Below are 288,358 nucleotides of genomic sequence, written 5' to 3' on the forward strand. Positions count from 1 at the left end.
ACTAAAAGTTACTTTTTTGGGAGGTAAAAAGTGACTTTTTCGTGTGGTTAATGTTTTGCAATGACAGTTTTCTAAGAAAAATATAAAAATAAATGGAAAAAAGCAGGAACTTACATTCATTACTCTTCTGAAAGCTTCAGTACTTGCTGCCGCATGTGAAAAAGTCAGCTTTATTCTCACTTCAGCTTTTATTCTTTCTAAAGTACAGTGGATGGTTTGTGGATGCTTAAGCTCTCAAGGTGGAGTTTAAAACCCTTCTGTGTTTATTCTTCTATCATAATAGTCTTCTAGTTTTCGCTCGTAATGGTTAACGCTCCGCTCAACGATGTGTTTGTGTGGTTCATCATGTTCGTCTTGTGTTACGCTTCTTGTATGATGTTCTTAAGAGTAGGTGATGAATTTAAATATTTCATGGCTTTGAGAACTCTCAGTGCTAAGTTAAATATAATGTCTGGGATGAAGAAATTCAGAAAGAGGCCAGAACTGGTTCCACTTACTCAGAAGCTTCTTACATCTGCTAAGTCTGCTTACCGTAACTACAAAGCATACTTAGAAAACTTAGGAAAGGAGGAAGCTCAAAAAGAAGAAGAAAAGATGAAACAAAACTACAAATAGAGAGAGGTGATGGAGAAATTAACAAAGGAAAAAGGGGACATGATGAGATTTATGTCACTTTTTGGTTACTTTTTCTTGTGCTTTTGGTCACTTTTCAACTATTTACAAGATACCAGACCACTATGAGCCCTGAGCTTAGCATTTTATTCATACGACAAATGTTCGTAACTCTCCAAACAAATCACTGGTTTTGCAGCCATATGATGGGCCGTTGGTTTGGTAATTTGAATTTTCTTGAAGGGGTACTTGTATCTAATCTATATTACATCTATTATTAAAATGATTTTCAAAGCCGAGCGCAGTCTCCTTGTCCAAAAATTTCTGAAGATGTGTCTATTGTTAACATTGGCACATTGGCCGAATGCCCAATTCCAGTGTATCTTACTTGTTCCGTAGACACGGATGAAGCTAATTACATTTAATTTTGACTTGCCGTTTCCTAATATTAGTTTAACCCAAAGCGTCGGGACAGATGATGTCTTTAGTTTAATCAAATGAAGGTTCCATTGTTGCAATAGCCAGAAACTATTTCGAGCGCTATATATATATAAAATCAAATTTGCACCCATAAATGGAGGTTAGTTTACCACAAAGGAAATGACTATTCCCAAGGAAGCACTTTGCAAATTATTACGAAAATTAATCTGAGATAAAAATTACCTTGTATCTTTCAAAATCACATGCTTTGTATTCGAAATGGAATCCATATGAGAAAGTTCATTATTTATCCACGAAGGAGCTTTAAAAAATTTTTGCCACAGCAGACTGCGAAAATCGCATGTTCGAAAAAGATCACTATCAACCATCTTGGCTATTTAACCCGGTAAAACTCAAAAAATTCCTTCGAAAGTAACATTGCACCATTTGATTGACACTGCAGTAATAACTTGGATTTTTCCACGATATGGTGTTTTACTTCATACTTATATTGTTGTTGTTCAGTTTTATGATCCATGGTTATGCCTTATAGGCTAAAGCACTGTATGAGAAATTAAGTGTAGTAATAAAATGATAAAACACCTCTACCCCAAGACAGCACTTGAACCCACAATTAGCACATCATGCGCTGGGTAATGTTGATTTTCTGGGTTGCAAATTATACTTATTAGCAGTAAAACTGTTACACTAGTCTAGCAGTCCAGACCATTCTACTATGCCAATTCGCTTTTATGAATTGATTTAAGTGGTATTTAACTATGCAGAGTTATGCTTCAGAAAATTTCTAACGTTACTGTCTCTCTGAATGTGTGTGTGTTACGATAAGAAGTCTTTATTTCATCACTTAGGACATAAAACCAATGAAAGTGCTTCAAGTCGAGAAAGTATTATCTCCCATTTTCGTTCCTATGAAGAACTAACACAGAAAATCGAGAGATCGCTGTTGTAACAGCATTTGAAGTGAAATCCACGAATCGCTCATAACATTTTAACAGAACCATGAATATGAAAATGTACACTATAGAAACTTATACATTAAAGTCCAAACATTCTCTTTAAAACCACGACCTTCAAGGTTTAAGTGGGCATATACTACTCTAGTTCTTTAATGGAATAAAAACTCATCCAACCATAGAAAATACTTCTTATGTTATTTATTAGGACATTAAATAAAGCCCCTTTAATCTTCCTACTTTTTCCTTTCAAAGGAATTTGGGTAGTATATTTTAATACTAATTCCATACATAATACTGTGTTACTTCCATTTGTAAGTATACATGTAACTAACCAAATGCAAAACTCTACTCTTAATTATATATTGTCATCATTAAAATTGAAAAGATTTAATTAATTCTCAAGCTGAAACTATAATATCACAATATCTGTTTAACGCTACATTGTTTAATTTTGCTCGAACTTTTTTTTCTTTCTTCATTTCTGTAAATTACTAAAACATCACAATTTACGAATTTGCTAGAACTTTCATTTCAAAACTTAGTAGTAATTCTCATAAATTTTCAAATTATCACTGGGATTATCCGCAAGTATTCAAATACCGTATTGGCCTGAATATAGACGACCTTGTATACAGTATAGCAGCCCAAACGTTTTGAGATGATTTTAATGGGAAAAGTAAAAATACCATAAAATGTTACACACGCTGTAAGAATATTAAATAATGGAAAACTTATCAATTTGATTTTTTTTTTTTTTTTTTTTTTTTTTTTTTTTTTTTTTAATAAACAAATCCTGGCTTTCTTGCACTTTTTCGGATGCTTATTACTCTGTACTCTGGTCTCTGGTGGTATACTCAGGGGTAAAAGTGGATCTTGAAAGATAGGGGGACGCATGGCGTCATACCGTCCCCCGTGCCTATCTTTGCCCATTGTATTTTTTAGAAAGTGGGGGAACGTTACAGATATTTTCTCGAAGTGCGAGGATGGCGTTCCCCCGCACTTTTACCCCTGGATATACTTACTAAATCGTTTTCACAACTCCGTAGAAGCGTAGTGAGTATAGATTAATAAATTTTAAGTGTCACGTCAATCAATTCGTACTATAACAGACGCATCACCAGTACTTACTTTCTATATACTTCTAACCTTGACGAGTAACGAACAGAACAGCATAAGCGCGAGAGACTTATACATATAGCAGTCCTTTTTAAGCTTAAGGGGCTACTTTCATAGTTCACACTGAAATTCCGATCCTGGTTTCTCTTGTTTTCCTTAAGTAAGGGTAAATTTTCCCTCATCCGCATCACACTGTAAATATTTATTAAGTCAAACTTGCTGTATTTGGAAATTATATATTAACACAATATCTCGACACTTGATCAATCGAGGAAGTATGGTGGCTCAGTGGTAAAGCGCTTATCTCTGGTGCGTGGGGTTCTGATACAGGTACCCGGACAAATAAGTTTTTGATGAACAACATGGGTGTCCGTGGGTTTTCTCAGGGTACTACCGTTTCCTTCCACATGCTTATTCCACAAATTCTTCCACAATCATTCACTTGCCTTGATTATCGTCTCTCTTACCCTAAAGGATATAATCGTGGGACGTTAAACTGAAATTTTTCATTTTACTTACTTGAACAAATTATACATATATATAAAATTTGGACCGTCTCTGGTTATGTACGACCAACAAACATAACTTATTTTCCTCAATAGAATCTAAATTTTAGATTTAATCTGTTCTTTCACAACTAAATTTCATGGTCTTCAACCTCTCGGTTTCTAAGTTATAACACGAGTATAGTTTTGGCGATTTTTTTTCAACATAAAAATATTTTGCTATGTTCAGGTCGATACGGTAGTTACTCAAAAAGCTAATGCTCACTTAGTTGATAATCGGAGAAAAAGAAAGAAAGAAAGAAAAAGCAAATGACAACAGATTCAGAAACTACCACTTTGACTTCCGCGCGTTTACCATGACGAGAACCATGCTTTCTTCTAAGTAAACACATATTAGCTGCAGATTTGAAACAACGCTTAACAAGAAATAACAATTGTGAAAATTCCCTGTGAACTTTGTACTTGTTAAGATATACCCAACACAATTCATTATTTGTGTTCAACACCATCAGCAATTCATACGCAAAATTATAATCATTATTTCCAGCACTTTTTACAAGTAAACGTCAAAGCATGATACAATATTATTATTATTTAAAATGCAAATTCACAACTCCCCTTCTACTTGATTTAAAATAAGAGATATTTATTTACATTATATTTATTAATACACATACACCACAGAAACCAAATAATGATACTTAACTCTGCAGACGGAACATCTCGTCTTCAGACTAGGAACAAGTTGCACCAAAAAAAAAAATAAATAAATAAATAAATAAAATAAAATAAAAAAAATAAAAAAATAAAAGAAAAAAGAAAGAAACAATACCTGATCCAAGCTACAAGCCAATAGATATTTTTTGAACATACCTCGTGTATGTATTCCGAAAATTTAAATGAACAACTCAAGAAAATTTAATGATCTTAGTGTCTGAAATATGTTTACATATACGCTTTTCGTTAGAAACAAAAATGGCGATAACATGGTAAAGAGTAAATTTCACATCACTTTCGCGGACTGTACAGCGTTCAAATTTTGACTGTCAGGCAAAATATCAATCACTGTATTGCCGTTTTAATCTTATTCAACATTTCTATCGTTTGCTTAACATTTGAAATTCGTCTTTTGTATAATGCGTTTTTGAAACCTATACTATATCAAAATGCTGTGTAGCCGGGTAATATTTACCGTGCAACTGTTCTCCTGATTGGACTACGGTGAAGACACACACAATACCTCAATAAAACACTTATCTTTCAAAGGAAAAGTTAACCTATCTCGCAGGCAAAAAATATTATTTATTATTAAAAAACTTATGATAAAGATACCAAAGAGACAAAAGGAACATTATTTTTAATTGTATTTACAGGTTCTATTGAATCAAAATAATATTTAAAAAAAAAAAAAAAAAAAAAAAGATAGATAGATTTCGGCACCATAACAATGCCTTTCTCAGATTGTCCTTCCTCCTCAGAAAAAGGGAATCAGTCTGAGATAGGGTTTGTTACGCATCGAAAGAAGTACTTCAGTTTTGAATCTTTTTTTATAGCCATGATTCAGCTAAATTTATACAAAAGGTAAAAACTTACGTCTACTTGTGTCATTTTGGGTATAAAGTTCTTGAAATCAGTGCAATTAGACTAAAAATGGTTCAAACCCAGAATTTTATAACAAGCTGAAAATTGGTGGAAACGTTCAGAATGTTGTCCTAAACTACCCACAGATAAGTCCTTTAAAAATCCCGTTTGGATAAACCGAGATATGACGCCATTGACATGGCTGCCAACAGAATTTATCCCTTCAATTTTAAAACATCGTATCTTCTCGACATGTCAAGATAGTACTTCATTTGATAGAGACCACATTAGACATTCAGATTTACAACGATCATTTTGTTATAAATTATCACGATCTTCAAATATGACACCTTAGGATTAGGATTTAGATTTCTGGGCTTTCGGCGTCTAAGGCAATTTAGTCCGTCACGTTTTGAGGGATGACGTCCCTCGGCGAGTACACTATCCGGGGAAAGGAAGGAAGCGGCCTGGGACCTATAAGTTAGGTAACACCCTGGCATCTGCCTGGTGTGAATGCTGAGGAAAACCTCATTCAGGTTTTCGTTATTAACAGCTTAAATCGTTATTAACAATTAGTGTCGTCATTCTAGCATCTAAAAATAATATCTTTTCTCAAATCCTCAAACTGTTTAGGTGGAGATATCAGCGCAGCACTCAACTAATCTCTATAGACTTTTCAATTAATCATCTTCAACCAGAGCACGTTAACACATACTTCAAGTTTGTTAAGTAACGTGTCAACGTCAAATAAACCCACATCTAAAACATCTTGCACATCATTTCTTGTGGTAGAATGTCGGCTACGAATGAAATTGTGAGTGCCAAAGAAGTAGCTTGAACTACTTGACGATGTGAGGTTATTGAGTTGGATATCGTTGTGAAAACTATTCACACTCTCTAGTCAAGACAACAATACGGAGGATTTAAACTATAAGTAATGACATTAGAGAGACAGACGAAGATTTGGTAAATCTACGCTTGTCTCAGCATAATTTATTGCAGTACAACGAGTTACATTCTAAGTGTATTTCTGAAACACGTTTCTGACATTAATTTGATTTCACTTCACAATTACTGTTTGCAGTCTTCATGTGGTAATTTTCATGGCTAAAGGTTAACATGTTTCACTCAATACTTTGTAATCAAATAAACAAGATGATCATAAGCATCTTGTTTCAACAAACACAACATGGATCATGCAGTGCAGTCAATTTAATTGAACTATTAAATAGAGAAATATTTCCAGAAATGACAAATTAAGTTTCCGAAAGATGATGTCATATATATGATTCTTAAGAAGATTCCCTAAAAGCTATATATCTAACTGTGTAACTGTAATAGAAATACGCCAGAAAATATTCCGAATATTGTAGCTGTTAGTATTCCGAATTTTACTACCATTTACAGCGTCATAAGTGACTGTGACGCGGTCATTTTTTAAGAAAGTCGATCATGGCTAGCTCTACTTAAAATTGACTAACTTCGTTAACTTTTGAGATACAAGAATGGTTTTGGGCTCGTTGGAAATCTCTTGAAATGGCAAACAACAATTATCAGGACATTTCCCCGTATATCAATTCGTTTCAAAGTTGTACACAGTTAACTGCAACACAAACTGAGAATACACATTCGTTTCATTTTAAGGCGTCATATTTAAAGATAGTGATAGGTTATGACAAGTGATTGTTACAAATAAGAATGCTTAATATATTCTCTGTCAAATTAAGTAAGAATGAAGTTTCTATCTTGAAATGTCGAGAAGATACGGCGTTTTAAAATTGAAGGGATAAATAAATTCTGTTGGCGGCCATCTTGATGATGTCATATTTCGATTTCCCCAAGCGGGATTCTTTTCAAGAACTTTTGAGTATGTTGTATAGAACAACATTCTCAACATTGCCACCTATTTTCAGCTTGTTGTTATTATAAAATTTCGGGTTAAAAGCTAAATGCATTGGATTATAAATGTGCATCACATTTTTAAAATGATTTAGAAAACAAACAAAACAATGGATTACAAAAAAAAAAAAAAAAAAAAAAAAAAAAAAAAAAAAAAAAAAAAACGTACGTGTTACATCCGTGAAAGACAACACCCACAAACCAGAAATAATAGAAGCAATACTCTTCTGCTAGTTTATGAAAATATAGATAACACAGTTTTGTTTTTAGAAAACCCTTAACTGTAAAAATTCACATTTACTTCTCGGGAAGACAACAATATATGTTGCAATACTGCATATATTTTTTTTATCACAATATATCACAACAAATACAAATAAAAATGTTGATCACAAAAGAATAGTCTGCTCAGAAATAGTTAAATCCTGATGCTTACACACAACAAAATCGGCCATTTTACGTAAAAAACAATCAAACACTAAATTTATTGTCCCTTATACATTACGTCCATTGCAGGTGACAAAAAAATACAGTACGATACCTACGTAAGTGGAAAAAACTATGTTGCTTGAACACAGACTTGGATACAAAGTTTGCAATGTTATTGAACATGAAAACATCAACTTCAAAACTGCATAAACATATTCACAACTTATATCTTTTATTTAAAAAAAATAAAAATAAAATAAAATTACTTTCTACAAATAGTGGATTTCCTACGAAAATATCATTTACAAAGTATTCTATTCTTTGTGCCTTGTCTAAATGCTGAAACTGTACAGTCATGGTCTAAAGTATCCAGCTGCTTTTATACTTAATACCTACGAATTATCAGATGTTATAGACCTGATATATATATATATATATATATATATATATATATATATATATATATATATAAACGTATAATGCTCTGTCAATACGACAAATGAAACAACTTGTACTTAGCCAAGTTTTATTCTGTTTTTCTTTTCTTGTATGAAGTATTTAATATTTTAATTACTACATATATATATATATATATTCCTTACAATAAGCCTAAAAATTTACACGATTTATTTTATTAACCGTTTTCAATTTTATCTGAATGCTTTGTTTGCCGTGGGCATATAATAGTATTCAGACGATTCTAATACTTGTTTAACTGAAACCTACTTTAGAGAACAGTCACAGTTTTTGTGCACCAACACATATCGAAATAAAAAGTCACGAACGTATGTAATAAATAGTGTAAAAAGACATATATGTACAAGTATAAGGCTATTTCTCACAATAAAATTATTTCGTTTACGAAGATTGGCTATCGAAAATAATAATAATAATAATAACACCGAAACCAAGATACCTTTAACCATGACTGTACACCAACTTTAATACAAGATGAAAACAACAAATGCATAGTCTGTTCATTATGAGCATTATCTTGTTCTACTACTTTCAAGCAACTTACGACATTATCACGAAAGTACCTCATGGAATTAACATTTGTTGCATAAACTCTACAAATTTCTCCTCTTAATACTACAAACATACTCGATATGTGAAATATATTCAAAATTACTATCTTAAATGCTAGTACAAAAATGTTCCTACTTCCATTTAAAAATGTGTCTTTTTGTACTTTATAAATAAAAAGATTTCTACAAGATTTATGGCAACTACTTACGTCCATCTACACAAATACGAAAAATAGCTACGATTTTTAACAATGTTTTAAGTATAATAAATACATTGTTTTTTAAAAAAAGTTTGACCTACAATGTAAGCATAAACTTGTAAAATGCAACAACATTTAATTTATCTTATAGCTTTTTCATTTTTACTTATTTTGCTCAATTTCAGTTCACCACATTAATACTGTTTTTATGCGATGTAGGGATCATTTAAAAGGCTAATTTCTTTGTTAGTAAATAGTTATAATGCGTACAAACACTTCAGGGCAGGAAGTTCCAAATCAAAGGCCTGAGAAACAAAGATGACGCAAATATTAAATGAAGATGTCTATAAGATAGGTAGCCGGGAAAAGAAACAGACCAAATTATTTCCATTCCGCATGCTTTAGTACCGATTAGCTACGGTCAGGTAAGTGGGCTAGAACCTACTTTCGGTCTGAATACTCATATCTTGATGGAGCCCTTCCTCACTATTTCTGCTAAAGTGCGTTATTTTCTCTGATGAATGTGTTATTTATCGGAGTTCGCGGGACAAGAACGTCTTCATGTGGGCAAAGCAAACCCATACTTTTATCAAGAAATTACCGGTAAGAACAACCCTTCGCACGTCATGCTTTGGGCGGGAATAATTGAATAACACATCTTTAGTCCGTACATTTTTGAGGGTTTCGTGACCCAGGTTACTTATCTGGAGATATTGAACGACTGGTTTCTTCCATAGCTGCAGAATCTAGGCATCAACAACACGATTGTTTACCAACACGATGGAGCTCCCGCCCTTCTCACTTGCTATTCGTGAAGGCCTGAACGCATTTATCCCTGGCTGGTAGATACGACATGGGCCCCCAAATTCAACAGCCTCTTATCCTTGGCCGCCTCGAAGTCCGGATCTATATATATATATATATATATATATATATATATATATATATCAAAACAGTAACGATAACTATTTTTCGTTATTTGATAATCAGTGGCAGTTGTTGTTTCATAGGTAATGATTCTTTATGATGAAAAATACAAAATAACTTAACATTACCTACGAAAACAAAAAGTTAATGTCGTAGGTTTTCAAATTACACCGTTAATGTGCAAATAACTGAAAAGGGCTGTTCTAGATTGAGACAACATTAACCCTTAACTGGTTTAGTGGGGTTTGACAGACCCCAGGACATTTTTCCTACACGTACTTCTATACCTAGGCAACAGATGACGCTGCTGGTTTTGGTATTCTCCAGTAGTCTGCAGATGACTCTGTGCATGCCATTACTCTGAATTCGTTCCAAACACTGTGTCAGTTGGGAGCAGTCCTGGGGTGTGAGACCCCACCAGAGTGTTAACGTTAGTGTTTTTTCCATTAAGGTGAACATTTTCTAGGAAACTTTCTCCCATTTTTTGCACTAAACTTTCGTAACATTTGTAGAAGTTAAGGTGCCATGGCTAGGAGGAAGCCTGTGACAGACGAAGAAATACAGCGTCCACTGGATGACTCAACTGTCAGCGGTAGCAGTGAAAATGAGTTTTCTTCCTCGGAAATCTCAAATGGTGTAGTGGAGCCTGGTGACATATCATCCTCAGATGAAACTAATGTCAGCGAGGAAGAAGATTGTGTGCCCAATTGTGATACAAACTATTTCTATTGAAAGAATAAATGTTTCAAGTGAAGCAAGAATCCCCCTGCACTTGGACGTATGCGTGCGCATAACATTGTTATCAGATTGCCAGGTGTTCGTGGACCTGCAAAGGATGACCGTGACAATGACGTTTTACGTACTTGGCAATTATACTTCGCTGACATCATGCTACAAATTATAGTAAATCACTCAAATGACAAAATCCGTCAAATGAGAAGCAGGTATAAACAACCTCTGCCATCATTTGTGGGTGATGTTGATATGGTTTAAATCAAAGCAGTGGTAGGACTGTTATACCTGGCAGGTGTATTGAAATCAGGAAACGAAAATATTTCTAGCCTTTTTGCTTCAGACGGTACGGGTAGAGATATCTTCCGGGCCAGTATGAGTGTCAAAGAGATTCTTGTTCATTCTTGGAGCCTTGCGGTTTGACTGTGCCCAGACACGAGCAGAGCGAAGGGAAACAGATAAACTTGCTCCTATTCGTGAAATTTGGGATGCATTCACCCATAATTGTATTCAGTATTTTGTTGTTGGAAGCTCTGTGACTGTTGACGAAATGCTGGTACCATTTCGGGGACGATGCCCTTTTAAAATATACATACCTAAAGACTTAATAAATATGGAATAAAAGTTCTGTGCTTAATAAATATGGAATAAAAGTTCTGTGCCTTGCAAATTCAAGGAACTTCTATATGAGTAATGCTTTCATTTATATTAGTTCAGAAAGTGAAGTTCGCGGAAACGTGTCAGTGCCAACGCAAACAGTGCTGCGACTAATTGAACCCATCAAACGGACAAATCGAAATGTGACCGCTGACAATTGGTTCACCTCCATTGAACTTGCTGAGAAATTGAAAGCAGAGAAGCTCACCATCCTGGGAACAGTGAGAGCCAACAAACGTGAAATACCAGAAGAATTCAAAGCTAAACGGTCTAGGCAAGTTGGATCTACTCTCTTTGGACATACTACAGATCTCACGCTTTGTTCATATGTTCCGAAGAAGAACAAAGCAGTTATTTAGCATGCATCACGACCAAAATATAACCTACTCTGGAAAACCTGAAATGATAACCAACTGCAATGAGACAAAGGGTGGGGTGGATACCCTTGACCAACTGTGTGGTACGTACACTACTTCGAGACGCACAAGGAGATGGCTTATGGCTATTTTCTTCGCAATGTTGGACATTGCTGGGGTAAACAATGCTATTGTGTCATACTCCAAGCCTAATTCAACAGCACAGAATATACCAAGAAAGAAATTTTTGACTTCATTAGGCATGGCACTTATCAAAGAGCATATGGATAGACGTGAAACCAGACATCTTTCAAGGGAGCTGCAGCAGGTTGTTGCAAAAAATAGAGGTGGAGACGAAGGAGTGGAGTCCAGAGCCACGTTCAGAAATGGGCGTTATCAGTTGTGCCCTCGAGAAAAAGACAGAAAGACAAAATTTTCTTGTGTGAAGTGTCATAAGTTGCTTTGTTTGGAACACAGTTTACGTATTTGCCCTGACTGTGCATATTTTACATGCATAATTAAATTATGTAATCACGCATAATTTATGTACGTACACATAGTTCATGTGTTACACATTCACATGTAAGTAATATGTATCTTATTTGACAAGTAAATGCAATTATTTGTGATAACATCTTATTTTCATTCATTGGGGTTTCTGAGGCTCCACTAGAGTTTTAATGCATTTTTTTTTTTTTTTTCACCGGACCAGTTAAGGGTCAAGAGGGATACATCACTCAGAATCGATTGTAGATGGACAAGAAATATAGACAGGGAGTTAGTAATCAAATACAAACAGAATCGAAAAACTGGCAGCAAATGACAGTTTTTTGTGATAAGATGATTCCAGTGAAGATAAGGGAAGAGTACACGTCAGACTAGCAACGAAAAATGATACAGTAGCCCTAAATGCAATAAAATTGAGGGCAACGGAAGTGAGAATTATCAAATGGATGTGTGAATAACAGAAATAAACGTGATAATGTCCTCGAAGTAAAAGATACACAACAGTCAATGCACACGGTTTGGCTATCTTATAAGATGGAACAAAAACTACACGGGAAGTATGGCTATTTTATAAGAAGGAACAAAAACTACACGAAAACTTTGACGTATAATATAACAACTGTGGTCCTTACTGATTCTTTAAAAAGAAAATCTTCCAGATCGGATAAACAAAGAAAACAATACGTCATGCAGATAAATATACTTTTTTTTTTAATCGAAGTGGATATACATTCTATACCCTACATGATTTGAACAGGCAACTCATATACTATTTCATAAATGTTAGGTATTTAATTTAAAATATATATTAAGAAGTTAACAATATGAGACCAAAGTCCTTGATACCAGAAAGATCTAATTTAGTGATAAAACGACACAAGGAACACATTATCATAAATTACTTCTAAGTTCTGTATTCTTCAAGTCGCTTAGCATTTAATTCAAACTAAAGATTTTGTCAACGGAGGCAAGCATTAGGTATTTTATGGCAAGTATAAATGGATCAATACAGGTAGGTACTTGTCTGTAGGAAAAATATAACTTATATTTCAATTCCTCCATATAAACAGCCGTAAAAATGATGGATTTAAACCTAAGGCAATATTAATGACTTATGGAACCTAAGGTAAATTATTTATAGACCTAAGTTTAAAATTTCTAGGTCATGAGGAAAGTTAGTTTCTACAAAAAATCTTACAAACTTAAAATGTAAATAAATAAATAATAAAGAGACTCGTTAGATTCGCCTCCTACAGCTACTGTTTCTCATCTTCCTTTGCAACTTTACTTCAGAAATTTCTAGACTGAAACATGTAACGCTGCACTCGTCCTGACTAGAAATGAACGTGTGTCACGATCGAAGTAAACAGTTTATCTGATTTAACTAAAAAAGAAAAAAAAGAAACAAATAAGAAGTAAATAAAGCATTTGGATACTAGAAAAAAAAACGCTACTTGTAATAAAATTAAAATAAATATTTACAATGAGAGATATCAATAAAGCAATTAAACCCACTATTGACGATGGCAAATAATAAAGTATACAAACTGAAATCTTTCATTTTAACGTCCCACGATTATGCCCTTTAGCTAAGGGATATGGATGATTAAGACAAGTGAATGATGTTGGAACAATTGGTGGAATGAGAATGTGGGAGGAAATGGGAGTACCCTGAGAAAACCCACGAACGCGATATTGTCCACCACAAATTTTCTTGGCCGGAGACTGAACTATGAACCCCACGCACCAGAGGTAAACGTTCTACCGTTGACCCACTGTGCCCCCCTTCCTCCCCAACTGCACGCAAATAAATAAAATAAAATAAATAAAATGAAACAGAAAATAAACTAATCACAAGAAAAAGTATGTTTAACCCTTTTGGGATTTCAGACTTTCAGTCAAGCAACAACTGCATCATCACTATTTATCTTCTTAGAATTTTGGTTCGTACCTCATTCTCTTCAGAATAAACCAACCTTCCAAACGATACCATTTGCATGTACGTATCAATACCTGATAAAGGGAATTCGAGGAAAATGGGGATTTTTTTTTCTGAAAATAATTCAAAAAATCAGGCTCCTTTGGACCGGCCCTGTGTTAACGTACGGATATATATGTTTTCTTGGATTCCATAAAGCCTTTTTAGACAGTACTTGCGAGAGAACATAGCATTTTACGTTGTATTCTTGAAGGCCAAACAGAAAAAGTCGCCTTGACGAGCTCCTCCTCGAAACACGTGACCTGTTTCGCAATGCATACACAACTGAACAATTAACAAATATTCAGCAGTAATAGATGTTAATAAGTGTTTTGAAACAATATATATTCCGAAAGGGTTAAAATGAAATGAGTAGAAACTCTACACGTAACTTTAACAAGCAAGTTTATGCCAAGCAAGACAGTTGGCTGGATTAAAATTCTCAGCCCCTTTCAGCACCTACAGTTTAAGGTGGAATTCTAACTACAGTGTGCATTCAAATTCCAATGCTCTCCGACTCGAAATCGGCGCACGCGCTACCCATTAGGCTAGCGAGAAGAACATGCTAAGCAAGAGCTTCTAATGCCTTTATTACTAGTATTGTTATTATTAGAAAATTAAGAGTATTCAAAGCGTTCACAAAGAATTCACTTGATACTCAAAAATTAGAAATACGTATATTTATAAACCTCCAACGATTTTAGATCAAGACTCTTTTTATTATTATTATTATTATTATTATTATTATTATTATTATTATTATTATTATTATTATTATTATTAATAATAATAATAATAATAATAATAATAATAATAATAATAATAATAATAATAATAATAATAATAATAATATTTTTAAGGATAAGATCTCCTTCACAGATACAGCGACACACCAGACAGAAAATTCTCATGTTTGTTATCAGAAGTTTCACGTGGACTGTTTTGTTCTTATAATATTTACTGTTAAATACAATAGGCGCTGTTTAATTCGGCACGAGTCGAGAAAACGGCCGTGATGGATTAGTGATTTTGCCGGATTATCTAACTTCAATATAGTTTTAACGGGAATACCAAAGATAAATAGTTCTAGATAAAAATGAAAACGATTCAAGCAAGTATTCTATGTGTTTACGCACATTCTGGATCTGTGCAGATGATGTAAGTATCCTACAAAATATTATGCCATAGTAGTAATACGAGTTTTAAAGTATTATTCTTATTTATAATTCAATAGAGTGCAAAATTGAATTTAAACATTGAATTTTTACTTAATTGAATATTTTTGTAATAAAATTAAATTAAAAAAAAAAAAAAACGGGACAAACGAAAAATTAGCCTCATCCGCTCCGGGAACTACCAGATTCAACAATTTTCACCATCATCAGAACAAATATTTTTAATGTAAATTTATTCTCTCTTGATTTTTGTGCAATAAATATGATAAGCTGTCATATCAAGATGTCCAGTAATGTCAGGTGTTAAGAAACGCACTCGCCTCACAATACTAAGCAAGAACAAAAGTATATTCCTGGAGAGAACTCGTATCATTTGACGCAAGCATAATGACGTATGTCTCTAGTACGGAAGGGGTTAATACAGTACACTCATATTTAAAACAAATTGTAATAATCTGCTCTATGGCAAAAGAAAATACATATAAGCATTACTATTGAAAAATGTCTCTCGTATCACGTTGCTTTCGTGATTCGGATCTCTTCTTCAAAAAATCGTTACGGACTATACACAGATTTATTAATTGTGCAGAGTTGTAAGTTTTGTTGGAATCCACCCGGAAAAAAAAAATAGTGAAAGATCACATAATGTGTTGAACTACAGAAAGGCTGATTAAAGAGCATCTACTGTACAGTACGGAAGAAAACTAGATTCGAATGAAGCACCGTGTTAACCTGAATGTAATACGACCTCAAATATCTGAGATGATTTTAAAGGAAAAATATTACACATAAATTGAAAATATTATGCAAGAAATGTTCAACAATTATTGTCCCTGATATAGCAATAATTGAACAAACATATTGTGCCTGTAATATGTTGTATTCTAAAATTTTATAAGTATGTGTATCAAAGCGCACGGGAATGTCACTGATATTGGCTGTATTTTCTGTTTTGCAGGTAGCAAGTGTACCTGGATTGTGAAAATGGAGAAACCTGAAGTATGTCGTGATCAAATACTTCCACAAAAAAGACCAAATACTGACGGAGATGCACGCTGATATGGTTAGTGTGTTGGGTGATAGTGCCACCTCCAACCAAGTGAAAAGAAAAAAAAAAAACTGGTCGTGGGAAGGTTTGAAAATGATGCGGCTCTTACACATGCTGCGTAACAATGGCTTGCTCACTAACCGCCATCTTTTTCTACAAGGTGTAATAGCTCTGGAACATAGTAGACGACGTGCATATTCCTGTAATGGGTGACTATATGGAAAAATAAACTTTCTTCTATGTCAGGGACAATAATTATTGAACACTCCTCGTATAATGGAACACTTATCGACTTTTAAGCTCTTTTTAAGGTTTAAGTCGTAGTTTTTATTTCATTTTCTTCTGATGGTTATTACTCCCAACCTTAAATATGAAAATTATTGGACACTCAGATCGATTTAAAAAACTCATGGAAACGTAGTGAGTATATATTAGTAGCAAATTTTAGGTGTTAATCACGTAGAACTATAATCTGACGCATTACCATTATCTATTTTCCTGTATTCGTCAGACCTTGACGAGTCATGCAACAGCATGAAAAGACTGCGGGAGAGTGATACCAATGGTACATGGTATAAAATATGTTTTATTATTATTATTATTATTATTATTATTATTATTATTATTATTATTATTTTTTTTTTTTTTTTTTTTTTTTTTTTTTTTTTTTTTTTAATGTAATGGAACAGGCTACGATTATAGTATGATCAGGCCTGTGGTTCTTTTACCAAACTATTTTTATACTAAAAGTATTATATTCAGGTCAATACAGTGTATAGAAAGATATCTATATGATATGATCCGCCCTTTTTTATTGGTGATACACACACTCCTTACAGTTATTACATGTTCCTAACAGTTATGCATATTCTTTAACATGCACTTAGTTTGTGGTCAGAGTAGAACAAAGAGAACTTGAAGAGGTCGATGATTTCAAGTATCTGGGAAGTATTTTGACGAAAGACGCGTACTGGACCAAAGAGATCAGGTCGAGAATTGCCATAGCCAAAGGAGCATTCAAAAACAAAATGTCGCTCTTAACTAGCAGCCTTAATATTGGACTAAGAAAGAATTTGGTCAAGTCCTATATAGGTATATGAAGCATTGGACTGTATGGTTCAGAGAGTTGGACATTACGAAAGTTAGAAAAGAAATATTTAGAGTGTTTCGAAATGTGGTGTGGGACGAAGATGGAGAAGATAAAATGGATAGGAAGAGTAACAAACGAAGATGTTTTAAAACGGATAGGGGAGAAAAGGACGCTTCTAGCCACCATCCTTCATAGAAAGGACATTTGGATTGGACACATCTTGCAAAGAAATTGTCTTCTTCATACCGCCATAGAAGGAAAGATGGAAGGAAAGCAAGTAGCAAGAAGAAAAATACAAGTGACCGATGATTTGAAAAATAGAAGAAAATCTTGGGAGTTAAAAGAGGAAGCTGAAAATCGAGAAATATGGAAGAAGCATTTCCAAGCCTAAACTGAAAGTTAAGAAGAAAGAAAAAGAAACCTAATTAGTTTCAGAACTTGCCAAAGGGCACAATACTTGATGATGATGATGATGATAATAATAATAATAATAATAATAATAATAATAATAATAATAATAATAATAATAATAATAATAATAATAATAATAATAATAATAATAATAATAATAATTTATCGCTAATTTATTAGCCTTTTAAATTCCCCTCTAATCCCCTCAAACTTCCACGAATCAATTACTCCTACAGCCTGTCATATAGATTCAGAACATTCAATACAAAATCCTACAAAGCTTCAAATATGTATACGTAATAAAAAGAAGTAAAAATGAATGAACTATACAAAAAAAAATCTAAACTACAATAACATTTATATTCATATTAGAAATGGACAAAACAACAAACTATCCAAACATCTAGACTACAATAATATTTACATTATCAACGGACAAAAACACCAACAACAAGAGTTTAATTTATTAATTATTACGAACATAAACATTCACGTAGTAACTCGTAATAAAATCTACCAGTAAAACTTTAAAAACAAAATAACACTATCAAAATATACAACTTTCTTTATGGTACTTATATTCTTACAATACTGCTATACGTGTTTTACATAGAAAATTTAATTAGACACCATTATATCTCTACGATAAAGCAGATTTTTGTACAAATTTATCAACTATACGATGACTAGAAACTACAGTTTCTCACTAATAAAGTGCATTATTTATTTATTTATTTTAAGTCATTCATACGTACAATTTTCTGACTGTTTATAACAGATCGTTACGAAACTGTGATTCAACAGCTCTCGTAACTAATCCATTTTATCATTAGAATTCAAATCTCAGATTAAAGTACGACTCCAACAAACTTCAAACTGAACTCCGACTTTAAATATATGACTTTTCTATATAATCTGTACTAATTCCATTTACATATTTACAATTATTCTGCAACATGTAATGAAAATAGTATTTATACGCAGTGGGGCACACATTTATTGACATGGATTTAATTAAACTTTTCAGTGATTTGTGTAATTAATTGACGTGCCTCGAATGTAGTACTCTTTGTTAGCAGGAGCTGCGATGGTTCAGTGGTAGGGCATTCACCTCTGGTACATGGGGTCCTTGGTTCAATCCCAGCTCACGCCAAGTGAACTTTGTGGTGGACAAACACCGTGATTTTTCACGGTATTCTCCTGTTTCCTCCCACTTTCTTCATTCCAACATTTCATTCATTTCTCATCATCACCGTCTTCTTTAGCCTAGCCGGCATAACTGTGGGACGTAAAACTTAAAAATTTAATTTCTTCTTTGCTAGCAGCGATACACATTACTATCAACTCTTGGGACTATTTAGTACATTTTTGCGTAGAATCTGTAAACACAGTTTGTTAGGTTTAACTTAGGGTATGACCTCGAGATGTGCTGTGGATGAATCAAATCAGTAGCGCTTCTTGTTCTAAAGATTTGATAGGAATAGGTGTTGAGCCCCCTCCCCTCAAAAAAAAAAAAAAAAAAATCTACTAAAGGGCCGAAACTATAAAACTCCGGATTAAGTATTATATGTCTTTCAATATCACAATTCGTAGTTATGATTACGAAATGAAAGAATAGTTCTCTCGACTGTCTTGTCGAATCTAAATTCTTCTAACAAAAAACAACAGGAATAATCCTCCCTTTTGCGTCACTTACCATTCTAGCAGACGAAAATTTCTTATCTGCCTCGTACAGATAGGAACACACACTCAAGCTAGAGTTTACAATAAATACGAAATTATCTACAGAACTGTGAAACTCTGAACTGTTTCTGACTATTGGTAAGTACACTACAATTACTGAAAGATTTAAATGATTTAAATGATGTGCTCCATCCTGTAAAAAATACTATTATCTTTACATGATGTTAATAACTTTTCGTGTTTAAGTAGGATCTTAAAATACCATATCGATATTAATATAGGGAGTGTTGGTAAATAGCAGACCAAACTTTGTTTCAAAATTCCTTTACAGCAAATGGAAACTAAATAACTTCTAGTAGATATGGGTCGAAAAACAATTCGCTTCGGCTTAGAAATGTTCAAACCCGCGAACACAGCTCAATAATTTGAAAGCAAGCCAGAGACAGTTTTAGCGAGCGCGTGCTCCCCTCTCCTCCCCCCCCCCCCTCCAAAAAAAAATAAAAGTTGAAGAGTGTGAACACAAGCGAGTCTAAGCCTAATGAAGTAAAATGCACGAGATCAAGAGAAAGCGCAAGCCCATTGAGGACTGCGAGACCGAGATCGAGTGAGATAGAATCTGAGCTAGAGTGAGTGTCACTGAGGTTATTAAGCGCGATTCCCTTTGATGATGGCGAACATAGGCCTCTATTGCGCAATGGTTATCTCTGTCTCGGCGCTTCAGGCTTGGATTATAATGCTGTGCACTTTATATACTTTTATTTATCCTGAACAGAGAAAAACTTGGCCCAATAGTTACAAGAAATAAAAGCGTGAGAAAGAAAAAGTTTTAAAAGAGGACAATCTTGATCATACGTAGAAATGTAGTTCTCTCTCAAGTATAAGAAGAAAATATAACAAATAAACAATATGTGAATAGGAAATGTGAGCACGTAAAACACAATCGTTGATGCTCAATGAAGAGGAACGAGTATTCTTTGAATATAGCAGGTGATAGTTCATAATTAGAGATAGGAAAAATATGAAATTTCATATTTTCAACCATGCGTCATAGGACAATGGGAGCTCGACTCTTAAGGCTTTTTAACATTTTTTCATATTCTGTACACGTCGTATGTTTAAACTAGATCTCCAATTTCATTGAACCCAGTGGCTTTGCATCACCTTCAAGGTTACGGCTACCTCTCCTCCCTCATGTAAAACGGGAGAATCCTTTCTTATCAGACCAACAGCGACGAACAGAAGTCCATTTCCCAGCTACATCTACTGGTGGAGAAAACCCTCTCTAACGAGTGGGAACCTACAGACACTTCCAGTGTTGGCGTCAAACAGTTCTAAGCCACGCTCACATTCTCCTTTTGATAAAGGAGGCGCCCAACATTACAAAGTACCGAATTCCACAGTACGACCACAACCCAGCCGAGTTCAATCCAAGATCTAGGAACACCCTGGAAAAAACGGAAGGGGTACAATTCCAGCTTTACCTACCCCAGATTAGGGCTGAGACACCATCTGAGCTACCGGATCAATGACTCCTGCAATCCGCCCATTTAGAAGTGAAACAAACCATCTCCTCCAAGACGTTTTTCACATTTGGTTTACCTTACTTTATGAGAAAGAAAGACAATGCCTAAATTAGATTTACTTCAAACTCCAATATATTTAACTTTAGAAATCTTTATGTTATTATCCCCCCAGGGGCGACGGAGCTGTACAACGCTACGGTAAAATTGGCGCAACTGAGATGGAGACAGTTGAAAGTTTTCTTGTTTTCTTCTTATTGTATGGTACTGTATCTTTTTAAGCTATAGTATATAATAACAACGTCAGCTGTTAATCGTAAGTTTTTATTATTACAATAATGTGTATGCCTGATATGTTTTTTAAAAAAGGTAAATGAATACCTGACATGAAAAGGTGATAAATATGACAGTTTTTATAAAGTATATCACTAAGATTCCAATTTCTTTCGTAATTTGGATATTTGATTTTTATATTTTATTTATTTTTTCTTTCTTCTTCTTCATGCTTTGTTCCTCTTTGTTCATAATAATCAATCAAGAAGGAACGTATGAGTAATCTTCGAAAATACAAATACAGCTCTTGAAATCTATTTTTCTTATTCTTTTAACCTTGAAAATGTTTATCGCTACATTAGCCGTTGACATTATCAAGAAAAGTTTTTCTCTCTTCGAGGAACCGTCGTGTTATATTTATCGTTAAATATATATATATATATATATATATATATATATATATATATATATATATATATATATATATATCTTTCATTTGCATTTTCGCGTATAAGAATATACTTTTCACGTTGGTTAGCCTTTAAAAGTTTCGTTCAGTGTAAGATTTATTGATTTTTAGGTAAGATTAATTCATCTGGTCCAGATAGACGTAGTCTTTAATTACGTATTCCTCTAGATCTGGCAATTCATCTCGAAAGAACCTGGCAATCATATACATAAAACCTGCTCAAGTCTTGTTCAGAGACTTCGTATATTCTTGTATCTAAAATCTGGGACCGTTTACCAGCTAGTGCCTAAACGAAGTGTTTTTCGATTCACATGTATTAGTTTTAATTTTATTTGGTACACAAAACTACCCCCAGCTACTTACTATAGTACATTCAAAATCTTGTATCCCTGTATTTATTTCGATCAAAATACGGACCAAACACTTACGTATTTCCGATTCCCACGACTAATACAGAAATACCAAACCGTCAATCCTCCACGTAACTAGTTAAAACCATTCAATACTCTCGCCCTATATTTATTACGTATCCAATTTACTTTTGCAATCACTTTGGAAGAACCTATTTACACTTTATCAATGTCTTCCTACCTTTTTTGCTTTTTCTGCATTTGAAGTTGCTATCTAAATAAACCGTTTCCATTCACGACGGCTATATATGTATGTATTAATTCATTCAGAGCTTGAGAGAGTCTGTCTGAATACATCAAATATACTTACGACATAGTTGTATATATTTTGTCATACAGTTACCTGAACATTTTGCACCATATTACTCCATTCTACTTTCGACGGAACTAAATAAAAAGCCGGACAAATCTTGGAACCACAAGGACACTGACACCCTGAAAAGAAAACATATTATAAATAATTACACAGCCAAACATACACATACACACAAAATAGAAGTTCTGTGAAGTGGACCCCAGAAGTATGAATTCGATATATTTTGTACAGAATCCAAATTTCGAAAGCCTAGGGCGATTGACCGTATCAATTTTTTGTTATAGGCAAAAAACTTGAGCCATTTTGGATAGGGAGGATACACGTAACACAGCCATTATTTAAAAAAAAAAAAAAAAAAAAAAAAAAAAAAAAAAAAAGTGCAGTGGGCCCCAGGGTATGGATTCAATATATTTTGTTACACTGAAGCCGACTTTCGAAACACCAGGACGATTGACCGTGCCTTTTTTTTTTTTTTTTTTTTGGAGGGGGGGGGGCGAAAAATTTGAGCGATTTCGGGTAGGGAGTCCTGATTTCCATCCTATTTAATACCTTTGGGATGAACTCAAATGGCGATTAAGGGTCAGCTTAACACACCCTACCTCTATGACTCAATTTAGCGTTGCACCTAAAATGAAGGTGCATTCTGTTTGGTTCATCCGAAACGTAGCAGAAAGTTTTTCTGAAAGTATCATAGATATCATCAAGGCCAAAGATGTATATAACAGATATTAAAGTGTTATTGACTCATGTTTTATTGTCACTGAATTACATTGGTAAATACTGTATTTAAAATATTTTTATCCATCTCTATCGCCTTCCAAAACGCCAAAACAGATATAATCACGGCCCAAAGTTCATTGGGTACCATATATAGAATGTATTCAATGCATTACAAGTAATCTTTCACTACATTTATACAATTATACTAACATGCAATGATAAATGCATCGAAATGATTTTTTTTAACAAAATTCGTTTTATTTCTGATTTATTTTTGGCAAACAGAATTCCTTTCAAGTTAGTTTTTATAATCATAAAATCTGCAGTATTGCTGGCTATTTATCTACATATTATCTACAATATCTAACTAAATATGCTGCTACACTTAATGATAACAGCTCTAGCTTGTTGGACTGAAGCATCTTTGTTTAACGTTTGTAGCGTGTCTTTCTTCACTCCAGCCAGGGTTGGCAAAAATCATGGTTTTTGTTAAAAAAAAGTTTTTTTTGTTTAAATACCTTTTTTTTTGGTTTAAACCAGGTTTTTTTTTTTTTTTTTTTTTTTTTTTTTTTTTTTTTTTTTTAATAATTTGCTCTATGTATTTATATCACATATGGAAAAAAAAATAAGCTTGTTTCGCCTTGGTGTTATTATGCAACAACCGGGTTATGCTGGAAGGGGTCACATAAGCTTAAAGCAGAATCCAAACCGCTTCTCGGCTTACATCCAAGAGAAATTGTCCTCCATTTGAACTCGAAACCGGGACTAATTGGTCACAAATGCGATATGTCTGCCGACTCACTCAAGAAGGACTCCTGATAAATATACGTTGTACTGATCTTTACATATTTATTAATATAATTGCCAAGAGACATTTCAGAAGAGCAAAAAAATAAACAGTTTCACAAGTGAAACCTTATACAAAATTACATATGGACAATTTCAAAATACTGCAGAGAACAGAAAAACTAATTTAGTCCAAGTTAGTTCACAATGACTTTTATTAGTCCAAGTTAAAGAAATACGACGACTTAATTTGCATATCAGTAAGAAAAGTGAATAAAGATACGAATTATTTGAGTCCACTTTGGCTCTGACCCATTCATATAAACAGAAACCAAAGATACTTCTGATTTCAATAAATAACTCTCGTGGGGTTTGTATGACCCCCTCCCCCCCCAAAAAAAAAGTACGGCACTTCGATGTATTTTATTAATAGTAAACATTATTAAAACGAAACAATATTTAGAATTTTTCTTTGATTGCAACTGCATAATAATAATAACAAACTACAAAAGAAACATTCATAAACTTATTTAAAAAAGCTGCTTTTGTAGTATAATTTCTTTGAGTAATGTATGGGGAATTTAGGTCTGAATATAATACGAATAATATACGGGAGTGAAACGTGGTAACACACAATTCGTGTTCATCAAGATTTTAAGAACACTTACCCTTTTACGAACATTTTTCATTTTTTGGTTTAAACTTTTTTTTTTTTAAACAGCTGGTTTAAACCAAGGTTGAAACCATGGTTTAAACCACCTTGGTTTAAATCAGCCAACCCTGCTTCACTCAGTTTAATATGTCATTCGAGCGTGTACTAAAACAAGGATCAAACCCGTAGACCCCACAAGAAAGGCGTGAAAATTACCTATATAGCCACAAATAAGCAAAAGCAATAGCTTAGCAAGCGATGAAGCAGAAGTTATCCAAGCGGCACGTTTCGAGGAAGCCGAAATGAATAATGTTTAGCAGTCTTATATATATTTACCAAGCAACCACACATGAGTCATGAGCAGTTAGCGTTCTTGCTTTGGGAGAACCCACGACTTCAAATTCCGCGCTTGGCCACTTTTACTGAGGATTTTTCAAAGCTTTTTCTCATCAAGTGAATGGTGGTGAGACGTAGAACATAAGCCAATTTTCTTCCTATTCCTAATGTTAATATTTCCAGTATAATTTGATCTTATTAGAACTACCTGGAACTTCATAAATAAACCCATTAATTTAATTATTCTATAATTGAAAGCTTAGAATCCAATTACTTTTTTCTTTAATTTTTTAACGTTTGAAATTGACTAACTTGTATTGTGCATGTCTATTCAACTCCCATCATAATAGCGAAATATTTGACAGAAGTAGTACAAATATAGAATTTCCTTTTAAAAAATATCATGTTAAACAAGTTCACCTGGGGTAGTAATTTTAGTTTTACACTCCGATTAGAAAATCTTTAATATTTTTAGCAACAACTTCCTTTACAAAAATTTCCCTCTAGTCTACAATATAAATTACTTACCCATAATCCAACTGAAAGAACCAAGTTTTGAATTGCATTTGGGGCAGTAGAGTTTTCCTTGCAGACTGTGACTGACCGAGGGCATCCAGGTCATAGGTTCCACAAAATAAGTTTCTGAACACAGCTCTAGGGTATCTCTAGTCTGACTCCATTTCATATCCATCCAAGACGGATTCTCTTTGGGAGAATGCGGCATTATATTAGATGCTGATGCCACTATACGCCTGCAATGATGAGAAATAATGCGAAATTCTTTTTACGGAATGCCATTTGGTAAAATATACACATAAAATAATAAATTATATATTTTACGTTTATGAAGACACTTTCACATACAAAACACAAATTGACCTTAACTAGATAACTGAACTTGCGGCGACTCGAATCCCGATCACTCGGCCGCGGTGGCTCTGTGGTAGAGCGTTCACCTCTGGTGCACGGAGTCCCTGGTGTAATCCCATCTCGCGCCAAGTGAACTTTGTGGTGGACAAACACCGTCTGTGGGGGTTCTCCCGTTCCCTCCCAGTTTCTTCATTCCATCATTTCATTCACTTCTCATCATCACTGTCTCCTTTAGCCTAGCCGGTATAACCTGGGACGCAAAACTTAAAACATTTTCGAATCCCGATCTCCCGCTCGCCGAGTGGATACTCTATCAACTAAGCAACGTTACCAACGACAATACAAGTTAGCACTATTTTCTAACAATTAATTTAATTTTTGAGTCAACGTTACTTAATTCTATAAGAATAATTTGTAACTATTCATCCCTCCTGTAAATAATTAAGATATTATCAACTGGTTTCATAATAATCCATTACTATGTTTATCAAAAACGTTGACAGAGGATTGCTCATAGTTGATAATTTCGGATCTCAGGCTTAAAGTGTTAATGTGATACTGGATTATCCATGAACAGGGTCAGATTACTGGACCAGTTTTTACCAAAAAAATAAAATAAAATAATTTTTTTAAAAATTTTTAAAAAAAGTATATGATGTATGATACTGTTTTCCTGTATGATGTTCACTTTCCTTAAGACTATGGTTGCGTGAATGTGTCACTGACTGGTGACCGCGAACCCACCGGGCCCAGATGGGCAAGCTGTCAACACTCACTGACCCATCCACCAAACCAATCATCCCCGGAAAATCGAACTCAAATTTGACCCAAAAATGTGAAGATTTCCAAGCCTCCTTCATTCCCACTCACAGTCCGGTGTCCAGATCTGCAGCTTACCATCCGCATCCCATCGCGAGATAGGTTGCGTTCCACAAAACTACCGATACAAGACATCGACCCAAGAGTGAAACTGACAATGAGTGCTTCGGAGATCTTAATGTTGGTATTTACTAACCCAGACAAAGAAAAAAAATCTCGAACTGGATTCTGAATAGCGCAACGGAATTGAATTTTGTATACTAAATACCTAAAATGAATTTAGTTGGTTTTAACGAAGTGAATTTCTGTCAGGTCTGCTATTTCAACCCCGGTCACACTAAGTAAAATTAATTTTGTAGATTTTAACGATAAACCTTTGATTGTTATTCACTGTTTACGTACTACTTTCAAAATTTTTTATACTACATACTAACAATACACAACTGAGTTTAATTTACTACTTAATACTAAATAATGAGCTTTGTACTTGAAAAGAAAAGATTTTGTTTCGGCTCGTACCTTTTATTTGTACTAATTTTCTGTGTGAAAAGAAGATAAATAAACACAAGAAAATAATAATAAAAAAAAATATATGTTGCAATGTTTGGTAATTGGGAAAGAAATTTTTAATCCATCTGAATGAGAAAGATGAAATACAAAATTGAATAATATAACATTCTATCTTCTTCCCATCTCGTGAGTAATACTTTACACGCACTCAATTTCTATTGAACGTTAGGCAACTCTGCATATTATGTGACATCTACAAATTTTTCACAATGAAGACAAATTTAATCACACAATAAATACCCTATACTACATATATGCATATACATCACATTTCGCTTCTGTGTGCTATATATATATATATATATATATATATATATATATATATATATATTAATTCTTGTACTATTCTCGGTCGTATTAATGTTGTGCTCTCCAAGTGGGGCCAGCATAGAGGATTTATACACATTAGGTGACCTCTTTATACAAGCTTAGGCCTATCCACATTTTTACTTTCCACAACAACTCATAACGACATGGAGAAAATACACAAACAAGGAAAATATTCAATAAACTGTACTTAACCTAAAATCCCTAAACCTAACTTAACCTAACACATATTAAAAATCACTTCCATGAACATATATTTTATTTAGTATATAGCCTGCATAGCCTTTGTTAAGGACGTATTGAAACGAATCCCATTAAATTTACAATTTTCTAATTAAATCGCCAAAAAGTACCAAATATGCTCTCTGAAATCTGAACTTTTGTTTTCTCACGATGGGAATTCAGAATACAAAACAATATTTCACCATTAACAAACATCTCCCATTACCAATACCCGTATATGGCATCCTTTTCATTAATGTGATCCGAAAATTCATATAAACATTAGTCTCATCAGATCCAACCTAAAGTAAATCTGAGCCTAGAAAACCAGTAAATAGATCTGCATTGTAATAGCGAGCAGTACGTGAAATTTTGAGGTTTATACATCTAACATATATAGTTTGGAGAAATGTATGTACCCGGATGATATACACATTTCATGGTCGGTTATGATAATCGTCAAAACACTGAAACTTAAGGAAAGGAACCCCCCCATTGAGCGAGCAGTGCTAGTCACATCATGAATCTATATACGAAATTACTTAAGAGAAAACGACGCGGAAATTTAAAACATCATGTTAAGCATCACAACCCTAATAGAGACACACATCTTCAATTCAGAACGATAAAATTTTGGCAGGTTAAGTTCTTCCGAAATAGAAATTTGGATGCACAAATTAGTCACTTACTTGGTCAATTCTATGGCATACAACTATACCTCACGTTTTATTGATTGCCCAGTTGCAGACTTTACCAAATTTTCTTTATCCACTTGCCTACTGGCAAGTTCCCTGGATGTCTCAAAACAATCAAAACTGGGACCTGTACGTCTCCATGCTTTCTTCACGAAAAAGGCAACGTGCTAATCTGACACAAGCAGTTTGCTCTCTCGAACCACTGCACTGTGAGCAAGTCAAACTATTTCATATTGCGCCGCAGTCCTCAGGAGTTCATACTCCTAAAATGGTCCACTGACAGCTAATTAAACTGAAATAAATTGCAATTACTTTCTGTAGAGAAGATGCACTGCACGTCTGCTCATGGCGGATCCACTAACGAAAAAAAAAAAAAAAAAAAAAAAAAACTGGGAGAAGATTCCCAATTGGATTCTTTACAATGACGTAATGATAGGATGATCTAAGATCAAAGGGACCGAAACTCTTCACGACAGCAGAGATTGGACATGCTCCAATCACAGACAATTTAGATTAAACAAAGAGATGCATCATGAAGCTATTATGGCTGACTTTACAAATGTGAAATTTTAAAGAAGATTTATGAAATAAAAATTTTGATTTCTTTTGATGATCCCCTAAGCCAAAAATATCCATGAAAATACACTGGAAAGGATTCAAAACGACCGGATATGACATTACTTTCTAAAATAACACTATATTTTGGCTAAATATATAAATATTATACAATATAGATATATATATATAACCATATATTTTCGTCTAAATACACTTAAAATCATTATTTCAATAGAGTTTACGCAAAATTTGCGATCTACATGAAAATTGGGCAAATAAATAATTATATTTCCAAAAGTTCAATAAATATAAAATTCCTACATATATACTGGTTGCTCAAAACTTCCGGGCCATGTTACATTATACCATGTATAAAGTAACACAGTGATAGATTCATCCTTTAAAAGGATTTAGTCTAAAATATATATTGTTCCTTCTATAAAGGAAACCAAGAAAGTTCTGTTGCTTTTTCATCACCTTCGAATATCGATATTCACCTAAAACGTACCTGGAAGATCAAAAATAGTCCCCATCAGCATCGACGACCTTCTGCCAACGTTCTGGAAGGCCATGGATTCCATCGCGGTATAACTGGATGGGCCGTGAAGCGAAGAAGGTATCACGTGCATTCTGCACCTCTACTACGGATTTCAACTGGCATCCTCTAAGGTGATTATTCAAGGAATAGAACAGATGATAATCGGAAGATGCAATGTCCGGGTAGTATGGCGGATGCAATAGTGTTTCCCATCCAAGGCGTACAATGGTGTCCCGGATCATCCTAGCCACGTGAGGCCTAGCGTTGTCCTCTAACAGGAGTACCCCTTTGCGATTCAGAAGTGTTGGCTCTAGAGTTCTAAGTTTTTCTTGAACACGGCTCAACTGCTGACAGTACAGAGTTGCATTGATACTAAGACATCCAACGTGTGATCCGAAACATACGTACACTCGTCGGAGATCAAAACCAGTTTTCTCGGAACAAAGAGCAGCAACATAAACACTCAGTCACAAGAGAACCCCCGTTGAACTTGATAAATAACAAATTCTGTCCTTACCTACATCTCCGGCAGCGATAAACAATGGGCTCAGGTTTAACTGTAATTTGTGCTGGATCAGACTTCAGAACGTCCATGCTACATTGAGGTAGTATTTTGGCTGTAAAATAAATAAATATTATTAGCATTTTCAAATTCAAATTTTCATCATAAAGGGTAATTTTAATATACGAAACGAGAACTATTTTCGAACTAAAATCAAAGCTTCGTAACCGGGTCTACCTTTATTTGAAAATGGATACTGATGTTACTGAACATGAAAATACTCTGCTGTTAAAATTATGTAGACGCATGAGAGGATGACTCAAATTAACAAACAAACAAAAAATAGATATATATATCTTCTCGAGGGAAAACTAAATTATTCTCCAAACGTATCGGAACAACAAGTTAGTTCCGTTTTCAGTGGTAAGATAACAAGAATAAAAATGGATGAGAGAAATATGGTATAAGAAAAGGAATACATACCACCAAATAAACATATCGTGAGAGATGGGAAATAAAACCAACGCACAGAGCACAGTGGACAAAAGAATGAGTGAATGGGAGAAGCGTGGTTTCTATGCTACATCACTACTGCCAGATCGAAAATATAAATCAAATGTAGGTAACCAGATTTTATCAGTGTTGCCAAAATCCAGATATAAATCCGGTTTATATTTATGAATAAAGAATAGGGGGACCATAAAGCTTTCAGCTGAAAACGGGACAAATTCCGGCATTTTAAAAATCACGAGAAATGAGAAACAGGTTAGTGCGTAAATTAGTTCCTGTTATCTTAGCAATACCTAATACATAATAAAACTACTGGATTTGTTATTAATTTCTTTCAGCTGCATAAAACAGGACAAATACTATTTTTTTCTAACTACTGACGAAACAGTCGGGACACGCCCCTACAACGGGACTGTCCCGGTCAAAACGGGACGTATGGTCGCCCTATTAAAGAATGAATCTTTAATCTCCCGGGATTGTCACTTCATCTAAAACAACATACACAAAATATAGAACAAATTAATGTGATAGGTCCAGGAAGAACAAAAGGCAACGGGAGATTAAAGAATCATTCTTTATTCATAAATATAAACCGGCTTTAAATCTGGATTCTGGCAACATTGATAAAATCTGGTTACCTACCTTTGATTTATATTTTGGATCTGAAAATAGTGACGTAGCACAGATACTGCATTTCTTCCAAATTACTTATTCTTTCGTCTACTGTGCTCTGCTCGTTGGTTTTAGTACACATCTCTCACGATATATTTATTTGGTGTTATGTACTCCTTTTTTCATAATATATTTCTCTCATCTATTTTTACCCTTGTTACTTTACCATTGAAGACGGAACTAGCTTGTTGTTCCGATACGTCTGGGTAATATTTACTTTTCTCACGAGAGGATATATTGGAAACTTTTTTTTTTTTTTTTTTTTGTTAATAATACTTTGCTGTTCATTAAGACAAAGGCTGTATTAAATGTACATACAGTTGTAATTACTTACGTATATAAAATCCACAATCATTTATTCAATATCAAGTACAATGTAATTTATTAACTAAGCAACATAAATACAGTACATAAACTACAGACAGTTGTTACCGTTTATCTTTAGGATAGTGGAATATTTAACAAGCTTTACAATCCAACCCACATGAAGCATACTACTATTAACAACCAGACATTATATTTAGAACTGAGCATTAATATTTGTATCGAAAGATACTTGGTGACCAAACAAATAATAATAAAAATAAATAAATAAAATAAATAAATGTAAGCAATTAGATAAGCATGATTTGAACCTATAGCGTACAGCGAGCCGAAGGCTTGTGGGAAATAAGCAGTATAAAATAATAAGTCACTGTTACTTCAACATACCTTTCTTCACCTTATCAGCTGCTATTTGAAGGCGGAACATTCGATATTGAGTGTTACTTCTGTCAATCTGCCAACCCATTGATTCATATACACGAAGCTGAGCCTGAAATCCTGGATTAGGACCAACAAAGCGCCTCTGAGACTTTACGCTGAAAAGCAGATTATACATAAATATATATATATTAGAACAAATAAAAGACTTTCAATAAATGTTATTACCATTTCCTATACTGAACAGAAAAAAAAAATGTTGACTATTTATTGGTAGTAAAAATTATGCAGTAATTCTAAAGTTTAGAACCATTTAAGAAATTTCTATAGACTTTCTTTTTTTTTTTTTTTTTTTTTTACTTTCTTTCCTTTGGTTCTATTTTCATTTAACAATCAAAAATGGCTAACGGAGATGTGCAACATCCAATTTTTCATTCTATGTGATCGTGTATAGATATATTCGTTCCTATAAACTCTGTAGAAATAATTTGGATGATCATACACTTTTTTTTTTATCAACTTGCTCAGAATAATTCAAAGAGATATATCAAATAATTATTTTACAATATAATACGTACAATGACAGTACAATTAAGGAAAACAAAAATAAAATACATTCTTTTTATTTACTAAAATATTATCACGTTTTAGAAATTATCAGTACTTAATTTACCTAATCTAATGCACTTAGTGACTTTTGGTTTATCAAAATAAAACAATAAATGTAAAGATCCTGTACTTCTAGATATAGAAATGATCGAATAGTCTAAAAAATTGGGGAATCTCTGTGTTAAATAAAACAGGGCCTTACAGTATGAAATTTTAACCCTCATCAATAAGCGATGTGGAGAACTTTCAAGCCAAGATATTCGTGAAATAGCAGAAGCATTCTGAATATCGTAAAGTCAGTGGCGTAGCAGCTGCCATTGCAACCTCCGCAGTGCGGAGGGGGGCACCGAGGTATAAGGGGCCCCTAAGTCTTGCAATGAATAAAGATTAAAAGAAGTAGAATTTCAACCTTACTTCTATAGGCTTTACAACTAGGACTCCTTCTCTATACTTTGCGGGGGGGGGGGCGCAAAAGTGTGCTACGCCACTGCGTAAAGTTGATTCCAACGTACGTATTATCGTTACCAGGAGACAGATGTTTAGTATTAAAAATAGCAGGTATTTTATTAGACACCCATTCGTTAGGCAGTGAAGGAAGTTTAGCTAAATTAGCGCTTAGAAGAGCTAGTGGCGGAAGAATCAAATATATTTCCACATGCATATTGCATATGGAACGTTTGAAATACAATGACAACTATATTAATGTGCGGTTGTACTATGTTTATTGAGCAGTTAACGAAAGCTGGTCTCTGCTGTAAACAAAATGAAGAAGAAGGTTGTTCGCCAATCCCTGCTGTGTTCTTTCACGCTGTTTCTAGACAACCAAGATCACTGATCGCGCTGTTGCCGGTAGTTGAACGTCAGATCTTCAAAGTCTACTAATTTCAAAATTATATGTTACAAATCATCCTCTCATAGTGTCATGATTATAGAATTATGACTTATTAAACGTTGAAAACTCATTGCCAGAGCTGCTGTCAATAGTTGCACAGCCTTTGACATCAACAACACCTAAAACGCTCATATGTTCTGTCCAATTGTCAGGTGCTAGCATTCTTTAGCTGCACATTAATTAGAAGCAGAGCTAACAATAGATACGATTACATTATTACACGCTCTTCTAACTGTGGCTTTCGGACACTGCTGTAATAAAATGTGCATTCTGTTGGCAGAAGCACATCATTTGGGTTACCAAATCTCCAGGTACCAACCGGGTTCGAAACATGTTCTATAGGTCTATGAGCTTCAATGTTAAATTATATATAATTAATTACCTATGACATTAATGACTATATTGTATAACTTAATTGTTGTTAGTTATTTACAAGTATTATATTTTTATAGTAACAAAAGGTTGGATTTAAATTATTTTCATTGTCGCGCCTGTGTTATCGCCCAGCAACAAAACTCTTTTCATTTAATGATTTGACAGGAAGAAAATTAGTCACTTATATTTTGTTTTGATGGAAATGAACTGTACAATGAGTTTTCTGTTTTGAAATCTGAAGCAACATGTGACAAGGATAATAATAATAATTGTTGTAAATTATGGAGTGCATTTCAAGAAAGCAGATACACCAAACCTGTTCAAAATAATGCAGTTTATTCTCTTTATGACAGTCAGTAGTACACATATCGAACGAGTGTTTAGTGAATTGAAAGCTTTGTGGTAAATGACAAAACTAGGATGTCAACAGAACTTGCGACGTGCAAAACTTATGTTTAGAACTTAAAATTAACCTGTCCAAATCTTCTAAAACTGTTTTGGAAAACATAACTCTTATTCACGTAGCGAGGAGCTTCAGGAAAATAATAAAGTAGGTGTCTATAATCACTAATTCATTGATATTGTTACAGTACAGGGGAATAACAATAGTGGTTATAAGTGTTAGAAGTAACGATGTTAATAACATGCAGAAATCTTTAATTTACAATTTGTGTCTCCATCACAGAAATGCTGCTCTTTCGAGGTTCAATCTCGCAACCCTAAGTATCATATCAGGAAAAAAATATTTTGAGGCTAAATCTGAATTATTTATGTGAACAAATACGATATAGTAACATTATAATAGTAACCAATAACCAAAGAACGATCAATCCACGAACTTTTTTGAGTGAACTAACATCATCTTCATTATACTTATCCTGCTATCATTGGCAGGTAACTTGCAGCACATTAGGAAGCTTCGTTTTGACTTGAGAAATAATCGATTTCATATGATGCATGAAATCATCATCTCTCCTTCCTATTTTACTTTCTACCATACCATCTACCTCATACATAGTAAGGCAATTTCTTCTTAAATGACATTCAATTTCTAAGCAGGTCCTTTTCCTCTTTGTAATCGTCTCCAATATTCTTCTCTCTCCAACTTTCCTCACTGTTTTTCGTTCCACCTAGCTAATTTTCCCTATTCTTCCTTATACAGTTTCAAATCTTTTCTTTTTATCGCTCTTCTTTACTGTTCATATCTCTGCTCTGTTGCGGTAAATTCAATATTCATATGAAATATCTGATAAGTCCTTTTGTACATTTTTATTCACTGGGTCCACAATTTTTTTTTTTCTCTTTTTCCTAAAAGTGATCTCCTCATTCTTATTCTTCCCTTTAGTGTCCGTTTACATATTTAAGATCTTCATTACTAATAACAGTTAGGTACCAAAAACCAGGCATACCTTTCCCCCTTTCAATTTCTGTCATTGGCACAATTCTCCTTGTTCATTTCTATTCCTTTTGTTTCTTTAGAGTTTATTTTATACCACATTCTTTAAAGGATGTCCCACAAAGAACGCAGCTTTTGAAATGACCGCCATTTCTGTTCGAGTAAGTTGGCAGCACTGAACGTTACATGATTTTCATCTGTTGTCTTTGTGCTTAGTAGTCACGCAGCGCCGATATAGCGCATGATCGTCATCTGTTTTCTGTGCAGGTAGGGATGGAGCGCTTAATGACGAAACAGCATGTTGTCATAGTGAAAACTTATTACAAATGTGGTGTTGTGCAGAGATTGTCTGCAAACTTCGTGGAACTTGTGTGCTATTCGGCGCTCCGTGACTACTAACCACAAAGACAACACATGAAAATCATGTAACATTCAGTGCTGCCAACTTACTGGAAAGGAAATGAGCATTTCAAAAGTTGCATTCTTTAGGGACACCCTTTATAACTCTCTCAAATTGCCTTACATGTTTTATATACTGGCATATATATATATAGTGACGGATCCTGGATAAGATCAAGGGAGGGGCTACACCATATCCAGTTATATCAGATTTTATTCAGTGTATACCTGAGCGTCAAGGGGGGCCTATAGCCCCCTTTGGATCTGCGCCTCTCTCTCTCTCTCTCTCTCTCTCTCTCTCTCTATATATATATATATATATATATATATATATATATATATATATATATAATACAACAGCCATATCATCTCCAAAATTAATGGCTCGATTTTCTACAGATTATCCAACTGAATGCTCTGTGACATCACAGACTGCTGCTCACTCTCAGTAGCAAACGGAGAGAACAAGCAGCGGACAGCAAACCTGACAATGTGCAACCAAACAAGAACATAGATGGCGTAGTCGATGGTTTTGCAGATATACTACTCATGGATCCAAGAGTGGCAACACTTTTTTTATTATACTTCCCCAACCTCGTATCCTCTCCTTCCCTTTGCCCTGCCTGTTATTTCTGTACTTTCTCCGATCCTACGTCATACAGTTGTAACGGGACGTTACAGATTGTCTTTTATTTCGTGTTTATTCATGTTTGAATCACGTTATTATGATCTTTCACAATTCGGTTTGACCGACTTATATTTTATCTGCACCTTGTTTCAAGGTATTGGCCAAGAATTACTTAAAATTCTGAGCCACTTTCGTTCTCTTTTAATAAATAGAAGAAAGTTGTTGATATGATTTTACTCCGTGATTCTTAAAAATATGGAAGTTAAATAATTTTATGAGTTACTCGCCAATAATTTATTCTAATTCTATCGAAAATAATATTTATTTGTCATAGTTTGTCACGATATTCTGACATAATTAATAATTTTGAAACAACGTGTGTTTAATGTTTAATATTGTAGCTATGAATTACTTTAATATGAGTTACTAATTTTAACTGATTCTGCTCCAAGCAACTAACTTTCGTCGTATTTCTGTGAACTCCAATCAAAAATATGTATCTCCGATATGTCTGTTTAGTAACTTATTAGATGAGTGCATTTAATGTTTATGAATGTAGTTCTGCTTGTGAAGTATATATACTATAAAATATGGTTAAAGAAATTAATGAATAAATACAAAGGATATGAAATACTATGAATTTTATACTATGTTATTATATGCAGCAGAACATGTAGTTTGACAAACTGCCGACAAATGATATGGAATTAATAAACGACATAACGGCAGATTGAATAATAGTTTTAATCAACATGTATAAACATAAGTTTACAGTTCACGTCATGTCATCTAGATTGGAGTCTACTTACACCTTTTCTCGCTTCGTACTTTACTGAGGTCCATTCCCTTATCTGCAGTCTTCTTACAATGTTAAATCGCCGTGCGTAACTCGAGATGCGTCACAGCGATGGTTTAGAAGTAACACATACAAGTTAGAAGCCTTATGACAACATTTACATTGCGTCCCAAGGTGTAGTGCACAGTGGCTATTTGGAAATGATTGATTTAGATTGTTTGTCACTATTTCATCAACATACAAGGTAACTATAAAGTTCTTGCTGTTTTTGGTGTCTTATTAATCATGCACTCACAGAGAGGAAAGTAAATGACGCACGTGCCTGCCACACGATCGGGAGTTTGTTTAACCATCAATCTTCAGTAATACAGGCACGTTGCGCACCTACAGCAGTCATAGCTTGTCGTGTCGAAGAGAAATAGAGGTATCGAAGCAGCTTGTTCGCGGTGTTTGCCGTTTGACTTTAAATTGGGCCTGTCAGCTACCGCATCAACTCGCCGCATATGCCAGGCTTTGGTTCAGAAATTCCGTGCGGTAGATGTAAACATTTCGGATGAACCCCGCAGTAGACAGCCACATGTGTTGGATGACGAGGCTCTGAAAGCAACCATTGAAGAGAACAGTGGTCTAAACGTGTGATGAACTTACGGAAAGGTTCCATATTTCTGCTGAAACAGCCAGACAATACCTGCATCGGATAGGGAAGTCATACAAGTTAAGCAAGAAGTAGGTACCCCACCCATTGTCGGCAGCCAACAAGGAACAACGAATGGCAGTCTGTTTGTCCTTATCTCTCGACACATGAATACACCCATCTTTGATCTTGCTCACTGATAACGAGTATAGCACACCCAAGCGTACCAGACATTGGTTGTCCCGTACATGACCCTGTTTCTCACATCTCAAGACCACCTCTACATCCACAAAAGGTTATATACTCTCTGTTTGGTGGAACTGTCGGCAAGTAGTGCATTACGAGCTCCTTCCACCTGGTCAGACCATCACTGTTGACCTCTAATCTCAGGAGTTGCAAAGGGTGCACCGTGCATTGCGGCAGAAGGAGCCGACATTAGTAAATCGAAAGGGTGCCAAGCCACGTGTGGCAAATTAGACCGGGAGACTCTTCAGCAACCTGGCTGGTAGACACTGTGCTATGCTCCATATTCCCAGGACCTTGCCCAAACAACCAACCACCTCTGTATGAGATCCTTCGCAAATGAGGGAAACCTGCAGAATGGACTTACTCACGGACTTCTTTGGATCCACGACCGCCGAGTTTTACCACCAGGGTATTGTGCAGCTGCAGGAACATTGGCAAAAGATGTTGGATGCTGAAGAAGAATACTTCGACAGGGTGTCTACGAAAATTCCAAAATGAAATTTCGTGACTTTTTCGTGACCATTTCTTTACAAACCATAAAATATCGTAACATTCTCAAGACGGAATTTGGGTGCAAATTAGGCCGAATTTTCATTCATGCGATAGAAGCGTGCTTTGCTAGCAATTTGGTAGCATCTACAGCCGACCATAGATATTTTTAGTGGTGAATTTTGATGTTTTATAGAACTAAAGTTTAATCGTGATCCAAAAGCTAAATTTCGTGACTTTTTCTTGACTTTCATGACTGTTTTCTGATTTCGTGACATTCGTGACTTTCATGACCGATAGACTCCCTGTTCGAAACCTAAGAGTACGTACCGTCCATTGTATTGTTCTTTGTTTACCACTGTTCTAGAACGGGAAAAAGTTTATTGGTTACCTTGTAGATATTCAATTGTGTCGCTGAAAAACAACAACTCCGTTGAAATCCCCTACGAATTAAGAACTTCTCTGTAATTTGTTTCCTCATTCTAACTCCTAAGCTTACCCTTTACTAGTATAAGTACTTCGATAAACTGTCTATTAAATAAACTCAAAAGGCACTCACCTTCCTCTTCTCTAAGCTGTTATCAGTGTAGAGAAGGCAGGTGAATACCTTTCGAGTTTATCCATATTACCCTTTCTTTATATATATATTTTTATTAATGTTCTATGAGTTTTATGAGCAATCAAATTGCCATGGCTATTTAAGTAAAATATTCTCAGTGGTAATCCATGTTCAAAGGAAAGAAACCTGACCTTCTTGAGTTTCAGTAAATCTATTAATTTACATACCGTTCTATAGCTTCTTCGAAACCAATCTGATATTTCTTCATAAGGTACGCCACAACAACAGTCGCACTCCGAGATACTCCGAAATAGCTGCAAAATGTGATAATAATACGTATTTAGAAATAGAGAACATATAGTACTAGAAGAGTTACAGAGAAGGAAGACGCTTTTAATATCTGTCTTACAGTTTTGATCCAAGCTAATAATGTGCACAAAAAAAGAGAGAAAATACGTTATTTATTTAATTTACAAGCTGGGAAAATCCCTTTTTTTCAGTAAAAGATTTCTTCTTAATGGAAAATATCTCAGTCATACACAATTATTTGACCTTCTAGCTTAGAGAACTTGCTGGATCAATCTTTTCTTTCCCATCCACGAATAGAAATTACCTCTAAATTAATTTTCCAAAAGTCAAGCCTCATTGCATCGTTTTCTTGCATCCAAAAACGTCTAGCTACTAAGCCAGCGGGGTCAGCGCACCTCAAACAACGGTAGGCTCCTTTTGAAATTCCTCCCTATAGAACCTTACCCAAAATGAGAAATCTTTTCAAATTTCCTTATTGCAATCGTATTTCATGTGTTCAATTTTTCCTTGCCTTGATAATTTCGACTTCCAAATTTTCTGAAATCTTCTTCGGAGTTAATGGTTTAGAAGAACACTTCAGGGCATTTGAAAGTCGAAATTATCCGGGTGAGGAAAAGTTAACCGTCAGAAGATAAAAAAGTAAGTATGTATATATATATATATATATATATATATATATATATTTAAAAAATGGAAGGCATTAGATAATTAATTCAAACTCAATAAACGAAAAGAAATTACAAAGCTAAAGTTCTCATTTTGTATAATACGTTCTTGTGTATAACAAAATGAATAAAATTTCTTCCATTTTCTTTTTATTTATATATCAACCTGCGACAGATTTCAGCATAATAAGCCTCTAGTGTCTTTATTAAGCATATACCTCCTAGAAGTCAAATTTCAAGTTGACTACTTAGATTTCAGTTATTAGGTTCTTCTTGCACATATAGAATCAAAACTTTTAGTTCACACTGTAAGAAATTAAATTAAATGAAAACTTTGAGTTTTACGTCCCATGGTTATGCCGGCTATGCTAAAGGAGACGGTGATGACGAAATAATGAATGAAATGGTGGAATGAAGAAAATGGGAGGAAACGGGAGAACCCCGAGAAAACCCACGCACACGGTGTTAGTTCACCACAAAGTTCACTTGGCGTGAGCTGGGATCGAACCAGGGACCCCATGCACCAGAGGTGAGCGCTCTACTATTGAGCCACCGCGGCCCTCATTCTGTAAGAAATGTGCAAGCAATAAACTAATACTGAATTAATTACAGGTACAAGCTGAACATTCAAAATAAAAAGATATTATTCTAGTTACAAACTGTTTGAGTACATTGCTCAGTAATTGAAAGTCAAAAAGATTTGTTTATGTAACTTGTAAAATGTAAGAAAACTCATCAGAGCAACAATTCTCATAACGTACGTTTTGTGTTTATTTAGGCAATTACTGATGAATGATTAACAGTTACAAATTGTAACTTCTGTTCCAAATTCCTTAAGTTCGCCAAAAATAAAACGTAGCTTGGAACCCAATACTTTTATTTTGCAAAACTAGAAAACTGTAAGCGGGAAGTGCTAACTGAAAGCCCGAAATTAAAGAATTTTAGGGAGTTTGAGAATTAAGTGCAAGGCATAGGTTTGAGACCGCTTCCGCCCTACGCAACCTGATCTCTAGAAATTTTCTAGTTAATTGTGTTTAGACATCCAAATTCAGAATTTTTATACAGAATTTTTTAAAAGATACTTTGCATTTTACAAAATTATTCACTTTTCTTTTTCTTTCTTTGACCGACACAGTGTACACGAGAGTGGGGTTCTACAGCTTGGTGTGGAGATCCTAGATCTGGCCTTGAGTAAAGGAAAGCTATACGTAAGCCCTATTTACCCCGTGGGTGAGCGCTCTCTGGTGGGATGTATAGAGATGAACTCGGTATCTCGGTTCAATTCCGGGTCTGATTTGAGTTCCTCTTTCAGGACTGTTGTACTGAGACCCTGCACCTGAAGCACTGCAGAGCCCGAATGTGGTCAGTGCTTGAACTCAGTATAGCACGAAAGGTCACAGGAGGCGGGAAAAAAAAATCATTATTCCAATTATTGTCAGCTCTTGGTGAACAAGTAGTACTGACACATGAAGTTACAATGTCAACCTACATGAGTAGTTTGTGGTAGTAAAAGATATATTCTGGGTTATATGAGACTAAAAGGTGAGAGTTCTACCACTGAGCCACTGCAGCCCCCCAAATAATTTTCTAACAAGAAAACAGTCTAGTAGGTAAACTGAAGAAGATAAGAGGTTAAAGGATTTCGAAGAAATTTTAAGACATTATTCTTAATTTCAAATCATCATAACTTTTTTTTAAGTACACAACACTTTACAACTAAGACATGTACAATAATTTTCTACGGGGAAAATTTAATCTTCCTGTAATAATTGAACTAATTTCTAACCATTTATGTAAATGGAGAATTAAATATACTTCAACCTCAAACCTTTCCACTGAAACTCTTTCAATGCAGTCATCCCTATCCTACTCCCTATACTCCCCCCCCCCCCCCAAAAAAAAAAAAAAGTTCAAAACACTGACTAATCTAACCTACATCACGAACCTCTTATTAAGAAAAGGGAACTGAAACTGACTTAATTTTTGTCACCATGCATTTGTAACCGTTAGTGAGTAGCTTATGTACTTAAGTGCACAAGAAAAGGGTATATATCCATCGATTTTATCACAGAATTTGAGGAGCGGGAAGAACTTCAAAATAAAATTTGAAGATTTTTTCCAATAATTGATTATCATGATGGGAGGTCTCTATATCATGTGTTTTTTTATAGCAGCGAAACTTTCAACATTGGCACTGCATAAGAAGAACTACTCCGACATCGTACGCAAGGATTACGAATAAAAGGATGTTTTAGGTAAAAAGAACTGTTCTCTCTTTTTTTAATTGGTTAACATGCATTTCATCGCTTCTGTGAGTAATTAAGGACCATTATCTCCAATAGATATAAAGCGACATTAGCACAAAACACCTGAGACTATAGTTTATATATAATGTAACTGAATAAAAATGTCGTTGAAGAATCAAATATAAAACAGCAATACAGTAAGAACGTTTGATTCATATTCATGTCATTCTATTTGAATTAAGTTCTTCAAGATTTTTTTCAATCCAACCAAGTACCTGCTGGACTAGTACTTGTGTGGAGATATCGTGTCCAGCACGATGAATGATAGAATTTAAATGATAATAAAAACAACAATAACAAATTTTGGACATGTGATATATTGGGCTGAAATTTTGTGAAAACGACAAACATTATTTGAAATCATGGACAATGAATTGTCATTATCATCTCAATGTTAAAATTACATTTTAAACTTCCATTTCTTTCAGCACAACTTACAGTTTATTTACACGTTCAGACATAAAAGAATTTCTATTTTGTGTTGAATCCTTCCTCTTATGTATTTCTTAATAGATAAAGTTACAGATTGTCGATTCATTCAACTAGGAATTGAATGACCACGCCTGGGAATAAAACTATAGAGAGAACACGTAGTCAGGGAAAATTGACGAACGGCGACGATGTAGAGAGGAACTCTGCTCCACGATTCTTGATTTTGGAACTTAAACTTTACCCATGTTTATAAGGGTAACGCATATAGCTGCGTAATGATTTTGTTATTAGGAAGCGTCCGTACTCCGAGTTATTCCTCGCTATAAGTTTCTTATAACTTTATTGCTTCCGTGCCGGGCTTCTGTTAGAGCTGTCTGGTCATCTATAGCCCAGGCTCTATGTTTCTGCAGACAGATGACAGTACACAAAGACAATCATCGATGAAGAATTGTCAAATGTTCCAGGCAAATGCTGTGTAGACTTTTACCTAAGTTCATCCTTTCCCTTTCAGCCTCTTACACTACAATCTGTTTCCAATTGGAAAGTATTCAACAATTTCATTTGTTAAGCAATCCAGATCATGTACCCATTACCTCTGCTCTACGGATTTTAGTCTACAAAATCCTGGAATGGGCTTGTCTCAGTTCGAAATCCCCAATTCTTGATTTTACTTTTGTTATGTCGAGCTTACAAGAACTGACAAGACCTACTTGCAATAAAAGGCTGGGGTAATTCTGCTCGTATCTCTGTTCCCAGAACGTAATCACATGCAGACATAATTACTTAAAACTAGTAGTGTCTAAGATTTAACTTACAAACAGCACTGTCTAGATCTTAAGTCCAATTCAGCCTACAAATACAGTATCTTCCTTTTAATTTACTAATCCAACCTGGTACCTAATATTACAAACTTACCAATGCACCAACACCACACCGTTTTCTTGTCCTGTTTTGATGAATTCATATGTATCCTCAAAATGGCTTAATAGATCTTCTCTTGGTGTATCGGTAACTGAAAGATAAATAAATAAAATTACTTAAATTTCAACTTTATGAAGTCAATGGATCTAGAAATGGACATTTTAGAATGTACATTTTGAAACGAAATAAATAAGACTCACCTTCAATTCTTTGTCTACATAAAGACTAGATAGTAAACAACGTTCCAAATAAGTTTCAGATCTAAGAACCTTATACTTGATTTTTTGGAAATTTTTAAACTTCGCGAATTTTCAAAAATCGTGTATTTTCACCATCAAATATCTCTGGAAGGACGCAAGTGAAAAATCCCAAATTTGCGCAAAATTGATTATACAGTTGTGCACTAACACGTGGGTAAAATTGCATCACTGAGACTTGAGTAGCTTCTGAGTTATAAGTTGTTGCAGTGGTGTGAGATTCACGATTTTAAAAGCTGAACAGATGTGCAGGTTTTGTGTTGATATAGTATCTCAGGCATACAATTTATCTGTGTTTCATCAGAAGAAATGCAATCAAACAGCAAAAAATTTGAGATTTGCTACATTAATACCAGATTTGTATCAGGGATACATCTGATTTGTGTTTTCGTCAGGGGTACAGATCATATACTAGATTTGTACCCCTGACGAAAACACAAATCAGATGTTATGAATACTCGCAATCAGATTAATTTACTGATTGCATACTTCAGTACTTCCAGAACACAGCATGTTGTCATTTGCACCTAATGATACCGTAGCCTGTATTTATGACAGAAATGGTGGATTGGGGAATTGAAGACATCAGTCAGAAAAATAACTATTTTTTTTTTTTTTTTTTTTTTTTTTTTTATCTCTTTTTCCATCCCCATGGCACAAGAACCTCTATAAACTATGTACGAATGACAAAGTGTGGGTGCCAATCATTAAGGTTCGCCGAAAATTCACACCCACAGAGTTCACAACTCCTACAGGTCGCACTTTCAATATCAGTGCCAATCTCTGTACAGAAATTAGTCAACTATTTACCTCACTGGTATCTTAACAGCAGCGCTATAGGCAGAAAGGAAATAACAGACGACTTTCATTTTTTGTACAAGATATGATTCATAAATTATGCAAAATTATGCACATTTTCTCCATTTAACATTACTTTTGTGTTATCTTGACTTTTGTAACAAAGTTTATATTCACTCCAATGGCGCTTCATGCTATTTGAAGAAAACCCTTATAACACAGAAACTGCTCGAATCTCAGTTATGCAATTTTACCCACTTGTTACTGCACAACTATCGTCTGTTTTGTGTAAATTTGGGATTTTTCACTTCTGTCCTCCGAGATATTTGATGGTGGAATTTTCGAAAATTCGCAATATTTAAAAATTTCCAAAAAATCAAGTATATAGTTCTCAAATCTGAAACTTGTTTAGGACGTTGTCTATTATCTAGTCTCTATGTAGACAAAGAATTGAAAGTGAGTTTCATTATTTCGTTTCAAAATATACATTCCAAAATTGCAATTTCTAGGTTTCCAACCTCAATGTTCAGAGCTTTTTTCCTCGACGTTCTGAAGGGCGTCTCAATGTGTACAGAACATAGAATATTGTCCATTCCATTATCTTTCATATAGTTTTGGTTTGAACTCATTATCTTTAAAACCTAAAAGATTACAGCGTTTAACGGAATGTACTAAAAAGTTTAAAATGTGCTCAGGCGCCTCTACAAAATGGCCGCTACGACAAAATTTGCGCGGATAGAAACTAAATGAATACCCGTTTTCAACTCTCTAAATGTGGGACAAACTTACGTAAAAAATTAATTTAAAAAAAAAAAAAAAAAAAAACAATCTTATCAGCAGCCATTATTGGTCGATTTCATTTGGATTGCCTCTAAGGCTTGAAATAAATACAGTATACTCTCGGCTATCTGGTCTTTCTTTTTATTTATTTTTATTTAGCGAACTACTCGGCTTTCAATTCGCGGAAGAAGGCTAAAAAGGAAGAAGCAGTCATCTACCAAGGGCTTTTTTCCAAAAAATAAAAACTAAGTTTTGACACTTTTATCTTAGGCCTAACTTTTCACATTTGTGTAATCAGTTGTTAATAAACAGTGATTTTTTTTATATTAGGCTTCCGTTTTGCATCAATGTTTTGTTTATTTTAAAATTGTATGTATTCAAATTGTACAGTGTACATCATTTATGTTTTCTACATTACAACATTTATCTAAAAATGCGTGCAATATTTCTATTCTTGGCTTCCTGTCTTTGTAACAAATTCTTAAAACGCAAGGTACGGTACATAACAAACATTTACAAAGTGCTATTCTGTATTAAAAGGTCAGAAAAAATGAATAAGAGAAATAGAATGAAAAGTGTATTTTTAATGGTATGGGTGGAGTAGGAAGTGATTAATTACAAAACTCTGGACTATTAGTTTTTTTTTTTTTTTTTTTTTTTTGTGTGTGTGTGTGTGTGTGTGTGTGTGTGTGTGTGTGTTATTTGGCCTACCCTTCCGCCACATTAGGCTACTGTAATAATATTCTCCTGGACCTCTATGTCTATATGTTTCATCACGTTACCTACCTTGTACGAACTTTGTATTTATTCCAGGACACATTGTAATCTTCCTAGGTAACGGACAAGAATCGACTGTCAGGATATGATTTATGTTGTGACTTTCCAAAGCAACTAAATCTGTAGCTGCCGTCAAGTTTCCTGAAATAAAATGCCACTCACTATATTACTGAAGCAGAAGAGAGACACAGCAAAACATACTTTAAGTTATTTTACATGCACTAAATAAAAGAATAACAACCGTGGTAGGTTAGCCGGTACGGCGTCTATTTACCAACACGGCGGCCCGCGTTCAATCCCGACAGGGACAAAATGGGTACTTGTAGAAACTTGGAAATAAGCGTGGCCACGCCACGGCGCTAACTACAATGCCAGTATGTGCCAAAGTTAGAACAGTGTAGTCCTACCTCAACATAGTTGCTGATTCTCCAGCTTTCCGATTCTTTTAATTAATTCAATCACTCATTCGTTAGTTAGTAAGTACCTTTGTTTGTTTAAGTTTAGAGCCTCTTTTCAGCACCAGACCAGAAGGCAGGTAATAAGAAAAAACAAAAGGCCCTGGCTCACAAGGTTCGTATTCCTATCCTATCAACCAACTGAGCTACCAGCGACACAAATAATTTATTTTGTGTTTTTGGTGTTTTTATTCTACACACGCCAACTATTTAGCCTCTGCTGACAATTTGTAGGAGTAATTCAATAATGGTTCGTATTTCAGGTCGAGAAAGGTTGGTGTGCTGTATATAAAATAATTTATATTATATGCACTAAATATAGGTAATCACAGATCATCGATAGAATAACACAGAGGGCCGCGTTAGCTCAGTATGTAGATCCTTGAATCGGTCTCAGCCCCCATCAAGTGGCTTTATTGTGGATAAACACTATGCGCATGTGTCTTCTGGGGGTTCTGATATTTCTTTGCACTTTCGTCATTTCACCATTATAATACATCTTATCGTCACCATCTCCCTTAGCCAGGATGCATATCCTGGGATGTTAAACTGCAACAGATTTGGCTTCTTGATAATTTAAGTGAAAGTGCTTTGTATGGGAAAAATATTAAATGACGTGTGCAATAAAATATCTGATTACGGAAGTTACTATAATTATGAAATCCTTGTGTTGTGATACCCCTAATCATAATTCTCAATCTATTTTTTCACTCTAGCTTCCCAAATTGCAGTTTTCCACATATTCTTTTGGTCATTTCCCTTCCATTACATATTTTGAGCACTTTTCTCCATTGTAGAGAAAAAATATTAATGTTACTTGAATCACTGCTACATTTTCTTTTATAAATTCAACGGATCAAAATATGTAGTTCTACAAGCAGCGTAATTTCTTAAAGAACACACACGGAAATGGCCATTATCATTAAAACGTTACGTCGAATTGCTGTTTACCATTTGGGTGTTTACATGAGGGCAAATTTAAATTTTAATTCTCAACAAGCATTCTATTACGTCATTAAGTAATTGTCTTTATACTTACTAGTTTTTTTTTTTTTTTTTTTTTTCATGTCTTTCCACGCATTTAGAAAAAAAAATGATAACTCTTTATTCTTATCATACTATCTTCTCCTAGCTTCTTAACTGTCTTACATTGACTTTTTAATTACCCACTGCCTCACTGCTGGGTCAATGCCGAAAAGTCTGCAGCCTCATCGAAAATGACTCCCAGCCATTGGTCCCAAAAGGCACGTGCATTAACACGCATGGTCCTGGGTTGAATTCCTGATGGGTGTACTTCCCTCACATATAAAACCAAGTAGTGGTTCCAATATCATTTCAGATAATTAGTTCTGTTTCATATAGTCTTGAAGCTGAAAAGGAATGTAAAACTCCTCCAACAAGATAGCTAACTATAGGTTACACAGGAAAATTTGGTATATTATTACTTTATGAAGACCCATTTCAGTGATCATTACTTACCCAACCATAAACCAGCTTCAATACAATCTAAATTTGTCGGCCCTGCGTCAAAATCATCTCGCTCGATGGGAGCCTGTGCTTTCTTCTTCTTCTTCTTTTTGGAAGTTCCTGATTTAGAAGCTTCCGGATCTTTCTTTGAACTCCCTGAATTCCCAGCTTCATTTAGAACTTGTTCAGGTTCAGACATCTACAAATGTAATACAAAAATATTTACAAATGTAATACTCGAAAGTTCTTCTTACTAACAAGTACAACTTTTAAATGTTGAAGTGCTCCTTGGGTACCTGGAAATCAGGGTTGGCAAAAACCATGTTTTTTTATTGAAAAAAAAACAAAAAACAAAACAACAGGTCTTTTGGTTTAAACTTTTTTTGTTTCGTTTTGTTTTGTTTAAACTTTTTTTTTTTTTTTTTTTTTTTTGTTTTGTTTAAATAATTTGCTCTATGTATTTATATTGGATATGGACAAAAATAAGTTTGTTTCGTCTTGGTGTTAATGTACAACAACAGGGTTATGGTGGAAGGGTCACATAAGCTTAAAGTGGAATCCAAACCGCTTCTCGGCTTACATCCGAGAGAAATTGTCCTCCATTTGGACTCAAAACCGGGACTAATTAGCCACAAATGGGATGAGTCTGCCGACTCACTCACGAGAAACTCCTGATAAAAATACGCTGTACTGATCTTTACATACTTGTTAATATTGTCAAGAGTCATTTCAGAACGACAAGAAAATAAAGTTAAACAAGTGAAAACACTATACAGAATTATACATAAATCGGGAAACTTCCGCCTTAGCCATTGGGAAAATCCTGTTATTACTTTAAACGCAAAGCAATAACGGAAAAAACCCGTTTTTGCTTTGCATGTAAAATTTTAAGGTCAACGTATCATAATCGGTACGCTAAAACTGCGGTGTTAAATTACAAATTTAGTATGTAGATATAATTCAAAGAAAATTAAAACGAAGCTACGTAGGCAGTCGATAAATTTTGCAAATTTTTATCAATATATTTAAGCAACCTTGGCTCCTTTATGAAACAACATGCATTCACGCAAGCAGAAATATACAATTTGGTTTAGTTTCGTATTTTTAGGCTTAACATCCTTACGTAATACCGAGCTTATCAAGGTGAAGACTTTCGCTTAAAGTGACATCCGATCCGCTACTTCGTTTATACTTGAAAGAAAGGCTGTGGTTTGACCGAGAATCGAACATGGTACGCCCTGATTAAAATGTGAAAAGGAGATAAAACTAATGCAGATGATTTGATATGTGGAAACGTCACCATGAAGATCACACTATTTAAAGCATTTTTCGTTATTTGGTTTAAACTAGGTTTTACCAGCCAACCCTGCTGGAAATACAACATAACTATACAATTGTACAGAAAAACCTGTTTTCTAGGCTGGCGGGAATTCGAAACCTAACTCTCCATTTGTCAGATTGTCCAATTTTTCTCTAAAAACGTATTTATCTCATAATCCAATTTGTCCTATAGGATAAAGCAGATTATTATTGTAATGAAGCCATGAACTAAGAATTTTTAAAAAATCATCATTTTTATTCATAAAAAATCATAATGGCAATTTGGTAGGTGAAAATGGAATGAAGTTTTTTGTAATATCTTAACTGTTGGATACGTGCATAACATTAGTTTTAAAAATCACAAGGACGGTCGAAGCAGAAACAAAATAGTCAAGAATCACCTGTAGTCAAATAACAATTCTTGTCAGTAGTAATTAACAATTCGAATAAAATCACGAAAAAGACGAAAGCAAACCTCAAGGTAAATTAAAGTTCAAAAATAATCATTTTTACATCATTAGATAACAACAAAATTTTTCAGAAAATGTAATTAGGACCTTCCTAAGATTTTGTAAATTTCTATATTGGCTTTTGGCAAACTAAAAAGGAAAAATAATTGAGGCAAACAATTACAATAGTCCATATAAAATGACCAAGTTTGCAACTAAAAAATCATTCTGCATTCTGGGTCCTGCATCCAGCATCGCAATGGAAAGGTCTATAAGAAATTACAAATACCGCAAGAGAGGCCACTGTTTGGTCAAAACCAAGCGAAATATGCAATAAGGTAAAGTATGACTACAGAGAACTTTAACTGTCTATTTTGCATGTAACATGATATTAGAAGGTCTCTGAAAGTAACAGGCAAAATTTTAATACTTAAATATTTAGCTCATTTCTGTTGTAATTGGCTTAGTATTGAGTGAATTTATAAGGTGTTTATTATGCAGTTACGATAACATACTATATCTGGCGTTGAACTCAATACTTTTGAATGTTCACAGATGAATAATTAAATTATCACAAAAAAAGCCACTTTACTATCATTGTAAGCTAATTGGGTCATCAATAAAATATTGTCATTTGGGACAATAAGAGATTGCAACCCTTTTTTTAATTTCACTCTTTAATTGAGGTACAAATTCGCTATTTCTTTTGTAATTGATATAACGCAATTTACGATATAACAATTTATTTTGATCTTTATTTCTTTAATATTTTAATTTTTTGGCTTACGATACATTATAAATAAATTACTAATTATAGTGAAATTACAAACTAAACTAACTTTTCAAAGATGAAATCTCACATATTCTTGTTAAAATGGCCAATCGCTACCTTGATGTAACTAACTGAATATATGAGAAACGGCTGATAAATTCAAGGCCTAAGGTATTAGCTAAACAAAAAGTTGAAATTCAAAAATGTATTTCTCTATATAATCTCCCTTGAGGGAAATGCATTTCTCACATCACAGTTTTTTTTTTTTTTTTTTAATGGTTCTTATGGATTGCCCATCACTTTTTTTTTTCTTTCTTAAAAAAAAATACTATTGAATGGGTATATTGCTACGGCTCGTCACAGAAAATTTCATGCAAATTGCGATGGGGGCTGATGAGTTCCTGCAATTACAATGTTAGACGTTGTTTACCTGCAGCTTCTTTAATTTACTGATTATTTTCTCTTTTTCTTCTACCGTTGCGAGAATAACTTTTATATATCTGTAAAGTACATTTATAGAGGAAACAAACAAAAAAAAGTTCATGTTTCTACGTTAAATTTGAAGAAAGTTACACCCTCTTTTCAATGTGCCCTTAGCTCCCGCGACTATTATTTCTCATGTTACAGACTTCAATTTCAAAGGCCCGTAAGTCTAGAACCCATGAACCGATTTTCAAACGGTTTGCAGTTTTGGATTCAGCGTCAAAAAGTACATAAGCACATGAATGTTCATTCCATTCTACGACAGGTGGGTATCAAATGAAACAAATCCTGGCTGAACTGACGTGGAATGATCCTTTAATCATTTTGCACCAAATTAACTCCATGGAGGGTAATTGAGTGGAAATCGGACCAACAACCATAAAAATGTTGTAACATCAAAAGTAAAAACGTCAAAAGCTTACCACAGTAGGTGCAGAAGAACCTGCGGCATACATCAATACTTCAAAAACTAGAAAAATACCCATAATCAATGAGAAAAAAAAAAAAAAAAAGTTGACAAAAACTTACGTCTCAATTCCCCTTCTACCATACTGTGTCGCTGATATTAATATGAGGTAAACTTTATAATACACGCTCCAGCTGCACATTCATAAGAAGGACCGTTTTTAATGAGTATAGTAGAATAAGCAAGGGTAGTGATAAATAGGGTAGAGTAGGGTCGGGTGAGTTCAGGGTTAGGGAAGTTTAACCTTATTTTGTTAAAACGAATCGAGTGTAATTTCTCGTGTCTGTGTAAGGATATCAACTGGAGCTGGCATTGTGAAGTTTGCCCTTAATATTGTATGTTCCATGAACAGCACAGTCCTTCATTCCACAGTATTTTCAATTTCACCATAAATTACGGCTTTGCTATAGTCATCCTGCGCCAGCGTACCTTGGGCCATGACGTTCTAGCCGAAAAAAAATAAGTCAGGAGCATTTAGGATCCTCGTTTCATCAGTTACATAAGATGTGAGGTTATTACAAATTTCGCAATTTAATGATCATCCATTCTGTCGTCGGCAACTCACTAGGTTACCGATCATAAATTACAAAACTGGCTGTTAACATCAGACATAGTTGTTATTGTGGACATATATTGGAGTAAAAAATGTGCCATAACAGTCCGCTATATATATATTACCAAAAACCGAACTGTACCCACTGCAAAAATTAAATTAGCAATGCCAAGAAAGGGTTAAGTGCCAGAAAGTAGGTCCGGAAACATGAAAATATGTAAAACGTACAGGAAAGAAATGGTGAATTGGTTACTTTTCCTGAAATTCATGCTAACTAAACAAGCGTAAAGTGGTATTTTGAAATGTGAAGAGCTATGTGCTGTTGAAACTATTTTGAAATGAAATTAAATCTTTAGTTTTTTTACGGCCCACAGTTATGCCGGTTAGGCTAAAGGAGACGATGAGAAATGAATGAAACGGTGGGAGAACCTCGAGAAAATCCACGAGCACGATGTTCGTCCACCACAAAGTCCACACGGCGCGAGCTGGGATCGAACCACAGACTCCAAGACCGGAAATGAATGCTCTACCACTGAGCAACCGCGGACCCTGGAACTATTTTGAGTGGAGGCCCGTATTGAAAGATGGCAATTCCATATGACATTTCGATTTTTGAGTTTTATAACGTATGTTGGTGAAGAAGAAGAGTTATTACGTTTTGTGGAGCAGCATGGTTTATTCAAATTGAGCAGACAGTGTGGCAAATACAGAAAGGCACTGAAAATAAATGGTGGAACAGTTACATATTCAAATGTGAACATTGTGTTGACGATGGGTAATGTTATTGGCAAAAAAGTCGGCAGTGAAAGATACTTTTTTCGAGGACAACAAATCTAACGTAACATAGTGATATCCTCGCTTACGCGCATATCCAACGTCGTTAACGCGCCTTCTCCCTACGGCTTGGACCCCCCTGCCGTGCTCATGCTCTGACTCAGTTAGATAGCATTCGTGCTTGTTCTCGGAAACCTAGCACAAGCTGGTTTGTTTTTTTCATTGTAGCTTTAATGGCATATTTCCAGAAGCAATACTTACACACAAGTAAGGTAGTGACGGTGAATCTCCTAATATATGAAAAATTTTAAGGCATTAGTGCTGTATCGCCGGACCAATTTGAAAATCGAAAACAAGTGCGAAAATGCACTGCATTCGGTTATAATTGGTTGGATTACATTAAGTTACGTTAGATTATATTATATTAGGCGTGCAGTATTACTATACGAATCCATATGTATAAGTAGGAGTAGGAATAATAAAAGTAGTAGTAATAGTAGTAGGAACGGGTTAGAAGCCCCGCTGAGGTTGCTTAGGTTCTGTTCTCCCATGAAATGGGCAAATTAAAGACGTGCCCAAAGTTTCCTATACATTTTACGGGTTAAGTTTAGAGTTACCCCTCCGCTTTTTATAAAAATCAGGAAAATTTACAGGAGAAATGAGGTAAGAAATGATAATTTGAAGTTTTTATTTGATGTTTAGGAATGTAAATTCGGCAGGAGAGTTATGTTTAATACGAGAAAAGATATATGGAAGGTAGTACTATTTGCCGGATGCGGAAGCATTCGCGGAAGGGTTCAGCAGCATGGTAGTTGTAAAATATGGCGAACACGGGTAACAGATGCGCAAAAATAATAAAGAAAACCTTTTAAATTTTTGTGAAGCCCGCGGAGTACTGAGGTTAAAAGAAATGTAACAATTTTTAATACTTAAGCACTGTTTTTTGTATGTTGCAAAGTCCAAGGACAAGTCTGGACTGGAGGGGCAACCCTAAACTTAAGCCCATTTTACTATCGGCCTATGTTTCGCAGAAGAGGTCCAGTTTTTCTCTAAAAAATGTTACAATTTTGGTAATTTTTGTCCACATTCGGTTAGTTTAGGGTAGCTTAGGTTAGTTTAGTTTATATTATATTAGTGTAGGGGTCTCCCATAATTTTCCAAAACATAGAATTTCGTTTATTTCTACTATAATATTAGGTTAGTTCATGTTAGACTTGGTTACGTTATGTTACGCCTAAGTATTTGCATCATTCATTTCTCCTGTAAAATTTGTGCTTTTACGTGCTTCTGGTCTTCTTGTACTAAATATACTCTTTAAAATCTATGGATCCGTATAATAAAACAAGTGTACCTCTCCGCGAAATAGTCCATCCGCCTCCATATACAAAGCCGCTTCCACCATCAAAAACAACCAACAAATACAACACTTTCTTAACTTTTACTATTCCCTTTACCTGACTTTCACTCATTCTTCCTCACAAACTTAAATTCTCCAATTGACAAGGTAAATTTCCTAAAATTGGTCCGGCGATTCAGCACTTATCCCAATTTTAACGTTTTTAAGCCTGTAAATATTGGACATAATCTGTGGCACATAAGCCGCACAAAAACATTACCTGACAGGTGCTAATGCCGGTTACTAAACTCATTCAACAAGACAACTAAAAAATACATCTTTGATACAAACAGTGTGTTATTACTGTATTTCTTATAGAAATGATGTTATTGTCTTAAGCTATGATAAATGTTTATCCATAGATCAGCAGAATTATGACTTACTTAATTCGTCTTAACCGCCATATAAAGCACTAAACCTAGCTATTTATAGTTTGACCTCTTGTATCAGTCTATCAGAACACTATTTTGCCCCTAATCTCTGCTAATAATAAAATTACAATTGCATAGAATAACTTGGAGTATCTCTTTTATAAATCGATGAGTTATGTTCGTTTCTTACGATGTCAAAATTCCAATATTAACCATCCATCAACACTTCGGTTCCTTCCATTCCTCAACCTTAACGAATGACTGCCACTGCGCATAATTGATCTTCGCTCCTCGTTTGTTTGTTTTGTTCCATAACAGGATAGGAAATTGTAAGCCAGTTAAATAGCTGCAACTTTGTACTCAACAGTATAAGTAATCGCAATAATCGGAAATTTTGGTGAGATGTATTTAGATGCAGTACTAAGTTTTGTCAAAATCTGTAAGTACAGTAATAAGATAGAAATAACACATGGTGTAAGTGTAACTGCCATATAAACTTCCATAACAGAAGCACTGCATAAATTATACATACCTCAACACCCAATCTGGAACGTCCTCTTGGTTCCCTTGTGCCTATATAATTAGTGTACACTCCTAGAGAGCGATAGACCAAGGTTCGATTCCCGGTGGGAGTTCATGGGGATTCGGTCCTGTATTGCATAGCCTCAGTGTTGAACGGAGCACTAAACTCCAAATCAACCTGATTTTTGAGATTTGATTCAAAAAGTTTAGGGAGATATGGTACGACTTGTCCATAAAGATAGGGACAGAATCAGTGGCGAGGCTTGAGGGTAGACAGGGTAAACAGCGTCTACCCTTTAGAATTTTATATGTATTAAGCCTAAATTACTAACTTAAAATCTTGTAATTCAAAGATTCTGAACTTAATTTTTTTTAATGCTTCCATATGAAAGACAGAAAGCAAAGTGTCTCGCAAAACTTCGAACATTATTCCTCTGCTGCATCCATTTAACTTCCATCAACCAATAGAAGCGTATGAGAAACAGCCACGTGAGAAGTTAAAAGTCCAAAGACTCGCGCTGGGTAGTAGTACGTGCGAAAAGACATTTGCTGTTCTGTCTACGTTTGCAGGGCTGCCTATCTTATTCATTTTAAGTTGGATTTGTAAGTAATAGAAACAGACCGCTATTTCCTCTCATTTATTTTTATTTTAAACCACCTTCGAGCTCCCTCTATAAAATGTTAAATTGTAATAACGTACCCTTGAAGAACATTAGTATATACAGGGATGTTTCAAAACAACACTGACAACGTTTGTGAGGTGATTCCTAACACCAAGATAAGACGAAAAGTATAGGCCAACCTGAGTGTACAAATGCTTCCTTTCGGAGTTACAGGCTGCTGTAAACATGAAAAAATTAACTTTAAAGGTCCATACCGCAATCGGGTCAAGACTTCACTTAGGAACTAGTATGTGCAATATCCAAATATCCATGTTTTAGAATCCTGCGGTACTTCCGCAACAATTGTTATAGAGGTAGTTCGTGAGTACTTCAAATTATATGCCCGTAGCAAACTGCTAAAGAGGGTATGGGGTATAGGGAAGTAATGCCGCCATTTCTAGCAAATGTGGTACCGGTACCATTCAGAAATCTATACTTCGAAAAAAATACTGTACACCAAATTTCACTAATTATAAAATTTTATACTTAAAGGAACAGAATAAACACATATTGCAAATAATATTGAAAACTCAAACATTAATACTATATTTATGAAGTATTAGAGATCATTTAACGTAGAATAGTGATTAGTGTATATCAGCATCCTTTATACAGTACGAAATATCAGAACTAAAAATAGAAGTAAAAAACAAATACCCTACAAATAATATATATATATATATATATATATATATATATATATATATATATATATATATATATATATATATATATATGTGTGTGTGTGTGTGTGTGTGTGTGTGTACGTGTCTGTCTGTCTGTCTACCCAATTTTTTACACCATGCTTCGCCACTGAACAGAATCACATAGTTTAGTATGATAATAGAACTGACCGATATTATTGTGAAAACAAAAACATTGAAGTGACAGTAGGCCGGACACATTACAAGAAGAAATAGTGATTGGTAGACAGGAGTAACAATAGAACATCGATGCCAGGAGCATGAGAGATACATCAATCTGTTTTATCCGGAGAAATCAGCCCTGGCGAAACACAGTAAAATGGAAGGACACAATTTTATTTTCAGACACTAAAATTATTTCCAAGAACTCAAACCACTGGGGTAGGATACTTAAAGAGTCTCTTGCCATACTACAAGAACCCAACAATATCAACAGGGATACAGGATTTCAACTCAAACAGACTTGGACACCATTCATAAAGAAAGCATATATGAATACGACCAATCAACGTCAAGCTATAGACCATCCAATCAGAGACACGGATTCTTAACCCCCCCCCACTTGCCTCTCCTATATATAGTACACACGAACTGATCTCAGTATAATCACCCTGAAGACAAGAACGATGTCAGTTCTTGAAACGTCGGCTCTATCGTTGGACTTCACCTGGCTGATATCCCGAGAACATCTCTATAAAAATTATCCTTGTCTCGACGGAAAGAGACATTAAACGAATGAAATGTTCTCATACAATGTGCTGTGAAGAAATCAAGGAACACTACGCAGTAACGTATGAAAAATTGCACAAAATAGATTGTTCTGGGGAAGAGTTGGAGGGACCATTTTGAAAGTCCGATTAACCAGAAATTAAAATTTACAGACTAGTGACCAACAACTCCGAAACATAATGTATTCTTGATTTCATTCAATTCCTTGAACTTCATCAACACAATTATTCCGGTTAGATCAATCCAGTGGCGTTTCGTGACATAAGTTTTCGAAAGTTCATAGCTATTAGAAAATATAATTATTTCGTTATGGATCTATCAAATTAATAACTATTACCCTTCATGAAATATTTGTAAATTTTCATAGTTTTGGAAAAAAATAAAAAGGTGAAATACTCTAGGAAAGATTGCTTTTGCTCTTAACAAATTAGCCCTTTTGATTCTAGCTTTATTTATTGACTTATATTTTTATCCTTACTGGAAAATTACCATTGTTAACGCTCAATATTTCTTATTCTGTCATTGAACATACAAACTCATAGCACAGAGAGGAAATATTGTAATGACCTATACGTACTACCAACACCATGTACTAGTTATAAACAACTCCAGACGACAGCCACGAAGAACATCGTCAACTATCGTCAAGTACCGAAGGTCAATGAGATCAGTAACAGGACAAAAAGAGCCACAGCACCTCAGAAGGCATCAATCTTCGTCGATTCATCGTCACCTGCACTCCCTAGGACATACAGTCTTTGAGAATTCTCTTTCACTTGGGCATCTGATCTTCACATTATCCTTATCACTTCCTAGGACGCTAGGTCTCTGAGAGATCCTCCGCTTGGACGCCTAGTCTCGAAAAAAAAAAACTCACTACTCTCTAAGATGACTGGTCTTTGCGTTTTATTCTCCTCTCTAGGAAGTTTGGTATCTAAGAGGTACCTACATCCACTCCTTGGCAAGAAGAACCTTGGATTCTGTCACCCTAGGACGTTTGGTCTCTGGTTCCTGTAATTTTATCAATAAACCAGTGAATATCTAAGAAGAACTTCGTATTTGAGACTATAATTATTATTACTGCACATAGGAGGAATTTTTATAAAAGATAATTCTGAAAGCCCAAAATTCCCTTGTACCATTTTAAGCCCTACCTTAAAAGGAGAACTTTACAGTATGCAAATACAACAGTTCAATGATTAATTTCTGTAGTCAACACGCACAAGAGGTGCCAAAGAGTACTTTTAGCTTCGTACTTAATCGTGTATCTCAAACAAAACTGATTGGAAAGACCTAATCTGAATCATTATCGCCGCTTCGATACTGAATAACACGTCGATGTTCATGCTTTCAGAAGTATTTACAATTCTGAACTCTTGATATTACTTTACAATTACTTAAACATGTTTAGGAAACCTCGAATTCGACATCCTGTACTATGAATTTGTCAAATTCGAACTTCGAGACATATCTTATCAGTAAACTTCCCAATATGCTTAAGGCATTGACACTGAGGTTTGGTATGTCAGATATGCGAAGCCTGGAATAATTTTAATAAACCATTTCGCTCCGATAGTTGATCCGTTCGGAACTTTCCAAGATTCGAATGAAGGCTAGTGGTGAAACTCCAAAGGAACGAATTCAGTGCAGTGTAGTGTTTTAGTGCTCTATTCATCACGGAAAGAAATGCAACGAAGGCTACAAGCGCTACAGGTTACTGTGAGTACAGATTAAATTCACTATAATTTATTACACACCATTTCTGTTCTTCGATACTTTATTCAGTAACTTCTTATGGCTTTGTGTTCTACTAAGAGAGATGTTTGAATATTTTCTGCTCTAATTGAAAGTTCTATAAAAAATTAAATGAAATGAAATCTTTGAGTTTTACGTTCCAGGGTCATGCCGGCTAGGCTAAAGAAGATGGTGACGATGAGGAATGAATGAAATGATGGAATGAAGAAAGTGGAGAAAAAAGGAAGAACCCCTAGAGAACTTACGCACATGGTGTTTGTCCACCACAAGGTTCACTTGCCGCGATCCGGGAGCGAACCAGGGACCCTATGTACCAAAAGTGAACGCTCTGCCATTGAGCCACCGCGGCCCCTGGCAGTTCTCATATGAATTTTTGTCTAATATTCGCGGCCATCTTTCACACACCTCTTGGCTTTACCAGGTAATTTTACTCAATTAATTACCCTGAATTTGTATACTATCTTTTTTATCAGCAATGCCAATTAATTCCTGATATTTCACTTTGAAAAGATGCAGTATTACGTCTCCTCAGGTATTAGGTATTCAGATGAGGATTGAGACTTCGTTAGAACATTAACCACTCGTACTAATTATGCTACGGGAAACTTAAAGAGGGGTAAGTGCCCCACGGTATTGAATAGTAAAAATATTATCAAATTCTAACTATATGTACACACGATATTACTTTTCTACGATGTTCTCTGTTATGTTTGTCACTATGTGTATGTTGATTAGTTGATTAATTAATCTGAATGTAACGTTCCTTTCCAGCACGAAGTTTATACAGTATAAGAGTGGAGTTTGCTTTACAGTGCAATCCGAAACAGTACTCGAGTTTTAATCCAGAGGAAGCACTTACACCTGAAAGCAGTAACATACATGGTACTATTTACGTTATTCCTAGTAGATAATTGTTTCGTTTATTTACACAGAAGTCATGATGCTATCTATAATTCAAAACAAATGAAATATTCTACTTGATCTATCAAATACTTCTACTTGATTTTATGTTATGAATCAACGGATAATGATAGGATAGCAAACATACTTAACATTTTGTTTTGAGCTATTCTATAACATTTTAAATTCTTAATTCGTATAACATTATTTCCTGATGAATTTACAAGAAAAAGTTTATAAAAGAGATATTCAGAGAAATATTCCCACTCTCTCGGTGAAGCTAGCGGACAAATAAATAAAAAGTACGTAGCCTTCTGCATTTTTTGAGAACACGAACACCATATTAACAATCTAATCACCCAAACACTATAATTATTTCTTATGTTATTTGGAACCTCCTTTTAACATTTGTATAAAGTGCTTTTATGCTTCATACTAGCCTTTGTTTACAGTCACGTATGACTGAGTTTGCGGCGCATCATTCAAAGTTACATCTTTTGCAATATATAAACGTATTTTTGGCACAGCTCACATTTTGTTTTACATCATAATAATTTGCGTAAAACAGGTTAAATCCACGAAATAATTACGGTTTAAATTATTGTAAATGTTTTTTATAGCTAGGAGACTGGATATGCAAACTTGCTGAACGTGGGGGATTTACTTTGTTGAAATTCTATATACATCGTGGATCAAGATTATGGATGTCCCTATAAATATCACAATGTCACTAAGAATTTCTGTCGCACATGATATTTTCTACATGGCTTGAATTATTTGGTGGTCCGCCATAAAATACATCTCTCTTAGGTGTAATTTAGGACGCTGAAAATTTTCTTAAAATTCGGAATGTCCTGGCTAATTCCGAACAGGTGGAAACTGTAATTGTACGCTATGTTTCGAAAGAGAATTTTTATTCTTTTCTTCCACATTACGATCAATAGTAAAATTATATCTTCATTTGATCACGCAATTTTTTTACTACACTGACTGATGAGAAAAGGCAATAAGACAGGAACCGCGGTGGCTCAGTGGTAGAGTGTTCACCTCTGGTGCATGGGGTCCCTGGTTCGATCACAGTCAAGTGAACTTTGTGGTAGACAAACACCGTGTGCGTGGATTTCCTCGAGTTCCCCCGTTTCTTCCTACTTTCTTCATTCCACCATTTCATTCATTTCTCATCATTACCGTCTCCTATAGCTCACACGGCATAACCATGGAACGTAAAACTCAAATATTCCATTTTCAACAGGACAGTGCAACCTCCCATACCATTCATGTGGACAACATTTCATGTGTAACCCTCTAGAGCATGTTGGAGAATATGATCAGAAAATTACCATGTGTGAAGCAGTAAATAATTGTCGTTTTCATCAATTGTAATACTTCCATGGGTTGCGTGACTTCTTGATCACCTTGTATAACAATTAACTTATATTTGAGACATAAGTTAAAATTGTGAATGTTAACTTTATAGGGGACACCAGGAGCCTATTTTTCAAAGCGAGTTTTGAATTATTTTTTTTACAAGCAATAAAATAGAATGTAATAGAAATTCTGGAATAACAGTAAATGTCATTTCTAAATTTACAGTTTCCAATATAAATATGAATTACTAAAGAACTAACCCTTATTCCCCATCCCTGACACGTCAATTCCTAGACAGACGCACCTGTGCATGGATCACTATCTTCGCTCTGCCTGGAACAATGCAAACAAGCTTATGATAGTGATTATTTGCCTCATAAAGAAGGTTCGTGAGTTTTAAGTTGATTTGTAAAGTAAGGGTTACTTGTGGCTTTTAGCTACAGCCAGTGGTTGAATGTCGTGTCACCCACTGTAAAAAAAAATAAGGCTTCATAAGGCCTCATAAATCCCTTATCATGAAATTCTTTACTCAAATTTTAATTTTTAGTATTAAAAAAAAAAAAACCTAGTAATTTTAAAGGCAGTTTCTTTGGTGGTTTAGTATTAATATTCGTATGGTTAAGAATTAGAATAAAATATAACATGTTTAAAATTCAAAAATATTTATTGCTAACGCAAATGTCAAATTACCTACAGTACGTATATATACCAACAACATTATATACATAAATATTCACACATTTTTATGTCCTTAATTGTGGTAATATAATATCCACTAAAACACAGTCAATGGTAAGCATTTATTGACTCAGATTTTCTTTTTAAAACAATAAAATGCAATATATTTTTAAATAATTGAACAACTTTCAACAGTACGTATATGAAAAATTATCTTAACCGGTAGTCTTCCACAATTACTATTTACAACTGAAGGCACATGATGGACCAGATATTATAATAAATATCACAAGTATGAATATGATTAAACATATTTCTACCTCCAAGGAACTAAATTGAGCAGTTATGTTAAGTTACATTACCTTGAGAAAGATTTTAACAGGAAAATGAGTCAGTTCTTATCAGGATTCTCTTAGTAGCTCAGACAGTAGAGCCAACAGTGAGAAATGTTAGACTAGCCAACGTTGACCCTATGTTGTAATTAGCTGTTTTGCCGAGCATTTGCCAATAAATTGCCAACATAATCCCTACGAAAGAAATATATTGAGGTTGAAATTGCGAGGTCGCAACTTTTGAATAAATGACAGCAGATTGTTGGTTGTCATTGGCCAAAAGTAAAATTTCCAACCATGCCGACAACTGGCCTACGTATAGTCTTATCAGGTGTGTGTTGCTAGGAGAGGTTCATCCAGTTGTTTATTCAATAACAATACAACAAAGAACTTTTTCTACAAAATGTTACATTAGCCACGTTGACTCACTGTACACACACAGGATCTCTACATTAAATTATTTAGATCTTCAGAGCAAAATTCTTATACGAATTCAAGATCAGGACCTTCCACTCCCCGCAAAGAAACTTCTGCTGGATTTTCATTGTGATGGCACTGCAAGTGCTTCCTCCACCTTTCGTTTCGAGGTGAGAAAAGCCAGGAAGATATAACGTGTTCGTGAGTAATTCCTCTCGTAGTACGTATCCTTTCGGTGATGATCGCCAAAGTTAAACGGGAACATCAGTGAGAATAAATCAAATACGAAAACTGCAGATAACGTTATATTATAAAAAGAGCGAACATTGCAACGATGGCTTTACACGTTGAAGGACGGCTCTCCAGGAACGCATCACGTGCGGGACGTCCATAAACAATATGCAACGAAGCTATCACGCCGATAATACCCTAACATGTGAGGGACTATGGCAAGCTAGAGACCTGCACGGGCCGAATTTTTCGGCCCGAGCCCAATCCAGCCCGAATGTGCCTAGGCCCGGCCCAGCCCGGGCCCGAAAAGTTTTGGAGATTTTCGGCCCGAGTCCGGCCCGGCCCGATAGGTGTTTTAAAATTCTTGGCCCAAGCTCGGCCCAGGCCCGATAAATTTTAAAAGTTTCATTTTGTAACATTTTTCACGGGCACACTTCTTCAACGTTTGCCTTTATTCTAATTATCGTTTAATGAAAGTCAATAATAATTATTGCAATTAATCGGCCCAAGCCCGGCCCGACCTAAAGAGAAATCAGTGTCGGCCCGCCCAAGCCCGGCCCGGCCTAAAGAAATAACAGAGTCGGCCCGCCCAAGCCCGGCCCGCGGACCGGGCCGGGTTTCGGGCTTCGAGCCGAGCCCGGCCCGTGCAGGTCTCTATGGCAAGCATTCAATACTATGAGAAACATTCAATTACAGCGCAGAAACAATTCGCCAACATCTCCTCCAGCGTGAGGAACTGTATAAAGTGGGACGGTGTGTCCTGTATCAGTTGACTGCGGCTCAGAAGGCAATAGGAGCGCTAACATGCGATGAGAAGAAATTTCTTTACGACACACCGTGGTATCGTCATCATTCGTTGCCATCACATGAATTCACTCTCAAACAATGAAAACCTCCACTGTATCATCAGAAGAATAAGTTATATTCTTGATTAACTGCTCGGGATACCGTTCATCACGAACTGCTGAAACTGCCAGACGACTAATGCAATTATGGACGGTACATGAGACTAAGGAAGAGGAAATCAAGGAGGCAATGAACTGTGAACTAAAGAGGTGTTATTGTGCTCCAGGACAACGTGAGGCTAGATGCTGATAAAATCATCCGTGAAAACATTGCTTTGGTTGGGAAAACCTAATGCGTTGTATTATCATTTGCTTCATTTGCTATACAACCGTGTACAGAAAAGACTGTTCCGAATTCTGCACGAAGTGACTCACTCATTAGACGACTTTTTTGGTTCATATTCTGCTGACCCATAGTTTTCCTGAGCACTGGAGTGTGTATTGTTGCTACTAATCAGAACTATTTCTGATTTTCGAGAAACGCCTTATTCTACATATATTGTTGTGCTTCATTGTAGGGTCAACATTCTACAGGGTGGCCCAAAAGTAAGTATACAGTCCTACTGATCAGCTCACTGTATTTCATATAATTTCTTATTGTTATCAAAACAGGTAGACCTAGTTTCTTTGTTATTTCTCCTTAATGTCTATTTACTTATATCTTAAGCTCGAAACAGCATAAGCAAATAAACCCATAAACTAGAATGTTATACTTCATCAGTGCAGGGGTGTATACCTACTTCTGGGCCACCCTGTATAACTTTTTTTTTTTTTACATGAGATTATCCAGACACTTATTTAGGCACTTTACGCCCCTGGGCCAATAAACCTTTGCGCCCCCTTCTTATTTGTTCATATTCAGTTATTTATAAGCAAAAACAATGCAGAAATAGTGATAAAACTGGTTAAACAATATGGCAGCGTCTGTTTACATTAATTCACCAGCAACGGGACGGAGCATACAGAACGAAATGTACAGACTACGCTGACAACCAATAAGTAAAAACCTCAACTGCTTCAGCTTCAGTAGCGCCGTAATGAGAAAATCCTGCCGGAGTATGGTACCAAGATTTTCAGTATAATACTCCTTCTAATTGAGCCCTGTGCCCCGTGCGTTAATACATTCCTGAGGGTACTTAATATTTTAAAATGTGAATGAAATAATTAGTAACAACAGATTAATAATAACACTATTTTATAAATACGTCATGTATATGCGCAATTGCAGCTAGTGTAACATTTCGCAGACTTTTTTTCTGTTTTGTCATGGAAGAGCCATGTCTCGACTCGAATTTTGTCAGGAAAATCCTGTCTCGACTCGTCTCGTGCGCATCCCTATCCACGTTAAGCTGGGTTATTTTCTAACGCAATTTTCTTCAAGACATTAGTTAGACTACTCTTAATAGTTAAGTGATATGCTTTATATTTAATTTAACCAGTACCATTGCAATAGCTACTTGAGCAGAAACACGTATATTTTAATACCCACACAAGGATGTTATAAAATAGAGGATAAGCCCTTACAACAAAAATTTGATGCCATACGTCACAGTTTCGCCACCCCTACTCTGCCCACTCCGCCCAATAAGATAGCAATGTTTTGAGCCAACAATCATGGTGAAAACGAAAATAGCCAATCAGACGATGGCGGAAACGAGAGTAGCCAATCAGACTTGCCGATGCTCGGTTGTTTTTTGACTTCATTGATTTAATAGGATGAAGATACATATGGGCAGATCCTCTATTTTATAACATTCTTGTACCCATATTTATGTAAACCAATTCATTATGAAAATCTCTATATTCAAACCTTTTTTATTTTTTCATTAGCTCCTGGTATTTTAGTTAAATATGTCCCTTCGTATTATTATATTTTCATATCTTTAGCCTTTTTAGTTTTACTCAGTGGCGTCTCTTAAGAGAAGCCATAGCGGTAATATATAGATAGATATATATTGCTACAACCTAACGAAAGAAACGTTACCTAATATTTTAATTCTTGTAATTGTCATTTTTACCAGTGTGACTTCCATTAAGTGCCGCCACTGAAATTATAAAAGTATTTCAATAATAAATATGTATTATACGAAATATCAGTCTGTCAACCACACAACACTACATTCACAGAAACAAATGTAATTTTAGTTTCTGATACTGCACATAAGATGTTATTAATATATTATATCTTGGTGCAAATTATTATTATGCTGTATTCTGGTTAAAAGAAAACGAATTTTCTTCTAAATTGTACATTCATGGTTTTATTATATTGCATATCACTAAACGCCGTTCCTAGACAGAATATAAAATGTTAATGGTAGTTTTCATACGCAATATTCGGACAATTCTTTAGCTCAGGTAATTCATATCGTTATGAAACGTGAAAATTTCGTCTCAAACGTTGCAAAAATGTTACATGCTTAGTATTTGGAAACTATGATACTATAGTGCTTTCTTAAAATACCTGAATAAGTTGACGAACTCTTGATGTAAATACCTATGTGACTGGTTGGACAACTTGTCTCCCAGACATTGCACTATGACAAGGGTATCTGTAAAATAACCATCATGGGCACCTGATCTAAACCTCATGGTATTTGTTATATGGAGAATTTTCAAATCTCATATATATTCTGTGTTTCTATATTGTGAAGTAGTTAGTACATGCGACCTCAAATTTGATTCTCAGTGGAATTACAGATTTTGTTCGATGTCGATCCAGTATCAGACTCTAGTATTATAAATCAGATACAATGACGCCCGCGCTTCATAAACTCCATGACATTAAACAATTTTAGATATGTTCGTGGATTTGTATCATATTCAGGAAAAGAAACCACTGCAATAATTGCTCATGATCGTTGTATGTTGATAAGAAGTAAAAAAAAAAAAAAAAAAAAAAAAACACGATGGAACGTCTGAGGAAGTTTAAATGAGAATGGTGGTGAACATGTGGTAATATTGTTTATCAGCTCTCTCATTTGTTGAACACTACTAGTATCAAGTCAAAATTACAAGTTGTATGTATTTTATAATTTAGGTAATTAAAATGTATTCCTCATCCATATTAAACTATATATAGGGTGCGGCACGTAAAACCGGCCAGTCGCAATATCATGGTATATTGCGTTTTTAGCAACAATTAAATTATTCTCAGCTTCCTACCAAGAGATGGCGTGTCGAGTCGGGGTCGAGACATGCAACCTGCAGATGCACGTGTAAAGCAGCTGCAGCCACAGCCAGTGAAACGTATTGAAACCAGTTGAGAAGTAGGCTTCGTTGTGTGAAGTCGGGTAAGTGTGTGATGATGCCGGCCGTATTCGATAACCGAGTATGTTGACATTGTTGAAGCGTTCATTCGTACTGGATCTTTTGTGAAAACAAAGAATTTGTTTCATGAGAAATTTCCAGACCTGTTTGTGCCAGCAAAAAGGATTGAAAAATGAAAAATCTCCTCATACGTGCTCAGAAGTGTGTTGAAGTGGGCGGAGGACACTTTCAGCACTTACTGTCAAGGTGAGTAATCATTCAAAACATTACATTTCATGTGTTGAATTTGTTTAATCATTGATTAGGTTCATCTTCTAATGTGTTATGAAGGGACGGTTTTACGTGCCGCATTCTGTATATAAATAGTATACATCTCCATGAACTTCATCTTCTATAGACGCAGCGTTTACTTCTGAGAAACGCCAAAAATAAGACATTATAACATAATGATAATTGTCACTGAAGGCTCTTATAAATTATACAGTATTTATTGTTGAAGTTGTCATTGTAGACTCTTAAATTATAATTATTGTTGAAAATTTGGACTTACTGTTGAATATCTTTTCAGCCTCTTCGTTTTTCAACCATTGATTTTTATGGGGAATGCTTTTCTAGAACTGGAATTTTAATGATTTGATTTGACAGACTTTTTCTTTAGTCTGGTTAAATTTCCCCGTTTTTTGTAAATAAATGTACATTACGTATAAATCAATTATTATATTGATTGTTACATTTGATTATTAAATATTAGAATTAAAGATGACGAAATTTAATTTTCACGAAGCAGGGGACAATCATAAATAAATTTGAACAATAAATCAGTAAAATCAAACAATTTCAATTGCAATTCATTTCAAACGAAATAGAAAAATAATTCCCCATATAAATCAATGCGCTAAAATAACATAAATGGCGCTAGTATTTATCACTGTTAAATCCAAGGATGTTATAAAATAGAGGATCTGTCTATACAACAATATCGTGAAGCCATACGTCACTGTTTCGCCAGCCCTACTCCGCCCGCTCCGCCCAATATGATGGTAATGTTTTGAGCCAACATTCATGGCGGAAATGAGAGTAGCCATTCAACGACACTAGATGTGCCGATGCTTGGTTGTTTTTACGCTTCATTCAGTTAACAGAGTGAAGATACATACGGACAGATCCTCTATTCTACAACATCCTTGGTTAAATCATTTCTGTACTGAAGTAATTCAAATATCATAGAACATACTTGTTATATACGAGTAAGTAAATGTCTAGATCTTTGGTTCAGAAATGAATATTTTAATGAATTGTTTAAATTAATATTTTTCTCAAATAAAGAATTAACATCGAATTAATATTTCTTTATAGTTGATTCTTAAACTCTTTCTTTCTTTATATATATATATATATATATATATATATATATATATATATACAGTGGCTTAGGGAAGGGGGGCCCAGAGGGGCCGGGCTCCCCCAAAGAGGTCCGACAATGTACTTTGGTACTTTGACGTTTGTATTTTTTTTATATATATTTTTATGTTTATATATTTCTTTGTTTGTAATGTTTCTATATGTACCTATAATAGCACTTGCCCCCCCCAAACACACATCCTGGCTACGCTACTGTATATATATATATATATATATATATATATATATATATACCTGTGCCAACATTTTTATAACAATTTCTTTTTGTAAACAGTAAAACTGAATATAACATCGTCATTTATACCTATTTAGCTTATGAGTTCTTCTGTTTCTCTTATAATATGATAATAATTTTGTCTAAGAGGAAAACAATATATACAACGTTGCAAAATTGCACTTTAAGTACAATCTACGAATATCAGTCTACCATAATTTAAAAAAAAAAAAGAGTTCATAAGATTTTACATAATAATGTACAACATGAATGCATTATTGTACCTTTACAATAAATTGCATCATACTTTTGGTTTATTAACTGTTTTGCACTTCAGAGGCTTTTGATCACCATTCAAAAACTATCCATACGTATTTTGAGCGTTTGAAACTGTTATTCTAAAAGGCACTTGGGATCGAAGTTCTTGTAAACCGTTTTGAATTTAAAAAAAAAAAAAATGATAATCACAACAATTGTCGACAGAGCACCTCATTGACCAAACTGCTTATTAAATGCAAGACGTTCCTCGTATATTAACTGAAATAATATTGCGAGCCCATTATTCGAAGATGTTTGTGTGATTGCACATTTTCGCCTCTCGCTACGCGACACAACGCTTTTTTCCAGTCATCTTGCCTCGGCCTCCAAGCAGAACTGATATTCGGTCAATGATGGCGAAGTGATGGACGGTATTCCTATTTCACTACGACGGCTCCAGTCCTCAAATTTGTGCTGATGGGTGTAGGCTGTATTCATGAGCTCGAAACCGTAAATTGGCTATACTGTTGCTAACATACGAAGAAGTTACAGCTGATCCCTGTGGCGTGCCCAAGGAAGTTGTGTTGTAAGGAGACGTCATACCTGCGAACAAAACAGTAAAGCGAGAAAAAGTCAGATTATTTTCTATTTCAGAAATAAAATTTGACACAAAATTTTATACGGATATTTGACACAATTGTTTGTATATTTTTCATTAACATTTTCGGGTCTAAGTCAAATCGCCCAACGGTTAAAACACCGAACTTTCAAAATGGTCAAATACACACAAAATGTCAACAGGAAGGTCAAAACGACCCAAGTGCCAAATATAGCTTGAATAAAATTAAAAATACATTTGGATTTTTTTTAAATAAACCTTCATAAAAGCCAGAAGAATTTATAATAGGTCGCTGTTCAAATTTATGCCGTGTAAGCCTAATGAAGCAGTTGAGGTGTATAGTCATACTAGCGAGAACCTTAATTCTGAAAGAGATAGAATGACTCAGTAAAGATAAGCAGAAATTAATAAAATAATGCTAAATAAAGATCTATAAAAATGAGAAGTGTAAAATTTATTTAAATTTCCAATCCGATTCTCATTACCATGACCATACAAATCCATCTGTCAAGTAGTGCAGATCCTTGTCTCAATAAGAGCCGACAACCTTTCGAATAAAATATCGAAAGAATATGAGAAAAAATCCATATTACTTACATCTAGCTTAAAATCACACATTAAAAAATTTTAGGTTAAACATCAAATTTTTAACCAACCTACAATGGATATTATTATCGCTACAGGTGAAGATCCTATTGAGAGAATTGATAAATATGTAAACCGCTGAGATTCTTTTTATTGAAAGGTTTATTTCCCAAGGGGATAACAAAACAACAAACAAAAATATAATAACAACAAAATAAAATAAATCTTGGATAAATAAGATAATCGTGATAATCATCCAATAAATAAATAATTATGTTAGTTAATAAGTTCGTTGATTGTGGAAATTCAAATATAAAGAAAATAATCATTATAGTTGAATAAATAAATTAACATTTGAAATATAGCAGGTTCATACATTCATCAAATAAAATATTTTTTATTCTTTTTAGTAAGTAAACAAAAAATGGGCCCGAAATATCTATCCTCACCGGTGAGTAACTCTACTAATAATTGGCACTAAAGAGTCAATATACGAGCTAGTTACATTACGTTCTGGAAAAATTGTTCAATAGATTTTTTTTTTTTACTGTTTTAGTTAATACTTCAAATCACAGTCTTTGAGGTTCAAAACATTTAGTATTATTGTCGACAGTTAGGCACAAGATCTCGTTCATCGCTATTTTAACAGTTACCCGAAGAGGAAAAAACTTTATAACATTGAAAGGAAAGAATATATAATTTAGTAGTTATTCTTGTTCACCAACTTAATCCACACACCAACTTTGATAAATTAATTCAGTCACCAATTAAAATTAATGATACTGGTCGAACAGAAATACACAGGAAGCCAAAAAATTCTATATTAATTTCTAAATACTAGAAGCCGAAAGTTTATTAAATATCCAGAATGCAACTAAATTCCATAATATCGTCCAATAAAGGAAACTGAAAGTAGAATATATTTAGTCTCAATTTCCAAATACCGTAGATCGAAAATCCAATTAAATATGACTGTATATTGTATAAACTGTTACTAATACTTCGTTCAATAGTCTAACCAAATGTAACGAAAAAGTTAATGCTTCTGCTAACTTTCAAAAATTATTCCAAATTAAGATTGGTGAGAATTTTCCAAAATTATAGATGTTTCCGAGAGAAAGAAGAGAAATAATCAATTTGGTAAATGTTGACGTCCAATTATCAGGCAAGTCCAATATTTTCTGAACACATTGAGAAAAAGAAATACTTCTTTTTATTTTTTTTTTATTTTTTAATAACTAATGATAAAATCCTTTGGGAAAAATACTGCTTTAAGTTAAATATACAATTTTGAACGGGCTAATACAACAAACAACGAAATTTAAAAATTAGAGTAGGAAAAGAAGAAAAAACTGAAGAGAAAAACAAACATAATGGAGCGGATAGAATTATCTCGTTACATTTCTCCCCCTAGGTTATAAAAGTTTAGGATCCAAAATTAATTTTCCATCAATTCCCTGAAAAAAGTTTTGAGTTAACCTCCTATATAAAATCTAAAGTAAAAATTTGCTAATACTAATCCATCATTAATTACAAATGGTAAGTATTAAGTATTATCTGTAAATAAATCTGCACTAATAGATCTGAATTATTGATTCATAAAGGAAACGAAGATGTTCTATAATCTTAAAACTTTTCCTAAATTACTATTTAAAGAATTTTTGTCTGTTACAATATGTAATCTCACATATTTTTAACGATATAAAACAGATCAACATCACAATACATCAAATAAAAAATTCAAAAATTTACAACGATTTATGTAGAATGGAAAAAGGATAATCTTTAATAACTTCACGTTTCTTCCTCGAACAATTAAATAATTTTTTGAATTTTGAAAATTCTGAATACCGGCATTTACGCCAGTGAGAGTATGTAGAATCGCACTATTTTTCATTAGTTTGTGTATTACGTATGGACTCCCGTAGCACTTTAGCCATTTACCCACTTCCTTCTTCAGCGCTGAAGACAGGAAATGAGTTTTCGCCATGACCAATAGACTCGGTTCTAATTTATCCTGACGGTTTCTTTATCTTTTTTTCTGAATTATTACATCGAATTTTCATTTTTTGTGTGTGGCTGTGCTTTTATTTTGCTGGAAGGAATTGTTATATATTTGTGTACTGTATATGTAGCAAAACACACTATTATCAGACTGTATATATTGTTTGTTTGCCTTTTCCTAACGGTGACACACACACTCTTTACGCACATACTACTGTAAATATTGTAAAAAGCAAAATATTGGAATACACCTTATACACCTACGTGTCAAAAGATGAAAAGGTGCCTCCTCACCTGCCGACATCATTGCACATGTAGCTGCGGTTGTAGGACTGGGAATCATCGCGTATTGAGGAGGGCTTGGCTTCCATGGTGACGAATACGGAGAATAATCCGCTGGACCTACAAAATTATAAAAGTAATAACTATAAATGAATATATACATACAGGGTGTATCAAAAGCACGGAACTATAGACAAATTCCGTTATGAGTAAAGACACGAATAAACGGAAAGAGAAGAAAGATGTTTGGAAATAGATGGTTTTTCCAACCTAAAATGGCGGAGTTTTTCCGATCGTACCAGTCATTGGTAAGGTGCACTATGTTAAATAAAAATAAAAAACCTGTCCAATTCAGCATGCTGTTCTACCGGAACGAAAGAGCACGTAAATATGACAGCAGGGACATGCATATTTGTTGTGGGAGAGAATCTATAACATTTCTCCGCTTCCCAAGAATGTTGTATTTTTTCATATGGGAAGGACCCAAAGGAACAGCCTACTGAGCTGGTAACATTGCTTCCTCATTTACGATAGGGCGCTGTAGCAGTGTGGAGCAGGCTTGCCAACCATACGATAATTTATCGTGGTATACGATATTTTAAGTCTTAATGCTATGTACGATAATGTTCAATAATAGGTAAATATACGATAATTTTAGAGCGCACACTGTTTTGCAATTTTTAAATGTGCAAATAAATTGTAGATATGCATTGAATAATTTTAAAACTTACACACGCGCTGAGGTTTTTAACAATCATATCCGTTATAATAAATCAATAAGATTTGATAATTGGCAAGTGGAAACCCTCAATTACGTTCACGTGGGGGTGGAAATAATGTTGTTGTTGTCCAAGGTAATGGTAATAAGTTTTCTTTAATGGTGAGGGTAGTGATGCCAATTTGGTGTTCGAAACTGAAGATTACTAGATAACTTTGTTATATATACAGTGGAACCTGGATAATTCGAACTTCTGTAATTCGAAAACTTCTTTATTTCGAATTTTTCTCTTGGTCCCTAGAAGAGGCCAACCATTTACAAAAACTTTTCTAATTCGAATTTTTGTATAATTCGAATTTTTCTACTGGTCCCTTGAGGTTCGAATTATCCAGTTTCCACTGTATTATTGTTGTTAACAGCAGTGTTATGTTTGTTTCTACAATTATCACACACATAAGAAATATACGATAATTTTTGTAATATACGATAATTTTAAAGACAAAAATCGATAATTTTGTTGTGTGTGGCTGGCAACTTTGGTGTGGATTCCAAATGAATAGTGAAATCTGAAAAATTCCACCAATTTAGATCGAAAACCACCTAATATCGACAACATTCTTCTCCCTCCATTTTCTCTCATAACAGAGTTAACCTACATGGGCTCGGACTTTTGATACACTCGGTTTACATTCATATGCCGTATTAAATGCATACGGTATTCTAAATTAACACATGATTTAACAAGAATCAGGACTACTATATGCTTATTTATGATTATAAAGTTAGTTAGTTTGGAAGACAACGATAATAAAACGAAGACAAAGAAATTAATTTATTAAAAAATAAAGAAATTAAGCAATAATAAAGCTTTTTTTTTAAATGAAAAACTTCGTATTTTAAAGACTTCACTTAAACATTGAGATTTTCTTTTACCATTTCAAATGTGTTCAGTAATATTAGCTAAAGGAAGGATAGAAAACTATTATGATGAAATCTCTAGGTTCAAACATTTGAGTGAAAACTAAAAATTACTCAACTGTCTTGTGATCTCTACAAATGTTTTTTTTTTTTTACATTCTTTTAAAAAGACAAAATAATGGCATCAAACAGCACTATATATATATATATATATATATATATATATATATATATATATATATATATATATATATATATATATATATATATATATTCAAATTACATTTGCTTGTGAATAGGGATCATCATTATCGTTTTATAATGTTATATAGTTACAGGGTGGTCCAAAGTCCCGTTATTCCTTGATAAATGCTAATGTAGGTTTTCCCTTTACCCCTTGATAAATGCTAATATGAGGTTATCGATTATTTCTGATTGTGTGAACGATGGCTTATACTTCTCGTTACAGCATTCAAGAACATGTTGTTGCAAATTGTTGTGTGCATGAGAGAAACCATAAAGTGGATGCTATGGGGGTTGATAAAGGGTACCGTTGCACAAAACCATTACGATACAACTACCGAGCTGATAGAAGCTATGAAACAAGCTTTCACTCAAGTTACATCAATGCTCGGCAAAATTGTCGCACAGAAACTGGCTGCGTATTGTCCTTTGTCATAAGAATGACGGTCGACAGACTGATCCCTTGGACACGTAATGTTTCCTATCTCAATAAAACTTCCCGAAAGCATTGCTGTTCATGTCATTTAGTTCTTTCCGTACGTTCATGTTGTTGTTCATGCAGTTATTTACGTACGTTTAATGCTTTATGTTACTTATTTTCAAGGATAACAGGACTTTGTGACCACCCTGTAGATAGTAGTGTAGTACACATAAATAAGCTAAACATTGATATTGATGAACTTTGCTAGGACAGTAAAGAACTTTCAATTTCGTTTGTTAGATGTCAGACGCTGGGAGCTTATCTGCTGCCATCTAACGGTGCAATGTGTAACTTCTAGCACACACCTTTGCTTCAATAGTTGAAAATGGGAATGAACAGCCACTGTTGAAGTCACAATTAACCGTGAAAATATTAACGGATTGACTCCATTGACGAACCTAGCCGAGATAATCACTCTAGCTATCTATTGCAAAAAAAAAAAAAAAAATCAAAAATTTTATTTCATTCACAAGTTATTGTGTGGAGTAACGGACGTACTAACATTACAATCTTAGAGGGCCTGGTAGCGTGATCTTGGTAAGTAATTATTCAATGTAGCCTTATGTACAGGGTTATTATAAATGATTGAAGGGATTTCATAAATCCACTGTAGCTCTAGTAATTGAGATATTGTAACAAAACTCAACAGTAACGAAGAAAAACTCAAAAAGTTTTGTTTGTTGCAGGTGTACTTCAGATTTCTTCCACGAGAGCGCAGCAATGAGCAGTGAGGCAAGATGGCGACAGGCGCCGAGAAAGCATTTCATGTCATGGCCTCCACGATCTCCTGACCTTGCCCCATACGATTTTTTTTTTGTGTGTGTGTGTGGGGGGTCATGTGAAAGATTTAGTGTTCACACCTCCTCTACCAGTAAACCTCCCAGAACTGCGAGGCCGCATCAACAATACTTTTGAACTCATTGGTAGGGACGTGCTGCCCCGAGTGTATGAGAACTTGATTCTTGGCTTGATGTCTGTCGAATCACTAAGAGGGTACATATCGAACATTTGTAATTGTTAAAAAGAAACTTTTTGAGTTTTTCTGTGTGTGTAAAAAAATTGCAATATATAAAGTAATACAGTTGTTATAGAGCTGTGAAATCGGTCCAATCATCTATAATAACCCTGTATATTGGGTTAAGCCGAGGAGACCCGGGTTCGATTCCCGGCGGGAGCTCATGTGGTTCGGATTCCACGTTAATCAGTAGGTCCACGTCTCATATAGCCTCGCTGCTGAAAGGGACGTTAAACTCAAAATCAAGTCAAGTTAAGCCGAAAAAATCGAAGATTCTTTTTTTAAAGTCATAATACCGCGGAAAAGTTATAAATTAGAGAGAAGAAAAACGAGTTAAAGAAGAAATAAAACTTAGTTATATCTTCCGGTCGCGCATGTATTCTAAAATTTGCTGAAATTTGGAAAAATTCAATTTTCTACAATACTTTTTTTTTATCTTTAATAATGGTCTAAACTAATTTGCTTTTAAACAATTAAACTTGTATTCAATAAAGAAAACAAAAAAACACACAAGTTGTTAGTATTTTTCCCCTTTGAGTTGTGATCTACCTTCATTTACATGGGCTTCTCTGATGAGGCGGGGGGACGAGGGGGACGCGTCCCCCAATATTTTGAAGTACAAAATATTCAATATTTTATTTTTATTTAATTTATTTGCTAACAACAGAATAACATAAATGATAGTCTAATTATTATATTTATTTGGAATGTAACATTCAGGCTGTGAAAAGATTATATCAGAGTTCTTGATATACCTTAGGGGGTCCTTGAAGGTATGCAGAAAGGTAACAAATGGAATCGAAGATAATAAACAGGTTGGGTTAGGTACTACCATTTGAATCACTTTCTTTTATGTTCCCCCCCCCCAAAAAAAAATTTACATGGGGCGACCGGAAGGTGTTGATGGATTTCAATAATATTTAAACATTATTTTATGTGGTTCTAAGACATAAAAATTTGAGCTATTACATTCGGGAAGAGGCTAATTGAAAAATGTTACAAATTATTGTTAAAAAAAAGGTGAATTTTTCCAAGTTTCAGTAAACTTTTGAGCTCATGTGTGACCGGAAGATATAAACCCATTTTATTTATTGTTTTACTCTTTTCCAGTCTCTCCAATTCCCAACTTTCCCGTGGTATCGACTTGACAAAACAATTTTCAATTTTTTTCTCGGGCAGCCTAATGTTTGAAATCGAACCTGGGGCCTCATATTTTTTGCTTTCTATGACATGAAAGTGTAGTTTTGAAATTAATCCCAAAACAAGAATGCAATAGGTGCTCGAGTCTCCTCCCTCTCACCGATGTTCTAGAACTGATTTCACTTGTAAGTCCAAAGTATGTTTCTGTGGTAGTGAATGGGGTTGTTAGAAACCCACTTACATAAGGTCTCATATATATGAGGGCTATTTATTTATGAACCTCCAATAAGCCATCACAAGAGAACTAAGTGAAATGAGAAATCTGTTTATTGGACGTCGCTCACCTCCCAAACTGATACACGGACTTGCCATTCACCATTGAGAACTAGCGAAAACATATCGCGTGCAGTCGAAGCGCCCGGAAAATGTAAACTACAGTAATGTTATTCGAGAGCTGATCTTGAAATTTCAGGTAACTCATCAGACAGTTCAGAAATCGTAATTTATAGTTTTCCCAAAACACACGATTCACGTGTTCAGCAATCGTCTGCCATCATAGATTTTCAGCCTTGGCCGTCCTCTTATTCTTTTTAAACTATCTGCAGCACTTGTAGTAAATTTGAGCTGTAATCCTTACTAATTTGACAATTAGTAGCGGCTATATTATAGCCTTTCGCCTGCATAAATTGAATCACGTCTCGTACTTAACTCGAGACATTTTTACGCTCGCTAATCCACAATGACTGAATAGCAGAGTTTATTGGTTTGTGGAGTAAACGACATCCAATCAACAGCTTTGTCTTATCCCCGTTTGGTCATCGCACGTGGTTCTTTTCAGGTGGTTGAACGGAGGATAAACAAAAAAGAAACCCTAGTTACCGTAAAAAAAATGCAAATAATAAATAACTATATCAAAATTATTCAATAGATAATATTCGTTGGTTTGAGATTGGCTATGGGATTCGTAACATGTTTATCATTTAAAAACCGAAAATGAGCCTTTCACATCAAAACAGATCATTGGCGGGTATGAAAAAGTCTATGTTAATCATAGGCCATGACTGTGTGTTAATCATGTTACATTGTTGCATTGTATACATTGCTATACGTAAGGTACAGTAGGAAGATCTTACCCGTAGTTAGTGCAGTAGGCCGTGGGGCCAAAGGCTGTTCTGTAACATGATCCGTTGGTCGACTATAAACGCTATTCCTCTGAGCGAGAATGCTTCTTTCATTTCGTCGGAATTTGGCTCGTCTATTCTGGAACCATACCTACAACAAACAAAGCAATTTTGTAAGAAAAGGAGAAAGTAATTTAGTATTAAAAAGTATGGCTAATTTAGTAATATAGAAATCTACCCGGGGAAAAAGTTAATTCTAAAAAAAATTAAGTTAATTCTTTGATAACTACGTTTAAATTCTCAAAATTAATGTTTTTAAAGTTATAAGCATATGCAGAAAATCCTCTAATGCATAAATATAGCCAAGGCTACAAGCAGTGGTGTTGAGTGGGGCACGTATATAAGGCGTCATGTATTATATGCCCATTGAAAGAAGGCATGTAATACAATAAAAGAAGAGACTTTACACAAGGAAGTATAATTTTTTGATTGCATATACTTGTATAGATAGTTATCAAAATAATGGAAATAATTATAGTTTGAATAACTATTTGTTATCGGAATCATTGTATGAATAAGTATTCGTTATCTGAATCATTGTTTGAATAACTATATGTTATCTGAATCTTTGTTTGAGTAACTGTTACCTGAATCATTGTTTGAATAACTGTTACCTGAATTTGAGCTATTACATTCGGGAAGAGGCTAATTGAAAGTTGTTACAAATTATTGTTAAAAAATGTGAATTTCTCCGAAATTCGGTAAACTGTCGAGCTCATGTGTGACCGGAAGATATAAACTCATTTTCTGAATAATTGTTTCAATAACTATTTGTTATCGTAATCATTATTAGAATAATTTTGTTATCTGAGTCATTGTTCGAATAACTATTTATCTGAATACTTGATGCAAATAACTATTTGCTATCTGAATCATTGTTTGAACAACTATTTATATCTGAATCATCATTTGAATAACAATGTTATCTAAATCATTGTTTGAATAACTATTTATTTGAATCATTGAATAAATATCTGTTATCGAAATCATTGTTCGAATAACTGTTATCTGAATACTTGTTGCGAATAATTATTTGTTATCTGAATCATTGTTTCAATAATTGTTTGTTATCTGAATCATTGTTTAAATAAATATTTATTATCTGAGTTATTGTTTTAATAACTGTTTGTTACCAGAATAATTTTTCGAATAACTATTTGTTATCTGAATAATTGTTTAAATAACTATTTGTTATATGAATCATTGTTTGAATAACTATGTTGCCTGAATCATTGTTTGAATAACTAGTTGTTATCTGAATAATTGTTTGAATAACTATTTATTACCTGAATCATTGTTTAAATAAATATTTATGTGAATCATTGTTTTAATAACTGTTTGTTACCTGAATCATTTTTCGAATAACTATTTATCTGAATAATTGTTCGAATAACTTTTTGTTATATGAATCATTGTTTGCATAATTATGATATCCGAATCATTGTTTGAATAACTATTTGTTACATGAATCATTGTATGAACAACTATTTGTTGTCTGAATAATTATTTTAATAACTGTTTTTTTCTGAATCATTGTTTGAATAACTATTTGTTTTCTGAATCATTGTTTAAATAACTATTTGTTGACTGAATATTTGTTTGAATAACTATTTGTTATCTGAATCACAGTTTGAATAACTATTTGTTGACTGAATATTTGTTTGAATAACTATTTGTTATCTTAATCATTGTTTGAATAATTATGTTGCCTGAATCATTGAATAACTATTTATTATCTGAATAATTGTTTGAATAACTATTTGTTATTTGAATCATTGTATGAATTACTATTTGTTATCGAAATCGTTGTTCGAATAACTATGTTATCTGAATCATTATTCCAATAACTTTTTATGTGAATACTTCTTGCGAATAACTATTTCTTATCTGAATCATTGTTTGAATAAGTATTTGTTATTTGAATCATTTTTGAACAACTATTTGATCTCTGAAACATGGTTGAGAATAAATATTTGTTATCTGAATTATTGTTCGGATAACTATTTCTTATCTGAATCATTGTTGGAATAACAATTTGTTATCTGAATTATTGTTGTGAATAACAATTTGTTATCTGAATTATTGTTGTGAATAACAATTTGTTATCTGAATCATTGTTGCGAACAACTATTTGTTATCCTAATCATTGTCGTAATAAATGTTTGTATCTAAATGTTTGTTGCGATAGCTATTTGTTATCTGAATCATTGTTCGAATATATGTTTGTTATCAGAATAATTGTTGGAGTAACACATCCATTGAATTATTCGAATTTGTAGTTATCTGCATCGAACTGGGTAACGAGTAGCAAAGCTATTAGTTTATATGTTTTTCTGAGCGTCGCGACGGTCTTTCTGAGACTCCTGATGAGGAGTCATACCATTTAACTTTACTTTAAACTATATGTCTACACAGTGGCATCACGTAGAATTTCTTCAAGTAAGGAAAGGAAGTTCAGGTTTTCAGTTTCATATCGTTTCAGAGTTTTTGTTTACATATGTCAATATGATAAATGTTTATTTTTTTATATAATATATTGTTCAAAGAGAGGGGACAAAAACTTGAAACCTCCTTCGCGTACGCACTGAGTCTACATTCCATATCATTTCAGTGCCGAAAAGCAACCATTGAATTCATAAGCAAATCTAATCAAGTTACATAATTAAAACCATAGAATTAAAAACAAAAGTGCAAAGGAATACCAAACTCAACGCAAATCAAGTGAAATTAAGATACTGTAAACTTTAAATTTTGAAAATTAAATCTCGAATTACTTTATTATTACTATTTCATTTTATTGTTATTAAAATGAAAATAAAGTCGTATAATCATTTGAGTTTTATGCTCTGATGTTTATAATATTGGTAAGACACTTACTAAATAGCAATAACATAATATCTAGAAGAAAGTTTACAAAGCAAATAATTAAATAGTTAATTCGAAATCTTCAGTAATGCAAATTGTGACTAACTTACAACATCGGGTGATCAGGTCAAAAGTCGAGCCAAAAAGCAAAAAAAGGAAAGATAGTTTTTATAAAAGCACATTCCATAAATCCAGAAAAAAATATCATATAATTAATTAGAACTGATCTACCACAGAACATTATCTAAATTATATTTTAATAAATTAAATTATCCACTATTTATGTAAACAGAAGCACTTCAAATCAATACTATTTATAAAATATTGTTTCTTTCTTTTGCTATTTATTATTTACTTGGCTAATGTAAGTGATTACCGAACCGAAATTAATGCTTAACAGGAAAAAACTATCGAATGACCTTTGCTGGCGACAGTGCAACAGGAAAATAAACAAAAAAAACTAAAGCGTTTATAATAATTAGCTAAAAGGATGCCGACTAAGTATCTTATCTTTCATTAACTGAAATACATTTACATACTCGTACGCAAACAAAAAAGAAAAGCACATTAGTTTACACACGTACACACACTCACACTAGTGTTCTTTTCGTGGCTATATTAATTATCATATTCGTTATCGACGCGAGAGATACCGAGTTCGATTGCCAGCGGAAGTTCATATTGTTTGGATGTCACGCAGGATCACCTCTACTATTAGTCTATGCGCAACACATGAGTTGTCCATTTCCAAACGGCATCTTGTCCAAGAAAATTCGATTTTGTGATATTGACACCACTGGATTAATGGTATTCATAGCTGCCATATGATATATGTGTTACAGTTCCAAAAAAAATCAGATAAGCTGTGCAAAGTTACGTTCAAATGTGGGAAATGTTGTTATATAGTTACAAACTGGTTCTTGTCTACATCCAACAAACCAAAATGGCGGAGGAAAAAATCTTTATATTTACAGACACAAACGGTTTCTTGTTATTTAGACATCTGTAGTGTGTAAACAAAAACAATTTCATAGCTACTCTAGACCATAAGTCACAGCTAGAGAAGTTAAGGTGGATCACCACCAGGAAGTCAATACATATTTGAGCTCATTACCGTAATTACTGCACAATGAAACGTTATGTCTTATAAATATTGTACTATAAGATAGAATTATGTTTCAGCTACAACACAAGACACTGATTCATTTGCTTGTGTTTCCTGATATCGAAATAGATAACAAATAAAAGAAAATATTTGATTCGTTTTACAATGGGCACACAAGATGGCACTTGCTGTTAGATCTTACTAGAAGTGCTCAGTTTTATGAAATGTTTATTTGTATGTGTAAAGTATTTTAAAGTAACAATCTTAGCACGAAATAGATATATTGTTTGACCGTTTTTCGTGTTATATTTCATATTTTATTTAAATATTAATTTACATTTAAGGAAATAGATTTTGAGAAGAAACTTGCGCAGAACGCCATAATGCGTTGTTGCCAAATTTGTACGTTTACTGTGGTAATCACAATAAGAAAATTTCTGGATTCCAGCGTTGCAGTTTGAGAAGCGGAACTTAGCTGTGAATTGCGGTAAGGGTCGAAAACTAATTTCTCCAGTAAGCATCCAAGCAGAATTCCATGATTACGTCCTTTATTATCTAGTATCAGTAAACACTCGACACAATCTGGCAACGCCGCATTATTCAAGCAGCGTTTAGCATAGGGCCAAGGAACCCTAGTGATCCACCTTAAAAACGTATTGTTTCCTCATAACACAGTAGGTTCCAAGGACAGTATCTTACATCGTAACCGGGTAAGAACAGGTGATATCAGACGATTGCTTCAACTACATTTTGAAACGGATTGGCAGGCTATTCCTTCCTTGAAATGCTATATGGATATGAAATGTGATGATACCTTTAGAGAGGACGAAGAAGCAGAAAATGATTGTGCCGTAGTACGAAGAATGGAGGAATTTTGATCTACTGTATACAACGAGATGATAGTTCACACACATAATCATCTTCAGAAACCATGTAAACACGTTTTGATCACGCGGTCTTTTTTCAACTTTAATTTCGTGAAGTTTTAAGAGGAATTGTCATTTGCTTTTAATAATATTATCACCTGCTTTGAAGAATGTTTCAAACTAGTCATTGTTTATTCATAAGTCATTCTATTTCAGACATTACAACAATAATTTCTTTTATAGCTATTACTTTTATCCTGTGCTCATTATAATAAACAAATAATTACATTACATCATTATATCCGTTATGTCTCCGAAACTCGTTATCTCCATGACAAATGCCTTCGTACAGTTCCAAAACGTATTTTGTCCTTCAAACCGTTCAAAAACGATTCTTGTCCAAATTACTTTTTAGTATTTCCTTCAAACTATTGCATAGAATTTGTTCAAATTTTTAGCAAACATTTATTTGTCGATGATCAATAGACGCTCCACAACTTTTTTTTTTCAATTTCTGGAAATTTTTGTTTGATGGACAAGATGCCGTTTGGAACTGGACGACTCACAAGTACTTGCATGGGGCGGCAAATTTCGAGGGGCGGTAAAATCTATCATAATTATATTATTTAAAATAAATATTTCTTGTTGGAAACAGATTTCATGATGATGGTAGTTAATTTTACTAATGTAACCTGACCTTCCGTTTGAATACTACAAACATAAATCGTGTTTAGGTCGCATTAGTTTAAAAGTGTCATGGACAGTGCTAAAGCAAATGGTCAAACAAATCCCAGCATGAATTGCTTGATTGTTGTCAAATACAAGAACTCAATTCTCGAACAGAAGCGAGTACCTGTTCCATTTAGTTAGTTGTCACAGGTTTGATAAGAAAACTGGTCTTGTCCTTGTCACAAACACGTTCTTTATCATTGAAGGTGGAAACAAGTTTTTTCTTTAATTTTTAGCAGGTGTAGAAGAAAAATCCAGAAATAAAGATAAAAGAGCTAGTTGCACTGGAATTGCAAACTAATATATTGAGATTGAAGCTCGATATTGAATTCTATAAAAAGGATTACCATCCTTCCTCTGTGGGTGTGTTTGCTTTATCTTTCACTAACATAATAGATTATTATTTAAAGAAAAAAAAAACAGACACAACGAGATTGTATTCGTAGTGTTAGGCCTTTCCGAATGCGAGTGATCTTTCCCTACTCTTCGTTGTTCACGATGGTGTAGCATATTTAATGTTATTTTATTCTTTAAAACTAGTGTAGCTATCCTACGTTAGGTCAAGTTTTGATAAAGTTAAATATGGTTTAACCAACCAACAAACAAACAAATTAGTAAGTTTAACTACTTCGGATCGGATCGAGTCTTGAATCAAATAAACTCAAGTGGGAGATTTATAGTTTAATAAGTTTAACAACGTCGGATTAACCTTGAATCAGAAAGTCAAATGAGGTTTATCCAATAGATCCATAAACTAATCAGTTGAAACATGTATATACAATCTAATCTTGAGGCTGAGAAAGTCAAATGGGATTTACCCAAATATACTTCCTCATAAATTAATAAGCTTAAACCCATCTGATCTAGCCTTGAATCAGTCAATGGTGCGTTATTCTAAATGAAACTCACAGGTGAGACTGCAGTGAACTAAATGTTAAAAACTTATAGTCGCTTTAACAAATTGCAGCAAAAAAAAAAGTTTCTATCAGATCGTTTGTAACAAAAAATAAAAAGGAAAGAAAGAAAGAAAAGAAGAAAAAACAAATGGGAAAGATTTGTCCAATAAAGAAACCATTTCTTAGTTTCACACGAATTAGCATTTGATAAAAGTTGAGTTTACTAGGTTGCAAAATATTTCTGACCAAAAAGAAAAAAGGCGTTCTCCACAATTATGTTCTTTCTAGTAATACAAAAACGATTCGTAGCTGTATATTGAAATTGGAGTAAAACATAATTTGATGGCTACATTATAATTTTACTCTTCTTGATCTTCGCCTTTTCTCATGTTATATGGTTGACGTCACAATTTATAGCTACTGTCCTACTGTCATCCTTCTGTACCAATACTTTTCTTTTCATTTTGTAAGTTATCATTGTTAATTGACAAAAATTAAATAGGAAAATTAAAATTATAAATTTTATTCGTTATCATACTAAACACTGTGCCGTCAACAAGAAACTTGAGGATGCTTACCGAACAAAGCTAATCCAAAACGAAGAATATAATTAATGATGAAATAAAGTATACAGTTTAAAAAGTCTGTCAGAATTTATTTCCTTCTTTTTCATCCGTGACAATACAGTAGTAGTATTTTTGTTTTTTTTTTAATTTTGCAAACTTGCGTGACATTGTTAATTAATAATAATGGAATACATTTAAAAAACAACCTTGCCCTGCCGGTTCTCAATTTATCATAATAACTAAACAAATTTTAAGATGCTCAGAAGACTCAACGGGAACAAAGAATGAATTTATAAAGGAAATTTTAGAGATCGATGTTTGATTCCATTTTTATTTATTTTAAAGTGCTTAATAAAAAGTAAAGTAAAGTAAAGTACTTTTTATTTACTTTAGTTGTACTTAATAGAACGAAAGAATCTATATGTTCATTAAGAAATTTTTCCAAATTGATTTTTGGATCCATTTTTGTTTGCGAGATTTTTAGTTTTACTCAACGAAAACAGCACATATTCAAAAATTGAGTTTTCCATCCATTTTTATTTAGTTGTAAGATTTTTTAATATAGTTTTACTAAACGAAAACAATGTAATATAGTTTATAAAGAAATTTTAAAAACTTATTTTTGTGTCTATTTTGATTTAGTTTACAAGATTGTTAGTTTTACTCAACGAAAAAAAAATACTGTAATTTATGGGAAAAAATCAAAATTGATATTTAATAATTCATTTTTATTTAGTTTATATATTTTATCTGAAAACTTTTACTCAACGAAAACAGAGTGTAGTTTATGATGACATTTTTCAAAACTCACTTTTAATTCATTTTTATTTAGTTTTACTCAACAAAAACAAAGATTATAAATTATGAAAAATTAAACAAAAGTTAATTTTTGCATCCATTTTTACTTACTTTATAAGAATTTAACTTTGAAATGTTTAGTTTGTAAGTTTTCAGTTTTAGAATTTTAGATCATAACTATTTGTTTTTAATACAAGTTTACTCACTTTAAATGTGCTTGCTTATATAAATTCAAATGAATTCAATAAAATCACACAAGAAACTCAGCCAGTAGTAATTGAGTCACATCGTGACAGATTATGGCTAGTAATTATGTAAGGTTTTGGGAAGTATTTGGATATAATAGAAAATAAAAACCATGAGCACACATTGAAAATAGTACTCTCAAAATCCTGTCATTGATATGATAGATTTCATTGTACCATTGATAGATTTTTGCATCAACGAGAACTTGTTGGCTATTTTCTCACCATAATGTTCATTACGGACATATTTGTCCCAAATCTCTAAGATATTTTGCCCACCGGGCATTCTTTGGAAAATTCTTGAAACCTTTTCATGAACCTATATTTATGTATATATTTAGCTGCGAGGTTGTTGAATCAAAGTCTGTAACGCATTGAATGATTCTTAAACATAAATAGCATCCGGAGACCAGCCCGGACCAAATACACCATTAGCGCTTTGTATTGGAATTGGACAAGATGTATAATGGAATTCTAACAGAGATGAAAGAATTTTCTGATCAGCACCGTAAAAATCAGTTTAACGAAAATAGTTTGGTGTGGTTCACTAAACAAATTAAACGCTGTGAATGTTACAGAAGGACCCAGCCATCGCCATTACTTGAGGTGTATGGATGAACGGAAGAACAGTATAGTGTGCGTGAGTTGTGACGGTGTATGAAGTCAATTCAATTAACACGTATACGTTGCGGGTGCCAAGTGCTTGGAAAAAGGGCAATTGACACTTGGGGATGTCTCAGATGCTACCACGCATGCATGCCAGGTATTGCATTCAGTGCTTTGCTCGATTTTGTCTCTCAAATTGTCGTCTTTGTGTGGTTTAATGGGCAGGGATGGTTCAGTCTTCACGCCTCACCGACTGCTGATATTAAAGCTCCTTCTTGTGGGCCGCCTTGGAGTGGTGCCTCTGAAAAAGGCCCGACTCTTTTACTGTTCTTGAAGCTTCTTCTTTTTTTTTAAATAGATCTTTTGGCTTCCTCTTCCTCCCCCTTCCATCCCGAAATTCTCAAAACACACACTCACACATACGCATCTGCTCCAGATTAATCCTGCCACAGTGCGATAGAGATGAAGAGCCAAGTGGTTTCTTCTTGCGGAACGAGATGTTTTTCTCTCATCAGCTGTTGCATATACGGTTATTCTAGCATGTCAAAAAAGAAAAAAAAAAATGTACGTGGAATTGTTTTATCCTGTTGTTCGTAGATCCTTTTTGTTTGCTTACACACATATATAGAATAAGCACGTTCACACAAAAAGTGTCCTATTTAATGGAATTTTAATTAGGCGGACACTTCTATACAGTCAGACCGTAGATGCCAATATTTTCCCCCTGTTTTCCAGCTATTAAAAAACTACACTTTTATGAAAGTACCTCTATTTTTTGTCAAAATTCAGTCTGTTAAGTCTGAGAGCTGACTTCTGTGTACCCGTTAGCGTTCATAGATCAAAATATCCAAGACTTAATTTATCAAGAGCTGATCCAACGGAGTTAAGTTTATTAACTAAAATAGTCAGATTTACTTATTTAGTACTCTCTTAAATTAGTATCTATTATTGAAAAAATCTACAATTTACTTTATCGAGACTTTGTCCAATGTACTTTAACATACTCTGTTAGTTTTAATCATCATAGGTATTCTGGCATTATTGGCAGATCACTTGCTCGAACTGAGAAGCTTTCATGCTCCACGTTCTTCCGCTAAGCTCTTCCTCTTCACGTATGATTTTTCTGTTTTTATATTGTCCATTAATTGTACCCTCCCTCTCTTTCCTGCCACTATACCCTCTAGCACGTCCCTCATGCAGTTCCTTCTTACCCAATGTCCCAACCAGTATCTCTTCCTCATCTTAATAATATCTAAAAGTGTTCTTTTCTCCCCCACCATTTCTAATACCCTCTCATTCGTTTTCCGCTCGACTTAGCTAATTCTTTCCATTCTTCTCCACACCCACATTTCGAAAGCTTTCAGCCGTTTTTCATCAATTTTGCGTAATGTCCATGTCTCCGACCCATACAGCACAATACTCCACAAGAAGTATTTTATAAGTCTTTTTTTTTCAACTCTTTATTCAAGGTCCCACAAAATAGTACTTTGTTCCTCCTAAAGGCTTCTTTTACCATTCCTATCCTTGCTTTTATTTTACGTTCACATTTCATATTATTATTATTAATACTAACCAGGTATCGAAAACTAGTCACCTGTTCTCTTTTCTCCCCTCCTACTTCTATATTTGACACCAACCCCTTCGTTCCAATCACCATGGCAAAATAATAAAAATTTTATTTTTATTACAACTTGATCCAGTTTGGTTAAACCTATTATTTTCTATTAATGGAAATAATAATACTATTTTCTTTATCAAGACTTAATCTGACGTAGTTTAACGTATTAATTTCTATTAATGAAAATAATACTTTTTTAAAAAAAAAAACAGGATTCGATTCGACGAAGATTTGATTAAACATATTGCTCTCTATTAATAAAAAAAAATAACACGATTTCTTCATGAAGAGATTATCTGACGTAGTTTTTATCATTACAAATTAACTACTGTTTGTCGGATTGGGGTTTAACATCTATTTCAGTAGCAAGGCTATGTGAGACGTAGACCTACAGCCTAACGTAAAATTCGAACCCACATGAGCTCAAACCCAATTATCGAACCCAATTATCTATTACTATCAATTAACTAAATTAGCCAGATTTTTCTTGTTAATATGTACTAGTTTCTATTAATAAGCATCTGTACTCTCTTTATAAGGCTTGATTTGATACAATTTACTTTATTAATGTCTATTAATGAAAATCATATGCTTTCGACGTAGTTAAACCTTTATTTTCTATTCATGAAAATATAAGACTTTATCAAGGTTTGATCCGACACAATTAAAGCTGTTGATTTGTATTAATGAAAATAACGCAATTCCTTTATTAAGAATTGATCACATGTAGATAAACCTCTTAATTTCTATTAACAAAACTACCTATTATAGATTTTCTTATTCAATGTTCGTTTAACACTAATTTCCCGTAATGAAAATACCTATAAATTTCTTTATTTAGATGTGATTCGATGTAGTTTAACCTATTAGTTTTTACGAATGGAAATAACTCAACTTTACCCGACATAGAAAAACTTTGTTTATTTTTATTAATGAAAATTTAAAAAAAAGTTTTTCTTTATCAAAACTTGATCCGACGTAGTTAAAAAACTATTAGTTGTTATTAATAAAACATAATGTGACTTTCTTTATCAGGACGATCCAGCATGGTTTAACCTATCAGCATCTATTTTTGAAAATATTAGGACTATCTTTATCAAGACTTTATCCGATATAATTAAACCGGTTCATTTCACCGCTAAAACTGTAACTTTATTTTCATTAAACTTGTTGCAATACACGACACAATTGTGCCTATTGTAGTTCAGTTTTCATTGTTGAAATACTGTAATTTGTGTTTTTAAAGATTTCTTTCGACTTAGATCAATCGATTGGTTTTTATGATTTTTTTTTAATAATCTACGAGATATTATAAAAATGAAAGTGACTATATTTGTGACTTAATAACTCTTGAACCACCGGACCGATTTCAATCAAATTTTCAACATAGATGAGGTTCGGACCTAGGATGGCTTTTATCATTTCACTTTGACGATGCAACTTAGTGGAAGGGAGAAGGATATATATATATATATATATATATATATATATATATATATATATATATATATATATATATATATATATATATATATATATATATATATAAATGATCGAAAATGACTGATATTAGTGTCGAATCCGGAGCTTTCGGGATCACTGAGATGAACAGTGACACTTCATATGAGGTTTAAATCCTAATTCAGTCCCGCAACTTCGGGAGGGGGGAGTTACATAAAAATGATTGAAAATGACCGATATTAGTGTCAAATTCATAGTTTTCAGGGTCACCGAGACGAACAGTAACATTTCCGATACCGTTTAAATCCAAATTCAGCCCCCATTAGTACTTCTAAAGGGAGATGTTGACATGTAAAAATAATTGAAAATGACCGATAGTAGTGTCGAATTCATAGCTTTTCGGGTCCCTAAGTTGATTGGTGACAGTTTTGGAGCCCTTTATGCCCAAAATGAAACGTATTCTCCCCGTGTGAAGAACGGACATTTTACTAGTAAAATATAAAGGATAACATTTCTTGAAAAATTCCTAAAAATGAAGCAAGGTTGTCCTTTAATTAAAAAAAAAGTTCTTAGAGCTTTTTCTTCGTGAAACCAAATAGTACAATTTCAAAAGACCTGGGGCCAGTTCTATTTTTAATATATATTAATGATTTATGTAACCTAGAGATAGATAGGTATTTACAATCTTTTGCTGATGATACTTTCTTACTGTTGCTGGCAATACATGGGATGAAACATTCTTAAAAGCCGAAATAGAGTTGAGAAAAACTTGGTTATGACTCATTAATAACCTGCTATTATTAAATACTAATAAAATTATATATTTGGTATTTTCATCTACATCTGTTGGACAACCAACGAATAAATGACTAAAGTTACATAAGTGAAAGCAATACAGGATGTCAATGTGAAAAGATCTTATTCGAGACGAACACATAAAATATTTAGGAATAAACATCAATAAACATTTAAAGTTGAGTTGCCATGTTCAATGCCTTGGGTTAAGTTCCAAAGTTGGGCGTCCGTTTCCAGCAAAATTTTTAAAATTTACAGGAAAGGCATGGATAATTTGATCGTTTGTGTGCTTGATAATATATAAGAGTCTCGAAAAATCTGTTTATTTGTTATTAATAAGCGGTTGTAAACATGGGACTATACGGCGAGCGGAGGGAACTACTTGGCGCAAGGTAACAAAACAGTTGCATTGTGGGAAAGAGATGAGCATTTATGTTATCAACATGGCGAATGTACAAGGGCAATGAAGTAACAGTTTTAACATTTGTGAAGCAATACGTTGATAACGAACAAAAGCTTTTAAAAGTTTGTGAAGAGCACGGATTAATGAACCTGGTAACAAATTGCAGAAAGTGTGCAAAGGAGATAACAGCGAAAAAACGTGGCGAAAGCGGACGCCCAACTTCGGAATATATGCCATATTGCGTATGGTGTACCATGCTCTTGTACAAAGCATATTAAATTACGGGGGTGCTGCTTACTCCATACACTTAAAACCAACAATTGTACAGCAAAATTATGTTTTGAGAATATGTCTTAAGATACGATTAGGTGAAAGATTAATTTCGAAACTCCACATAAAAAAGAATTTTCTGTTTTATTTATTAATAAATTGTAAAAAAAAAAATCTGTTTCAATTTACCTGAAAAATAATATAAATGAATGACAAGTAAGTGACCATGCAAATGTAACTAAAAGTGTAACATAAACACATTTATTCACAATTAAGAATCCATTACACAATATCAGACTTATTACATAGCAACAAAACTTCTACAATAAATTACCGATCTTGATAACAAACGAGAGTAGTATGGAAAATTTAGAAACGTTTTAATTTCACATTTAGTAGAAAATATCACTTATGAAGCATTACAGAAGTAACGTCCAACCAGGGGCGTCATTTAGGGGGGGCAGGGAGGGGCAATTTCCCCCCTGAGTTTGAGATTTCTATAGATTTTATCAATAAAATAGTAGTAAATCAGTGAAATACGCGAAATTTTACTTACATCAAGAGGTTTTGCCCCCCTCCCCCCAAGCAAAATCTGAAATGACGCTCCTGCGTCCAACTTAATCAGGTGACTTCAAGAAACTGACTCACACACAAGCATTTGCTTATGTGAGCACTTATTTCATACACAAAGACAATAATATTCGAGTTAATGTTCGTGTTCGATTCCCGGTGGGGGACACTCGGTCGAAAAAGTGTAACAGCTTATTTAGGCCAGCCATCCTGAGTGAGAGTTTTTTCCTGTGTTTTCCTCATCATACCAAGCAAATGTCGGAATGGTACATAACATAATGGTCTCAGTCCGCTTCCTTCCTTCTACAATCCTTTCTCCCTTCCCTTTCATCGGGTCGTAGTGTGCTCGTCGAGGGACGTCATCTCTCATAAACGGGCTAAATGGCCTTAGATGCCGAAAGCCCACATTCCTAATCCTAATCGACTTAATGTTGCGAGTTACGCTGTCCGGAACCGGAAAATGGGAAATCCGAATCCCTATCATCCTTGAAATACCGGATATATTAAACAGTATAGGAAATTGGAAGTAAGATATCCTTTAAACAAGAATGAAGAACAATGTAATATAGGAAATTTGGATTTAACCAATTCCTATTGACTAATTTTATTTTTTTTCTTGATTTTTCTTTCTTTTGATATTATGTAAAAATTTTCGAATTATTATACTGTTATTTTCTAATTTTGTTATACTCTCCCTTCCGTAAATCTGGAATGTCCAATGTATTTTTTATAATTTCTACTATTTTTATTGTAATTTTTCTTTTTTTCAATAAAAAAAGGAACAATAGAAAATGTTTACATCTCTTCACTTGTCCTGTATATTTTTCACAAGGGAACTCATCTCACAAATTATCAAAGTATATTTTTATTATTTATTTATTTATTTACTTGGTAGCCGTACAGGCTAGTTACCCTGCAAGAGAGTTATACCCTGTGTAAAGTGCGTGGTGCGAAGAAATATTGGGTCGAGAAAAGGTATGTATGGGCTAAGAGTGTTCATTCAATTTGATTACCTAATCATTTTACGTTAGATCAAAACAGCAGATTTAAGGAACTTCATTCCTTAACATTACCAAGTTTAACAAGGAAGTTTAACAGATTTCTAATCAGATAGAATAAATACACATGACAATATTTAACGGATAAGAATGGTCATTTGGAGTGGGAAAAAGAACACGCGACCAGCGAATAAATAGTGCAGTTATACCTCGTATTATATAATTAACGTAGTTAGACAATGGAAATGGACGAAAAAAACGTAAATATTACTCTAATATCTATTTGTCAAGTAATAAACACAATGTAAATTATTTTCTCAGTAATACAGTGCTCGACACCGGGCTCTAAGGGTTCCTGGTTTGATTCCAAACCAATCTAATATTTTTTCATTGTTTTTATTTACTGAGTGTGTGTAGTAACATGCACTAGAATCTGTAAATTGAAATAACATTGAAATAGAAATGGAATACAAAAGTCATATTGAAGTAAAATGTACAAAAACGAACAAAAGTAATCATAGAATATTAATCTATTTTAGCTTTTGTATTTGACTCTTAGCTAGTACGTTATAGGTTGTTTCTGAAGAGAAGTAGTAAAGATATGTTCTTTGTGACGACTAGATACAAAATGTCTGCGTGGGTGAGTGACTAAGTATCTCTAGATGTTACAAAGAATCGGGGGATTCTATGAACCTAGAATATCTAACTGAACGACCCCGTTACCGATATTTTCTTTCAGCAAGAAGTAAATTTGTAACATGGGATACCAGTCAGGTGAAATAAACTGATGTGAAGACATACAGAGTAGACTAGGGTAACCAACCGTTACGTAAAAACGGGATTGTCCCGTATTTTCACTACTATTCCCGGTGTCCCGAAAAATTCTCCCGGGACGCCAAAATGTCCCGTATTCACGTACATTCGGTACAAAAAAACCTTTCGAATCGCTAAAATTTCATAATTTATATTATTTTTTCTAAGCTATGTGATTATATTGGAATATGTCTAATTACTGAGCAACGTCATTACGACGTTTGCGATATTGGATGTAGTAGATGCGCTGTTTTCCCTCCTAGGCCTCTCCACTTCGCAGACAACAGTGCAAGGGGCTGAAAGTCTTATGAAGAACAATGTAACCTGTTTTTACTCTCTGTTTGGGCGCATTGAGGCGCTGTCATCAGTACAGTACAGTGTTTCCGTGATTTGACTAACATCCCTGTAAGATGTAACACTACGAGAGGAGAACAAAGGTAATCAGTTATAAGTGAAATAATGTTTAAAAGTAAGAAAATGCAAATAAAAGGAGTTGGAATCCGATGCTGAGAGTAATTATAAACCCTGTCGGTGACAGATTTGAGCGCTCATATATTTTTAGTAATATTTTCAAATATTTCAATTTTTGTTAGCTGCTGATAGTTACTTATTATCTAATTAATTCCACGACCTTTTCAGTAGGTTTTAAAACGAAAAAGTGTAAATTTGCCCTTTTTGTGAGAGATACAAAGAGAGACATAGAGAGAGAGAGAACGCTAAAGACATAGAGACATAGAGAGAGACATAGAGAGAGAGGCTAAAAAATATATTTAGGGGAGCAATCTATCCAGAAATAAAAGGTGTCCCGTTTTTTCTAATTGACGATTTGGTCACCCTAGAGTAGACCAATGATAATGACAAAGTGCAATATTGCGGTCGGTAAATATCCATCACACGAAACGAGTTGCAACGGGACCTTTTGAAATATCGTATATGTGAGTTGCTCTCGTGCCCCTTTATACAGGCTATCAAGGGGAATCAACTTGCGAATTGTAAATTGGAATCTCTTCATTTTTCGTGAAATGTGGATTTCTTTGTTATAACGAATAATCATTTATTCCGGGTAAAGTTTTGAGAAAAAACTTCAAGATACAACGTTACAGGCTACTAAAGTTGTGTGCAAACTAAAAGAAGTTTTGGAGAATCACAAGTGCCGAAAATGGATCCAACGACAATGTGAAATGTGGGTTTCGTCTTTCATTGAGATAACTATTCTTTGTTAGGCATCCATGCAGAAAAGAAACTATAAGAGGTTGCGGCAAGAAGCTTTTTGGGATCGATTCATAATTCAAAGAGTAGGTTCCATTTCATCCGTATCCCTTTATTGAAATTTACAAGAAATTAACTATTTCCGATTTTAACGCCTCAAATCTAAACGATAACAGAGCTTTTTTTTTTTTTTTTTTTGTAGTTTATTCAGCGTTTCAATGAAAGATACCGTCTTCACCCATCTCTCCACTAGAAGAGGGAGTAATCAAATTTAATTTCTAGGCCTACTTCCGGTTTCACTACTAATTTCCATAGAGCTAAAACGGTAATCGATAGTGAGAAACTGTTTACTGAAATCAATTAAGTGCCCAAAGAAAATATCCACCCCATTCTTTGTTCCTTTAGTGTAGCCGGAAGTTGTAGACATCCACGACTACTTCCGGTTTGAATACTAATCTTCATATAGCAGAAACGGTATGAGATACTAAGAAATGGCTTTTTGATACGGCTTCAACCTCCCAGCAGTTAGTACCGTCTCTGACCTTGTACGTACGACCAGTTTCAGTATTGAGTATTCACAATTTGGAAGTCTACTACAAGTTTGTCAATGTGAAATGAAACGCAACTTATTCAAATAATTATTTGTATATTTTCTAACAACTTACTAGAATAATTATTTCGTTCAGATGTTCGAAGAATACACAGTACCGAGCCGCAGTGGCACAGTGGTAGAGCGTTCACTTCTGGTGCATGGAGTCCTTGGTTCGATCCTAGATCGTGCCAAGTGAACTTTATAGTAGGAAAACACCATGTACGTGGGTTTCCTCATGGTTTTCACGTTTCCTCACACTTTTTTTTTTCATTCGACCATTTCATTCATTTCTCATCATCATCGTCTCCGTTAGCTGAGCCGGCATAAGTGTGGGACGTAAAATTTAAAGATTTCATTTTCAATACGCAGTACTATTCTACGTTTACATTCCTGCATTTTCTGTTTTCCCATTTTTTACATTTGAAAAATCCTTTTAGGTCTCTTACACTCATAACTAGAGACCTTTCATCTTCTACATCCTACCCAGTAGGCACGGTGGCTCAGTGGTAGAGCAATTAACTCTGATGACTCAGGTCCCTGGTTCGATCCCCACCCAAGTAAGTTTGTAGTGTACAACATCGTGTCCGTGGGTTTTCTCGGGGTACTCCCATTTCCTCCCACATTTCATTCCACCAATTCTTTTACCATCATTCACTTGCGTTAATTGTCCGTCTCCCTTAGTCTGAAGGGCATCATTGTGGGATATTAAACTGAAATAATTCATTCTATTTTTACATTTTGGATTATAATTGATGATTATCCATTAAGTAATTTTTGAAATTTTCTTTCTGTCTACCGGACGGACGGTCATTCGGACAGACAGAATAAGTATATAAAGCAGCGTTTCCCAACCGGTGTGCCGTGAATGGGTCGCTGTTGTGCCGCGAGGAATCGAAACAAAATTATTAATTTTATGGCAATCAACTTGTAAAACGTAGGGAAGAATGTATATTTGTATTTCACATCACTATGAAACTCTACTATGAATATACAATAGTAAGACTATTCATGGCTTTGAATTGATTGTTTTAACAAAAGAGACACTGTGGGTTTTAAGCTTTGGTCAGTGTCTCTTTTGTTAAAATGAATATACAAGTTTAAGTTTCATACCGGGTTACTATTCTGTACATTTCTAATGTTGAAAAAAGTATTTGTTATCATTGTTATGACCATTATTGCTTCTTTATTGTTGCAGACTATTTCGTAACTTGAAAATTTAAAATATCATTCAATCCTTTCGACAAATTACCTACATTTGTGTTTTAAAAGTACAAGAGGTTTGTTTGTGCGTTCGTTATTTAGTGATCTTTCTTCTTAGTAGTAGGTTGGATCCAGTTTTTAAAAAGAAAGCGTACTTTTAAAAACCTGAGTCCAATATTTCATTGCAATTTTCTATTTTTAAATTAGAATGGAAAATAAGCATACGATTTACCACGGGGGAAAAACCAGTGATAGAGCTTTCTTTTCTGTGAGAAGAAGATCAATAATCACAGAAAAAAATACCACTGTGTTTCATATTTACAAATAATAATATCTATAATTGTGCCGGGAGAATCCAAGTAACACCCGTAGTGTGCCGCAAGTTGAAAAAGGTTGGGAAACGCTGATATAAAGGAATTGTGGTAAACCAAATTCCTTAATAACAAAGAAAGAAAATTGGATTGACACCAAGGATCTTTGATTGAGACTGTATCTGAAACCTACCTGTACCCTGGCTTCACTTAGGTTTACCCTCCTGGCTAATTCCTCTCGTACAAAGGCGTCTGGGTAATGTGTTCGCTCAAACACTCTCTCCAACGCGTTTAATTGTGACGTCGTGAAAGTGGTTCTGTTTCGTCGAGGCTTCTTTCGTTTCCGATTTTCCCCATCTAAACAATCTTCATCTGCAACAGAAACAGTAACAAGCAGGTTATGGTGAAAGAAATAATAATCTCACAATTTAATTTATCAGCATAAAACGAAATAAAATGAAAAATATTAACAGTAGCAGTGTCACGTGTGTATTCCACGTGAAGGAGTGGATTTTAGTTTAGCGTCCCTTTCAGCAACGAGGCTATATGAGACGTGGACCTACTGATTAATGTGGAATCCGAACCACATGAGCTCCCGCCGGGAATCGAACCCGGGTCTCCACGTGAAGGAGTTTGGTTTTGTGTGGCATGATGTTTTCTCAATTAATATTTAATAAATTTCTACCACTTCCGGTTTTAGTAGAGAGATTACAATGGATGGAAAATATTTTCTGGGGATTGCGGAAAACAGCTTCTCGCTATCTGTTACCATTTTACTCTATAACGACCAACGTTAAGACACGGAAGTAGTTGTTTACTATACTTCCGGTTTTAGTAGAAAAATTGGGATGGAGATGAAATATATTCTTAGGACCTCTAATTGATTATAGAAAATTGCTTTTCGCTATCTATTACGGTTTTTATTCTATATTGATCAACGTTAGAACCGGAAATCGTTCATTTCAACCTGTTTCGGTTTCAATGTTGCCTCCATAAATAAATTTGATTACTAGCTTTTCACTCTCTACAACGTGACTAAATTTGGTGGGAATTTATCAAGTAGTTCTTCAGATCTTTTGTTTCCCGGCCGGCCGGACACACGAACAGGGTAAATGTATATACAAAGGAGTTTTGGTCCGGTAGGACATTCGAACAGAGTAAATATACAAAGGAGTTTTGGTCCAGCCGGACGCACGAACAGGGTAAATGTATATTCAAAGGAGTTTAGTAAACTAAACACCTTATATCATAACAATCGTCAAACTTTAACTTGTTGGTAGTTACTACTTAATATCTTAGTCTAATTATGTGAATGTAGTTAAGAGAAACTAATACTTGTTACAAAGACCAACTTTCTACCTAGACAAGTACCTTTATGTAAAGTAACTCTATGGCCTATGGAACCCGAAGGTTCAATGCCGCGCTCACAGAAGCTCTCCATTGACTTCTATCCTTACTTCCAAGTTAGCCAACAGGATCCAGTTTCTATTTCTGCGAGATCCATCTTAATATTGTTCTCCCATCTGTGCCTAGGTCTTCCTAATGCTCGTTTTCAGATTGGACTTCCAGTTAAGACTTTGAAAGCATTCCTACTTTCTTCCATTCTGGCTACATGACCTGCCCAGACGAGTCTCCTAGATTTGATGGCCCTAACAATGTTTGGTAAACGGTATAAATTGTGTAAGTTCCTCCTTATGAAGATTCCGCCATTCCCCATTCCAGTTCCTCTTGGTCCAAATATTCGTCTCAGGATCTTGCTGTCAAATACTGTCAGTCTACGTTCTACTTTCAGAGTAAGCGGCCATGTTTCGCAACTATACAACACAACAGGCATGATTATCGTTTTATATATATTTTAAGTTCCAAATTCCTCGACAGAATTCGCGACGACAAAAAATTTTGGACTAAAAAATAATACGAATTCCGACATTTAGTTTCTTCGTGAATATGGTTTTCGTCTGTTAATATTAATCCTATATATTTGAAAGCATCTACTTTATCCAAAGTGTTATTTCATACTTTAACGCGTGCATAATTTGTAGTAGTATGATCCCGACGGATTTGCATGTATTTTGTTTTCTCTGCATTTACTTCTAAAAGGTCTTCTTTCTATTGTTTTCCTATCATCCTCTATTAAATTTACATTATCAACTTAGGCCATAACCTGGTGAATACCATTCAGCTCTAGGCCGTGGTTGCCATCTTTGCTTTTCCTTATAGACAAAAAATTGCTATTTTTAATACTCAGCGCCACATTTCTGGGGTTTTATATGTTTTCATCCAAGATAAAGTTTCTGCTCCAACTTTATAACCCTACTTCTCAGAGAAATTCGGACCATACCATCATTTATGAAATACGGCGAAAAAATAAGAATTTGTTTTTCTTCCCTTCTATTTCTCTTTTCTTATTTTTCTTGTATTCTTTTCTGTGCGGATACTAAGCACTCCCACAAAATTCTGCGGGGGGAGGGGGGCGGAACTCGAATATCGTAGCACCCCAAGAGTAGGCTGTCCTGCTTAGGGTGAATTTATTATCTTCGTATGGTTCTCAAAAAGACTTAGCTACGGGTTTTTATTTATATTTTATAAATAACTAGTGTCAACTACCCGCTTGGCTGCGTTAAAATAAGAAAAAAATAGTAACTTTCCGTTAGTCAGTCACTTTTTTACTATTACTGTAGTGTTCTCCGATATCGGTCATTTTTGATCATTTTTATATATCTTCCTCCTTCTTCTCCCCCAAGTTGTGGGGCTGAATTTGGAATTTAAACGGCATCGAAAGTGTTACGGTTCTTCTCAGTAACTCCGAAAACTTATGGATATCGACATTAATATCGGTCATTTTCGATCATTTTTATGTATCTCTCCCTACCCCTCCCTTACGTTGAACCGTCAAAATGAAATGATTAAAAAAAAAAAAAAAAAAAAAAAACATCCCAAGTCCGAATTTCATCTATGTTGAAATTTGAGATCGGTTGGGTGATCCAAGAGTTAATAAATCACAAACATTACTTTCATTTTTATTTATATAGAAGATACCAGGGGCGAATCCAGGGGGGCGATCGGGTCGATCGCCCCCCCCCCTAGAAGAGGAATGTTTTCTTATTTCATATATAAATAAAACCCATCCCAGAGTTTGGAGCTCTTAAAAGTAGCTCTAAGTAGCAGTACTACAACCCTCCCCCGCCCAGAAGTCCGTCCTGGATCCGCCCCTGGAATATAGATAGTTCACTAGTAACTGTAGAATGACATTATCTATTTCGTTTCTGAAGGAATCAACAAATGCCCTTGCAGAAAAGATACGGAATCAGAATGGTTGCGAAAAAAATCTCTTAAAGGTTATCTCTTGTGAAAATGAAGCAGGGAAGAGTCCGTTTCTGTGTAGACAGATCGTTTCTTAGGAATTTGAGCGTTCTTGGCGTTCCTGAGAGTCTTAACAAGCTTAAGTTTGTCACCAACAGAGTTAGTTTCTTTTCAAATGGTTTATCCCTGGTCACAGTGTGTGAAGTGAAGTCAAGAAACGATCTTTTTTTTTTTCTTTTTCAGTCGAAATAAGGAAAGAGTAAAAAAATCAAGAGTGAAACTATATAACATGATGTTCTCGCATCACCTCTAAGGTTATTTATTTCTAAAAACTGTATATGAACTTTACGGTTTATTTTTACGTGTTTTGAATTACTGCCATGTATTGTAGAAGCTCGAGATTTTCTTTTGTAATTTGAGATTTCCATTGCCTTATCTTTTACTACTTTCACTGTTCCATATCTTTTTCTAAATGGGGATGATTCATTTCCTCATTACAGATTGATTTCAATCCAAGCAGTATACTATAGGAATTTGGAAAAGCTTCATAGAACATATATCAACACACATTCTACCAAAATCCAATATTCTTTTTAACAAGAATTATCAAAGGACATATTTATTTTTAATTGTAAGCGCAGGTGAACATAAAATTCAGTTCGTTATTATGGACGGATTCGAAACCGAGGCATTGGCGTTGATTGGGAAGCATGATAGAAAATGTAGCATCAAAATCAAATTATTTTGGTGAAAATTATCAGAGGAAAATATTTTCTAATTATATTGCTTAACTAAAGAAACTTCGAAATTTCGAGGATCACCCTCTTTTAACGGGTTGACCGCCAAGGTGATTTGAGGGTACTGGTCCCAGAAGGCCATAAATTTCTTCTTACCTTTGGTTCGATTATGGATAATTATAACATATTTTTGTCGCGATATTTTTTCTCCCGAAAATGTACCAATGGAGCCGAGCACCATATGTAATGCTCATGGTCTCTCACAGTAATTTGTAACAATGAGCATTATATATAATGCTCAAGAACCTGGATAGGTTAGTAATTTGTGATATCAAACATGAGCATCATATATGGTGCTCATGGTCCCACAGAGAAATAAGGTGAGCACCACATATGATGCTCATGGCAGTCAACCTCTTTTAACCAGTAAACCAGGTTCTTGGCATTCTGGGCAGTCAGGTCCTGGGCAGTCCTGATGCTCGGTTCCCATTGGTAGATTTTCGGGAGAAAAAATATCGCAACAAAAATGTGATATAACTAACCATAATCGAGCCAAAGGTTAGAAGAAATGTATAGCCTCCCGGGACCAATACCCTCAAATCATCTCGGCAGTCAACCTGTAACCGGCTTATCCTTAATTGACTTCAACCTTGATAAATGAAGATAATTGGGAGACCCTGATGGAAAATTTACACTTTGGTTTTACCAAAAACATGTAATTTTTACGTAGTTTATACCGGGAAATTGTTTCTTATGTATAGTGTATGCATGTTTACACCATGGGGCGGACCTTACCCCTTTTTTCTTTCTAGTTCATGATAGATTGCAATCCCAAACATTAAAATTGTTTCAGAACGTTGGAGGAAGGCACATGCCAAGTTTCGTTAAAATCGGATAAGTTTTAAGAGAGTGATCGTGGACAGGATGACAGATAGACACATAAATGCCGATTGAGTTGCTCGCTTATCTAAAAGAACTAAATTTAATCTAAGTTTAGTTATCTACCTAAATATCTTGTTAAAATATCTAAATTTTAGAACTCATGTTTTAAGAATCGCATAGCGAAATAAAACTTTCAAGTTGATCTATACTAGCGCGCTATGTTGTAAAAAAAAAAAAAAAATGGTTGAGAAATACCCTAATCTCTAATTCATAATGACTATGAACGTCTAAACGTGTAAGAATTCTAAATAATTCATTACAATTACATTCATAACGAATGACATTCCCGGTGGGAGAGCACAAAAAAATTGAAGTCATTACGGTGGTTCGGATTCCATCTTAAACTGTAGTTCCACGTCTCGTATAGCCTCAACACCGACAGGAAAGGGTCACGCAGTGGCTCCGCTGAGATCCGAACGAGACAATTGTGTTTGCATTTGATATGTTATAACTAGACGAATCCCAAAGTTATACGTGCCACCGAGCGGAATATCGTGAGTTGCAACATATTTTGTAATATAAAAGCTACAAAGCTGGCAGAATAGTTTGAACCGAGTCATTTGTTCGGAAACGGTTGGGTAAGTGGAAAACTCGGACAATTCGTATCCCATCATATTCATGGACACATTTTTTCGAATAAAAAAGTTTGCCCCAGGGTCCTCGTAGGGTCCCAGACAGGGTCCAACTCATTTTTTTTAAATGGCAAGGGGGGTTAAGTGGCACATCGTTTGAAAGCTGTTGTAAAATGAAAAAAAAAATGCAGCAAGTCTCGACTCTCTATGACAACCTGTACAAAATGGCGGAGGGTTAAAATGTAAGAAATATGTCGTTGAAAGCATGTGCTGATCACGTCATGAAGTGAAAACGTGTGTCCTTTCACCAACTATAGCATTTCATATGCTGTAGCACGACGAAGGGACTTTTTTTCTTTTTTTAGTTTTATAGTGTTTGTGTGACTTGTCCGTCGGAAATTCTGAGAACCATTTCGTCACGAGACTTCTGAAACCAGATATAGGGCCATCCTTGTTAAGAGTGTCGATCAGAACAGTGATATCTAACCAACCGGATAGCTGAAAAAAGCTACCCATAAAAGTTCTTCCCTGAGAAGAGAATCTTTGAGAAAATAAAGAGTAACAGTATGGTTGATAAACGTCCAGAAAAACTAAGCATCATTCAGTGCCGGAGGAAGAGATGATACAGATTGTCGCCTTGAAAAAGGGGAAGAAAAAAAAGTTTGCGTCTATTCACCTGCGGGTGGAAATAAAATGCCACACATGGTCTTTCCAAAGCATAGGATGAAGGCTTGTAAGCAGCATATAAAGCTACTGTTTGTTTATATGTTATCAAAGAAGACCGCACTTCTTAAAAGCTGCTTTTACATGTGTCTCTCCCTGTGTGTGGACGTTAGTTTTTTTTGCTGGAATAATTTCTTGAAAATTGCTTGTCAGTTAGCTTTTATGCGACGACAAGAAGAAGGCACTTTTGCACAAATAATTCATTTATTTTAACGCTTCTGGAAACGATTAGCCAATTATTTAATTTACTTTCGATCTTGTGGAAATGAGTTAACCATGTGGTATATATCACTCTTCCAATCTGACGCTATTTTTCTTTAGCACGTATGTAATAGGAGATAAATGTTGTTAAACGAAGTGCATCGAGCAAAATTTTCACTCGCAAATAAGAATTATTTTATTTTTTCTTTTATTTGTGTAATGAAAAACAATACAGTTTGAAGAAATGTAGGAATTTATCACAGTCAGACCCGTATTTACGCGAGGAGCCAAAGCGGACCTGGTCCAGAGTGGCATATTAAAAAACCGAAATTGAAATATCGTATACAAAAAAAGAAAGAAAAAGAAATAAAAGAAAAGAAATAACAAAGCTATCCACAAGAGAGGAATTTAAGGGAGATCTATCCTGGGGAAAAAAGAAGAATGCTGGTATCACATCGCACGTTACAACACTACTGGCGCTAGAAGAACCCAAAGGAGCTGAGGCTATTGTTTATAAACTGCTAGCTTAGTCCGTGCATTTGATTCTGTACGCTCCGCCCCGTTGCTGGTGGCTCAATGTAAGCAGATGTGGTCGTACTTTTTAGCTCTACACTGAGTATGTTCAAATTTCAAGGGCCAAATTTTCTTGGGTCCAGGGGCGGAAAATACCTGAATACAGACCTAATTGCAGTGTTATCGTATACGTAGTAGTTACTATGATGGCTCAATGGCAAAGATATCTAGCTCATGTGAACATGAGGCTATACATGGATGGGAACCAGAGCTCGAATCCGGGAGAATGCAACCCTCAATGAGGCTGAGCACGAGCACGAGAGTATTAGCTCAATGAGAAATGAAATGAAATCTTTAAGTTTTACGTCCCATGGTTATGCCGGTTAGGCTAAAGGAGACGGTGATGATGACAGATGAGTGAAATGGTGGAATGAAGAAAGTGGGAGGAAACAGGAGAACCCCGAGAAAACCCACGAGCACGGTGTTTGTCCACCACAAAGTCCACACGACGCGAGCTGGGATCGAATCAGGGACCCCAAGCACCGGAGGTGAACGCTCTACCACTGAGCCACCGCACCCCCCATTAGCTCAATGAGGTTAGCAAACCTGATCTCGACCGAATGTGAGCCTGAGACAACGTGAGTCTCCTTGAGGATAATGATCCTGAGCCCGAGTGGACCCAAATTCCAAAATGATAATTTTTCTTAACTGTAGATAATATTGGCCATGGGACAAGTACAGTACATTTTTAAATTCCAGAAGAGAAATTTTACGAGTCTCTTGTGCAGCACTAGTTCACCCAAGCCTTACTAGGTAAGTGGACATTCGAACCAAAGAGTAACCTCCTAAGAAGTTCGAGCAGTCTAACGAATAGCAAATATGGTAATCCGACAGTGTAATGTCCGGAGAACGTGAGGGTGTTATTGTTTCTCAACTAAGTCATATAATGGTATCACACGGATGGCTTTAGCAACATGTAGCTTTGCGTTATCCTGAAGCAGAATAGCACCTCTAAAATTCACAAAATTGGCTCCACTGTTTTCAGTTGCTCATACTCAGTAGAAGCAGACAAAGTATTCTACAGGTACCGTTAGGTACTATATTTAATATAGAAAGTACTATGCTGTGTTGTCAAACGGATTGGTAGGTCATTAGGGGTTGATGACATGGATTTGGAAAGTTGTTATATTTCTGTTTTTAGTTGTGCTGACATGTAAAAGGTCGTGTCCTCTTTTTAGAGACTTTATACTGGGTATTTTTAAAAATAATAATAATAATGGAAATTTGAATTAAATCTGTTGATACGTCATTTTGAGAGAATAAAAGATTACACGGACAATATGTGAGAGAGAGAATAAAAGATTACACGAACAATATGTGAGAGAGAATAAAAGATTACACGAACAATATGTGAGAGAGAATAAAAAGATATTCTCCTAATATATTTAACGGTTCGATTTCTATGAAATCTCATAAAGTGGTAGGAAATTGTTTTATTTGTTAAAAATAAGAAGCTCAGAACACTTATAATGTGTGATACGCACTGGGATTGAACCCAGAACCCTTAGCAACAGTGGTGAACACTGTATTGTACTGTGAATAAACCTGGTACCCTTAGCACAAGAGATGAACGTTGCATTGTACGGGGAATGAATATGGGACCCTTAGCACAAGAGATGAACGTTGCATTGTACGGGGAATGAATATGAGACCATTAGCACAAGAGGTGAACGCTGTATTGTACTGGAATTGAACCCCTGGTTCTTAGCAACAGAGGTGAACAATACATTGTATTGAGAATGAGCCTGGAACCCCCAAGCACCAGAGATGAACGTTGCATTGTACGGGGACCCTTAACACCTGTGGTGAACGCTGTATTGTACGGGAATTGAATATGGGACTTTTAGCACCAGAGATGAATGCTGTATTGTACGGGGACTGAACCCGGGACCCCCAAGCACCGGCGATGTATATTGTATTGTACTGAGAATTATTGCAATTCTCACATGTAAATTGGCGAGAAAAAAAAAATATGGGAAATACGAAGTGTGTATGTATGTATGATTTATTCATCGTTTTTATTCCTTATAGTTAACTCCGTGTTTACAGCCAAGTTTGAAATACGGAGCGAGTGAATTGTTCTTCCGTCTCTTACAGAAGACTAGCTTAGAATGCCATTACTTCCGGGTCGTTGCCTCACACGCTTTCACCTTGCTCCCGATAGAACTATGACTTGTGACACGCATGTATAGAGTGTCAATGCACTTTCTAATTTTTATTTCCGCTTGTACTGGAATAACCTTAGACACTTTCTCCCTTGACCATGAGAAAACTGTCTGGCAACATACTGAAATATTTTTCCATTAACGATGGTTGTTACAGCGATAGTTATCGGCAGTGATGAAGAAGACAGATAGAAATTTTATGTTTCTTCCCCCTTTAAAAGATGTTTTGGGACAAACACGTAAATGTATTTTTGTGGCAATATCTGATTTTGGCAGAATATCTAATATCTGATGAACATGTAAGCATTTTTCCTTAATTAGATGAAAACCGTACATAGACTGTCCTGAATGTTGATCGATCGATACCCTGTCTGAATGAGATTTCTCCAGCGGTTGACGAACTTGAAAATAAGAAATTTTTAGATTTCTCGCTGTGGCAATGAATAAACAATGTTAGCGGACCTTATTTATTTATTTATAATTAATGAAATCGGGTTGAAAACCCGCTGAAAAACATGATGCTTGGGGGAGGGACATAATGAAATCCTTATATATATATAGTATTGAAATAAAGTTTGTTATTATTGTTTTTACACAGTTCCATAGTGTGTGTGTGTTGAACTTTTTCGTCAGTGATTTTAACAGAGCGAAGTCTGATTTTTTAAGGTGAGAACTTTTTAAATGTCATGTATTATTCACTTCATTATAATTAAGTAAATAATACACGATTTGCTTCTGAGAAACATTATCGGGGGGGGGGAATAAACCTACGACCATTTTTTGTAATTATGCAAGAGGATAAGCTTTGCGATATACTGAAAACGCTTGAAATGTAATTGCGATTTTCGATTACTAAAGTTATTATTATTATTATTATTATTATTATTATTATTATTATTATTATTATTATTATTATTATTGCATTCTTTCATGCTTGGTACACAAGCTAATAGCAGCTACGCTGCGATTATTTATTCTCTCGTTTGTTACACAAGCTCGTTTTTTAAATATTTTATTGGATCATTTGCTTTTTGTTCAATCACTTCATTAGAAGTTCCGTGTTATTTATTGGGTCGTTTGCGAAGCAAACTCAGAACACTTGTAGTGTGAACCTACAAATAATTTCGAAAATTGCGAACATATTAAAAATGTGAACCTACAAATAAAAGACGGACCATTTACTTGTAGAGTTTTATTTGCTTAATTATAATATGTTTGATTCATTTGTTACGATTTTTAACTGTTATACCGATCACTTTAAATCAGTTATACCTAATATATATATATATATATGTATGTTGTACAGATGGGACTTGAACTGTTTAAGTAAGCTCATTTGCCAATAGATGGCATACTACTACACTTTGGTAATATAGCTGATAATCTTTTTAGGAACGCAAATGTTTGAACTAAGACTAGTATTTGCAGAAAGAAAGAAATGTTTTAGTCTTGGGGGGAGCGCTTTTCCCCATAACATTATTGTGTTTTAATAGTAAATATTACTGAATGTTAGTTATTTGCGTGGATGGTAGTTACATAACGCATAGAATAGCTTTAATGTCAAGAAAGAAAATTTTACGGAACCCCCTAAATACATTGGTTATTGAACACTGTCTTTTGACTTGAAAACCTGTTGTGTATCCGCGAAGCAAAATGAAATGATGTACTCCTATTTGTACCATGTCCCTCAATGAAGGGGGCTTTGCCTGCAAGATAGATTGCCTAAATTTTAACAGTATTATCTTATAGCAAAAAGAGAATTATGTATGACTATTTGTAGTATATTTTACAAGTAACGGGGGCCCTTCCCCCCATTAGTTATGGGTTCCTCTAGATTTTAGGAGTATTGTATTACAAGGAAGCGAATTGAAATTATGTATGGGTATTCCTATTTCTACCATGTCCCTCAACGAGGGGCTTTTGCCTGCAAGATAGATTGCCTAGATTTACCAGTATTATCTTATAGCAAAAGAGAATTACGTACGAGTATTGTAACACATAGCTATAACTGTCGGAGGCCCTACCCCTTAGTTAGGGGTTCTTCTAGATTTAAACAGTATTGTATTGTATTACAAGGAAATTATGTATGCCTAGTGTAGTATAACCGTATAATTGGCGGGCGACATTCCCCCCATTAGTTATAGGTGCCCCATAGATTTAAACAGTATTGTATTACAAGGAAATTATGTATGCCTATTGTAGTATAACCGTATAATTGGCGGGCGACATTCCCCCCATTAGTTATAGGTACCCCATAGATTTAAACAGTATTGTATTACAAGGAAATTATGTATGCCTATTGTAGTATAACCGTATAATTGGCGGGCGACATTCCCCACCATTAGTTATAGGTGCCCCATAGATTTAAACAGTATTGTATTACAAGGAAATTATGTAGTCCTATTTGTAATATAACTGGCGGGTCCCAGTCACAGGATTATTTAGAAATTTTTGAGTCCCCACGGTTATGCCGGTTTTTATATTGTTTCGCTTTACAAAGAAAGCTCTTAAAGTATATAGGAAGTGGGAGGAAACCCACGCACACTGTGTTTGTCCACCACAATTTATAAAAAAAATAAATCCAAACAATGTTTGTCATGAAAATGTTGAAATATTTGGTGCGAACCCGGGACCCCAAACACCAGAGGTGAACGCTTTACCACCGAGCCACCGCGGCCCCCAGGCTTACTTAGATTTTTAACAGTATTATATTATAGCAAAAGGAAAATCACGTAGCTATAACTGGCGGGACCCATTAGTTATAGGCGACCCTAGATTTTAACAGTATTATAGCAAAAAGAGAATTATGTGTTTTACCATATACATTGTCATGTGTTAAAGTTCCCCATTAGTTAATTCCTACAATTGCGGTTTTTTTTTTCTGAATAGGTAATAACATAATGATGATAATTATGTTCAACTGAAGGGTTCCCCTTAGGGATTTGTAATATAATGAACGTATGGTGGTTTACTGATAGAACAAGAATCAACTATGCCCTCACAAATTATGTTTTATTAACAGAACACAACTGCGAGAAGGGTACTTATTTAATGCTATTAGTAGTATTTAATGGCTAAAAAGAAATATATATCATACTTTACCTTTAAAATATAAATATATATTCAGGACTAATAACAAATACGTCAACACGGCACACGGCTTAAACTAAACTAAAATTAATTTAAAAGTTTTCCGACAGATGTCACTGTTAGTGGTGGGAGGGGGAAAACACTTGATAGAACATGATATAACATGTGTTTGATGTGTACGATTATCATTTTTTCTTACGTCGGCGTGCGTTAAAGATCACAGAGAAAGCTTTCCTGATTATTTAACCTATTTTAATAGTATTAAATAAAGTATACAGGATTACCAGTATATTTATTGAGACCTGTTTTATTACAGATATTGAAGCTGTGCTAAGCGTTGTGGTGCTAGCAATTAATTAAAAAAAGTACCGACTATCCCAGCTGAGATTTCTTCTTTTTCTTTTTGTGGATTGTGAACGGAGAACTAAGCCTTGAAACGTATGTATTTCTTATGGTCATTATTATGATTTTTTTTTTAAAAAAGAAAGAAATTATATAGTTTTTAATTGTACTTGATTGTATTTAACCAATATTAATGAACAAAGAGAGACTCTCTCTCTCTCTCTCTCTGTGTGTGTGTGTGTGTGTGTGTGTGTGTGTGTGTGTGTGTGTGTGTGTCTGTGTGTGTGTGTGTGTGTGTGTGTGTGTGTGTGTGTGTGGATATTTTTTTTAATAGAATAGTTTATAATTCAATATAGGTGAATATATTTACTGATTTTTCATAAAGTAACTTGATTGATTTCTATTTACATATTACTAATTAACTAAAGGTGATCATTTTTTTCTTTTATATGATATTATTATGTGAGCGTTGCTTAAAAGATGTATTTATTTATTTTTTTTTTATTAAAGTGGTGTTGATTACTCAAAATAGTTTTTTCTTTGTTTTATTTTTTTAGATGGATTTCTTTTGCCCAACCGAAGAATTTAACATGATTGATGAGATCTACCTGCAAGAGGTTTTGCGCGGTCTCAACGAGTACCCTAGGGTTTTTAGTACGTGGAAAGCCATCATGGAATTAAGCAGACTTGGCCATAGGGGAACCGTGAGATGCGAAGCCATATTGCGGACCCTTCGTGTCTTTGAAGGTAATGATATACTACTTCTCCAGCACTGTGTAAGCAGTGCTGACGTACTAGATTTGTTTGTGTACGGTTTTTTCCGTACTAAAGAATCATATGAATTGGCTCTAGATAAAGTTATGTATTTATTAGCTTGTGGGGAAGGTCAGGTAGATAGGATAAATGATACAGAGTTATCTGAGTTTTTTGATTTTGGCTCGCGATTTGTTTTGGAACCATGCTTAATCCCATCTGAAAATAATAATAATAATGCCATAGTCATGACCCCTCAAGAAACTCATAACTTGAGTCCTAATAATTTATATTTGTTATCAAATGAAGATTTAGCTTTCCTAAATGATAAAGCAGATGGGATTGGCAATTTAAATTCCGTTGAATTACCAATTGAAGAAGAAATGAGGAGATTGGTTGAAAATGCGGACAATGCTGTGGTTATACCCACGCAACAGGTCCAGGGAGAAAATCCTGTATACAACCCAGCTCAATATTGTGTACAGGATAATCATGATTATGGGAACCAATTGATTTTTTCTCCTCAGCCTGGCCCGTCATCTGCTAGTGTCCCACCAATGGTTGGACATGGCAACATAAATAAGAATAGTGCAAGTAGTACTACTGGTAGTCATAATAGTGGTAGTACAAGTGGTAGTAGTAGTGATAATAATAATGGCGGGGATAATCAAAGAAATAGTAATTTCGAAGTTGTAAGACAAAGCAGACAAAGGTTTCGTAAGTTTCATCTTACGGGCCATGAAATTGTCGTCAGACCTGTGGGTGATGAAAGGAATATTAATAACCCAGAGGCCTATATCGAGAGTTTAATCGATTTTGCATTGGAACATGTGATCTCCAATGCACGCCCCATGGACTACATTGGTTTATACGTTGAAAGTAGTAATAGTACTAATAACAAACCAGTGTATGTCCCGTTTAGAAGAAAGGACAATTTCACTGCTAGAACAGTCCTCACTTCAATCGAACGAGTACTAAATTCGAATGAAGTGTTCCTTTTAGGGGAAGAAGTATTGTTTCGATTCCATATAGCAGAGAATTTGCACGGACAAGGAAGACCTAATGCAATGAGTGCTGTCCGAAAATACTGCAAATACCAAGATTACTTGGAAAAGCGATTAATTCGCATTGAAAATAAAAATATGTACTGCCTCCCCATGGCCATAATATATGGAATAACAAAACATACCGCAAATAGTAAAGTTTTGTATAATTTAAAAACAAGAGATTATAATAAGTGGCTTTTTAAAGCAGAAGTTCTCTGCGAAATGGCAGGAGTTAACGTTCAAAGTAAGCAAGGTTGTGACATCTCTGATTTGGACCTCTTTCAAGCATATTTGAAAGGGGAATATCAAATCGTTGTTTATGAGGAGGTTGAAAAGAATAATCGGGAATATATAGTACTTTACCCGGGAGAACACGCAGAAAATAAGATTTTTATTCTATATCAAAGAGGTAACACTATTGGTCATTTCGAACCCATTCGTAATATTACAAGTTTTCTTAGCAAACGGAAGTATTGTTATTATTGTTTGGAAGGTTATGATGAAAGATATCATGCACACAAGTGTAAAACTCGTTGTACTTTTTGCGAACATACTCACGAACGGGACGATACTGCAAACAGAATTAAATGTAATGCATGCAATAGAGAGTTTGCTGAGGGTATTTGTTTTGACAGCCATCTGACATGTAATAAAGCGGCTAAATCCGTATGTGATAATGTAAAGCTCTGCATCGATTGTGGTATCATCTTTGATAAGAGGGGGCGAAAATCTGAACACATGTGTGGTGAACATTTTTGTTCAACATGCCGCGCGTATGTTGATACAAATCATACATGTTTTGTTCAGAGACAGCAACCTGTTCATACGAAAAGGTTTATGTACATTACCTATGATGTAGAGACGATGTTAAAGGCGCCGAATGAGCGCGGTGAAAGGGAACATGAAGTTGTATTGGTGTGTTGTCATCATGTATGTCACGTCTGTATACGAAAAGGTATCGATGAGCCTTGTAAAACGTGCGGTGACAATATTGGAAATCGTTCGTTTTCTTTTAAGACAATGACGGATTTTATTAACCACGTGTTAGTAGAACGTCCTGTCTTTCAGAAAATCCTGGTGATCGCACATAATGCATCGAGATACGATGGTCTCTTCTGTCTTAGAACTCTAATAGATGACCAGCATATTGTACCTAGTGTTCTTATTCAGGGTCAAAAGATTTTTAATATTAACATAGGTAACCGTATCTTTTTTCGCGACTTTTTCCTCTATATTGGTGCTAAATTATCCAAATTACCGAAAACGTTAGGCCTTAGTCAAAATTTAAAGAAGGGAGATTTCCCATATTTGTTTAATACTGAAGAAAATCAAAATTATGTCGGTCCCTACCCTCCGCTTAAGTACTATGACCCTGAGGGACGAAGCACAGAAGAAAGAAAACAATTGGAAGCCTGGCACCAAGAACGTGCGGAAAGTGGCGAGGAGTTTAACCTGCAGAAGGATATGTTGGCTTATTGTAAAAATGATGTTAGAATTCTAACAGAAGCGGTCATCAAGTTTAGCGATATTATTGAAGAGAAAACGGAGGGTTTGCAATGTTTCATAACATCATCAACCATTGCAAGTCTTGCAATGCGTACATATCGTACCTTGCACTTACCGGAAAATACTATTCCTATCATTCCCGCGTTGGGATTTCATCATAAGACCAAGTATAGTACAAAAGCTATGCAATGGCTTATGTATATGGAAGACCAATTAGGGATAGAAATCCAGCATGCTAGGAGAGGTGGGGAAAAGTATATTGGTAGGTACAAGGTCGATGGATGGCACGAAGGACTCAACGCTGCCTTCGAGTATTACGGATGTTTTTTCCATGCCTGCCGCCATTGTTTTCCCTTTAACCGTGACGCGGTTTTGCACGATGCACAAGATTCGTACAATACGATGGAAAAACGATATGAGCAAACCATGCGTCGCCGTAAGTACCTGAAAAGTATAGGTGTAAACCTATATGAAATATGGGAATGTTCTTGGGATAATAAGATAAAGACGGACAAGGAAGTGCAAAAGTTTGTTAAAGAACGTTGTACTAATCTGCCTGATTTTCTTATTCCTAAGAACTGTTACAACGGTGGTCGCACGGAGGTCTTTCGTTCTTACGTCAATTGTACGAGTAATGAGCGTATATCTTATGCCGATGTAACATCATTGTATCCTTGGGTAATGGCACGTAAACCTATGCCGGTTAAATCACCTAAGATTCACACGGGACCGGACTTTCCAGATGTGGAAAGTATTCACGGTGTAGTCAAATGCACAATTGTCCCTGCAAAGGACCTCTATTTTCCGATCTTACCATACGTTGCGGGAGGTCGATTACTTTTCGGCCTTTGCCGCACATGTATGGAAGAAGAAAACACTAATGAATGTACTCATAGTGATGCTGAGTGTGCTCTCACAGGAACATTTTGCACTCCAGAGTTACACCTTGCTCTTAAAAAAGGTTACAAAATAATCGATATACATGAGATATGGGAATTTGAACTCTTAGATCCTGAAGAGGGGAATTCAGGTGGACTGTTCGGGAGCTATGTGAATTCCTTCCTTCAGATGAAGCAGGAAGCCTCTGGTTTTCCTGCTTACTGTACCACTGAAGAAGACAAACATAAATATATCGAAGAATATTATGCACATGAAGGCATACGATTAAATTATGATAATATTAGGACGAACCCTGGATTGAGGCAATGTGCGAAACTATACCTCAATTCATTGTATGGAAAGTGGGGGCAACGCACAGATATGACACAGAGTATAATTGTTAGTGATGAGGTCACATTTCTTAGGTATTTAACTACGGCAAGGTATGAAATTCAAAGTGTGGTACCAATTGATGATGACCATCTCATTGTCACATACAGAGACATTGAAAACGAAAACGTTCCGTTAGCGTTTTCTAATGTGATACTAGCCGCATTTATTACTTCGTGGGCTAGACTTAGACTTTACGAACTACTGACGACTGTAGGACCTGACAGAGCAATTTACTGTGACACTGACAGTATCATGTATCTACAGAAAAAAGATGAGGAACCCTTGTTACCGCTCGGAAACTATTTGGGTGATCTTACAAATGAAATTCCTGAAGGTTGGGAGTTTACAACCTTTATAGGTCTTGGCTGTAAAAACTACGCCATGCGGCTAACAAATGCCCAAGGGGATGTTCGCGATATATTCAAAATTAGGGGGATAACACTAAACGATAGAACCTCTCAAAAAATTAACTTTGAGAGTTTCTATAAATTAGTGTCTGGACAATTAGAGTCCACAGTAATAGAGAACCCAAACAGTATCGTTCGTAGACCGGGGTTCCGTATCTTTAGCTGTAGAGAAACAAAGACACACCGTGAGGTCAACAAAAAACGAAAACGTATTGACGAACCTGACGTAACTGACGATGAACCAATACAAAAACGTGCAAGTGTACCTTACGGTTATAGACCCACGAATGAATGAATGTGAGTTGTATGAATGTCTCTTTTTTTTTTTTTAAACCTGCTCGTATGCACAGCATAACCGTTCTTAAAAATATTTAATTTATTCGTAATTTATTTTAATTTATTCATAATTTATTTTTTTTTCATTTCAAGCTTTAATTTTATATACCAGTGATTTTTTTTTCATTTCAAGTTTTAATTTTATATCCCAGTGATTTTTTATCCGTTTCATTAGTATGTATACTCCGAACAATCAACGATTGTGAAAATATTAAAATTTACATGTTTGAAAATATGTAAATGTATGAGTGTGAGTGTGTATATAAAGCAAAGTCTCTATTGTATGCATTCATTTGATTACAAGATGTTAAAGTTTCAACATCCCTCTACTATTTTAATTGCTGGTCCTTCAAGGGCTGGTAAAACTTGTTTTGTAAATCGTTTACTTAATGAATGTGATCAAATGTTTAGTATAAAATTTAATGATATTGTTTGGTGTTATGGCGCAGTAATACCAAAATTAGATGCAAATGCAAAAATACGTTTTGTAGAGGGAATACCTGACATGAATAATTTTGAAATTAAAGAAAATTCATTATTAATACTTGATGATTTAATGTCGGAAACTAATGGCGATGTTGCTAATTTATTTACAAAGTATGCACATCATAAAAAGTTAACTGTAATATTTATTATTCAAAATTTATTTCCAAAAGGAAAACATGCACGTGATATTAGTTTAAATGCACATTATATTATAGTATTTAAAAATCCACGTGATAAATTACAAATACAATATTTAGCAAGGCAAATTATGCCTCGGTATAGTAAAGAAGTCGTGAGTGTGTTCGAAGAAGTAACACGGGAGCCTCACACTTATTTATTATTTGACTTGACACAAAAAACAAACGATGCATTGCGAATACGTACAAATATTTTTCCGAATGAAATCATGCATGTGTACGCTAACGTAAAAGACATGCATACAGAAATTTTTGTTTAGTCGACATCAAGATGTTGAAGGTGAAACAACACTACAGCACGCTCCGTGCTCTGTGCAAATGCAAAAATGCAAAACGAAAACAAATTTTACAAAATGCTTCAGGGGATTTAATAAGAACAATATCTCAAGTAGCTAAAAACACAATAAAAGGAAACATTCCTTTAAATTCTCGTCAGAAGCAACGTTTACGTAGACATAAAAAGATCTTACGTGCTCTATCTCAGCAGCGTACTGCATTAAATAAAAAGAAGAAGTTGTTACTACAAAAAGGTGGTGCGCTTTTACCGTTAATCTTGGGACCACTTCTTGCAGCAGTAGGAAGTAGTATTTTCAGTCGTTAAATATGTCAGAATTACGTAAAATGATTTTAGTTCCTGAAAATGCTGTACATGAAATTCAATCAAATCTTAAATCCATAGATTCACATCAGTCACGTTTAGATGAAGAAATGAATAATATCTTAAAACGTCGTGATCTTAGTGTACAACAAAAGTGGAAATTATATCAACAAGCTTTGCATCGTTATTTACAGTATACATCTTCTTCTTCACATAAGCCTATTACTTTACCTATCATTCAAGAAGAAGAAGAAGAAAAATTATCATCAAGTTCCAAACAAGATAGCAATACTTCTATTTTACCATTTGTATCAGACATTTTACAATCAGTACCGAAAACACTTCGTAGGAAAACAGATCTATTATTAAAACAGTTGACAAGTTCTGATAAAATTCAGTGGGATAAGTCTGGCATTGTACGTATTCAAGGAAAAACAATACCAGGTTCAAATATTATAGATTTAGTAAATGATGTTGTTCGTACAAGAAAATATTCAAGAAATCCTTTAGGTATTCATGAATTTAAAAATTTATTAGAAGATCTTAATGTTCCTAAAGAATTTATTGGTACACCTATTAGCACACCAGCATCAAAAGTAAATAGTAGTAGTAGTAGTAGTAGTAGACAACGTATTCGTAAAGTAAGAAAATCTACTAGTCCTGCAGTAGTTGCTAATTTATTTAAACAGTGGAAAGAATATAGTATGTAAAAATGACAAAATTATCAAAAATATATTATGATTATTCAAATCCTGATTCTTTATCAAGTATACAAACATTACAACGCAAAACAAAGTTATCTAAAAAGAAAATTAAAAATTGGTTAGCTTCTCAAGATGCTTATACATTACATGCACCAGCTCGTAAAGTTTTTGAACGTAAAAAGTATTATGTTAGTGCACCAAATGAAACATTACAAATGGATTTAGCAGATATGCAAAATATTGCAAAGTATAATAATAATTATAAATATATATTATGTTGTATTGATATTTTTTCACGTTATGCATATTGTGTTCCGTTAAAAACAAAGAAAGGCCCTGAAATGGTAAAAGCAATAACAAAAATTTTTAAAAATTTCAAGTTACCCGTGTTTAACGTACAAACAGATTTAGGCGGTGAATTTTATAATCGTCATGTAAAACAATTGTTTAAAGAATATAAAATTAATCATTATAGTGTTCATTCCGAAATTAAATGCGCGTTAGCAGAACGTTTTATACGGACATTAAAAGAAAGATTGTATCGTTATTTTACTGCAAAGAATACTTATCGTTATATTAATGTATTAGATCAAATTGTAAAAAATTATAATCATTCATACCATTCAAGTATTAAAATGGCACCTGCACAAGTAAATGATTCCAATGTAAATCAAGTGTGGGAGACATTATACGGAAATAAAAATAATAAAAAGAATATAACATGTAAATTTAATGAGGGTGATTATGTACGTGTTAGTAAGTATAAACATGTATTAGAAAAAGGATATTTACCTAAATGGTCACAAGAAATATTTATTGTTGACAAATGTATTAAGTCAGATCCTGTCACTTACAAATTAAAAGATTGGAACGGTGAAGAAATTAAAGGAATATTTTATGCACAAGAATTACAAAAAGTAATTATAAATTCAAAGAAAACATATCTCATTGAAAAAGTATTAAAACGTAAAAAAGGGTGGATGTATGTAAAATGGTTAGGATATCCATCAAGTATGAATTCGTGGATTAGATCAGATTCTATTCAGTCTGCAAAATGAATTCGAACTTTACACACGACTTTTACGTTACTCTTCCTTCAAATGCAAGTAGCAATCTTTTTGATAATAATACCACATCATCATTTCGAGTTAAATTGGCACAACCTATTGATTTAAGTGATGGGGAATGGGGTGTTGCATTAACACAAATTAATATTCCGTGGAGTTTTTACAATGTTGGTGAAAATGAAGAAATTATAATTACTAATGTTATCGATGATAAAGTTGAACGCTACCATGTTCCAATAACACCGGGATATTATTCATCAATTGAATCAATTCTACAATTAATTCCTGAAAATGTTCGTATGTTACACTATTTACAAAATAAAAATCAAGTTGTTATTAAACATTCTTTAAAATTAGAAGATCAATGTATGATTGGTGTTACACCAGGATTACAACATATTTTTGGATTTATTAATGAAAATACGATTGATGTTAAAAATGTTATATACACAAAAGTTAAAAATGTTGAATTAATATTAGCACGTGGAAAATTTCCATGTGATTTAGATTATAATATTCCCAATACAATTAATGTTTGCATTGATATTGTAAAACAACAACAAAATATAGGTTCATTAGTTCGAAAACTTAGTGCATATAATGTACAACACGGTCATGTAAAATCTTTTGTATTTCACACACCACATTATGTTAAAGTTGAAAAGAAATATTTTGATACAATAGAAGTAAACTTAAAAGATGAACACGGGTTAAAATTACCATTTCGTTTTGGAACTTCAAACCTAACACTTCACTTTAAACGAAAATGATTTCTGAAAGTATTGATGATAGTTTTTACATTACATTAGTTTCAAATGCTAGTGCTGATGTATATCCTACAAATAGTCCAACACATTTTATTAATCAATTAAAAAATAATATTCGTTTATCAGAATCCGATTGGTATGTAGGATTAAGTGAAGTACATATTCCATTAACATGTTATAATGTTACCGCGGGTGAAAACGTTGTATGGTACAAATTTAAAAATGCAGAACCTATGAAAAGTAAAATTCTTGTTGGATATTATCCATCCATTCATCATTTACTAGAAGAATTAAACGCAATATCGAATTTTATAAAATTTAGTTTTTCAAATGTTGTACATGTTGAATGTGATGAACATGTAGAATCAGTTACATTGTCGCCTACATTAGCTTTACAATTAGGTTTTTCTGAAAAATCAGATCTTGTAAAAGAATCTCACGGATTTAAACAACCATACATAGATATCGGATATCCACATCAAATTTTTATTTATACAGATATTATACAATATCAATTTTTAGGTGATACAAAAGCACCATTATTACGTATAGCAACAATCTCTGATATTAAATATGGAAAAGTTCAAACAATTACATTTGAAGATATTCATTATATGCCACTTGCAAAATTTTGTTTTAACACTATTGAAATACTATTAAAAGATCATGCAGGGCGAAATTTGCCATTTCGTTCTGGGACACTGACCGTAACACTACATTTTAAACGCTCTCCGGCATCTTCTAAATAATAATAATAATAATAATAATAAAATGAGAGCAAGACGTGTTACTTATCATCGTGGGCGCGGAATACCATATTTTTCAGGACCTGTATATCAAAGGGGACATGGTATAGGTAGTTTCTTTAAAGGATTATTCCGTTTTGCTTTACCATTTCTTAAACAAGGTGCAAAAACTGTAGGACGTCAAGCATTACAAACCGGTATGCAAGTTGCGGGTGATGTATTAGAAAATCGACCATTTAAAGAATCGGTTCGTGCACGTGTAAAAGAAGCTGGTAATAGTTTAAAGACAAAAGCAATTAATAAAGTTGGACAGTTGCTAACTGGTAACGGCAAGAGACGGTCACGCAAGAGGAAAGCTCCTGCAATTGTAAAGTTTGGACCACCAACAAAACGTAAACATATACAGGACATCTTTTCATAATGGCGTTCCTAAATTCAAATAGTTTTGAATGTTGTACCAATGAATTTGATTTCTTTTCTATACCAATGACACAAACAGCTATTGAAGCAACTACAAATGCTGAATATCGTCCTATTTCCACATTAACCTCAGAAGGACCTATTGAATTTGTTATTCCGGGAGAAACAGGTGAATTTATTCATCCTGCATATCTATATCTTTATGTACGTTGTAAAATTACTAAAGCTGATGGTACAACTTTAGCTAACGATGATGTTGTCGCACCCGTAAATAATTTCTTACATTCTTTATTTAGTCAAATTGATATTTCGTTAAATGATAAATTAATTAGTTCTTCATCAGGATCTTATCCTTATCGTGCATACATTGAAACATTATTAAATTATTCTCATGATGCTTCTCAAACACATTTAGCATGTGCCATGTGGCATAAAGATACTGCAAAAAATTTTAATAAATTAGATAATACAAATGCTGGTTTTCAAAAACGTGCTAATAAGGTGAAAAATAGTAAATCTTTTGAAATGTATGGTCGTCTTCATACGGATATTGTAAGTTTAGATCGTATGCTTCCTAACAAAGTAAGTTTGCGTGTAAAACTACATCGTAGTAAAGATAATTTTTGCTTAATGTCTGCTGAAAATACAAGTTATAAAGTTGCACTTGAGGAAATTATTCTTCATGTACGACGTATTGATGTAGCTGCAGATTTAGCTATGCAATTAAATACACGAATGGGTTCGGAAACAGCCAAGTTACCTCTGACGAGAGTGGAAACAAGATCTTATACTATACCTGCACAAGTAAAGTCTTACAGCCTTGATAATCTTTTCCTGGGTAATGTTCCTAAAGGCCTGATTATTGGTTTCATCTCCAACACAGCCTTCAATGGGAAATCACATCTTAATCCCTTTGAATTTCGAAACTTTAACGTTAACAAACTGCAATTACAAGTCGGTTCAAAATCATTTCCTCCCAACCCCCTCACACCTGATTTTAATAATAATTTATACCTTCTAAGTTACTATACTTTGATTTCAGGTACTGGTATATATTATCAAAATTATTCACATACTGTTACTCTTGATGAGTATCCAAACGGATATGCTCTGTATGCATTTATTCTATCACCAACAGGAACTTTAGACGATAACACGTGGGATGTAGTACGCGATTCCCCTGTAAATTTAAAAGTATCATTTTCAGAAACTTTAACTGAACCTGTTACATGCATTGTGTACGCACAATTCGATTCTTTAGCACAAATAGACAAAGACAGAAATATTTATACTGATAACACCTTCTAATTTATTTAGTTGAGTACAATGCGGGTTGTTGTTCACTTCTCGGCGTATCATGATAACGAAGCTGAGTTTATTATAAAAGAGCTAGCCATTGTAAATCCTGACGTTCCCTTTTTTCAAAATTGGGTTTTTAAACCACCATTTCCTTTAAATAACTTATCTGAGCCAATCATAAGCACAAACAAATATCTAGGTGAGAATGTGTATGGCATTACCTGGCACGAAGGGGATGTAGAATATTCACATCTTAAGGAAATTCTTCAAACATATTGTTCAAATACTACAACCATATACACATACGGAATAAATAGAAAGTGTTTTCTTCAAGAAATTCTTCAAAGAGAAGTTACAAATTTGGAAGAAATAAACTGTCCAAAGTATACTGCATTAAGTTTTCACGTTCATCGGTGTGCACATAATAAGCATCGTTTCGGACAATATAGATGTACTGTTCATGAAGCATTACTGTATAGTGAATATGTGAAAGTGTATGATTATGTGTTACATGTGAATAACAGTGATAATTACATACCTACTACAATTAAAAATAATCTTTATCATGTATAGTGATGAATTATTAAAAGTGTTACTAACTGATAAAGTAACTGGTGCAAGTGTTACTGGAATTTACCCTATTGACAAACTTCCTGTAACGGTAAAACCTCCTGCGGCACTTGTGATTAATCTTGATACATCTGATTCTGCTGGTTCCCACTGGGTTGCAGTGTACATCAATAAGAAAAAACATGGATACTACTTTGATAGTCTTGCTATGGACATTCCCAAGGAAATAAAAAACTTTTTGTCGAAAAATACTAAAATGTACTTTACAAATATTCAACAATATCAACATGATAATTCTGTGTTATGTGGTTATTTTGTCTTATATTTTCTGCATCATATTATTCGCACTCAATCATTTGAAAAGTGTTTAAAATTGTTTAACAAGAAAATTTTGAAAAAGAATGATGCTATTGTTTATAAACATGTAAACAAATTTTTAAAAAGAAAACACAAATAATTTTTTTTAAATTTTTTTTATTTATTTTTTTTTTAAATTTACATTTTTAATTTACAATAAATTTTTTAAACTTACACCCATGCATTTTATTTACAATTCCTCATTACAATCTTGATAATGCATTAGTTAATGCTGTTGATCTTTCATATTTCCACCAATAATTCAACTGTTGTGCATTACGATATGCACATCCTGATTTCTTTACAATACTTGTGTGAAAAGAACAATATTCATTAAATGTATTTCCACATAATTCATTTAATGAAGGACAATGTTTTGTTTCTAAATCAATGACATTATCTAATGCAAATATTCTTTTAATCCAAAGAGATTTCTCTAAACCTTTACAATAAAAGGTTGAATTCTTTGCGCATAATTGATATACAAGGTTTCGTATGCATGATACAGTATATCCAGTTTTGCTATCCCATTTCAATCCATGCAAATTTAATGTTAACCAGTCAATTTGTTTTTGACATCCTAGTGATAATAAATTATATTCAACTGGTGATTTTACCAAGCAATGGAAATTTACTGTATCATCGCATGCAGTTAAACAAAACTCACGAATAATAAATTCGTTATCAGACATTTTAAAACCTTGAATATCAATAATATACTGATTTACACATGGTGAAATTTCATTTGTATGAAAAATAAAAAACGGAATTATCTGTCCAACAAATTCTGTATTTTGTAAAAGATCACAAGTTTTTTGCATAAAGCATCGAAATGAGATTTCACTATGTTCTTGTTCAAACACTTCAAAGAGTTCACTAAGAGTTTTGTCAAGAGATAAATACTTCACTGCAAATGATCCAGTATTATGAAAATGTCTACATTCATGAGGAAGATGTAACTTGCATTCCACGCATTCCATTGGATTATTGTTGTGTAAGTATACTTTTATAGTTTTTATTACACAGTTCACATTAATGTTTTCACCATTACATAACACACATGAAACACTAGCACTATTCGAATACATTTTTTCAATCTGAAATATTCGCTTTCCGTTTGTCTTTTCTTATGAAGATCTCTAGTAATTCCGGTAAATAGTCTGTATCACTTAATAATTCCACATAGGCGTCATAAAATTTTTCTCTTGTTAATAGTCCGATAATATGTGTGTTTGCGTACAAATAAAACACATCATCTTCAACACTAGGACTTGCTATAATACTCCAAGCACGGATTTCCAATAATTCTGGACGCGTCGTCATACAATCATGATCAAAATCATGATTAGATCCTGTCGTACACCCATCACATAATAGTGTTTCATTAAAATTCCATTTTTCAATGGCCTTCTTTATACATTCGCGATCCACTTTTTCACTATTACAACAACAATCTAAAGCCCAAAATCGTGATGTTCTTGATAATACAATTGGAGATGATGGCGGTGTTGGTGAAACTGTTAGCGCTGGTGAATCTATTGCATCAAAATCAAATTCTTCATCTGACGATGATTCGTATATTTCTGTTTCAGCATCAGATATTGCTTCAATATTGCTATTGCAAAGATCCTTCTTCTCATACGACTGCATGATGTATCTTTATATATTTTGTCTCTTATAACCTGTATTTAAAGTATTTTCATAACCGCAAGGTAATCACGTGTTCGGCATTCCCAACATTAAAGTTATTTTTATTAGTTTGTCCCCAATTTGTGATGTTTATCTCCCACGTCCGCAATCTTCCTTTTGTTCACCTACCGCGGCGCCAAAGTTATTTCTATCAGTCTGGTGGTATTCTGTAATGTTTTACCAAACGTGTCAACGGTCTTCCTTTGTATTTAAATTCAAGTTTTAGCATGTACACATCATTACTCCTACCCAACCGGGTTTCCAAAAAGCGCGGGAAAAGTTCAGTTCATGTCTTAAGTTCATCAGCAGCAAACGTACGGAAACCACGCTCTGTATATGTACCATCATAGTGTATCATACCGTACACGAAGTTTTACCACGTTCACAACATAGTTGCTTTTAGGAGTATGCTCTGGCATACGAACCAATAAAAAAAAGCGAAATAATGAAAAAGATACGATCCAACAAATTAAAAAAGTCACGCATGAATAAATATTTCCCTCCCATCATACAGTATTCAACTCCAATGATAAGGGTCCCGGGTTCGATCCCAGTGCGTATCACACATTATAAGTGTTCTGAGCTTCTTATTTTTAACAAATAAAACAATTTCCTACCACTTTATGAGATTTCATAGAAATCGAACCGTTAAAATGTATATTTCTCGAGTAAATTTATTACAAGAGGTTAAATTAAATATATTAGGAGAATGTCTTTTTATTCTCTCTCTCTCACATATTGTTCGTGTAATCTTTTATTCTCTCTCTCACATATTGTCCGTGTAATCTTTTATTCTCTCAAAATGACGTATCAACAGATTTAATTCAAATTTCCATTATTATTATTATTTTTAAAAATACCCAGTATAAAGTCTCTAAAAAGAGGACACGACCTTTTACATGTCAGCACAACTAAAAACAGAAATATAACAACTTTCCAAATCCATGTCATCAACCCCTAATGACCTACCAATCCGTTTGACAACACAGCATAGTACTTTCTATATTAAATATAGTACCTAACGGTACCTGTAGAATACTTTGTCTGCTTCTACTATACTCGTGTTTCAATTGCTATAATTCGACAGTTACTTTGATCATCTGCACGCTCTCCTGAAACACAATAATACCTTTGTGGTTTACAAGCTCTGGTTCCATGGTTTTTCATTTTTCATGCAATCGTGTGCATCAATTGCTGCAAATACATTGCTGCGTTGATCGTCTGTTAGTTTACGGCAGTTCTATTCCGAACACAACATTCAGTGATCAACCACTGATGATGAATCCTTGGAGTATCATAAAGAGCCTACTTCTCATCACATGTCAGAACTCTGTCCAGTAACACATGCTTTGCCTGACGGAACAACAAACAAATACTAATTTGTTCCTGTCACTTTCTGAGGCATAGTCAAGTTATGTGAGACCTATCGTTCCACTTCATACCAGCTCCGAAAATTGTGAAAATATTAGCGAATGGTTTCTGCAATTCAATGCTTCTCCAAATGCCCCAAACGTTTAGCTATTATCGGTCTCAGTAGCACCATTGATTACCTCGTTTATTTCTGTTTCCGTTTCATTAGTGTTTGAAACACACAAAACAATACAGCCCCTATAAAACGCCGCCTGTGGTTTCCATGTTTGATCTGCTTTTACTAACGTCCCCGTTTAACAGTAGCGACTACAACCAGCAAGCTACAAAATAAAACATTCACTAATACCACATGAAAGCGTACATTGTTACCAGGAAGAAGTCCGATCGAACCTTTCTGAGTACCTAATACTTTTGTTTATCACAACTTCGTCATCTTTTATTCGATGGTAGAAAATTAACACTTTCAATTTTAAAAAGAAAATAACTATTGTAGGCTATTGTTAATGACTGTGTGTCTAAAAGAGAAAATTGTATCTGAATTTAGTTTACAGGTGAATTTAAAGGAGTGGTATTAACCACTAGATGGCAGCAAGTTTCTTTATCTTTCCAATGTATTTTATAGGAAGCGGCAATACTCACAATGATATAATCAATTCAAGAAATAGATATCGAAACTTTGCTTAAAGAAAGACATTCAAACAAAAATCGTCATTCAAAGGATATTTTGTTAATCAAATTAAAGGGAAAGATTAAACTTTGCACAAAGGCAAAAATTGAATCAAAAATAAGAGGATAATCTAGTAATCAATTTCAAGAAATAGATGTCGAAACTTTGCTCAAAGAAAGATATTCAAACCATAATAAAAGGATAATCTGTTAATCAAATTCAAGAGAGAAATTAAAATTTCGCACACACACACAAAAAAAATGAATCAGTAACAGACGGTAATCTGTTAATTAAATTCAAGAGATGAATGTTGAAATGTTCCACAAAGACAGAAATTGAAATAATAATCAGAGGATAATGTGTAATCAAATTCAAGAGAGAGAAAAACTGAATCAATAACAAAGGATAATCTGATAATCGAATTCAAGAAATGGATATTTAAACTTTGCTCAAAGACAAAAATTGAATCAATAATCAGAGGGTAATCTGTTAATTAAATTCAAGAAATGAATGTTGAAACTTTGTCCAAAGACAGAAATTGAAATAATAATCATAGGATAATGTACAATCAAATTCAAGAGATATATATATATTAAAACCTTGTACAAAGACAAAAAATGAATCAACAACAAAGATAATCAAATTCAAGAAATGGATGTTTAAACTTTGTTCAAAGACAGAAATTGAATCAATCACAGAGACTAATCTGATAATCAAATTCAAGAGATGGATGTTGAAATTTTGCACAAACACAAAAATTGAAATAATAATCAGAGGATAATGTGAAATCAAATTCAAGATAGATATATTAAAACTTTGTACAAAGACAAAAATTGAATCAATAACAAAGGATAATCTGATAATCAAATTCAAGAGATGGATGTTTAAACTTTGTTCAAAGACTAAAATTGAAATAATTTGTTAACCAATTTCAAGAAATAGGTGTTTAAACTTTGTTCAAAGACAGAAATTGAAACAATAATCCGTGCAGGTTCTTGATATTTTGTGCTTTTCACTTTTTGAGCGAGTTTCATTATTGAAAGGTGGTTTCTAAAGAGTAAAATTAGAGCTCCCAATAACAAATAAAACATAATTAAGAATTCGCGAATTTTTGACTGGTTACCTATTCAGCTTGTCTTTGTACAAAGTTTGAACATTCAATCTCTTGAGCTAGATAATTATTGAGAACATAGTAGCTTCTTACAAAATACATTGGAAAGATTGGGGAAATGTGCTGCCATCTAGTGAGTATGATGGAAGCATTTACGCTCTTCAATATTGACCAACGTATCTGAAGCTTTCCATGGCAATTAGATCTTCCACTAGAACTACATTTGAAGTACTATAGCAAGATTATTAATTATTTGAAGTTATGCAGATTTCGAAAACTCACTCTGCTCAATAAGTCATTGTTAATTAGTCCCCTAGAGACTGAACAGATGACCACTCTAGTTTCAATAAATCATAAAATTTAATAAATCTACATTTACTGAGAGGTTTTATGTTGCATTGAGTTTTTTTTTTTTTTAATTTTATTTTAGGGAATATGATTAGCCTTTGTTTCATGAAACACATTCATCATACATTGGTTAATGAGCATTGACACATAGTAGTAAGTACGATAGTGTTCTTTGGCACAAAGAACCTTTATCGATTTGTTAATTGTTAATTTTAAAATGAATGAAACTCTGCTTGCAGATAATGCTGCTAATATCTGCTTTTAGAAGCAATTATTTGCTTTGCTGATTAAGGTTTCTTGAACCTAGAGTCTGAAGGAATGAAGAAAATTTACATTGCAGTTGTAAGTACAGCAAACTTGGTTAAAAGAAGAAGAAGAAAAAGAAGAATGCGAGGATGAGCCTGTGAGTCGATGACGTATCTGGTCACGTGGCTCGCTGTGATAGATGAGCTTCCAAGGTGCTGTGAGGGACGCGTCTAATGGGCCGGCTAACACGTGTTGGAAGCAACATGGCTGTTTACATAGGAACGAAGCCTACTCGGAATTGTTCGATAAAGATCTCTTTAGAGCGGGGAGGCTGCCACGCCAATTAACAACGCATGCATCACACAAGACGTTGAAGGTGACAAATCGTCCGTCGTTTCGGAATTAAAAAAAGTCAGAAAGGGGGCTTTCTTTCTTGTATGTATGAGTTCTTCTTCCAGTCTTTTAGCGACACCATTCATGCAGACACTTGAAACAGGAAGGGAAAGGGTGGAAATATTTTCTTATAAGTTGACTCTTTAGACCACCAACAATATTTAGAGAACGTGCCTTTGATTGTCACTTATCCTGGAGCTGTGTTTATTTTTGTAACTTAACACTTAAATGTATCATGCTCGGTGTACCACAAGTAATGCTCATTATTCAAACAGCCTGAAATGTCATTCATCTTTTTTTATTACCGTATTATTTTTATTTTATGCACTTATAATTAGTAGACAATTATCTGTACTTTCTGCGGGAGGACCGGTTTCAATTCTCGGTAGAAGTACAGGGTAATTATAAACGTTTCATCAGGTTTGAAAGGGGTGTGTTCAAAAATTCTAGAACACATATGGTATACAGTAACAAAAATCGAATGTTACATGATAATTTAAGAAAACTACGAATTTTGAGACTTATTGCTACAAATGTTCGATATGGCTTCATTTCGACATACTACATGCATCTATGCGGTAGTTTAGTTCAACTCACACGCACTCTAACATACGAGTATTATCAGTACCATAAACGCTTGGATGTCCTGAGTTTTTATCTTCCCAGAGGCAGCCAGTGTCCTTAAATTGTCGAAACCATCTGCGAATGCTTTGGTGTCTCGGCAGTGCAATTACAAAATGTCTACGGAATACACAGTGCTAAAAGGGTACAAAAGAATTGAAATGAAAATGAAATGAAATCTTTGAGTTTAACGTCCCACAATTATGCTGTTTAGGGTAAGGGAGACGATGATTAAATCAAGTGAATGATGATGGCAGAATTGGTGGAATAACAAAGTGGGAGGAAATGGGAGCACCTCGAGAAAACCCACGGGCGCGATGTTGTTTACTTCAAACTTACTTGGTCGGGGATTAAACCAAGGACCCCACGCCCCAGAGGTAAGAGCTCTACCACTGAGCCACCGTGCCCATCAGAATCCGAATGGAAGCACTCGTCGTTTGCCTCAGGAAATTGGTGTTAGTCTCTCATACATCATGTGTGTTTTGTCCTTACATAAATGGCACCCCTACAAGCTACAAGTGCTATTAGAGAATTACCCCGATCAGAATTTGGAATTCGCGGAATGGGCAACAGAGGAAATACGCCAATATTCCCGTTTTGCCCACGACGTCTTATTCACGGATGAGGCCAACTTTTATGTTTCTGCAGAGATGAACAAACATAATGTTCGTTACTAGTCGAACAACAATCCCATTGGTGGGAAGAGTCTGCTGGCATTCCTGGAAAAGTGATGGAGTGGTGTGTTGTGGGGGACCCGTTTTATGGGTCCCTTGTTTATCAATGCTATCTTAAAAACGATCAGGTATTATTAAATGTTGGAAGAAAATATCTCACCACCTCTGTTATCTGAAGATTGAACATTCCGTCTTCTACCAACACGATTGTGCCACTGCGTGTTATGGGAATTGGGTTCGTGAATATTTGGATGTGCAGTTTCCCAACTTGTAGATCGGTAGATATGGTACTGTAAAGTGACCACCATGTTCTCCTGACCTTACTCCCTAGATTTTTACCTTTGGAAACACCTCAAGTCCATAGTGTGTTCAGTGAAAATCCTGGATGTTGGCCACTTAGAGGAATCATAAGAAACGTATGCAAGGTTACATGAAAGCACTTTGAGCAAGATTTTGGATGAATGGGGAAAAGGAATGACTCCGACAATTCAACGAAATGGACAACACATCGAACAGATCTTTTAATTAGGAAAAGATTGTGGTATGTGACTACCATTGTGAAAACCAAAGAAAACAGTCATAACTCAGTTATGGTAAGTGATGAAGCAAAAACAAACATAGAATTAAATTCCTGAGAAAATTTCGGATGAGAACAATGTATCACAACCTATGGCTTCCTTTTAAGGAAATGAAAGTGAATTCAAAATGGCGGATTTTAATATGTCGGCAATCGACATCACATGTCCTAGTTTTCCTCCCACCTATGCAACTAACCTACAGTCTTACTTCTGCAATTCTTTTAAAATCTTGCCTTTTATATTGGTGTTTCCACATTTTTGGACCATCCTGTTAGCTATAAACAAAAAAATATAGTTCAAGAGTTGATAATAATTTTGGTCTATACATCATCAACCATGTTGTATACTGTCGCCTTTTGTTAGTGTCATAATGAAAAGATTGGTTAATGTATACTTCAGTATTAACTTCATCTTAACAAGTAGTGTGGTGTTATTTTTTGTATACAAAAAATGAAATAAAATCTTTAAGTTTTACGTCCCACAGTTATACCGGCTAGGTTAAAGGAGAGGGTGATGATGAGAAATGAATAAAATGGTGGACTGAAGAAAGTGGGAGGAAACGGGAGAACCCCGAGAAAATCCACGCAAACAGTGTTTGTCCAACACAAAACTCAATTGGCGCGAGCTGGGATCGAACCAAGGACACCATGCACCACAGGTGAACGTTCTACCACTAAACCACCACGGCCCTCTTTTGTGTATGAAAAAGAAACCTTTTCCTCTATTTTCTCGAAGCTATACATGAGGCTTTACACTTGTCCGTACTCAAAATAAGATCTCCACCGATTGACATATTCTCACATTTGCACCTTTTTTTTTTTCGTTAAGCGCTACCAATATTGCATAATTTATTTCTTTAGTTACTTTCTTTCATGTATTCTTTATCGTAAACATCTTAAAGTCAATTTTAAACACTATAACATAAAATCAATTTTAAGCATTATAACATAAGATCAATTTTAAGCACTATCAATTTTAAGCATTATAACATAAGATCAGTTTTAAGCACTATAACATATAATCAATTTTAAGCACTGTAACATAAAATCAAAATTTTAAGCACTATAAAATAAAATCAATTTTAAGCATTATAACATAAGATCAATTTTAAGCACTATAACATAAAATCAATTTTAAGCATTATAACATAAAATCAATTTTAAGTACTATAACATAAAATCAATTTTAAGCACTATAACATAAAATCAATTTTAAGCACTATAACATAAAATCAATTTTAAGCACTATAACAAAATCAATTTTAAGCACTATAACATAAAATTCTCACAAGTGCTTCTTTTCCCGATCTCTGCAGTCTTACAATTAGAATGTGAGATTGTGTGAGGGTGAGAGTATGCGAGATATCTGATGGTAAGAATCGGGCTAAAGGTTTACGAATTGCGTGAGAATAGTTTAGTGCTTGTGTTTGATTTCAATGGGGACGTTTACCCCGCAGCTATTGACCTAGCTATCAACATTTCTGGCATATAAAATAATCGATAAAAGGTAGTAAAGATTAAATAAATAAGAATATGTATTAAAATCTTAATGCCAGGTTAAGTAAGTTGACCTTGGTATCGGGAAAGAAAAGTATTGCAGTTCTACGAGGTGCAGTCAAAAAATTCCCGGAATTTCGTTGTAGGTATAATTTATTACCACACTATAGATATACGTACATTCACTTAATTGCCTTCAAAATTGGCTCTTTGAGAACACACACACACTTGTTCCACGCTCTTGCCATTACTGGAAACAAGTTTGAAAGTCATGTTTTAATATGTTCCGAGGTTCAGCCATCAGGTTGGTTTGGATGTGTCTTCTACGGTGGAAAAACGGTTACCGTTGAGGCTCTTTTTTGATCGTGGGGAAAGAGACAGAAATCTGCTGGTGCTAAATCCGGTGAAGAGGGAGACTGGTAGAGGAGAGGAATTTTCATTTCTGCGAGCCGTTTTATCACCGTAGAAGACATCCAAACCAACTCGACGGCTGAACTTCGGAACATACCAAAACAGGATTTTCAGCGTTATTTCAGCAATGACAGGATCGGTGCAATAACTGTGCGTGTTCTCAAGCAGCCTATTTTGAAGGTGATTTAGTGAAAATGAAAATAAAATCTTTGAGTTTTACGTCCCACGCTTATACCGGTTAGGCTAGAGGAGACGGTGATGATGAGAGATGAATGAAATGGTGGAATGAAGCAAGTGGAAGGAAACGGAAAAAAAACGAGAAAACCTACGCACACGGTGTTTGTCCACCACAAAGTTCACTTGGAGGGAGCAGGGTTTCAACCCAGGACCCCAAGCACCAGAGCTGAACGCTCTACCACTGAGCCAACGCAGTAAACTTATAACCAGGGACGTACGCAGAGGATGGGTCCTGGGGGTCCGGACCCCCTTCCCGAAATTTCGACTTTTGTGTAAATTTAGCCTAAATTTAGGGGTAATTTTAGAAATTTTAATATAAAATACCCTCATATTGATCCCTCCCGAAATAAATTCCTGCGTTCACTACTGCTTATAACTGCTCCTCATATATCAATAATATAAATATCAATGTAAAAAAATCAAAAGATGTTAAAGATGGTTTGCTATGCAGGTTGTTACGAATGTAGTTTTGTGGGAATGAGGGAGGATAGACTAGCGAATGAAAGGTGTGTACGGTATATAACGTAAACGCATATGCATGTAAAAATAACTGAATGGTAATATAGTCTTTAGAAATGAGGAAATTACTTTGTCCTCACTGCTGTTTCACTGATCCATAGAGGTCTGCGCGGATATAAAATGTCTCATCCGCACCCGAACTTTTCTATCCTCATCCTAGTCTGCTATATCTGTCCGCGTTGGCATCCACAGATAATGATATAACAGATATTATTTGAACAAAAATAGTGTCTAATATAGCAATGTATAAATACTTCCTTTGTAATCTTGGAATCCTACGATGTGATATCAATAAAATTTAAGTTATTTAATTAGGATATCAATCAAAATTAACTACGTATTAAGTACAATCACTTAGACTACATCAATTTGCTGCACTAAATAAGACGGTGTAAAATTCATGCAGACAGAGATTACAAAATTAATGGGAAAAATACGTATCAGGGTCTTTCCAAATGTTTTCATAGTTCCACTGAAATATCACGCCTTTGAAATAAGCCTTCATTACATATAGCGCCATCTAGGGAAGAAATAATGTATCAGTTTCAATTGTCTAGCTCCGCAGTTCGTTAGAGGTAGTCATTTATATCCCAATTATTGTGCGTTGAGCTCGTTATTGCATGATAGTACTCTACTCCACACAGCTGTTGCTGTCAAGGCTGAAGTGCCTAATCTGAACTATAGAGTGGATGCTAAATCCACAGTCTTTCACTGTAGTCTTAGCAACAACATATATATAGACTGGAGGATTATCATGCAAATGCAAATGAAATTAAATCTTTCAGTCTAACGTCCCACGATTATGCCCTTTATACTAAGAGAGATGGATAATTAAGTGAAGATGCATGATGATGGAAGAATTAGTGGAATGAGATTGAGGAGGAAATGGGAGTACCACGAAAAAACTCACGGACACGATGTTGTCCACCACAAACTTACTTGGACGGGGATCGAACTAGGGGACCTCATACACCAGAGGCAAGTACTGAATTATTGAGCCACCGTGATCCCTTGATTATCATGCAGTATGCGAGCTCAAGGCACAGAAACTCATTCAAATAATTCTCTCAACAAACTGACTCAGCTAGACAGTTCCAAATGATACATTATTTCTTCCATAGATGGCACTATATGCCATGAACGGCTTATTACCAAGTAGTGTGATATTTCAGTGTCAGGGCGCAAAGGTTTGGATATATCCTCGTACTTAAGATCCTTTCGAATGCAGATTTCTAACAAGAAAATTATCAAGTTGATAATAAATCAAATAATTGTTTCAGTAAATCGCTATAAGCTATAAGAGATGAACATTTCTTCAAAATCCAAAGGTGAAGTGGAAATAACAGGTTCTTGAGAGAGAAAACAAGAATCCCAAGTAAACTGGCATAAAATCACACACATTAGCATTTCATATTCATTATAGAGTTTGAAAAGATAACTAGTAAGAGCAGTGTACACCATGAGAAGGGGTTTTATTTGTCACAGTATACACAACACGAAAATTGAATTAGTCGTCCGTTTCCTTTAGCCTAAAGGACATAAACTGAAAGATTTCACTTCGTTGTCATTTGCATGACAATCCTCCAGTCTAATAGTTGTTGTTGGTAAGGCTGCAGTGAAAGACTGCGTGTTCAGCACCCACCTTACAGTCTAGATTAGGCGCTCCAACCTTGGCAACAACGGCCGTGTGGAGTGGAGCACTATCATGCAGTACACGAGCTCAACAGCTGATTCAAATTACTATCTCCAACGAACTGGCGCAGCTAGACAATCAAACTGAATGCATTATTTATTCCAAATCATGAATTCATGGCCAGTGTTGCATTCGTAGGTCCACAATTCATCTATTTTGAAGAAAATGACCATATAGTTGAGGGCTTCAAAATTCTACATACCCCAATGCAGAATGGTACTGATTTCTTGTGCAATGTTGTCTTTTAAGTCGTGTTGAATCCACACATCGTTTTTTTCTTTTTATTCCTAGTCGTAATTCAGCTGGTAAACAATTCTGAATCATCTGTAAATATCGACTGGAAGTTACAGTAAATGAATTATCATCTTCTTCAAAAAAAAAAAAAAAAAAAAAAAGTACAAGGGTAGGATAGCTACACTGGCCACGAACACATCGTTACTGAAACCTCAGGGGCTGCTGAATACTTTAAGCTGCATACCTTCCTCACAACTACATTGATTTCTACACCGTGACGTATCAAAAACCGTCACAACCCACTGGGACACTCTATATATACGACTGGTATCATGGGTCCACCATCTGTGGTCTGTTGGGTATATCTAGAACTTACTCGAAAACCTAACAAGTTGTTTACTTTGAAATCTAGTAGCCTATATATCATACGTTTCAAAATTTGTCAGCAGAATATAGTATGTAATCACTAGATAGCAATATCTGTTTCGTTAAAACATATTCTCTCTCTCTTTCTTTATTTCTTCTTTTTCCTTTTCTTTTTAAGGCAGTGGTAAATAATAGTGCTTTACCAAGTTGTTTGTTGATGTAAGTATGAAATTTGAACTTCAAAAATCTGGATATCCTAGTCGTGTTAAGTCGAAAACTACGTTTCAAAAAGAGGTCTGGTTGTTGAAAACATAACTTCTTCCTAATTTCTAAGCGTTATGTGATACACACATATATATACCGAGTATAGACAGACGCATATACATACACACACTGGGACAGAGAGAAGAAACTGACAAATATTTTTGACATTATTTTTGAACGCCGGCCAAAGACATGAGTCTGTCAGATTTAGGCTGTCATCTGTACAAGTTTTCTTTATTTTTTTAAAATATAATTTCAGAATAGTTGTGATGGAATCATTTACCGTCTCTTTCCAATAGGAACTAAAATATAACCTACAAAGATAAACAAAATGTGTGTGTGTATTCATGTGATAAAAATTTATTTTCTCATAATCATGTGTTTAATTATTTATATATACTAGCAGACTGCCCGTTCTTCGCACGGGGAAAATACGTTTCATGTTGAACATAAAGAGCACCAAAACTGTTACTAATGAACTTAGGGACCCCAAAAACTATGAATTCGACACTAATATCGGTCAGTTTTAATTATGTTTAGATGTCACCATTCCTCCTTAGAAGTACTAATGGGGGCTGAATTTGGATTGAAAAGGCATCTGAAGTGTCACTGCTCGTCTCAGCTATACCGAAAACTATGGATTCGACACTAATATCGGTCAATTTCGATCATTTTTAAGTATCTCCTCTCTCCCCCATGTTGTAGGGCAGAATTTCGATTTAAACGGCATCGGAAGTATCACTGTTCATCTCAGTGACCCTAAAAACTGTGGATTCGACACTAATATCGCTCTTTTTTTTTTACATATATATTTTCGCCCTACCTAAGTTACGCCGTCAAAGTGAAATGACAAGAACTATCTCAGACCCGAACCTCATCTATGTTGAAAATTTGATGAGATTGGTCAGGTGGTTCAAGAAATGAAATGAAATGATATCTTTGAGTTTAACGTCCCACGGTTATGCCGGTTAGGCTAAAGGAGACGATGATGATGAGTAATGAATGAAATGGTGGAATGAAGAAAGTGGGAGGAAACGGGAGAACTCCAAGGAAACCCAGGCACACGGTGTTTGCTCATCACAAAGTTCACTTGGCGGGGGCTGGGATCGACCCCAAGCACCAGAGATGAACACTCTACCACTGAGCCACCGCGGCCCCTAGGTGGTTCAAGAGTTATTGAGTCACAAACATAATCACTTTTATTTTGGGATGTTACCGGCATGTATGGATTTAAGCCCGTCACATATGATGGATGCAGTGAGCACCACTACACATCCGAGAATGGAAAGAAGGAAGAAAAGAATGGTAAATGAAGGAAGGACCTGTTTATATTAGATATCATTCCTACATTTGCCTGGTGTGAATGAGGAAAATATTGTTGAGGATCTGGTCTCTTGGTTCGATCCCCGGAGGATTCACTACAGAAGAAAACATTATTATTATTTTTTATTTATGTAGTCTAAAGGCTCGAAGAGCGTTTTGTATTACTTTTCTTTTCTGTGTTATTAAACCCAGCATGAAAGGCAAGTGTCCTAAAAGTTCCTTACCTCTTCCTCTTCCGCTTATGCAGCCGATTGACAAACAGATGAGTCGCTGAATCTTGTTTTCCGTGTCTAGCTTCCGCAATCAGCATTGAGGAAAACGTTCTCCTGAGGTTTGTGTTTTCCGTATTTACACCTAGAGTCAGAGATTCCTGCCTTCCGCTTTGTCTTCAAGTTTTTGCCGGGTTCGATCCTGATGAGTCTGGGCTTGGAGGACATCGCCTCTGATGAGGTCGGCCTGGACAACGAACTTCGGAGTGACGTCGAAATGATGAGGTTGACGTGGGTGGCGTCAAGAGAGACTCCTTGACTATATACGGAAAACCGTTTGACAGGAAGGAGGGACCCGGAAAAACAGAACTGGAATAAAGCCATTGGAGAGAGGAGTCTCGTGGCAGAAGTGATTGGATTGTTGTCAAAGGAGCTTCTCCGAATTCTCTCGCGATAGCTAAATATGGAATCATGGATTGTTTACATCAGATTAAGGTAAAGTACCTTTTTTGCCAAGCAGTATTCGAACACCAGGCTGTATAAGCTCGCCCCTAGAAATTCATCACCTTTGCTCTACCTTCCCAATAAGTTTGCCATGCTATTTTCTAAAAAGAGTTTGAGTTTCATTTCAAAACTTATCAATAGAAGCATATCAGTATAAAACTTGGCCTTATGCCATGTTACCAGTGTATAATAAAATAAATAATGTTTTCTTCTGTAGTGAATCCTCCGGGGATCGAACCAAGAGACCAGATCCTCAACAATATAAGAAAAATCACACTTAGGATGACTGATCTGGAAAAAAAAATGTTATACTCTTTCCACCGACTGTCTCCACCAGGAATCGGGCCCGAGAACACCAATATCTTTTTTTAAGAAGGTGTTAAAACTCGAAAACATGCCATTGCATGCACCACTGCGTGAGTAAAACGTAAAAAGTAAGTCTGGTTCCTTGGTTACCAGTCACCTGTAATAATAATAATAATAATAATAATAATAATAATAATAATAATAATAATAATAATAATAATAATAATAATAATAATAATAATAATAATAATAATAACCAAATAGCGATATGAAAACAAATGCTCACAAATGGCCATTTATTTATTGATGATGTTTCACTATTCTACATTATTATGAACGGATAATGATTGTTTCCTTTACTAGAGCCTGTCTATTCCACCTGTGCTCTCGGAAACTATGCGAACTATACTTCGGTCCAACCCCCGCCACCCTCTGACGGAGGAAACTCTCCCTTTGTTTAGGGAAAAGAAGTGGATGACCTCAGCTGTGTTGCCAATTTGTCATTCAGTCGCTTGATCTTGACGAATGAAGATCATAGGCTACTTAGAATGGCTAATAAGACAGAGCACTGGGAAGTCCGTGAAATAATTCATTGTGGCAATGCTTCCGCATCTTACAATTGAAAGATGTCGGTCGCAGCCAAGGATGTTATAAAATAGAGGATCTGCCCATACAAGAAAATCGTGAACCCATACGTCACAGCTTCGCCACACCTACTCTGCCCACTCTGTGCCACTAAGATCGCAATGTTTCGAGCCAACGATAATCCTGGCGGAAACGAGGTAGCCAACCAGACGTGCCGGCTCAGACGATGCTCGATTGTTTCTCGGCTTCATTGAGTTCATATGATGAAGATACGTATGGGCAGATCCTCTATTTTATAACATCCTTGGTCGCAGCAACTTATTCCTCCTCTTTCGATGGAGGTACGGGAAATTGCATAGCGACAGTAGCGCCAACAGGGGCGCAGTTGAGATAGAAAGGCTCTAAAAATGTCTGATACTATGATAATCGATAGATTACATCAAACTGAGCAAACTAAGACGCTTGATGGTAAATCGTGATTTGACAAAAAAAAAAAAAAAACTAAAGTTTATGACGTTAAAAAGTACACAATTCGTTGCCAATAATAATTGTTTTTTTTTTCTGCTGACACAGATTCCTCACAAATGAAACGTGAACATGATATAAAAGCAAGGATAGGATACATTATTTCTATACGTAGTGTTAAGGACAACAACAACAACAACAAAAATGGTATACTAAATATTTCCAATAGGTGCAAAGTTGCTTAAAAATTAATTTAAACGATAGAGACACAATACGAAACTAATGGGAACTGCATATTGAAATACCCGGAAAAGATAAATGCAATAAAACCTGCATATTGAAATACAGTAGAGCGTCGATTATCCGAACGTCGGTCAACCGAACGACCGCTTAACCGAACTGTGTACTCGCTCGCACCTGTTACTCTCCCACCCTACCGTCCATCATCCCCCTCACTCCCAAACCAAGTTTCCCACAGTAGTCGCTGCACTGAGACACCGCTGGCGGAACTTGCTTCTAATGGGGCCTTCATAAGGCGCTGCTGACCGGCCAAGCCGCCAGTCGCTGTGTTTCAACAATCAGCACACTTCTTTTTATGAATAAATTTACTGTACAGTACTTCTTTTTGGCAAATAAACATGTACAGTTCGATTATCCGAACAAACCAGTTTTCCGAACACCCATGTCCCCCAATTACTTCGGATAATCGACGCTCTACTGTACAATTAAAATTGAAAGCTAATGAGCCTACCTGAGCATGGTATGATTTCACTAGTGCGGTTATGTCCGGTTCAATCTTCGTGACGCACATTATCAAGTCATTTAACTCTTTGCGGCACGGAGAAATATTTTCTTCATACCCCCCAAGTTGCACGCGAAAAATAATTCTTTAATAAATATAAACCACATGTATTCTTAAATATATTAGACCCTATAAATTACAGCGATAATATATTTTATCATAGTTTATAATTATTGGCGCCAAAATGGGGTGATGCATTTGCTGCATCACTGTGCAACAACACTAATGCCTTTCCATAAATATGATGTACTTTATCTAAAACTAAATTATGTATTATGTATTATGAAATTATGTATTATGTAATATTATGTATTATGAAATAAATAGAACGTATATGACGTCACGCCGTCTCCCCTGGGCTATCTTGGTTCATTATAATTACTCTTTAGCAGTGGAAGGACGCCAAAGTTAATTTTACGAAGTGCGAGGGCGGCATTTCTCCGCGATCCCCCCCCTTCCCCCCATTTTACTGCTGTACATGTATGAAATACATGTAAAAATACTTTCTCTGAAAACTTAAGACTTTTGTTAGAAACGAAATTTTCTGAGGTAGGACTACACCCTCGGAGCTTCTCCAGGATTACATCATTTATGTTATTGTATTCTATTGTTTTCTTAATACCATCAATGAATATATTACATGTAACTTGCGACGTATGAGAAACACATGTTCAAATAACCAATATCGTTTATATCGGCTTGTTGCACAGTGATGCAACTTTTGCATCCCAAGAAATAACATAAAAAATCACGAATTTGCGTGACTCGGGTGACCTCTACATCACCTGCACTACATCCCAAGAATCTAAAATACAAGAACTCATAGACAAAATACATAAATTAGCATGATTACCAATAATATTACCAATTTAATTATCACCGCATTCACTACGTGCAAACAGAACCATAACACAACCACAAAACGCGAGAATATGACAATTGACTCCAAATAACATGACGGGCCACCTAGTAAGAAACATAGTAACTACATCGAATAAGTGATTCAAAATCTGCAGCACTGTGCAAGTATCAGCTGAGCGTTCACTAAAGTGATGCAATAAGTGCATCACTATGCAACATCGTTTAATAAATCGGTGATGCAAAAAATGCATCACTATGCCGCAAAGAGTTAAAATACTCCATAACTTTTTTTTAACAACTGTCCAAGTTTTTAAATTAAAGTTAGAATTCACTTTATTTTTTTTATCATATGACCCAAAATTAAAGGAGTTTTGAAGTTTTAAAATTTTTAAACGGTCTTCAGTACAAAACAGTATGACGCATCGAATTCGATATTTGTAATATGAATGAACTGACCAAATTTGGTTTTAGTCCATTCGCTTTTAAGGAAGTTACTGTATCCACTATACCGTATACAAAAAATGGATTCTAGTATTATAGAATTAGGTGAATATCGTGAGATCTCCACAATAGCTATATTATAAAGGTAACCAAGAAAGTTCTGCCCCTTTTTCATCCACCATATTCCAACATCAAAATGTCACCTAAGACGTACCTGGAAGATCAAAAATTGTCCCCATCAGCATCGATGACCTTCTGCCAACGTTCTGGAAGGCCATGGATTCTATCGCGGTACAATTTGGTGGGCCGTGAAGCGAAGAAGTTATCAAGTGCATTTTGTACCTCTACTAGGGATTTGAACTGGCGTCCTCTAAGGTGATTGTCCAAGGAATGGAGCATGAGATAATCGGACGGTGCAATGTCCGGGGAGTATCGCGGATGCAATAGTGTTTCCCATCCAAGGCTTAGAATGGTGTCCCGGGCCGCCCTAGCCACGTGAGGCTCAGCGTTATCCTGTAACAGGAGGACCCCTTTACGATTCAGAGTTTTGAGTTTTTCTTGAACACGGCTCAACTGCTGACAGCACACAGTTGCATTGATGCTCTGATCAGCTGGTAGCATTTCCTGATGCACGATGCCGAGAGCAGTCCACCAATCACATAGGAGGATCTTCTGGTGTAGTGCTGGTTTCGGTTGTTTTGGAACCGGTTCATGGGATACTAGCCAATGATGACGGCGCCGTGGAGCTTCGTACAGAACCCACTTCTCATCACATATCAACACCGTGTCCAGAAATGGCTCCTTCCTCTGACGAGACATCAAAGAAACACAGGTGTTTGCTCGCGTTGCCTTCTGGCCCGGAGCAAAATCATGTGGGACACATCGACCCAAGTTGTAGTGCTTCCCAAGTTGATGGAGGTGCTGCCGAATGGTTTCTCCACTCACACTGAATTGTAGTTCCAGTTCCTCAAATATCTGGCCAGTATTCGCCTCAATTGCTGCCTGAAGGTCATTTTGTACGTGTTGGTCTTCCGGTACGTGATACGTCTTCGAGTATTTCGTCACCGTCCTTAAACTTGTTAAAACCACCGTTGCACTGTCCGCGTAGGCACACCTTCATCAAAGGCCTGGTATATCTTCCGCCCAGCTTCAGTGGCGTTTGACCCCAGTCTGAATCGTACAGCATACACGCCCTTATGACGTTCTGTGGAGATCCCATGTTCACTTTGTCCTTACGCAAGTTCACTGTGTAACTGAACTGCCACAAGCAGGTAGTATGTTGGATATACCCACACCAACAACTGTCCATTCGCATTCAACTCATGGTGTGAGGGCCAATTGAACACATACCTCCACACAAAACGACACAACTTTCTTCGTTACCTTTATATAAATCCCACACAAGCTTATTACAAACCAGAAATTATAAGGCGGTTGCTGACAAGAAGATGTGATAAAATAGGGTCGTGATTGGAATTAGGTTGAGAACCACTGCTCTAGTGTTAAGATAAAATCAAATCAACTGTTTCAATATTCACATTACTGTTTTGTAACTTAAGTGATAAATACATAGAATGACTTTCTGTACTAATGTTGCCCACAACAAGATAAGACGAGAAAAAAATGTTTATTGTCTCGTCTCGTAAATTTTGTAGAAATAACGTCTCGTCTCGATTCTCGAATAAGTTTTTCTCATATTGTCTCGATTCTCGAAAAGTGATGATGTAAATTTAATAGGGGATGACAGAAGAACAATAGAAAGAAATACAGAGGTCTTATTAAAAGTTTGCAGGAACATGGGTTTAGAAGTAAGTACAGAGAAAACTAAATACGTGGTAATTCGTCGGAATCGTAATACGGCAAATTATGGACGCGTTAAAGTATCAAATAATACGTTTGATAAAGTGGATACTTTCAAATATCTAAGATCAATATTAACAGACGAAAACTATTTATATATTCACGAATAAATTAAATGTTGACTAAAAGCAGGGATTTCGTGTTATCATTCAGTCTAAAATCTCTTGCCATCGCGAATTCTGTCAAGGAATTTGAAGCTTAAAATATATAAAACGATAATCATGCCTGTTGTTCTGTACGGTTGCGAAACATAGTCGCTTACTGTGAGGGAAGAACATAACATAGACTGAAAGTATTTGAGAACAAGATCTTGAAACAAATATTCAGACCCTGTAGGAACAAGAATGGGGAATGGCGGAAGCATAATAACAAGGAACTACATAATTTGTACGGTTAATTAGATATTGAAGTCAGTGGAGAGCTTTTGTGAATGCGACATTGAACCTCCGAGTTCCATAGGTCATACAGTTAGTTAGTTGAAAACAGATATTTAGATTTAAGATTAGCACTATTTAAAAAAATGAGTGATTATATGGCTTCATCATGCAAAGGTTTATATTTGCAAAGAATTAATCGGAAACAAATCAACAAATCAGAACCTCTTCTCAAGAAGTGCATAATACGTTTGGCAGATCCTTTCCTGCAAAAGACTGACTGCTATACGAGAGAACACGTGTGGTTATTATGTACAGAAGTTAGTTCGTTCCAGAGAAGTGGCGCTAAAATGCTTCAGTGAAAGTCCAAAGCATTCTCGTCTTCCTTGTGACAGGAATTCGAGTCCTTTCCATGTCTTGTGGTTGTCAAGGAAGCGTCGTGTTTGGGAGAACGGAAAAAGGGACTTTTTTTCATCTTCTACAATCGTCCCTCCGACTCAAAGTTTGTTGCTGTCTGTCACATTTGAAACTGATACTCTCTTACTCGAAGGGGGAGTGAGAGAGAAAAAAGCTGCATCCACACATGAATAGATCCCAAAAGACCTCCCGCTGCTCCTTCTAAGTAACTAAATTAGGATTCTAAGTTGGAGATTATATACTAGAAGGAGAAAGTGTGTACTACAACAGAAGTAAGCAAAAACAAACCTTCGTAGAATTTTTTTTTTTTTTTTTTTCAATCAGAATCCTGTAAATTCATGTTCGAATTGTAGAGAGGATTGAAAACTTCACTCTTCTGAATTAGTTGCTTTAATTTTTTTAGTTGATTGATTGATTGGATTGAAGCATACTGCCCATTTCGGCAATATTCTTTTTAATTTATATTAATGATTTACCATCAAGGGTCAAATATGCAAAATGCATTATGTATGCAGATGATATAAAATTATATGGACAAACTAAAAGTAACGATGATATTATTGCTATGCAAAATGATGTAGATTCACTTTATTGATGGTCAGTTGAAAATTATTTACAGTTTAACATTAAAAAGTGCTTATATATGATATTTTCAACAACAAAACGCACATATAATACATATTACGCAATAAACAGACAACAGCTAAATAGAGTGAATATGTGTAAAGATTTGGGTGTGGTAATGGATGATTGTTTGACCTTAAAGGCTCATATAAATGAAATAAAGAAAGCTAGGTTTTATAATTAATGAACAGCTTTGATTTAAATGACATAAACAGCTTCAAATTACTTGTATATAACACATTAGTTAAAAGTAAGATGGAGTACGGTTCATCTATATACAGTAGTTTACATAATACAAGTTGAATGTAAATAAATTAGAATTGATTCAAAAGATTTTTTTTACAATATTTCTTTACTTCAAGAAGTATCATACGTCTGCACTAAAATTAAGGATTTCATACTCTATTTGATTGTTTGAATGTTAATATATTAGTCTTGAAGCTAGGAGTGTAATACACTAGAAGATTTTGTTATACAAAATTGTAAACTATAAGATCTATTTAAGATTTTTTTGGAAAATATCTCATGTAATGCTGTTGAAATTAGAAACAGGAATAGTAAATTATTTAAATATGATATTCCAAGAACTGAAAAATTCAAGAGCTCTTCTTTAGTATGTAGATCTATGTGCAAATTATATAATGTTCTATCAGCAAAAAATCCAGTTTTTGATTTATCAATTCCCTTGATAACGTCTATGAAAATTATAAAATCAATTATAATTTAAAATTTAAATTGCTAATGGTATGAATAGTATTAAAATATAATTGTCTAATTTGAATTCTAGTATTGTATTACACATTCCTCATTGTTAATATAATGCTATTAACAAGAATATGAGTTCTCTGACATGAATATTAGACCACTAGATTATTGGATGGCAGATTTTTTTTGTATGTATGTAGAGACTTATTTATATTCTTTCTTTTTATTGTTTGATTTTGTCTTTACGTTTTTAGTTTCATTTTTTTTTTACATGGATGTAAATAATATTTGTCTTATTTAGCATGTACATTTTTTTATTATATTCCTTAACATTATTTGTAAGCCTTCTTTAATTGGAGTTATTTACTCTGTTGAAGGCATAAATAAATAAATTAATTAAAGAAATGAACTTAGATCTAGAGCTTAACATGGGATCCAAACTGAATAAACTCTCCCCCGGAATCGAACACGAGTCTTCAGCTACGAAAGGCGCGTACGCTAAGCGTATAAGCACGAGAGAGCTTCTTGGTATTTTTTAAAAATGTTTTGTAAGTACGTATAACTCCAGTAATCTGGTCTGTCATTTAGCTTTAAATGGCTGAAATCCACAATAACGTAGAAAAATATTTTTTTGAAAAGTTTAACGTTCCACGTTATGATCTTCAGGGTAAATGAGACGAATGAAAATGAAAGTGAATTATATATATATATATATATATATATATATATATATATATATATATATATATATATATATATATATATATATATATATATAGCTCTTCCACCGGGAATCGAATTTGGTGGTACTACACGCATACATACCAAAGGCACAGGCGCTAGCAATTAGATCAACGGGCAACGGGGAGAGCCACAACATTCTTTTAGAAGTTTATCAATACACCATATCTTATTAAGGACTAGATACATTAGCTAGTGATCCTGCACATTCTAGAAGCGAGAGAGAGCTTTTCCTACTGTTACCGTAAGACGCGGTTACTTTGCTCCAGATTTAAGGAATTCTAAAGAAAATAGCATGTAACTTACAAGCGTAATGATTTAGAACACTGTAATTTAAGCATGTAATAGATAGATATATAAGTAAAATATACGTGCAAGTTCCAGGGGCGGATGCAGGACGGATTTCTGGGGGGAGGCAGTGGTTTCTAATACAGCTATTTTTAAGAGCTCCAAACTCTGGGATGGGTTTTATTTATATATAAAATAAGAAAGTTTCCTCTTCCGGGGGAGAGATTGCCCCGATCACTCCCTCCCTGGATCCGCCCCTGGCAAGTTCATTAGTAAACATTCAGTATGACCATAGTTACTGAAATATAAATTTTGGTACAAAGTTAACCCATATGTGCGTATACTTTGCACAACATACAAAAAAGTATGTTCAACATACGAATATAACGTTTCTGTGAAATGTTTTCTCTTCAGTATTTATACACTCCATTTCCTATACAAAAATTAATGCAGTCTACAAATATTGATATTAAAATGATGGTACCGGTATCAGTACTTAGTATGAATTATTGATATTTCTGAAAAAAATTATCGGCTCAAGAATCACATTCTCATAGTTTGGTATATGTTCCACAAAAATATCAACTCAGGAACAGAAAAAATCTCCGTGAACTGATTTGCCTTGGTTGCTCTTTAGTAAAAGAACATTAACCCAAACGTAATCAGTGGAATATTTACGGGGTTTGGGGCTTTCAAGCTGAAGTCCACCCCAATTTCATGATTTTTTTTAATGTAATGTTAATCATTCCTATGCGTATAAGCTTCAATCTTGCCCCCTCAAAGTCTAGCGATTTCTAAAAAGAAAAGAAAAAAAAAAAAAACAGGAGGTACCAGCAGTAGTAATTCCCTATCTAAGGGGTTACTTTGCACCGATGCAAAATAACCCCAATTAGAGGCTGAAACCGCCTTCTCCCAGTTTTATCTTTTTTATGACTTTAAAACGTTTCAAACTTCAATTTCAACTATTGTCTCAAAGTCCCACTATACTAGGGTGACCAACCGTCCCGTAAAAACGGGATTGTCCCTTTTTTCCACTCCTATTCCCGGTGTCCCGAAAAAATCTCCCGGGACGCCACAGTGTCCCGTATTTACATTGGGTACAAAGACCCTTTCCAATCACTAAAATTTCTAATTTATATTATTTTCTAAGCTATGTGATTATTAGACTTCGGATCGATATGCACTAAAAAACGGCAAAATATGCATGCAAATATGCGCTAAAAATGACGAAAATATGCACTGAAAATATGCAAATATGCACTAAAATTTGTAAATATGCACCATTCAAAAGCTAAAGTTAAATGAGGAAAAAGAGAAAAAATGTGTATTACATGACCTATACTTGGTGTATAACTATGATGCATTCATGCTACAATACACAACTATGTAGTTTTCAGTGTTTTCTGGCAAAACCCTGCATTTATCAGTCAAAACATTACTGTACATGGAAAATGTTCCTTCCTTGTCACGGGTTATTAAAAGACAGTATTTCAAAGAAGCAATGTTACTTGCCGGTAAATATAAAACTCGTTGTTCCCATGAACACTTTATTTACTTTAGACAAGAATTTTATGCCAGGATTTTTCGCATCTATTGACTGTGCGTTTCGAAAAAATGCTTGTCCGATTGGTTTTGGTGGTGTCTGTTTCGTTGTTGAATCAAACTGCTCAAATGCACTACAAAGTCCTAATGATCGCTCTTCTAATCTCGTTATGATCTTTGAAATCAAACTGAAATGAAATGATAAACGCAAGGTCACTTTTAATGTTTTTAGCTCCGCAAGCGTCCACAGCTTCTTAAATAAATTTGGTTTCTTCGCGTTCAAACAGCTCACAGTCTGTATGTAAAATTAAAATATACATCTACTTATATAACACACACACACACACACACACACACACACACACACATATATATATATATATATATATATATATATATATATATATATATATATATATATATATATACATATATATATATATATTAATTTGCAAATAAAAAAATAATGCGCCAAGTATCTGTCAATAAAGAATAAATATACTCAGAGAAGTAAATACAACATTTCTGGCATAAGCATATAATAAAACCTACCTAGCGAAATTGAACAGGACTCTCAAAAATTTCCATTAAAGGTTTTAAAGTTAACGAAGATAGATGTGTATTTTAAAAAATTAAGTAATGTACATACATATAATGGATATAGCGAGATAAAATAAAATGGTGTACATAGGCCTACCGTATTCAATTACAGTATTTATTTGTGCTACGAATTAATACACATAAAACTTACAATAAACAAAACAAAACAAAACAAAACAACAACAACAACAACAAAAAGCCTACCTACAGTTTCAAAGGCCAAGACAAAAAGTAGATGCTATGCTCTTTTCAGCAATTTTCACTCTACTGTTGGCTCCCTTTTAAACTATTGTGTATATTATGCTCCTTGTTCCATGTCTCTAAACCAACTGGAGAACGAGTTATTGGTATTTGAAAATTACTATGTGAATTGCACTTCGTTCAAAAAGTCGCACGGTATCTAGGGCCTTATATGGCTGTGGACTAAAGGTTAAATATGTAGGGTAACAAGCAAGTCCGGAACTAGAGGGGGACTAGGGGGCCTGGCCCCCCTAAATTTTTCGTGGCCTCTCCAGACATCAATACAAAAAGCACAATTTAGATATTTGTAAGAGAATTTTTGATTACTTGACCCCCCTAACATATTCATGCCCCCCCCCCCAAACCTCTGTGGCTGGTTTCGGGTGTTGTAACAAGTAAAAGAAGACCTTTACAGAAAACGTAGTTCATATATCTAACCTTTTACAAAATGTCGAAAAATTTTTTAAATGCTTGAAAATTCCGGCTACATTCTGGAATTTAAACTTTCCATTAAAAATATATTTTAACATCTGTTCTTCTCAACACAGGTTCCGTCTAATCAAGAGAATTTAACCATGTTCTTTTACCTTTAAATTCGTGGGACTGTGAAATATTTCCGTTTAAAATAAATTTCCGTTTAATAAGGGTCCTGTTGAAGGCAGTTTTTGCTGTAGTAAAAACATGTATTCAAAAACCTTATGTTCTTGTTTAAAAGAAAATAAATCCACTTGAAATTACGTTTTGTATCCAATTATGTGTAAATCCCAAAATATTTTCTTCTAGCGTAACATTGGCCGTTTCAAACAGTAATAATTTGCAATGTATAATATTGATACTTTAAAATTGAATAAAGTGATTTGAGCGAGACATGGAGCATGAATAGGAAGAAGGTAAAGTTACCGAAAACATAACAGAAGACTTAGTAGAAGAATTACGTTTCGAGAAACCGAGGTGCGTATCAAAGCAACACAAACTTATATTTAAATATTCTCATAAACTTATTAAAGAAAAACTTGGGAACTTATCTCCTTATTTCAGAAAGTAACTGCTGTGACAAGTTTTAGATTTTGTAAATCAAATATTTTAATTAATTTAGAGCTCATTTCCAAAGGGTTGTTCATTTCTTCCTGAAATACATTCTTCATTCTTCAACGGTTTCTTTAGGATGAACTCTGTCGAGTACTAAAAAAAAAAAAAAAAAGCAACATCTGAGTTGTTTCACAGTTGTATAAACTCCTTATTAGGCTTGAAACTGCTTTGAAAATATAAGGAGGCCAAACAATTGAGCGCTGCTGACGTTTGAGCCTTTGCTGTCGAAAATAATAGAAATGTCCTCTTCTGAAATCAAGCTTGCCTATTTTGAAAATATTACTTGTTTAGCATACACTTTGCATCATATATTTTCTTCTTGAATTGTTAACGTCTCTCAACTTTAATCCACTGTTTCAGAAGATTTTTCGGGCCCATTTAGTTGTAGTGCGACATCTCTGTCCAATTTTTGTCCACCCAAGAAAACGATTTGTACCATTCAAATTAACAAAGGAGAACCATTTAGGGATGCGCACGATACAAGATTTGTGGCTGTCTCGTCTCGAAAATGTGCTGTAAAAGTGGTATCGACTCGAAAAATGTATATTTCTCTATTGGAAGAGTCGTGTCTCGACTCGAATTTTGTCAGGTAAATCCTGTCTCAACTCGTCTCGTGCGCATCCCTTGCCGTTTCAAAATTTCGGCCACTTCGAGTCGGCCACATCGAGTGCCTGTAGGGCGACATCTTCAAATGCGAATTTTAGCTAGCTCAGAATTTTATCCAATTTTTGTCCATTTTTGTCCACCCAAGAACAAATTTTGTACCATTCAAATTAACAAATGAGGGACTTTCAAAATTTGGTCACTTCGATCACCTGTAGTGCATCTTCAAATTTGAATTTTAACTATCTCAGAATTTTATCCAATTCTTGTCCATTTCTGTCCACCCCAGAAAAAATGTACAATTCAAATAAACGAGAGAGGGTCATTTCAAATTTGGCCACTTCGATCACCTGTAGTGCGACATCTTTAAATACGAATTTTAACAACCTTAAAACTTTGTTCAACTTTTGTGCATTCATGTACCACCAACAAAACAATGTGTATCATGAAAATAAACGGAGGGTCATTTCAAAAATTGACCACTTCGATTACCTGCAGTGCGACATCTTCAAATTCGAATTTTAATTAGCTCAGAATTTATCCAATTTCCGTACATTTTGTACCATAAAAAAATTGTACCATTCAAATTAACAAAGGAGGATCAGTTCAAAATTTTGACCACTTCGATCACCAGGAGTGTGATATCTTTAAATTCGAATTCTAACTACCTTAGAATTTTCCCTATTTTTGTACGTTTTTGTACCACCAAGATACTTGAAATTCGAATTTGAAAATGTCTCATTACAGGTGATCTAAGTGTTAAATTCTTAAATGACTTTCCTTGGTTTATTTCAGTAGTCCAGAATTTATTCCTCGTGGTACAAAAATGTTCAAAAATTCAATACAATTTTGAACTAATTAAAATTCGAATTTGAAGCTGTTGCGCTACAGGTGATCGAAATGGCCGAGTTTATTGAAATGGCTCTCCCTCGTTTATTTGAATGGTACAATTTTTTGTGGACAAAATGTAATCGATGTGGACAAATTTTGAAATGGCCCTCTCTCGTTTATTTAAATGGTACAAATTTCTCTGTTGGGTGGACAAAAATGGACAAAATTCTGAGCTAGTTAAAATTCGAATTTGAAGATGTCGCACTACAACTAAATGGACCCAGATTTTTCTTTTGGTATTCCTATACAGCCACACGACCACACACTTTCAAATCCACACACACATAACAGTAGCAACTTTAACTGCCGAGATGAGTAACGTAGAAATTTTGTTGTAGGTGATTTGACATCGTTATTTATATCTTCTTCCAAAAAGCTGACATTCATGCATCATTGCTAGTAGGATGAATTTTTCTTCTTTCACATGACCTTGGAAGATATTCTATACCTACAATAATGAGCCATTTAAAGATTTTGAGTGTATTTATATTAGAAACTTGAAATTCCACTTATAAAGAAAGTTGTCAAACGTTAAAAATTATCAATTTGTTCGTTCCTTTAAATATGCATTTATATGCAATAACGACATAAACATGCACTAACCTCCGAAATATGCAAATATATGCACTATAAAAAACTGCTATTTTGCCCCAAAACAGCTGAAACGAATTTCTGTTTAAAGAGCATACCAATATCACATCAGGAATAAAACATGCAAATATGCAAAAATCCGAAGTCTAGTGATTATATTGGAACATATCTAATTACTGACCAACATCACTACGACGTTTGCGATGGTGGATGTGGTGGCTGCACTGTTTCTCCTCCCAGGTCGGCCAGGTCTTCTCACTCCAAGACTTCCACTTCGCAGATAACAGTGCAAAGGACTGAAAGCCTTATGAAGAACAAATGTAACCTGTTTGTGCTCTCGAGCTCTCGTGATTAAACTGTTAGCGTACGCACTTTTGGCGTGGGAGACCCGGATTCGATTCCCGGCGGGAGCTCATGTTTGGATTCCACGTTAGTCAGTCGGTCCCGTCTCATATAGCCTCGCTGCTGAAAGGGACGTTAAACTCAATATCAACTCAACTTAATTGATTTTCTCTCTATTTTGGGCTGTGGAAAATTGAGGCGCTGTCATCAGTACAATACAGTGTTTTCGTGATTTGACTAGACAATAATTCTTTAATTGAAGCATAAATACAGTTTATCTATAACCAGCTTAGTATCTTCCACCACGGAATTAAGAAAATTGAAAGGAAGTGCAAAAACATATGTCATGGATGTCAATAATGGAAAGCATGCTTCAAGCTATGTCTCAAAGAAAAGAGGAACAGTTTTTATCATTTAATCTAAAATCCTTTCTCAAAAGGAATGAAAATACGCAACAAGACAAAATCAACTTTAAAAATGAAGTTAACGAGTTTTATGAAACTTCCATTGAATATCTAAGGAAATGGAGTGTATTGTTCCCTACTTTTTCAATATTCAAATGGATGCTGTTGAGCATGCTCAGTTGGGGGCAGGTTGAAAATAGTGTTGCTTACTTCAAAGAGAAAAGTATTGAAATAAATGATTCTTTCCTTTTCGATCACATGGCTTCGTTGAAGGATTTTATTAATAATAAGAGATAAAGGAGTGGAGAAAGGAAAATTAAAAAAAAAAAAATCTCTCCAGTGTCACAAGAAGTAGGTTTGTTCTTTTTAAAACCCATACTAGGTCTGAGCAGCACTCTGAATCTTTAAAAATAGACCAATATATGTTTGCGATCCCTGCTTATAATGGTAATACTGAAATAATATTTTCGCTCATGAACATTCAAGGGACAGACGAAAGAAACAGGATGGTAGTGGACACCCTTTCTGCAATTCTTCAAGTGCTATACAATTTCAAAATGGATTGTTGTGACTTTTATAACTTTGTAAACTTGTTAGAAAAAAAAAAAAAAAAAAAAAAAGAGAGAAAAGTTTTAAAGACAGCTAGGTATTCTCATGAACCTAGCTCATGAAATGAATTCGTTTTGCATTACATTATTGTCATGAATATACCTCATGTTTTTTATTTTATTTTAATAATTGGAAAAATGTTTCATATTTAATAATGTTTTCAAATATGTCATTATTTTATATTTTCATTTCTTGTTAGCTGCTGATATTTTCTATTACTTGTTATTTAACTGATTCTACAACTTTTTCAATAGGTTTTAAAAAGTGTAAAGTTGCCCCATTTTTATGAGAGATACAAAAAGAGAGAGAACGGAGAGGCTAAAAAATATATTTAGGGGGCAACCTATCCAAAAATAAAAGGTGTCCCGTTTTTTCTAGTTGACGATTTGGTCACCCTACACTATACACAGTAGTATTCTACGAAATTGGCTTAATTTTGACAGAAATTCTTGTAGGTGATATCTTTCAAATTTTGGCGGCATTTACAGTGACTGCTTTCCATACCTTTACAACAACAAACCTTCGGGATAATTACAACTGATGTTAACCGCCAATATTATTTAGCCAAAATACAGTTAGATGTTTTATCTTACGGTGGCAGTTGGAACTTTCTCTTTACAGTTCATGGTTTTACCGACAGAGGACTGTGCATTTCTTTTCATATTTTGAGCAAAGTTACCCCTGAGGTGCAAAATAACCCCGGAAATAGAAATTTTAATCCCTTAAAATCGAAGGTGGACAAGGTGGCCCAGTGGTAGAGTGCTTACCTTTGTTGCTAAAGGTCTATTTCTCGATTTCGTAAGGCCATGTAAGTTAATGGTGGGCTACATCGTGTCTGTTTTTTTTTTCGGAATTCTCTCACATTTTCATTTTACCATTTCTTTCATAATCATCCGATTTGCATTAGTCATCCGTCTCCTTAACCTACAGAGCATACCCGTGGGACGTAAAACTGAAAGCTTCCATTTCTTTAAAAACACAAAATCATTCCCGAAATTCGAAGGATAATATTACTGCTTTTAATATGATAGGGTGGAGGAAAATTTTAATTCCTCACTATTCCTTCATTTTAACTTCAAACAGTAAGAGAATCAACAAATATATTATATACAGCATATTACACCAAAATAACATATTTATCAAAGTTGTCACGAAATTTTGTTTTAGAAGTTCAGAGGGAGATGTAATCTACCCTTCATTTTTGAATGATTTCCACTTCTTGGAGTGCGGATGATCTGAAAACATTAAAGAAAGAAAAAACTACATATTACATCGGATCATTCTTGTGCAAGTTATCGAGAAAATAAGTTTCTTCATTATATTACGTTTAAAACAAATGAAACTAACTGTAAGAAGTATGGAAGAACCTTACCCATTTTATCCGCTTATCCATCACCGATTTCAAGCACAATAAGTTATAGATGATTGAGAAACATTTTGCTTTTTTTTTTCTTTTGTTTCAAAATCGAATATTTTTTACGTGTGGTTTATTATACTGGAAAATTGTTTTGCACGTATTTGTGTGGAAATTTTCAATATGAGGTGCATTTTACCCGTTTATTTTGCAGTGGGTTTCAATCTTTAATAACAAGCTTATTTTGAAAGATTGAAGCAAGATACTACCAAGTTTCATTAAAATTGATTAAGTTTCACCAGACTTATCCAGTGGTGGGTCTACCCCGGAGGCCTAGACCCCCACTATTTTGAGTGAAAAATAATTTAAGCTTTTCTATATACAGTAGGATTTTTGAAAGTTTATAGTAAACTTATGATATACTTACCATACTCTGGCTGCCCCTCCCCCAGTTTTTACCTTCTAGATCCGCCACTGGACTTACCGTGGAATAGACAGCAGACAGACAGATAAACGACGATCTAGTCGAATGGTAGAAACTGTATTACTCTAATCCATACTTTTTCGCGGTACCCGTCGGTATGCAGTACGGGCACCTTTTTCTGAAGTTTTTTTTAAAAATACAATTTCTCTAGCTGGTTTTTAGTTTTGTATCTATGAAATGAGTTTTTAAGAATATTATGTATTTAGAACATAGTATGATAAATGAATTGCAGCATCTTATTTCTTCCAGGTGCTTAGATTTTGATGCTTGCCATTCAGCCACTCAGAACACGTAGAATCAAGCATTCATAATGAGAACCGGAACCTTGTTTTCCAGAAAAAGACACTAATAATAATAATAATAATAATAATAATAATAATAATAATAATAATAATAATAATAATAATAATAATAATAATAATAATAATAATAATAATAATCTTGTGTAATTTTGTCATATTTTTCACATAATATTCGCTGATTTTAACAGGTATTTCCTACGTCGGTCTATCTTTCAGTCATATTATAGTGTGGCCCAAAAGTAGGTATACAGTACCGTACTGATCAACTCATTATATATTATATCATTTCTTAATGTTATTACGGTACTTACACGGAGGGTCCCACAACTTGTCACTAAAATCTGATTGCCACATAGCACATCTGATAGAGCATTATGAGAAATGAAAATTAGCAAAATGTAAGGTGCTAAGGACCAGAAGGATAGGAACTAGGGGGCTTCAAAATTTGAATATCCAAAGAATTATATCATGGAATTATGTACGTTTAATGTATATATCTTGAAAACTGTTAAAGCAATCAACACAAAAGTTGCACAATATAATGTGAACAAAATGCCGTATCGAAAAACCATAAACAGTGTTGCCATAGGTGAAGCAGTGTTGCCAACTCAGCATCATTTTTTATTATTATAAATAGCACCATATACAAGTGTGCACAGATTTAAAATGCATTATCATCACTAAACATTACATCACGTCTGAATTGTGATATCGATGGACACCTAAATAATAATAATAATAATAATAATAATAATAATAATAATAATAATAATAATAATAATAATAATAATAATAATAATAATAATAATAATAATAATTTATATTTTCAGTTTATTTATTTATTTATTTATTGTCAACACAACAGGCTATAGCCCAATTGCAGTGTTGAAGATTACATAATCACATATTCGAATTCTTGATAACAGCATTTCTAAATTTCTTAGGAGACATGTTACATATATCCAATTCATTGTTATTTACACACATTCTATTGTACATAGCTGTTGTTTTCCAGATTGGTGATTTCCTCAAAATAATAATAATAATAATAATAATAATAATAATAATAATAATAATAATAATAATAATAATAATAATAATAATAATAATAATAATAATAATAATAATAATAATAATATTTAGAGAAGAAATGTAAAAACTGTTTTAGGAAACTTGAAAAATAAAATAAAACAAGTGTAGCATAAACAGAATAAGAAAGAATTTAATATATACTAATATTTCCACTTATTCTTTCTACTTTTTTTTCAGAAGAAAAAGAAAGAAAAAGACTTTTCGAACATATGAATGAAAATGGAATTTTCTCTAAGGGGGTTTCATTTCCTTAAAACCGTGTGGGTTTCAGAAAGTTACGCCTTCTATTTAGAAAGGAAATGAAATCTTTAAGTCTTACATCACACGGCTATACCGGTTAGGCTAAAGGAGACGGTGAGGATGAGAAATGAATTAAATGGTGGAATGAAGAAAGTGGGAGGAAACGGGGGAACCCTAAGAAAACGCACGAGCACGGTGTTTGTCCACAACAAAGTCCACACGGCGCGAGCTCGGATCGAACTAGGGACCCCAAGCGCGGAGGTGAACGCTCTACCACTGAGCCACCACGCAACCAGGCCTTCTATTTAGACAGTGATATGTGTGTATCATGAAATTTTTAACAAATCATCAGATGTGTCCATGCAAGGTCAAAGTGATTCTTTCAGAAATGTTGTTCCGGGGAGGGGGGCACTGCTGATACTATATATGCTGATACTATTTATTATTAAGTTATAGATGTATCATTTTAGTCTCCTCCAGGAGAGTACTCTAAGTGCTCGGGGAAAAGTGTCCCCCCAAATAAAAACAGGTCTGGGAGAAACACTGCAAGCTCGAAATTTCCTCAAACATTTTCTTTCTTTTGGGGGGTTTAAATTATTCAAGGATCAATATAAGTATCCGTCTATGACACCCTACAGTGCTATTAATATTTGAGAGGGGGAAATTACAGAAAAAAATATACAGGATGTTTCAAAACAACACCGACAACGTTTGGGAGATGATTCCTGACACCAAGATAAGACAAAAACTATAGACCAACCTCGGTGCACAAATGCTTCCTTTCGGTGTTATAGGCTGCCGAAAATGTGAAAAAATGAACTTTAAAGGTCCATAACCTCAAAACTATGGGACCTACCGTAGTCGGGTCAATACTTTACTAAGGAGCTAATATGTGCTCTATCCAAAAATACATTCTTCAGAATCCTGCAGTACTTCCGCAACAATTTTTATAGAGGTAGTTATTTAGTACTTCAGATTATATGAACGTAACCAAACTGCCTATACAAAAATTGTTGCGTGAGTACCTTAGAATTCTGAAACATATATTGCAATGGATTGATCCTTCTTCAACATAGCTTATACAAAATAAAATTAACAAAACACTATTTGGACTCAGTGGTATATTTTATCTTCTAAACGTCAAGTTTTACAGGTTAATTAAACTTTGACGATCTTTCATAATAGCAACATTTTGTTTGTTTTTTCGGATGTGTTTCTAGTCTAATAAACCTTGTAGTTATCTTTCAGTGCAATGTATAAAACGCACCAATGCAAATAAGCTAGAAAGAAAACTGTATTTAATGAAAAAAAAGAGAGGCTGAAGAATCATATTTATTAGAATTGCATTAGTAACCTCATACATGTTTCCCATATGTATGAAGATGATTCGACTTCGGGTAACGTCAGGTCAGTTCAGGTCATAGGTCTATCTGGGTTCCTGGGTCATGAGTCTGTCCGGCTTACTGCCTCTCAGACTTTAAGAGAAATTTCGAATGTTTTGGACACACTCCTCAAATTATTAGTAACGCAGAAGAGTGTTAGTCCTAGTAAGCAGTTTACAACCAGAAATATAATATTCTTCTTCAGTTCTGTAAAATAAGTTAGCTAACAGACATTATATATTAAGTAGAAGAAACTGTTGAGGGAGAAATTGGATTTCAACATTATATCATTCTTCAAAGGTGTAGCTGGTGTTACAAGATATGCCACTAGTAAACAAACTGTCTAAATTTTCTGTGTATGAGCACATGACATTGAGGATGAAAATACGAGTAACACTAACGCAGTAGGAAGGAACAGTAAAGTACGAATGATTTGACAGCATTTCACGTCATTTGCAGAATTAGTTAATCAGGTATCTTTGTGACGCTGGCAAAAGATGTAGTAACCTGATCGGATGGTTCCGCGCCGGCACCTGTTCCAACTCACCGTGTCCGAAGTCCCCGGAGGACGTAGAGCAGAACGGACAGGTCTTCTTCAGCGCCGCCAGAGACTGTCAGGAGCTACACGACATACTCCTCTTCCTCCGTTCCCCATCACATCTTGAGCGAGTGTGTGATATGTTTGAGAAGGATATTAAGGAAAAAAAAAAAAACAGCTTTTTTACTGCTTGAGTCTGCTTTACTTCATGGTACGCTTCGAATTTCAATCGTCCCGACAACCAAGTAATAAATAGACATGCACTTTTAGCGTATTAGAGGAAGTGTTTAAAAATACTGATAGTTTGGTTGCCCAGATATGGATGATCCTTATCCTAGACATTCTTAGTTCGATCCTGGGTTTTTATCTTTCATATTCCAAAAGACGTAACATATCAAAAGAAGATTGCAAATAATTTTATTGCACATTTTGATTTTTGCATGAGGAAACGTAGACATAATGTCTAAATGGACAAAGCATCATCCTTATAATTTATTGTGTGTAATGGCATTTTAGATACTACGGTACAACAGGATTCAAGAATGTCATGTTCCTCTCTCCCGTGGTATTGCTACAGCATAGTTATTCTAATAATCAAGTTGGAAGATCATAGTCTTAGAAATTATGCCATTGTGAAACAACATTGCATAAGATGTTAATACTCTAGTAAAGCTTTTGTCAACCTGTGGTCCGCGGAACACAAGTAATCCTAGACGTCTACCCTTAGGGTCCTCTTAGATTGAACACTAGTCAAAAATTAAAAAAAGGCAGAATACGTAATTTTTTAAGTTATCACATATAGTTGAGAATCTCAAACAGATATAGATGATAGAATTTAGTAAGGTAAACATTCAAATTGTAATCCCTTATATAGATATACTACTATAAAAAATCTTGATAGTCATCAATTATTAAAACTAATATTATATTCTTCTACTAATACCAATATAAAATTAAGGGAATTATAATTAACCTTTCGGAAGTCGCATCACGGTCTGAAAGATTGGAAAGATCGGTTGGATTGAAGTTTAGCGTTAATTTCAGTATCTAAGCTACATAAGACGAACATACAGTTTAACGTGGAAGAACCACATGAAATTCCACCAGAAATCAAACCCGAATCTCCCGCGCCGAAATTTCGTTCGCTATCCATAGCCACAAAGGAGCCCAAAGGTGTATATTGTACTCCCTCGTAGCTACGAATAACGAACCAGTTGATTATATCAGAGAAGGAGTGAGTTAATGTGTCGTGGGTCAACAGGATGTGACCCACCACCCACCGTGACCCACTTTGACCCACCAACACACTCTGACTCACCGACCCATTCTGCACAGTGCATTGTAGACAACATTTTCTGAATACTGGTAAATTTGTCTACGTTTTACTCTCAAGGTTTCCATTTTTCTCCCTTTTTCATTTGTTTCTATTTACTTACCTGAGATGAGTATATCTAAGTGGAAAAAGAACTTCAGAACTTTTGAATATTGATATTTGTAATTGTAATAATAGCAATAGGATTTACTACTTTACTTGGCTTTCGAGACACATCCTATGCGTTTTTCGAGGAGCTGACTATTGAAAAAAGATCACTTGTAATATATGAATTACTGTATAAAAAAATTGAATGTAACTATGTGTGTGTGTGTGTGTGATCATCACGGTCAAATGGCAAAACCAAATGAAATGAAATGACTTTTAATATATAGTTAGGCCCCAATCCAAACTGGGATGTTATCATATCGTTTTTCATTACAATACGTATCCTGAGAGTGACAGGGAGTTCAAATTTTGGCGAAAAATGTAGTATCTCAGGAGCCGTTTAACTTACGGAGCTGAAATTCAGTATATTAACTCTTTATTAAAAATAAACAGAACGTGTCCTAGAATTTTTTTTAAAAAATTTCTTTTAATGGGGGTCTCTCTCTCTCTCTCTCTCTCTATATATATATATATATATATATATATATATATATATATATATATATATATATATGGGAAATTGTAGTGGGTTGATATGTAAAAATAATCGAAAACAATCGAGAAATAAATTGAGAAACAATTATTAATAGATAAACAAAAACTACAGTGCTTGGCATTTTATATCTATTGCTTTCTATTATAACAGTAATTGCTGAAGCTTGTGTTTATTATATGGAACATTCAGAGCACAAGACAATCACACCATGAAATTGTTAGAAAAATAGGCAAAAAATTTATATTGTAAGCTTAATTACATGGAAATTTTTAGTTTGTTGGGTATGGTTAAGTATATGGAAAATTTTACACGTCCCCTCCCCCCCCCTTTAAGTTTGCCTACTTTACCTTGATTTGAGACTTTCAAATTACATCCTATTTCCCACTGAAAAGTAGCTATCTATAATTCAACAAGGAAATAATTCTATATGATAATTAAATTTAAATTCATCGTAATATGACCCATAATAAACACTTTACTATTTTATATCGTTAAGGTCAGATCCACCGATATTGTAACAGAGCGGTGTTTGAGCGATTGACCGTAGAAATTCAAACTTCGATTAGTGATAATTTCACAGCCTTGTTTTATTACAAGTGTAAACTCTTTAATCAGTGGAGAGGAGGACGTGGATCATGGGTCAGAGTTGATAACGATGGCTTTTGGTGTGTGGTGGGTCAGTGGGTCATGGCTCAACTTTTCATTGACCACGCCATCTCTGGAGTATATATTGTGTAAATGACCGTATCTTTAAACGTTAATAAATCTTTGCTATATCGTGTAGGCAATTTGCAGATTTAATTGCAACCTAAAGACTGCATTGTTTTAATTTATTATTTCAAAATAGGACAAAAAAAGTGTGATTTTAACAAGGATCTTATAAAATAGAGGATGTGCCCTTACAACAAAATCTTGAAGCCATACGTCACAATTTCGCCACCCCTACTCTGCCCACTCCGCCCAATAGGATCGCAATGTTTTGAGCCAACAATCATGGCGGAAACAAAAATAGCCAATCAGACGTGCCGATGCTCAGTTGTTTTTTGGCTTCATCGATTTAATAGGATGAAGATACATATGGGCAGATCCTCTATTTATAACATGCTTGGATTTTAACCTATAGCGTTCAGCATGACAAAGGTTTGAAAGTGACAAGTATTTAAATAAGTGAGTAATGTGATAAAGTATTATAAACACATTTAAATATACAGATTAATTAGTAATAGCCTATATATATATATTAGTGAATGAATTAATGAATAAACAAGAAATTAGGAATTATCCAAAAGAAAATGCATCAGAAGATTCCGATCTGGGTCAATAATTAGTTTTTGGATCAGGGGTCACAAAATTTTTGAGCGGCCTCTAAATCGAATTTTCTACGGAATAAGTACATCATCTGAATTAAGTAATATTCTGGGTTTGGCTACACTATGTGTAGTTCTCCAGATATAACGCGTATAAGAAAATTTTTGATTGAAATTTATTGAATCTTTTTATCCAAAAATGAAGAAATAGAAATATTATTATTTTATATCTTACAACCCGGTTGAATAGCACCTCGGAACTACGGAATTCAGAGTAAAATCAGAGTTTTCCGGAACGTTTAGCCATCGATTTTTTTTTTTTTCTGTGACTAAACTAAGATAGTTAGAACTGTAAAAATGTGAACATTAATTTTAATTTAAACTAATATTGTTAAGTTGACAGTGTGCTACTTACGGAAACATGACACTGTTTTAATATGAAGATTTTATAGGCCTCTTTCTACCATCTGACAAGGAGCTGTTATGGGGTTTGAGAGCAAAGAAGAGCGCATTTGTGTTGTTGTGTAGCTGTTCTGTCCGTTCACCTCCCACCTCCCCCCTTCCCCTCATTTTAGGGGGAAGAAGGAAGGAATGTTCTTTGGGAAAAGAGCCGACTTTTATCTCGGGGGCTGGGATGGAAGGCATCTGGAGGAGATATGGACCACATTAAAGAGTATGTGATCTATCTCTTATAGCGAGAGAGAGAACTGTCTACACTTGACCAGTTTTGAAAAGCCATCTTCATATTCCTGTGATGTATCAGGAAATGACACAACAACGATTAGAGCTTTTTGTTGTCCATAGTGTAAATGGGTTGAAGGTTAAGCGATACAGATTTTCTGGTTAGAGTGTATGATTTTACAAACTAACATTCTCAGTGCTCCAAAATATAAAATATTTACCATTAAGGCAAATATTTAATATGTAAGGAATAGGCAGTGACATTTATTAATATGATACGGTCACATATAGTATATTGGCCACATTAAATGCTACGATGTTGTTAGCGAGTAACGAAAAAAAAGTTCAAAGGAGACATATAGACCAATTTCATAGATCTTATTAAATTGAACATAATGATATGGGTGACTGTAAATCCTCATTCATAGTTTTCGAGAAAACTAAGAAAAATATTTTCGTGGTAAACTTGAACTCGTTCACTGACACTTGACGCCCTATGGCGTCATTCATACCTATTGATGTGAACCATTGACGCCATTTGACGTCAAGAGGTAGTTCTCATTCTAGACATTCTCTGTAAAATGGGATGCAGGTATTAGAAGTCTGCATGGGCTGGGTCCGAGCCCTCGGGCCTACAAAACATATATCACTTCTGGCCCGGGTCAGGTTAGGGCAGTAAAATTTTTAAATATACCAACCATATTTCTCGGGCCTAACTTTGTAAATATACTGTACAAGGATATTTATTGGACCGTTCTTTCTGGAGAGCTTTTAAAGCACAACTGCAAAATAAAACTTGTAATTGCTGTAAATAAAAATACAATTTTACGTTAATGATTACGTTTCTGTAATTCGGGCTTATTTCGGGCTTATTTGATTATTATACGAGCTCAGGCCGGGCTAGGGTTGAGCACGAGACAAGATTTATGGCTGTCTCGTCTCGAAAATTTGCTGTAAAAGTGATGTCTCGACTCGAAAAATGTATATTTCTCTGTCGGAAGAGCCGTGTCTCGACTAGAATTTTGTCAGGAAAATCCTGTCTCGAGACTCGTCTCGTGCGCATCCCTAAGCCTGGCTAGGGCCTAAATGCTAAAACATTTTTTGGACTCGGCTCGGGCCTCACATTATAAATTCACGGGCCGGGCCGGAGCCGGGCTAAAAATTCCGGCCCGTACAGACTCTAGCACGTACAGAGCTTTTATACTATGGTGGCACACAGTATGGCCTGGTCATTTTCTGTAGTGTGCTGGCTTTTCGCTAGATGTAGCTAGTTTGTTGCAAAAGGATAACTGTTGCAAAAGTGTATAGGTGGCACATTGGGTTGGGGTACTGAAATCAAGGTGGCAGCGAAAGAGTTAAAATTGATCCTATAGATCCTTGAGGTACTTCAGCTTAATAAATAGATCATTATAGATCAAAAAACAGTTCATATAGCGAGAATAGCTTCCTGCAATCGATTAAGAGTCCCAAAAGGTAATAATTTTATCCATGTCCTTGATTCTCTACTGAAACCGGAAGTGATAGAAATTCACTACAATTTCCGGTTTCAATATTGATCTATATTGACAGGCACGCCCGTAAGATATTTCTTCCAAGGTGGAAGGCAAAAGACCGATTCCAAGGTTGCCAAAAGACTAGCAAACAAGCACAGTCGCGGAAACCACACGCTTTGACGCACGAGTGAACGTAATGCATCATATAAAAAACAATTATTTACACTCATACTCTTATGAAATACAATACTATTGTACTATAATATTTAATATAAATATACTAAGTACTGTAGATAATAGCATTAGTATGTGTTAACATGTATTTCTAAGAACAGAATACCCTTCGAAAATTCAGGGAGACAACTTTTCCCCCCTTTGCGATACAAGATAGCAAGAAGCAATTTCCTGGAATCGATTTAGTGTTGTAAGAATAAACACCATCTTTTCTTAACTCTCTATTCAAACGGAAAGTGGTAGAAATCAATCACTTCCGGTTTTAATATTGATCGCCAAACACTAAAAAATATAATGGATAGCGCAAGAAATGGTTTTCTACAATTAATTAAGCATCCCAAGAATACCTCTCACCTTCATCCTTAAATCTCTACTAAAACTGGAAGTGGTAAAAAGAAACAGTTTCGGTTTGACGTTGATATCTGTATAGTAAAAATGAAAGTAGATAGCAAGTAGTGATTGTGACAGTGGAGTATTTACGATTTTGTTTCGGGGGGAAGCTTGGCTAACTTTGTTCCTGGAAATGTGAAAATTCTGCAAGATATTTCATTTACTTTAATATAAAAAATACAATTTCGGGAGGGGCTTAAACACAGAAGCCCCCCTTAAATACGCCACTGGATTGTGAAGTCAACCAAGCGTCTCAAGAATATATTTTATCTCCACTGTAACGTCTCTACTAAAACCGGAAGTGATAGAAATCTAGTACTATTTCCGGGTTCAATATTGCTTGAGGAAAATATCACGCCATACAAAATCATATTCCTTCACGTAATGCAGACGAAACACTATTAATTATTTTTGAGCGGTGTATATATATTAATATGGTTCGTCAAAGTTGGAACCAAGTTAAATTGCTTTCTTGCATCCCTAAATCGAAAGATTCTCCCAGTTTATTGAAAATTGTTTCTAAAAATTCATAATTATTCCTCAAAATGAACTTTCCAAAAGTCACAACTAAATGTCACTTCTCAGTGTCGGAACTTGGTCAAATCAACTTCTCGCATGAGATGTTCATATTCTTTATCTGAAAATATTTCGTAGTATATGCTCATTGTTTGAAAGTTCCCTCTTACCCGTAGTTTGGGATACATAATAAATATTCGTACAAAATTTCAACTACCTAGGGCGGGAAAAATATTCAATCCCATTTCCCTTCTCTTAGATGTTGACTTTCAGAAAATTCCGTCTTTCCTATAGTCTAGAATCTGAACAGAATATTGTACTAAATTTAAAGCTCCTACACCTAGTTCAGTGATTCTCAAACTTTCCGATAACGCGGACCCTTTGTTCATTCGGAAAGTGATCTGCGGACCCCTTGCAATGTTATCTGAAGTTCACATGGTATTAAATATATATATATACTAATTATAATTACCACTGACAAGAAAAAAATCAAGACAAATAATGCAATAAGTAATTTATTCTAAAGATACATGATTGTTTCCTAGTGAATGAAATTTCAATTTAAAATACAGTAACTTTCCAGGCTGAAAATCAGTTTTTTTTTTTTTTTTAAAAAAAGGAAATCCACTTGATAAACAATGTGAGGTCACTAATGTGAGCAATAAAATTCTTTGTGTTTTTCCATAATTGCATTGAAATCTGGAATAAGTTTTGTTATCATCAATCTTAGGTCCGATTCCACATTAAGACGATTTCGCTAACGGAAAAGGACTACTCACGTAAGTAAGTGGTAGGAAAGACATCAAATGTTGCAATGACTTTTGAGACAACTCTTCATACTTATAGCGCACACGCAACGTAAAGATATAAAGTTCTTTTTTTTTTTAAAAAAAAAAAAAAACGTTTTTTCATGAAGTATGGCAGGATAGTTCCAACCAACAAATGTTCTTGTTCTGTGTTAGAGAGATTCATACCTTGTATGTCATGGATTTCTACATTAGTGAAAGGAGTTTTATTTTTTCAACCATTACCAGGTTGTGGGACAAGGAAATATTCTCAAAAACTTGTAGTTACTGCTTTCCTACAAGTGTTTTGCGCATTTCAGCAGTATTTCAGCCGAAGAATTAATGAAATCCTTGGGCATTGAAAATGATGAATAGTTATTGTTTTGTACTCGTACTGACAGCTGCAGTTTTTTAATCTTAAAAGTACTTCTTGCATAACAGGTGTCACTTTCATTTTATTACGTCACGTTTCAAATTTTAGGCGTGGCGGACCGCCCTGGCTAGGTCCCGCGGACCCCCAGGAGTCCGTGGACCCCACTTTGAAAACCACTGATCGTAGATCTCATTAACGGCAAAGAAAAATCTTTAAAGACTCATTCCTCTTCTTTTCACAACGGCCACAATTCGTGAAACTGTTGAGCTCCTTCGTGGCTAAGCGGTTTGCGTCCGCGCCTTTGGTGTGGGAGGCCCGGGTTCGATTCCCGGCGGGAGCTCATGTGGTTCGGATTCCACGTTAATCAGTAGGTCCACGTCTTATATAGCCTCGTTGCTGAAAGGGACGCTAAACTAAAATCAACTCAACTCGTGAAACTGTTCTTCAACTTCGGATCCAAGAAGAGCATTAATACAACATTCCTAGTTTCTAGTTTCGGAGTTCTGGTGAATGGCGAAATATATTTTCAAATTATGTTTATCCCCGGTAGGGGTCGCATTTCGTAAATATTTCGTGTTAACAAAAAAATTGATTTATCCGGGTCTAGTATTTGATTTTTATCAAATTCGTTCACTCCTCCGTGGACCCTCTATCGATGCTAATATCAAATATTTTATTTCAACTGAATTATATCTTCCTGCTAATCTAAATGTTATTGTAAGTGTAATTTTTTTTAAAAAAAGTACGAAAACAAATACACTTAACATAGGCATATAGAGCAATAATAAATATTGTTCAATAAATATTTATAGAACTTACAACAGATGTCGGGATATTAATTTTCTTATAATTATAGCATCCAGTTAAAAAATAAGTTCTTTTTTTAATTCATGTAGTTCTCTTTTTCTACATTTTAATTATTTTAAAATGATAATATGTATAGTACAGTGAAAATAGTACATTTTATATTGAAATTATTTACATGGATCACAGATCATGTAAATATATTAATTGTATTATAGATTGCTTTCGCTGACCAATTCATGCAACTAAAATACGTATGTAATACAATGTCGGGTAGAGTTTTACTTCAATTGATGTTATAATCGTATATTGATTGAAAGAAATAATTCTCATTCGATTTACTTTCATCACATTTCACATTACATACATTCAGTTACAAGATAAATAGAAACCAATTATTCTTTTTAGCATCAATAAACAAATTTAAACATATAAGACCTAATAGGCCAGAATACATACAAAGTATAGAAATCAAGGGAAATTCTTGGCTGTACGCTAATCTTGAAAAATTAGTTGAAAGAGATTTGCGATAAAGTTCTCATAGGAAATGAAGGTTCTTAACTCTTTCTCTACATAAATTTTCAGATAATTTAAAGTATGAAATGTGGTTAAAAATACGTATATCCTAATGTAAATTTTCTGTTTATCATATAACTGGTAAATTTTTAACTACCAAAACCCTTTTTTGTTTCTCGTTAATATAAATTAGGTTATGCCACTACACTGGACATTGTGAATTTTTATGAATTGCAGATTGATTGTGATATGAACAGGATATTAGCCATAGTTTCGAAAATGAGAGAGCTAAAACTATTTAGTAGGACATGATTATAATTACTTCACTGAAAAGAAAAGAAAGAGAGAGAGAGAGATCAATTTAAACTGAACTCAACATTGAAAACATGTCATACGGCTATAACAGTTGTTTTCAGATTAGAAGCGACACGAAAAGTAACCAATGATACGCGATATTAAGCACAGCGTTGCCGGATTACGAACTCTCCTTTCCTTCTCGCTGTTTCGCGCTATTTCAAATGAATTCACAGCATTATCCACAATGTAAAAAAAAAATAATAATAATAAATAAATAAATAAATAAAAAGTAATTCAAAAAAATAGACTATTCACTGTGCATACTATATATATATAAAACATTTTAATTTGTTCCGCTAGAACCCCTAAAAGCTTCTCGACCAGTCATCCCCGACGACCATCGTCTAGTTTATATAATTGGGCGCTATCTGAGCCTGAATATTAAATTAATTATAACATGTTCCAAATTTTGTTATTCGTTATATATAAAAATCTTTCTCTTTTAAATTTTCTACATGCTATGCAAAGGATCATCCACAGTACTCCTGTTACGTGATTAGCTGCTCTTGTTTTTAAAGAGACATCCCACCCTAAGAACTTTCTTGTTTTAGCATAGACGCATGACAAATGACATGAATTCTGAAGTCTTTCATAATTATATTCTCAGAATCATTTTCTATGGCTCACGAAAACACATAACACAATCATTCACTTAAAAAAAAAAAAAAAAAAAAAAAAAATTCAACAAAAGTTGTACAGTCGGCAACAAAAGTTCTTTCCGTTTGATGAAAATTAGTTTCGTAAATAATTTCAGAATGGAACTGCAATTTCAGTACAGTTTTCAGTAAATTAAACATAAATGTAATTTTTTGTACGTTCCAGCCATACAACCCTAATTCCCAAAATAAGTTTTACCAAACAGAAATAACTTTTGTCGCTGACTGTACGAGTAAAAGCAAGAGACAATACTCTGCCCCGATTGTATCGACTCATTTTGACTCCTATTTGTCTTGAAAAAAATCGAGTTTGTTTTGAATGTGATAATTTGTTGTTAGATTTGGAAGCCTACACGTTTGTTCAGTAATCTTGAGTCCATATATTGAAAATAAAAATGAAATGAAATCTTTGAGTTTAACGTCCCACGCTTATGGCTGTTTGGCTAAGGGAAACGATATTAAGAGTCTTCACTCCGGCGAAATTAAAGTACCGCTAATTTTACAGTAATTATGTGATATCTTCAAATATATAAAAGATAATTGAAATATGGAACAAGAGCGCCCTAGCCAATATTATTTTGCGTGAGGTACCGTTATCACAAGTCACCTAGTGGCTTTCCGTTTTCAGCTGTTTAGAAACGCGAAAATAAATGCCGATTTTCAAAATGGCTCGAAATCGAAAGCAGATAAGTGAGTCGTGATAACGGTTTCTCATGTAAAATATTATTGTCTAGGGCGCTCTTGTTCCACATTTCGATTATCTTTTATCTATTTGAAGATATCACATAATTACTGTAAAATTAGCGGTATTTTAATTTCGCCGGGGTGAAGACTCTTAAAGCAAGTGAATGATGGAGGAATTGGTGGAATGAGAAAGTGGGAGGAAACGGAAGTACTCCGAAAAAAACACGAGCACGATTGTTGTCCACCACAAATTTACTTGGCCGGAGATCGAATCAGGGATCAAACCAGGGTCCATATATCGAGTAAAAGGGAAGGAGAAGGGGGCAAAAGAATTATGAAATACTTAAACGTGAACACAAAGATTCAAAAAATCACATTGATATACCGGATAAGGAATTGGTTGTTTTAAAAATGTTTTACGAAATAAATGTGATGATATTTTTTTTCTTTAAACTACTCGTATTTTGTTTTAAAAGAAGGTAATCTCAAATGCAACTAGCAGCAAAAAGAACCAAAATCCAGTTAGAAGGTCATTTTTGTTTCCAAATAGGTTATAGGTTCGATTTCCTATAGGAAGAAATATTAAACAAAAAGTTTGAGTCAAAATCTACTCGCATTTATACGCGAGAAAACTTATTCTAAAGATGTTTCACAATATTGTTTTATATGGAAAGATTTTATAAGTATGTATCATGGCAACCAGTTGGCGGTTTGCACGTATGTGTTCATAATTCATTTTTCTATTATTAAAGAGAGCAATTAGTATAGTAATACGATATATCTATGTAGCGCATCTGGTATTGACAATATTCGCAGTAGTGCGAAAAGTCAGTACATACTATCGCCTCCCGCCAATTGACAACACCGCGCAAGTGTTCCAATTTGCTCGTCATTATAGAAACTATAAATCAACCAATATGTAAAAAGCAAGATATTATAACACATAAGTAGTGAAGCTCACAGCGAGTAATTTGATCATAGAACTGGAAAAGAGAAAAACGAAGAAGAGGAAATCAATGGAAATTCAAAGCTGGAAAACAGAGTAAAGTACAGTAGAACCTCTCTCGTCCGCCCTCGGCTGGTCAGCCACTCCGGTTGATCCGACCGTGCTTGAGCCGAACTTGTCCCGACTCGCCGATGACTCACGAGTCCCATTGTCGTTTACGGCCTTACGGCCATCACGACATTGATGTTTACTTGCTGTTACTGCTTGTCCGCTTCAGTGGTTCGTCCTCTCTTGTATCATTTATTTCGTTGTGCGTGTTTTCTGTACTGAACTGTGCAGTTTTTAGTGCTTACTGTTCGTTGGTTTTACGACAGTATTCTTCTGTATTCGTTATACTATAGGCTTACCTAGTAAATATTGTATATACAGTATATATTACTCTTTGCAATAATAATAACAGCTTGTATGCTGTTTTTTTTTTTTTTTTTTTGTAATGTTTTTTACTGCAGAGAACAATACGGACATTTTTGAGTTCAGAGAATGTTTATTTAACTCTAAATAGGTATTTTTTTCTGTATTTGCTGATAATCCGACCTTTTTGCGTTCCGACCATACCCCCAGTCCCAATAGTGACGGATTGGAGGGGTTCTACTGTATGTCTAACTTGTGCACTGCAGCTGCCTCACGAATTTACATCTAAATGATCCATTATATCCATCATTGTATAAAGCATGTATAATATAAGTACGTTTCAACTCTTTTGTGTATCCAAGTATCTTGTGAACGAATTTTCTCAATCATGAAAGTAATTAAAAATCATTTGCCTTCTTCGTATGGGCAAATGGAAGCACGGTGGCTGTGATAAAGCGCTTACTTCTGGTGCATGGGATCCCTGGCCAAGTAAGTTTGTGGTGGACAGCATCATGTAAGTGGGTTTTCTCAAGGTTTCCGTTTCCTCCCACATTCTCATTCCACTAATTATTCCATCATCATCATCATCATCATCGTCGTCGTCGTCATTCACTTGCCTTCATCATTCATCCTCCTTAGCCTAAAGGTAATAATCGTGGGGGCATCAATCTGAACTATTTCATTTCATTTCATTTTCGTATGGACAAAATTTGTTGGCAGATTATCTTCTTTTATACGCAGAAAGATTCTATTCATTTGACTACAACAAAGTGATCTTATATCTAGCTTCAAAGAATTAAGTACCAACAGATGGAAACTATGAGAAACTTATGTATTGGAAACGAAAAAAGTACAGACATGATGTTAATGAACTCCATCCTCGATTTCCTAGTCACATAAAAATATTAATACATATTAGGTTAGCTTTTTGGTTGGTATATAGGTAGGTAATTTAGAAGTAAATTTTAACTTTTTCAGCTAAGATCTGATTTGTAAAAAAAATAAAAATAAACAAACTATTACTCGAAATGCTTTACTTGTTTATTCTTGTTTTAATGATGTGTTTATTTTGTTTCTTTTTAAAGGTGTTTAAATTCAATACAAAATAAGTGAATACGTGATTACAATTAAAAATAATAATGCCAATTATATACTGTATGCATCAGTACTATGAAAATCTTCCATGTTAAACTTTTTGAAAATTTTAATAAATAATCTTTTGCTAGGTTAGAAGATAAAGTAACATTTGATAAAGCACATAAATCATAGCAGTGCCGTCCCGTGGGCGGGGATGCGAGCGGGGCAACGGCCCGGGGCGCCGAAGTAAGGGAGCGCAAAATTGGGGAGGAAAAAGAAAAGGGAGAAAAAGTGAGAGGAAAAATGTTATTCTGTTAGGAAAATGCGTGTGCACATATATAAAATGAAACGAAAAAAGTAATAAAGGAAAAGCAGGGTTTATTTTTGAAAATTTTCTTACGTTTCGCTCCAACCATGGTGGCACTTCGCAAACGGCTGGTCTGTTGACCTCACTCATATGTACAGGGGTGCCGTCGTATACTTTCGCCCCGAGCGCTGATTTCCCACGGCACGACACTGCTAAATACATTTTTAACATATTAATACTGTAGACCCTCCTTTTAGTCTAGCAGAGTACCTTTCCCCCACATAGACTTTTTTCTTTTTTATTTTGATGTGAGGAGTAACTTCTTAAAATTTGTGCGTATAGTACATTAACACCTTGTATACCACTGAACTTAATTTTCATGAAGTAAGAGACATTTTCAACACATTTGATGAAGTTAAAAATCAAATTGTTAACTTTATTCCTATCGATTTCAAAAAAGAGAATGACATTTTACATACTTCCTCATATAAACAGAGGCGAATTTAGAAGCAGGGCCGTAACTTGTGGGGGCAGGGGGCAACTCCCCCAGAGAAGCTTCCCGCCGTTCGAATGGGGCCCATTTTAAGACAAAATTTTCTTACTCCATATACGATACGAACATGAAATTGTAAATGAAACATCAAACAGGTTCACTAGATTAGATATAAACAAAACACCACAGAAAAGGTAAATAAAGAAAAAATGAGACTTGGGCCCATTTCAGTAAAAAAATATCTACTATTAGGGTCTCTAGAAATAATATTTATTAGTATGACTTTGAGATTTGTCAATATTATCCCCTTAATTAATTTGTCTTCTTTGGAACGGGCCCAGGGGCGTAATTAACTGCCCCGCAAGCCTTGCCGTGCGGAAAGGCACACAGGCCCCGAAGGGCCCATAAAGAGTAAGAGAAAGATGAAGCCCAAGAATTAGAAAAAATAACTTTTCTAGGGGTCCCAATACGCGTATTAATGCTTGTCCCCCAGAAAAAAAAACGCGCTGTCTAGAAGGTAAAAACTGAGAGGGCAACCAGAACCCGGACTATGATAGGTATATAATGAGTTTACTATAAACTTTTAAAAATATACAAATAATAGCTTCAATTATTTTTGTTACCCAAAAAACCGGATGGCCTAGGTCCTCCCTGACCCCGGGTTATATCCGTCTCTGCATATAAATCAATGAGCTAAAAAAAAAAAAAAAAAAAAAAAAAACCAAAGATGTCGTAGGTATCCTTAGATTCACGTCTTGTATATACAATCCAGATGTTCAAACGCGATGTTAAGGGTCTTCACTACAGCGAAATTAAACTACCGCTAATTTTAGAGTTTTTCTGTAATATCTTCAAAACAAATAAAAAATATTCCAAAAGCAGAAACGTAGTGAACTAGACAATACGATTTTGCATGTGATACCGTTATCTTAACTCATCTATCTGTTTTCGATTTGCAACTGTAGATAAAATTTAGCACTTTTTGCGGGTTCTGTAAATAGCGACATACCAAAAGCAGGTAGATGAGTTGTGGTAAAGGTATCATATGCAAAATCGTATTGTCTAGTTCAATACGTTTCTGCTTTTCGAATATTTTTATTTGCTTTGAAGATGTTACAAAAAAAAAAAAATCTAAAATTAACGGTAGTTTAATTTCGTTGTAGTGAAGACCCTTAAACAAATAAAACTAATCAACCAACGGATTTTTTTTTAATTTTAAATTCAATATTTACATTTAAAATTTTTGTTTACTTTTTAAAATAAAATTGAAACATTTTGTATGACAGATGGTAGGCTTTGTAGTAGACTTGACTTCAAGGCGTTGAAATAGTTATGTCTTAATACATTAAAAGTATGAGTTTATCATTTTTTTAAAAAAAAAAATCTCTTTATATGGTTTTGCTTTGGAAAGAGCTTTCCGAAAATGAAACTGACCCCTCTTTCCTTGCCCCACTCCTTAAGACGCTGGAATATCTCCTTACTAAGTTCTATATTATAGTATTAGCACGACAATACAATAATTAGTAAGATGTACGAAGTTTTTTATCTTAATTTTTGATTAATAATAATTAGTATGTCCGAAGAAAAGACTGAATGTACCAGTCGACAAACCACATTCAGCTGAAGAAAATAAAATCCTCTTGAATAAACTCTCATGCGTAGTGTTCGAGAAAATCGAAAAGAAACGAAATTTTGAAGAGCTTTAAACAAAGTTGTTCATTCCTAATAATAATAGACTTGCTTTATTTTGCTGAAAGAAATTATTATTTATATAATGTAGGCTACCAAATTATACTGTTAATTAACAGTGTGTGTCTATTGTTCTTTGTCTTTTTTTCTAATTTTGCCTAAAATAGAATATTGTTCGCCTATTTGAACAGTGGCAGCTCCTACAAACGTATCCCGGCTAAACTTAGTTCTGTAATAATACTTCTTACTTGTAATAGTACGTTTGACAATAGCTCGCATACACGCAATGACAAAACATGTATTGTTACGAACACTAAATATACAACTACGTGACACTCATAATAAAATCAGTGATCTCAAATATCGACATAAACCAAGGATGTTATAAAATAGTAGTTGGCCACATGTGAGTTTATACCAAGGATGTTATAAAATATAGAATCTGCCCATAAAACAAAATCGTGAAGCCATACGTCACAGCTTTGCCACACCTACTCGGCCCACTCCGCGCCACTAAAATCGCAATGTTTCGAGCCAACAATCATGGCGGAAGAGAGAATAGCCAATCAGACGTGCGGGTTTAGACGATGCTCGGTTGTTTTTTGGCTTCATTGAGTTCATATGATGAAGATACGTATGGGCAGATAATCTATTTTATAACATCCTTCGTATCAACTCACATGTGGCCAACTCAGATCTGAAACGCTACTCTCAGAATTGTATTTCCGAATTCCATTCACACATCTTATATATATATATATATATATATATATATATATATATATATATATATATATATATATATATATATATATATATATATATATATATATATAGACTATATTATAACCTAGACTGTAGATTTATTTAGTTCTGAAGCTGCATATAACTCTGCACTATGATATTACTTTAGTCGATAATTCTAGTTAACTATAGTCAATCTTTCTTGTTATTACTTGGTTATTGTTATTTATTATTATTATTATTATTATTATTATTATTATTATTATTATTATTATTATTATTATTATTATTATTATTATTATTATTATTATCTTTTCTTGGATTTGTTAGATATTCCAGTATAAATGGTGTTCAACTGTATCTGGAATTATGTACGTAAATATGTAAATAAAATAAATTAAGGTACACGAATAGCTGCTCCTTGAAACACACACTACTTCTAAATTCGAAAATACTATTCACGTTTAACGGACCCACTAGCGTAGCCAGAATGTGTGTTTGGGGGGGGGGGCAAGTGCTGTTATAGGTACACATAGAAAAATTACAAACAAAAAAATATATAAACATACAAATATATAAAAAATTACAAACATCAAAGTACCAAAGTACATTGTCGGACCTCTTTGGGTGGGGCCCGACCCCTCTGGGCCCCCCTTCCCTACGCCACTGTGTCCATCGATATTATTAACATTTAACGGACAACATTTTACTCAACGATATTATTAACGTTTAACGAACAACATTTTGCCCAACGATATTATTAACGTTTAAAGGACAACATTTTGTCCAACCATGTTATTAACGTTTAACGGACAACAGTTTACAAAACGATATTACTAATGTTTAACAGACAACATTTTGCCCAGCGATATTATTAAAGTTTAACGGACAACATTTTGTCCAACGATATTATTAACGTTTAACGTACAACAATTTAACGGTCATCAGGCACGTTATCTTGATGATGCTACATTCCTGGAACTTACACACGTATTATTAATATACATCTGGTGCTTTGGTCACTTTTGTTTTACTAATACTGTGGAATATTTTCAAAACTATGACGATGTTACATTCCCGAAACTGTTACACAAGCATTATTAATATATATTTGGTGTTTTTGGTCTGTTTTATTTTATTAAGAGTCTTCATCCCGGCGAAATTAAAATACCGCTAATTTTGCAGTAATTACGTGATATCTTCAAATAGATAAAAGATAATCGAAATGTGGAACAAGAGCGCCGTAGACAATATTATTTTACATGAGAAACCGTTATCACGACTCACTTATCTGCTTTCGATTTTGAAAATTGGCATTTATTTTCGCATTTCTAAACAGCTGAAAACGGAAAGCCACTAGGTGACTTGTGATAACGGTACCTCACGCAAAATAATATTGTCTAGGGCGCTCTTGTTCCATATTTCAATTATCTTTTATCTATTTGAAGATATCACATAGTTACTGTAAAATTAGCGGTATTTTATTTTCGCCGGGATGAAGACTCTTAATACTGTGGAATATTTCCAAAGTTATAATGAACAAGATACAAAGTTGAAATATCTCCGATCTTGAAATGGAGGGTGGTCAAGTGGAAGAAAATAACATGTCTGATAAAGGCGATGTTACATGTTGAAACTGTTATACAAGTATTAATTTCGTGCTTTAGTCAGTTTTTGTTTTATTAACACTGTAAATAAACTAACATTTTTCTAAATATACTTTTCGTAAAACTAAAAATTTTAAATGCACAGCTTATAATGTCGTTATTGAGGACACAAACTTCTGTTCTCACCACCAAAACTCTTAAAACCAACCAACAAACTGTCCATTTAGTAACATCTTATAAATATTTTATAATATTTTATAATTAAAGAAATTGGCGAAAAATAAATAAGATTGTTTTTTTTATTTGAAAATTACACATCCAGCAGGCAAAAAAAAAATCAAAATAAGTTTATTGTCATATTTCTAACATAAAAGATTGGTTAAAATATACCGAAGATACACAATGATAATAAAGTCGAGATTGGCAGTTAAGATCCCTTGTCATAAAGTTAAAATAGTTTATTCTATGTGACGAACATTCTGTTACCTTTTCTTCGACTTATGTTCATTTTAAATTATTATAAGACTTTGTAATAATAATAATAATAATAATAATAATAATAATAATAATAATAATAATAATAATAATAATAATAATAATAATAATAAATTAGTGGGAAGAATAGTGAGGATCCTTAACACTCAATGCTAATGCTGTGTTTCGTATGCCAGTGGTTCCCAACCTTTTTGACTGACGACACACGTTACTGAATTATAATCACAACAACGAGATACACTTGTTCTATTTTTTAAAAAATAACAATAATATAAATTATAATAGTGTAAGCCTATAAGTTTCTATAAAGCATGACACGAAAACAAACAAAAAAATTATCCTACAAGATTTAAAATTTCTTACATGAGCCTTTAGACAAATCAACCCTTTGAGCTCCTTCGTGGCTAAGTGGTTAGCGTATGCGCCTTTGGAGACCCGGGTTCGATTTCCGGTGGGAGCTCATGTGGTTCGGATTCCACGTTAACCACTTCCCGGTCCACTTTATCCGAAGTAACCAGGTCCTGGCGGAGCAACTCAAGCTATTAAGTTTTCCGCATTTGTTTCAGTTTGGAAAGAAAATTCGACCAGGACTGACCTACTTAGTAAAACGAAATAACTCGGGTTAAACCGGGAAGAGTAGGTCCACCTCTCATATAGCCTCGCTGCTGAACAGGACGTTAAACTCAAAATCAACTCAAATCAACCGTTCAATTTTAACTACGCATGAACGAGAATTCACCTTCACGCATATTATTTCTTCAGCTGAATGATCTTTTTTGATTGATGCTACTCACACATTTGCATAATTAATTAAGAAAAAAATTGACGCTTAAGAGTTAATGATAATTTTATGTTATACTTCATTAACGATATAATGTGTGTACTGTCATCAAGCAATTGTCATTATAATGAAAGGGAGTAACTTCACCTTAATAGTGGCGTGGTTGTGTATATAGCATCAGTTTTTAAGTTAACAATAAATTCGTTTTGGCGATTTTTCTCAAAAACTACTCATGAGGCTCGATCAAGTCATTTTCTTCATCCTGATAAGATATATCAATTCATATGTGCCTCATCTTCAGACATATTATCAATATTTTTTTATTATTATTAGCTAATAACATTGTGAAATTTGTAGTTATTAATGTATATTCTGTTGTTCAAGACATGCCCTAACCAGTGGCGTATTTAGGGGGGCTTCCGGGCTTAAGCCTCCCCGAAATCTTACTTACTATAGTAAAGTATACAAAATATCTTGCAGAATTTTCATATTTTCAGGCAAAGCTCCCCCCCCCCGAAGCAAAATCGTAAATACGCCACTGGCCCTAACAAAAATGGTCTCAAAATCTTATGCCGCTTCTGCCAATAGCAAAACTGCTCTTGCTTGGATGCATTTCTAATTGAATTTTTTAGACTAATTTTCTAATAGTTTTTATTAAAAAAAGTGTCTGTACATAATTAAGTAATGGTATGATATGTATATTAAGTATATGTGATTTACAGTATGACGTGTTCAATGAATTTCTTCTGTATGATCAATAAAAGAAAGATATACGATCCTAATTTTGAAGTCAATACTCGCGTGATCCCTAAAAGAGATAAGTTTTAAAATTCTTGAGTTGGATTCAGCATTCCCAAATTACTATGGAAACTGCAATTAGAAATATATTCAAGGGTAGACACTTTTACTATTAACATAAGCGGTAATTCAAACGCCCCAGATTTGAGGAAATCACTATTGACATAAACGATACTTCAAAGATCCCAAATTTGAGGTAATTACTATTGACATAAGCAGTACTTCAAAGACCACAAATTTCTGGTAATTACTATTAACATAAGCAGTACTTCAAAGACCCAAAATTTCTGGTAATTACTATTAACATAAGCAGTACTTCAAATACTCCAAATTTGAGGTAATTACTATTGACATAAGCAGTACTTCGAGAACCCCAACTTTGGGGTAATTTTTCTCATGACCTCATGGACAGATAAATTTAAATAAAAATAATTCCATTCGATTCATCCGGTACTTCGAGGATCTCGAATTTGGAGTAATTACTATTGACATAAGCGAAGCGGTGCTTCAAAGACCCAAATTTGAGGTAATTACTATTGACGTAAGTGGTACTTCAAATACCGCAAATTTGAGGTAATTACTATTGACGTAAGCAATACTTCAAAGACCCCAAATTTAAGATAATTTTTCTTGTGACACCATGGATGGATAAGTTTTTAAATAATGTCATTGGATTCAAAGCCCTCAAATTAGTTCAAAAAGCTCAATTATAGTAGAAATTTATGCAAGTGTAGGCTGTTTTTTTTTTTTTTTTTTAACTGGTGGCAATATCGAATATTCTTTGTCTGATCTATGTTGCTATTAAATCATCGGTTCTATTTTAACTTCTTGGTGCATTAGGTAATTATCATAAAGCAGTACCAACTATGCATTGCTTCAAATTCTTTGTTATTACGGAGAGACTTGGATTCGTACGACAAATGTTGTACGCATTCTATCCTCTTCTAAATAATATAATAAGCTGGGGGCTAGCGTTGACTGCAACAGATTTTCAAGAGCTACTTACAAAATTTAAGTTATAACGTTTACGAAAACCTCCTTATTGTTCAATACGACAGCCAGGAGCGGATCCAAGACAGACTTCTGGGGGAACGGTGGGTTATATTACTGCTACTTAGAGCTACTTTTAAGAGCTCCAAACTCTGGGATAGGTTTTATTTATATATAAAATACGAAAGTTTTCTCTTCTGGGAGGGAGGCAATGGCCCCGATCTTTCTCCCGGCATCCGCCCCTGACGACAGTTAATTTTACTTGTGTTATCGTCACAGATTTTGGTGAACTATAGATATATTGCACAATCGACAATACTTAGGGTTCAACGAAAGAAAAATCTTCAGATATACCAGTCAATAAATCTCATCAAGGTGAACAAAATTATATTGATCAATGTAAATCCTGATGCGCAATTTTCGAGAAAATATAGAAAAAATACTTTTTGTGAATCTAATAAAACAAATAATTCTGAGCTGTAACTAAGCCATCTATTAAGTTGATACTGGTCTTAAAGCATACCATTATCAAACTTTTCATTAAGACAGTAACAAGATCTTACTATACAGCATTAGCCTAAAATTATGTTTAAGCAAAGAAAAAAACAATTTTTTTTAACTATAACATTGTCCAAATATCATAATATATTAATCGATAATCGAGTTGATTAAATGAGATTCTTGATGTTAAATTCTGCTGTGTAGTTTTCGAGAAAATCTCGAAAAACTAATGTTTATGGCAAAAAGCATATAGTTTGTATGTTCCCAATAATAATAATAATAATAATAATAATAATAATAATAATAATAATAATAATAATAATAATAATAATAATAATAATAATAATAATAATAATAATAATTGATAATAATAATTGATAATTCTTATTCTACTGAAACACATTATTAATTTATTAATGTAATATATGTATAATAATACACTGTTAAGGAGCGAATTGTATCTATGGTTGTTTATCTTTTCCTCCTAACAATGACACACAGTGACATCCAACAGTGACACACATTCTACTTGTAAAGAGAAATTTTTTAATGGCTTTTGAGCACTTTAAATAAAAATCATTTTGTGAAATGTCAAAATTGTTATCATTATTATTGCAGGCAAATTGAAAATAAACTTGGAGGCGCGGTGGCTCAGTGGTAGAGCGTTCACCTCCAGTGCTTGGGGTCCCTGGTTCGATCCCAGCTCGCGCCGTGTGGACAAACCGTGCTCGTGGGTTTTCTCGGGGTTCTCCCGTTTCCTCCCACTTTCTTCATTCCACCATTTCACTTATATCTCATCATCACCGTCTCCTTTAGCCTAATCGGCATAACCGTGGGACGTAAAGCAAAGATTTTATTTCATTTCATTTTTTAAAAAAACGTCACACAGTGTAAGCCACTCGTTGGGGAGTGGCACACGTCCTCTCACCTTAGTTGTAGAGATGGAGTGCTCCTGACGTGTTTTGCGAATCGGACATTCTCATTTAACTCAAGCATGGTTATTTGTGCTGCGTGGTTTCAATCGTCCATATCTGTGAGGAATGTATCGTCCCACTGGGTATTCGGTACATTCTTGTCGCATATCATGAATACTCAGAACTTAGAGAGCGTCATGGACTACTGCTTAAGACAATGATATGGATATCAGTATTGCCAACAAGTTGATACAAAATATCGCTAAATGGGAGATAAAATGACTCTAACTTTAGATGAAAAGTCGCTTAAAAAATGTCGTCTCTCTCCCTTCACATACATACTCACACATACACACACACACACACACACACACACATATATATATATATATATATATATATATATATATATATATATATATATATATATATATATATATATATATATGTGTGTGTGTGTGTGTGTGTGTGTGTGATGATCTATATATATGATCAATTCAAGCTAAAATACTATCTATGCTACAAAAACGTAATTGAAAGTGTAACCAACAGTAATTTCACTTTTAATACAATATTTATTCTCTACTTTATGATCAAATTTCATTTCAACGAAATCAAAAATGAGTTTAGAAAAACGAACAAAAGTAAAAGTTTACAATTAAAAGAATTACACATTTCAGTTTTACTCACGCTTCTATAGATAATCAGCTTGCTATCAGTAATGTGTTATTTGAGTTTCTAAGCGGAAGCTCGGCAAATTAAAGGACATTAACCCCTTTCTGCATGACTTTTTTTCTTTTAGCGAAAAAAATAATCAGTAGGCCTATTGGAAATCTTCATATGGGAACTTGAAAAATGAATTAAAACTTGAATTTTAGATTTTTCACTTAATTCCGGCGAGAAATAAGTAAGTGTCGTATATGACACACTTACAACTCACAAAGAACATGCCAGGTGACACCAAAATCTCTTAATCATACACGTCAATATCTCACACAACAGACAAAACAGTCATTTGGTGTCTTTGATAAATCACCAAAAAAAAAAAGCTAAAGTTAAAAAAGGGTATCTATATATATAAAAGAGAACGTACAAATCCTTTGTGAACTCATCACGCTAATACGGCTGAACCGATTTCTTTCATTTTTGGGGGGTTGTTAGGATTTGGACCCTAGATGGTTTTTATCATATCACTTTAATTTTTAATTATCAGTGTCTTGAGATAATGGACCATTCAAGTCTCCATAGTTCATCATAGGTAAAAATAAACGTATGTATATGCAACCCGCATGACCACGTGACTCGGCGGGTTAACATAAATGACAGGCGCTTGCAATTTGAAAGCGAAAAAGTAAAAATTATCTAAGTAACAAAGTTTATTGCGTTCCGGGGTGACCGCAGCGAAGCGGGGTGAACGCTGCTAGTGTGCCATATATGGCACGGCATGCGGTAAGGGGTTAAAGGTTGGAATTGGTCCCCGTTAAAGGGCAAGAGATAACATCAATCAAAGAGGGAATATGGAGATAAATGATATGTACTTTCCCAGCTCGTGAAGACCTGACTGAAATAAGGAAAAGGAAAATGAAGTATGTCTCAACTGATTCGAGGTAATAGTACTTGATTACAGTACGAGTTGTTCACAGCACAGAAGTCGCTAGATTTGTAAGTAAATCCCCAAATTACCATTCAAAAATCACCAAAAAAGTCACTAATCAGAAAACTAATTTTGTTGTCGCTATCCTGGAAGTTGAATCCCCTAGATTTAGCGACTTTTCCCCCAAATTGGCAACACTGATACGCTTGTAATTTAGCTTACGCTCTCTGTGCTCTTTTAGTCATTTACTCTTTCATTTATTGTTATACTTTTATCTTTTATTCTTTCTTACTATTTATTGTTGTAATTATACATTTTCTTTATTATTACTATTAATACTATTCATTGTTATTATTCCCATATTGTTTGTTGTTATTGTTTGTTATTCTCATATATTTGTTATTTTAAATCCTCTTATAGATTTTTGCTTCTATTTTGCTACAGTGTTTTTGTTTCTTATATTTTGACATGTTCGTTTCTTAAATTTCATTTACAGCAAGCAGTCCTTATTTGAACAGTCATGTTGATCGTGACAGGGATAAATAGCCTCTATGCTGACGCCCAGTGGCGAATCTAGAGGGTAAAAAGTGGAGGGGGGCTGCAAGAACCTAGGCTATGATAAGTATATCATGAGCTTACTATGAACTTTCAAAAATATATAAATAATAGCTTAAACTATCTTTGTCACTAAAAAAACGGGGGGGGGGGCTAGGCCCAAGGCCCCGGCCTAGATCCGCCACTGCTGACGTCTCCATTAAAGTTCAATCAATTAAACAAACGAGTATTATTATTATTTCTTTTCTTTCTTTTAATTAAAAAAATGTCAAATAATGGTCTACCATTAAACGAATAGCATAAACGGGGCCGATGACGTAGATGGTGTGGTGTAGTACGGCCGCCAATCCTGGAGCTGCTGAGGGTGCCCCAAAGTTTGAGCGGGTCCCATATTTGTATTGAAATTTTCATTGATGTTTTGTTAGTGATGATATCTGACAACGATTCACATACTTGAATACTCTCCCCTCCCGTCCCCGAAGCTATAGAATATAGAAATCAGCGCCACTGTGGTGTAGTCAAGTGGTAAGAGGCATTAGAATGAAAATCTTGAAGTAAAACCTGATCATGAGTTCGAGTCACACTGGGAAAGCGTACGCAGTTTTAAGTGTCCTCCATATTTCGCCGTTCGTGCCCCTGACGAATCTTGTAGTATAAATAATTTCACAGTATAAAAGAGGGGTCCACTGTGACTCAGTGGTAGAGCGCTCCCCTTTGATGCGTGTGGTCTATGCCCAGCTTGCGCCAAGTGTGCTTTGTGGAAGATAAATATTGTGTGTGTGTGTGTGCGTTTTCTCGAGGTTCTCCCGTTTCCTTCCATTTTATTCAATCCACCATGTCATTCATTCATTCTCATCATTACCGTCTTCTTTAGCTTATACAGCATAACCATGGGACGTTAAACTGAAAGTTATATTATTTATTTATTTTTTTTAAAAAAAAAAGCGAGAACAAGAAGTATGTTTGGTTGTCCAGGTTTCCTTTTCACATTTTTTAATGGTAATCCAGCTCTCTTCTAGGTGAGATAGTGTCGTATGGAACGACCTATACTGAAAAGATTTATCTTACATAACTGTCAGTTCATCTGCCTACTGCAACAGTTTCAAACTCCGGTCATGTTTCAGAGCCCTCTATGATAGTAGCTTCCGTCGCTTATAACCTGGGTGCTGCACAAGAACGCAGAATATAAAAACTAATACAAGAATTTTAGAAATGATCCAAAAATGCATCAAAATATTGCGATTTTGGTCAATAATTAGTTTTTGGATCAGGAGTCAAAATTTTGGAACGGCCCCTAAATCGAATTTTCGTTTGTTTTTTTTTTAACGGATTAAGCACATCATACTGAGTTTTTAACTGATAATTTGAATCTGGCTACATTATATGTAATTCTTCATATATAAGGCCTACAAAAAATTTTTTCACTGAAATATATTGAATCTTTTGATGTATTTTTGGATCAGGGGTCACAAAATTTTTGAACGGCCTTTAAATCGAGTTTTCGTATTTCCCCCCCCCCCCGGAATAAGTACATCATACTGAGTTAAGTGGTAGTTTTGGTTTGGCTTCATTATATCTAATCCCCCAGATATAAGGTTTACAAGGAAATTTTTGTTGAAATATATTGGATCTTTTTGGCCAATTGGATCAGGGGTCACAAAATTGTTAAGCGGCCCTTAAATCGAGTTTTTTTTTTTTTTTTTTTTTTTTAACAGAATAAGCACATCATACTGAGTTAACTGATAGTTTCGGATTGGCTACACTATATGTAGTTCTCCAGATATAAGGTCTATAAGAAAAATTTTCCCTGAAATATATTGGATCTTTTGATCCGAAAAAGGAATTTAGGTTCACTATATTTTTTTTTGTTAAAGTTACAAGTTCCAGACAAAGTTCCTGACGCTTCATCACTGTTAAATTATAACAATGAAACTACAAACTATAACTTAGTTATAGTTAAACTTATTACTAATCGTAATAATTAGAAATATTGTTAATGTTAAAAATGAGCAATAATTTGCGGTTGTTGTTATCGACAGTTATTTTCAAATACAGATCATCATAAATAGTTTGTGCCTCACTTTAGGAGTATGTGTATCACTGTTAAGACTATTATGCCACTATTGTTCAGAGACAAGCAACAATATATATAATGTACTTCTTCACAGTGTTTTTTATATACGTACTGCAAATACATAAATTTAAAAATTTTGTTTCAGAAGATTTTAAAAATAATATATTTATTATAATTGACAACGAACTACATACATTATAGCGCCTTACAAACTTCGTTTTTTTTATTTTCTCGAAAACTACGCATGAGAACTCTTCTGTAATCATTTCATTTTTGTTCAGTTTAATGTGATCTATCGATTCATATATCTGTCTCACTTTGGGACAATATTGTATGTAAACAAATTTAATGATTTAATCGTAGCTATATCTAATTAAAGTTTAAGACTTAATCATAGCTTTGAGCTATATCTAATTAAAGTTTAAGACTTAATCATAACTTTGAGCTATATCTAATTAAAGTTTAAGACTTAATCATAACTTTGAGCTATATCTAATTAAAGTTTAAGACTTAATCATAACTTTAAGCTATATCTAATTAAAGTTTAAGACTTAATCATAACTTTGAGCTATATCTAACTAAAGTTTAAGACTTAATTATAACTTTGAGCTATATCTACTTGAAGTTTAAGACTTAATCATAATTAGGAGCTATATTTAATCAAGGTTTAAGACTTAATCATAATTTTGAACTATATTTCAGTAGCTATACTATTGTGCTGTTGCCTTACTAGTGTTAGAATGAAGTTTGATGAATATATATTCAAGTACCAGCTTCATGTTAGTAGATGACGTGATTATTGTACAGCATTTATTTTTATATTTACAAAAAAAAAAAAAAAACACTATCGACTTTCTGGAAAGCTACAAATGAAAAATGTTAGCTGGTTGGGTTCAAAATTATTTGGGGGTCCAATACGTCTATGTAATATTAAACATATGTTATTCTGCACCTGAAAAGACATTAAGTAATATTTCTAGGGGAAAAAATGATAGAATTAGATTATTTTTATAAGAAAAGAAAGAGTACAGATGACGCGTTAAGTCAAATTTTTGGCTTAGATTAATCATTTCTCTGTTAAACAAATATAGTTCTGTTAAGGAAGTCTACAACTGTTAGTCGAGTTACGAAATTTTGACTTGAAGTACGAACCCGGTGGGTTCTTCCCGAGGATGCGCCCCTGCACATACCCATATTTTATTCAGCATATGTTGACACCATTCATATCTATTGCCACTCATTTATATGTTCATCTTTGGAGTTTTTATTATTATTATTATTAATCGTAGAATTAGCTTAATTTCAAAACCATAATGATTGCGTTACAGACTACTTCAATTCAATGAATATAATTTTACAGAAAATCCTATTGTACGCTGTAAATGTGTGATTGATTACGATATTTTAACTCGCAAACTACAAATCGTTCGATCTCAGCATCTACGGTCAAATTATTTGAGTCATGTGCGTCTAAGTAACTGCAAGCAGTCAGTTGTATACAGAGAATGCGTTTCATCAATGTATTGTAATGACTTTTCTGAGTCTTGTACGTCTAAGTAACTGCAAGCAATCAGTTGCATACAGAGAATATGTCTTAAACATGTAATTACTGCAATGACTTCTTTGAGACATATACGTCTAAGTAACTGCAAGCAATCAATTGTATACAGAGAATGTGTTTCAAACATGGTATATTGTAACGACTTCTACAATCTTTCAAAAGAATGCGTTTTCTCTATTGTTAGATTTGTTAATCTACGATTTCCCCAACGTAATTAACTCTCTCAAACTAATTTGTTCAGATTATCTCAAGCTCTATAAAGGGAAATCGTCACGATCAGACTACACTCTACTAGAGAATGATTTAAATAACGTACACAATTTTTGTCAAGTAAACAAACTAGTATTGTAATAGCAATTAGTGCTCTAGAGAAAATGTATTGATTACCCTAACCAGATACAAATTCAAGATAAAACATGTACATTATGTATTTTCTTTAATAAAATAGAAAGGAAATAGTTAAATTGAAAACAGCATAAGAACTTAGTGCTGTTTTTGACTTTTACGTATTTCATTCACCACGTTGACCAAATAGCAAAAGAAGGCTATAAAATTCTAGGAATTACTAATAGAATAGGAAAGGCTTTCAAATATATTCGAACTTTAAAAATATATTTTACGTATATGACGATAACAATAGAAGATGGATAAACGATATGGAATCCACACACTCACAAACAACGTTAGCAACTTGAGCGAATACAAAATACACTTTTCAAACTTTTCCCAAACAAATAAATGTATTTGTATCCAAAATTTAAAATATATTCCAATCCGTGAACAGACTTTAAAATATCATTATTAATAACAAGAGCAGATAATGATGTTCTATTCGTTTACAAACTGTAAAATAACAAATTCGATTACCTGAAACCGCTTAATGAAATTAAATTTTCGGGCTGTCATCAAAGGTAAGAAAGACAAACCCTTCTGTTCTATTACAAAAAGACAGAATCAAGCATCTTCAAAACTCTTCAATATTAAGAATGCGCGCTGTATCCGATATTACACGATTGGTACGGTGTAATTTTACTATTACACTATAAGCAGTTGGGTAGGTATATAATCATGTAAATGCATTAATGAGTTAGGACATTATAATTAGGTGTAATAAATGAAGTGTACAGTTAAATAAATAAGTAAATTAACAACTCACATTTTTAAATAAGTATCTTACATTGCATATAAAATGTAGACATATTTTGGTGTAATTTAATACTTTTACTATGTAAAAAAGGTGTAAATGGTTCAAAAAAATATTTAATTGTTTTGTAACATTCAAAAGCTAATATGAGAATTATATATTTATTTCAAATGTAGACATGAGTTTCAACTGAAAAAACAAATCTTGTTATTTAATTTAGAGAATGTGTTGCTGCCACATCTCTAATTTATTTTTGAATGCCTAGAAATATAAATGTAAGTAGCCAACATACAAGGTAAAGAATTTTTGCTCAAATATTTAAAATTTCTAATGACATTATTTTGTGTCATCTAATTGAAACGAAATAAAACTGCGCTATATTAAGACTAAGTCTCATTAGAAAAAATACTCTTTAATATTTCATTATTATTATTATTATTATTATTATTATTATTATTATTATTATTATTATTATTATTATTATTATTATTATTAATAATAATATTATTGTACGTTACTCCCACCAAAGTGGCAATTTGAAAATTTTGAGATTTAGATCTATTAAAGTTAAAAGTTAATTTTTCTCTTTTGTGATTTGTGTTTTGTCTTTTTTTTTTTAAGAAAGGGATCAATGTTGACGCATTACAATCAAAATTGAATTTTTTGTTCAAAGAAGGCAATAAATACAGATATAATATGCAGTTCTTTTGGAACAATGAATCCCGAGAAAATTGCTAATTTTTGATATTATAACTAATATTGTACTTCGTGGTAAATTCAATAAAAAATTAAGCGTTATAGATACGTACAAGACAAACGGTTATATATCTGGTTACTAGTTTATTTATTTATTTATTTATTTATTTATTTGTCACCTATAACAGGACTGCTGTCCCAATTAGTTGGGTTCATATCACAGAAAAAATAATAGCATTATTTATTATTGTTGTTTGGAACAGCTTAATACACTTGTGAATAGAATTCAAATGGTTCAAAAAATGTTTTATTAGAATACAATATATTCAATAAGTTGGGCTTCAATTTATTAATACTTCTGGCTACTGGAGAACATATTTTAAAACTCAAAGTAGGAGGATAGGAGAAAATTGCTTGACTCGAATTTTATAGAAAATATATGTACTTGACAAGTGCTGTCATACAAACTGTGTTTTTTTTATTTTTATTTTAATGTAGAATTAAAAGTCTCATTACGTGTTACAAGGACTGAATTATTATTATTATTATTATTATTATTATTATTATTATTATTATTATTATTATTATTATTATTATTATTATTATTATTATTATTATTATTATTATTATTATTAGAAAATGAAATTGAATTCTGATAAAGATAATTTCGAAACTGCTAAGTACTTGTTATTATCTTCGGGGGAAAATTGTTAAAGGATTCAAAACATTAACTTAAATCTTGTCAGTGCATTTACAAAACTAATTAAAATTAATAACAATTAAATTCAGATATACCTTACCTTCACTTTTATCTGTATCGTGACGGCTACCCTGTTTGCCAACACCAGGAAATTCTTCCAATTCAAGAAGACTGCTAACAGAAAATCGTCTCGAGTTTTCGGAAGCCGCTAAATCTGTCCCCGGCGGAAAACCGAGACCCATCCCGTAGCTCATCATGATGGCCGCGCGCCCTGAATAACTTTTGTTTTTAACACTGTATACTTAAATGTGATGAGTATATACTACGTATTTTTACGTCTTCTAGGCTACAGAACGGATGCGCTGTGCTATACCACGACGACGTCCGCCCGCCCCGATTGAGATGCCGGAGAAACTCAAGAGAGATCCCGCCCCCTTTTCTCGTTTCAAGAAAAAGAGGCACAGCCTCCTGTCGCTATGTGTGCATGCGCAAGTTGAGTCTTCAAGGAATAAACCAAACCCTCCTCCAGTTTTGCCTTCCTTATGCACACTTATCGCAGGAAGAAGTGACTTTTGACTGAAAGTGGGAAGTATGTGTATATATGTGTGTGTGTGATAGAGGCAATACAACCCGACAAAAAGACCGACCTCTCCCGTTCCTCCCGTGCTCCTCAAGGCAACCGAATTAAAAGCTCGGTGTCCGGTTACTTAACGAGAGCAGACCCTCACATCCGTCATGTTTTCTGGCAACGACACTATCTCCTTCTCCTCCCCCCGGTACACTTCAACTATTTTTTTTTCTTCTTATTTCAATGTTGTGATACACCTTCGTCTCTCAGATCTATAAAGCATCGTCATTTTGTAGCTTGTCATAAACTTTTTTTTAATCTTTAAAACATTCGGAGTGGCTGAAAGAGAAATATGTATATCTATGTAAGTTTGTATGTGTATTATATCTGCTAAATTAATCCACTTTGTCACTATAAACATCCGAGATCTTTATCTGTTTTATTTATTTACTCTGCCCTGACAAAGTTCCTAATACAGCTGTAAAGTATTTCACACTGGAAAACAATTAGACCCTAACAATGAAGAATAAGAAGAGCAGTGGCGTCTCTTGAGGGAAGTGAGTTCGATAAGAAAAATAATTTTATTGTAACAAGAGCCTGACATCTACAAAGTTTACCATCTTTCTTTTGCTTGTTTTTCATAAGTGAAAGGAGATAATGAAATGCAATTTACCACAATCATAGGTAATGCTATCTCACAACAGAAAATATGAACCTGAAGGACTGTCAGTGTTACCATCCATAGAAATTATAGTGTTGCCAGAACAACAACTCTCCAAAATCTAAGTTAAGGCAGTGACTAGAGAAACGAACTCAACTGCACTTGATTACATATCATGTTGTCTTGGAATCTTGGAATCCTGTGCACTACTTTCTTAAATAATAGTTGTATTTAGTTTGTAATAAAGAAAATAGTTTTAACATGCAGTTATTAAAATAAATAATAATGTTATTTAAAATAGGGATTTGATTTCGATTTTTCAATCTATTGAAGCTTTTTTAAATTTTATTCTTGGCTTCGATTTTAAATTAAATAAATTAACTATGATGATGATGAAGATACGATTATTTTGAAACTTAATTTACAGTTCCTTGATGAAAGAAGAAATTTATAAGAGATTAAATTTGTTCATAATATAATTCGTGGTAACATTAATCTGATTGATTTGTTATATATCAAAATCCTTGCAATTATCAGCTAATTTAAATTATCGGTTGCTCGCAAATGATTCAGCGTTTGAAAGTAACGTACCATATCTTGATTGGTACTTCAATATATGAGTATTAACTAACTAACTAACTTTATGGCCTATGGAACCCGGAGGTTCAATGCCGCGTTCACAAAAGCTCTCCATTGACTTCTATCCTTAGTCAATTGGCTCCAGTTTCTACTTTGTATTCCTATTTCTGCTATATCCATCTTAATATTGTCCTCCCATCTGCGCCTAGGTCTTCCTAATGGTCGTTTTCCGATTGGAACTCCAGTTAAGACTTTGAAAGCGTTCCTGCTTTCTTCCATCCTGGCTACATGACCTGCCCACCTGAGCCTCCTAGATTTGATGACCCTAACAATGTTTGGTAAACCATATAAATTATGTAGTTCATCGTTATGAAGTTTCCGCCATTCCCCATTCCCGTTTCTCTTGGGTTCGAATATTCGTCTCAGGATCTTGTTCCCAATTACTTTCAGTCTATGTTCTTCCTTTCGAGTAAGTGACCATATTTCGCAACCATACAGAACAACAGGCATGATTTTCGTTTATGAGTATTACAACTGTTAAAAAAAAAAATATTACAACTGTTATCGTAGTATTTGATATGTAAAAAAAATGAAATTAAAAATCTATTTGTTGAGTGAATCAGTAATGAATAAATCTTCTTTTGTTGGGCAATTTTAATTATGTAAAGAATTTTGTACTGTCAATATTTATATAAATTTTGTCATATGAAATACTATTCTGTTAGCTCATGTCTTTTATATGTTTCTTAACAGTATTCTTGTAATATATTTTCGCATGATTTCGCATAATGATTCATGGATTTATTTCAATGTGACAATTAACGGCTCAGTGACTATAGTATCACTTTATCAATAAAGAATAAGATATTAGACGTCCAAATTGTGCCGTGAATAAGTATCGGAAGTCTTGTAGAACAGCTTTGTCCGCCCGTCCATTCGACTGTCAACAGGAACCAGAGCAAAAACTGTACGAAGTATCGAGATATGATTTTTTTTTTTTTTTACAATCGATTTAGTATCCCAAGAATAGGCTCCATCTCCTCAGTTTATCCCTCTATTCAAACCGGAAATGGTTCAAATTAGTTATTTCCAGTTTCAATGTTTATCACCATAAAACGAAACCGGTAACAGATAGCGAGAAGCGGTTTCTTGCAAAATGATTCAGCGTTTGAAAGTAACGTAGGCCTACCATGACAATGCACAAGACTACCAATACGGAAAGTGGTCAAAATTTACTACTATTTCCGCTTTTAATACTGATTTGAGTAGAGCAAAAACAGCGAGATATATTAAGATGCTCTTTTTCAATTAATTCAGCGTTCCAGGAGTAGGTTTTATCTCCTCTGTTAATCCTCTATTCAAATCTAAAGTGGTTAAAATAAACCATTTTCAGTTTCAATATGTATCGCCATAAAACAAAATGGTTATTAGATAGCGACAAGTGGTTTATGCAAACGAATCAGATTGTCAAGAAAACATACCATCACAACCAGAAAAACACTACCGAAACCGGAAGAGCTTGAAATTTGCTACTACTTCCGGTTTCCAATATTAATTTTCATAGAGCAAAAACGGTGAGATATATCAAGATGCGATTTTCTACAAATGATTCACCTTCTCAAGAAGAGGTTTCACCGTTTCCACTAACCCATTATTAAAACCGGAAGTGCTTAAAATTAATCGTTACCGGTTTCAACATTTATCGCTATAGAGCAAAAATGGTAGTATATAGTGACAAGTTGTCTGTTTCCAATTAATTCAGGATTTCAAGAAAACATACCATTATAACCCACAACATTTTACTAAAACCGGAAGTATGTAAGTGGTATTTACTACTACTTCTGGTTTCAATACTGATTTACATAAAACAAAAACATAATAGATACCAAAATGTGGTGTCTTGCAATCGATTAAGCGCGTCACGAAAGGATCCATCTCCTTCGTTAGCCCTGTACTCAAATCGTAAGTAGTTCAAATGAAACATTTAGGGCCAGTCCTACAATATCCTGATATTCTTTCTGATTACTATCAGTCAGAATTAGATATCAGGAAGTTGTCAGTTACTTTAGCCCGTGGTTCGTTCTACAATATACTGTGCCTGATATATACTCTGTCAAATAGTTAACCCGAAGCAAGGTTTTAACGGACCATTTGATTGGTTGGTTTTCTGTTGCTCATACTGAAAACAATTGAAACGTCAAGTGCGTTTTCAGTATGCTTGTTTAAATAATCCTATTGAAAACATGGGAAACAGAAATGAGTACCGGTATTTTTTGTTATGCACGTTATTGTCTAGGGGTACACTATCGTAAAGGCAAACACAAACTTAAGTAATAAACACTTTTTAGGCTACACTTACATATGCATTGGTACTATATACATAGAAATATTGCTGTTCGTCCTTACAACCTAAGAAGCATTACTAAAATTTATAACGTTAATTTCGTTATATATTACACTCCATTTTATAATACTACACGTAATAACACAATCTGAGCTTTTAATTAATTCATTTATTTGATATTCCACCTCTAAAAATATGTAAATTGTTCTTCATCTTCTAACTACACAAATTACATGACGCTTATATGCGGGTACTTGTAGCCAACGGGTACTACTTATCGTTATAAATTGGCATATATTCGAGCTAAAATGGTCTTCTAGGTCTCGCTATATATTAAACAATCTCCTCATCGTCCTCGGACACCATCAACAATTCTTCGATTTCGTTCATGATTCACTACACGACAACTAACAAGTAGCTGATAGCTGTTAACAGGCAATTGAACTTCCTGTCAAAGTGCCAACCAGCTGATAGGGTTTATGAGCCACCTGATTGTTATCAGGACATTGTACAACACTTATCGGAAAAATGTCAGGAGGAAATTTATATCAGCCAGATATCAGAAGATGGTAGGATTGGCCCTTACTGTTTCAACATTTATCGAAATAGAACAACAATGGCAATAAATAGCAAAAGCTGTTTTCTGCAATAGCTTCAGGATCTTAAGAGAACATATAATCATAATGGACAACTCTGTCAAAACCGGAAGTGACTGAAATTTACTACTACTACTTCCAATATCAATACTGATTTTCATAGTACAAAAACGGTAAAAGATATCCAGATGCAGTTTTCTACAATCGATTCAGCTTTCCAAGGATATGTTCTTTTTCATCGAGACGGAAAACAATTCAGGACGAACGAGAAATAATTCTTCGAAAATTAAGACGAAACAACAACAACAAAAAAGAAACTTCGAGACGAGACTTCCACAAAATTTACAAGGCGATACGAGAAAATCTTATATCTTTTCTCGGGGCATACATCTCGTCTCATTTTGTCTCGACGGCAACACTACGTCTAAGAAACCAAATACCATATAGTGGCATTGAACTTAGATATCTTTGATGATACATCATGCAGTTGAAAGTCATCATCTAATAGGCCGTAACTTGGAAGCCCTTTGAAAGGTTTGACGCTTAATATTAGATTTACTAAATAAGCACAATTTTAATTGTTTATATGTTTTTGTTTTGTTCCCCTTATGTTGTACCATTTGAAATACCCATTCTTCGCATGAAGGCTGTATTTGGAAGTCAACGCCTGTAGGAGTATCACCATTCATCTTAGCGACCACAAAAACTATGGATTTGACACTAACATTGGTCATTTTGGATTATTTTTACATGTCTCGGTATCCCCTCCCCGGTGGCTCCCAGCCCGCAGCCGAATGAGGTGAATTTGGAAGTTAATGCGATCGGAGTTTCACCGTTGATCTCAGCGACCGCGAAAACTATGAATTCGACACTAATATCGGTCATTTTCTACTTTTACGTGTCCAGGTAAATGTCCCCCCTGAGACCCCCTGGTTTGAAATTTTAAAAAATAAATAAATAAAACGCCTCGTCTTCATCTGGAACCTGGACCAACATATCCGTGACCCAAATTTGGTAACCCACGGTCCATTTGTCTGGACCTCAGGCCGTACCCAGACAGACACAGAGACAAACAAACTCTTTATTTTATTTATATTAGAAGAAGATTAAATTATATGTATACTCATTGTAATTATCCCTTAGGGTATTTAGAAGTCCCCTGTGCGTCGCGACATTCACTTTATAATTCTTTACTGTAGCATAAAATTTTCATGACTTAATATTGAAAGAAAAAACGTTAGTCCGTTGCCATAGAAACCGCCGTTTCCAGGGCAACAGATCCTGTCACGGTTAGCCAATATTGAAAGAAAAACGAAAACGAGTATAAGAGAGCTAATGTAGAGGAGTCGCTACAAATTAATTCTCTTTAACGAGGACGATTTACGAAACATCATCTACTCATCGAAGTCATGATTATTTTCCAATACAGTAAATTTCAATAAACTTTCTTGTTATTGTTGATTATTCCATATCGGACTCCCGAAGAAAACTCATCTAAACAACTTATTGACCGTGCAAATAGCGACTACTCTGTCATGACTCCGTTTTCTTTCATTCAGAAATAGAAAAGAAAGAGAAGAAAGTAGAAGGGTAAAAGAAGGAGGTAGGAAAAGAAGAAAGAAAAGAAATAGGGTATTTTAATAAGAAACAGATTACTGGATATTTCCGGAAATATAGTAAAAGGTCGGGAAAGTCGTCGAAAGATGAATCATTCTAAATGTTATTAACGACTAATCAATTTTGGAATGCTTCGGAATAGACACATGTTCCCTCATACCACCCAGACCTAGCTCCAGGCACCACGATCATGGGGTTGCCCAGACCCAGACCTGGGAATGAGAAAAGTGAAATTTAATTCTTTGTACTGTTATTCCAACCGGTAATTGATTACCATCCAGCATCTGGACTCTGTTCTCTAGGATCGACCACACATATGAATTAGCCAAGAAAAAAAAATCAAACTTATCAACTCAATATAAATTTATGTATCGTATCAATAAAAGTCTCAACTTCCTGGAAGAAAGATGTCGTATTTAGGCTCATCCTGCTATTTTTGTTTCACTCCTAGAGCCGATTTAAACCATTAGTAGCGGTCCTTCATGACCTAGGTTATTTACCTTAACACATATATTAAATCACGACACGTATATTACAGATGTTAACACAACAAATGATATCACTAAAATTACTTATATTAAATCTATCATGCATTCACACGCTCACTCACTCAGGACAGTGTATATATGGTTAAAGGAAAATCAACTAGCTACAAGGGTACAAATAGTTTATTACATTCATAGTGAAAAGAAAAGACAAAAATAATTATGAAGAAAATATTACAAGCACAAGTTATTGGTTATATATTAATAGAGTACATAGTGTTATATTCTAGTAAAATTTTTGTATATCCAATTATCTTGACAAATAGAAAGAAAAAAAATTATTTACATTTATCATATCTTAGGCATGCTGAAACAAATTATGATTTGCGACATACGCAAAAAAACACTTATTTCACTTGAAAAAAAATTGACAAAGCGGAAAGAAAAGAGAAAAAAAAAGAACTTTTTGGTGTATCAGAACTTATATGAGTCTCTACCTCACATCGGGTAATAAAATATTAATGATTTTGAGCGTTCAAATCACAGATCACGCACTACTCATAGTGTCCAGAACATTTTGCTCCATTTGACTTAGCTTGTGGTCATTTATATATATATATATATATATATATATATATATATATATATATATATATATATATATATATATATATATATATATATATATAACTATCGATTTACAAAAACCATTTATCGTCTATATTTGGTTTATAACTCGTAACAGTTTATGTCTGCAATCGCACATTACGACGCTTTACCCATCCAGGTATTTTGAGAAAATAACTTTCACTAGAGGATGTTTCTCCTCTTAGACGATCCATTTCCAAACTTATTATTTGAATAGTTTTAAGTTATTTATTTAACACAGGGACACGTCATGAGACCTTTCTTCAGGATCACTTTCGTATATATGTCTATATAATTCGGATTTTTAAAAACGATCTCCCGCAGGTGTACGCAGTATAAAGGTTCAAATTGAGGATAAAATAAAAACTGGTCAAGTCACAGGATACATATGAAGGTGAGAAGGATTCAAAGTACACTTTCCACAATGGTTTTTGGGTTGGTAGTTCAAGCTTTTAGATTGTGTAATACAGCGCAATTTTTCAATAATTTAACTGCTAAAAATGTTCACAAAGGAACAGAACGGACAGGAGTTCCAGCTGAGATATTGAAAGAGACAACTTATATGGTTTCACTCGCCGACTTGCGTATCCAATGACATTAGGATTGTCTTTCTCGACTATCACTCCCTCGATTCGCTAGAATTCCATTTCCACCATTAGTTGGTATTTGCGAAGGGGCAGAATTCTGAGATCTACTTGCACAGTTATTGTTAACATTGCCGTTTTGACCAGTACCGTTTTCTCTTCTCCGGTACGCCCCGTTAAAGTTCCTCCTATTATCGTCCCTATTCGGGTTCGATTCCCCCATTGTGCGGTCATAGGGGCGATAACCCCGGCGATTGTTAAACATCGGTCGGTTACGGAACAGACGTCGACCGTTATATTGATTGCTTTCTGAGCCACTCCCACTCGGATAGCGAGATCCAGCTTGGGTGTAACTCAGAAAGTCCGTTTGGCAACTTGCCGTTGCCTTGCTTTTCACGGGTTTCACAACTTTTGCTTGTCGGGCGAAATACCTCTTTGGTGGGCCTCCAGTTTCTTTCCCACACAGGGCAGCTAGGCGTGACGTAACTTCTCGCACCGTTTGGCACAGATGGGAAGCAATAGCCCGCGACTCATCTGGTGGAAGAGCGTTCACTATGATGTCTACTAGTTCGGCTTGCGATGGATTTTCTGCAATCTGATAGTACAGTTCGATGATCTTCCAAGCATAGTCCAAAAGGGACCCATACTTGGCTCGATCATATCTTAAAGATTGGAGGTTGCATTTCTGAAGCCTCTCTATATGTTCGTTGCAGTATTCTTCCTTAAAAAGGATCAGAAAATCATCAAACGTATGAATTCTATATTTAATAGAAGCAAACCACGCGCCTGATGCTGCAATTAAAAGTTTTTCAACTATTTGTAAACGTTCTCTATCGGTCAGCCGATACATTTCTAAACACTGCTGCAATCTACGCAGAAAAACACGAGGCTGTCCATTGGTAATATTCCCGTCAAAAGTGGGAAAACGTTCGATGTCCCTCAGCGAAACCTTGGAACCCATACTAACATAAGCAGGGGAATAGTTACTGGGAATTAACATATTATCCTGCACAATCGGAGTCGTCACCGGATTTACCACCGACGACGTAGTAGCGGTGTTATAATTACCCATGTAAGTAAAAGGGATTTTGTTGGTCGTATTGAATATGATGGGCTCCATCCCCGGACCAATCGCACCCGTGAACAACGACTCAGAATGGCACCCATCTCTCCTTCCCGGCAACACGCTATGTGATTGTATACCTCCATGTAAGGAGGGAGCACTCACGCTAGTGACCGTAGTCGTCACAACACTCGACTGATTCGACACACTATTGGAATTGAACCACGACTTTGGTTCTGACTGATGCATGGGGTAGTGCGTCGCAATATCCTGTGCATCAACTGACACTAAATTTTCTTTTCCTGCGCCACAGGTAGTTGTTATAGCGGGTAATATTTCTGAGGAATCGCTACCGGGGAAAGGATAATTTACCTCTGATCTTTCGCGACTAGATTTCGTCATTTCCTTTAGAATATTTACCATCTCGTTTTGAATTTTCGAAATTTTCTGGTCAGTTACTTCCAGTTTGGTTTCCAATGATAAGTCTGACAAGGTTGACTTTAAACTATCAATTTCGGCCTGCTGTGTTTTTAATTTATTGTTGATTTTATGCAATTTGGTATCCATTTGTTCAATTTCAGAATTTACATGCTCTAATTTACCCTCAGTCTCCTGCTGAAATTGCTTTAGGGACTGTTGAGCCTCGCATCTGACCAAATCAATTTCAGTAGAAGTTTGCTGCCTCAATGTGGTTATTGAGGAAGCAAAGTCCAAACATATGTTGTCAATTTTCTGGGTTAATGCCTCGAATCGAGATTCGGTTTCTCGTTTCGAGGTGTCAAATTTCTCATTTATTTCGCGTCTCATTTCCCGGTTATTTTCATTCATTTCTTGTAGCATTTGTTGCAATGAAAGGAGGAGAGCGTCATTATTAGATGACACAGTCTTCCTTTGCTTTTCTTTGGTTTTATCACCAATTGGATCCCCATCTTTTTCATCATCATCGAGGTCAGATATCTCCACTGGAGATATTTGGCCTCGGTTCTTCGGGGTACTATACCCTCGCTCACCGTCCGAATCGGGATGTTCATTTTCTTTTTCAGAGGATAAACTCATGGGTTCACGCGACTGGTGGAGCTTCCCCTCACATTCTTTGCAGTATTTAACTATTTCACCAGCCCGGACCTTTTCTGCATTTTCAGCAGTATCCTCTAAATTAATACAACTGAAATGGATCCATTTCTGCCCACATTCGTGACACCTCACTAGCCTACGAGAGACGAGAGCTCTTTTCTCACTACTTTCTAAAGTACATTGTGTACATGAGACTTCCGCGTTCTCGTGTGATACTACTTCCCTATTAGTTGCCATAGTTTCCATATAAAAAGACACAATATAAACACATGCAATTATATCCTTATAAACTAACAATACTTATTAATCAGGTACTATTCATAAATTAAGGGACTCCTATCTAATTTCCTCCTTGGGTCAACTTCCAGCATTTTCAAATTTTAGAAGTCACTTTAGCAAATTCCTTCATTTCCCCCTTTCTACAGAGAGAGACAAAGATAGCAGAACAGCCAATGACTATAATTATTTAATCCCACTGTAACTTTTTAATTATGCACCTTTTGTGGCCAAGTCAATATGTGCTCGATCCTAAACAGTGTTTAATAAATAATTTCAGATTCGTTACCAGGGAAAACAATTGTTTCCATGGTAACTGTCCGATGTCAACGGTCGCCACTTTTAAAAGAAAAAAACGTTAGTCCGTTGCCATAGAAACCGCCGTTTCCAGGGCAACAGGTCCTGTCACGGTCGCCACTTTTAAAAGAAAAAAAACGTTAGTCCGTTGCCATAGAAACCGCCGTTTCCAGGGCAACAGATCCTGTCACGGTTAGCCAATATTGAAAGAAAAACGAAAACGAGTATAAGAGAGCTAATGTAGAGGAGTCGCTACAAATTAATTCTCTTTAACGAGGACGATTTACGAAACATCATCTACTCATTGAAGTCATGATTATTTTCCAATACAGTAAATTTCAATAAACTTTCTTGTTATCGTTGATTATTCCATATCGGACTCCCGAAGAAAACTCATCTAAACAACTTATTGACCGTGCAAATAGCGACTACTCTGTCATGACTCCGTTTTCTTTCATTCAGAAATAGAAAAGAAAGAGAAGAAAGTAGAAGGGTAAAAGAAGGAGGTAGGAAAAGAAGAAAGAAAAGAAATAGGGTATTTTAATAAGAAACAGATTACTGGATAATTCCGGAAATATAGTAAAAGGTCGGGAAAGTCGTCGAAAGATGAATCATTCTAAATGTTATTAACGACTAATCAATTTTGGAATGCTTCGGAATAGACACATGTTCCCTCATACCACCCAGACCTAGCTCCAGGCACCACGATCATGGGGTTGCCCAGACCCAGACCTGGGAATGAGAAAAGTGAAATTTAATTCTTTGTACTGTTATTCCAACCGGTAATTGATTACCATCCAGCATCTGGACTCTGTTCTCTAGGATCGACCACACATATGAATTAGCCAAGAAAAAAAAATCAAACTTATCAACTCAATATAAATTTATGTATCGTATCAATAAAAGTCTCAACTTCCTGGAAGAAAGATGTCGTATTTAGGCTCATCCTGCTATTTTTGTTTCACTCCTAGAGCCGATTTAAACCATTAGTAGCGGTCCTTCATGACCTAGGTTATTTACCTTAACACATATATTAAATCACGACACGTATATTACAGATGTTAATACAACAAATGATATCACTAAAATTACTTATATTAAATCTATCATGCATTCACACGCTCACTCACTCAGGACAGTGTACATATGGTTAAAGGAAAATCAACTAGCTACAAGGGTACAAATAGTTTATTACATTCATAGTGAAAAGAAAAGACAAAAATAATTATGAAGAAAATATTACAAGCACAAGTTATTGGTTATATATTAATAGAGTACATAGTGTTATATTCTAGTAAAATTTTTGTATATCCAATTATCTTGACAAATAGAAAAAAAAATTATTTACATGTATCATATCTTAGGCATGCTGAAACAAATTATGATTTGCGACATACGCAAAAAAAAACACTTATTTCACTTGAAAAAAAATTGACAAAGCGGAAAGAAAAGAGAAAAAAAAGAACTTTTTGGTGTATCAGAACTTATATGAGTCTCTACCTCACATCGGGTAATAAAATATTAATGATTTTGAGCGTTCAAATCACAGATCACGCACTACTCATAGTGTCCAGAACATTTCGCTCCATTTGACTTAGTTTGTGGTCATTTATATATCTATCTATCTATCTATCTATCTATCTATCTATATATATATATATATATATATATATATATATATATATATATATATATATATATATATAACTATCGATTTACAAAAACCATTTATCGTCTATATTTGGTTTATAACTCGTAACAGTTTATGTCTGCAATCTCACATTACGACGCTTTACCCATCCAGGTATTTTGAGAAAATAACTTTCACTAGAGGATGTTTCTCCTCTTAGACGAACCATTTCCAAACTTATTATTTGAATAGTTTTAAGTTATTTATTTAACACAGGGACACGTCATGAGACCTTTCTTCAGGATCACTTTCGTATATATGTCTATATGATTCGGATTTTTAAAAACGATCTCCCGCAGGTGTACGCAGTATAAAGGTTCAAATTGAGGATAAAAAAAAACTGGTCAAGTCACAGGATACATATGAAGGTGAGAAGGATTCAAAGTACACTTTCCACAATGGTTTTTGGGTTGGTAGTTCAAGGATAATATTCGTTATGATGTGGGTTACGTTTAGACCTGCCGTTACTTTCCAATACATGCCATTACAGGATTACATAAGGTATTATTTACATTTATTCAACAGAAAAGGAAAATTACTTAAGTGCACGGCGGTATTCATGACAAAATCTACATTCTCAAATTCGTCGGAAAACTCACTGGCAAACTATAGCAACCAATACACGTTTAGGGGGACAGACACGAGCGCTCTTACATATATTCATAATACATTTAATATCATACTTTTACTTTAAAATCATATTCACATACTAATTACATATACATCTCGACGTATTCATTTCTCTCTCTCTCTCTCTCTATATATATATATATATATTTATATTCAATAAATGCGCACACATTTAAATTAATCACCCCAATAATAAAATTTTTACAAGGTTGCAAACATTGTCCAAAACAAATGACCTCCGACATTACATATGAAAAAAGAAAATCGCTTTTCTACCTGATACCGCGCATCTATAAATTTTCACTTTTATATAATCAGTTCGTGTTTAAATCATGAAGGAAAAAAAACTTTGGAAGGCAGGCACGTAACACAGAGCATTTCTAAAGATATAACTAGATAACCTAAAATACAATTTCAGGGCCCAGGTTAACTACAAAGTAATCGAAAACCAAAACAGAAAGGAAAGTGACCAACGGATTACGAAAAAAAAAACTTAAGAGGAACGACGGTGAAAGAACGTAATCGAAGTGTCGTCAAATAGTAAGTCTTTGTTCATTTCAGCGATAGGTCAAAATGTGATGGAGGACCCAATCACTATCTACTTTATCCATGAATCGTGTCTTGCAACGTCTCAGCTGGTAATTTCAGATCAGAATTGCACGTTAAATAAATTGTAAGCAACAAGTTCAAAATCGGGGGGGGGGAGGTTGAAAAAATTTAAAAAAAAACTTGAAGAAATGAAGACAGAGAGAGAGATAGAGAAGAAGGAAGACGAAGAATAGGGGCGCCAAAGACTTAAGTGAGAAATAACTAACGCTACAAAGATAGAAGTCGAATTTCGCTCTCAACAAAATCCATAGCCAAAATATTCTTAACATGCCAAAAGGGTGGTCTACTCAAATACGTAGACTCCAGGGGGCGCCCTGCTGCCAAGGATGCAAGTTCTGTGTCCATCAGATCCCAATCCCACAAGAGTTTGCTTGTAAGATTGAAATCCGATCCCCGTATCCGGCCCAGACCAGCAGGATAAAAGGAGAGGGGGAAAGGGACCAGGTAACTGAGTCCCCAATTTTGAAATCTCTAAGTAAAAAAAAAATATTCGACCCCTTAGAAAAACTAAGAAGGTTCGAGGACAGTAATGAAACTAGAATAGGAGTGTTAGCTAAGATATCCCTAACTAATGATTTGCCAAAAATAAAAAAAATTAAATAAACTGAATTTTGGATCGGTGATTTCTATTGCCAAATTTCACCGATAGCTACCCTGCGCAGACACGCCACAGTCTGGGATGTCGTTAATTTCCCTCGTCTAATTAAACTAAGAAAAGAAATGAAAATACTTAAAGGTACTAGGGGTCGACATCCGGGTACGCGATAATAAATTTCAATAATTAATTGTTTTGCTTCTGTACCCCTGTCCGAACTGTCGCCTCCATGAACATTGTAATCTAGCCCGAGTAGGTAACGTGAAAAAAAAAATCTCACGGAGTGGTACATTCTATTTTTAAAACCGACCAGAAGATATGATTCACTACAGCCCTGTTGTATAACTACTATTGTCTTTTCATAATTTATTATTCAATATGTCTAGTCAACGATTATATGATGCTACCCCTTCTATCAGATGGTATTACTATGGTTGATTATTATTATAACACATAAAACTACAAAGTGTTACCGTAGTCCGACTATATATCGCCCTCCGGTCCGCGTGATATTATGGTGCAGGGGTCAGAACCTGAGATGTTTGTAGCTACACGTATCTATTCAATATCTATATATTAACACGCGGCGAAGTATTCACTGGGCTACTATATATATTTAACTATATGGGTGTCCTATCTTCTATATTCATTTACTACAATATTCATATACTTATTAATATTCATATCATCTTTTTCATTTACTACGACGCTATAAATTACAAACACCCTGTTTCCTCTATCTACGCCCAGCCTATATACGCATTTCATCCTAACACTTTAAAATCTATAATCACTACAAACATTTCCCATTCCGATCACCGCACGACAACCTCACTCGAACCCAAGACTCTCTCATCCCAAACACACAATACTATGTAATACTCGGTAGCTTTATTAAGAAGAAAGAAAAAAAAATCCTACGTATGTTCACTGAAAATAGAATTATCTGCGATAATGTTTAATGTTTATAAAATTCTGCAGCAACAATGAACTTCTGCAGCCACGAAGAAAAAAATGGACATTTAATATAATTTCAAAGCGAAGAACTAGCATCATATCGCCCGACTTCTGTTAAAAAATTACGTATTGTTTATTTATTTAAGTATTTCGATTTCTAGACTAGGCAGAGTGTTGAAATTTTCAGAATATATTAATTTTGGGGCACTTGACCTAACTGTACATTCATATGGGCTGTGAATTATACCTTCTAGGTTTTATTTCGGAAAGAAAGGTCAATTTCATGAAAACTAAATCACTAAGTATCTCGACAGAAGAATGGCGGTTAGTACTGACTTTTGACACTAGGGCTAGCGACGATATAATCAACCCTTGAACAACTGAATGTGACCTTGTACACGGAATTATTATACTATATTACGTTCACTTAATGACGGAGTAATAAAAATTTTATCGCATAGTAAATACTACACTGTCCATATTTAATTATCTCACACACTCTTTCATCACTTAACTATCACAATTACTACTACTAGAACATGTTTCTACATTACGAACACATACTACTTAAACTACAAGACACATCATGCCAATACACACCAATCATCACTATCATTAATACATGTTATACTAATAAATATACACAGAAAACATTCATATTTTACCATTTTAAATCGGCTCGAAAGGGAAAGGAAAGAAAGGAACAGGGCCAACTGGCCCTGTATTTACTAAATCACATTCTTAAGTGTTTAATCAATGCCCTGAGGGGACATATCGGAGTATTAGCTAACAATATGACCCCTGCCCTGAAGGGGCAGGAACCCGGAACAAACTACATGTTCAACTCATTCCGCTGGAAGCCGTACTCCCAATTTGGGAGTCAGATAGGAGCCCTTATTGTAAATTTACAAGTGCATTATGGTTACTATCCTAACTACAACAAAATTAAATACCGCCATGTATGTTAAAAAAAAAATCACTCGCTACCTACATAAACAAATCTATATATGGACAGGTCTTGTAACCCTCAATTAGCAGGAAAATTGGAAGGTGGAAATATGATGGGAAACACTGATCTTCAGAACTGGTTTTAGAAAAGAAAACAGAAATCACACCACTTCTGAATCCTGTCCATATCGATCGGCAGATGAAATCATGGCGTCAGTATATTGCCCTTACTATTTCAGCCTTTTTTAGTCCAGTTTTGACTATGAAATTTAACAGTTTTTGGCTCCTCGAGACTTCCAGAGATTTAGATGTTAAAAATCTCCCAAATATTACCTTGTTTGCAGCTGTTCTACTTTATGATCGAGAAGATCCGAATCTGGCTATTGTCAGTGAGACGTTCCGGCATGGAATGGAATAATTGCGCCCTAATATCATAGCGTGGGTTTATCATCCAATCAAAACTAAGCATTTTGGCGGTGGGGCTTTGAAACGAATAAAATTTGGTAAAATCTGGATCAAACTAGATTTTAGAAGGACCTAGGCATCTAAAAGAGAGGTGAAGGGTGGTCCTGAAAATTCTGTCGAATTTTAGATTGGTTATTTGATCTGGAAAGTTCCGTCCAATAGTGGATCTATACTTTCGGATAGCACTGACACCGTAAGAATTGTAATAATCCATTTACATATCCATATACAAGACTTATAACTAATTTAAAATATATAAATAAAGATATTGATTTCCAAAACTATAATCCGTAATGATTTTTTTTTTACAGTTTTCCATGTTAATTTGAAATAGAATAATGAACAATATTACGAATTATATGAACAGCCAGAAATTTTTTGTTAAACATCAAGTACAGTCGGTGCAAAAAATTTCGGGCACCCTCCTATTAAAAACATAATATCATTAGACTGTAATGGCATATTACAATATCATTGGTGTAGTTTGATTTCCTACTTAAGGGAAATTGTCATTTTTAGTGTATTATTCCTTTTTAAATGGTTTTCTTTAATGAAGAATATAGAATAAAATGACAAGTAATTAACATTAAATTAATCAAAACAGTAGGACTGCTGAAAACCGCAAAAAGTGCAACAAAGAACAAAAAGTAGTCCTTGAAAGAGTCGTTCTGACGCGTAATTAGTGCCATACTAAAGAGTTCGACTAACATATGTTTCCTGCACTAGTCAAGCCTTTAGTATGACGCTAATCATACATCAAAATGATTCTGCATAAGGCCTATTATGTTTATGGTAAACGCGCAAGCACACTATTAGACGCATGCAATTGTCGGTACAGGCGCGTATATCCCGAAATAGTATCCGTAAGCTGAGGGAAAAATAATTTGTTCACAGAACTTGTTCGTAAAACGAATTACTCGCAAACCAAGAGTCCAGTCTATTTCAATGTTGAAATAAATCTTGCAATTACGAGTTTCCTCATTAAGAAAAATGATCAAATTTGCTTTTAGTCATTATTGTTTTATTAGTATTGCAATATGAACTTTCTATTTTTTAATGATACTACAGTAATTGTCTAAGATTGCTTATGAATTAACTTCTGGATGCACAAATATTAATTTCTCAAACCTAAATTGGTCAAGGTTTTTGTCTTAATAATAAATAGTAAAGCATGTTCAACTTCACCATCGTCACTATTCATTTTCAAATAATTACATTGAAATATAGTTTAATTGCAATTAAATCATCACAATACTGAAATATCCCGCTTAGGTATGTTTACAAACAACTGACATGTGCTTATATTTACATACATCAACCATGTGCGTCTAACTAAGGATTATTATACATGCAGACGACAGAGACAACGGTGATACCACTAGGCATATGACAACAAAGGAACAACAACGTCACCGCCTCACCTGGAGCACCTAAATAGCCGAAAGGACTTCAGCAAAGAGCACCAGTCTCGACTGGTCAAATCCCCTTCCTTGGCTTGCAATTGAGCCCTTGAAGTACCTCTCCTAAACCAAAAGCCTCTAGCTTGCATTGGAGCTCTTGGCTTCCTTGTCCTTCTGGCTTGCAGTGGGGCCTTGCACGAACCTTCACCTCTCTCGCTGCTTTCAGTGGAGCTTTGTCAGGGACTCTAACCCGTCTCTGCTTGCAGTGGAGCATTGAGTGCCCTACCCCTCCTCACGTAGTTTGCTTCGTGAGTGATGTCAGCTTCCCGAGACTGTCAGGTCGAAGGAACATTTATTTAACCCAAAACATTAAAGAATTTGTATCTATTTGAATTATAGTGCAATTTTGTAATAATTGCAATCAGTTTTTTTTTTTATCAGAAACAATGTACCAGGGGGACACACTTAATATTCTGGGGGAACACTGCTGGTACTATTCTGTTTATTATTATATTATAGATGTATTATTTTGGTCTCCTCCAGGGGGGGTTTACTTTCAAAGCTCCGAGGGGGCAGTGCCAACAAAACGTGTCTGGAAGGAACACATTGCAATTACTGTAGAAATACTCAAATATTAACGCTGAAAAAGAAATATGGCCCTATTTTGAAATAATGAAGTTAAAGTAATATACCTAGTAGTTTTTAAGTTGCAATTAAATTGTGACAATAGCTTCAAATCGACCAATTGCCTGCGTGCTGGCGTACAGATGTCAGCCTTGTCTGTACACACTACCATGTATTTCATCATTCTGCAATTCGAAAAATAATTCTTCAATTACGTTAATAAATTGTTAAAAATATATATTCTTCTTGAAGTTATGAATCAAGTACTATGTTATAATTTCAGTATGTTGCAAATTACTTTCTCTATTAAGTTATTTCACATGAAGGGGGCTTGTTAACCGCATAAGTTCAATTGAATATAACTAATAAATACAGGCCTATTTCGATCATAACAATCGTGATAATAATATAACTATAAAAAAAGTTGTAAAATGTACCACAGTTTTGCGGAACGTTCATTCATCTTATGACGCAATACCTTTTTCTGGGATGAAATTTAGTAGTTCTTAAGGAATTTAGGACGATAAATTCGAATCTAAAATCAGGATTTTGCTGTCAATGATACTTTTCCAATAATTCCAGAAATTCCAGTAATTATACTTTAATTTCAATATATGGATAATATAAATGGATAATTAGAACTTCACAGTCGTAAAATCAAATCTGGAAATCAGAATTTTGCTGCCAGGGATATTCTTCCAATAATTTCTAGTAATCCCAATTACTCTAGTAATTATTATAAGTATAATTTGAATATATAGATAGATAATATGATTGAGAAACAAGTCATTTATAGGGGTAAATTCAAAACTGAAATTAGAACTCCACTGCCAGGGGTAATTCTTCTATAACCCAAATAACTCCAGTAATTATAATATAATATGAGTAATCATTATTGGCGTCAATTTTTACGAAGTATGAATATGTTGCAATCAAATAACACAAAATTACCTTGGAAGTAGAGGAGATCCCAAATAAAAGAATTTGTTAATCAGCGTGATCAAAGCTTAAACAGAAGGCTTTCGAAATATGAATATAGAGAAGAATGGAGAGAATAAGCATGGTCGAAAGGAAATGAATTAGGATTTGTTAGAAATAGGGCCAATCCTACCATCTTCTGATATCTGTCTGATATAAATATCCTCCTGACATTTTTCCGATAAGTGTTCTACAATGTCCTGATAACAATCAGGTGGCTGATAAACCCTATCAGCTGGTTGGTACTTTGACAGGAAGTTTAATTGCCTGTTAACAGCTATCAGCTACTTGTTAGTTGTCGTGTAGTGAATCATGGACGAAATCCAAGAATTGTTGATGGTGTCCGAGGACGATGAGGAGATTGTTTAATATATAGCGAGACCTAGAAGACCATTTTAGCTCGAATATATACCAATTTATAACGATAAGTAGTACCCGTTGGCTACAAGTACCCGCACATAAGCGCCATGTAATTTGTGTAGTTAGAAGATGAAGAACAATTTACATACTTTTAGAGGTGGAATATCAAATAAATGAATTAATTAAAAGCTCAGATTGTGTTATTACGTGTAGTATTATAAAATGGAGTGTACTATATAACAAAATTAACGTTATAAATTTTAGCAATGCTTCTTAGGTTGTAAGGACGAACAGCAATATTTCTATGTATATAGTACCAATGCATATGTAAGTGTAGCCTAAAAAGTGTTTATTACTTAAGTTTGTGTTTGCCTTTACGATAGTGTACCCCTAGACAATAACGTGCATAACAAAAAATACCGGTACTCATTTCTGTTTCCCATGTTTTCAATAGGATAATTTAAACAAGCATACTGAAAACGCACTTGACGTTTCAATTGTTTTCAGTATGAGCAACAGAAAACCAACCAATCAAATGGTCCGTTAAAACCTTGCTTCGGGTTAACTATCTGACAGACTATATATCAGGCACAGTATATTGTAGAACGAACCACGGGCTAAAGTAACTGACAACTTCCTGATATCTAATTCTGACTGATACTAATCAGAAAGAATATCAGGATATTGTAGGACTGGCCCATAGTGAAGTACGAACAGGGCCGGATTTTCCAATAGGCCCGGGCCTATGGGCGCAAGCTCCCAGGGGGCGCACGGCCGAGAGAAAAAAAATTTAAAAATATTTAGAAATAAAAATAAATAGCCATAACTTATTTTTTGAATTGATTAAAAAAAACAGGTTAATAAAGCATTCTGATTTTGAAGTTCATTGGAACAAATAATTGTTGGTAAAGTTAAACTATTTTTCAACATTATGCATCAACTTCGTTCCAACATTGATCTCAAACACGGGCGAACTGGCTGTAGGAATATCGTTGAGCGGTACGCACCGTATTGCCACTGTGGAGTGGTGTTTAAGCAATTAACATATAGGCCTGATATATGTGATTTTAATAAAGGTTTTTAGGAAAGTAACTCTAACCAGACTAGGGGGCGGAAAAATTATTGGGCCTAGGGGCGCCAAAATGCTAAATCCGGCCCTGAGTACGAAAGAGCACATTTTAGTTGTAATTGGAAAGAAGAAAAGAAACTGATTTGGGAAATTAGCTGAAAAGGAACTGTACCATGAGGTTCTTGTATGGCAGAAGCAAAAATGAGGGAGGGAGCAAAAAGAGGCTAGAATTGATGGAAAGTGTTAAAACAGAAACTTCCTACGTGAAGACGAAGAGATTAACTGAATGAAGACCTTGGTGCACGGAAACTTCTAAGTTGCGGCAAGTAACCTGCCAATAATGGTAGAGTACCTGTGACAGTGATGATAATTATGATTTTTAAACTATCCTTGATGCAGAAAAACTAAACGTATATTTGCATTCACCTCTCAAAATGTCTATAATGATCATACCCTTTCTCTCTAGAAATCGGAAAAAAAGTTTTTTTTTTTTTTTAACTCAGTGGTATAAGAATCCCAATAACTAACTGATTCATACTAGCTTTGCTATATTCAATAACTTATATTAAAATACAAATGCTGAACACAGCAACGTTTATTATAAAATTATAAAATAATAAATGTGACAGTTTCGGATATCTAACATATCCTTATATAGAAACTCTATAAAAGGTAATCTGAAACATTTTATAGTATGTTAGGTTATATAAAAGCTAATCTACATTATCAGTAGGGTTTTCAACTGTCCCAGTTTGGGCAGGATTAACCAGGAATTCTGTGTCTTATCCTGGAGGATTTTTTATTTCGTTTAGTAGGACGGTCAAAATCCCAAAATTCAACCTTCTGTGTCTTGTTAATACAGGCCTACTTTACGTTAGTCACAAGAATAAGTCTAATAAATAATAATAAAGAGTTTGTTTCTGTGTTTGTTTGTCTGTCTGTCTCTGTACGGCCTGGGGACCAGACGAGTGGACCGAGAGTTACCAAATTTTGGTCAGGGGTACCTTGGTCCAGGCACCAGACCAAGACTCAAAAATTTCATTTCATTTTTCCACTGGGCCTGGATAAAAAAAAATCTGAAATTTTGGGAATAGTTACTCCTTTAGCATACCATAACACACAACAAAGCGCGTTTTGTGTTTTTTAGCAGAAGGGGTTCAATGTATTAATTAATGACATCATACTCTAGGAGGTGTTTTGTTCATAAATTTAACTGGAAATTCGTTGTTGTGAAGTAAAATAAAGTAGGATGAATGGCTAGTCCAGTCAAGGCTCTCAAGCTCCTTTCTTTCCTCTAGTTGTGACTCACTGTCTTATCACCACAGCAGAACTGGTGAAGAATGCCGCTATCAGCAGAAGGCGGGAAAAGTCAAAATGCATGTTTAGCAAAAAAAAAAAAAAAAAAAAGTATGTAAGTACTTATTTCTCTTGCTGCTTGCTATTTCAATGATATTCAATTTTGTTTATTGTTGTTTTAACTGTCAACTCATGCAGGAGACTGTTGTCCTTTCGTTAAATTTACATTCCCCAGTCACTGTTTACAGTGAGTGAGTGTTCATTGACTGGGGAATGTAGATCAAACGAAAGGACAACAGTTTCTTGCATGAGTTGACAGTTAAAACAAGCATAATCATGTTTGAATGTCATTGATATAGCAAACAACGAGTACTTACGGACTTTTTACCAAGTGTGCATCTTGATTATAGCGGCATTCTTCACCAGTTCTGCTGAGGGTAAGACAATGAGTCACAACTAAAGGAAAGAAAGGAGCTTGAGAGCCTTGACTGGACTAGCCATTCATCCTATTTTCTTTAACTTCACAACAACGAATTTCCAATTTAATTTATGAACAAAACACCACCTAGAGTATGACGTCATTCCTTAATACTTTGACCTCCTTCTGCTCAAAAACACAAAACGCGCTTTGTTGTGTATTATGGTATTCTAAAGGAGTAACTATTCCCAAAATGTCATTTTTTAAAATCCAGGCCCATTGGAAAAATGAAATGAAATTTTTGAGTTTTACCTCCCATGGTTATGACGGTTAGGCTAAAAGAGACCGTGATGATGGGAATGAATGAAATGGTGGAATGAAGATAGTGGGAGGAAACGGGAGAATCCCGAGGAAACCCATGCACACGGTGTTCGTCCACCACAAAGTTCACTTGGCGGGAGCAGGGTTTGAACCCGGAATCCCATGCACCAGAGGTGAATTCTCTACCACTGAGCCACCGCGGCCACCAGGCCCATCGGGGATACTGGACAATGAAATATGACAAATTGGCATAGTTCCCCAAATTTACAATATTTTATCAGGCCTTTGGGAGCAGCTACAGGTCTGCAAATTTTTGAGTATAAACTTATGACCTCGTACTACATGCACACATAAATTCAGACCTCTATGCTTTCAGTTGCTTCAACTTCACAAATATGTATTCAATGTTCAAAAATGTTGCTACTCTAGGCCCTCATTTCACAAAAAAAATAATTGTGGTTTTGAAGTACCCTGATATAGTATAAACATTCATGAAAAAAATAGATTTTTTTGAAAAGATTGAGCGGCAATTTTTTTTCTCGATCACTTGGCATGGATTGACCCTATACAATGAATTTATGAGTGGATCCGTGCAATAAATCTGCATATGCAATGTAATACCTCCGTGAAGTTAGCGACCAAAAGTTTAATAAATCGATATTTTTTTAGAGTTCTGAGTAGAACTCAAAGAGTTCTAGAGTTCTTGCTACGTTAGACCAATAGTTCTGGGTAAATAAAGATTTTATAGCGATTTTAAAATTTTGGTGCTAACTTCACGCAACACCAAAAATCTTAAAATGTCTTGATTTTTTAGAGTTCTGAGTAGAACTCAAAGAGTTCTAGAGTTCTTGCTACGTTAGACCAATAGTTCTGGGAAAATAAAGATTTTATAGCGATTTTAAAATTTTGGTGCTAACTTCAAGCAACACCAAAAATCTTAAAATGTCTTGATTTTTTTAGAGTTCAGAGTAGAACTCAAAGAGTTCTAGAGTTCTTGCTACGTTAGACCAATAGTTCTGGGTAAATAAAGATTTTATAGCGATTTTAAAATTTTGGTGCTAACTTCAAGCAACACCAAAAATCTTAAAATGTCTTGATTTTTTTAGAGTTCTGAGTAGAACTCAAAGAGTTCTAGAGTTCTTGCTACGTTAGACCAATAGTTCTGGGTAAATAAAGATTTTATAGCGATTTTAAAATTTTGGTGCTAACTTCAAGCAACAACAAAAATCTTAAAATGTCTTGATTTTTTAGAGTTCTGAGTAGAATTCAAAGAGTTCTAGAGTTCTTGCTACGTTAGACCAATAGTTCTGGGTAAATAAAGATTTTATAGCGATTTTAAACTTTCGGTGCTAACTTCACGCAACACCAAAAATCTTAAAATGTCTTGATTTTTTAGAGTTCTGAGTAGAACTCAAAGAGTTCTAGAGTTCTTGCTACGTTAGACCAATAGTTCTGGGAAAATAAAGATTTTATAGCGATTTTAAAATTTTGGTGCTAACTTCAAGCAACACCAAAAATCTTAAAATGTCTTGATTTTTTTAGAGTTCTGAGTAGAACTCAAAGAGTTCTAGAGTTCTTGCTACGTTAGACCAATAGTTCTGGGTAAATAAAGATTTTATAGCGATTTTAAAATTTTGGTGCTAACTTCACGCAACACCAAAAATCTTAAAATGTCTTGATTTTTTTAGAGTTCTCAGTATCACTCAAAGAGTTCTAGAGTTCTTGCTAGGTTAGACCAATAGTTCTGGATAAATAAAGATTTCATAGCGATTTTAATGTTTCTGTGCTACCTTCACGCAAAACCAAAAACTATAAAATGTCTATATTTCTTTAGAGTTCTAAGTAGGCCTCAAAGAATTCTAGAGTTCCTGCTAGTTTAGACCAATAGTTCTGTGTAAATAAAGATCTTATATTGATGTTAATGTTTCGGTGCTACCTTCACGCGAAACCAAAAATTATAAAATGTCCATATTCTTTAGAGTTGTGAGTAGCACTCAAAGAGTTCTAGAGTTCCTGCTAGGTTAGACCAACAGTTCTGGTTAAATGAAGATTTTATATCGATTTTAATGTTTCGGTGCTACCTTCACGTAAAACCAAAAATCATATCATGCCTATACTTTTTGGATTTATGAGTGGCACTCAAAGAGTTGTAGAGTTCCTTCTAGCTTAGACCGATAGTTCTCTGTAAACAAAGATTTTATGGCGATTTTAAAGTTTAGGTGCTACCTTCACGTAAAACCAAAAATTATAAAAAGTCTATATTCTTTAGAGTTCTGAGTAGCACTCAAAGAGTTCTAGAGTTTCTGGTAGGTTAGACCAATAGTTCTGGGTAAATAAAGATTTTATAGAGATTTTAATGTTTCTGTGCTACCTTCACGCAAAATCAAAAATCTTAAAATGTCTTTATTTCCTTAGAGTTCTGAGTAGCACTCAAAGAGTTCTAGAGTTTCTGCTAGCTTAGCCATATAGTTCTTTGTAATAAAGATTTTATAGCGATTTTCAAGTTTAGGTGCTCACTTCACGCAACACCAAAAATCTTAAAATGTCTTTATTTTTAGAGTTCTGAGCATCACTCAAAGAGTTCTAGAGTTCTTGCTAGGATAGACCAATAGTTCTGGGTAAATAAAGATTTTATAGGGATTTTAAAGTTTCGGTGCTAACTTCACGACCCATCAAAAACCTTAAAATCTCTATATATTTTTAGAGTTCTGAGTAGCAATCAAAGAATTGTAGAGTTCCTGATAGATTAGACCAATATTTCTGGTTTAATAAAGATTTTACAGCGATTTTAAAGTTTATGTGCTACCTTCACGCAAAATCAAAAATTATAAAATGTCTATATTTTTTAGAGTTCTGAGTAGCACTCAAAAAGTTCTAGACTTCCCTCTAGGTTAGACCAATAGTTCTGGTTTAATAAAGATTTTATAGTGATTTTAAATTTTAGGTGCTACCTTCACGCGAAACCAAAAATTATAGAATGTCTATATTCTTTAGAGTTGTGTGTAGCACTCAAAGAGTTCTAGAGTTCCTGCTAGGTTAGACCAATAGTTCTGGGTAAATAAAGGTTTTATAGCGATTTTAATGTTTCCGTGCTACCTTCACGCAAAACAAAAAATCATAAAATATCTATTTTTTTTACAGTTCTGAGTATCACTCAACGAGTTCTAGAGTTACTCCTAGGTTAGACAAATAGTTCTGGGTAAATAAAGATTTTATAGCGATTTTAAAGTTTAGCTGCCACCCCCACGCAAAAACAAAAATCTTAAAATGGCTTTATTTTCTTAGAGTCCTGAGTAGCACTCAGAGTTAAAGAGTTCTTCGCAGTTTGGACCAATACTTCTGTGCAAATATAGATTTTATATCGATTTTAATAATTCGTTGCTACCTTTACGCAAAATAAAAAATTATACCATGCCTATACTTTTTCGAGTTATGAGTGACACTCAAAGAGTTGTGGAGTTCCTTCTAGCTTAGCCCAATAGTTCTTCGTAAATAAAGATTTTATAGCGAATTTAAAGTTTAGGTGCTACCTTCACGTAAAACCAAAAATTATAAAACGTCTATATTTTTTAGAGTCCTGAGTAGCACTCAAAGAGTTCTAGAGTTCTTGCCAAGTTAGACCAGTAGTTATGGGTAAAAAAAATTTTTATAGCGATTTTAAAGTTTCGGTGTTAACTTCACTACACATCCAAAACCTTAAAATCTCTATATATTTTTTGAGTTCTGAGTAGCACTCAAAGAGTTCTAGAGTTCTTGCTACGTTAGACCAATAGTTGTGGGTAAAGATTTTATAGCGATTTTAATGTTTCTGTACTACCTTCATGCAAAATCAAAAATATTAAAATGTCTATTATTGTTTAGAGTTCTAAAAAGCACTGAAAGAGTTCTAGAGTTCCTGCTATTTTTGACCAATAGTTCTGGGTAAATAAAGATTTTATATTGATGTTAATGTTTTGGTGCTAACTTCAGGTAAAACCAAAAATTATAAAATGTCTATATTTTTTAGAGTCCTGAGTAGCACTCAAAACTACTCTAGAACTCTAAAAATCTAAGGAGATTTTAAGGTTTTTGATATTGCGTGAAGTTAGCACCGAAGCTTTAAAATCGTTATAAAATCTTTATTTACCCAGAACTATTAGTCTAACCTAGCAAGGACTCTTGAACTCTTTGAGCGCTAGTCAGAATTCTAAAAAAATATAGAGAGTTTAAGATTTCTGGTGTTGCGTAAAGTTAGCACCGAAACCTTAAAATCGCTATAAAATCTTTATTTACCCAGAACTATTGGTCTAACCTAGCAAGAACTCTAGAACTCTTTGAGTGATACTCAAACCTCCAAAAAAGTAAAGACATTTTAAGATTTTTGGTGTTGCGTGAAGTTAGCACCGAAATTTTGAAATCGCTACAAAATCTTTATTTACAAAGAACTATTGGTATAACATAGCAAGAACTCTAGAACTCTTTGAGTGCTACTCAGAACTCTAAAAATGTATAGAGATTTTAAGGTTTTTGATTTTGCGTGAAGTTAGCACCAAAACATTAACATCAATATAAAATCTTTACTTACCCAGAACTATTGGTCAAAAATAGCAGGAACTCTAGAACTCTTTCAGTGCTATTTAGAGCTCTAAATAATAATAGACATTTTAATACTTTTGATTTTGCGTGAAGGTAGCACAGAAACATTAAAATCGCTATAAAATCTTTATTTACCCAGAACTATTGGTCTAAACTAGCAGGAACTCTAGAACTCTTTGAGTGCTACTTAGAACTCTAGAGAAATATAGACATTTTAAGATTTTTGGTGTTGCGTGAAGTTAGCACCAAAATTTTAAAATCGCTATAAAATCTTTACCCACAACTATTGGTCTAAAGTAGCAAGAACTCTAGAACTCTTTCAGTGCTACTCAGAACTCAAAAAATATATAGAGATTTTAAGCTTTTGGATGTGTAGTGAAGTTAACACCGAAACTTTAAAATCGCTATAAAAAAATTTTTTACCCATAACTATTAGTCTAACCTGGCAAGAACTCTAGAATTCTTTGAGTGCTACTCAGGACTCTAAAAAATATAGACGTTTTATAATTTTTGGTTTTACGTGAAGGTAGCACCTAAACTTTAAATGCGCTATAAAATCTTTATTTACAAAGAACTATTGGGCTAAGCTAGAAGGAACTCTACAACTCTTTGAGTGTCACTCATAACTCGAAAAAGTATAGGCATGATATAATTTTTGATTTTGCGTAAAGGTAGCAACGAATCATTAAAATCGATATAAAATCTATATTTGCACACAAGTATTGGTCCAAACTGCGAGGAACTCTAGAACTCTTTGAGTGCTACTCAGGACTCTAAGAAAATAAAGCCATTTTAAGATATTTTTTTATGCGTGAGGGTAGCAGCTAAACTTTAAAATCGCTATAAAATCTTTATTTACCCAGAACTATTTGTCTAACCTAGGAGGAACTCTAGAACTCGCTGAGTGATACTCAGAACTGTAAAAAATATAGACATTTTATGATTTTTTGTTTTGCGTGAAGGTAGCAGCAAAACTATAAAATCCCTATAAAATCTCTATTTATCCAGGACTATTGGTCTAACCTAGCAGGAACTCTAGAACTCTTTGAGTGCTACACACAACTCTAAAGAATATAGACATTCTATAATTTTTGGTTTCGCGTGAAGGTAGCACCTAAAATTTAAAATCGCTATAAAATCTTTATTAAACCAGAACTATTGGTCTAACCTAGAAGGAAGTCTAGAACTCTTTGAGTGCTACTCAGAACTCTAAAAAATATAGACATTTTATAATTTTTGATTTTGCGTGAAGGTAGCACATAAACTTTAAAATCGCTATAAAATCTTTATTAAACCAGAACTATTGGTCTAACCTAGAAGGAAGTCTAGAACTCTTTGATTGCTACTCAGAACTCTAAAAATATATAGAGATTTTAAGGTTTTTGATGGGTCGTGAAGTTAGCACCGAAACTTTAAAATCCCTATAAAATCTTTATTTACCCAGAACTATTGGTCTATCCTAGCAAGAACTCTAGAACTCTTTGAGTGATGCTCAGAACTCTAAAAATAAAGACATTTTAAGATTTTTGGTGTTGCGTGAAGTGAGCACCTAAACTTGAAAATCGCTATAAAATCTTTATTACAAAGAACTATATGGCTAAGCTAGCAGAAACTCTAGAACTCTTTGAGTGCTACTCAGAACTCTAAGGAAATAAAGACATTTTAAGATTTTTGATTTTGTGTGAAGGTAGCACAGAAACATTAAAATCGCTATAAAATCTTTATTTACCCAGAACTATTGGTCTAACCTACCAGAAACTCTAGAACTCTTTGAGTGCTACTCAGAACTCTAAAGAATATAGACTTTTTATAATTTTTGGTTTTACGTGAAGGTAGCACCTAAACTTTAAAATCGCCATAAAATCTTTGTTTACAGAGAACTATCGGTCTAAGCTAGAAGGAACTCTACAACTCTTTGAGTGCCACTCATAAATCCAAAAAGTATAGGCATGATATGATTTTTGGTTTTACGTGAAGGTAGCACCGAAACATTAAAATCGATATAAAATCTTCATTTAACCAGAACTGTTGGTCTAACCTAGCAGGAACTCTAGAACTCTTTGAGTGCTACTCACAACTCTAAAGAATATGGACATTTTATAATTTTTGGTTTCGCGTGAAGGTAGCACCGAAACATTAACATCAATATAAGATCTTTATTTACACAGAACTATTGGTCTAAACTAGCAGGAACTCTAGAATTCTTTGAGGCCTACTTAGAACTCTAAAGAAATATAGACATTTTATAGTTTTTGGTTTTGCGTGAAGGTAGCACAGAAACATTAAAATCGCTATGAAATCTTCATTTACCCAGAACTATTGGTCTAACGTAGCAAGAACTCTAAAACTTTCTGATTGCTACTCAGAACAAAAAATGTATAGAGATTTTAAGGTTTTTGATGTTGCTTGAAGTTAGCACCGAAACTTTAAAAACGCTATAAAATCTTTATTTACCCAGAACTATTGGTCTAACGTAGCAAGAACTCTAGAACTCTTTGAGTTCTACTCAGAACTCTAAAAAAATCAAGACATGTTAAGTTTTTTGGTGTTGCGTGAAGTTAGCACCAAAATTTTAAAATCGCTATAAAATCTTTATTTTCCCAGAACTATTGGTCTAACGTAGCAAGAACTCTAGAACTCTTTGAGTTCTACTCAGAACTCTAAAAAAATCAAGACATTTTAAGATTTTTGGTGTTGCGTGAAGTTAGCACCAAAATTTTAAAATCGCTATAAAATCTCTATTTACCCAGAACTATTGGTCTAACGTAGCAAGAACTCTAGAACTCTGAGTTCTACTCAGAACTCTAAAAAAATCAAGATATTTTAAGATTTTTGGTGTTGCGTGATGTTAGCACCAAAATTTTAAAATCGCTATAAAATCTTTATTTACCCAGAACTATTGGTCTAACGTAGCAAGAACTCTAGAACTCTTTGAGTTCTACTCAGAACTCAAAAAAATATCGATTTATTAAACTTTTGGTCGCTAACTTCACTGGGGTCAATGTAATAAAGTTTACAGTCAGACCACAGAATATTAAGTAATAAACAAATGTAAGTAATTAATTAAATAGGTAATGATATAAGTAAATACCGTTAAACCACAAAAAAAGGAAAATAAGCATTTATTAATGACGATACGTTACGTTCATAGCCGAAAATGGCAATATGTATATGTTGTAAGAATCAATCTAGTCTTTAAAAAAAGTTACCCTCTTGCTGAACTAGAACGAAATTTGAAATACAAATAAAGAATCACATAATCAATTGTGCAATATAGCAGATAACTTAATACTTCTACGTACATGAAATTACATACAATATTGACATCTACTTGTAACTATAACTACACTAGGAGCTACTGTACTACGATCTACCCAAAGGTTACACTACTCTCTATTGGGTCATTCCATTATAAATCATCAAATAGTCCCCAGGTGACCATCTGGGATTTTGATGAAATTTCGCACACAAGTACCGTCATCCACGGCCATTTAGACAGCCCCCCCACCTTGTCAAAATTGGACGAAAATGGTGTCAATCGTTTGTGCATCGTTTGTGCAGAAATGTGCAACACAAATTTTCGTTTGTGCAACAATCAACAATGAGCTAGAGCGAAAACAAAGTGGGGGGCTGTCTAAACGGTAGCCCCCCACCTTGTCAAAATTGATCAAAAATGGTGTCAATCGTTTGTGCATCGTTTGTGCAGAAATGTGCAACACAAATTTTCGTTTGTGCAACAATGAACAATGAGCTACAGCGAAAACAAAGTGGGGGCTGTCTAAACGGTAGCCACCCCACCTTGTCAGATTTAGTCGAAAATGGTGTCAATAGTTTGTGCATCGTTTGTGCAGAAATGTGCAACACAAATTTTCGTTTGTGCAACAGCGAACAATGAGCTAGAGCGAAAACAAATTGGGGGGCTGTCTAAACGGTAGCCCCCCCCACCTTGTCAAAATTAGTCGAAAATGGTGTCAATCATTTGTGCATCGTTTGTGCAGAAATGTGCAACACAAATTTTCGTTTGTGCAACAATGAACAATGAGCTAGAGCGAAAACAAAGTGGGAGCTGTCTAAACGGTAGCCACCCACCTTCTCAAAATTGGTCGAAAATGGTGTCAATCGTTTGTGCATCGTTTGTGCAGAAATGTGCAACACAAATTTTAGTTTGTGCAACAATGAACAATGAGCTAGAGCGAAAACAAAGTGGGGCCTGTCTAAACGGTAGCCACCCCACCTTGTCAAAATTGGACGAAAATTGTGTCAATCGTTTGTGAAGAAATGTGCAACACAAATTTTCGTTTGTACAACACTAAACAATGAGCTAGAGCGAAAAGTAAGTAGGGGCAATCTAAACGGTATCCCCCCACCTTGTCAAAATATGACGCAAGTGGTGTCAATCGCTTGTGCATTATTCGTGCAGAAATGTGCAACACAAATTTTCTTTTGTGCAACAATGAACAATGAGGTAGAGTGAAAACAAAGTAAGGGGCTGTCTAAACAGTAGCCCCCCCACCTTGTCAAAATTGATCAAAAATGGTGTCAATCGTTTGTGCATCGTTTGTGCAGAAATGCGCAACACAAATTTTCGTTTGTGCAACAATGAACAATGAGCTAGAGCGAAAACAAAGAGGAGAGGCTGTCTAAACGGTAGCCCCCCACCTTGTCAGATTTAGTCGAAAATGGTGTCAATCGTTTATGCATCGTTTGTGCAGAAATGTGCAACACAAATTTTCGTTTGTGCAACAATGAACAATGAGCTCGAGCGAAAACAAACCGGGGGCTGTATAAACGGTAGCCCCCCACCTTCTCAAAATTGGTCGAAAATGTTGTTAATCATTTGTGCATCGTTGTGCACAAATGTGCAACACAAATTTTCGTTTGTGCAACAATGAACAATGAGCCAGAGCGAAAACAAATTGGGAGGCTGTCTAAACGGTAGCCCCCCACCTTATCAAAATTAGTCGAAAATGGTGTCAATCGTTTGTGCATCGTTTGTACAGAAATGTGCAACACAAATTTTCGTTTGTGCAACAGTGAACAACGAGCTAGAGCGAAAACAAAGTGGGAGCTGTCTAAACGGTAGCCACCCCACCCTGTCAACATTGGTAGAAAATGGTGTCGAACGTTTGTGCATCGTTTGTGCAGAAATGTGCAACACAAATTTTCGTTTGTGCAACAATGAACAATGAGCTAGAGCGAAAACAAAGTGAAGGCTGTCTAAAAGGTAGCCTTCAAAGTGTGAAAATTAGTCGAAAATACTATTAATCGTTTGTGCAGAAATGTGCAACACAAAATTTCGTTTGTGCAGCAATGAACAATGAGCTAGAGTGAAAACAAAGTAAGAGGATGTCTAAACGGTAGCGCCCTACCTTGTCAAAAATGGGCGAAAATGGTGTCAATCGTTTGTGCATCGTTTGTGCAGAAATGTGCAATACAAATTTTCGTTTGTGCAACAATGAACAATGAGCTAGAGCGGAAACAAAGTGGGGGCTGTCTAAACGGTAGCCCCCCACCTTGTCAAAATTGGTAGAAAATGGTGTCAATCGTTTGTGCATCGTTTGTGCAGAAATGTGCAACACAAATTTTAGTTTGTGCAACAATGAACAATGAGCTAGAGAGAAAACAAAGTGGGGGCTGTCTAGACGGTAGCCCCCAACCTTGCCAAAATATGTCGAAAGTGGGGTCAATCGTTTCTGCATTAATAGTGCAGAAATGTGCAACACAAATTTTCTTTTGTGCAACAATGAACAATGAGCTAGAGTGAAAAAAAGTAAGGGGATGTCTAAACGGTAGCGCCCCACCTTGTCAAAAATGGTCGAAAATGGTGTCAATCGTTTGTGCATCGTTTGTGCAGAATTGTGCAACACAAATTTTCGTTTGTGCAACAATGAACAATGAGCTAGAGCGAAGACAAAGTGGGGGCTGTCTAAACGGTTGCCTCCCGCCTTGTCAAAATTGGTCGAAAATGGTTTCAATCGTTTGTGCATCGTTTGTGCAGAAATGTGCAACACAAATTTTAGTTTGTGCAACAATGAACAATAAGCTAGAGAGAAAACAAAGTGGGGGCTGTTAAAACGGTAGCCCCCACCGTGTCAAAATTAGTCGAAAACAGTGTTAATCGTTTGTGCAGAAAAGTGTAACACAAAATTTCGTTCGTGCAACAACGAACCGTGAGCTAGAGCGATAACAAAGTGGGGGCTGTCTAAACGGTAGCCTTCCACCTTGTCAAAATAGGTCGAAAATGGTGTAAATCGTTTCTGCATTATTCGTGCAGAAATGTGCAACACAAATTTTCGTTTGTGCAACAATGAACAATGAGCTAGAGTGAAAAAAAGTAAGGGGATGTCTAAACGGTAGCGCCCCACCTTGTCAAAAATGGTCGAAAATGGTGTCAATCGTTTGTGCATCGTTTGTGGACAATTGTGCAACACAAATTTTCGTTTGTGCAACAGTGAACAATGAGCTAGAGCGAAAACAAAGTGGGGGCTGTCTAAACGGTAGCCACCCCACCCTGTCAAAATTGGTAGAAAATGGTGTCGAACGTTTGTGCATCGTTTGTGCAGAAATGTGCAACACAAATTTTCGTTTGTGCAACAATGAACAATGAGCTAGAGCGAAAACAAAGTGAAGGCTGTCTAAACGGTAGCCCCCACCGTGTCAAAATTAGTCGAAAATACTGTTAATCGTTTGTGCAGAAATGTGCAACACAAAATTTCGTTTGTGCAGCAATGAACAATGAGCTAGAGTGAAAACAAAGTAAGAGGATGTCTAAACGGTAGCGCCCCACCTTGTCAAAAATGGGCGAAAATGGTGTCAATCGTTTCTGCATTATTCGTGCAGAAATGTGCAACACAAATTTTCGTTTGTGCAACAATGAACAATGAGCTAGAGTGAAAAAAAGTAAAAGGATGTCTAAACGGTAGCGCCCCACCTTGTCAAAAATGGTCGAAAATGGTGTCAATCGTTTGTGCATCGTTTGTGCAGAAATGTGCAATACAAATTTTCGTTTGTGCAACAATGAACAATGAGGTAGAGCGGAAACAAAGTGGGGGATGTCTAAACGATAGCCCCCCACCTTGTCAAAATTGGTAGAAAATGGTGTCAATCGTTTGTGCATCGTTTGTGCAGAAATCTGCAACACAAATTTTAGTTTGTGCAACAATGAACAATGAGCTAGAGAGAAAACAAAGTGGGGGCTGTCTAGACGGTAGCCCCCAACCTTGCCAAAATATGTCGAAAGTGGTGTCAATCGTTTCTGCATTAATAGTGCAGAAATGTGCAACACAAATTTTCTTTTGTGCAACAATGAACAATGAGCTAGAGTGAAAAAAAGTAAGGGGATGTCTAAACGGTAGCGCCCCACCTTGTCAAAAATGGTCGAAAATGGTGTCAATCGTTTGTGCATCGTTTGTGCAGAAATGTGCAAGACAAATTTTCGTTTGTGCAACAATGAACAATGAGCTAGAGCGAAGACAAAGTGGGGGCTGTCTAAACGGTTGCCTCCCGCCTTGTCAAAATTGGTCGAAAATGGTTTCAATCGTTTGTGCATCGTTTGTGCAGAAATGTGCAATACAAATTTTAGTTTGTGCAACAATGAACAATAAGCTAGAGAGAAAACAAAGTGGGGGCTGTTAAAACGGTAGCCCCCACCGTGTCAAAATTAGTCGAAAATAGTGTTAATCGTTTGTGCAGAAAAGTGTAACACAAAATTTCGTTCGTGCAACAACGAACCGTGAGCTAGAGCGATAACAAAGTGGGGGCTGTCTAAACGGTAGCCTTCCACCTTGTCAAAATAGGTCGAAAATGGTGTCAATCGTTTCTGCATTATTCGTGCAGAAATGTGCAACACAAATTTTCGTTTGTGCAACAATGAACAATGAGCTAGAGTGAAAAAAAGTAAGGGGATGTCTAAACGGTAGCGCCCCACCTTGTCAAAAATGGTCGAAAATGCTGTCAATCGTTTGTGCATCGTTTGTGGACAAATGTGCAACACAAATTTTCGTTTGTGCAACAATGAACAATGAGCCAGAGCGAAAACAAATTGGGAGGCTGTCTAAACGGTAGCCCCCACCTTGTCAAAATTAGTCGAAAATGGTGTCAATCGTTTGTGCATCGTTTGTACAGAAATGTGCAACACAAATTTTCGTTTGTGCAACAGTGAACAATGAGCTAGAGCGAAAACAAAGTGGGGGCTGTCTAAACGGTAGCCACCCCACCCTGTCAAAATTGGTAGAAAATGGTGTCGAACGTTTGTGCATCGTTTGTGCAGAAATGTGCAACACAAATTTTCGTTTGTGCAACAATGAACAATGAGCTAGAGCGAAAACAAAGTGAAGGCTGTCTAAACGGTAGCCCCCACCGTGTCAAAATTAGTCGAAAATACTGCTAATCGTTTGTGCAGAAATGTGCAACACAAAATTTCGTTTGTGCAGCAATGAACAATGAGCTAGAGTGAAAACAAAGTAAGAGGATGTCTAAACGGTAGCGCCCCACCTTGTCAAAAATGGGCGAAAATGGTGTCAATCGTTTCTGCATTATTCGTGCAGAAATGTGCAACACAAATTTTCGTTTGTGCAACAATGAACAATGAGCTAGAGTGAAAAAAAGTAAAAGGATGTCTAAACGGTAGCGCCCCACCTTGTCAAAAATGGTCGAAAATGGTGTCAATCGTTTGTGCATCGTTTGTGCAGAAATGTGCAACACAAATTTTCGTTTGTGCAACAATGAACAATGAGATAGAGCGAAAACAAAGTGGGAGCTGTCTAAACGGTAGCCACCCACCTTCTCAAAATTGGTCGAAAATGGTGTCAATCGTTTGTGCATCGTTTGTGCAGAAATGTGCAACACAAATTTTAGTTTGTGCAACAATGAACAATGAGCTAGAGCGAAAACAAAGTGGGGCCTGTCTAAACGGTAGCCACCCCACCTTGTCAAAATTGGACGAAAATTGTGTCAATCGTTTGTGAAGAAATGTGCAACACAAATTTTCGTTTGTACAACACTAAACAATGAGCTAGAGCGAAAAGTAAGTAGGGGCGGTCTAAACGGTATCCCCCCACGTTGTCAAAATATGTCGCAAGTGGTGTCAATCGCTTGTGCATTATTCGTGCAGAAATGTGCAACACAAATTTTCGTTTGTGCAACAATGAACAATGAGGTAGAGTGAAAACAAAGTAAGGGGCTGTCTAAACAGTAGCCCCCCCACCTTGTCAAAATTGATCAAAAATGGTGTCAATCCTTTGTGCATCGTTTGTGCAGAAATGCGCAACACAAATTTTCGTTTGTGCAACAATGAACAATGAGCTAGAGCGAAAACAAAGAGGGGAGGCTGTCTAAACGATAGCCCCCCACCTTCTCAAAATTGGTCGAAAATGTTGTCAATCATTTGTGCATCGTTTGTGCACAAATGTGCAACACAAATTTTCGTTTGTGCAACAATGAACAATGAGCTAGAGCGAAAACAAATTGGGAGGCTGTCTAAACGGTAGCCCCCCACCTTGTCAAAATTAGTCGAAAATGGTGTCAATCGTTTGTGCATCGTTTGTACAGAAATGTGCAACACAAATTTTCGTTTGTGCAACAGTGAACAATGAGCTAGAGCGAAAACAAAGTGGGGGCTGTCTAAAGGGTAGCCACACCACCCTGTCAAAATTGGTAGAAAATGGTGTCGAACGTTTGTGCATCGTTTGTGCAGAAATGTGCAACACATATTTTCGTTTGTGCAACAATGAACAATGAGCTAGAGCGAAAACAATGTGAAGGCTGTCTAAACGGTAGCCCCCAAAGTGTGAAAATTAGTCGAAAATACTATTAATCGTTTGTGCAGAAATGTGCAACACAAAATTTCGTTTGTGCAGCAATGAACAATGAGCTAGAGTGAAAACAAAGTAAGAGGATGTCTAAACGGTAGCGCCCCACCTTGTAAAAAATGGGCGAAAATGGTGTCAATCGTTTGTGCATCGTTTGTGCAGAAATGTGCAATACAAATTTTCGTTTGTGCAACAATGAACAATGAGCTAGAGCGGAAACAAAGTGGGGGCTGTCTAAACGATAGCCCCCCACCTTGTCAAAATTGGTAGAAAGTGGTGTCAATCGTTTGTGCATCGTTTGTGCAAAAATGTGCAACACAAATTTTAGTTTGTGCAACAATGAACAATGAGCTAGAGAGAAAACAAAGTGGGGGCTGTCTACACGGTAGCACCCAACCTTGCCAAAATATGTCGAAAGTGGTCTCAATCGTTTCTGCATTATTCGTGCAGAAATGTGCAACACAAATTTTCGTTTGTGCATCAATGAACAATGAGCTAGAGTGAAAAAAAGTAAGGGGATAGCTAAACGGTAGCGCCCCACCTTGTCAAAAATGGTGGAAAATGGTGTCAATCGTTTGTGCATCGTTTGTGCAGAAATGTGCAACACAAATTTTCGTTTGTGCAACAATGAACAATGAGCTAGAGCGAAGACAAAGTGGGGGCTGTCTAAACGGTTGCCTCCCGCCTTGTCAAAATTGGTCGAAAATGGTGTCAATCGTTTGTGCATCGTTTGTGCAGAAATGTGCAACACAAATTTTAGTTTGTGCAACAATGAACAATGAGCTAGAGAGAAAACAAAGTGGGGGCTGTTAAAACGGTAGCCCCCATCGTGTCAAAATTAGTCGAAAATAGTGTTAATCGTTTGTGCAGAAAAGTGTAACACGAAATTTCGTTCGTGCAACAACGAACAGTGAGCTAGAGCGATAACAAAGTGGGGGCTGTCTAAACGGTAGCCTTCCACCTTGTCAAAATAGGTCGAAAATGGTGTCAATCGTTTCTGCATTATTCGTGCAGAAATGTGCAACACAAATTTTCGTTTGTGCAACAATGAACAATGAGCTAGAGTGAAAAAAAGTAAGGGGATGTCTAAACGGTAGCGCCCCACCTTGTCAAAAATGGTGGAAAATGGTGTCAATCGTTTGTGCATCGTTTGTGCACAAATGTGCGACACAAATTTTCTTTTGTGCAACAATGAACAATGAGCCAGAGCGAAAACAAATTGGGAGGCTGTCTAAACGGTAGCCCCCCACCTTGTCAAAATTAGTCGAAAATGGTGTCAATCGTTTGTGCATCGTTTGTACAGAAATGTGCAACACAAATTTTCGTTTGTGCAACAGTGAACAATGAGCTAGAGCGAAAACAAAGTGGGGGCTGTCTAAACGGTAGCCACCCCACCCTGTCAAAATTGGTAGAAAATGGTGTCGAACGTTTGTGCATCGTTTGTGCAGAAATGTGCAACACAAATTTTCGTTTGTGCAACAATGAACAATGAGCTAGAGCGAAGACAATGTGAAGGCTGTCTAAACGGTAGCCCCCACCGTGTCAAAATTAGTCGAAAATACTGTTAATCGTTTGTGCAGAAATGTGCAACACAAAATTTCGTTTGTGCAGCAATGAACAATGAGCTAGAATGAAAACAAAGTAAGAGGATGTCTAAACGGTAGCGCCCCACCTTGTCAAAAATGGGCGAAAATGGTGTCAATCGTTTGTGCATCGTTTGTGCAGAAATGTGCAACACAAATTTTCGTTTGTGCAACAATGAAGAATGAGCTAGAGCGGAAACAAAGTGGGGGATGTCTAAACGATAGCCCCCCACCTTGTCAAAATTGGTAGAAAATGGTGTCAATCGTTTGTGCATCGTTTGTGCAGAAATGTGCAACACAAATTTTAGTTTGTGCAACAATGAACAATGAGCTAGAGAGAAAACAAAGTGGGGGCTGTCTAGACGGTAGCCCCCAACCTTGCCAAAATATGTCGAAAGTGGTGTCAATCGTTTCTGCATTATTCGTGCAGAAATGTGCAACACAAATTTTCGTTTGTGCAACAATGAACAATGAGCTAGAGTGAAAAAAGTAAGGGGATGTCTAAACGGTAGCGCCCCACCTTGTCAAAAATGGTCGAAAATGGTGTCAATCGTTTGTGCATCGTTTGTGCAGAAATGTGCAACACAAATTTTCGTTTGTGCAACAATGAACAATGAGCTAGAGCGAAGACAAAGTGCGGGCTGTCTAAACGGTTGCCTCAGGCCTTGTCAAAATTGGTCGAAAATGGTGTCAATCGTTTGTGCATCGTTTGTGCAGAAATGTGCAACACAAATTTTAGTTTGTGCAACAATGAACAATGAGCTAGAGAGAAAACAAAGTGGGGGCTTTTAAAACGGTAGCCCCCACCGTGTCAAAATTAGTCGAAAATAGTGTTAATCGTTTGTGCAGAAAAGTGTAACACAAAATTTCGTTCGTGCAACAACGAACAGTGAGCTAGAGCGATAACAAAGTGGGGGCTGTCTAAACGGTAGCCTTCCACCTTGTCAAAATAGGTCGAAAATGGTGTCAATCGTTTCTGCATTATTCGTGCAGAAATGTGCAACACAAATTTTCGTTTGTGCAACAATGAACAATGAGCTAGAGTGAAAAAAAGTAAGGAGATGTCTAAACGGTAGCGCCCCACCTTGTCAAAAATGATCGAAAATGGTGTCAATCGTTTGTGCATCGTTTGTGCAGAAATGTGCAACACAAATTTTCGTTTGTGCAACAATGAACAATGAGCTAGAGCGAAAACAAAGTGGGGGCTGTCTAAACGGTAGCCTCCCACCTTGTCAAAATTGGACGAAAATGGTGGCAATCGTTTGTGCATCGTTTGTGCAGAAATGTGCAACACAAATTTTAGTTTGTGCAACAATGAACAATGAGATAGAGCGAAAACAAAGTGGGGACTATCTAAACGGTAGCCCCCACCGTGTCAAAATTAGTCGAAAATAGTGTTAATCGTTTGTGCATCGTTTGTGCAAAAAAGTGAAACAAAATTTCGTTCGTGCAACAACGAACAGTGAGCTAGAGCGATAACAAAGTGGGGGCTGTCTAAACGGTAGCCTTCCACCTTGTCAAAATTGGACGAAAATGGTGTCAATCGTTTGTGAAAAAATGTGCAACACAAATTTTCGTTTGTACAACACTAAACAATGAGCTAGAGCGAAAAGTAAATAGGGGCGGTCTAAACGGTATCCCCCCACATTGTCAAAATATGTCGCAAGTGGTGTCAATCGCTTGTGCATTATTCGTGTAGAAATGAGCAACACAAATTTTCGTTTGTGCAACAAGGAACAATGAGGTAGAGTGAAAACAAAGTGGGGGCTGTCTAAACGCTAGACTTCCACCTTGTCAAAATTGGTCGAAAATGGTGTCAATCGTTTCTGCATTATTCGTGCAGAAATGTGCAACACAAATTTTCGTTTGTGCAACAATGAACAATGAGCTAGAGTGAAAAAAAGTAAGGGGTTGTCTAAACGGTAGCGCCCCACCTTGTCAAAAATGGTCGAAAATGGTGTCAATCGTTTGTGCCTCGTTTGTGCAGAAATGTGCAATACAAATTTTCGTTTGTGCAACAATGAACAATGAGCTAGAGTGAAAAAAAGTAAGGGGATGTCTAAACGGTAACGACCCAATTTGTCAAAAATGGTCGAAAATGGTGTCAATCGTTTGTGCATCGTTTGTGCAGAAATGTGCAACACAAATTTTCGTTTGTGTAACAATGAACAATGAGCTAGAGCGAAAACAAAGTGGGGGCTGTCTAAACGGTCTCCTCCCGCCTTGTCAAAATTGGTCGAAAATGGTGTCAATCGTTTGTGCATCGTTTGTGCAGAAATGTGCAACACAAATTTTAGTTTGTGTAACAATGAACAATGAGCTAGAGAGAAAACAAAGTGGGGGCTGTTAAAACGGTAGTCCCCACCGTGTCAAAATTAGTCGAAAATAGTGTTAATCGTTTGTGCATCGTTTGTGCAGAAAAGTGTAACACAAAATTTCGTTCGTGCAACAACGAACAGTGAGCTAGAGCGATAACAAAGTGGGGGCTGTCTAAACGGTAGCCTTCCAAATTGTCAAAATAGGTCGAAAATGGTGTCAATCGTTTCTGCATTATTCGTGCAGAAATGTGCAACACAAATTTTCGTTTGTGCAACAATGAACAATGAGCTAGAGTGAAAAAAAGTAAGGGGATGTCTAAACAGTAGCGCCCCACCTTGTCAAAAGTGGTCGAAAATGGTGTCAATCGTTTGTGCATCGTTTGTGCAGAAATGTGCAATACAAATTTTCGTTTGTGCAACAATGAACAATTAGCTAGAGAGAAAACAAAGTGGGGCTGTCTAAACGATAGCCCCCATTCTTGTCAAAAGTGGTCGAAAATGGTGTCAATCGTTTGTGCATCGTTTGTGCAGAAATGTGCAATACAAATTTTAGTTTGTGCAACAATGAACAATGAGCTAGAGAGAAAACAAAGTGGGGGCTCTTAAAACGGTAGTCCCCACCGTGTCAAAATTAGTCGAAAATAGTGTTAATCGTTTGTGCATCGTTTGTGCAGAAAAGTGTAACACAAAATTTCGTTCGTGCAACAACGAACAGTGAGCTAGAGCGATAACAAAGTGGGGGCTGTCTAAACGGTAGCCTTCCAAATTGTCAAAATAGGTCGAAAGTGGTGTCAATCGCTTCTGCATTATTCGTGCAGAAATGTGCAACACAAATTTTAGTTTGTGCAACAATGAACAATGAGCTAGAGTGAAAAAAGTAAGGGGATGTCTAAACGGTAGCGCCCCACCTTGTCAAAAATGGTCGAAAATGGTGTCAATCGTTTGTGCATCGTTTGTGCAGAAATGTGGAACACAAATTTTCGTTTGTGCAACAATGAACAATGAGCTAGAGCGAAAACAAAGTGGGGGCTGTCTAAACTGTCGCCTCCCGCCTTGTCAAAATTGGTCAAAAATGGTGTCAATCGTTTGTGCATCGTTTGTGCAGAAATGTGCAACACAAATTTTCGTTTGTGCAACAATGAACAATGAGCTAGAGAGAAAAAAAAGTGGGTTCTGTTAAAACGGTAGCCCCCACCGTGTCAAAATTAGTCGAAAATAATGTTAATCGTTTGTGCATCGTTTGTGCAGAAAAGTGTAACACAAAATTTCGTTCGTGCAACAATGAACAATGAGCTAGAGTGAAAAAAGTAAGGGGATGTCTAAACGGTAGCGCCCCACCTTGTCAAAAATGGTCGAAAATGGTGTCAATCGTTTGTGCATCGTTTGTGCAGAAATGTGCAACACAAATTTTCGTTTGTGCAACAATGAACAATGAGCTAGAGCGAAAACAAAGTGGGGGCTGTCTAAACGGTAGCCTCCCACCTTGTCAAAATTGGTCGAAAGTGGTGTCAATCGTTTGTGCAGAAATGTGCAACACAAATTTTAGTTTGTACAACAATAAACAATGAGATAGAGCGAAAACAAAGTGGGGGCTATCTAAACGGTAGCCCCCACCGTGTCAAAATTAGTCGAAAATAGTGTTAATCATTTGTGCATCGTTTGTGCAGAAAAGTGTAACACAAAATTTCGTTCGTGCAACAACGAACAGTGAGCTAGAGCGATAACAAAGTGGGGGCTGTCTAAACGGTAGCCTTCCACCTTGTCAAAATTGGACGAAAATGGTGTCAATCGTTTGTGAAGAAATGTGCAACACAATTACACAAATTTTCGTTTGTACAACACTAAACAATGAGCTAGAGCGAAAAGTAAATAGGGGCGGTTTAAACGGTATCCCCCCACCTTGTCAAAATATGTCGCAAGTGGTGTCAATCGCTTGTGCATTATTCGTGTAGAAATGTGCAACACAAATTTTCGTTTGTGCAACAATGAACATTAGCTAGAGCGAAAACAAAGTGGGAACTGTATAAAGGGTACCCCCCCACCTTGTCAAAATTGGACGAAAATGGTGTCAATCGTTTGTGAAGAAATGTGCAACACAAATTTTCGTTTGTACAACACTAAACAATGAGCTAGAGCGAAAAGTAAGTAGGGGCGGTCTAAACGGTATCCCCCCACCTTGTCAAAATATGTCGCAAGTGGTGTCAATCCCTTGTGCATTATTCGTGCAGAAATGTGCAACACAAATTTTCGTTTGTGCAACAATGAACAATGAGGTAGAGTGAAAACAAATTAAGGGGCTGTCTAAACAGTAGCCCCCCACCTTGTCAAAAAGGTCGAAAATGGTGTCAATCGTTTGTGCATCGTTTGTGCACAAATGTGCAACACAAATTTTCGTTTGTGCAGCAATGAACAATGAGCTAGAGCGAAAACAAAGTGGGGGCTGTCTAAACGGTAGCCCCCCTTGTCAAAATTGGTCGAAAATGGTGTCAATCGTTTGTGCATCGTTTGTGCAGAAATGTGCAGCACAAATTTTTGTTTGTGCAACAATGAACATTGATCTACAGCGAAAATAAAGCGGGGATGTCTAAACGGTAGCACCTCCACCTTCTCGAAATTGGTCGAAAAAGGTTGTGAACCATTTGTACAAAATTGTGCAAGACAAATTTGCGTTTGCGTAACAGCGGTCAATGAGTTAGAACGAAAGCGAAGTGGGGGCTGTCTAAACGGTAGCTCACCACCTTGGAAAATTGGTCGTAAATGGTGTCAAACGTTTGTGCAAAGTTTGTCCAAATATGTACAGCACAAAGTATTGTTTGTGCTACAAGCGAACAATGAACTAGAACGAAAACAAAGTGGATGGCGGTCTAAAGGTTAGCGTCCCCACTTTCACTACATTGTTCGAAAATGTTGTCAAAAGTTTGTGCATCGTTTGTGCAGAAATGTGCAATACAAATTTTCGCTTGTTCAACAATGAACAAAGAGCTAGGGCGAAAACAAAGTGATGCCTATCTAAACCGTAGCCCCCACCTTCTGAAAATTGGTCGAAAATGGTGCCAGTCGCTTGTGCATCGTTTGTGCAGAAATGTGTAACACAAATTTTCGTTTCTGCAACAATGAGCAATCAGCTATAGCAAAAACCCAGTGAGGGGCCTGTCTAAACGGTAGACCCCCACTTTCTCAAGATTCGTCGAAAATCGTGTCAATCCTTTGTAAAGAAGATATTGCGATAGTGTAAAGAGAGAAATTTTATCTGTGCAAATAATTTTCTTTTAATATGTTAACTTTCTTGGAACAACATTTTTTTAGATTACTAAAACACTTTCTGATACGATAACATATTCTTGATAGTTGACGAACGACAGGGTTAGATTTTAACCCTCAATCACACACTACGATAAATATTATTTATTCTTAATTCTAATTTCTAAGTTTACTAAGTTCAATTCTAGACTTCAGTTGTATCACATTTTACCAATGTTGATTGGAAGTCAAGAAATTATTTTAGAATATTAGAAGATCGTAAAATAAAATTAATTTCCAAACAAAGCTCAATTAAAATAAATAATCAACTAAACAATGAAAGAAAAAATTATAATCAAGAATTATTCTTATTATTGTACAATTTGACAATAATTATTAACGCAACAATGCTCAAAAAACTGAAACCATCATAACTTGTTAGGGCAAATTGGAAAGCCAGATAAGACAGCAACAAGTTTATTTTTGTAATCGTTGAATGTTGCGAAAATAATTGTGTTGCACATTTCTGCATAAAAGATGAACGAACGATTAAAATAATTTCCGACCAATTTTGAAAAGGCGCAACCTACCGTTTAGACAGCCCCATTTTCTCTTTGTTCATTGTTGCACAAACGAAAATTTCTAATGCATATTGCTGCACAAACTATCGACATCATTTTGGATTGATTTTGACAAGGTGGGGGTACCGTATACACAGCTCCCACTTTATTTCTCCTCAAGCTCATTATAGATAGTAGCAAAAACGAAAATTTGTCTTCCACATTTAGGAACAAAAAATTCACAAACAACTCAAACGATTTGCGGCCAATTTTGACAAGGTGGAAGCTAACATTTAGACAGCTCCCCACTTTATTTTCGTTCAAGCTCATTGTTCATTGTTGCACAAACGAAAATTTGTGTTGCACATTTGTGCACAAACGAAGCACAAACGATTGACATCATTTTCGACCAATTTTGACAAGGTGGGGGCTACCGTTTAGACAGCCTCCACTTTGTTTTCTCTCTAGCTCATTGCTCATTGTTGCACAAACTAAAATTTGTGTTGCACATTTCTGCACAAACGATGCACAAACGATTGACACCATTTTCGACCAATTTTGATAAGGTGGGAGGCTACCGTTTAGACAGGCAACACTTTCTTTTCGTTCTAGCTCATTGTTCATTGTTGCAGAAACGAAAATTTGTGTTGCACATTTCTGCACAAACGATGCACAAACGAATGACACCATTTTCGATCAATTTTGACAAGGAGGGGCTACCGTTTAGAGAGACTCTCACTTTTTTTGCTCTAGCTCATTGTTCATTGTTGCACAAACGAAAATTTGTGTTGCACATTTCTGCACGAATAATGCAGAAACGATTGACACCACTTTCGACATATTTTGGCAAGGTTGGGGGCTACCGTCTAGACAGCCCCCACTTTGTTTTCTCCCTAGCTCATTGTTCATTGTTGCACAAACTAAAATTTGTGTTGCACATTTCTGCACAAACGATGCACAAACGATTGACACCATTTTCTACCAATTTTGACAAGGTGGGGGGCTACCGTTTAGACAGCCCCCACTTTTTTTTCGCTCTAGCTAATTGTTCATTGTTGCACAAACGAAAATTTGTATTGCACATTTCTGCACAAACGATGCACAAACGATTGACACCATTTTCGCCCATTTTTGACAAGGTGGGGCGCTACCGTTTAGACATACTCTTACTTTGTTTTCACTCCTGCTCATTGTTCATTGTTGCACAAACGAAATTTTGTGTTGCACATTTCTGCACAAACGATTAACAGTATTTTCGACTAATTTTGACACGGTGGGGGCTACCGTTTAGACAGCCTTCACTTTGTTTTCGCTCTAGCTCATTGTTCACTGTTGCACAAACGAAAATTTGTGTTGCACATTTCTGCACAAACGATGCACAAACGATTGACACCATTTTCGACCAATTTTGAGAAGGTGAGGGGCTTCCGTTTACAAAGCCCCGACTTCGTTTTCGCTCTAGCTCATTGTTCACTGTTGCACAAACGAAAATTTGTGTTGCACATTTCTGTACAAATGATGCACAAACGATTGACACCATTTTCGACTAATTTTGACAAGGTGGGGGGCTACCGTTTAGACAGCCTCCCAATTTGTTTTCGCTCTGGCTCATTGTTCATTGTTGCACAAACGAAAATTTGTGTTGCACATTTGTGCACAAACTATGCACAAACGATTGACACCATTTTCGACTAAATCTGACAAGGTGGGGGGCTACCGTTTAGACAGCCTCCCCACTTTGTTTTCGCTCTAGCTCATTGTTCATTGTTGCACAAACGAAAATTTGTGTTGCACATTTCTGCACAAACGATGCACAAACGATTGACACCATTTTCGACCAATTTTGAGAAGGTGGGTGGCTACCGTTTAGACAGCTCCCACTTTGTTTTCGCTCTAGCTCATTGTTCATTGTTGCACAAACGAAAATTTGTGTTGCACATTTCTGCACAAACGATTGACACCATTTTCGACTAATTTTGACAAGGTGGGGGGCTACCGTTTAGACAGCCCCCCAATTTGTTTTCGCTCTAGCTCATTGTTCGCTGTTGCACAAACGAAAATTTGTGTTGCACATTTCTGCACAAACGATGCACAAACGACTGACACCATTTTCGACTAAATCTGACAAGGTGGGGGGCTACCGTTTAGACAGCCCCCACTTTGTTTTCGCTGTAGCTCATTGTTCATTGCTGCACAAACGAAAATTTGTGTTGCACATTTCTGCACAAACGATGCACAAACGATTGACACCATTTTCGACTAAATCTGACAAGGTGGGGGGGCTACCGTTTAGACAGCCCCCCACTTTGTTTTCGCTCTAGCTCATTGTTCATTGTTGCACAAAGGAAAATTTGTGTTGCACGTTTCTGCACAAACGATGCACAAACGATTGACACCATTTTCGACTAAATCTGACAAGGTGGGGGGGCTACCGTTTAGACAGCCCCCCACTTTGTTTTCGCTCTAGCTCATTGTTCATTGTTGCACAAACGAAAATTTGTGTTGCACATTTCTGCACAAACGATGCACAAACGATTGACACCATTTTTGATCAATTTTGACAAGATGGGGGGGCTACCGTTTAGACAGCCCCCCACTTTGTTTTCGCTCTAGCTCATTGTTCATTGTTGCACAAACAAAAATTTGTGTTGCACATTTCTGCACAAACGATGCACAAACGATTGACACCATTTTCGTCCAATTTTGACAAGGTGGGGGGGCTGTCTAAATGGACGTCCTACATCCTTCGTAAGAAAGTCTGTAATGTTTTATTTTCCTACCGCTACCTGTTCCTGATAAATTGACCTAGAAGTTTGTCAGTCCGCATCGTGACTTGCCGAACGCACTGGTTTTTGTAAGTTTGTAAAGAGCAAGAACTCGGTTACTAATTACGTTACATGGGTCAAACTTTTTCTGCTATAAATATACACATCGTTGTAATGCAGTAATATGTTGAAAGCGGTGTGCTGTGTGCCCATTTTATGTTCTGATATATAAACTAAGTCAGCACTTTTTTACATTACCTTTTATAAAGCTCATTTTTTAACATGTCACAGATTTCCTGGATAACACGACAAATGCCTGTGTTTGTGTGCAGTACCTTACAGGGTAGTGAACTATATGCACCAGTAATGCAGAGCTGTTTACACTTTATTTACAGGATTTATGGGAATTTAAAATTGGTATCATTGTAAAAACATAAGCTTTTTGCTTATTTTCAGAGCCCTGGTTAACTATGTTGACAGTTAAATATGAGTATGATATTTTGGATGAATATTGCTACTTATGTAACTAGTAACTTGTGTGAATTTCAAAACCCTGATGTATTTTCTTCCATTTGAAATCATCGCCTTTGTCAAAAGGTGTCGGTAGTCTTTCAGGTTTAGAACGGATATGGAGAATGGAAGTAAAGAAGTACATATACGCCAGGTAAAATCATTTACACTGATTGAGCACTTGAAAATATATATTGTAAGACTATAAGAAGAAACAATGTGCCACATAATGAAATTAATTGTTACAAAATAATAGAATTCTGTGGTTCAAAATTACAGTTCAATATTAGTAATAAGAAATTGAGCGTTCAAATAAATAAAGAAACATGCACACAAAGTGATAAGGAACATAATAAATCTGTGGAATAGGATAGCCCCTATAGCCTCCCCAGGGAGAGGCTACTGCAATGGACCTCCCCAGGGTTCCATTATCTTTATAGTACACCACGAAAGGATGCACGGATGTCTGGGATTTCTCCCAATGGTACCCGTGAACCTCGTCCTGTATAACGAACGTGTAATTTTCGGCAAAATCCAGTAAAACAATTAGCTATGCTTAATGAAATGAAGGTTTTATATTACTCATGTATGCAGCTTGAGCCTTGGCTATGTAATGGTGCTGTCCAAGACTATCAATTCCCTGAGTCAATGTGTCCCAAAACTCATTCACAGAGAGCTGTAGGATTTGTAATGTCAACCGGTCTGTGTGAACCTAGTTTTTAAATTTAACACAGTCATCACTTTCAAGTAAGTGATGATTAAAACGTTTTACTAAATAATCTTGCACAGCCTCCTTCCTTCCACATTTGCCACAGTACTGTAACCTACACTGTCTGTTCGTTGCATCACACACTGCAATGTTCAGCAGTGTCTTGTAGATGTGTCCTGGTCCAGGAAGGGCATCGACCATCAGTTTCATGTTTTGATGATATTGACACACACACACATACAGAATGAGTGCCAGTTGCCTTAACTGTAATGCACCACTTTGGCCTTAAGGCAGAAAACTTTGCAAACCCAATTTGAAACTGGGTTTCTGTTAGCAGAATTCAACATATGTTTCATGTATATTCGTTAGTAGTAGCCTTTTTTGAACTTGAACTTTAGCTTCATCTGTATGCACATACATACATTCTTTCATTCCAGGAGATTCTGGAACATCCATCGCTTTCATAAATGAAACTACGTCATTCACTGTTACTTTGGGAATTATTTTCCGAGGCTTCTGTTCTTGAAGTGATAGGATTCCTTTCTCATCTTAAGTTCTTTGCTCTTCGCAAATAATCTGAGGCCCTAAAACTCTGTGCAGCTTTTCTGATATTCCAAGTTGCAGGAGAAAGTGTTAAGATTTGGACTTTGTGTTTATAGGAAAATGTTTTGTGATACTTTTCTACAAGCTGCTGTATAAGCATAGAGAAATTAGCATACCTGTCACATGTCTTTTTAGTAGAGATACGTAGTGCTCGGTATTCCAAGAACATCTTCTCCTGTACGAAATTTGTTATCTGCTTCACCTTTCTCTTGCTGTGTCCTTGTCTGTCTCTCTTACTTACATTCTTCAGTGGTGAGCAGCCTAGAGATTTGAGAGACACGTTTAGTTGCTCCTGGTGAACAGTGTGTGGTGTGTAGCTAGGATCATACTTATCATCTCTATCACTGCTGTTTCTGGAACTGGCACATCTAACACATGTTTAGCAAAATTTCTGTTCTGGCACGAGCTTAACACGAAGTTCATTGATTTTGTCCTCATCCAGAGTGGAGAGGGACTCTTGAAGTAAAATTACTTCCATTCTCCATATCCGTTCTAAATCTGAAAGACTATTGACACCTGTTGACAAAGGCGATGATTTCAAATGGAAGAAAATACATCAGGGTTTTGAAATTCACACAAGTTATTTGTTACATAAGTAGCAATATTCATCCAAAATATCACACTCATATTCAATTGTCAACATAGTTAAATAGAGCTCTTAAAGTAAGCAAAAAATTTGTTTTCTTGCAATGATACCAACTTTAACCTCCCATAAATCCTGTAAATATAGTGTAAACTGCTCTTCATTACTGGTGCATATAGTTCACAACCCTGTAATGTACTGCACACAAACATAGGCATTTGTTGTTTTATGTAGGAAATCTGTGACATGTTAAAAAATGAACTTTATAAACGGTAATGTAAAAAAGTGCTGACTTTGATAGTTTATATGTCCGAACATAAAATGGTCATGCCACTTTCAACATATTACTTCATTACAGCGATGCATGTATTTATAGCAGAAAAAGTTTGACCTATCTAACATAATTAGTAACCGAGTTTTTGCTCATTAAAAACTTAAACAATCAGCGTGTTCGGCAAGTCATGATGCGGACTGCCTCGCTTCTAAGTTAATTACTTAGGAACTGGTAGAGACAGGAGAATAAAAAATTACAGGCTTTCTTACGAGGGATGTACGTACCTGTGTGTCAAATTTCATCAAAATCCCTGATGGTCGACTGGGGATTTTTTTCTAATTTCGGTGATTATATATGGACTGACCCTATTTGAAGTTAACGTAATATGCGTACTTACTTAAATGTAGAACAAACCTTGCCTCTTGTCTTCACTGGAATGGTTGTACGACATCGTGGAATCATCAAATCTAAAAAGATATTAAGAAATGTGATTAATGTCAGATTTTATAAAATTATTAAAATGGTAGTTGACTAATAGACTTTGTTGTTATTTCTTTAAAAGCTAATAATATCGCTATTTGAACATTTTACAAGTATTGTAAAGTTATTTCTGTGATTTTAACGTATGTTCTATTTCAGCATGTGATTTTACTAACATTTTGAGAAAATAATGATTACTACTTTACTTACTTACCGCGGTAACCTCCTCATAAGTCACTGCCAATTACTCGATGAAAACTTGATTTGCAATGGATTTGGAAAAGTTGTCTTTTTGCGTTTATGTCTTTTTGCGTTTCTAGTTTTCTAGATAGTCTTTCTCTAGATGGCGACCATAGGCCTAGTGTCACCAGGCATTGCAGAGGATATCTTAGATTCCGAGTTGTACGCGCACTATCTAACTGAAATATATACTGTTATGCAACTATACATCATCTTTTGCCGAAGAAGGGGGAGTTAATATTTATATTAAATACAATCGTTTAATAGTGTATTAATAAGACTGTCGTATTGTATGATGCATTATGTACAAGTAAGCATCAAAGTGTATATGTGTGTGTGTATTCGCGACTGTATTTCTGAATTAGTCTTTTCTCCTCTTAAATCGCCCCCCCCCCACTTGGAAAAAATTCTGCAGGCATGCCTGAAATCGATGTATAATTTACAATTATATTCTGCTCGTTTCATAACCTCAAATTTTCGTTTCATAACCGTGTGCGTGGGTTTTCTCGTGGTTCTCCCGTTTCCTCCCACTTTCTTCATTCCACCATTTCATTCTTCACTTATCATTACTGTCTCCTTTAACCTAACCGGCATAACCGTGGGACGAAAAACTTAAAGATTTCATTTCATTTTCATTTTTTTTTTCAAATTTTCTAATGTTAGTTGAAGCCAAATTATAACAAATATATACTCAACTTTAAAGCATTCCGGGAGGAGTATAGTTTCCGACACTACTATATTATCACAACCTTATATATATATGCTTGTTATATGGATTTTTAAAATGTTCAGAATATAATAATGATAATAAGTGTTAATAATTTTTAGCTATATCATATTAACCATATTGTATGAGTGTCATAACGAAAAATTTGATTAGTGTACACTGCATTATAAGTTTCCTCTTAATGCGTGGCATGGTTAAAGTACAGCATTAATAGTTAGGTTTAGAAATAGACCCGTTTCTGTATATTTTCTTAAAGACCACGCATAAGAATTGACACTTATCCATATAACTTTATTCAACACTTGGTTTATCAAAAACTCCTTTATATCTTTATCCTAATAATTCGTGTGTCTGTCTGTCTAAAAGACAAACAAAAATCTGAAGAACTACTTTGTGGATCATCAATTTTTGACCAGGATGTGGATAGTCAAAAATTAGCGGTCGAGTTGATTGATGAAGATGATCCATCCCGTTGATTTCAACATATAGACAATCAAAAGTTGGTTCCGTATGCATTCCTATCAAGGATGTTATAAATAGAGGATCTGCCCATATGTATCTTCATCCTACTAAATCGATGAAGCCAAAAACAACCGAGCATCGGGACGTCTGATAGGCTACTCTCGTTTCTGCCATCGTCTGATTGGCTACTTTCGTTTCCGCCATGATTATTGGCTCAAAACATTGCGATCCTATTGGGCGGAGTGGGCAGACTAGGGGTGGCGAAACTGTGACGTATGGCTTCAAGATTTTGTTGTAAGGGCAGATCCTCTATTTCAGCGTTTCCCAACCTTTTTCAACTTGCGGCACACTACGGGTGTTACTTGGAATCTCGCGGCACACTTATAGACATTACTTGGATTCTCGCGGCACACTTATAGATATTATTTGTAAATATAAAACACAGTGGTATTTTTTCTGTGATTATTGATCTTCTCAGAGAGGTTTTTCCCCGTGGTAAATCATTGTGCTTATTTTTCATTCTATTTTAAAAATAGAAAACAATTGTAGTGAAATATTGCACTCAGGTTTTTAAAAATACGCTTTCTTTTTAAAAACTATATCCAACCTTTTACTAAGAAGGAAGATCACTAAATAACGAACGAACAAACAAATCTCTTATACTTTTAAAACACAAATGTAGGTAATTTGTCGAAAGGATTGAATTATATTTTAAATTTTCAAGTTACGAAATCTGCAACAATAAAGAAGCAATAATGGTCATAACAATTATAACAAATACATTTTTCAACATTAGAAATCTACAGAACAGTAACCCTGTATGAAACTTAAAATTGTAGATTTATAGTAGAGGTTCATAGTCATGTGAAATACAAATATACATTTTCCCCTACGTTTGGCAATTTGATTGCTATAAAATTATTAATTTTGCTTCGATTCCTCGCGGCACACCAGCGGCCCATTCACGGCACACCAGTGTGCCGCGGTACACCGGTTGGGAAACGCTGCTCTATTTTATAAGATCCTAGATTCCTATGGGATTAATTGTGGATATCATCCTTGTCTGTTAGTCTATCTGCAACACATTGGCATTGGCGGGTTAGTATAGTGCTCAGGATACAAAATAATAATTTGCCCGTAGAATGCAATGATAAAAATGAAACTAAATTACTTTTTATTCAACAAATCAAAAGACTTAAGTGTTTTTGATTTTCTAATATTCATTTATTTTAAAGTATATTTAATTAATTTGAGGTAAAATGGTATATTTAAGTATAGGATTGGTAAAAAATTAGCTTGTTATTAAGGTATTTAATTTACGAAAACCAAACCAAACTTCTGTACGTGGTGTACACCATGGTACTGCTACGTACTTTTTCAAGCTTCCAGATAGAGATTTCAAAGAGAATTAACACTAAAATCAGTAGCAATTGATAGAGAAAGAACCTTAGGAGCAAAATTTTGGTTACAAAGGTGCAAAAATTTGAAAAATGGATAAAAAGTGAAATTTTGGTTACAAACTTACGAAAAAGTGAAATTTTTTCGTTACAAAGATATATTTTTTAAAAAAGTGCAAATTTTTGGTTACACAAGTGCGAAAAAGGGACAAAGTTTTTGTTACAAAGTGCAAAAAACTTTAATTTCAAATGTAAATATTTATAAAAAATAGTATCAAGCCCGATTACATCATATGTAAGGACTCAAAATTCATTGTAGAATTAAAAGATTTCCTTAGATCAAGTTCCAGAACACAGTGCTATTAAAGTTACAATTCTAGAAAACTGTTAAAACACATCACATTTCAAAGTTTCTTTTAGTGAGGCTGAATCAGATCACAAAGTAAGTTCTCCTGGCTATATAACTAACACATCTGCTTTGAGACCAGAAGATTCGAATTCAATTCCCACGTTAATCTGTAAATCCACGTCTCACATAGTCTTGGTACTAAATAGAACGCTGAAACCCAAATCAACTAACAAAATCACGTTTCGTATTAAATACATATCTGTACGTTTTAAAAGCACTCAACAATTGTCGACAGCTGTAATAGGTCAGTTTGATGTTTCCACTTCCCATTACTTTCAGTTCAATGGCTTTCGTCTAACGGTACGGTACTGGAGCAGAAGTAATGTGATCACACGCCCGGTATTCATTGTTTAATTATTATGGGAATAAAATTCGGAAAAAAGAATCGAAAAGTTTTTAAAAGTTGAGTTGAGTTGATTTATAGTTTAATGTCCCTTTCAGCAGTGACGCTATATGAGATGGGACCTATTGATTAACGTGGAATCTGAACCACATAAGCTCCCGCCAGGAATCCAACCCGGGTCTCCCACGCCAAAGGCGTGTACGCTAATCGCTTAGCCACGAAGAAGCTCTAGTATTTAAGTGTTTAAAGGTGATTGCATTGAGGAAAGGTGCAAAGCAGTGCTTGTGCCGAAAGAAAGTGCAAAATGGTGCGACCAAAACACAGTTAGAAAGGATTTGCAAGACAATTGGTGAGGGCTTATATTTAAAGAAACTTTCCTGTCATTCACCTGGTGTAAATGGAGGTGAAGTGCTGTTTATAAAAAATGATTGGCCACGAGATCTGAAGCTCAGAATCTCTCGACTATAAAACAAGAATGATAACCACTAGACTACCTTCACATTGTACATCCTGGAAGGAAAAACTAAAAGAAGACACGAACTGGAAGGCTATGCAAGTGTAGAGTATATAATTAAGACCATATCAAGACAGAATGCTCTTCCTATAAGATATATACAGGGTTGTTCATTTAAAATTTGCCACCCCCTGTATCTCGTAATAGAGAGATTTGTTTGAAAAATCCAGAAACACGTCCAGTTTAGTTTTGAAGGGGACGGATAATTGTAGCAAATTCGGTCGCACAGCCCCACTCTCTGCGATCTAATGGCGAAACCTTCATTTTTCGTAAATTGCATCATGGGTCAAGTAGCATACCCTTTGAAAGCATATTTGATACTAGTCATGAAAATATGATTGTTTTGAAATTCCACCAAATACGTTAGGAGAAATCGCGTTCACAAATGTTATCCATTACACACAGGAATTCTCAAACAAGAATATGTTTAGCGTTAATAAACGTTATGAATACCCTTAATTACCAATTATGCTGTGAAATCAATGTCAGCAAGCTGCACTGTGAGAAACATTACGTGTGTCGCCCAATTTCCGGTGGTCCAGTGGCGAAACCTTTATTGTTAAATGATAACATCTGTAAAATAACGTATCATGTAAAAGTCTCTTTAATTCAGTTACAAAGACGTTATTATATGAAAAGTGTACGCAACATTGTGGGAGAAATCACGTCCGGAATATTTACAAATGACAGTAACATTGAATTTTAAAATGGCATTTGTTTCCTACTAAACATTCAGTACTCTCTATTACCAGGAATGGATTAAGGATGGAGCCAATGGAGCCCTGGCTCCGGGGCCCCAGACTCAGGGGGGCCCCAAAAGTCCCTCTCTTTAATACTAAATATAGAAATCAATTTATTATATTATAGGCTTCAGACCCATGCTAATTTTTTTACCGCTCACTTTAAGTCTTCTTTCACCAGCGTCTTTACAATACCTATTTTGTGAGTCAGTAAGCTATTTTGGACCTTTATTACAAACCAAATTATTAGCTTCTGGTGACAATTCCTTTGAAATATACGTATGCCATTTCAATGTCGTGTAATGCCTTAATAGAATTCTTTGCAGAGCAAAAATGTAGAAAGAAAACTTTTCTAACAATGTAGTCTTGTACAGCTTTACTTGTTTGTATATGATTTTTCTCCTTTTACTCTATTGGTGTTTTTGCAGGGACTGTTAACCATTTGGCATGTATTTGGCATTTGTTTGTTACACTGCAGTATATGAGCATTTAACTGTTAATAATGAATGCAATTATAAATACACTAATTATTCTAAACTTGGAGCGTATTAAAATATTACAACACAGTTCTCGGTATTTCGATAAGCCTATGAGGCTGTGGAAGGCTGTATAGAAAATTTATACGCTAGAATTAATCATAACTTAGGGCCCCCTTTAAAATTCTTAATCCACCCCTGTCTATTATCCACTAGAGTAGCAGAAACATCCGCAGCAGTGTTGTGGTGAACATACCTTAGTCGGTATTCTCTAGGGCAAAACATTAATTTGCTCTCAATTAAAAGATGGAGGACGTAATGCATCTTTGGAAACTAAGTCTATTTACAACAATGTTATTTCTTTGAACATTTAATGACTATTTTCCGCATTCCCATGCTTTGAAATGTACTGCCAATAAAGTCATAAGTTGATAGTGTTTTCATTTTCCGGATTTAGAGCTCGACGTTTCTTGCACCACTACCATGCAGTAGAAGATAACAACGTGCTACAGCCCTTTGAGCAATTTAACCGTACTGCACCATGCTTTGGTATTTAATGCTAGAACTTTTAATTTGTGTAAAGATCGACATTGATAAATTTGAAAGTTTGACACAGTATTTGAAGAGCTTTTGATTTTGCTGACAAAATTGCAATTAATTTGGAATTATAATAATAAAATAAACTATTATGGCTGAAACTGTTACATACAATAAGTTGGAATTTGCCGCTGTTGTGGTAGGAATTTCTATCCTATGAGGGTATTCATAACGTTTACTAACGCTAAACATAATTTTGTTTGTGAATTCTAGTGTCTAATGGGTAACAATTGTGAACACGATTTCTCTTAAAGTATTGGACGAAATTTCAAAATAATTATATTTTCACAACTAGTATCAAATATGCTTTCAAACGGTATGCTACTTGACCCATGTTGCCATTTACGAAAAATGAAGATTTCGCCATTAGACCGCAGAGTGGGACTGTGCGGCCGAATTTGCTACAATTATCCGTCCCCCTCAAAACTAAAATGGACTTGTTTCTGGATTTTTCAAACAAACCCCTCTATTACTAGAGACAGGGGATGGCAAATTTTAAATCAACCACCCTGTACATATAAGTAAAATATAGAATACGGGAAATTTAACTCTTCCGAATTTACCACGGAATCTTTTAGTTAATCAGAGAAAAAAGGTTATCTTAAAGACTTCCTTTTCTTTTCTTTCCTTCATTTCTTTTCTTTTCTTTTTTTCTTTCTTTCCTCGAAATTCTGGCAGTGTTATATCTATTAAATATTTACTGTAGTTTCGAGTTTCCCAAAATTTTAAAATTTTCTAGCTGCAAAGTCTTGATGTATGCAACCAACTTTACATCTGTAATTAGAAAGATTGCATATCATGTAGGCGTAAATCGAACTGGCAAATGTGATGACTGTTTCAGTAACGGTTGTTAAAAAACGAACACGACATATTATATAACGTAATTACGAAACGAAACAATATCCGTAAAAAAATAATAATAAAAATTTACTAATAATGTTTTATAAAGTGCACTTAAAATTATATTTTTGTGGGGGGGGGGGGATAAAATAAAGAAATGAGACTAACCAGGAACGCTTCCGAACTGTAAAATGACTTTTGAATATTCCGACAAATTTACCTAGGTAGTAAGTAGATAACCCATCCGAATGTATAATATTCCAAAGTTATAGCTGTCAGTGGTCATAATTGATGAAGTTATGATCCAATAAATATTTGAGAAATGCTGAATCCATACAATAGTAAAAATTAAAAATACAGTAAATTCAAATAACTTGAAACGTATTTCAGCAATGTAAGTCTATAAGAAATTTTGGTAACATTCAGGCGCGGCTCGTGAGGGAAGTCAAACCGGTAAAAAAAAAATAACGCTTCAAACTAACGGAAGAAAATTTACTTAACGTTCAAAAATGTTGAATACAAAAAGAATATTACATTACTTTTTTCCTTTAATTTGAAGTGATAAAACTTTTTTTTTACCGATGTGATTTCTCTCACGAGCCGTCTCTAGTATCATTATACGTACATGCTATAAAGGCTATTGAAAACACGGTCTATATGTAATGCAGTGTTGCCAACTAGGTATATACAATTTATTTTCAATGGTAATACGTCATCTTCTTACTATAATATAAGATGACTATAATATAATGGTAAACAAAACATAAATGTCTAATGCATTGCAGTGTAGCAAACTTTAAGAGTTATTTAAAAAAATATTTGCTACAGTTTTGTTTCATACATTGCAACTTACATGAAACAAAATAATGTTTTCGAGAAACAAATATGGCTCCGCTATAACATAGTGGCTAACGCTTTTGTCTTTGGTGTGCGCGATCCCAGGTTTGATTCCCGGTAATTACATTCGATCGAAAAGGTTTAGTAGCTTTTTCAGTCCAGCGATCATGAGTGAGGGTTTTCCTGTGTTTTTTCATTCACACCAGGCAAATGTCGGGATCGTACGTAACATACAAGTCCCAGACCACTACTTTCCTTCCTCATTTCTTTCTAGCTTCCCGCTTCCCCGGATAGCGTGCTCATCGAGAGATGTCATCCCTCATACGCGATGGGTTTAAGGGTGTAGATACCAGTAATGCCCAGAAAAGTATATAAATAAATAAATAAATCGGACGAAACTAGTTCCAAAGAGGACTATCCTAACCTCAAGTACAAACATATGTATCCTAACTCAACTGTATTATAAGAATATAAAATTATCGTTCAATAATTTTATAAAGAATATTTCCAAACGAATAGTTTAAGAAATAATGCAACACATTTTCCATATCAAAATTTTTCAAAACCATACAAAACCAAATAATATCACAGTGAATAAATAAGATAATCATCAAATGCAATGTGGGCCAAGAAAAGTAGGAGAACGGTCTTTGCCTTTTTTTAAAAAAATTCTGCTAATACCACAGTATAACTGTGCACAACTGAAACGAAAGACAGTAAAGAAAGAAAGAGAGAGAAAGCGAAAGGAAACCGTACAAAACTGCAATTGAAGCATTTCACCGAGTAACGCTGTGTGGCACGTTTTGGAATGCTCTGAGTTACCAGTGGAATGAAGTGCTGTAACGAAACATGACTAACATATACTAAAAGAAGGTCATTTTTCCTTTGCCCAAATGAATTCTAACAAACTGGTCTCAGAGCGGCATAGTATTGTAGTCCAGAAATATACTACAGGTTTTCTAGCTTTTTCTCCAATTCGCTAAAATGTGCCAATTCAACGTCATACAGTATAATGCTACAATTATAAAAGGTACTACAACACCTCACGTCTTACCACGTCACACACATTACATATAAACACCGTAATTAACTACTGAGTATCACGGTTTCGAATAACACAGACATTTTACCTCCAGAATGACATCAATAACTGAGCCATTTGAGTCATGCGAAATTAGTAATAATTCGGAGTAGTTTTGTCCACAAAACAAGAAATGTCTCGAAAATGAGACGAGAAGTTCGGTTTTAAGCTCAAAATGAGACGAGAAATTTCAGAAGTCTCGCGGGCAACACTAGTGTTACTCCTTTTAAAATCAGTTAAGGTAAATTCTTGCTTTAATCAATCTTACAACATCAATGCCTTTTATTAATATCTTATGAACTTCTCCTTTACAACTTATAACATTTCTGTTCACTACTCCTATTCAAAAACATCGTACTTTTCAGGATAGTCTTATTACACACTTCAAGGCTTGTGTATAGCCCGCTCCCCCCAGTTCTTTGTCACCAGAACTGGAAGAGTCACTACTACTACTTATATCGAGAACAGAACTCAACCGACCACTGCGGGGCTTATAACCCGTTCCTACTACTACTAGTATTGCTACTAACTACCACTACTACTACTACTACTATTGCTACTAACTACTACTACTACTATTGCTACTACTACTACTACTACTACTACTACTTATACTAAAACTTCCTTACCACAAGATTTACATCTTAAATCTTTATAAGATGCGATTCCGATTCATTATGAACTAGTATGAATCGTTAGAATCACTATGATTCGTTAAAAATCACTGGGGGGAGCGGGCTATACTCAATCCTCTAAACTAACTACAATCAACTTGAATCCCTCCAAACCACATAAACAACTAACTTGATATATTCCAAATTATATAGCAACCATTCTTACTTCTTCTTCTACCTCTCTCTTTTTTCGGTACAGTACAAACACTAAAATACTTTCCGCCCTAAAGTCTTACTCAAGCTTATCCTCATTCCGTACCCTAAGCCTCATTATATCTTATACCCTCAACAACTAGTTCACCCAAGTCTTAGATATCTACCACTATTTTAGTGTTATGTACTTCATAGTGCAAAAACTATAAATTGGTAAAGCGATCGTACGAACAGAATGAAGAACATTAAAGTCATTGTACAATATACTCCAATAATAAATTTAATTTTAAAGTTTTATATTACACCCTTTGTGAACCTCTGTAACTTTTATATGAAAGTTTAAAAAAAAAAAATAGGCTATAAAATTTGTTTATAAATTTAAAAAAATCAGAAGAGAAAAATTTCGACAGATGACCAACAAAGCTTCTCAAGAATTAAGACAAGACTTCTACCAAATGGGTAATACCAACTTGGAAGAGAGTATATGGCTCTATGTATCGCAAAACTACCTAAACGTAGAAGGGAAGAAGGCAGACGTCCCCTTCACTACTCCTTGTGGATTCGCCACTGGTAGCCGAAGATCCATCTCATACAATCGCGAAGCTAAAAAAAAAAAAAGAAAAAGAAAAAGAGAGAGAGAGAAGGTAGAAGAACGTAGAACTTAAATCAATCAGCCTGATTAATATAGACTTATTCCTCAATCGTGGTAACAATCCGTGATTCAACAAAGCATATAGCTAGCTAACGTTTTCCATTTAACTTCCGAATAATTTCAGATAAGTTCACACAGTTATCCCGACAATCACCAAGTTAACAAGAGTCTTCATTAAAGACACTTTGTAGTGATGTTGATTTAATATAGAGCGCTTATGTATGTCAAAAAAAAAAAAAAAAAAGTCTTCTACCCGTGACTCACAGTCAGCCACCAAGGAACATGCAGAAGCTTGAATTTATGTTTATTGCTAAACTGCCGCCATTCCGTTCGTGGAGTGTATCAACGATGGCACTCGTTGGAGCCGTGGAGGCGACGGGAATTCGAACTTCAGATAAATCACGGTGGCTCGCTCATTAGCGGTGGAGACTTAAAGAAGCTCATTATCCCATCAACACAGCCATCAGTCCACCTGTCAACGCCAGCGAAGTCCGCCAGAGGTCTCTGTACAAATCTGTTGAAAGCTCTTCATCATGCTGCACATACAAGCTTCTTAAAATTATTCCGGTAATCACAATTTGGAGTGATTGTTCAGGGATATAAGAGAAAAGAATTATACAAAATTGTTTTTAAGGTTCTTATATACAAAATAATCCATTTTAGTTTTATCTTTTAAAAAAAATGAGTAAATTAAAATTTCTAAGACTATCAGAAATTAGTAGTAAACAATACGTATAGTAATAGGATAGTAACCAAACTTGGCACAGAGGGAGACCTTCACGTGCTTAATACTCATGAATATATTTTTCCTGTGCAGAATTTTGGTCCCCGAATTATTAGCCACCAAAGTTGGTGTTTGAACTTATCGTCTCCACGGCTCCAAAATTCCCAGGTGTCGCCATCCTTACTGCATATACGAGTCTAATACAGACAGCTTGTTCTTTTGATGTTAGTACTCAGAATATTTATGTGAATATATAAACACAGATGAGTGTGAATTGTTAAGTGTAGTTCACGCCAAAATCTAGAGAAACGAATTTTTCTTTTTTTGTAGTCCTAGAAATTGGCGTAGGATAGCTATGTCGTCTATTATGATGAAACTGATAAATAAACTCTTATCTAGTTTTTTTCTTTATGGAACTAGTGAGATGACAGTACATAGTATTTTTTTTAGATATAGCTCAAACTATGATTATATTTATAATCAGCGTCGCAAATCTCTCTTCAACATTGGAAGGGGGGTAAGACCATTCCCCTAATCTTTTCTTTTTCTTTTTAAGCGATGTTCAAAATATTTATGAACTTGAAAAACAAAGCTGTCGAGGACCTAGGGAGCAGAGTTGTCTTCAACATTGGGAAGTGGGCAGATTTCAGGCTTATTCTGGAGAAGGTGGAGATGAGACTCATATTACGTTAGATGAATCTAACTTCTAAGGTGCACCTGTTGTATATTACGTATCAGGAGGTGTAGATGAAGGGACAGTCAGATAGAAATCATCTTATTTTTCCCTCAAAACACATTTCAAACTGCATTATTAGGGGGACAGTTCCCCAGTTCCAAGATTGTGGGGACATGTCCCCCTAATCCCCCAGAATTGGCGCCAATTTTTATAATTAATGAAAAGCAATTCAAGGTAGTTGACGTTAAGGATTTTTGTTAGGTCTATATGAATGTTACGTTTCGAACGATATAATTATTGCATTTTTCGTAAAATATTTTACTCAGTTTATATTTTCATTATTTCCCGGATTTTACTTACTTACCTTTGTGATAAATATACCTGTCACTTGGTTACTTAGACGCTCGCCCACATGTCAAGTATTTAAATGTCCATATCAGTAACCGCAAAAATCTTGATTATCTGCTTTGGGCGATGGTGTTGAAGCTGTTGCACATACCACACTTTGTGTAGCCTATGTGTAGTTTACGGTGTCGTTTGCTTAGATGATGGGAAGGGTAGATAATAATGACGCTACTGGAGACAAAGCCGCTAACACACACACATGTCTCTTCAAGAGGAGACAGGATATAAAGTTGTTACTTCTGTGTTGATGTCCCTCTTTCGTCTCCTGGTATAGCCACGATTTATGTTCCAGTTAGGAGACGACTTAACAACGTTGCCATCTATTAAAATTTTGTTGGGATCTTTTGAAACTTTTCTGATCACCAACTACGTTCTTTTGATGGTACATAGACTAAAGTTCATGTTTCCTATTGTTTTTTTTGAGGTGTGTCTCTCTCTGCCAAGGGAATGGAGTGACCGATGCGAACAATCGGGCAAATGCCCGGTGCGTTCTTCCCTTCATGGCTTCTGTCCCATTTTTTAAAATGTAGTTTCATTTCCATCAATAGATGGGCAGGCTACAGAAGGTAACACCTTCTCTTGGGCCAGTGACATTAATTTTAAAATGTATTAGAAGTGAGTTTCAGGAATTATTTATTGATTTATTGCTATTAATGTATAAGAATGCGATATGAGATAAGGTGATGGTAGCAATGAAATGCTGTTCATAACGTAAGGACACATGATGTTGTCTGAGACGAGGGTGTAAGGATCTAATCTGCTCTGGACAGGCACGTAGGGGGGGGGGTGTTCGTAAAGGAAGGTGTCCGTGACATGAAATACTGTGGTCATCACTCGAGGGGCTCGATCATTCTAAATTATTTTACTGGAACATGTATTGGTTCGTTTAGCCATGATTTCGTAACGGAGGGGGGGGGGGAGGTCGTGACATGAAATTCTGAAAGCTCAGGAGCTTGATCAATCTAAACTACTTTACTATTAACATACATTGGTTTGTTAGGACAATAAAACTAGGATATCTTGGTAAGTATTTTAATAACAAACTACTATGAAGAAATCTTGAGTAAAAGAATAAAAAATAAAAAAAAACGTACTGAAAAAGATTTTACAATATTTACGTTCTTCATTTGTTCATTCAAATATAACAATTTTCCTTTCATTATGATCTCAACTACTATAAACAGTATATATTTACTATTATGAAAAATACATACTTAATAATGTTTTGTAAAATATTTTACAATATCTGCGTTCCTTTCTCTGTTGAATCAAATGTTAACAGAACTTTCTTTCCACATTAATTTTTGTTTTTATTATTCCGTCAACTACTGTCTGATTCAAATGACAGGTTAAAGGAGCAATAGAAAACTGTTTTTGAAATAACATGTTTGATATTGCAAGGATGCGATGACGAAAAATTACGATAAAAAATGTCCACGCTGTTACACAACAGCACTATGCTTTCTGAAGCTTGAAATCTCCCTCACTAGTAGCAGAAATTCTAAGAATTCCGTAACTTTTCAAGAAATTTAAAATTCCCTGACTCTTCCAGGATATCTCGCTCACTTCGCCATCATGTATTGCAAGTAATACAAATCTCCTCATAAGAAAGAGTAACCAAAACCTTCCTGTAGTTTTTTATTTTTATTTTTTAATTTTTAACGCTGATCCTTCCTTTTTTTTCATTGTATTTTGTTTCATCCATGCTTATATTTTTTCACTTCTAGTCTCGAAGGGGGGGGTCCAGGATCCCCCGGACCCCACTCTTGGCTACGTACCTGGCTTTGGAGCTACTCAGGGCGAGTTGCGACATAGGGGGCCCTGCACTGAGCAAAAATAATTGTAGGTGGTGCACTTAAAAAGATAGGTTACATGCGTAATTCCTGTAGTTTTTGGACTTAACGTACAGCAGACGTATAATTGAAAACGCATGTTTTATAATAGTTTCTGAATAAGTGTTCCATCTATACGTACTTTCTGTATGAAACAATGTAGGCGGTCAGGATCTCACATACAAATGGACGTATATAACATATAGCTGACGAAGGTAACATAAATATATGCATGTGATATGCAAAAAACTGTTAGATGTCAGACATACTGCAACAGCATGATGTAACATCTAAGGGCAGTGCCTATGTAGCATACAGATAACGTTGGCTCCGTACTGAATTGCATAGTAAGCAAGAGGATACCGTATATTTGTACAATATACCGCTGTCCGGAGAACAGATTTTTCTCTGTGTGTTAATGAGAACAAAGGAGTGCATGAATGAAATTATGCGGAGTAAAAATGTGGATGGTGATGGTAAATGCGATGATCTGGGTTATTGAGAGGAGCGGCCTGATCACGTTCATGGAGTACAAGAAGATGATCGACTGGTGAATATGCGTAACGTGGTACAGCTGGAGTCTGATCTAATAATTCATGAAGGATCGTGTGAGCGGCGTTGATAGTGTTGAACGTGGCAACAGCTACGCCGCTTCTCCCCGAGCTACACCTGCGGCGTGGGTGCTGAAAGAAAAGCTAAAATCTAGTATAATCAAATAATAATAATATTAAATACATTCTAACAATGAATTTGTTGATACATACATTTTTCGGGTTTGAGTAAGGCAAAGTTTTTGGCGTAAGGACATTGGCAACGCTGTTTCTATGGCCATAGTGTCGGCGACTGCGCCTGATGCACACGTGCGGCCGTTGTGGGGAGTCCCCCTCAACGGGTGGTCCACGCCCTCCCAGGAAGATGAAGAGGCGCTCCTCATTGGAGTAATTAGCACGAGGGTTTGAGAGACCACTTGCACAATGTGGCTGTCACTGGAAACCTCCCGGGACGCAAACACGCATACATCTATCTCACTGGCCCCTGTCCTCACAACTAACAGCTTCCTGTTCAGAGAAAAATTGGGAAAAAGAAACGAGCCAATAGTTTCCCCACCCTCTTCCAACATTTCAACACTCAACAGAAAGCCAGAGAATTAATTAGTTAATTAATAAGGAGTTTAAAAGGTGCAAAAAATCTTAGATTATCAGTAGATAAATTTTTGTGTGAAATTAAAATCAGATTGCCAATTGAAGTAAGGAAATATACAATAATATAGAGAAAATTGCATCAAGGGAGATTTTTAGCACCTAAGTTAATATAGTTTCAAATAATAATAATAATAATAATAATAATAATAATAATAATAATAATAATAATAATAATAATAATAATAATAATACAGGGTTATTCAAAAAGAAAGAACAGATTTCAAACATTTATTTCTTCCAAACAACAAAAGATAGAAACATGATTCGAACGTTACTTGATTAAGAAAAGTTTACAATTTAAACAGCCCGGATAGAAGTTCCAATCACGGCCGCATTGGCGCTGTTGTTTGTAGTGAAATGGTGGCGTCACCACAGGAGAAGTCTTTTTGTGTGCTACAATTGGCAAAACTTGAGTCCATCGTTGCAGTTCAGCGAGCATTTCGCCGTCAATTCAATAAACAACCACCGCATCATAAGCAAATTTACGAGTGGCATCGGAAATTCGAAGAAGATGGTTGCATCTTCAAAAGGAAAAGCACGGGACGTCCACGCACATCGAACGAGAATCTCGAGCGTATTCGTACACTTTACGAAAGGAGCCCAAAGAAAGTGATTTTTATCTATGGGGTTACGTAAAAGACCGTGTTTTTATCCCTCCTATGCCTGACTCTTGAAGGTCTACCACATCGAATTGTTGAAGCTGTGAATTCGATAACTAGAAACCAGCTGATTCGTGTGTGGCAAGAAATGAGCCACCGTTTTGACATTTGTCGTGTAACACACGGTGCTCATATTGAATACACACCATAATTACTAACAATAAATTGTAAACTTTTCTTAATAAAGTAACGTTCGAATCATGTTTCTATCTTTTGTAGTTTGGAAGAAATAAATGTTTGAAATCTGTTCTTTCTTTTTGAATAACCCTGTAATAATGTAAGGGAAGTAGTTAATATGGCTTTGCTGGTTGAATTGATCAATAGTGTTTTTTTTTTTTTTTAACTCTATATGAGGTGAGGACCTGCAGCTTAACCTGGAATCCCAATCACATGAACTTCTACCGGAATTCCAACCGAGTTCTTCCGCACCAAAGACATATAGGCTAACCATATGGCCACGACGGAGCTAAATACTTAATATGGCAAACGATGTTTATTGGAGATAACATAAACAGTATCATCACCATCATCATAGGTATTCTGCCATTTTTGGCAGCCTACTTGCAGTAACTGAGAAGCATCCATGCTCCACGGTCTTCCGCTAACCTCTTCGTCTTCATGTACGATTTTTTGTTTTGATATGGCCCATTAATTATAGTCTCCTTCGACACCTCCCTCTGTTTCCTGCCACCATGCCTTCTAGCACGTTCCTCATGATACAGTTTTTTCTTAGCCAATGTCCCAACCAGCTTCTCTTCCTCCTCTTAATATTTGCCTATCTAAAATTGTTCTTTTCTCCCTCACCATTTCTAACACATTCTCATCCGTTTTCCGCTCGATCAAGCTAATTCTCTCCCTTCTTCTTCACACCCACATTTCGAAATCTTCCAGTCGTTTTCCATGTAATGTTTATGTTCCTGCCCTATATTGTGCAATATTCCTTACTTGCTTACTTACTTAGTCGCGTCCTCTTCTACCGATTGGTGTCGAGGTGTTACAGAGAGCTCTCCAAGCTTTTCTATCTGCCGTCATTTTCTTGGCTTGGTTCCACTCCAAACCTCGTGCTTCCAATATCTCTTTTACACTCGTATTCCAGGTTATCCTTGGTCTTCCTTTTGGTCTTCGACTTTGGGGCCGTGCTTCCAGTACTTGTTTCAACAATCTCGTTTCATCCATTCTATTTATATGTCCAAACCATCTAATTTGGTTAAGTTCCACTGTTTCTTGTAATGACTGAGTGTTTAAGGATGGTCTAATAGTTTGATTTCTTATCCTATCTTTCCTGGTTTTCTCCGTTATTCTCCTTAGGTAGTAGATTTTCATGTTTAGTACAATACTCCACACGAAGCATTTTATTGGTCTTTTTCTCAACGTTTGACTCAAGTTCTCACAATATAGTATTTTCTTTCTCCTAAATAGGGATGCGCACGAGACCAGATTAGTGGCTGTCTCGTCTCGAAAATATGCTGTAAAAATGATGTCTCGACTCGAAAAATGTATATTTCTCTATTGGACGAGCCGTGTCTCAACTCGAATTTTGTCAGGAAAATCCTGTCTCGACTCGTCTCGTGCGCATCCCTACTCCTAAATGAAATGTAAATAGATAGGTAACAGTCTACGTTTGGATTATAAATATTATAAATATCGAAGTAGTGAACGAGACATTTCTGTAAAATAATTAGATTGTAGGTTGATAGATACCGTGAAATCAATCAACAGGAATGTGTATAAAATGGTAATGTTTTGAATGAATGTTATAGAAATAGATTATAACATTATTCCTTCTGATTTGGAAATTAGACGTAAAGTAGAAGCAATATATTTGACTTGATGAGATAAAGGTTGGCATCAAAAATTTACTCCAAATAATAATAGTTGCTTTATATGCGCATATTTATAATAAAGTATCTTAATTTCATTGTGCTTTATATTTAGATTTGAGCATTAATGTTTGTGTAGCAGCAAGTTAGTTTGTGGATACACTTATAAACTTAAATGTAAACAACTAGAACTCTTAATTAAGCACAATTTTAATATATAGCGTACAGCGAGGCGAAGGCTTGGAGGGAACAATTGGTTTTATTATTGTCTTAACATTAACCTGATATTTAGAATTATGTTTTAACATCGAATTAAGCCATAAGAACAAGTTATTCAAAGGGATTTTACCAATTAAAAACGAGACTTTTGGATACCTTAAGGTTAATATAAACATAAACATAGTGTGCTGTTCGCATGCCGTGTGCCCCGTTCATGCAGTGATGCACAAAGTTTCTTTCCAGATTTGACGAAAATTCTTTGTGTTGTCTTTTTCTTAATTCACACATGACGTGTCGTGCCCCGACAGGCCGCCTTGAAGAGAAACCAGTCCGGTCGTGGCTCATCAGCTGTGATTCTTTGGCTTTCTTCGGAACACACGAAGTTGACCAGAACCAAGGGAAATGGCGTAGAAAGTAGCGGTACAGCATGATATATATGTGAATAGTCGCGGCCGTGGCATGGACGAAGCATGGCATACTATTTATAAATTAACCTATTATGACTAAAAAGTCAGCAAGGAGAAAAATTTATCCACATGTGTTGGTGATCTTCGCGGTGGGGTGCTGACTGCCACAGCCAATTATTGGTGCTGATTGCCACGACTGGCGTTGATTGCCAATATCAAGGTGCTGACTGCCACGATGGCGTGCTGACTGCCACGAGTCTGAGGGGAAAGTTGCTAGACGTAACATTACCGAACGCCAAGAAGCACCAAAGAAATTAGATGATCCTTAGGATCGTGTTGTTCAGACCAGCACCTTACAAAGGTAAACAGGTTTCTGTATGTACACTCATGTCCAAAATTATTGTCACATGATTATAAATATGTTGTTCTAGTAATATAATTTGATAACGAATTCGCCCGGTATTTCTTATAATGTTAGTATGTGTATAATTGGTAAAGACAAGTAGGCCTATGTGATAAATTTCATGTCAAAAGAACAGTAAATAAGAACAATAAAATGAAAATAAAATTTTCTTATCCATTCAGTTACATTTTATTTTACTCATTATGATTTTCGTATTTATAATTCTTTTCCTATGAAATTTACCACAAATATACATTTCCTGATTATACATGTAATATAAGTATTAAAAGTACTCTGCAAACTTATCAAATTATATTCTTACAAGAAGGCAGTTATAGATATGCCATAGTAATTTTGGACATGAGTGTGCTTTCAGTTTTGTCAGGGAGCGGTGCGTACAAAATTGGTACGATTTACGTATTCTCACTTGAACTCCTTATATCAGCATGAACTGTGTACAGCTGTGCAAATTGTTTCGAGCAGCTCTTGAAAGTTCCATCAAAAAAGCACTGCTGGCTGTCCCTCACAAGGGAAGTTCAGGAGAAAGCACTCACCTGCAGAGGAACTAAGCATGTCATTTGAAGTCCCAATTCATGCTGATTATAACAAGCTAATAAAATTCCTGTACGGTTGAGAACGGTTCGAGATATTCAACTTGGAAGTTTATATGAGAAAATGAGGATATACGCATATACGCGTTAAGTACAACATAATTAGTAACGATTATTGACATACGAATTGAAAGCTATCGGAAGTAACAGAAAAAAAGTGTTTCGCAATAACTAACGGGTTTGTTAATTACATTGTTCACAATAATCATAGGTTAGAGATGAAAATTGATCACTGTTGTTCTTCTGTTTTATGAAGAAATGACGCAGGCAAAATACTCCCTTGCACCATGACCATTTTATATGTATAATTGTGTTGCATCCGTCAAGAGAACAGTTCGCAGAACCAAAGCAAAAAGCAAATTCGACAAGTGATTCAAAAGTTATAGGCCTATAATTTGTTCGTAACATGCCTTGTAGAACGCAAACTGAAACAATCCAATGTATCGCGTTGATCGGAAGTGATTCGTATGGACACGAACTTTATTTGATTGTTTCGTTGGTACATTATAACGTCCAGATGAAGAAGATTCATATTATGTACAAATCTCCTGCCATAATCTTTGATTGATCGAAATCAAAACACATCAAATGGTTGCACAAATCGTGTGCAATTCTTTGGTATCTTCTCAACCATTAGGTCTTTGCCATCCGTCATGCAACTTGTAATGGACAATTTGTCTGTGAATGGACCTCAGTGATCAAGCAATAGCAAGTTCAAACCATCAGGCTTCGCCATGGGTGAGAATACTTAACGCATTGAAACGTGCATCCACTCATTTTCTCATATAAACTTCCAAGCTGAATATCTCGAACAGTTCTCAACGTACATGAGTTTTATTACTTGTTGTAATCAGTATGAATTGTTCCTTCAAATAACGTGCTTATTTCTCTGCAGACGAGTGCTTCTCCCAAAGTTCCCTTGTCAGCTGATTTCAGACTATCATATCCATTAAATAATACAATAAAACAATATAAACAATGAAATGTGCAAATATTACATATAACAGAAAAGACAATCCCTTTATAAACATCCAAGTGTATGTCGTTCCACTTAGTGAGCAACTTTGTAACTTATAGGATGCCACATAGATATGCTGTGATGATTACTAAATTAATCCCTACTAAATTAATTAATAATCATAAATTTAGTATGAGGGATTAATTCCTCTCTTTCCAAATACAGTTTCTCCCAGGCTCGTGGCAGTCAGCACGCCGTCGTGGCAGTCAGCACCTTCATATTTGCAATCAGCTACAGTCGTGGCAATCAGCACCAATAATTGGCTGTGGCAGTCAGCACCCGTGGCAATCAGCACCTATCCATCTTCGCGCCCCCGTTCGATAAGCTCTGTTCCTGGGTCAAGTCAAGCAACGTAGGTGTGCTAATTTGTAAGGGTGATTTTTTTTTAACTCACTAATTTCATTTGGGTCTAGAATTTCTAACTGAAGTCAGATTTTCATGCGGTTTCTGGCAAATGATCAAGGTAGGCTGGAGTATTTATGAGGCTAAGTTTACTGTTTTAAATTCATCCGGGGTAATATCGACCACACCTCATAGAAAATAGCAAATATTTGCCAGTGTATCTTACAATTGGAATGAGGTTTTGGATTTTTGAAGCGAAATTGCAGAGTACAAATTAAATGTTAGTGAAAATACAAATTAAATGTTAGTGGTAATACCCATAAATCCCATGTTGAATAGCTACAGCCGATTTCTTGCGACAAACAACGGAGACATTTCTTGGGCGACCTAAGGAGTCGATAAATGACATTTTCCACAAGAGCTGCCTACAGGGTCCGGTGCTTCCCTGTCTTACTCGGAAGCGATTCTGTCTCTTCCAATTTATTCACTAGCAACCATATTATGTTTCTATCTGGGGCAGAATGTGAGGCAAATTTGTTTCTAAATGCCCGTTGCGTAGCAACAACAGATTCCGTTCTCCAAGAACTTTTAACGATAAACTCACGTTGCTCCAAAGACTACACTATTCTCACTGTGTCCTGATCATACTGTAATGATTACTTAGGATATAGACAGGTTTCAGCACCTGAATAGAGGAGCAAAGAGACACGCTTGTTATTTATGGAACCGTTGACATAAGCTAATTTTCCTGTATAATTTAAAGGTAACTCAATATTAGTTACAGCATGGTTGATTGGATTTTTTACATGCTCATTATATGGCGGCAATGACTGTGAAGAGATTGATGACAAAGTTACAGTGGTGTGGAATGCCGGAGGCAAGTTAGTAGGGTGGGGAGACAAGGCCGAAACGTGTAAGTAGCCAGTAATAAAATTTAATGCATAAATAATAAATTCACTCTTAAAACAGTTCTAAGCAATATAGCCCAAGGCTTATCATATGTCTGGCGTATTACTTTAAATCACTTTGCTAATATAACAATCTTTGTAAGTCAAACAAAATCTATATTATTTAATTAAACTCTGTTAAACTAACTTTTATAACACACAGAGTTTGCCCCTGGTTTAGCAGAATTAAATACAAAAATAAGTAGTAGTAACCAACAAATTCCCTTTTGTTGTATGTGTAGCTTATGTAAATCAACAATCACCGTCATCAGTGCCGGATTTACGTATAAGCTAAACAAGCTATAGCTTAGGGCCCTAAGTAGATTCATATACAAAAGTAAACAATCATGAATATTCATGAGTGTTTACTTTTTTGACATTTTAGCAGTTCCTAATGCACGTTTGAAAAAATGGATACACCCTTTTACGCATACTAATGACACATAATGTATGCAGGTGCGGCCGGAGGTAACATGACATATAATAAATTGGTTTCCGGTGAAAAAGAAATGTTAATTGGACAAGCAGAATACAGAAAAGACCTTTCGGAATTAAAATATGCAGATCACACACGTAGAACAAGGCAATTCATTAATATGTAGCACATGTAACGCGGCAGCTGCTGGAGAATATTCTAGAAATTGTGATCGTTGGAATGAGTGAAAGAAAGTACTAGAAACTTCCAGATCTTTTTCTAAGCTTATTATTGTTGGAATAGGGGAAAGAACACACTCGAAACTTCTGGAAAGATTGAAGGGTATAAAAAATACTGATGCATTTGCATGATGTGTACATTTAGAAAGAATACAACAGGAACATCAAGTGTTAAGTTTGCGAAGAAGATATTTAACTACTAGGAGAGATTGGAAGATTGGTAAGTAATAACGTTGTAGTTTTCTTGTATTATACTTGCTTACTTTTATATGGGAAAGGGACATATTGTAATTGTTTGGAGTATAAGGGGGACGGAACTGTTTGGTTTTATCGGGAATTAATTGCGGATTTTCCGGCATTGAAAATGATATGACTCGGTGTACTTTTATGGAGTTATAACGTGACTAAGATATAGTATAATGTAATATGGAGGGTAGAGGGAATCATCATTAATGATTGCACCGGGAATCGAACCAGCGCTTTTCCACGTGAAAAGCCGTACGACAAACATTTTGCTTAGCAGATGTTGTTACTTATATGTAGCTATGAATTGTGTAAGACATAACAGGTATATATAAATTATATTGTACAGAAAGTTAGCAAAATGCGCCCCCGGGAATCGAACCAGGGCTATCCCACGTGGAGAACCGTACGCTTGCTTGCACTGTAGACTTTTCTCAGTTATAAATGGTATATTTTACAAACTTATATTGGATAGGTAGTTAACAGAATCTGCACCGCGAATCGAACCATGGCTCTCTTACATGCAAAGCCAATATTTTTGTAATTTGAAAAGTCGTAATACGGTAACAAATTGCATCTTTTCTTTTCTGTTTTAGGTGCTGAAGCAAATAAGTGATAGAATCGAGAAAAGCAGAGAGCACGAAAGACGTGGATTGTAATTGGATCATCACTTAAACAGAGGTAAACTAATATTTGGTAAGTATTATTATTATTATTATTATTATTATTATTATTATTATTATTATTATTGTAAACTTTTGTGTTTTGTTTCATAAACGCTAGTGTAACAATGAGGTTATATGGCGACAGAACGTTTAACGTTACCGCAGATTGAACTTAAGGGTTTTTCATGTTGAAAGCTAATGCAATAAAAAGAGACCCGAGATTGTTTGAACATATTACCCAGGGTGAAATGTAGTAGTGAAGTTGAAAGGGAAACTTTATACGTATATTTTGTAATTGGAAGTCGTAATACAGCAAGTAACTAATTCTTAATTTCTTTTATTGTTTTAGGTGGTGAAGGAAACAAAAAATCTTAATGGAAATACTGGAGAATAAACCTTATTTTCCTGAATTGTTTGCTGTTGAAATATAGCGGTGTTTTTTAGTGAAAAGGAGTTATAGATTGGTTTTAAAACATGGATTCAATGAAACCGTTGGATCTTAGTACAAGAGGTGAAAGAGATTTTACAGAATTGTTATCTTTGCAGGGAACAGAGGTTTTATTCCAACCGGTGGTGATTTCGCACTTTCCACCACTGGAAACAGAAGTTACCCCGGCCAACTTGGATGTATTACCGGAAACAGAAGTTTTACCCAACCGGTGGTGAGCCCGCAACCTCCACCACTGGAAACAGAAGTTACTCCGTCTAAAGTGGATGTATTACCGGGAACAGAAGTTTCATCCCAACCGGTGGTGAGCCCACAACCTCCGCCATTGGAAACAGAAGTTTTCCCGTTACTTGATGTTGAAAACGAAATAGAAGAATATCCTCCTACACCTTCACCAACAGTGAGTAATTCCCCGGTGCAGAATTGGGAGTTGAAAGAATTTTTGAAGTTACTATGTGAGTGTACTGTGGAACGTACATCATTGGATTGTATAAATGAGTGTATAATATATTGGAAACCAGGCGATATTTGTATTTGTATTGCATGCGGTTTTTTGGAAGGTGGACAGTTAAAGCATGATTGTTTGATGTTGGATACGGAATGTCTTGAACGGAAAGCTATAGAAACCATAACAAAAGTTGAGGTTCGTAAAGAATTATTATCAATTTACAGAAAAAAGCATGGACATTTGTTTTGATTACATGGAATTTTATTGAACGTTTCCGAGATCTTGTGTGTGACTTTGAATACAGGAGCACTCTATTAAAAATTTTACTAGAAAAAGATTTTGGGAAATATAGTGAGAAAAAGATTTATTTTGTATTGCCTTCAAACATATTATTAAACAGAGAATTTGAATAAAATATTATTTGATTGTAATATAAGACACAGAATGCATAGAACACTTTATTAAATGTAAGGAAAAAAATGTGTTTTACACATGCGCAGAAGCTTTTATTGTAGGTATATAAATAGATGTATCACACTTGAAAAAAGTATTTATTTGATTTGTTTTTGCTGAAGAGCAGAAAAATGAGTAACATGGAGACCGTTTATGTTTCACCTAGAGAAAAAGAAATTCAGCGTGAAAACGAAAAACCTATACTGTTAATTCAGCCGTCTGACCCCGATTTGCCAGATGAATTACGTGATAAAGTGAGAATCATATATCCAACACAGGAAATAGAAGAAGTGTATTATTTTAGACGTTATAATAGACATAATGATGAAATACTCCCGGAAAGTGATGATGATGACAGTGTTTTAAATATTAACTGTTTTGAACTGGAAGCTAATGAGTGCGAGTGTACTAGTGAAACTATAAGTCATACATGTGTTATACAATTATTTAATAAGTACACACCAAATTCAGTATTATTATGTGAAGCATGTGTTGAACATAATGAAAATGAAAAAGATCACAACTGTTTGTTGCAGTATGATTACGAATTATTACAAAAGGTGTGGACGATCTTAATTAAACGTGAAATTAGAGAGAAAATCTATAAACTTTATTTAAAGAAGCATTTTAAAGGTTATAATATTAAGAACACTTATACTTTGGAGAAAAAATTTAATCTGGTATATGAATACATTACAGAGTGTGATTGTTATATCAAAGAAATAGTATAAATGTTTTTAGAGAAAGATAAACAATTATTTAATTTTGTAAATGAACACTGAGACACTGCAGCATATGCATTTGATTGTGTATGAATAGAAGAACATATTTAACCTCATATATATATATATATATATATATATATATATATATATATATATATATATATATATATATATATATATTAGGGCTAAATACTTTGATGTAAGTTGAGAAATTACAAATTGTTACAGAGAATTGAACTGTTATCTATATTATTTTATAAATGGATCAATTTGTAGTATTGTAATATTAAGAATTTAATAGATTACAAACATTGGACTAACACATGTAAATAATAGAGCTAAAATACTGAATTACTGGCAACTGAATTGTCAGTGAGAGTAATGTATTTTAAAGAAATAAACTGATATTAGAAAAAATAATCTTAGTTGTTTGTATGCTATATGAAGAAACTAGTGTTTAAGAAGAATATGGTAGGAAACTGAAACTATTTAATACTTTATTTTAGATTTTTAGAGACATTACCAACGTAAGTAAATGATGAACTATTGTCGATTGAACGGGAATCACTGAGGTTGATACCTTGCGTTTAGTTTATGATATGAAGACTTTAACATTCTTGTTTACACAGTTAGTTTTAAATGAATACTACATATAATCTTGTATGCAGAATGGATTGAATTAAGGGCATACTTACGCAAGGGATTCATTGGATGCGGACCACATTTAAAACTTTATAACCCAACAAACATTTCAACACTTTCTTAAGAGAATTATGGTTGCAGTAGGAGAGAAATGTGTGATATACTGTAGAAAACTCGATGTTACAGTACCCTTGTACTCTTTATGTCTTATAAAAAGAAGTTAGTGTACTCTTTTGCTGAGAATATAGATTACAATATTGTAAAATTACGTGTCGTTTTATTGCAACTAGAATAATGTTACTTCAATAATGCTTAAACGCAGTCACTGTTAGTGCAGAATCCACCCTCCAACAATTTTCAGAATGTGCAGACCCTTACTTGGTATATGATTTTAAAAAGAATAAACATTGTACGGTAACCTCTTGAAACTTGTAGACCCACAGTGAAGTATAGTCGGATATGGGGGAGGGCACGGTGACTCAGTGGTAGAAGAGATTTTGATGTTTGTGATTTAAAAACCGAGCAAGCGAACTTTGTGGTGGACAACATCTCTTTTCTCCTGGTACTTCCATTTCCTACATTTATTTATTGGCTTAAATAGCTTATCCGATCTTTCTCTTTTGTAATAGAATCATTGCAAGGCTATGATCATACCTTATAATTATTATTAAATAATCCTTATTGAAGGTTTAATTTACTTCATGATTTCTTTGGAACAATAAGAATTTTTTGCTTGAGATGGATTGTTTTCTCAGGGAGGAAATGTTAGAATCATGAGAACTTGCTTACATGCTGTGTGCCAAACATAATAAGCCCTTGGCGGGCTAAGATCGAACCATGGACCCATCACGCGCCAGAGGTGAATGATTTGAAGGCGATGAAGAATATTTTATAATCCCATAGTAGTATTAATAATTGTTTGAGATTCTTAGTATACTATGTGATACACAGGTTACACGAATTTTATTTTGTTCTTTTTGAACTAATGTTTAAGAGGACCAGAAGGATAGATTTCAAGAACCACATATGGTTCAAGGATTACAGTTTTAAATTTTACAGCTTTATACACATGCATTCAAAATTATATGGCCATTAGATGGTTGTATAAGATTCTTGTTGGACTTGATTTGATTTGAGTTTAACGTTTCTTTTCATCAGCGAAGCTATATGAGACGTGGACCTACTGATTAACGTGGAATCCGAACCACATGAGCTCCCGCCGGGAATCGAACCTGGGTAAACTTTTGTTGGAATAAATGTTTTCGCTGGAACCTTTTTTAAAATTTAATGTGAAACTTTAAACATAATGAAGAAAATAAGAACATACTGAGGTGAAATAAACTTGAAAACTCCCACCGTGCAAAAGAATTAAGGAAAACAGCCTCTGTTTTCAAGCTGAGACTATCCATGGTTGAGATTGACCACCAAATATAACGATTATTTTTCTCAGATGATGAGTTTGTATGCTTATGCCAGTAGCTAAAACTGGAAAAGTGAATCGTTATATTTGGTGGTCAATCTCAACCATGGATAGTCTCAGCTTGAAAACAGAGGCTGTTTTCCTTAATTCTTTTGCACGGTGGGAGTTTTCAAGTTTATTTCACCTCAGTATGTTCTTATTTTCTTCATTATGTTTAAAGTTTCACATTAAATTTTAAAAAAGGTTCCAGCGAAAACATTTATTCCAACAAAAGTTTACCCAGGTTCGATTCCCGGCGGGAGCTCATGTGGTTCGGATTCCACGTTAATCAGTAGGTCCACGTCTCATATAGCTTCGCTGATGAAAAGAAACGTTAAACTCAAATCAAATCAAGTCCAACAAGAATCTTATACAACCATCTAATGGCCATATAATTTTGAATGCATGTGTATAAAGCTGTAAAATTTAAAACTGTAATCCTTGAACCATATGTGGTTCTTGAAATCTATCCTTCTGGTCCTCCTAAACATTAGTTCAAAAAGAACAAAATAAAATTCGTGTAACCTGTGTATCACATAGTATACTAAGAATCTCAAACAATTATTAATACTACTATGGGATTATAAAATATTCTTCATCGCCTTCAAATCGTTCACCTCTGGCGCGTGATGGGTCCATGGTTCGATCTTAGCCCGCCAAGGGCTTATTATGTTTGGCACACAGCATGTAAGCAAGTTCTCATGATTCTAACATTTCCTCCCTGAGAAAACAATCCATCTCAAGCAAAAAATTCTTATTGTTCCAAAGAAATCATGAAGTAAATTAAACCTTCAATAAGGATTATTTAATAATAATTATAAGGTATGATCATAGCCTTGCAATGATTCTATTACAAAAGAGAAAGATCGGATAAGCTATTTAAGCCAATAAATAAATGTAGGAAATGGAAGTACCAGGAGAAAAGAGATGTTGTCCACCACAAAGTTCGCTTGCTCGGTTTTTAAATCACAAACATCAAAATCTCTTCTACCACTGAGTCACCGTGCCCTCCCCCATATCCGACTATACTTCACTGTGGGTCTACAAGTTTCAAGAGGTTACCGTACAATGTTTATTCTTTTTAAAATCATATACCAAGTAAGGGTCTGCACATTCTGAAAATTGTTGGAGGGTGGATTCTGCACTAACAGTGACTGCGTTTAAGCATTATTGAAGTAACATTATTCTAGTTGCAATAAAACGACACGTAATTTTACAATATTGTAATCTATATTCTCAGCAAAAGAGTACACTAACTTCTTTTTATAAGACATAAAGAGTACAAGGGTACTGTAACATCGAGTTTTCTACAGTATATCACACATTTCTCTCCTACTGCAACCATAATTCTCTTAAGAAAGTGTTGAAATGTTTGTTGGGTTATAAAGTTTTAAATGTGGTCCGCATCCAATGAATCCCTTGCGTAAGTATGCCCTTAATTCAATCCATTCTGCATACAAGATTATATGTAGTATTCATTTAAAAGTAACTGTGTAAACAAGAATGTTAAAGTCTTCATATCATAAACTAAACACAAGGTATTAACCTCAGTGATAAAGTTTATAGATTTTCTTTCTCATTTCACGTTTAATTAAGATCGTCCACACCTTTTGTAATAATTCGTAATCATACTGCAACAAACAGTTGTGATCTTTTTCATTTTCATTATGTTCAACACATGCTTCACATAATAATACTGAATTTGGTGTGTACTTATTAAATAATTGTATAACACATGTATGACTAATAGTTTCACTAGTACACTCGCACTCATTAGCTTCCAGTTCAAAACAGTTAATATTTAAAATTTATCAAATGATATTAGAAGTATATTAATTTGAGTGTTTGTAATTAATTTGTAAGCCGCTGGAGCCTTACTTCCCTTAAGAGTCCTAAGAGAAGAGTCTTGGAAAGAACTACTGGACGAGAGACTAATAGACTAATAAGATCACTAGCTTATAAGCCACATCCATTCTCTCTGTCCAAATGTTGTGTTTATATACCACGTCCATCTCTAAAAGGTTAATTGTTAATTTGAGGTTTAAGAGGCCTAATCACTGAGAAACTAAAATACTGCTAATTTCAAAGTAATTATGTGATATCTTCAAATAGATAAAAATAATAATAATAATAATCGAAAAATGGAACAAGACCTCCCTAGCCAATATTATTTTATGTGAGATACTGTTATCACGAGTCACCTAGTAGCTTCCTGTTTGCTGTATTTGGCAATAAGCATAGAAATTAAATTTGGCAATTATTTAATTTCTATGCTGTATTTGGCAATAAGTACGTAAATTAACATACTCTATGAAAATAACCTTTAAAAATTTACTTTCCTGCTGTTGGATCCTAATTACATGTATGTTTTTCATAACATTTCACGGTCCTCAGGTTGAGAAACCCAGTGCAAGTGAATAGAGCTGTTTATCAGAATATTAATAAAGCTTGCAACAACATAGCGAATGGTAAGTCCTAATGCGCAATACTTAATGCGCAACAGCCCTCTACGCCCTTTAATTTTACTCTAAACATGAGTAGGCTATGAGTGTGTTTGCTCTGTAATAAAGAAAATAAGATGTTAACATTCCCTTTTTAATCTTATTTTGACGCACAAGAGAAAAAAGCAAATAAAAATATGTTTGATTTCCCAAGACAATAATAATCTTTAATGCTGGGTTTTATTCTCTTCATTAGCGTAACAAGTAACACAGCCTTCTATGATGTAAATTTGTAATTCAATATTTCTTTTTTTATATATATTTATAACTTACATAAATTAAATCAGATTTCAGCGACAGCTCATTAAGTACATCGTATTCAGTGTCGGATTTACGTATAAGCTAAATAAGCTATAGCTTAGGGCCCCACTCGCTTGGGGGCCCCAAAAGATTTAAAGAAAACACTGATTGTAATGTAATTTCCAAATAACAAGAAAAGCAAATGAGATAAAACGCACATACAACATTGGTGTTTGGTATTGTTATGTATTAGGCTTTTATGAATCAAGTAATAGGGCTCAATTTCTCAGCCCCACTTGCAATGAGGCCCCTGTTATCCAGCTCCGCTTATAATGGACCCCCCGTTTCCCAGCCCTGATTGTAATGGGCCCTTTTCATTTAGATATCCATTAGGTCTGTAAATTTGCATATAGCATATATTCAAACCTAAAAACGATGCCATTTTGTAAGTGAGAAAGAAAGCTTGAAGTATAAAGGGCCCCTATCAACAGATTATTGCCCCATCAAACCTAAATCCGGCACTGATCGTATTTAAAAATTATTAAATTATAGTTTAAGGGAAAGTGATGAAATTTAATTTCGACAAAACTATATACAGTAGGACGTCAATAATCCGGACGTCAAAAATCCGAATGCGGTCCCTAGAAGCCAGTGACAGTACACTAATTGAGTTTTCTTTGTGTGAAGTTAATGTTTTTACAAAAGCTCATTCATATGTAATTATTTGTCATTATTTTCCCTTAGGCTTATAAAAGTTAAGTTTTAAGTATGAGATACAAGAATAGTGTAATTTAATATACGAGCAGGTTCTTCAGAAACATTAAATGTAAATAGTCTTACGTAAGGTATTGTAATTACTGTGTGTACTGTATAACCACTGTATCGATAAAAGAGCATACCGTACACTGCGTACAGTATATTTAAGCCTAAATGGCATTTTCCTGGTCATTTTCGAAAATCCGAACAATTTGAAAATCCGAACTACCTGTGGTTCCAATTAGTTCGGATTTTCGACTCCCTTCTGTATTTAACTTTAAATTGTGTGCGTGTGTGTGTGTGTTTTTTTTAACATTGTAAAAAAAATCTCTTGGCAGCGTGGTTGAACAACACAGCTACAGAGAAGAATCACTCATATGAACGAGGTTTCTGAATATAATAAGGCTTTTTAGTAGTACATGAACCAACAAGTAAGTGTTAGGATAGGGGAAGAATAGACGGAAGAGAGTGCAATTGGAAGGGGAGTTCGACAAGGATGCTGCCTCTCGCCAACACTATTTAATGTCTATCTAGAAGAGATACTGAAAAAGAGCCTACATGATGATGATGGCATTTCAGTAGGAGGTAGAATGATTAGATGCATAAGATTTGTAGACGATATGGCGCTTGTTGCAGAATCTGAAAAGAAAATCAATAAAATGTTAGAAAAAATGAGAAAGGGCTTTGAAGAATATGGGATGAAAATAAATGTTAGAAAGACAAAAGCCATGGTGATTGGAACGAAGGGGTCTCTCGTAAAAGTAGGAGGGGAGAAAATAGAACAAGTGAATAGTTTTCGATACCTGGGTAGTATTCTTAGTAATGACATGGAATGCGAAAGTGAAATAAAAGCAAGGATAGGAATGGCGAAAGAAGCCTTTAAAAGAAAGAAAAATCTGTTTTGTGGGACCTTGAACAAAGAGTTGAGAAAAAGACTCATAAAATGCTTCGTGTGGAGTGTTGTACTGTATAGGGCGGAAACGTGGACATTACGTAAAGGTGATGAAAATCGACTTGAAGCCTTCGAAATGTGGGTGTGGAGAAGAATGGAAAGAATTAGTTGGGTCGAGCGGAAAACGAATGAGAGAGTGTTAGAAATGGTGGGTGAGAAAAGAACACTTTTAGATATTATTAGGAAGAGGAAGAGAAACTGGTTGGGACATTGCCTAAGAAGAGATTGTATCATAAGGGACGTCCTAGAGGGTATGGTGGCGGGAAAGAGAGGGAGGGGGCGAAGGAGACTACAATTAATGGATGATATTAAAACAGAAAGATCATACGCGAAGACGAAAAGGTTAACGGAGGACCGTGGAGCATGGAAGCTTCTCAGCTGCGGCAAGTGACCTGCCAATAAAGGCAGAATACCTATGATGATGATTTAGTAGTACTGAAACCCATGTAGGGAGCAAGGTTGCTCAGTGGTAGAGTTCTTATCTCTCGTGTGTGGAGTTCCGGATTCGATCCTTGGCAGAGTAAGGTTGTGGTGGACAACAACGTTATCCATGGGCTTTCCCCGGGTGCTCCCCTTGCCTTCCATATAATCATTCCACCAATTATTCCATCATCATCCACTTGCCTTAATCATCCGTCTTCCTTATCCGAAAATGCATTAACACAAGACGTTGAACTGAAAAAAAAAAAAATCTCACTTAAATGATTAGTTTTTAAAATTCAGTCTTACACTCCGCGATTATGTCTTGAACACTAAAGGAGACGAATTATTATTATAAAAGAATCGACGGAATGAAAAAGGTAGTAGAGAAGACGCGGTGGCTCAGTGGTAGAGCGTTCACCTCCGGTGCTTGCGGTCCCTGGTTCGATCCCGGCTCGCGCCGTGTGGACTTTGTGGTGGACAAACACCGTGCTCGTTGGTTTCCTCGGGGTTCTCCCACTTTCTTCATTCCACCATTTCATTCATTTCTCATCATCACCGTCTCCTTTAGCCTAACAGGCATAACCGTGCGACGTAAAACTAAAGATTTCATTTCATTTTTTTTTTTTCATGAAGAGGTAGGAGGAAACAGGAGAACACGATGTTATCAACCAGGTCAATTTATTTGACCTGGGATCGAACCAGAAAACCTCTTGCACCATAGATGAACGCTTTACTACTGAGCCGCCGTAGTATTATAATATGCCCTGAAAAGCTTATAATCCTAGTTCATGCTTTTACTGTCATTAATTCTCGTATAGCTGTTCTTTCTGTTTTCACGTAACACTGTGCTTAGTCCTATATCTTCCATTTAGTAAAAATTGAAGAGATTGCTCGCTACACATATTAAATATTTATTTACAATACAAAACCATCACAGTTCGTGATTAATCGTAATTCCTAATCAACGGCGCCGACTTTCCAAAAGTTATGTGGGTGCATATCAATGGAGGGACGTGTTGGTCTATATGTTTTCAGGGAAGTCTCGATATTTGATTGATTTATTTTTAGTTAAAATCTTTCATGAACACTGTCATAAAGGGCTGTGCTGTGATACAGGAAAATATGCCGGTATTATAAAGATAAGTTGGGGCTGCCCTAGCTCAGTCGGTAACACGACTGACTTAAACGCAAGAGAAACGGGCTCAAACTTGGGTTCAAACTAAAAATCTTGTGGGCGCGGCGCACTCACAAGATTATTTGTGTGGGTACTGGAGCCCCAGAGCACCCACATAGTCGGTGCGCATGTTCCTAATCACCACTCTGTTACGTTCGCTGCCCGTATATTTGAGTACTTTTATTTGGAAATGGACAATGTTGATAATGCTGAATATGAACTTGCTTTGAGGAAACGCCCCTTGACTCAATGGTAGAGTGCTTACCTCTGGTGCGTGGGGTCCTGGTTCCATTCCCGGCCAAGTAAATTTCTTGGGATACTCTCGTTTCCTTCCACATTCTCATTCCACCAATTCTTCCATCATCATTCATTTGCCTTCATCATCGTCTCTTTTAGCCTAAAAGGAATAATCGTAGCATTTCATTAAACTGAAAAAAAAATTCATTTTATGAATTTGCCTTGTTTACTATTAAGACAACGGCTGTATTGAATGTGAATAAAGTTGTAATTACTTACATTTAAATAATTCACAAGTATTTATTCCATGTCAAGCACGATATAATTTAGTAACTAAGCAACATGATCACAGTATATAAACTGCAGACAGCTGTTACCGTTTACTTTTAGGAACGTGCAGGCCCGTATCCAGCCCAAAAATGTCGGGGGGGGCGGTAAAAGTTGGGGGGCCAACCCAACCATATTATAATTCATCACAATATTATAGTTCATTTGCAAGCCTACCAAGAAAATTTTGGGGGCCAGTGAAAATTTAGGGCGGCCGGCCCACCCTAGCCCCCGTGGATACGGGCCTGGGAACGTGTAACAAGCTTTACTGTCAACTCATATGAAGCCAGGGGCGGATCCAGGATGGACTTCTGGGGGGGCGGTGGGTTGTAATACTGGTACTTAGAGTTACTTTTAAGAGCGTCAAACTCGGGGATGGGTTTTATTTATATATACAATTTAAAAAGTTTCCTCTTCTGGGGGGGCTATCGCCCCTATCGCCCCCCTGGATCCGCCCCTGTATGAAGCACATTATTATTAACAGACTACAGCCATATTTGGATTTGAACATTAATATTTGTATAACCGCAAGTTAGTTTGTGGGTAAACTTAAAAACTTAAAAATGTAAACAATTAGAATTACACAATTTTAACCTATAGCGTACAGCGAGCCGAAGGCATATGGGGGAACACTAGTGATGATAATAATAATGATAGTAAAAGAATACCTAAGGATTGCATTGGTATGTCCAAGCAACTTGATAAAAATTTAGCGTGGCATAACAATAAAAGCTACTTTTCTCATAATTAAAAAAAAAAAGAAAAAAAAACCAAAAGAAAAAGCTTGGTAAGATGAGTGTAGATGGTACAAATTCTACTGTGCCCTGGGCGCCGAAATCTCTAGCTACGGCTCTGAATTTCAAAAGTGGATAGAAAATACACAACTAAGAAATCCACGTGCATAAAATAAAAATAAAGATTTCGACAAAATTAGAATATTTTTTCCTATAGATTATATAGAATTTTTACTTCCTAACTCCACAGAATGGAGTTTGGACTTCTGTATGCAACATCATAGTTTGTTATGAAAGACGGGAATTGGTATTAATGTAGGCTGCGACGCTTGATTCTAGTGCAGCTGTCAGATGCATGCGCAGTTTATTCTTACAACAGGTCATTCCACACCATATTATTTGATATTCAAGGGGGCTGGATTACAGGATCAGGCCACCATCTCCGGTTGAATAAAAATGGATAAAATTAGCTACATTAAATGGAAAACTATTGAGGAAGTGTTAACAATAGTAACGGTGAAAATTATAATGCAATTAAACAGAGGAACTGAGAAGAAACTGTATTATGAGGCTCATGATAGAAGGTACAGTGGAAGGGAAAAGAGGGAGCGGGAGAAGAATATTATAATGGATAGATAGTATTAACAACGAGAATTACTACGTCAAGATCAAGGGGATAACATTGAGGAGCGTGCAAGATGGAAGCTTCTCCCTGCGCGAGAAATGGTCTATCAGTAATGGTAGAATATCTATGATAATGGTCTTCTTCCAGAATACTTAAACGTCAGAGAGCGTTTACAGTTAGGATTACCTACAAATTCTTAGCCAGATTTTAGAGAGATAACAAAATCTTTATTGACTGTACTTTTGTTTTTATCCATATCATTAAAATATAAAACTATCTTCGAGGTTTTGTTTTGGGTTTTTATATTCTATTATTTTGTTTATCTTTACTACTATTTTTTAGCATTTTATTTTATATGCTTTTGCTATTAGAAAAATTTTGAAATTTCTAGTTTAATGTTCTACGCTTATGCTACGAGGCTAAGACAGAGGCTGGTGATGAGAATGAATTAACCACTTAAGAGTCTTCATTCCGGCGAAATTAAAATACCGCTAATTTTACAGTAATTATGTGATATCTTCAAATAGATAAAAGATAATCGAAATGTGGAACAAGAGCGCCCTAGAAAATATTATTTTACATCAGAAACCGTTATCACGACTCACTTATCTGCTTTCGATTTCGAGCCATTTAGAAAATAGGCATTTATTTTCGCGTTTCTAAACAGCTGAAAACGGAAAACCTCTAGGTGACTTGTGATAACGGTACCTCACACAAAATAATATTGTCTAGGGCGCTCTTGTTCCATATTTCAATTATCTTTTATCTATTTGAAGACATCACATAATTACTGTAAAATTAGCGGTATTTTAATTTCGCCGGGATGAAGACTCTTAACCACTTAATGATAACATGTAGAAAAGCGGAAGGGAAAATGGGGGGGATCCTGAAGAAACCCATGCACATGGTTCTTGTTCATCATAAAGTTCACTTGACACGAGATGAGATGGAACGAGGGATCCCGAGCACCAGAGATGAGTGCACTGTCACAGAGTTATCGAGTTCTTTCCATTTCACTACTTCGTAAATTGTCCTTTATATTGTCCTCTGTATCTTCTGTTGATGCATGTACACTTAAGACAATAATATCGTACATAGAGAAAAAACGTATGTGATGTACGTAAGAACGTAGGTTACATGCGTAAATCCTGTAGTTTTGGACTTCACGTACGACTATAGGTAACATCCTACAGCAAACGTATAACTGAAAACGTATTTTTAAAATACTTCCGTATAAGTGTTCCTTCTGTAATACATTCCGTATAAGTGTTCCTTCTGTATTACTTTCCGTATAAGTGTTCCTTCTGTAATACTTTCCGTAAAAGTGTTCCTTCTGTACGTACTTTCCTATGAAAGAAATGTATATAGGTGGTAAGGATCTCATATATGAGATGAACGTATATATCATATAGCTAACGTATGTAATATACGTATAGTATTTAATATACGGAAGATTGTTAGATATCAGACATCCTGTAGCTTCATAATGTAACATCTAAGCGGAAAAAACGCAATATGTTTGTGAATTATAGATAATGTATGCTCCGCGCAGATATCCGTAGTAAACATATGGGTTCTGTATATTTGCACAATGTACTGCTGTCCGGATAACGGATTTTTCTCAGTGTACCACCGATCCTTAATAAACTTAAAATCAGTGCTATAAAGGTAACCAAGAAAATGCGAATGGAGATAAGTCGAAAGTCAGTTGTCGGTGTGGGTATATCCAACATACTACCTTGTTGTGGCAGTTCAGTTACACCGTAAACTTGCGTAAGGACAGAGTGAACATGGGAACTCCATAGAGCGTCATAAGGGCGTATATGCTGTACGAGTTCAAACTGTTCTCAAAGGCCGCTCCAGCGGGGTGAAAGATATGCCAGGCTTTTGGTGAGGGTGTCGTGACTACGCGGACAGGGCAGCGGTCGTTTAACAAGTTTAAAAGCGGTGACGAAACACTCGAAGACGCAACACATGCCGGAAGACAAACGCATGTACAAAATGAAAAGAAATGAAATATTTGAGTTTTACGTCCCACGGTTATGCCGGTTAGGCTAAAGGAGACGATGATGATGAGAAATGAATGAAACGGTGGAATGAAGAAAGTGGGAGGAAACGGGAGAACCCCGAGGAAACCCACACACACGGTGTTTGTCCACCACAAAGTTCACTTGGTGGGGTCAGGGATTGAATCCAGGACCCCAAGCACCAGAGGTGAACGCTGTACCACTGACCCACCGAGGCCCTTTAATGTACAAAATGAATATCTTCAGACAGCAATTGAGACGAACAGTGGCCAGACATGTGAGGAACTTTGACTACAATTCAGTGTGAGTGGAGAAACCATTCGGCAGCACCTCCATCAATTTGGGAAGCACTACAAGTTGGGTCGATGGGTCCCACATGACTTAACTTCGAGCCAGAAGGCAACGCGAGTAGACACCTCTGTTTCTTTGCTATCTCGTCTGAGGAAGAAGCCATTTCTGGACAGGGTGTTGACATGTGATGAGAAGTCGGTCCTGTACGGCTGTCCCGCCGTCATCATTGGTTAGCATCCCATGAGCCCGTTCCAAAACAACCGAAACCAGCACTGCACCAGAAGAAGGTCTTTCTGTGTATTTGATAGACTGCTTGCGGTATTGTGCATCAGGAACTGCTACCAGCTGATCAGAGCATCAAAACAACTGCGTACTATCAGCAGTTGAGCCGTGTTCAAGAAAAACTCAAAACTCTGGAGCCAGCACTTCTGAATCGCAAAGGATTCTTCCTGTTACAGGACAACGCAAAGCTCCACGTGCCTAGAATGAACTGGGACACCATTCTGCGCGTTGGGTGGGAAACACTATTGCAACCGCCATACTTCCTGGACATTGCACCGTCCGATTATCACCTATTCCCTTCCTTAGAAAATCACCTTAAAAGATGCCAGTTCAAATCCCTAGTAGAGGTGCAAAATGCACTTGATACCTTCTTCGCTTCACGGCCCATCAAGTTCTACTGCGGTGGAATCCAAAGTCTTCCAGAACGATGGTAGAAGGTTGGCGATGCTGATGAGGACTATTTTTGATCTTGCAAGTACGTCTTAGGTGACATCGATGTTCGAAGGTGGTCTGTGAAAGAGCGACAGAAGCGACAGAACTTTCTTTTAAAAAAGAAAGTACCAAACGAGAAACACCCAACTTCTAAAATGATTCACACGAAATTGCTGAAGAAAGAAGGTTGTCTTGTCTAGTTTCGTTATGTTCCGCCAAAGATTACGATACAAAAGCATAATGGAAATACAAACAACAAAATGTACTTGTTTTCAACATTTTCATTTTTTAAAAAAAATTACTTATTTATAAACTATTTGACTAACGTAATAGGTCTTATATTAAGGAACTGAGTGCCATATCTATTAGTTTTAATTTTCGAATTTTATACATTTTATATACCGTGGAAAGTTCAAGAGCAAAATGGGAATTTCTACCACTCGAGATGGAATTTTATAACTTTTCAGGTGGGTATCACTGGTTGAATTGTTTTCTTCTTAAAATTGATTGTTTAAAGTTGATTGTTACAATTGATTGATTTGCCATACCTTCTTTTTATTACTAGAAATAGTCTTAGAAAGGCATTAAACTGCCATGAAGCTGGAATTTGCTTTGCTACATAAGTACAGGAGAGAATATATTAAACAGTAATGTTTAATTTCGCATTGACTATCAATCTTTATTATTATTATTATTATTATTATTATTATTATTATTATTATTATTATTATTATTATTATTATTATTATTATTATTATTATTTATCAGGATCACGTAATAGGACTTGTAAGATTGTGTCATTAGTACATCTGTCCGTCCATCCATTAGTCCACACGATAAATTTTGAACGAAAGGGAATAGCTTTTTGCTATTAGATAGCTAGTGCAATTTTCTCGATCGGTTTCGTTATTAGAGTAAGCTAGTCAACATTTTTGGGGATAATAGTGACTTTAACATACTGTGCCGTTTAAAATCCACAATATTTCCTAGCTTCTATGCAATCTATAAAGCAGCAAATTATTGTTGGTTGCCTATGATAAAAGGATATGTAGCTTTTTGCTGCAAAACGTGTGATCCTCTTTACTGTCTTTACCAAAGTTTCCATTCATCTACTCTACATAATGGTCTTACAGCTAATTGTAGAATATTTAAATTAAATCGACAGGTTGATCTATGAACACGGAAGAATACTCCAATGTACAGAGTATCCCACAGAGAGATTAACACTGTGTGTACCGGTGGCACAGTACGTATCAAATTCTGCCTGCCATCGTCTCTACACTTCTTTTGTGTTCTGTCATTTCCAGAAACACTTTAAAACCCATTTTGGTTGCTCAGAGGAAAGGTTCCGAACCCGAACCAGCTTTCAATTAGTTGTCGCTACTGGAAACTGAACTAAAAATTTAAAAAAAAATGAATGGTTACAGGCATTAGTCATGAGAGTGCCAAAAATAACAATTTGATCAGGTTATTTTTAATACGTCCTCTGTTATTTAACCGGCGTAAACCTCTTTGTGGGACACTCTGTATATTAGATATTGGAAAGAAACCAAGGCCGCCAAAGTTTTACAGAATAGAGTTTCGTGTATAACGTTGGAAAAAAGACAAGGCGTTAAAAACAACGAAAAAATATCCTCAAAATGTACATCACTAGTCATCACTGATTGTTGAAGACGAAAAGCAGAAACCTCATTTAATTAACTATTAAATAAGCCACAAAAGCTTAATAGATTTCGAGTCACACAAGTTTTTAAAACAAATACTTTTGTATTATTGCAGCAACCACCGCCAACATTTTAAATGAAGCGTTCTTATTAAATTTGGCGCTCTGTGCTAAATCATCTGTTCTTCAAAATGAGATTCACACAATATTCTTCAACGGAACAACAAACCGCAAGGATGAGTGCTCCCATTAATTGTGTTTATTCTGTTACTTTTTTTTAATTGTGGTTACATTTGTTAGCATTTCCTTTCCATAGACCAGAGCTTTCCAAGTTGGACGTCTCGATACATTGGTGTGTTGCGTGGTAGTATGTAACGTGTTGCGAGATTATTTATTTATGTATTTATTTATTTATTTATTTTCTATGAATTCAGAATATTAAACAAATTAAGAAGTTGCGATGTACGAGGGTGATTCAGCAAGTAATGCCTCCAAGGTGATACCTTCGTGTTTGACAGATTGCACCGATGCAGGTATTAGTGGAAAGCTTGCAATGTCAGCTACAAATGGTGGCATCATTTTTCAACGTAGTCTCTCCATTACGGGCAACACACTTGCACCAACGCGAAACAAGGATTTTTTTAATGCAGTCGACAAAGAATTGTGGTGACTGCTGGAAACACCATTGTAGAACTGCTGCTTCCCCCTCAGCGTCACAACTGTAGCTCTGGCTCTTAATGCGATCCTTAAGTTTGGGGAAGAGCAAGGCGCAAGATCCGAACTATAGGCAAGATGAGGCAGAATGTCAACAAACACTTTGTCAGCAGATGGAACAAGTTTGAACTTGATTTTCATCTTTAAATTTATCGTACACAACAAAAATTTATCACGTATACGTTATGCAAGTGGTAATTGTAGAAAGAAATATAATACTAGTAGTAATAATAGCAATAATATGTAATAAATTTACCTAGTTATCTTCAGTTTCGAACTTCAAATTGGTGTCACTATTCTCACTCTTTTTTTAAAAAAAAAAAATCTTAATAATACTACTCTGAATAATAACAACATTCACACTCCCTCGTACACGTAATTGAATTTAAAGAATGGAGGCGAGATTGCCATTTTGCGAATTTTAAAATCATTATTGATTTATTTTAGCGGGAATAACTGTTAAAAACCTAATCGTCTGTGTGTTTTATAATTATTTAATGCACAATTTATTTGCACATTCAAAATCTGTAAAAAAAAAAAAAAAAAAAAGTGTGCGTTCTAAAATTATCGTATATTCACCTATTATCACAAGGGCATTATCGCATATAGCATCAAAGCTTAAATTATCGTGTATCACGATAATTATCATGTACAGAGATGGAATGGGTCAGTGGGTCGGTGGGTCAGGTTTTCTGAGTGGGTCAGCGGGTCTTGGGTCAACAACATGTGACCCACTGTGACCCACCACCCACCGTGACTCACTGCGATCCACCGACTCAGTATGATCTACCGACTTACTCTGCTCACTGCATTGTAGACAGTATCTTCTGAAGACTGGTAAATTTGTCTTCGTTTTACTTTCAAGACCTTCATTTCCCTTCCTTTTCCATTTGTTTCTGTCTACTTACTTGAGGTGAGTATATCTAACCAAGTGAAAAAAAAAAAAACTTCAGGCACTTTAGGATATTGATATTTTTAATTGTAATAATAGCAATAGGACTTATACTACTACTTGGCTTTCGAGACCTGTGAGTTTTTAGAGGAGCTAACTACTGGAAAGAATGCATTTTTGAATCACTGTAATATATAAATTATTTTTAAAAAAATGAATGTATGTGTGCCTAATCATCATGGTCAAATTCCAAAGTCAAATTAAATTACTTTTGGTATATAGTTAGGCCTTAATCCAAACTGGGATGTTATATTGCTTTTATTATAATGCATAATATCCAAAGGAGGTAGTGAGAATCCGAATTTTTGCGAAAAAAAAATGAGTATCTCGCAAGCCGTTAAACTTACGGAGCTGACATTCGGTGTATTAAATCTTTGTTGAAAATAAACATCCTAGCATTTTTTTAAAATTCATCTTTAAAGGGAGAGGGGTATTTTCTATATATGGAAAATTTGTAGCGAGTTGGTTTGTAAAAAGAATCGAAAACGATCGATGTTATATAAGAAAAAAAAAATCAGAAACAAAAAATACAGTGTTTGGCTCCATATATCCATTGCTTTCTACTATAATAATTGCTGAAGCTTACATTTATTATATGGAGCGCTTACAGCACAGGGCAATCAACCCATAAAGTTGTGAGAAAAATAGGCATAAAAATTGTACTGTAAGCTTAATTGCATGGAAATTTTAAGTTTGGATTGTATGCATAATTATATGGAAAATTTTACACTTTTTTTCCCCTTTTACGTTGGTCTTCTTACCTTGATTTGGAATTTTCAAATTTCATCCTTTTTTCCACTGAAAAGTATCGATAATTCAACAAGGAAATAATTATACTATGATAATTTAATTGAAATTCATCGTAATTTGGCACATGACGAACAGCAATGTGGTAATTGAAGGGGAAGAAGGAGGGAAATTCCATTCACCTCTGAACACTTTCCTTTCGCTTTCTCGACGGGGGAGGGAACTTGGTAATGGCATCAAACCTTTATGTGTAATTACAAAAATTAAATTTATAAACAAATAAGAAATCATCACTTTATCACGCTTTAATTGATAATTTATTCACAAGATTCCCTATCGAAGGCGTGGTAGATGAAGTTTCTGTTTTCCATGAGTCGACATTACCAACTGGCATGCTCGATATGGAAAAGATGTATGGTGATAGAAAGATGATACTTTTTGCTGAGTATTTCAAAACTGACCAAGAAAAATCGTTATCAGACTTAAGTCTAACAAGCAGATTGTCGATGAGGAGTTGAAGAAATCGGGTAGAAGTATTATCAATTTCCACGACAGGTGCGAACGGGGATTTCTCCTTATGAATTTACAGATGACTGATATTAGAAATAGACTAAGTACTCAAAGATTATCTAACTTGTTGTTCATCAATGTTAATGGCCCACCGCTAGACAAGCTCAAAGTAGAGGAGCTAGTTACTTCTTGGCTGAAAGACAGACATCATTCCGCTGCGGATGATTTACCACGAAAAAGTTATCAACAGGAAATAAACCCGATTTCAGGTGGAAAATTACGAGTTATGAAAATGTATATTTGTATTACTAATGGCTTATTTGTGTTATTCAACTTTGTACCTAATTTTTAGTAAGTCTCTTCTTTGCTTTAGGTAAACTACTTTGAATAAATATTCATAATAATTGTAATTATGCATATTTGTAACTTAAATTTAACATGGTGTTTTAGTGATTACACAAATTACAATTATGAGCATACTTTATGGAGATGCTCTCACGTAGGGTACCCGAGCACCTTTATACACTATGAAAAACTTATTTTTCAAGTCTTTTGTGAGAAAAATACTGTGAACTGAGAAACCCTAACCTTTTCCATATTGTACAGAAATATTTTCCTGCAAATAGAAGTTTCTTTTGGAATGCGTTCAGAAATTAACACTTGCAAGAATACTCTTTTAGTGCAAGTATATTTTAGGCACACACTAATTTTCCCCACCTCGAACAATTTAAATTTCCTCACTAACAAACACTTTACCATTTTATATCGTAAAGGTCAGATCCACCGTTATTGTAACAGAGTGGTGCTTGAGCGATTGACTAGAAATTCAAACTCCGATTAGTAACAATTTCAGTCTTGTTTTATTACAAGTGTAAACTCTTTAGTCAGTACAGAAGGGGCCGTGGATCGTATTCCGAGTTGATGACGATGGATTTTGGTGAGTCAGAGTAGGTCACAGTGGATGAGAGTGGTTCATGGTGGGTGGTGGGTCAGAGTGGGTCACGGTGTGTGGTGAGCCAGAGTGGGTTACGGTGGGTGGTGGGTCATGGTGGGTCACAGTGGGTCATGGTGGGTGGTGGGTCATGGTGAGTCAGTAGGTGATGGGTCATGGTGGGTCGTGGTGGGTCACAGTGGGTCATGGTGATTTGTGGGTCAGTGGGTCGTGGGTCACGGCGGAATGTTGGTGAGTGGGTCATGGGTCAAGTTTTCATTGACCCACGCCAACTCTGAGTAGTTGGCAAGCTTGTTGCTACGGGTAGGCAAAATAAAACTGCATAACGAAGAATATTGTACCAAAAGATAGGTTGCATGTGATGTAGTGATGAAGGATCCAGAGTGTTTGATATGTAGAGGAAAAAAATAGTCCCGTAAAATTGTGTGTATTAAGAGTGTGGCCATAATGAAAAGGTTGTAAAGCACTAAATGTAGATAATACAGCTGAAGACAGTGGCGAAGATGAGATTCCGCAGAGAGGGAGAGTTTTTTTAAAAAAAAAATTCGGTGCTCTAGAGATCGATCTTCGTATCTCTTACATTAATTAGGGATGCATACGGAAGACAAGTCGCAGAGCATCCCTTTGAAACTTTTGGGGTAGAGAAAAATTAATTGAAGATACTAATACATATCAATTAAAAATTGGAATAAAAAATCGTTTAAAATAAATAAGAACAACACTTTTAATTAAAACAGTACTCCAAAAGATGTTGGAGGTTACAAGTATAGTATGAAAACCAGGAACTTAATCTAAGGAGCATATTAGGGGAACTTAAGGGTCGGAACATGAGGTTGCTCCTAAATTTATGTATTTTGCATCTTTATGCAGACACAGAAGTTATAGAAGACATAATATATTTCTTATTCACGTGGGCTCTGAACGATGATCTTGGAACACTGATGACGTCAGCTTTAATTTCTTAGGGGCAAATGACGGGACAGAAACATGTCAGGGACAGTTGTGTATTTATCTATTTTCAATATCCGAGATAATAGTTTTATATTACTAGACCTATATTACAATACTACTGTCTGAGGGAGTAGACGATGACGCCGGGGACGCCCACTCCTTCTTTCCCCCCTCTGGCGTCGTCACTATCTTGAATCTGGTGCTATTTGCGGAGCAGAGATTATCATCCAAGATCAATTCTCACAGTATAGGTCATCTCATTCCCCATCATATATTTCACCTACAAAAGACATGGATTATGGAACTATGTCAATGGTCCCGGAATTCGAGAACATAACGTTGGTACCCTTGTAATAATAATAATAATAATAATAATAATAATAATAATAATAATAATAATTATTATTATTATTATTATTATTATTATTATTATTATTATTATTATTATTATTATTATTATTATTATTATTATTATTATTATTATAACACAGGATCGTGGAAATTTTCTCATTAAAGTAATTTTGATAAGCCCTGACAATACGATTATAGCATCAACTAACAATTTTAATTATGAACAAACATTGTGTGCGTGAATTTTATCAGGGTTCTCCCGTTTCCTCCTACTTTGTTCATTCCACCATTTCATTCATTATCATCTTTAGCCTAGCCGGCATATTCGTGGGATGTAAAACTTAAAGATTTCATTTCATAATCTTTTCAATAGACATATTCCGTTATGATACAACACGCACTGAACAGATTTATATAGAAAGGTATACAGATTGCGCGAGAAGTCCTCCTATCCCTAGGTTTGAAATAAGGCCGTCTCGTCTCACCTCGACTTTCGAAAGATTCTTTCTCGTCTCGCCTCGATTCGCGAATAGCTTTTTTTTCTCGTTTCTTTCAGAATGAACAGATCCGGGAAACAGTAAAGGTGAGACCAGTAGTAAATAAATAAATAAATAAATAAATAAATAAATAAAATGCAAGTAGATTGAGATGGTTTGGGCATGTAAGAAGACTGAATACCTAGCTCACCGAGTGGATGCTTTAGTCTGAATGGAAACAAGCCCGAGGCAGGCCAAACAAGAAGTAGGGAAAATTCCTGTGACAATTAGAAGGGGTACTAGTAGTGATGTGAGGTGGAAAATTTTCCCGTTATATTTTTCCGGAAAATTTTCCGTTCTAAACAAATATCAGTAATTAAGTAACAATTCCTCATTAATCATATAATTGATTGAATTCGTGTATAAAAATGTTAAAAAATGAAAGATCGTTGAAAGAATCTGAAAATTGTCATGGCTCAAATAATTTTCAGTACTATGTACGAACAAGTAAAACAATTTTTCATGAATCAAAATATTTTCTGTAGTGTATGGAAAAATTGAAAAACTTTTTATGAGTCTTAAAATTTTCATCATTTTGAAGCAAAAAGTAAAACTTTTTTTTGTGTGAATCTGGAAGTTTTATTGCTCTTATACACAAGTGAAAGGAGTTTTCATGCATCGGAAAAAATTCATTACGATGTAGAAACAAGTGAAAAAGCTTTTCATAAGCCGACACATTTGAATATTATGCACAGTGATGTTAGGTGGAAAATTTTCCATTATATTTAACTGCACATTGAGCTATAAAATTGAATTCCTGTAGAGGAAAGCTAGACAGCAACAAATTATCATTTTTCAATTAGGTTTCTGGAATCGGAAAATTTTCTAATATAGTATTTCAAGTTGGGAAGTAAGAATTTACATAGTGTTTCTCTCTCTCTCTCTCGCTCTCTGTAAGTTCCTTCGTGGCTAAGTGGTTAGCATATGCGCCTTTGGCGTGGAAGATCTGAGTTCGATTCCCGACCGGAGCTGATATAGTTCGGATTCCACGTTAATCAGTAGATCCCGTCTCATATAGCCTCGCTGCTGAAAGGGACGTTAAACTCAAAACCAATTCAACTCTTTCTCCCTGTGTGTGTAAAGTGCAGGGAACATACGTACATCGAGTTCGTAGAGTACAAATATCTCATTCCTTTTATTTAAAATGTAACAACTAAGCAAAATTATACCTTTGTGAATTTATCAATTGAAGTGCTCAATTCCAAACGAGCCTAAGTCAAAAAGTAAGTTTTTCAGGAGACGAATATTTTGTGTGTGTTTCCATTATTCTATTTCTGTAAGAGAAATGTAATCTACATAAAACAAACTTGTAATTGCCTACTTTTCGTAAGATAACGGTAAAATTATCATCTATAGCAAGTTTTATAAGCGTGTTTAGGCATTAGTCAGAAAATAACTTCAGAGAATACCGCTGACTAAGAAAATTTTGGAAAACAACGTTGTTTGACTTATAGAGTTTTGGCATGAAACCCTGTTCAATATACGGAGATGCTGAAATGGAACTTAATAGAACCATTATTTCAAAATTGACAAAAATTGACTTAGGCTCTTTTGGAATCCACTCCTTCAATTATTTCAAAAACAGAAAATTCCACTATTTCTTCACATATAGGCTTGCCTATGTAATGAAATAATTACATGAAAGTTCCTTATGAAGATTATTTTTGTAACAGAAAATAAGAAGAAATGCTTTGATTTTATTGTGTTTAACACTCGTAAATTATAGGGCTAACTTCAATATTGGAGTTTTGTATAATCAATATCTTAGAGCAGATATTTTCTATTGTAAAACTAATGTTATTATGTATAAAAATGTATTAGAAATAATAACTATTCGACAGAACAAGTACATATATAAAGAAGAAATATTTTTTTAATTTTGTAAATTAAAATGAAATTACTTGTTGCTTTTAGAACGCAACGCTAATAGTGCAGCTTTTTGCGTTTCTTTCATTATTTTGTTAGAAGAACAACTACACAGTGAGCTTGCTTATTTGTTACATTTTACCTTCTGAATCAATATATGAATAAATAAATGTTTATTTCCAGAAAACGATCAATATTTGTTTTCATGAGTTACTTAAATAGGAATTGTGGGCCACGGTGGCTCAGTGGTAGAGCGTTCACCTCTGGTGCTTGGGTTCGATCCCAGCCCCAGCCAAGTGAACTTTGTGGTGAACAAACACCGTGTGCGTGGGTTTTCTCGGGGTTCTCCCATTTTCTTCATTCCACCCTTTCATTCATTACTCATCATCACCGTCACCTTTAGTCTAAACGGCATAACCGTGGGACGTAAAACTCAAAGATTTTCATTTTTAAACTGGAATTTTGGGTAGTCAAAAATTTACAGTAGGCACTTTATATTATCTCCACTTATTTATATATGTTGGAAGTATGTAAATCCAAAAAAGTAGCAAAGCTATGAGAAAACTTCGTCTTACGCATATTAAACTGACGAAATATTATTTTGTGATATCAAAGGTGAATCCTGAGAGAAGAATGCATTGAAGTCTTTGAAACATTTTTGCGGAAATGAAGAATCGTTAGATTTTCGCTTTATGAAACTTTTTTTAAGACAATATTTATTACCAGTGGGGAAAATTTTCAGTTTCATAAAAGCTTAGGATATTTGGGGATATTTGCACTCTACGAATTCGATGTGTGTTCCCTGCACTTTACACACATGCACACACACACACACAGAGAGAGAGAGAGAGAGAGAGAGAGAGAGAGAGAGAGAGAGAGAGAAAGAAAGAAAGAAAGAAAGAAAGAAACTCTGTAAATTTTTACTCTCCAACTTGGAATATTAGAAAATTTTCTGGTTCCCGAAACCTAATTGGAAAAATTATAATTTGTTGCTGTCTAACTTTCCTCTACAGGTATTCGATTTTATAGCTCAATGTGAAGTTAAATATAGTGGAAAATTTTCCACCTAACATC

General features: G+C 35.0%; 3 protein-coding genes across 5 annotated transcripts; all 3 read right to left on the bottom strand.

Annotated features, from left to right (window-relative positions):
* Positions 1-2,192: 2,192 nt before the first annotated feature.
* Positions 2,193-54,878, bottom strand: LOC145690072 (dual specificity protein phosphatase MPK-4-like). 2 transcript variants are annotated; one of them, XM_081764590.1, is made up of 10 exons: positions 54,764-54,878; positions 48,002-48,188; positions 46,077-46,208; positions 43,450-43,546; positions 39,050-39,136; positions 31,809-31,957; positions 29,931-30,030; positions 25,343-25,566; positions 22,348-22,439; positions 2,193-13,331 (listed from the first exon to the last, which is right to left on the bottom strand). In XM_081764590.1, exons 2-10 carry the CDS (start codon positions 48,186-48,188, stop codon positions 13,299-13,301), a joined length of 1,101 nt encoding a protein of 366 aa, XP_081620716.1. In that variant the 5' UTR covers positions 54,764-54,878; the 3' UTR covers positions 2,193-13,298. The 2 variants fall into 2 exon arrangements, with proteins under 2 accessions (XP_081620716.1, XP_081620715.1); XM_081764589.1 differs by having other exon boundaries at positions 54,586-54,856.
* A 6,980-nt stretch (positions 54,879-61,858) lies between these two features.
* On the bottom strand, positions 61,859-189,401 carry LOC145690073 (paired mesoderm homeobox protein 2-like). 2 transcript variants are annotated; one of them, XM_081764593.1, is made up of 5 exons: positions 188,837-189,401; positions 97,176-97,354; positions 78,019-78,157; positions 72,383-72,490; positions 61,859-69,483 (listed from the first exon to the last, which is right to left on the bottom strand). In XM_081764593.1, exons 1-5 carry the CDS (start codon positions 188,991-188,993, stop codon positions 69,344-69,346), a joined length of 723 nt encoding a protein of 240 aa, XP_081620719.1. In that variant the 5' UTR covers positions 188,994-189,401; the 3' UTR covers positions 61,859-69,343. The 2 variants fall into 2 exon arrangements, with proteins under 2 accessions (XP_081620719.1, XP_081620717.1); XM_081764591.1 differs by having other exon boundaries at positions 72,353-72,490.
* A 67,093-nt stretch (positions 189,402-256,494) lies between these two features.
* Positions 256,495-256,860, bottom strand: LOC145689183 (uncharacterized). Its single transcript, XM_081763315.1, has one exon. The coding sequence runs from the start codon at positions 256,858-256,860 to the stop codon at positions 256,495-256,497; it is 366 nt and encodes a 121-aa protein (XP_081619441.1).
* Positions 256,861-288,358: the final 31,498 nt, after the last annotated feature.

Source organism: Thermobia domestica, chromosome 7 (genome assembly GCF_964235325.1).
Source record: "Thermobia domestica chromosome 7, izTheDome1.hap1.1, whole genome shotgun sequence".
Lineage (NCBI taxonomy): Eukaryota > Metazoa > Arthropoda > Insecta > Zygentoma > Lepismatidae > Thermobia > Thermobia domestica.

Bases quoted from the DNA above. Each gene is read 5' to 3' on its own strand.
- LOC145690072 (XM_081764590.1), bottom strand. From the start codon at position 48,188: ATGTCTGAACCTGAACAAGTTCTAAATGAAGCTGGGAATTCAGGGAGT. The intron at 46,209-48,001 runs GTAAGTAATGAT...ATTTTATTTCAG, and splicing joins TGAAGCTGGTTTATGGTTGG to GAAACTTGACGGCAGCTACA. The intron at 25,567-29,930 runs GTAAGGACAGAA...TCATCATTGCAG, and splicing joins TATCGCTGCCGGAGATGTAG to GCGTATAGTGGCATCAGCAT.
- LOC145690073 (XM_081764591.1), bottom strand. From the start codon at position 188,993: ATGATGAGCTACGGGATGGGTCTCGGTTTTCCGCCGGGGACAGATTTA. The intron at 97,355-188,836 runs GTAAGGTATATC...TTTCTGTTGCAG, and splicing joins CGATACAGATAAAAGTGAAG to ATGAAGATTGTTTAGATGGG. The intron at 69,484-72,352 runs GTAGGTGTATAA...TTTTGTTCGCAG, and splicing joins ACCTTTTCATCTTTTGACAC to GTATGACGTCTCCTTACAAC.
- LOC145689183 (XM_081763315.1), bottom strand. From the start codon at position 256,860: ATGAAAATCTACTACCTAAGGAGAATAACGGAGAAAACCAGGAAAGAT.